Here is a 279,368-nt window from a genome sequence, read left to right as displayed (position 1 = left end):
GCGGCGGCGGTGGTGGTGGTGGCGGGGGTTGGATTCTGTGGGGCGGGGGTTCTGCTGCCGCATCTTTCATTTCTGGCCTTTGTCCGACGCCGACAGAAGTAGCCTTGCTCTGCATACCAACCAAGGGGTTAACCGTGTCCCCAAAGCAATTACAGCCAATTGTGGCGCTAGTTAGCAATTAGTGGATTAAATGTAATGAGTCTGCCGTTTCCATGGCAACTGAATTTTTCAATGATACTTGTCAAAATGAAGAGCACTTTAAAAAAAGGCAGTAGTTTTTAACAGATGGAGGCAGATAGGTCCTATCCATTTAGCGCGATCATCACTTTAGTTTGTTATTGAACGTAATTAGTTGTTTTCATGTAAACCTAAAATGAAAAAAAACAAAAAAAAAAACACATCATAATCAATGGTAATAGTAAAGAAGGCAGGGTATAAGATAAACCCTCATCTGTTGTTAAGAGCACCTGGTGTGGGCGGTTTGAAAACAACCACAAACTCATTTTCAAAGTCCCCAACTGTTTTTCTGTGTGCTTGAGCTTCAGTGTATGATATACCAAAATAGCTGCAAACAGTCAGATTTTGATATATATATGATAAGACTAACACTGGAGCGGGCTTCTATGATGAACAAGTTGTGTGCACTCAGCTTGTATGTGTTCACTCAGCTGTCAACCATAGTTATTAGACTGTTCAGTCATATGCATATTGCACATATACAGTACCATCTGTGCTTTTGTCCCTTCAGGGCCAGAGCTGACATATTACAGTGCGAAGACTCTTATTGAGTAGTATAATGGATTCCAAACTACGGCATTTCATATCCCGTGTAATTTGATCGCTATTTAGGCTGGATATCTGATGCCCATTCCTCTCCCTTTATGAAACCGTCTGTGCAAACGGGGCCAGAATCCAAAAATGATTTATGACAGATTCATGAAGAGAGGCCAAGGGGAGAGAAACAGATTAGGTAAAAATCTGGAGAGATAAAGATGAGATGTCTGTCTGCTGCTGAGGGCAGCTAGACAAGCCCTGTCTGTATCAAGCTCAGGGAAATGTGCTCAGGGCTCTGACAGACAGCATCGAACCATCTCAGAGCTGACACAGACATCATCTTTCTTTTCTTTTCCTAGGGCAAGGGGAGAACTGTGACATTGCCAATTATAGAGTCCTTAGATGTCCATCTTGTACTTTATTTAGCCATTTCTGTGAATGTATACAACCTCGTGAAGGGCTCCTGTAGAGTTTCCCTCTCAATAAACATGTCACCATGTTTCCAACCAGTAAGTGACACAGGAGAAAGGTATATCATGCCCAGTAGTGTGTGCAATTGTAGCATCTGATAGCAGCTGGAAAGGAGAGGTCTGATCCTGTCAACTGAGCACATAAGGAGTGGACAGCATGATTTATCCAGTGTGCTCCCCTGCTCTGCTCAGCAGCTAATGCTGTGGCAGCACCTGGAATCAACAGTCGCAACTCAGTGTTCAGATGGCATTAAGATATTCCTGTCAAAACAGCAAAAAGCCACTGCTTGGCATTCAATACACTTTATCATTCAAGGACTGTCTGCTCAAGTCATATCACCATTACGTCACCCAGAGTACAGGGTCGGGGCGGACTTTGACATCTGATCACTGTGAAAGTGTTGATGTTTTCTCACTGTGTACACCTGCATCGGTTTGACAAATCAAGAGTAAAACCGAGCTGATTCAGCCCATTTCTCCAGTTTTCATCTTCCATCTCCTTTTCATTTCTCCTCTCTTCACAGGTATGATGACTGTCAGCCATAACGTCGGTCAGCATGAGCCCGGTTGCAGTAGAGCAGAGTGCTGGAAGGCCTGTGCGATTACCCCTGCCCCCCTGCTGCGAGCACTGCAGCGGTGGAGGGACTGAGTGAGAGAGTGGTGAGCTTTTAATACCACGCACAATAGGGCACCTCAACCCCAGACAGGCACCATATTTACACTGAGCTAAGGCTCTCCCTGAGCCTTATGACAGAGCAGGCAGAATGATCACCCCTCGCCTTGCAGCCAGGGATCCATAATTCATGAGAAGAGGTGGATGGGGTGCAAACAGGGCATGCTTACAGAGAGGGGGGTTGCTGCCTGAGGAGTGTGGCCTGAGCCCTGTGTGTCTAAGTAATTAAATGGGATTAGGTATGCGCTGAACCCATTTTCAGAGAGATTGGCTGGCAATGCCATTATTATTGGAAAGGATCAGAGCGGCTTATAGGCATTGAGGAGAAAGGTAACTGAAGAGAGAGGGTTGAGGAGATTTATTAAAAGAAAAAAAAAACTCTCTCAAATGTGGGTGGCAGGTTGGAGACAATCATCTTTTACGTCCCCTTTTCCTCTTTAGGGGAGAGAGAGAGGCGAGAGAGCATCCGCCTTGAGGTGGTGCTTCCTGTGGAGGTGTGGAGAGGCACACTAACATGTCAAAGAAACCAGGGCTAACTACGTCCACAGACTCTGCACCTCTGCTCTGCCCAAAACATCCGTTTCTAATTTGTGTGACAATGCCAGGGTAGATGGCACCTGATTTGCAAGAGGGTGCCCGGAGCAGAACTCATTTGAATAAGCACACATCCGAGTTATCAGGGATCAGGAAGAAGAGCTCACAGACAGACAAGGCTCTACCTCTTTCCTCAGTAGCTCAACACACTCAGCTAACAATGTGTCTCTGCATGCACCTGGACTGTAATTCACAACAATACAGCTCACAAAGCGGTCTATACACGTACTGAAACCTAAACATCTTATTCCTAATCTGAATGGATTGTAAATCCCAGCTAGTGTGCCCTACTGAGGAAGATTTCCTCTCGCCAGAAGAGCCGAAGCAACTTCTTGTTTGTGCCTCCCTTTTCCCTCACAGAGAGAACCTTTTGGCGACAGCAACCCTGGGAGAGATGCAGAAAGCACGTCCCCTGGGGAGAAAAGCTGCCTCGGGCTTCAGAAAGCCTATTTACAACAAGCTGTGCTTGTTACTTTCATCAAAATAGAGCACTGAGCTTTTCTCTTGCCTTGTTTTTTTGTGCTTTTGGCAGGAGGTTGTTATTGTAAAGCACTGACTCCATTGTGCTCAGCAGTGCGGTGAAAGTCTAGCTGTCCACGGCCATGGAGAAGACAAAACAAGAGAGATGGCTAGATGGGAAGAAGGGAAGACACCCTTTTTCATCAGGACCGCGGCCTGTTTTATAGACTTTGAAGGAGTGTCTGTGGGAGGAGTAGAGAAACCTGCTATGTCACCGAATTTTCCCAACCTTTGATCCTCAGCTGTACTCCATCAAGATCAATTAGAGGATCGGTGGTCTCTGGCGGGCACGTTTGTCATAATCTATTGGGTATGGCGCATTCCACATATTGAAGGAGAGGACAGAAAATCAATAAACTGGATTGGGCTGCCAGGCCCAGAGGGAGGTCTCCTTACCCAGGCTTGCGTGGCTCAGACTCAACTCTCCTCCATCAAGCCTCTCGTTTTACTTCTGTTTGGGCCATCAAATTGAATTTCATCAAAGGTCTCAACAAAAAAAAAAAAGGAAGATATATAACATACAGGTTTTGTATTCTACGGACTCTCCATTTGCCCTTCAGGCAAATATGCAATCACGTATAGCCAATGTTCAGGAAGGGCTGCTGTTTGCTTTTGATTTTATAAAAAGCAAACACCGTCTGATTTATCACTCCAGTAGATTTTCCTCACCAGTGGAGGGTATACCCTCACTTTTGTCTGTTATCATCAAACGCCGATGCAAACTGCATCGCACGGGTAGAAAAAAAATTCTGAAATGTTTCAAAATCGTGCTACATCTTAAATGTGGTGAGACAGATGCGTTGATCTGACAGCTCTTTTAAACCCGCACATTCTTGTTTGCTCTTATCAGCTCAGAGCAGAGGGAACAGAAAGGAACTCTGGTAGGAATCAAGGTCAATGACTCCTTGACAACCGTTCCATCTGTGAGGTATTATCATTTCATTACCTGCCCACGTCAATAGCCACTGCTGTTTTCTTTTTGACTCCATTTCCATAGTAACTATTGATTCATTGTTTGTAAGCGGCCAATCATTCTTGGACAATTGCCTCTTAATGGTGCAATATCAGTAGAGGCTTTCAGCTGTTTGAAAACTCTCTCTCTCTCTCTATCGCTTTCTCTACCGCTTTCTCTTGCTATGTGGGTGTGTGTGTGTGTGTCTGTGTGTGTGTGTGTGTGTGTGTGTTAGGAGGCCAAGGCTAAAGGCGATACATGCTGTCTATTGTTCCTGAGAGGCAATAATCATTGAAACACTATGCCATTCTTCCACAAGGCAGAGATTTCCATATACATGACTGACTGCATTGCTGATCTGGTTATTGTTACTGTCACCGTGAACCTCCGTGCTCGCTCCCACTCTTACATTACTCCACCCTTTCTCTCCCTTACCTCAAGTATGTAGAACAAAAGAGAAAAGAAATGTCACCCAAAGGAGGTGGTCCACCTACAAAATCTATAAAGTCCTCCATCAAAATCAGCTCCCTTGCTTTATGAGGACATTAATCTGCTGCTGCAGTGCTCTGCTCTTCAAAGCACCTTGACAATGTGATTGTCCTTTTTTTTCTTCTTCTTCTTCTTTCTCGTGGCTGCTGTTTCTTGTGTGCTTTGTTAGACAAAATCTCAAAAGTTTATCAAACGGAGAGGAGGCTGTAAGAAAGAGACGGCGCCTCAGAGAGAAATAAAGGATGGAGATGAAGAGAGGACAGAGATAGATGAAGAGGAAGAGAGGAGGGAGGAAAGAGCACCACTTCTGAGTAACAGCCCTGCCAAAATAAATCCTCTACGGGAAAAACAAAACATCCTGTGAAATAAAACTCTAGCATCCCCATCCAAAAATGCTGCAACCTTCATCTATTACTCTCAAGTGTCAGATAAATGTCTGGAAGAGATGGAGAAGTTGTCCTTGCAGTTGTGCTTTCTTTGCTTAAACTCTGCATGTGCCCTCTTCCTCACCGGTATCCTATTCACACGGCGTACACACACACTCGCCTGCATACTGTAGCTGGGTCAGCCGAGCCAGGGCAGGCTGTATACCGATTTAATTGGCTGTCTGTGGGCGTGGTATGAGTGATATATGTCAAAGTAGTGAGCAAAAAGAGGAGCCCGAGTTAGAAATCTATCATTCCTGCCAGATACTATTGTCTTCAGATTGGTCATGATGAATGCAGCTCACAGACGCTCCCCATACGCTATTACAATCAGATTCATCTCTGGCTGTGCTCAGTGGTCCCACTAAAGTCTGCCACGGAGATTATTTACGACACAAGAGGAAAGCACAGCTCTGTTCTTTAACAGCCTGTCAGAGTGGGGAGCGTTACCAGGAACATGAGCAGAGCTGAGCCAGTGGCACTGCTCTGTTTAGTAAATAAATTAAGTGGGTAAATGAGGGCGGCAAGAGTGGGACCCCACTCCTGTTAATTACGGCCTTGGCTGCTGCCGTGGGACTCCTGAGCTAACAGGTAGGATGTGGGATACTGAAGTTTCCGAGTGGGATTGTCAAACTGGGCCCTTCTGTGTGCCGCAGGGAGTGCCGGATCTCAGACACAAATTATGCGCTGTCAATAGAGAGGAGGCAAATAAAATGCGCGCAGAATAATCTTCACTAAGACGGCTCCACTCCAGTCGTTTCATTTAACGGCCTGTCCTTTTTTTTAAGATTCACTTAGTAATCACAGATGAGAGATGTGCACATCAAACGAGACGAGCGACTTTGGTCTACACAGCTGCCTTATAAAAAGCAAACAAGCTATAAATAAAAGAGAATTTTATAGAGGGGTGTCTGTCGGGCATGTGCGGTTGAAATAGGGAGAAATAGAAGGGAAAGGAGAGGGGGATCTGCCAGACATCAGAGACCACAGTGCATGACATTACCTATTATGAATACAATGTGATGCTATTTAAATGTGATGGTAGGAACAGGTTGGCTCAGGGTGGGGCTGGTGTCACAGCTCGTAATGAGATCCTTTGATGTGTCGGATAAGGGGGAAGTGAATAAGAGAGAGGGCCCTCTGGGGAGGAGAGGCGAGAGGACACCCGACCACCACCGCCAGCACCAGCAAAGAAGTGGAAAAGGGAATAAATGGTATAAAAGTGTGGGTGGAGGCAGGAAGCAGCTCCATCCTACTCAGACAGGACAGAAAGTGTTCTTCTTATTGCTCACTAGGCCAAGTCCCCTCAGCGACTGCATACCTGTCAAGCTTTCTGATAATGATGGCAGAGTTACCACTCAAAAGTTCTGGTAATTATTTTAACCAGACAGCGGTCGACAAAGCAAGGTCCTCCATTCTAGCTGCTGACAGCGGCTTTTATGTTACTTAATTTAAGTAAGCAGAGAACGTCATAAACTTCTCTTGCATGCGCAGTTTTTGGCTTGGGCTGGCGATCCAAAAGATCCTAAATGTAAGATCTATTTCCAACTTATTTAAGCAAACAGTTTATAACATAATTTCTAGGAGACTGTATTGGCAGGAGTTATCCGAAACACTGTTGTATTATCTAATCTGCTGGAAACTAAAGCACGGATCATTTATAATCCACCCTCCTGAAACACCAAATATCTGATTCTTTAAGATTATTTAAGATAATGGATGCCGACTGCAGACTCTGTAACTGATTTGATGTGGCGGCCATCTATGCTCATCAAACCATGCTGACATTCAGACTCACAAGTACTTTTGTGACAGTCTTATACACCGTTCCAACGTTAATGCATTGATAAAATCTGTTCTCTGACATGTAAACCTGCAAAAGCCCTAAAAAAATACTAACACAAAAGCGGCCGCTTCCGCTACAGTATGTCTCTCCAGGACCACAATTTGCAATGATGACACACACATACACACGCACAGACATCGGTTGCCTGACCTTAAGAGTGTTATAGTCACTGCAGGTGTCTCGATGGAGTCTATCTGGCCCCGCTCTGCCATTAACAGAATTCTCCACCTGCTGTCTCAGCGCGGCCTCGGCTTGCTTTATTTTTGACAGAAATCAATCGGGCTATCACAAGCCATCATCCTCTATACTGCAGTATGTGTTTGTGTGCACCCACTGTGCTCATAAAACACACACACGCACACAAAATCCCGTATACAAACAAACAGAGACCCGCTTGATGTTTTTTGATGGCAAACAAAGTGCAAAGACAGAGGAATAATTTGACAGAAAGAAAGAATATGACAGTGTGTATTCAGAGGCCTTGTACTTCTGACACCTGCGAGTGAGGCAGTGTTATTGAAGCATACTTTGAAGGCAATAATCAAGGCCCGTTTCTGAAAACACAGAAGAATCTCTGCACATGATGTTCTTTCTGATTGAAAACAAATTGGTTTTTATTAGCAATGCCATCTCACACAGACTCGCATACCAAAAGTCAGAGGTGGCCTTTGATTTTTGGGAATGCACAAACACAAGCCGCTTTTATCTCAAAGAAGTTTGCTGCACCCTCCGATTCCTGTGATTCAGGTGATTTCAGGCTGGGAAATCTTCATCTGATCAAGGCTTCTTTTGTTTCTATCTCCACATCAGGCGAGGTGTGGGGTCATCATTAAGCTTGTTGCACAACAGGGTCTGTAATCTACTGGGCTGCTGCCGATGACGCTTAGATATCTTAATCAATTATCAGCGGCCTCAGAATAATCAGAGATGATCTCCACTCATTGTTCCATGCAAAGTCCAACGCGCCCCAAACAAAAGATAGAAATCTACCGAGCTGTTGCTTTTTAACACAACAAATCGCCTAAGTTCTCAGGAACATATGAGGGGAAGCACCATAAAAGGACGCGAAGAGAAAGTCAAACCCCTACTTGTGTGGTGTAGACAACAGTAGGTTATTTACAGTCAACGTCTGGGACAAGGACTTGTGTTTCACCTGGAGACCCATAAGCTCACAGAATCATCAAAGCAGCAACTGCCACTACCTGGCGTGTGTGGGCCCGTGTGTCACACCTCATTTCCCCCGAGTCTTCATGTCTGTTGGCAAGCAAATGACTCGGGGCAAACATTCACATTTACACACCAGAGGTTACGTGCCTTGCCTTTATTTCATATCGCGAGCGCTCCATATGGAAATCTGACTTCTATGTAGAAGTGGTAGTTAAAGCTCTGATTTATGAGTGCTTGTGATTTCGTTTCTATAAATATGCATAAAATCTAACATTTTGTCGCTAAGCAGTAAAATGGCATTATCAGACGGAGCCACCTAGCTATTCAAGGCAGAGCTAATAATTAGTTTAGTATTATATTAGTCAAATATTGATACTCAACTCAGTATCACTTGAATATGATGAATTAACACTGTGAATAGAGGAACATAGCAATCAACACCCTTAAAGCTGTTTTCCTATTAAGTGTTTCTTGTCTCAGTTCTGGAAGAGTTTCTTGACCTTTGGTAAGGATTATTGAGATGTAAACATCCTAGCAAGCTAGGTGTTTATTCAGAAATTTTGGACGGAGCCAGCATAAAGGCGTTTGCACATCAAGTGTGTATTTATCGTAGTCATGGTCCTCTCACCACTTGGAAGAAGAAAAGAAAAAGCAAGAACAGCTTCACCAGCACATGAAGGAGCTGCGGAACAGTTTCCAGGTCTGTTTCGGGATTTGAATGGGGCGGTTTAATTTGCTGCTAGCGATACTGGAAGTGCACATTTAAAAGAAGACCAACAGCTTCTGGGACATAGTTTTATCAGAAGCCATTTTGGCTATGACTATGTTGGCTGCAACAAATTTAATTCTCACATTTCCCAAAATGTCAATGTATTCCTTTTGGTTGACATTTCACGGCTACTTTACTGACTTGGCTCCGTTGAAAGTTAAAAACACAGGTCTATAAAGATGCCAAAAGAAAGTCTTTATAATTAGCTGGACTGAACAGCTGACTCTGGGCACATGTGTAGAACAATGGTGTATTTTCATTATATTTCTCTAACTGGATCCAGTAATCTTTTGCAGTCTCGTGATTTACTTGCTAACTTCAAGATTGGAAAGCAAGCTGAAGAAATTATTCCGCCAAGATGTTTCAGAACAGTCAGACATTATGCTATCTCAGTTTACATAGAGGCTTCTTTTAGGGGTACAGTACTTGGATGTGCATGCAAATTTTTCACATCTTTTCATCAGCGGGTTATAAACACCACAGAAACCCACAGCAGGAGTCACTGGGTCACGGCTGCTTACGAGGCTGCTTTGGTTTCACTTCCGGACCTTCATCCTGACAGCGAGAGAGAGTTTCTAAATCTTCCCTTCGAGAAAAAAAAACCCTCTCCTCTCCTCTCAGGCCCAGGTTTCCACCCGGCCTGCCCTGACATCCCCCGCATGCTGCAGCTGTGACCTCGGCGCTCTCTGCGCACCACATAGTGGGAGGAGGTTACACGAAGTGGAGAGCGTGGCATGCTGGGCTGGTCTCTGTAATGTTGGCTATTTTTATTTGTACACTTGTGATACTCCAAGCCCTTGAATTGTTCAGAAATGCCACAAATACAATTCTCTAATGTTATAGAAATGTGCATGGGACTTTTTTTAAACATCAAAGACATCATATATGTAGCATATATACTTCCGCTAACTCTTTGGCAACGCTGAGAGATAACCATTTCCTTTGTGTACTGTGGGTTTCTTGTGAAATTGTGGTTATCATTAATACAATTGTTTCCACTGACATGTATAGAGAGCTGTGTGACAGACAGCAACCTACCACAGCTGAAAAATACGTCAAATTGCTTAAAGTGTGTAATAATCCGATATGTGAATAGAAAAGTTTGTCAGTGCTACACACACAAACAAATAAACACAGTAGAAACCTGCCTGCTTGCCTTTCGTGTGAGTGTTGATGACCTCTGCTACCAGATTTACTGTGGTGAGGTGAAAGAAGGTCCTCCGATTCCCACTGATCACCAGAGGGCACAACATGCTGCTCTCCGTTGGGTGGGGTCATAAACCGTGACTTTTCAAGGCTTTTACATGAAAGAGCACAGAGGGAAAATCTGATAATTCATCAAAGGGATTGTTTTAAGGTTTTTTCATGGAGAACAAAGGGCTCTGTAAATCATTACTAATCAGACACCAGAAAGCAAATTAAATCAGCGGGGCAATCAATGATCTCCGATCGATCGGGGGTAAAGGACGGCTGATTTGGCCCCAGAGAGCGGTGGAATTCCAGAGGCCATACGGAGAGCTACGGATCTGTTTCCACTTTATAGCCACAGCTGTCAGAGCTCATTCCCGTCAAGGTGGACCACCATTTCTGAAGGTAGCTCAGCTGGGCTTAACTAAAACAAAACCTTAGAGGGCAGAGAAATATGGGACAGAAACCAGTCTGATGGAATCTGACTCGATAGACAGAAGATTAAGGCCAAATTCCCTTTAGTCTTTTCTCTGCCTCTCGGTTTCCCTCCCTCTTCAACTCTTCTCCAGGAAGTGGATGGATCTGTAATCTACAGTTGCGCAGCAGATGGCTTCAAGTTCACTGATGGCTCATTTCCACATCTTTAAGGTCACACACAACCACTTTACCAACAGCAAGTGCAAATGTTTATCACCACCAATGGACCCATAACGGTAGAAAACAGATCGATTTACCATTTTGGCCATGTGGAGGATAAGATTTAGCCTAGAAGTCGGCTCAGATTTGAGCATTTTAGTGGAGGAATTTTGATTCACATTGATTCAGATTGAAACATCAACTCATATAACAGGGGTTGGATGACTTGCAATGAAAATGTGTACAGACACTGTCATTGTATACTGATTTTAGCCCAAAGCAGTACTGCCTGAGCACAGCTGTATAAAACTTATGTGTCGTGTCTGTTTTTAAGAATAATTATACTAAAAGGGCAAAAACTAATTTGCAAACCAAGACTTAAAATCAAAAGCTGCATAACGACAAACGTCCGTGTCATTAATCACCGTCCCAGATCTGCTCCTGTTTTACCACCAGGACACGTTTATTCCCGCAAACACACCTCACTCCTCAGCGCCGCCCTTTCTTTGCATGTTTCATGAAAAATATAGTTGTGAATTCCACAAATGTTTCACCTTGTTAGAGGCTTACAATTATAGCGCAGACCCCTGAGGCAAACCTAATCTCAAAGTGAAGGGAAATCTTCTATCATATCAAGTGAAATTACTGTGAGCTTTTCTCGGGCCTATTCCGATAAGATACCGATCAGCCAAATAGATTGGCTTTTCCATTATCTGCCAGGAGATCTTGGAAGGCATTGGGTAGATAATTTGCTAATGTTTCCTGTGACCTCCCCAGATTTAAATTATGTCTTTGGGTACATGTCAACTCAATCCTTCTGTTTACCGAGGGGCAAGCACTCGAAGAGCCATTAATATTCAGTGCAACATAACTGTCTTTTCACATATTTCTCTGCAGTATTTACAGACTCCAAGGAGAGCAGTCTCCATGCTACTTGAAGGATATGGATTGAGCTGGCTAAGTGCTTTACAGACCTTGTGGGTGTTCAGAAAAAGAAATGACAGAGCCGGGGAATAAAAGGGGGAAAAAATAAGAAGAGTATGGAAGATGGGAACAGGGGAATAATAATATAATTTAAAAAGTGGAAAATCACCTTTAGCTGCCTCAGATGTTGCAGGAAAGACTAGGCTATTCAAGCCTAGCCCATATTTCAATGAACAGAAACCTATTCTCATTTTCCTACTTTTTGAAGTAAGGGTCAATTATTCTATGTCTAATTAACAAAATGTAATGAGCTGCTTTGATGTGGGAATTTTCTGAAATGAGCATGGTAAAATAATTTTAATAACAGTGTTACATTGTTGTTTCTTATTAAAGCAGTTGATTAATTCCATGCTCTTTTTTTTATCATAACTACACAGCAACACTATAAACAAGAAAAGAGGTTAGCTGCTTAAACGCTGCTTATAAACAATTCAGTTTCATTAAATTATGCGAACATGCACACATATAAAAGCCAGGGTCGATGTGTTTTGTTATGTTCAATCGCTGTACACCCCCCACCTCAAAATCAAAGCAAGCAGTCAGTAAAAATTATGAACATTTCCGTTCAGATCAGTACTGTGTGTTACAAGATCAGCCATTGATGTAAGTTGCAAATTGTGTTGCAGCAGTTCAGCACTTGCAGGAGTGGAAGTCCTAAGCCTGGTTGAGCATGTTTTCTGCCCCTGTACCGACAGATGCTATAGCGTACCTCGTAACAGAACGTTTGGCCTTCGCTGGTGAGACGGGCCGATAAAATCAACAACTTAGTCTGATTTTTAAAACAGAACTTCAGTTCATTTTTGCCTTTGGAAAACAGAGAGCAAATATCGTACAATGAACCCAAAAAGTGCTGTATTGTTTTAAATCTTATTAAAACTGGTCTGACAATGACATTTCAAATTCTGCTCACTTGTACCACACAGCATGTAAAAAGAACACTAAGCAGAGAGAAATGAGGGCAACTGCCATTTCATCCCGCAATCATATATTTTAAAACCTTGCTCAAATTTTCATTTAGCCCAGTGCCACCCCCTCCTTCTGGAGTTATTAAATCAGCTGGAAGCAGCGCGGCTCTGTCACACACAGTATTAGAACGCCACCCCCCTCCTATTACCAGGTGCAGCCCTGTGATTTAAAGCTTTGATTCTGTTCAAATGACAACAAAGGTGAGCCCAGAGCTGACGCTCCTAATTCATCATTCCCTGCTTGATAAGAGCGGGATTAATGCTTTTAATGCGACGGTCGCAGGCAATCATCCATTTTAAAGCTGGCTCCCTGGAGGATGCAGCTAAAAAGAGAAAACACCTGAAACACAGGGTTTGAAGAGGGCACATCACAGGCATATACTGAGCTCTACAAGGCCTCTTTATTGATGCTGATGGAGCCAGAACCCTGCCCTGTGGCCTTGGCCTGCATCCCAGGAGCAGATGGTTGCAAGACCCGAGGTAAAGTTTGACCTAAATGCTGAAATCCAAAATTCAAAATGCAAAAGAATTGGCCTCCTCAAAATATTCTCTCGACATATCCTCCTTCGTGCCAGGACCACCACAGGCTTTGAATAATAGAGATAATGTCCTTTGACCATTTTGGATCTGTGTACAAAGTACCATGATATTAAGGACATGTTTTCTTGCCTTAATAGCTCATTATGTATTCACTCCATGCTTAATTTAACATCTGCTGACTCCTTCACCCTTGCTCTATAGACCCTGACTTGGGCAAACGCATGGGACTGGGAATAAAGAATGATCCATTATCCACACGTGTCTGGGCCAGCTGAGCTCTATCACAGTCCTTCCTTTCTATAGCTGTGACCTCTTCCCCGAAACAAACCTCTAACGATCTTAAGACAACTGTGTATCGCGACAAAAAACCTGCAGCACCATTTTCGACTCACGTAACATGCGATAACTAACCTGCAAAGTCAGAAGTCTACCTCTACCAATACAAGCTAGTCATTCACTTACCAAAGTAGGTGGCTTTACATGCGTAGTAAAGCATGATACCATCTTCTGCAAATGTTTTGCAGAAACTAAGGATGAGAAATAGCTCAGATGTATTAAACCTGCAACCTTGAGCTTTAGTAATGATAGAAGCAGGGGAAGAATCTCAGACAAACAAACAACAAAGAATGCATAAAAGAAATGAAAAACAATGCCCTAAATTCGACATGCTTATCAGGGGTTGACCCTGCCATTATGAAACTACTTTCATCTTAAATCAAGTAATTTTTTTTCTGCATTTTTCATGATTTTGCTCTTTTTATACGTTGTATTCAGTATTACAAGTGATGCAAGGAGTGTACTATATTGTAGTTCATTTATTCCCAACTTGAAAAAGCAAAACAACAAAGACAAAAGTACAGATATGATCAGCATTTGATCCTGATGAATATGGAATATAAGGATTTATTCTCTGGGATAAGCCAAAACACAAAACACAGCACTACGGCTGAATACATTAGAATAAATGTAATGAACAGATTTTATATGGATTTCAAACTTACACTCGGAATATTGTGCTCCGCTGAAATTAAATTAAATGTTGCCGAGTTTATTTAAGTTCAGGAAATCTAACAGATAGCTTCACAACCCAAAGTATAGCTGTTTGTCTAGTTTGCCTATTTATTATCACCGGCGTCCGACCACTGTTTTAATTTAGATTTATTTACACTTGATTACTTGTGGCTGCAATGACAAATTATTAATTATTCATAGGAATTAGGAAAAAAGTGCTGAATTTAAATAATTCAGTGTTACTGTAGCATTTATGTTTAGCTAAACCCTAAGCACAGGATAATCAGTTTATATTTCATAAACAATAAGATAAAAAAAAAAAAACACAAAATGAATGTCTAATGCTGGACAACACATAATGGCACCCAGAGTGGTTCAATACCCTGAGAAAAAACATTATCATCGCAGTAATACAGGGTCACTTCAGCAGGCAGCTGTTTGATGGCTGTAATCTTTCTTTGGGTTTCAGTAAAAATGTCAAAAGTGGACCTACAGCTGATGTGACCCTGCGTAACCTGCAGACAGCAGACAGGAGAGCGCAGGTGTTGGCTGACACTGAAGCTCAGAGCCTGGACACTACGTGTAAGTCACTCATCCATTTTATTCCATGCTGTACCAAAGATACACTTTGCTGAGCACACTGACATGTTTCAAGATGCAAGCAGTGGCATTTAGAGTTTGCCAGATTATCTTAACGGAAGATAAGAAGAGTCAGGCGATGAGGATGATTCACAGACTTTACATAGTTTTGTTTGTTATTGGCCTGCGAGGAAATAGCGACATTAGATAACGGTCCGTTTTAACTGACATCCTCACAGCCCAGTGGAGACAGACAGTCTGTACCTTCGTGTACCATCTGATCAGAGTTGCCGATCCCTTCAGCAACTTTCTAACTGTAAATTCATACCACATGTACCTAACAAAACCGAAACATTTGAATGCAATACCGTGTTGGTGTGAGTGCTTATGAAGTATTAAGTCTAGAAACAACCTACATAGTGACTGTGCTCCTAATCAGGGCTTGAGGCCAAAATATGGTGCTGCGGGGCCAAGTTCTATGAGCTGTGATGTTTCATTATTATCCCCCTTTAGCTACATCGACAACACAGTAGGCTGCTTTAATTACTCTCCATCAGTAGGGGAGTCAAAGCCACTTCAGAGACACACTCTAATCCCCCTCCCTTCTTTTTCTCTGCAGGGCACTCATTGTCTCCTAAATATCATTTCCCTGAGCTCTGTGCACACTATTGGATTAAAATGTGGAAGTTTTGCTGAAGGGGTGAGGAGGTGGGAATGGGGGGGTTTGGCATTTGGGTATTTGAGCTTAGCCCGAGGACCCGGCTGTCTCTGGTAACAGCATTTTAGTTGCATCTGCTCTACAGCCCACAGAAGAGATGCTGACTCGCATCACGGCTCTACAGTTAGCCCCACAGACACAGATAATGGCCCTTTTGTGCGCAAACAATCATTATTATTAAGCTCTTCACATTTTAAAGTAAGTGTTCTTAGAGTAGACCTTCAGTTTTGAGCAACAGCATTCACTGGTCTCCACCAAATGTGGCTATTCAAGCCACGCTCATATACATACGTAATACACTGATGAAATGTTCTATAGTGTCTTTGTGTAGAAAGGCCTTAAAATGGTGTTTGCGAAACTCAGACTGCAGAATGAATGTTGGTGCAATAGACATCCATAGACAGAGACAGTTAGAAACACCAATCATAACCATTTTTAAGACTTCAAATTTTGACCGTCAGCTAAAGAAAAGATTTGAGCTTCAAGTTGGCAGACATTTACTCATTATTACTACATTTATTGTAAAACATAGATTTGTATTTGTTGCATTATATCAGCTGAACAAAGACCTTGACTTGAAAGAGCTGAATAACATTTTGACGAGAGACGTATAATAAATTCAGACGCGGCCACGCAGGGCTGAGGATTCACCGAGTTTGAAAACAATGTGAATCATATGCTATGACCTTTGCAGCCGCCACATCTCAGCGCTCATGAGTTTAGCCCGACATGTTCGGCAGATTTGAAAGGCTAATTTGATTGCACATCTCAAGTGATCTTATTTTTTTATTTATCTTTTTTATGAAAGACGTTATATCACATTTGGAAAAGCACAAGAGTAAATGAAAAGTGTAAAAAAGTAAAAGCACAATGATGAATTCCACTTAGCTGTGTTGCTTTCAGGGTCCTATGAGTGAGCAGGCTGCTGGTTTACTGGGACACTTGAGTGAAACAGAGTTATTGTTAATGCCATTAGTAACAGCTGTGTTTTTCCTGCTATGGAAAAAAAAAAAAGTTGACATTCAGAACCATTTATTACAAAAATCAATTTAGCTCAAAGTAATTGGTACATGAGTGTAAAGAGATAATTGTCTTGTTAGGAAAAATGTGACTGTTGTATGGTTGCTCCAGGGATACCGTTAACACACTGCTGCATTTACAGTGACTGATTGTGACTGGAGCTATCAGTGCTGCAACACATATGCACTCGTGCCATTGTAAGCCACTTTGGGGAGAAAGGAAAAAAAAAAAAGCGAATAAATATCTTCTGCATGAAACAACTTGCAGGGAGTGTCCCTCCACGGGAGATAGGGATGCGAGCGTTCGCTAAACCAGTTCAGAGGGGACAGCTCATATTGTCTTCTTTTATTGCCCATGATAAAGCAGCATTAGAATTCCCACTTCCTGCTCCTGTATGCATGCCAAGACTCTTTGTTAGCCTGAATGCAGAGCCTATTCATCTCAGGGCGCACAACAGAACACAGTTATAACACAGTCATGAGTTTTGACTGATGTCAGTGAGGCGCAGGGCTGCTTCTGTAAGCAGGAACCAGAGCTGGAAAACAGGCCCCCTCACCTTCTCCGCATTGGTCTGCTGACCTCTGCGTGGCCCCACTCAAACTCTTAACGCTCCTGGGTCTTTTACAGACTCAAAAGGCCAAACAATAACAGCCGGCGTGTTTAATACCAAACCCAGGTTAACCTCCTGGCCCCACTTGGCCCCTGCCTTCTGTGGCTAAAAAGAAGACTTCAGTTGATGTTTCTTGGAGCTGTTTTTCACCGCTAATGATCTGGAATAATATCGCTATTAGGAGTTGTGTGAAGCATCAGCAAATTCCGTTTTGCTCGGCGGTGTTGATTGTGACATACAAACAAAGAAATTACAGCTGCCCCAATTCCTCCTCATATAGCCTGCGCTGCTGTGCATTGTATTCCAGTGTGTTTTGTTGCATAAATATGATTGTACGGCAGTAAGGTAGCAGATGTTGCAAGCATCAAACAATACAGAATGGGTTAGGAGCTGTCATTACATGGGAACTAGGTCACCGTTCAAGCCCACTCGCTTGCATTGACTGCTTCGAGTGACTATTGATTTTCTGACTAAAGCAATGACTTCATTAATATCACCATTAGTCTGCCATCTGACACAAATGGGTAGCTTGGCTGCTGGGCCAGACAATAATTCAAGTGGATATGAATCAGAGACGGTATGAATTAAACATACAGGACATTTCACAGCGAATGTGCATTACACGTTGTAAAATTGGAAAAGGCTGTGGAGCTCCTTCACTCGACGGCGCTCAAACGAAATCACCTGAAAAAACAGCGCTGCCCCTGCCGCAGCGTGCACCAACATAAACAGACATTACCAGCAAATTCTCCTTTCATCGTTCAATTTAAACTTAATATGTGAAAGATGAGAGAAAAATCAACAGATCGCTTTTCAGCAGGTTTCCAAAACAAAAACAACAATGAAAGAAGGATTATTTTCCCTTTAATCCGGGGGCACCAGCTTAGCTAAAACAAAAGCAAGACCATGGGAACGCATAGAGGAATGAGAAGGCTCGCTCTACCCACCAAGCCCAGCTCTCCAGCAAACCACAAAAGAAGAACAATGAGTGTGTGTGTGTGTGCATGAGTGGCAGAGTGAAAGGGAAACGGGATTTGAGATCTATATTAAAACTGCAAATAGCTTTTAAAGATTAGTGATGGGCAGAAGGAGGTGACAGCAATGGGATGTGTGAAAAGTGGATTGCCCCTCCCCACTGTGACTATTTTGATAGCAGTACGGTTGACAAGCATCGACTTGATTGTGAGAAGGCAATGTGCGCTGAAAAGCCTTGACAAGTTTCTTTGAGGCATGTACAGATCTTTTGGTGACTGAAAGGAACACAAATCAGGATTATGTATTACATAGCCATATTCAAACAGCTGGCATTAGGAGCTCTGAAGTGTCTGGCAAGATACTGTTATTCAAGGATGTGCCTCCCTCTCTCTCTGTGTGTGCACTGTAATTACCCAGATCTGGGCTTTTAGAAAAACGTTTCTTATAAAGGCATGCAACCATGGCCTGAATACTCGCATTACTCACATCCTAAATGTTTCACTGACCATTTAGTGTGCAGAAAATCCTTTTGACCATTTTAAATGCACTGATCAAGGTGTTCAAATTGTCCTTGCAGCACATGCTGTTTTTCTGTTACGAAAGCGTACGTCCTGTATGCTGAAATTATTTAAACCAATCACCATGGTCATCTCAGGCTGTGTAGTTGCTCTGTTGTGTCAGAGACGTGTCTCACTCTGAAGCATTTGTCAGGATTAGACAGGAGTAATCCCTAACCAAACTCCAGAGGATGTAATTTGGAGATATGTGCTGGAACTGAAACTGTGTCGGCTTATTCCCACAAACCCCATCTCCCTCCCAATCTGAGCCATCTAACTCCTTTTTGCCAGCCCTCAGACACTTCCAATATTTTTGAAATGGCAGGAAATGTAAAATGCAGACACACACACACACACAAAAAAAGTTTAAAGTGGCAGAAGTGCCCTTCAAGTCACTTTCTCATTCCACACCTGAACACAACCCTCCTCCAGGCAGGTGAGGCGCGCGTGATGTCAGGTCCCATTGCTGGTATCCGTTTTAATACCCCTCAACACTTGGCTGTCACGTCACCACCCACCATTAAGTCATCGCTTGTGTCCGACACAGGGGCCGATCTGTGCGGTCTGGCCCACTCTCAGCCCTGTGCCTTTATCATGCCCCAACCTCTCTGTGACAGACAGGACTGATCTCCCCTGCAGCAACCCTCCACACCGCCAGTAAAAGGACAGCAGTGGAAAAAGCCCCCCAGGGCCCACTGAGGATAGACTCATGAATCAAACATGCGCCTGAAGCTTCCTTCTTATCACCGAGGTCAGTCCAAGCATTAATACGCCATGGCTCGAGGGAGCTACCTACTGTGACCTCCCCCAGTTTCCCTCAACAGAAGGGCACAGTCCTCAGGAGCTGGTCCAGTGAGAGAGGGCCTCCCTCCAACACAGTCACTTCACATTAAGTCCACACACTGAGAGAGGAGGCAACAGAGAAAGATAGAGATGAGAGAGAACAAAAAGAAGTGAAGAAATGAAGCATTAAGGATCAAACAGACAAAGAAGGAGAGAAAAAGAAAAGCAATATTCCTTGGTGCAAAGCTGGCCACGGAGTAACACGTGGGTAAAATCGACTGTGTATACAGACCCTTTCAAACACCACCAATCTTCATTGGCCAGACTGGGTGTGATATATGTGACTGTCTGCCAGCGTAAATTAGGCAGTCCAGCCCGCTGTGTGGTAAAGCATGACGGGGCCGGACAGTGCACTAACTCAGGCGGCCTGGTGCCATGCACACCAGCTTCTCTCTGCTTTGCCGTGCCATAAATCACCAGCTGGGGGAAATGAATCGCTGTCCGTCCGAGCTGGATGCACCAGCTGGCACCGCCATCACCTGACCAGCAGGAGCCCATGCCGACACTGGAGCGGCTGAAATCAAGAAAAATGAGGCATGGAGGCAGACGGAGCCATACCCCTGCGCTCTCTCATTAGTCTCCTCTGGGCTTCCTCCACACTGAGCTCGTCTGAAGTGAAAGGGCACACAAAATATATTTCAAAGTGTCACCTGAGGGGAGGGAAAAAAAGGGGAAGAAATGATCACCCCTGGTCTCCTCACAAATCTATGTAGAACTGAACTGGCAGACAGTATTAGTGTTCCTGAAACCCAGAGCTCTGAGAGACAGCAGGAGGGACTGCAGCTCGGGGGAAAAGTAGAGGAAGCATGTGGGGGACAGCTTTGTGTTCACTCTTATTTAATGGAGTTTTTTTTTTTTTTTTACTGAAAGTAATGACTCAACCCTATTGGGGATTCCACTCTGCATTCAGATGTAGTTAACGGAAAAACATGTTGATGAATAGATTTTCACTTTTCAATATTGCTGAGTTGCTGGTGGAGAGCCCACTTATATGCTGACCGCTGCGATTATGAGAAGCTGTGTGGGCGTCAGAACTGAGGCACTCATCAGGAAAATGGGTTGAAATTACATCAATACAGCCACATAGAGAGTTGGAGAGATCTAAAATAATATATACTTGATCCTCTACTATGGACATAGGGTTACTGTTTACCTCTAATGTCCTGAATTATGGATTCAAAACATTTGATTTTATTTTTTTATTTATTTATTTTGCATTATTCTTGACATTATGTTGGAAAAAGCAATAACGCTGCACTGGAAATCTGAGATGGATACAGTTCCACCACGAAAAAAGGTTCTGTGTAAATGAACAGATGCTGGTTAGACTGACATTAAATTTGAGGCTTGTGATACAGCACCGGGTTGCTGCGTGTGATTGGCAAGGGCAATTTCCTGTGAACCCCCACAGCAGTTTTAGGCTAAATTTCATTGGTCCTGCAGCAGTCCTGTGGAGCAGAAAGTCTATCACTGTCTCAGATATAGAGGATTAGCTCCTCTTTCCTGCTCAGATGAATTTGCCCGTCATGGTGTTGTGATGAATGGCAGGAAGGCTGAGGAAATGTACTGTGGGCTCACTGGAAGCGGCAAGGTGAAGTCTGGCCTGGCAGCCTGCCCCGGGCTCAGATCTCACCATGGTTGTGACCTCCCACAGATGTCCAGGTGTAGGCTCACACATCCGCAGCCAGCTCATCAGTCGGCTCGTCAGTCAGTAATAGACCACGGCATCAGTTTGACATCTGTTTTGACAAGGAATCTGATTCCATCAGCGTGTTTCAAGGTCCCCGGATGCAGCAGATAGTGTCCAACGCTTCTCCTTTATTCATAGGTAAAGGATATCTCTAAAGGTCAGCTTCTTTAAGCATTCGGCCTGCTGCTTAAAACCAATACATCTGATTTATGCTGAATGACATTCTACTGAAAATAAGCTCAGTTCAAGTCTTTATTAAAACTTTATTAAAAGTTGTTATGGGGCCCTGTTTGATTACAGAAATTAAATTATATGAATTACTGTTTTACTATGCACTGATGCCGAGGTTCATTTTTATAAAAACATTCCCATCATGCCTCTGTGGATACGTTTCAATGGCAACAAAAACAAATGCTCTCCATTTCCTGTCCTCTTCTCTGCAGCTGTTACTGTCACCACCTTCCACCCCCAGCCCTACCCTCACCACACCTCCTCCATTTCAGCTGTAATCATGTAGCCATGCAAATGCTGCGCACTGAGAGGTTCGTGTTGCCCTCTCCGGGACATCATTCCCAGCTGCCTGAGCCCTTGAGCTGACCACCCAGGGGAGGGAGAAGAGGAAGTCATTACTGCTATCACACTCCCTACGCTGCCAGACAGCCCCTCCAACTCATAAAGTCCTTGACGACTTCGCTAAAACATCCAATTTCAGTCGGACCCCATTTATAATGACAAACAGAAATCAATCACTCTAACCACTGCACACTCCTCCTGTATCAGCCTGCTTATTTGACTGCCCAAAATGGCACAGAAAAAAAGGAATCTTTTTCCCCCCAACGCCGGTATCCTATCCACATCTCCGGGATATTCATAATTCATCATCTTCGATTCCTGACATCTGCCACTGATTGTGCCAACGGGTTGGCTGGAATTAGGCACTCCTGGGAGCGGCGTTAATGTGCTGGTGGGCCAGCACATGCACCCCGGCTGGGGAGGGGTTGCGGGTTGGGTGGAGGATTGAGGCCGGAGCGGCAGGAGCCTTTCACACTCCTAATGTGTAATTAGGAGCCATTTTGGAGCGCTGCCTTCCTCCACTGAAATTAGCTGCCTTTTATTAATCAGGCAGACCAGTTCCATGGCACGATGGGTCTCCCTATAATCTAACACAAAATGTTGTTCTTAATTACAGAGGGGGGAGAGGCAGTGCAGAGAGGGACTGCAGCTCCTGTATGATCCCACTGGGTTCGGTTTCTGAACTGCAAAACGCAGGAAAATTAAACATCTACTGCATCGTAACCCGTCCACACGCTTTGCTAAAAAATAATAGCCAATATTTTATCAAGAATTCTTCCAGCCTGAGCGTAACACTCTGCATTTGGCATGCTTTGCATAAAGGAATGATGCTCTACATCATAACAACCATACAAAGAGCAAAACTCTCAGAGCTATAAGTCCCTGAAATCATTTGCATTTGCTGGATGTCGGCTCCACTTGAATGAGAGATCATACATATTATGTGATTACAAGCACTGGTCCTCCTTTGGAGAGTTAAGTGTTGTGACCCTGACCACGCTCATCAGTGCCGATGCCCTCATGACTACAGATGAGCACTAAATACTTCAGTGTTCATTTTCAGTTTTTTTCTTTTCTTCTTGTGACACATTTAATTCAAGAGATCACAAGTACATGAAAACCCAGGCAAGGAAAAGTCATCTGGCAACGCAGTTAGAACCAAACACCTTAAAAGGGAAATCTGCAAGTGTTAAATCATTCCCCGCTTAAAACGGAAATTAGTTGTAATTTGTTGAACTGTTAAAGCCATTTTATTTCATTCATTATCACATCTTTAAAAATGAACAGCAAGAGAGAAAAGTACTTAAAAAAAAAAAAACCTCCTCCACATTAATAAACAGCCTTTGTGAGTTACACGCCTCTATTTTTTTGGATCAAAAGTGTCTTGTTTGTTTCCTGTTCTTGCAAAATCCTTTCTTTGATAACGGTCCCAGACTTGTTTGTTAATCCAACAGTTGATTCTGTTTTTTTTTTCTTTCTTTTCAAATTGCCCCCTGCAGTATAATCCTACTGTAAGTGAACGCAATCATGCAAAATGACCACTTTGGTGTTTGTAGTGTTTCACAAAGCCCAATGCATATTTATGACTATTGTTGTAGTGCCAGCTATCCCTATCATCTTCTATGGAAATGCATAAAATAAAACATGACCAAATCCTTAAAATAGATGCTTGACTAAAGTTTCTTTTACTACCAAGGACCCTATCTGCTGATTAACAAACAATCACCGCACAGAGAGGGCACAACACTAATGCGCAGCTGATGATAAAGACCCCCTCTTGTCCTCTGATAGCAATGCAGCAGGACAATCACAACTCTGAGGTCATCTGTCGCTGCAAGGCCGAGACTGACTGAGCATTCGGCGTAGGGGCTGTATGAGAGGATAGCCTGCCACTCAATCCTTATTGATAGAATCCAGAACAAAAATAATCTGATGCAGGGTCAATGAGCGAAGGTCCTGCCTTTTCTCTGCTCAGTTTGTGTCCAGTGGAACAGCCGCTGTCACAAAGTATTCACACAGGCAGAGACAGCATTTCTGAGAAATGGAAAAATGTCAACACAATTTATGGATATGCGGGAACTGAAGGGCAAACTGCGACTGAATTATACAACACCATTAAACATTTGAAACCCACACAGGGAGCCAGAGCCATTTAGCCTTTTTCTCTTTTACAAATTAAGATATATAACTATGCTGTTTTTTTTTTCCTAGTGAATAACAGGCTTAGGTGAAATGGTTGAAATTTTACTGATTAGTTTTGAGTGTGCAAAATGTCACATGTTAAATATTCTGGTTAATTCAAAGCAGAGAATTTTCTATCACTGTCAATGATAAAAGATTTTTAAGGATTTCAATTTAAGTACGGACACCAACTTGTCTCCTGGAAAAAAACACAATGCTTTAAATTTTATAACCATAACATAACTTGTTACTAGAGTATTATTACTGATGTAGTGTTTTAGCACAACAACAGACCATAGAAGTTGATTTAAGGTTTCATATAAAAAATATTTAGATGCCGATAAAGTATAGATAAATGGATTTAATGTTGTGGTCCAAAGTAGCAGAAAATATTAAGAAAAAAATCTGCATCTGCTCAACGCCACAACTACAGCAAATATACTAACTAACGCAATGTGTGTGTGAATAAACAAAACTTCCAATAATTACTTTTGCTAGTTTGGATGAAAGAAACCTCTAACATGATAAGATCACAGGAAGATGGTCAGAAGTGTTACCCACAACAAACCGTAAAGTCAGAACGGATCTAAGCTCAAAACCAGAAAAGGATTTTGCTCGTCTTTTCAGAAAACTCGACAACAGATTTTTGACCACTTGATGCATGATGATGCAGAAAAGCTGTGAACACAATACTGGCATTTTCATCACCATTCAAGTTGTTATAATGAACTCGTTAGCATTGCATATATCCGCTAGATTTGCAGCGACGTATGCATTCATTTGGAGGCCCTGTTGTGTCCCCTGAGTATTGTAAGCCCAATATTTACATTCCTTTCAGCCGTTTAGAGTATTTTACTAAAAGCAGCTGCGTGCTGCGGTCAAAAAGGGGCACAGAGTGAAACACAAAAATGAGGTTACAGGCCGTAAAACCATAACAGGAAAGCTCAAAGACACTATAAAGGATTGCAGAGGGTATTTTTCTAAGGGTTCACCACAACAGTCTCATTTGATCATTTTCATTATAAAAACATTTATCAAGGCGACAGCTTATAACAAGTTCACCTAACATTAATCTAATTAAACCTGCCGTTTTAAAATCAAATGACACCAAGCTTCTGTCCTCGTCATCATGAACAATCAATGAATTTAGGGACAAGACTTTAGTTGTGTTTAGAGAAAGAAGCTGCAGAAACGGTTGTTATTATGGCAGAACTGTAGCAGTTGGTGTGTTATAATTAGCATTCAGAGTGAAAGCAGGATCATGTGACTATTGGCAGAGTTCTTAAGTTCTGGCCCAATGGACAGAGAGTAAACTCCACAGGGGACTCCCCAGGGAGCGAGACATGCTGGGTTTGAGAGGGGTTATTGGACTGTGCTGTCTCTCTGACTGTGAGCCACTAGGGACCCGAGCAGAGGTGCCTGATGGTGCACTGAAGCCTGAGTGTGACACCTGGGCTGTCTGTCACGGCCACAAACACTGACAATGTGACACTTGACAGGATAGGAGTTGAGGCTGCAACACCAGAAGTCAAGACCCGGCTGACAGTTAGGATGAGAGGCGTGCAGTTCAACTCAATAATTTCCCCGACACACTTAAATCCAGGCCTGCTCGTCTCCTTCCCCCTTTCTTCTTCTTCTCTTTTCCTTGGTGCGCATGGCCCTTTAAATAAATCAGGGTCCCGAGGAGGCTGAACCCATCAATTAGAGTCGTCTGATGAGACTGTGTGTGTGTATTAATCAACAGTGTGAGGCGTGTGACAGGCTGAGAAGAGACAGGATGAAGGGCTGCAGTGCCAGAGCGCTTTAAGAGGAGCTCTGACGAGCAGGCTCTTAAGATGAATTTCCGAGTCTGCATCACTAAACTAAACTGATATCCAATTATGTTCCCCGCATCGACAAGCTAACGGAGCAGCTGTGAGCAGCAAAAGCTCGCAGTGTCAGAATTGGCCAGGCGCAAGGCAGAGAAACCCGGGACCTTGAAGGAGATGTCACAAGGAGGCCGGAGTCAGCCGCTTGAGTGAGCGATGGTCCACACGCTTGCCTGAAAGCATGACATTGCCGAAGGGGGAAAAACACCATTTTATCATTCAGTGCGATTCGCACCCTCTCTCCCTGTCAAACATGCCATATGTCCCCGTCACAGGTCGTCTTGCTGGCTTATCGAGTGTGACAGGGCTATTCACACACTGCTCCCAATCAGACACCATCTCCTGCAGAAAAAAATCACCACTATAGCACAGTGACGGGCTGTCAGGCAGAGGGCACCAACCTCCACAGGGCCTTGGCTGAGAGTCTGCCCATCTGGGGGAAGGGGGCAAAGGCCAGGGGTTACAATGGGATGGGAGACACAGCGCAGGCATCCACACATGCATACACCTCATGCACATATTGTTGACACTTTACTTTCAATATTCAGTCAGCGACAACGCAGAGCTAAACTTTGAGTCTAAACGTATGAAATCATCGAACTGAAGCTTTATTTAAAAATGCCACTAAAGCTTTTATGTCGGCATAGAAACAAGAGAGGGACTGCTTATAAAACTAAAGCTAAAGTGTTCTGTGAACTACGTTTGACTTGACATTTCACTGGATGATGCAGTAGATCATTGTGACTGTGAAACACATTATTTGCCTGACAGGAAACAGACACAAGCGCGAACCTCAACTGGAACTGCGCGCTCAGACCCGGTCACCGGCCTATTTCCCTAACCACTAAACCACACAAGTCCCTTATTTATTATGCCGATCAGAACAACCAGAGGTCACTGAAATCCGTACGTACGGCACACAATCACAGAGCTTTGACGGAGAAGACTCGCGTCTCTCGATGCACTTCTGGAGTCTGCAAATGTTTACTTTGACGCCAAAGAATCTCAGTGGTACTTAGCCACTTGGCTCCAAACACAATAACACTGCAGATGCTGAATATATTCACTAAGTGAGCAATCAGTTGCAAAGTGGGCTGAAAATTACACTTATCCCCCCCATGATGATATGCATAGAGAAATAAATCAGAGAGCAAGAGAAGGAGCAGAGGGGCAAGGGGGAGAAGTGGTATCACCTGATCGGTCTTATCTTAAAAAGCAGCAGGATGTAGCAACTCAACTCTTCAGAAAAAGAGATAGAACCCTCCTGGCACATTTTTATAAGAAAGATTTCTGTGAAATGATTGCTAATCTATGCAAAAAAGCAATCAGTGGCTCATTCATAATGCATGAGCAACGAGATACCAATTTTGCAACGCTTTCGGATTATTAGATGTTATCGTGAATGCAGCAGATGAAATATGAACACTCCTACCTGTCCCGTTGTAATTACATGACTGCAGCGCGGTCCAGAGATCCACCGAGAGAGGGAGAGGAGCAGGAAGAAAGAAGCATACAGCGAGACAGACAGACCTTTAGCTAGAACATCCATTACTATCTGACTGCAGATAGCTCTAGATGGGAATATTTGTTTCTAACAGCTTTATGTATCCATTTGTGCCATGATTTATCAACCTAAAAGCTGTGGTTTTAAGTACATCTGGCTGACATTTTAATGGTCCATCAATCACGCAGTGTCATGTGATAACATTTTGAGATCATCCTCCTCCCGCTGCCTCTGAGGAAAAAAAAAAAAAGAAATCCAATAAATTGGCTGCAATCCCGAGGAAATGATGAGAACCTATTTCGAATTCAAAGCAAGTTCAAAGTATGAATGTTAGATAAGCTGGTTCTCAAATTAATGCAAATCAAATTTCATTTAGGATGTTTTTGTTCTATATAGACCCTCGTGTACTGAATATATTTCTGTTCCAGTATTTAAACTGCAGTTTAAACATTCCTGCTTGGATTATTGGATTCAGATTATTTTATAATTTACTGCAAAGATTTCTTAAAGTAGAAAGCATTTCTTGTATAAGAGCCATATATATCATAAACCAAAAGGCTTAAAATAGCTCCTCTTTGATATCGAAATTAGTAAAACGGTGCAAAACCGTCCCAAAATACTGAAATATCCTTTTTTTTCCTTTCACCCACAAAAGCAATACAGCCTTAACCATCAGATCAGAGTGTGTAACAACACTCTCTCACATTCAACTGGTCCCATGTGAGACAGAGACAGGCAGAATGCAGCACAGCCTCCCCTCTTACTTCTTCTGTTTAAACATAAAAAAAAAATAAAAAGAAATAGAAGACTCACTTCTTTTAACCGAGTGTTAACGTGTCTGGATAGCACCTGGAAGCCTTGTGAAAAGCGCTGACAGATTTCATACTTTTACATTCTAGGCAACTTCGACACAAGGGATTTGCTCTTAAAACGGAGCACAGCAAGGATGAAGGGTGGTATAAAAATCAATGAGGCTTTTCAAAGGCAACATGAAAAACCAGCGCCTTAGCCTGCAATTAAACAACAGCGCTCCTGGCACTGAGGGATGACAGAGTATGTTGCAGGTGCCCTCAACTTCACAGGATCAATTACAGGATCAATACTATGACATGATACAATGCCGTGATGGAAACTGGGACGTGGACCGTGGTTGCTCTGTGTCATGTGTTTCAGATGTTTATTATAATACAGCTCAAGCAGGTCTATACACTGTGGGCCCATTTATAAACATGAAAGAAGCCCTGTGCTAGACCAAACAGATGAGCCAGGTGGAAACCTCATTTGAAATATTTTGTCTAAGTTGAGGAAAGGTTCGGGGGTGGCCCCACGGAGAGTCACAAAATGAATCTGAGCTGTCATGAGATGATGAACAGGCCAAGAAAGCAATAAAATAAAATAAAATTAATCATTTTTGAGACCTCCCTCTAACATTTGCCTTTCTAGTCATGCAGATTGGTCTCATGTCAGTCTCGTTGATCAGTCAACCAAGAAACATTTCAACATCTTTTGGAAATTTTAAGCAGACATTCTTGGTAGTCAGATCACATCTGCAGGAGAGTTTTAGCACTATTTGCCATTTAATAATTTTAAAATGATATTCCCATCAGCTTCGGTTGAACATTGTGTTAAATGCTAGTTAGCAATTACTGGCACGCTGACATCCCAAACTGAGACGGCAAACACTGACCAGCCACAACATTATGACCACCTTCCTAACATTGTACAACCAAAACAGTTGTGACTTGTCAGAGAATGGACATGGGCCTTCTGAGGGTGTCCTGTGGTGTCTGGCAACAAAATGTTTTGAGTGGGGGCCTTTGGGTCCTATGGGTTGAGGGGAGGGGCCTCTGTGAATCAGGCTTGTTCCAGTGCATCCCACAGATACTTGATCACTTTAGGATCTAGTGAAACTGGTGGCCAGGTCAACACCTTGCGCTGTTCTTCATGTTTTTTGAGTTGATCCTAAACCATTTTCGTGTGCGTGTCTGTGTCAGGCTGTATCCTGCAGGGAATTGCTGCTGCCATCAAGGAGTGTCATTGCTACGGGGTGGTGGTGCCTGGTCTGGTCAAGGTGGGTGGTACATGTCTAAGTAACATCCACACGAATGCCAAAAGTTTCCCAGCAGAACATTGAATTGTCACAGGATGGTCAATGTTATTCACTTCAACTGTGAGTGGTTTTAATGTTGTGGCTGATCAGCGCACATCTGCCAAACTGTTCCAAAGCACAGCCTCACAAAGTCTGTAAACTGGTCTTGTTTGGGTTAATTTTACCTCTTCAGAACACTTAAGATCATTCTAGTGAGGAATAATAGTCTAAATATTCCTTTACAACCAGTGACAAGTAAATATTATTTAGTTTTGAGGGTTCACAGGTCAAATGTATTGGGAACTGCTGATATTAATTTCTAAAAAGTCGGTGTAAATTAGTTGGACGGTAGCTTCAGCCGTCCCAACCTCTGGAAGCATAAATCAGAAAGTCAGATGTGAGTGATATGTATTAAAAATTTGCTACAGGTGATCACAGACAAATGAATTCTGCAGCAGCAAAGCCCCTGAGAGTACAAAGTGTAGCTTTTCACTCTCAGCTCCATCTTACACATAATGCATATCTTGTATTTGTCACTACTACTGAGTTATGAGAAGCTGGGACTACAAGAATACAGCATTTCCACAAATCTTGGAAATGTAAAAACTCTTTCCTCCGTTCTTTGACAGCGCCCTCCTACCCTGCTGTCTTAATCGGACCCCTGCTACCAACACTGTCCGCCAACCCCCACTTACCAAAAGGGCAAACACCCCCAGGAGGATTATACAGCTCATCGTGACAGAGAGGAGCTCATGATGTTGATGTTGCTTCTGTCACCGTGTCTGTATAAATGCTGGGAGAGGACGGCCGCAGAAGTAGTCCCCGCTGTGGCTGATTCCACGTCCACCTTTCAACACGGATATCGCGACAGAAAATAGAACGAACACAAGCAATTTTCCATACGACGACAAACCGTAATCTGGAGGCCTGTGTATGTGAATGCAAATGCTCGCTGTAGGAAGTCGTAGACTAAATCCCCTTTAGCGAAAACCAGTGGACATCAGCAACATGATATCTTGTCAGTCAGGTCTAATTCTGTATTCAAACTTAATGGCTCCTGACAAGCATTTCACCAGTCGACAGGGGACCAGAGGGAATGTGCCACAGTGAGCATGACCACTCAGCAAATTCACATTTAGCATTTTATTCCTCCTGCTTGGACAAAATGAATAATTCATCCTTGATTCTCTCACATTGATCCATCCAGACAAAACTCCCTAAAACCCCGAAACGTCAAATGATTTGTACGTCTCCCGCCTCACTGCTAAGAGACGGCACACCACTTTCACTGTATCTCTCGAATTCTGACACACTCCCTCAAACCTTGACCCCCTTTCCCCACTCCCTCTGTTATCTGAAATAATCTCGGGCCCTCCTTAGATTCTATTCATCAGAGCAGAAAGAAGCGGGCGCTGACATTGATATAAAAAAATACCATCTGTGCCTCGCAGGGGTAAAAGGACCGAGCGAGAGAATGTGACGGAAAAGAAAAAGAGGGGCTTCAGATAAAACCGGCTCTGTTGTCTCCCTCTTGTCCCCCCTCATCAATGCCATTTCAATTGAAAAGCGCAGTGGTAATTAAATTCCAGCAGGGGTTAGGGGCAACTGTGCGGCATGCTGACGGGGGGCTGCCCTGACATAAAGATGACACAATTCAAGGGGACAGAGGGGGCGCCAGGCAGAAAAGGAGGGAGGGTGACAAATGTCGTTTATTCACGTACACTGCCAGATTTGTACCACTCAATCTTCGTGACATTTAAAAAATAGAAAATGAAATGGATATTCAAACTCAGCCGAATCCCACAATGACCTTTTCTCCAAATCAGGGATATTCTGAACAGATCCGTCTTCTGCATCTGCGGCATTTGTAGAATATTTTTGTAATGCTTAGGAGGATGGGCGATTAGGTGGAGAAGAATTTAGGGAAAGCTGGTGTGTTAGTGTGTGTGTGTGTGTCTGCACAAATGTGTGACTCAGAAGGACACTGCTTGCTGTTGATTCATATTATTGTGGCGCTAATCCAGTGCTCCAGAGAGGCCACACACTCCTGCTGCCCCTCTTTCCCATCCTGTGAGTAAAACAACACAGCCAGTTAATCTGTAACTGCATAAATAAATAGAGCACAATACTAAAGAATAATATGTTACCAAACTATTAGAAATTTAAGACAAGATATCATTTTAGATTCCTGCCTTCATGCTTTATGTGCAGTGACATGCATCAATCTTGATAATTATAATTCACAAGAGTGAAGGGTTGACATTACATGTGAATCGTTCTCTGAATACATTTGAGACATCATGAGTTTCCAACTCCCTTCAAAAACAATACCAGGGGTACTGACAATCTACTGGATTAAGAAAGGCTGGACCTGCTGCTGTAAACATTCAGAGGAAGACATAACTTATTTGAGCCAGTGCTTCTTTTCCACATTAATCAATTTTATCAGAGCCGGTTCATAAACAGCATTTGTGCAATTCTGATGCCACCTAGTGGCCAAAGATCTCAGCGCACAATCCAGTAGTTCGTTTAAACTCAGATGTTAAAAAGAGATGTTAAACCAAAAACACACACAATAGCTGATTGTTATTGTTAGTTTCAAGCATTTTTCAGTCTGGAAAATCTTTAATTAGTAACCAAGAAAGTTCTGTCCATCTCCACTCACTCCACAGTCTGAAATATCCCTTTGTCCAGTTTGCACACTTGATTAGTTCAGAATGATTAGGTCTTGAGGTGTTATCTCGTTCATCCACGGGTCTCAGTATCGATTTAAAATCTCCAGAATTTCCTCTTTAACAGAGAGGGTAGAGTGCTGCTGGACACCTGGTCCACCAATACTTGTTTCCCAGCAGTCAAAGCCGCACTCTCTCAAGTCCTGCGCTGTACTCTGGACAACCGAGGAGTCCGTTTCTATAAAAGTCATAATAAAGCCATGTCAGAAAAGGTAAAATAAAACCAAAAAGGTTTTGCAGTCCAACAGAACAGGTGTTGCTGAATGCGTATGTAATCTTGTGTATGAAAATAAATGGGATGCAGTGGTGCAGAGGAGCTACGCAAACCGCAACCCCCTTCACTCAGTTTGTGATTTGTGTGACCAAACATTGGGTTGTTCCCAGCTATTTGCTGCCACAGCCAGGAAATGCACAAGATGAAGGACACAGCCTCACAATAACACTGACTCCAACCACATGTCCAGTTGAAAACATAATGGTACAGATTTGAGCTTTTAAATGCAAAGATAAAATAACTCAGTGCTCGCTCCCTTAACACAAAGAGCTTTCCAATAAAGGCTCTGAGAGCTTTAAATCTACTTGAAAATAACTTCACACAGACAGAACAGCTCGCTAAGAAAACAAAGAAAGAACGTTTAGAAATCTATTTGGAAGATTTAAAACTTATTATAGGTCGGTATGCTATAGAGGCTGCAGGCATAAACAGAGACTGAACTTTGCCTGTTTGCTTCGCCAAAGTTTCCTCAAAACCAGTCACAGAGTTGTGCAGCCTTCTCATCATTTGCTGTCACTCAAATCGTTGGTTGACAGACTAAGAGTATGGGAGCGATTGAGGAAATCTGCTTACAGCAGGAGTCTAATGGTTTGGCTCATCAAACTGAGTTCATTAGACAACATAAATCATAGAGAGAGGGGTTTCGAGGTGCTGCAGGGACCCCTGGAATAGCCATAGCAGCCCCACCCAGCACACCCAAAGAAATGAGTGTTGTCTATTTTAAAATGTTAATGTGTGCCTACTCTAATTTATAATTTTTTTTTTTTTATTATTGTATAATTAGGAAGGGGTTGTATAATACTAGATTATTTTTTGTACTCCATGGACGTCCAAACATGGCGACTGAAATTACAGTTTCATTAGACTCACAAATTACAGTGTGAATCTAATGAGGTTAATGCAGGTAAGCACAGTTTTTCTTGTGGGTCAGCACTGTGGACGCTTGAAAACAGAAACCTGCCAATTTATCAGAGCGAACCAGAGCCCTTGGCAGCAACAAAATCACTGATGCCTCTGCGCACAGCCGCAACAACAGATGCATTGTTCTATTTTTATGAAGATACTTAATGGTTAATATGTATGAGTTGTTGTTTGTTTTTTTCCATCTGTTGCCTGTTATGAAGCGAATGAATGCATTTGTTGATTTAGGCACAAATGTCTGACTCCTTGGAGTTGCTGTATAACTAAGGAATGCTCCTTCATGCAACATTAGGCGTGCTCGTTGTGTACAAGCCCTGTCTGTGGCGTTGTGTGGGATTTTATTTATTCAGAATAAAAGAGCCTTTTTAAAGGCTTTTGTGAACCTTACACCTACTTGCATAAATTCACCAGTGCATGTATTTGTATCAAGTGTGCTGCAGCAGAAATTAAACTGTGGAGATCATTATTCTGATACCCCTAATAAGGATGCAGTGTAGTCTGAAAAAAATGAGGGGTTCATTTTTAACTATATGCAGCATCTAAACTGGAGAGGTCATAACAAACATAAAATTTGAAGTTTACCCTTTATATATATACATATATATGTGTGTGTGTGTTTATATTTTACAGCACCTGGTCTCAGGAGTGTGATGCCACAGCCTCCTCCTCCTGCACCTGTTAGCTTGCTGTGGAGCCCTCTGGCCAACGTGACCCGGCACAGTGTGTCCAAGGCAGGGTGCCCCACACCCATCACATTCAGGTGGTGCTGGTTGATGTCAATGAGCTCCTATAAATGATGTGACACAGCTGCAGTTAATACCTGTTGCTGCTGGCAGAGAACTGGTTGATGTGAATAAGAGACCTCTGGTTTTAAGAAATTATACATTAAAAAAAGAAACTTGATGTTGTATGTTCAGCACTGACTTATTCAATCTAGTAATATTTTGTACCTCTAGGGTATTGTAGTGATCTCCAGTGATGGGCTCACAGGTCATGTCTGAGAGGACTTTCTCACAAGTGCAGGAAATGGCATCAACTGAGTCAAGCACAGGGGTTATGATGGAGGGAAACTACAGGGGGGGGGGGGCAGAAAGGAAATGTGTGAAAAACAACAAATATCTTCATGTTTTGGAAATCCTATCAGTTTTATTAATCAAACAGTTAAACTGTCAACAAAAAAATGACTGGTTCGACTTTGGTCGCGCTCCAGCCCCATCACAAAACTGTCACAACACCATCCAGGCCCATCCGTGTCTGAGACAGAAATCTGCACACCTGCTGGTGTCACCAAGGCAACAGGACACAGGGGTGCTGGCTAAGAGTTTAATTTTAATATTTTATGAAGGCACTCAACGGTATGCTCTGGAGTATCTGCCATGCAAAAGCGCCGTCCATTATATTAATTACAGTGTCGGCAAGAAACACATGGGGGAGGAAGAAACCATTTAGTACCTTGTTAATTTTGTCCTTCACCCCGGCAACAAGTACCTTGGTGCTACGTGGTACTTTGGTGTTAGTGAGGAGGATTCTTAATAACGGCACCCTGGAAATAAAGCAGACAGATCACAGAGTTCAGACAGATACTGGTACACTGATGTTGATGCGTTATTTTACTCAATAACTATTTGTTTTCTGTGCACAAACACAACCCCACTGATTTTATTAATGGATTTAACTGAAATGAATTTTGAAAGTGTTAATCAGGACCTGCTTAGTGGTATTATCTTTCCAGCCAAGAATCTCAGCATGCCACCTGCATGAAGAAAAAACCAGAATCATTAAAGAGATAATCATCAGAAGATAATGAACTGTGGTGGTTCAGCCCTGCGATATTTCTATTAACGGGTGTTGTGTATAAACAGAAGGCGGTATAACGCCATATGTACTGTGCCGTATGCTGGATCATTTCAAGCCTCACCCCATGTTCCTACAGCGTTGTCTACTCCTGAAGGATTACCATGGATGATCGTCTCCCCCTGGAAAGCCCAACTGTTGATCAGCTCCAAGTCCTCCTGACACCATCTGCAATTAAATGAAGAACTCTGAAGCACAACAAACCCTCTGAGGCCGACTGTCCACCTCACTTAACGACCTCTCATAACACTGTTATCTATGTATGATATTAACCATGCTTCTTAGCTTACAGACCTGTGATATTAGAGAGTATTATTATCAAGCCTAAAGACCCTGTCCTTGCAAAATACTGTCTGACAGCACCACCTACACTTAAGAAAAGATCATTACCTGGCGGTGTGATCCCACTCTTTGAGAGGACATGGGATGGCTCCGCTTGCACAGAGCAGAGATGCAGCTACACACACTGAGAAGGCGGCACTCGACCCCAGTCCGGCTCCAGTCGGCAGCTCTGACCACACAGACACCGTCAGGCTGGGCAGCTCACTGAGGAAATAATCAGAAAGACTGAGCTTCTATTTGTATATGACTTAAATAGGGCATTATTACAGTTATATAACAGATGACTATAGATAATTGCAATAATTAATATGATAACTGAGACAGGATTAAAGTGTTTAATATACAGGCCATAAAATTTTGCAACTGCATCCCCAAAATGAGAAAGAGCATAAAACTTTGAGCATTACTATTTATTTAATAATATTCAGTATTTGTCTATTGTGGTGCAAGTATGAAAAAAATCAATAATCCATTATTTAGAATTATATTAACTGGTGTAATTACAGTACAGACATTGTGTAATCCACACCCTAACACACGCAACAGAAACTTACTTGACACTTCTGTCAGTGTTTGTCAGGGAAGCTGCTTTCGGGCAGAAAGGAGAATACTCTAAACTAATTGTCCGGCTCTTCTCTCGGGGGGAAAAACACATCCAGACTTGTTAAAGGGTGCAGAGGGGCTCAGTGCCAGACTCTCATTAGTGGCCATCCTGTCAGAACCCATCACCTCTCTGAGACACGCCAGCACCGTGTCAGTGCCGATTAAACTTCCCAACCTGAAGCTCTAATGCTCCCGAGCATCCTTCCTGTTCACAGCTGCTGGAGCTGCTAAGACTAACATCCGACCTTTCCGACTCCCTCTCCTTGCTATCTTCATTTAGAAGAGGGGGATTTTCTTTTTCTTTTTTTTACAGAATGTAGTAGATACAAGCTGAACTATAGAGAATATCACATAATATCATGAAGGTGTCTTAATGCAGACAGAGGCAGAAGTCATTGTGGAAAACAAAAAAAAGTAATGTAGCAAGCAAGTAACCCCACTACGATACAATTTAGTACACATATCATGCTACACAAGATAACTAGCACAGATTTGCCTGATTTAATGTGAACTATGTTGCAGAAGAACACAAATGACAAATGTGGGTCAAGCAGGCTGTGACTTTTCCACACGGTAGAGGAATTTTGTCATTCCACAGCCACACACTGTGCCTGCATCACCTACAGGTACTGAAAGTAATAGCTCCTGACATTTTAAGGTGCACCACATCCAGGTAACAAGTATTACAACTGCTGCTTTTTGCCTTTTATTTACTGTATGATTTAAGTGTGTGCCTTCTATTTAATGATTAGCTCATTATAAATGTGTTATTAGAAATTAAACATTATAATAAGTTTTAACCCCTTGACGCCTGAATTGATTTTTCAATTATATAAATAAATTAATTATTTGTGTTTTTGTTTACCACTCCGACCGGTCCTACGAGAAACTAGTGCTTGCAAAAGGTTCTTAGGTATTTTTTGAATGTGCACAAACCGACATTGGAGGATTACATGCGTTATTTCGGCTGCAGTCTGAGCGGAAACAGTGCGTCGCGAATTTGCGACACTCGGCGAAAAGGGGTTAATATTAATAAAGACACTATTCCACATAACCAGTACTCACAGGCATTACATTATGTTGTTTGATGGGATTTAATTATCAGACACTCTCAAATCTGGTGAGGTCCGCCCTTGCAGCTACAGAGCTGAAACAGCTGGCACAACAGTTTTGCAGTTGGGTGATTTTTTGATGGGCCTGGTTTCTGGATTGCTTTACATACATCTGTAATTTGACATTTGTGCTCTTCTGATTAAACAGTAGGACTTTCTCACCTTGGCCCGAACAGTGAGAGGTAGGTGTAAAGGAAGGCTAGTAGGGCCATTTTGGAAGAATCCAAGTTTCCATTGGTTGCACCAACAAATTCACGCAGTTTCCTCACAAGTTCAGCATCCAGACGTTGCACCTCGTCCCTCTTACCTATGAACATATCACAGCAACACACACTTTAGTCTGTAGGTGAATGAAATAGGTGATGAAGAAAAAGTTAGTAATTCATTCATACAACAAAAAATATCAAATACTGACATCAATATAACCTCCTGACGTGATTAAGACAATGCATGGTTTGTGGCTTCAACAGAACTCTAGAGACTCATATCTTAAATCACTCTGAGTAGTGTTGCAGTCCATCTCCCACCCATGTGGCGTCCCCATATGCAATCATCCACATTCATCAGCTGACCCCATTTTCCTAGCAGACATTTGACTGCAATTAATAACAGCAGTGCATCTGCTGCAGTTGATAACTGAACTGATAACAAGTCAAAATCTCTGCATGCTGTGAAAAGGGGTCCATACAGATACAGTTAAACCAGAGCCCAGTGGTCCCAGTGCTGAATCATTACTTACCACAGGAAGAAGGGACAAGCTGCTTAAGCTCAGACAGCTCCCAGCTGAGGAATGTGTCAATATTGGGCAGGTTGATGCAAACTTTGCCAGAAGTGGTGGCTTTCAGCCGCAAATATGCTCTCAGGTTCAAACTCACAGCGAGAGCCACCTGCAACAAAGCAATGCTCATCAGAACAGGCAAAAGATCCAAAAAAAGGATCACAATTAAAACTGAACTGCTGCAGGTTTATGTGTTTTCCTTATAATGCAATATGCACATCAACACATAGTGTAGAGCAAAAAACTATACTATAAACTGTACTAAACAAGGACTAAAAATCCAACAAGAGTAAATTACAGTTTTCAGTGGTATGAGAGTCTTGTTAGTCCAAAGGTCACTATCTCGTTTTTGTTGACATAACGGCTGATGCACCAGTGTCATTATAAAACTGAATACACTAACTGCCATCCTCACAGATTACCTTTCCGTGAACAACTGCATGCTCTCCATGGAGGATCGCCTTCCCAGGAGCAGACACGAACAAGTCCTTAACGTACATTTCTGTAAGTTTAAAAAGTATTAAATGTCTCCAGAGCTGAACACCTCGACAGCTTCTCGACTTGAACTTTTCACTGACAGTATTATTGTTAGCTAGCTTAGCTAATGTTAATCCGCTGAACCAGCAACAAACAGTAGACAGTCCGTGCCCCCGGCAGCTCTGTGCTTTTCACAAACGAACGATGAATCAGGAGTTTAAAAAAACATTTTTACAATCAAAGAATATGGAGATGCCTTCAGTACAAACTCTACTCAATGTGGCGTGTTAAAAATACAGCTGACACACAGGACGAGGGGCGAACAGTTTTGACTTCCTTTGTCCAATCAGCGCCGTAACTGCTTGAACACATTTTCTTCCAGCCAATCAGCGTCCCGCGTTCACTCATCGCCTGGTGAGTTGACCAATCATGCCATGAAAACGAACCGCCCCTTAAGTACGGACTCCGCAGAGGGACAAAATAAGGCTCCGAGCGTCGTTCACCTTTAGCTGCTACCTCCGTAGCTAAACATGACATCGTTTGTTATCAAACCTGCTCACCTCCGCTGCTTTGTGCGTTCATGCAGGTTAATAAGTGAGCATCGGACAAAGGCACCGTTGTGTTCAGTCAGAAGGTAGTTGTTCATCGATGTTGTCTGTGAAAGTACATGTGTAAAGTGTTGTGCTCTTCATGTAGCCATGTCATGTTGCACAACTGTTGTATCTGTTAGACTGGTAGCAGAATACTTTTAAAATAAACATCATTTTAGCACAGCACAGAGTGTTTTTACTGTTGTTTGAATACAAAACTTATTGATTCATTTCGTTTTTATCAAAATCTTTTTTGTCTCTTTCTTTTCCCCAACAGTTATGTCACTGGAAGAGATAACATGGTGCCCAAAATTTACACCAAAACTGGCGATAAAGGTTAGTTATTAAGACAAAAAGCAACATGTTAGAATAAATTGCATCTTTAAAAAAAGTTGATTTGATTCTTGCCGTGCAGGTTTCTCAAGCACATTTACAGGAGAAAGGAGGCCGAAGGAGGATCACATTTTTGAAGCCTTAGGAAACACAGATGAGCTGTCATCAGCCATAGGGTAAAATGTCTAGTATTAAAGTGAACTTGTTTTAAAATAATCTGACACACTTAAAGGTCAAATCTTGATTTACATTACAGATTGGCCAGAGAATTCTGCCTCGACAAAGGCCACACATTCACACATCAGCTGGACATGGTTTGATTTTCATGTTGCATTTATTAACTTACTTCAGTACACTTTACATTCACTCAAAAAAAGATGTTTTTTTGTTTGTTGTTGCAGATACAGTGCATTTTACAAGACGTGGGCTCCAATATTGCTACCCCCAGATCATCTGCAAGAGAAAGCCATATAAGTATGCACATGCTGGCTCAGCTTGTATAAGTAAATTGGTTGTTTTTCCCGTGCACTCAAAGATTATACTGTCCTTTCCCTCGTTTCAAGAGAGAACTAAATTCACTGCCAAACCAATTCAAGAAATGGAAACCTGGATTGATAACTTCACTGAAGAACTCCCTCCTCTGACCAACTTCATTTTACCAGTAAGCTCATTCGTTCTTCTGTGTGCCCCTTATTCTTAGGAGATTTCAGGTTTTCACCGTTACATTTTGTGTTTCACAGTCGGGCGGGAAGAGTAGCGCAGCTCTGCACTTCGCTCGGACAGTCTGCCGGCGAGCAGAACGCAGGTCAGTTCCAGCCCGTGTCCGAAAAACATTACTTCGTTTCTCTGGTACAGTTGGAGAACTCTTCGTTCTTGTTACAGTGTGGCTCCAATTGTGCGCTCGGGGGAGGCGGATCCAGATGTTGCCAAGTTCTTGAACAGGTCAGTCTTGCATTTTAAAATTAATATGAGAACAAGGTTCTTCCGCCACACACCTGAAAGTGTCCTAATGTTTTCACTCAGACTGAGCGACTACCTGTTCACCGTAGCCAGATATGCAGCAATGAAAGAAGGCAACGAGGAGAAAATCTACAAGAGACCTGAATGAGGATTACAGCACAAGCCTAATTCTTTTTTTCTTTTTTTTTTTGTGGGGGAGTGGTTGAATGAGATGTTTAAGTCATACTGTAAATGCATTAAAACACACAAATGAGGTCCAAATTGTTTTTTCCATGACCATAGGGTTATAATAAATCTTAAGGTGTACTTGTCCAAACCACTGGTATTCTGTGATTTCTGTCATTTCCAAGGATTACATTTGATCAAACATCTGATGCAAAATCAAGATGGTTTTCTAAAGAATCTGTAAATAATTGTGACTGTTATTCTTGTTGGCTTCACAATTGACACACATTGAGATTAATAGGATATTCTTTGTTAAACGTGTCTGTACCCCGGTGAACTTTACTCTTGTTTTAATTACGTAATAATACACTTGCATGTCGGGACTGTTCATGACCTAGGGGGTACTTTGTTTTATTCCAGCTCAGCTCTTTCATTTCCCCCCCCTCGCACACAGTCACAGGATTTGGCACCAGCCCTGGCTCTTCTGGGACAGGGTACTGGCCCATGTCATTAGAGACAGATTGCGGTCCTCATAAGGCGGATAGCGCAGATAGGTGACACACTCAAAGCGTGTGCCTCGTAGCAAGCATGATTTCCTGTGAGAGAAGGTATCAAAACTGTAGCGGCCGTGGAAGGAACCCATTCCACTGGCACCTGTGAAAAGGGAAGAGAGAGTCAATTGCAGGCAATAATGTTGCAACACTTTTTACTTTGAAGCCACAAACGTACCTACTCCACCAAAAGGCAGAGCCACCATCAGACTCTGCAGGACGCAGTCATTGGAGCAAAAGCTTCCACTAGAGGTCTCGCTCATTAACCTCGAAATAACCTGCATCGTCAGAGAGGCCAACACGAGATCAGAACACACACTGACTAGCCCAGGCATAGAAATTAATACAGTGTTTTAACTTGAAAATTTCCTACGTACCTTAGTGTTGCTGGAATATGCGTACACACAGAGGGGTTTCTCTTGCTTATTAATAAAGGCAATTGCTTCATCAACACTGTTTACAGTCAAAACAGGAAGGACTGGGCCAAAAACCTCATGTTGCATGATGGCGTCCGATTCTGCCACCTCTGTCAAAATTGTTGGGGCTTCAGATGGAACAAAAATAAATGACCGCAAGATTAGATATAATTCACATACCTATTGGTGTCATTTCAAGTAATTCACTATTGAATGTTCTTACCTATATATTTCTCTGCTTCCATCACCTGCCCACCCACGGACACTTTGCCACATCGCCACAGTATGTCTCTCATACGGCTGAAGATCTCCAGATTGACCATGCGGCCAAAGCTGCGGGACTCTCTGGGATCAGATCCATAGAATTGCATCAGACAGCACTTCAGGGCCTGCACCAGCCGTGCTTTGACATCCGTGTGGCATAAAATGTAATCAGGAGCCACTAAGCTCTGTCCGGCGTTGTGGAAACGTGCCCAGGCAATGCGCTGCACGGCGGTGGCAATGTCACAGTGTTGGTCCACGTAACACGGGTTCTTTCCGCCCATAATCAGGGTGACGGGGGTGGCACTGCGGGCTGCAGACTGGGCAATTCTAATTCCGTCTTCTCGGTTTCCTATGGGGCGATAGCCATGTTTAACACATTTCTGAATGATTCATTTAATAGTCAAATGATGTCAAAGGTGGTGTTCGGTTTACCTGTAAAGAAAACGTGATCAAATTTGAGTTCCACCAGTTCAGGCAAGTCATTCATGCCTGCAAGAATCACATGGAAGCATTCCTTGAGGAAAATAAGAATTTTTCTTATCAGATAATTCATTTTTTACTGGAGCGTCATCTTTTTCTTTTTATAATTTGCCATCTGAAACAGCAAGATCATAATTGATTCCATCTTTGAGGACTAAATGGTCCTACAATCTCAGATCTGAGTGTTTCAGTGAAGTTTAATCTAGCTGAACAATGGCTCATTTGAGTTTTTGTGAACAAATGCCTTCTTTGAAAGAGCACACAACAAAGGTACCTGCTTAAGTAGCTTTATACAGATGAGTCATTAAACTATTCTGCTGGAGACTACAGTCATGGGTGTTTTTGCTCTGACTGCAGCAAACAAAATCTCATTCCTACATTACACCAGATGATCCAGTGCACCTAGGGCAACAAGTTATATCAACAGCTGTTCAATTTTCGGCGTGAAAGTCACACTTCGAGAGATATCAAGACGCTGTAAATGGTTTAAGAAAAGAGAGAAGAGCTAATCAGCCCTCTATGCAGACGCACTCACATTATCCAAGTAGTAGGGAACAAGACGATGGAGAAGCTCCGCTGTGTGGACGGTGAACTCAGAGGGGCCGATGATTGCACAGTTTCCTGCACAGATGAACAAAACCTCACCAGTGGCTCTGAAATAATCTGTAAACCTGCGTTTCTGAAAACTAAACGTTTGCCTCACCTGCTGCAATGGCTCCAACCAGCGGCACCAGACACATTTGGACAGGACTACACCAGGTCCCCATGATAAACACCACCCCCAGGGGCTCACTGATCACCAGACACTCATCTAGCGTGGTGGACTGTACCAACCAGACAAGCTCAAAATTAGGTTACATGTGAAACAAAATACAGGCAGAGTTCAACAGGGCACAGTATTACACAGAGGAAAAGACATCAGCCCGCTTTTCTCACAAAAACCACAAGGCCACTTAACTTTTAATCTGCTTTGTCGAGCTCAGCACAATACATTTCTTTGTAGCAGCGAGCTGGAATGTTCTCTCCGAAAGGTTGTATAAGTCATCAATAATCCCAATAATGTTATTATGAAGATGTTTGTTTAGGAAAAGGGGCATTACAAACAACAGTCTCACCAGGTTCCTTTCCACGGGCTGCGGTTGCATCCACTTCTTTAGGTTGCTGATGGCATAAAGAGCCTCATTCTTGACCACAACCAGCTCAGACATAACGGTTTCAAACCGCGGCTGATCGAAAGGATAGAGTGCAGACAAATAAACCAAGGAGAAAAATAAACATTTGGACCGTCATGTTAATTCTCACAGTTAAAAACATGACAGTGCTGCGGCAAATGTAAACACAGCAGGAGACTGCATCAAGTGTCACCTTGTGGAGGTCCCGTCCGAGAGCATCCACAAAGTCGCACTCGTGTTCCTCCAGCATCCGCACCACAGCCTCCAGCTGAGCCAGCCTGACGTTCTCCTTGAGGGTGCGTCCAGCTTGAAAGGCAACCCTGGACCTCCTCAGAAGGTCCTCGCACTCCAGAGGGTATGTCTTCAAACAAGGCTCCCCCAGCCTGGTCCTAGAACAGTTGACTAGTTTTAACCCTGCACGGCTTTTAAACACATTTTCAGTCCATGTCTCATCACTTTACCTTCTGCACGTTAAGCGGCCATTCCTCTGACAAACAGAGCATGCCCTTACTTTCCCACTCATGCTTCTTCAAGTCAACAAATCTCCAGTGCTGGCCTTTCTGAATGGAGCAGTGTGCAGTTAAGCCTATGCACCCGCTCAGTTAAAACCCAACTGGCTGGAAGGATAGTGGGAAATCCTAGTGACTCCAGTCAGGTGATGCACATAAAACTAAGAAAGCTGGAGTCTAACGTGGAGCCAGAAGGCTCATGCAGAGGTAAAATAAGGACAGCAGAAGTAGCTTGCAGTACAAAACTTTTAATACTTTGACATAAAACCTAATTCCTTACGATGCAAGTTCAGTTTAATTCAATGCCAATAAAAATAATAAAGTGAACCAATTACCTCCGCAGCGCTTTGAACCATCGGGAAGGTGAAGGACTCGGTGGATTGCTCATAGTTGTTGTGGAGGGTTCGGGCTTTTTTGGAAATCCTCACACCGTCCACCTCTCATGAACTGCCACACAGCGCAGGCAGCCAGCACAATGGAGAATTTGACACAGACGTGCGCAATTACGCCATAATCCGCAATACACGGTGCTCAGAAAACACCAGCGTATGCGTGCTACGAGACAACGCTCGATCCCACCGCCTATTGTGAATGCCTCAGACGTGTTCGTGGCCAATTACCAGCCTGTCACAGAGCAACAGCATGTGTCGGTTTCACGCGTGGCTTCCTCCGTCATGATGCGTCTTTGCAGAATCAGCAGGTGTTTGTACTTAATTAATAATTTATGAGTTGAAGAAAAAAAACAAAAACAAAAAAAAACAGCCAATATGTGTAAACGATTTAAAGTAAATGATTTACTTGTGTACATGATTTAACATTACAGGGGAGAAAAAGTATCTTACACATAGACAAATCTCACATGGGAATCTTTTTTCCTCACTAACTCTTCTAAAATGTAGTGCAGCCAGTTTCAAAGACACTTTAAAAAGAGGTCAAAATCTTTACTTGGACGGATGGGAACATTTCCAGGATCAGCATATATATATATATTTTTTTTTGTTACTATCAATTTTTTTTTTGTACTAAAAGAGCAGATATTCAAAGTCTGCACCAGCAGTCCACTGGTGCCTTTAAAGTCTAGCCTACTCTTGACATCATTTAAAACGGATGAGAGACCTCATCAGACCAGACAGACAATCACATGAGGTAACTTTCATCTCTCTTGCACGCTGGCACACACTCATCTTAGTGTTTTGTGTAAATCCATTTGCAGTGTTACAGTTTTCTGATAGCTGAAGAGAAATCCTCCCATTTGTCAGAATAATCTAATCTCATTCCTAGACTGGAGGTAATTTCAATACAACCAATTTATTTATTTATATATATATGTGTGTGTGTGTGTGTATGTTTGTGTGTAATGGTTGCATTTTAAATTATAAATTGCTTTTTTATTTATTTATTTTTTTATACAAGTTAGCGGCCATGGTATAACTAGTTAGAAACATGGCAATATTGATCAGTATGTTCTATAGATTGATTACTTATTAACAAAAGTATCTCATCTCAACGCCTTTTTTTTTTTGCATAATACAGAATATGGTAAAGATTTGATACTTCCTTTGAGACTAGCAGTCCTCTTTCTGGTAAATGGTCCAAATGTCTTAACCATCTGATGTAAATGAACCCTGTGTAAAGTAATATTTAGGCCTATAAGGTAACATTCACCCTCATGTCCCTTTTCCGAACATCCACAAACGGCAAAAAAAAAAAAAAAAAAAAAAAGACGTGTGCAACATTTCCAAGGGAACGTCAAGTCAAGCAGTCACACTTCGTTGACGAACCAGTCCATGACATCATGTTGAAAGGTTTTAAAACCTCAAATTCTTATCCGCATGGCTTGAAAAGTCCACAGAGATCAGAGAGCGTGAGTATGACCCTCCTCGGTTGCTGTTGTTGTAGTACAGTGGTAGGGTTTCCAGGACCATAGCCCCCATTTCTATGGCTTGTTTCCGATATATGTGGTTATTGGTTACCGCTGAAGTACAGTCAGGCATGAGATAGAAAGGGATGGTGGCGATACATGAGGCACTGAGCGTTATTCAAAGGTATAGTGAGAACGTTTTTTTTTTCCTTGTATTAAGTAGAAAGACTAACATGATTAACTACACGCGTCATGTTTTTAAAATGGAGGTCAAGCACAAATGTGTGACATGGAGCTGCTGCGTCTGCTCTACAGAAACAAATGATGGCAAAACATTTCAAGTTATTTTTTCTCAAAAGTAACTGATGCTACAGCAGGACATCTTTCTTAAAATCAAACAGCATAATCAGATTTTTTTTTTGGTGTCTGTGTGTCAAGAACTTCTTCGCTGCTAAACGGGAACAGAGGCAGGCGGTTGGCCAGCGTCTCTCTCTGGTGTGACTGCACTGTCTTTTAGTGGGGAGAAATGGACAGAGGTCAACAGGGTTTTCCTCAAAATGGGACATAATGTAATCAGCTCTGGATCCCTGTTATCATCCACCTCTCAGTCATGGACGTTGCACACAAGACATTGATTTGTCTTCCACTTATAAAAGATGCATTATGTTCAGCAAAACATTTTAAGACTCGTCCAGTATCAGCTTAAAGATGCCCAGATAATGGAATCCAAGCTGGTAAGCGTATTATCAATGCATCACTTGCTTTCACTCAAGACAGTCGACCATGTGTCTAATGGCTTGCATTGCATGTGTATTGCTTTCCAGTTCGTTTAAATGGGAGTGTTAGAGCCAAGAAACGATTCTGTGAAGCCTGAGTAACACTGTTCTAGCCACTGTATATCCGTATCTCATAAAAGTTAAATACATGGTATTTTCAATTTATGGAGTGGTAGAGGGAGAGGTTAAAAATTGGATTGTGCTGCAGAAACAGCATCCCCTTTGATGGGAGAGAGTGAGCTAAAGTAGAGATCGCTCCCTTGGAGCTCATCCAGTTTTCATAGGAGACAAAAGGAAAGAGAGGAGACTAGATCCTTCATGAACCCCTCTTGTTCAGGTGATGCCCCTTTGATGTGACAGGCTCCGGTCCAGGAAAGCTGAGCCTCTTGCTTGGTGTAGGCTGATTAACACAACCCTCCTGTGCAGATTGTCCAGATGCAACTAAGTTAGGAGAGCTCAAAGCCTGTGTTCATACTGATAGCATAGCGGAGCTTGTCACGCAGGATGCTCTTTTTGCTGTAGTTAGGCAGCTTGAGTAGGTTGAAGCACGTAGATGAAGTAGGAAGTCGGCCACCGGGCTCCTTCTTCCGGATAGTGAAAAAGCCCCTGAGGACACTGCCAAGAGTGTCTCCAGTGTCCTGAACATACAACACATGAAATGTATCAGTTTATAAGTGCAAACATACAATATTCTGTTAATGCCAATGTTTTATTGTTGATTCTTACCTGATCATCTGAAACCTCCACACAGCGGATGGAGAAGGGTGGCTTGAGGTAGGCAAAACCTAGAAGAGGTGGCCTTGAGCAGCTGGTAACAAACTGTAAAAAACACATTTAAAAGATAATTAACGGTCAAACCGCCCCAGTGCTAGCAATAAATTACATTTGGCTGTTGCAAATAAATGACGACCTACCTTAAGGAACATAGCCCTCTCTTCAGCATTGAAGTCACTTGACAGGATGTCCCACAGCCAGATGATGACACGATGGCTGCTGTGAAAACCTCCATAATAGACAGTGTGTTTCCTGACAAAGAGAGGAAGACAAAAGCTTATTAAACTGTGAAGAAGGACAACATCGAGCGTCTATCTGGCTTAATGAAGTAATGGAAGCATGTTGTAATACTTCTCTAATCAGTATACTTGTTGTATTAATAGAACAATTATAAAATCTTCTCATAAACCAGTATGTGACTGTATCCATTGGATGACATCATCCATAATGGAGACAGGACAAAATAAGACAGAGGTAAACTGTTACAAACTTGAGGTCATCGAGATCAATCTCAGCGTTATCTCCTGAGACAAGACGCTGAACCTCGGGCGTGGAAAACATGTGCAGCCACTCCGGATTAATGATGCTGCGGAAGCCCCGGATGAAAGCAGCCGTTTGCTCCTTAATCTGCGTGTGCATCCGAAAGTGAGCCATAAGGTGGATGTAGCTGATTCTGCAGGCAAAGATGAGGTTGGAGATTGTTTTAAACATAAAATGGGTCAGTATACTTTTAAGTTTTTACGTTGAATCTGAATTTACGTACTTGTTTTCATTGGTGACTGGCATGGTTTTGCCCCCGGGTATCAATTCATGACAGACAAGCTGTAATGGATCAAAAAATTAACTTGTGGATTTTATGTATTTAACTACAATCATATCTAACATGCTTTCCATCCTTACCTGCCCCATAACATCCTCATCATAGGATAACGTCAGTCCTAGATCACCTACATCTCCATCGTAGCGCTGAAAATATTCCACAGTGAAATGTGAACTTGATAGTTGAAACTGAATTACAGCAATCGGAGAGGAAAAGTTGGCAAATAGGAGAAGAAATAATAAGTTTTCTCACCTTGATGGAAGTGAGGTTCTTGTAAAACTCAGAGTCCAGTGAGGGAAGCTCATCGATGGAGCTGTAGAAAGTGGTGTGGTGGTGACCCAAGACTTGACTGAGGAAGAAGGAGGCAAAAGGGACGTCCACAACAATGCCCTAAATACACAGAGGAGATGAAGACACGATCACTGAAGACCACCAAACCAAAAGTGTTCAGAGTGAGAACAACAAATCCGACATCATTAGATATGTGGTGTACCTCGTACACAGCTTTCCCGAGCATCTTCCCAACAAACTCAAACAGCTGCAGATGGTTCTCATGGATGTAAGACGTGGGTGAAGGATACAACCTTTCATTTCCGCTTGTAGTCTAGGAAAAAATAAAACGTCACATCACATCACATAAAAGAGGAACATAAACAGCAGAAGCATGGTGGTTTGAAAGTGGCATTTGCCTGAGTTACCTTGAAAAGATTGAGAGCAGGATTGAAAACTTTCTTAATGATCTCCTCTAGAAACTCTTTGAAGACACCATCCTGATCGATACCAGCCTCGTCCACTCCCAGGTCATTAACAAACTTCACACGAATCACACCTTTTATAGAATTCACCGGTAGACGACGGAGCTGGTCATATCCATCCTTAGGACAGAAAAGTGTTGTTATGGAACAACTCACATACGGTAGCACGATACTTTCATTTCATTTGTTGCTTTTTTCACTCCATACCTCTAACATCCGTGAGCGGCGGATTGTAATATGGGTGACATGCGGTGAAGCAGAGCTTGTTTCTACCAATCCTAAATTTTCCTTTTCCTTTGTGACAATGTTCCTGAACAGCAGCACCCTCTAAAACGAGAAGGGACGTAATTATAAAAAGGAAAGTGAAAATGACACCTCTCAATGAAAACAGTCCTGTTTACTCACGTTTTTATGTGGAATGACGTGCGGGATGTACTGCAGTAAAAGCTGGGCTCTTTTTTTGCCCTTCTCCAGCTCTTGGAACAACAGACTAGGCTTCAGATCCCTGAAGACAACAACAGGAACATGTGAAGGCGAGCTTTAATAACAAAGCAGTATATCCGGAAACAGAGCTGTTAAAGACAGTCACTGACTACATTTACATACACATTTTTTCTACACCTCCATTGATATAATACAATTATAATTATAATTCTAAATCAAAAATTCTAAAATGATCCAATGTGACACCAGTGAGAATTTAAAATCATGTAGATTCAATACTCCCACCATAGAAAAGAAATATAAGATCCTAGACGGACCCATGTTTTCAATAATTCTGCTAAAATTGATTTTCTGAGTTTTCTAACACTCCTCACTTTGCTCCCACCATGTTTCTGTTGCTCCCAGAAACTTGTGATGCACAGAAAGAATATAATCATTCCAACCAGACCAGATGAGGTCAAGTATCTTCATAGTGATTGGGCGGGAGATTTGTTCCTATTGAGCTAGTCTGTTTTGAATGAGGTGTTTGCGCTATTCGCATTATTGCTCTGATTTTAAGTGGAATATTAGTGTCCATGTAAATGCAGCAACTGTTTCAGAGTTTGTATTTACTTGCGTAGCCAGTGGTCATCAGGGGTGAACCTTCTCCTGCAGTCCCGCTCATAAAGCACCATCAGCCAGCCGTGCACACTGTGGAACAACTCCAGTTTCTCTCCCTTTGCGTTTTCTGTTAAACATGGTATACATAATAAATATATACCCTTTCAAAGAGGTGCCATCGTCAACTCTGTCGAGGTCTCACACTCACCCAAGATGCCATCCCATACCATCTTGTACACAAATGTGTTAAGAAAAGAGGAGATTGTGATGAGTTCTTCTATCTTGAATGATGTTTGTTCTTCATAGACTTCAATGTCATCCAGGATTCTGTGACAAATTAAATTTGTGTCAAAAAATGTTTCTGCAAAATTGGCCATTATACAGTATCTGGTAAAAATCTGTGTGACATTACGTGATGAGGTGGCGCGAGCAGTCACAGAAGAGCATGAGCATAGCCAGAAGCTGCTTGGATTCTTCAGTGTCGTTGTTCAGACACTCCATGAAGAGCTTGAGGCCTCCCTGAGGACCGAGCTCACAGATAAAGGCCCAGAGTTTGGGCAAAAGATCATCAAGATGTGTCAGACCTGCAGACAAACAGAATGTACACAAACATAAGTTATGACGTTTCCAGAGTATTTTATGTATGTGTAATATGAAACTATCTGATTCTGTTACTGACCAGTGAGTATCTGGAGACGTATTTGCGTCAGTGTAGAAAGAGCCGTCTGGTAGAGCACACAGATGCTGCACACCTTCTGAACTTCCACTGAGTCAACTCGCTTTCCTCCAACTGGTTTCAGGATGTTTCGCACAGAAGCTGACTTCTGAAATGCTCGCTTGAACAGATCTGTAAAAATACAGACGGGCGACAGAGAGGAGGTAAGGGAAATCTAAATCAACAGATTTGTAGGGATTTCAAAATATAATAATAATATGGTTGTGCTTATAACTTACTTTTAACTGGTAGATTGTTTTGTGATGTGCTGGGCTGTGGGGGTGGGGGAGTCGGCTCCTGACTCTCCAGCTTTTTAGAGAGGACGTCACTGAAGAGGGTTCGAATGACAGATACACCCCACAGGTGCTGAAGCTGCTTAGTGACCAGTGGCATCGACTCATTGAGACTGCAGAGAATGCCAGAAGGAAGAAGAAAGTAATGTACACAGTCTACACAATTTAAAATGTTAAAAGTGATTGCTTAATGTTGATAAGAACCAGACCAGGCAGCTGAGGTTAGTCTATCAAACCATCTCAGTGAGTTTGTTGTCACTTATGTTTAAAGAACGTCAGAGATTTCCTCTGGTTGCATAATTTGGTCAACCAGATTATGCAACCCCTTTCTAGGCAGCTTACAGATGCCTTCTTAAATTGATTCATGCAAATATAATCACTGACCCGTAGTCTACAGTTTGGGAGAACCAGCCAAGGACAGGATGCCAGTGGGTCAGGTTGGACTTCTTTTGCGAAACGTATCCCTGGCAGTAGGACAGCATGTCCGTCAGGTCCTTCACAAAATGGTTGGCTTCCTCCTCTAAGACTTTCTCAGTCAGGAAGCCCAACTGAATCAGGTTGCCTATAAAACAAGATGCAATAACAGGGGTGAAATTAACAGTCTACAGCCTCAATTATGTTTTCAAATCTGTACATGAGATATCACGGCTGAAAAGTCCGAGCCCTTATTTATCCAAAATACTATACCAAGTAAGCAGAGTGTGTGGCTTCCCTCAAGGCACACACAGATGTCCAAACACTGCTCTTCCCGACTGAGAAACAAAATGAACTTTCGCAGCAGGTCGTGTGTCTGGATGGACGCCATGCACTGTTAAGACAGAGCAGATATTAAAGCCTAGTCTCTTACAGATCAAATTACATACAGGCACTGAGTACCACTAGGCATAAACAACACACGACAGGGGGATGTTACCTCTGGAGTAAGCACACTGAGGTGGGATACTATGGCTGGAACTGACATGATGTGAAGGAGTAATGATCTCAGCAGGTTATCTGAGAAGTGAGCAGCAATGACTGGCCTGAAAAAATATAAGACTTAATTAAAAAGGCAGCCTACAATTAAAGCCACAAAAACAGCGTAATAAAAATAACTTCAATTAAACTGTCCCATCCTCTTAATTAAAACTGGAATATGCACTTACCTTAATGACAAAGTGAAGATGGCTGTCAGCGTGCCTTTGGAGAGAGACGGTTTAGAACGAGCCAAGCCATTGGTCAGCAAGATCTAAACAAGAAAATGAAATGAAATAAAATTAAATTTCTGTTCTGAGGAAAGAAGTAGATAGCACACTACTTCACTGAATCTTTGGATGAACTTGAACAAGTATGAGCTGTAATACTGAACCTGCAGCATTGAATAGAATCCTTTTTGATTGAGATGGCCCATGATATTTTCACAAATCCTCGTCAGAGCAGGTCTGAGAGCCTCGCCTAAAATGGTAAGTGGTAAACAGGCCGTTTGTCTTTGCAGAAAATATGCCCTGCACCAAAAAAACACTTTGGCTGAACTTGAGACTCACCCTTCCCTCGGACTATCCGCCAGGTTGACGTGTCAGTAAAGGTCACGAGCATGGTGAGGTACAGCGTTACCAACTTGTTGTCCTGAAGTATGTCAGGCTGGAAATCACAAAAAGGGCAGTTTTATGTGCAGCTCAAATGATAAAATAAAGATCAAAACACAACTCGAAGCATCACATCAAGACTTACCTTCAAATTTTTCAGTAGTTGACAACAGGTCCACAGAACATCTTTTATCTGTTTGAGCCAGGGAATGGTGAGGTCTTTGGAGAGAGCCAAGGAAACATACCACACCTGCAGACCAAATGTCAGGACAATAAGACAACAATCACATTTAAAAAAAAAAAAAAAAAACGTTCGGTATGTGGAGGGTATAAACATATACACACTCACTTTAGGTTCATTTTCAACCTCCATGCTGGCCAGGATGGCGCGACAGAGCTTCTCAAATCTCTGATAGACAAAATTACACTCGTTTGAGTTGCACATCCCAAGTAGAATGTGAAAATTACAACTCTTATGTTTACAACCGATTAATGGAATTAACATGATTATGAAAGTGAAATAACTTGTACTACACTTGGACTGCACACATACACTCACATGTAAACTAATGAAAACAAATGCATTCTAATATAACCGTCTTACACTAAATCTTGGCTTGATTGAATGAAAGAAGTATGGTATTCAGCGTTTGTTAAAATAACTGAGAGAGCTGTTGATTCATTCTGGAGGCTGCGGTTTGTAGCACTATTGAGTTGTAAAATGTTGTACCAACAACCCCCTTTTAGTCAGTGGACTAGGATAATTAACAGAAACACTTTTGTGTTTAATTCACAAAAAAATTATTTCCACCTTTCTTATGCTGTTTCAATTTAAACTGAGCATAATAACAGTCACAAGGACGGTGTTTATTAGAATGCATTAGCCTTCACTAGTGCATCTAATGTTTTATTAAGTGAGTGTATATACATAGCGGTCTACAGTACAGCAAGTATGACAGACAGACACTCACCAGCTTATCCTCCAGGCAATATATGAATAGTAATTTCCTAGCAATTTTGAAAATTGAAAGTGCATTTCTTTTGGACGTCCCAGTTTCAGAAGCTTGAAAAAAGTCATCAACCTCTTTCCTGGTGAAACACAGAATGAAAATACTGAGCAAACACTTACACGTAAAATGGTTTTAAATAATACAGGTAATATTTACTCATGATGTTCATGACAAACAAAGTGACTTTAAAGCTCTACAAATCACTGTTAATGAAATAGATGAGCACCTTATTTGTTTCTGGAGTCTGCAGCGACAGAGAAATCTCCTGACCAGGGCTTGGATGTTGGTTGCTGCTCTCTCCTTCTCCTTCTGTCCCTTCCTCTCCTCCCTGGCCTGCCTGGCTTTGTCCAGGAACTCGGACTTGGAGCTTTGAGGCACACTAAACATTGTGCACCCTGGAAATAAAGCATGCAAAAATCTCGGCTGCTGTACTATAAAGTCACACGCTAATAATCTGAACGCTGGTTTTGCTAACATTGTGGCTCTGTGAAGACTGTGACCGTGAACATGCATCACCCGAACAGCACAACAACACAGTGTTTTGGGTGAACACAACACTGAACTTACCTGCAACGTTGAAGATAAGAAGGTTTTGTCTAGCCTTGAGGCTCACCTGCCGCTATACCTCATCGGGCATTTTGATATCTTTGATTTCCAAGCAGTAGAAAAGCCAAATAAAACGAGAAGACTAACTTGCCATCCCGAAGCAAACAGCGATACAGTAAAGATGGAGCTGGAGTAGTTAGCACACAGGGCTAGTTCGCTACTTGACGGCTCGATACTGACTCGGGTAGATTTTTTCTTCCATCTATTTAACGACTTTTAGCATCGTCATGGGGCTAGGTTTGCTCCTATGTCAATGTCAATCTCGCAAACCCAGGGAACATACCGTTTGGAAATGTAAACAATGAGAGGAGATCCGTACATTGACTGCAGCCATTAATCCCCTGTGTCGCATTAAATTATTCCGGGTAGTGTTTGTCTTCATGTACACGCCGCGATACGAGAACAGGAAATCTACAGTCTAAAATCTACAAAATCTTCCATTTACGACAAAACTATCGTTGTTCGCGTTGTAACAACAGCGACTTTGTATTTCTGATGTTGAATAAAAGTATCGGCCAATGTGTTGGGTGGGTGCTGGGGGACTGTTATCACTGTTACCCCTTCAACAGCGGATATGTACAGGTTAATGTTATTAAAGCTATTTTCCTCAATATGTTAATTATAATTTCCACGATATAAAGTGAGCTGAAGTTAGATACCACAATATTACTTATGTACTATTCACAATTTCTTGAATGAGCTTTAAAAGTCAGCAATAAAATGTAACATGTCCCTTTAAAGAGACGTTCGGACGGTTGACGTCATTTTTCTAACTGCGCACCGCTGGACCGGAAGGAAGTGGGTGTTAGCTGACTGAAGTTAGCAAGAGACAATTACGAAGTCTGCTGTGGGTTCTATGGTAAATATATTATTGTCTTATCATTGAACAATAAAACGCGACGCTGCCGTTATGAAGAGAAAACTACTTTGCCGGCCAGTTCTATGACATATGATGTTTTGACTGATATGTATTAATATTGTTAACTTTAGTCAGAAGCTAGCTTATTAGCCGAGATAGCTAAAATCAAATTAGTGCTCACTAGATTAAGGGGTACGCCTCACCATGCTACAGATTAAGAGCTTCGAACATGCGTGTAAACATAGTTTAACGTTTATGTACTCATTACAAAACGCTGTTTTGCTGTAGTTACTCATAACTTAATGTCGGACATAAAAACTACAGAAGGCCGTTTTTTTTCTATTCAAATAATATAAAATGGATGAAAGACTCGAGAAAAACTCAAGTTTCCTGTTGGCATGCTACACACACTGTAGTTCTATGAAAAAGATCACACCTTTTATTATAGTTGTTTTAAGTGATTGTTTAATTGTCTCAAGAAAAGTTAGAATCAGAATCAGAATATAATACATAATATTATTTTATATTTAGAAGTTTGGTGCTTCATTTTTATACCAATCTTGGAGAAGCTATCTTTTTGTAATAGCAGATCCAAGATATTTTTCATGTATTTATTTATGTTTTACATATTATATCTTAATGTCATCAAATCATGTAACACACCAGCAATAAACTGATTATAAATAACTTATCTAGAAGAAGCCTGATATAGCCACAAGCATCCATCGTAAAGACCACTAAAAACTCAATAAACCGATCCTTGCTCGGGTTAACACAACCTTAACTATCTTAACCATCTAAAAAAATAAATAAATAAAATGTTGATGATGAACATTGATCCTATATAACCAGATGTTTTGAGCTCAGTGCGGTAGACCGGTGAGATCGAAATGTCACTTTATGTGTTTCATTGTATTTTTACAGGAAGAGATGTCAGGAGAGAGTGTGGTGAGCTCGGCAGTGCCGGCAGCTACTACCCGGACTACGTCCTTCAAAGGCTCTAGCCCCAGCTCCAAATATGTTAAGTTAAACGTGGGTGGAGCCCTGTACTACACTACGATGCAGACACTAACCAAACAGGACACCATGCTTAAAGCCATGTTCAGTGGCAGGATGGAGGTCCTCACAGATAGTGAAGGTGAGCGGTTTCTGAAATAATTTGAAATTACGAGCTTACCATGATGTGTTGCTCAACAGTGTTTCACCGTGTCATATCTGTAGGTTGGATCCTGATTGATCGCTGCGGGAAACATTTTGGAACAATCCTTAACTACCTTAGAGATGGCGCAGTCCCGCTCCCAGACAGCCGCCGGGAAACTGAGGAGCTGCTCGCTGAAGCCAAGTATTACCTTGTCCAAGGCCTAGCTGATGAATGCACAGCTGCTTTGCAGGTACAGTTATCATATAGATAGTTAAATATTCTTGAATATTCCATCTAAAATTTGAGCTTTAAATTAGGTTTCATAAAAATATTAGTAAAGTTACTATTTACAACCAAGTTTGTTAATTGTTTTCCATACTGAATATCTGATAGTTAAATGAGAAAAACAAACATGCACATAAAAAACAACAAGTGAACAATCTGATACTTGTTGTACTTTTACTTCTATGCACAAACCGATATAGATCACAGGGGGAAAAACAATATTTGTAGTTATTGTGACAGGTGATTACTAAGACAGTGTCAACGTGTCTGTGAACCATATTTCTTCAAGTGTCTGTGAAGGTTCTCAGTCATCCAGGTCATTTGCCTTTTTTGAACCTTTTTGGATAAATATTTCTTCAACCTGATTGAAATCATTCTGATTATAGATTCCAACTTAACTGTTAACATGAAAAGGTGTATGCGTTTCCATCCCTCAAAACGCTGTGCAGCCGTGCAACAAATCCAAAACATAAGCCACAACCTATGAGAGTGCCGTCAGGCCTGAACACTGATTGGACTTGGGGAAAAAGTATAACGACAGAGAAGAAGTGTGCATAAACAAAGACGTATGAAAGATGAGAAACTCGAGGTAAAATATTGTGTAAATACCACAAATCTCTGAGACAAATGACATTACATTAGTTTTGGGAAAATCTCTTTCATAACCAAGCAAAATAGTTTTCATATCAATGAATTGATATGGAATCGCATAGAATAGGACCTCGTGGATTGGAATCTAATTGATTCAGGAAACTGTCAGTGATATCCATCCTCTACATTTTTTACTGTACTGAGGGTGGATGCTTTCTAATGTATAAAATAAAATCTCTTCCAGAACAAAGAAACTTATGAACCCCTTTGTAAAGTGCCTCTGATGACGTCATCTAAGGAAGAGCAGAGGCTTATTGCTACCTCGAATAAGGTATGTTATGTTTTTAATATAATGTGCTGAAATTCTTTAAAAGATATTGGTCATTTTGACAACTTCTGTTGTTTTCACAGCCTACTGTCAAACTGCTGTATAACAGAAGCAACAACAAATATTCATATACCAGGTGAGCCTTCTTCACCCAATGACAGGATCTCGCTATTTTAAAGTCTAATGCAGTGAAATTATGCAAGTTGTCCTGATAAATGCAACTTCTTATCTCCTCCTCAGCAATTCTGACGACAACATGCTAAAAAATATTGAGCTATTTGACAAGCTGTCATTGCGGTTCAATGGTCGAGTACTCTTCATCAAAGATGTGATTGGGGATGAGATCTGTTGTTGGTCATTTTATGGCCAGGGACGTAAGATTGCCGAAGTGTGTTGCACTTCCATTGTTTACGCCACAGAAAAGAAGCAGACAAAGGTAAATGTGCATTTTGTACATGTTCACTCTCTCGATGTTGGCATGTAAGATACTATGAGTTTAGACCGACTGTGTGTTTTTAAACATCTCTCCATCTCTTGTGGTATTCTCCTAGGTTGAGTTCCCAGAGGCTCGAATCTATGAGGAGACCCTCAACATACTCCTGTATGAGTCCCATGATGGTCGGGGTCCTGACAATGCTCTTCTGGAGGCCACAGGGGGCGCTGCAGGGCGGTCTAATCATCTGGATGAAGACGAGGAGCGAGAACGGATTGAGAGAGTTCGAAGGATTCATGTCAAACGACCTGATGACCGCACACACCACCACCAGTGACTTCACTCCTGTGACCCGTCGACCTGTGTCTCTGACCCGGATAGTATTTGCACCACGCTTGTGCCTTACAACACCCAGCGCCCTCTTTCACTTCCCCTCTTAGTTTTACCAGCTTTCTCCTGGAGATTATCATGAGATGGGTGTTATTCAACAGTGTGTAGTGGTGACGTTTTGTGTGTGTTTGTATGTTTTTGTGTTCTCTTGTCTTCATTGTTGTGTGGTGAGGCTGTAGTGTGTTATCTGTTTGTTATCCATGATAACTTCCTTCACTGTTTTCTGCTACTGTGCAGGAGCTTGTAGACGTGGATGTTTGTATTCAGCACTGCAGGCGACCACACGTTCACCCAAGTGTGTAGGGAAAGAAAAGAACGGTGTATCGTCAGTATAAGTCTGTCATTGGAGGTCCTAACTGCATTACATCCAGGAATTAAACTGATGCAAGCAGCTAAAACTTATTGTACATAACTAAGCTTTTCTTTTCCATGGTTCCGACGGGTCCACTGTAATGTCCTCAGTGGATGAACCAGGTGTTGTACACAACGGGGCCACGTGGTGGCGCTGTTTTACTCTTTTTAGGCTATTTTGTAGCCTGCTGATATTAGTAGTTAAACCTTTTTTGAGAATTTAATAAGATTTTTATACAGTTAAACTATCACAGATGGATGTGGCATTTCACTGTAGTGGATCCGCCATATTTAGTTTTAACACTGATGCCGTTTTCCTTCATTCCACGAAACAAATCATTATTTTCAATGAAGGGGAACTTGAGCTGTGACCTGAGGTGTTAAATGTACTGGGCTGATTGGATGGTGGATGCCGAGGTTGAAGTGAATGACTGTAACCAGAGCTCTCCCTGGCAGGAAGGGAACCCTGTCTACAAGCTTTTAACAGGGAGACAAATTAGACCTGTCCTTCATCACTGCATTCATTGGAGAATGTACTGTTTGCACACTATAGGGTTTGAGTTGAAATATGTCTAACAATCACAAGTACTTGTAGGGCTGTTGTACAGAAGTGAACACAAATGTATGTTTTATATTTATACATACTTTATCACAAATAAATTTCTACAAACATTCATTTGTTGTGATTTTAATTTGCACATTCCCACAATCGGTGAGTTTACAAAATTATGATACATATGGCTTCATTGGTCATAAATAACAACTGCATATTCTCTGAAGCAGTTTGTATAATGTGGAGTGTTTGTGGATTTAAATATCAAATTGAACTGAAGTGCTCAAATCGGCTGAGACGAACCTTGGATTGAGCACAGAAAGATTAAAGACTAGCCTTCTGTTGTAGTCATAATATTCTGCAGTGGTTAATCACTGTGTAACAATTGTGTATCGATAAAAAAAAAAAATGTGTTTCCTTCCAACAGGGTTCAGTAAGTGCAGCTGCCTCTGGTCAGGTGTGTATCCTGTAGACGTGTTGGTCCTCTCCTGAGGGGTCTCCTGATGAAATATGCAGGGGCTTCTTGTGTGTCTCAGCCAGACCTATTACCGGGTTCTAGCACGGGTGGCAACCTGCAGTGGCAAAAAGTCTGATTCATGTCGTATTTCTTTGTATGCTGATGCATTTTAGACCAGAGCTTGAGATCAGATTATTCGTCATAACATAATTATTCATAATCAACTCACCACCATGAGGTGTCCATTCTTGGCCTTGTACACCATGGGCTCCTGCCCGGTGCTGAAATCCACTGCGCTCTCTTTCCCCGCCTGGATTTCAATCTTGATACTAATATTTAATGCAAACACACAAGTGTTTTAGATCGATGAGTGTATCAAACAGATCCTCTAAAATTAAAATATTAAACTCACCTGCCCTGAACGACTTTGATTGCGTTTTGTTTGTTAGCGATGACGCTGAGTTTGGTCAAAAACTCAAACACGTGGTCACACTGCATTACCAGATCCCCCTGAAACAACCAGAGTGCATTACAACCAGACAGAAGGGACTTATGTTAGAATCCAGCTGAGAATCTCATTACATTTGCACAAACAGAACCACAGAGTATTTCTATCTATGCTGTAAGCCGAAATTAAATTTTGTTGCGCCAGAAACTCATATATCTGCTGCATATTATATTGTATCTCCACATACCTTTTGCTTGGGGTCTTCACATGTTATGTGGAATACAATGATGCCATCAGTCAAATTGCTGACCGAAATCCCTGCACAGAGTTAAATAACAGCACACACAGTCCAATATGAAAACACAGCCAATGTCTATTAATATACATATATATATATTATCCTTACAGTCTGACCTTTCAGAGAAGTGTACAGCACTCTTTGTTTGATCTTGGTTTCTTCTATCAAATAGGCGGCCGTCTGGGTGAGGATGAGCTGTCTTGGCCTTGGTTTGAATCCGTTCCTGTCGTATTTAATCACTGGGACGCTGTACTGCAGAAACACAGAATGCAACACGGTGAGCTGCGTTTGATGTGAGTTTTACGTGTAGCCCGTAATGACACTTTACTACCTTAATGTGCTCGTTGCGGATCATCTGAAGAACCCTCATGTTTATGTCTTGTTCGCCTGGAAATATTGAGTCAAAATTATCGTTCAGTAATAATAAAATGACACCATGTGAATGTATCCGATGCCTACTGATTCTGGTGTCCACAAAAGGCTGAGCAACACTCTGCGGATAACTCTCCTTTTTGCCCTTGAAGATAGAGCTGGTGATGGCTTTCAGTTGGAGCTGAGGGGACAAAATTTGATGAAAATCGTAACGTACAGTATGATGGTTCAGTCTGGATCAGTTTGACGTGTCTTACCTGTGCTTTCTTCTGCGGTGTGACCCCCCTCACATATTTCCTCACCATAAGACGATAGTGAATCTTACGCAGTAACTCTGATGTCTGAAAAAGAACAAAATCATGCACAGAGTTAAAATAATACATGCACCCAGTCGTTTTTTTGCAGTTAAGTTAATAAATTATCGTACCTCTGCCACCACAGCTGGTGGAGTTAGCCAGGTGGTTTTATCCAGAACAGTCTTTGGCAGTTTGTTTTTGAGCCTGTTTAAGTAACTTTGTCTCACGAAGGCCAGGTACTCTGAGTTATCGGTGCTTTTTGCTTCTCCTCTGGTCATGTAACCTTTGATAAATCTGGTTGTAAAATATTAAATCAGTAAAGTGTAATCTTGAGAGGAATGGTGCAGTTTAAGACTAACATCTTCTTTCTTACTTCTTGATGACTTTTACAGCCCAGGCTCTCTTCTCTCGCTCCTTCCTGGCCTGCACCCCTCTCCAACAAGTTTCAATCTTAGTGGCTGAGGATGTAAAAAATACAGAACATATATTGTCATTTTTAATTATTCATGTAAAAAGCACTGCATTGTGGGTCCTGGTTTGTATCACGTGTGGTTGCATTTACCTGCTTCTTTCTGTTTTTTGAACTCTCCCTTTGCCTTATATCCTTTGTATTTGGCCTGGAGTCGAGTTGCTGCAAAATCAGTAATACAATCAGTAAATCACTGCACAGCTTAGTGACTGAAAGGTTTTGTTATTTGATTCCCACTCACCCAGTTCATGTTTACACTTCTCATATGCATCCTCTGTGGCATACAGTGTCCTGGGATGACGGATGAATATTTTGGTTCTGTGAAATGCAAATAAAGAACTATTATTTTTATTGTCATTGGCATAAAATGCATTTGCTAAGTTGATTCAGAGGGCTGTCCTCACCGTCCCATTTTGTACTCATCTGGCAGGTAGCCCAGATGTTGAACCAGCACTTCCACTCCATCGGCAGGGAGTCCTCTCCAGTGTGGCCATGTGGCTGGGCACAGAGGTTTGTATCTGTAGGAGGCCAAGCAACCCACACAGCATGTTTTAAATGATCCGGAAAAGAATTACTCAATTCAACAAGAGTCAAAAATAAAAGTTAAAAATCTTAAAAACCAACATATATCAATCAGTCATAACATTAAAACCACTGACAGGAGAAGTAAATAACTTTGATGATATTGAGACAATTCAGTGTTGGACCTGTCATTCATGTGGATGTTACTTAGACATGTAGCACCCACCTAGACCAGACCAGGCACCCCCACCCCATAGCAATGACACTCCTTGATGGCAGCAGCCATCCCCAGCAGGATGCAGCCTGACACAGGCGCGCACACAGAAACGGTTTAGGAACAACCAAAAAAAAAATGAAAAACAGCACCAGGCCTCCAAATTCACTAGATCCAGAACTGATCAAGTGTCTGTGGGATGCACTGGAACAAGCCAGAGGGAGGCCCATGCCCTCAACCCATAGTACCCAAAGGACCCCACTAACAACATTCTGTTGCCAGACACCACAGGACACCCTCAGACCTGCACAATATTAGGAAGGTGGCAGTCATAATGTTATGCTTGATCGGTGTATGTTAGCATAGAAAGACAAACTCCCTAATACCTCTTCAGGAAAACGTCATATTTGCGTCTGTAAGCAAAACCGGCTCGTCTGACTCTGAGGTGCTCCATCAGGCCCAGGTACTTCACCTGGTGCCTGATCAGTGCTTCATCAAACTGACCTGTGATTGTGTGACAGACACATGCATCATTTAGTCATATTCAGAAACTTCCATCTATTTTCCGTCCTGTTCTTCTATCAGTTGGTGCATGTACCTGGCTGCTTGGACTCGTTAGATTTTAGGCAGCGTATGTACCAGGCCTCTTTAGCCATGAGGATCTCTGTCAGCTTCAGCAGGCTGCTCTTAAACTGGGTCGCCACCTGCAGACACAACATGAGGGTAATAATCCCCAACAGGTCGTCTGTCAGATACACATGGCTTAATGATGACACAGTCACACACACACACAGACAAAACTCTGCAGGAGAAAACAAGGAAGAACTTACTGTTGCTGGTCTTCTCTTACTGTCTTGATCCACGGCGGAGAAGCACTCTCTGACTATGGCATTTTTAGACTGACACATCAGCTATGAGAAGGTGGGCATCTACGCATTAACATACAACAACTCTCCTCAAATGGATATAATTTGTCTCAAGTGATATTAAGACTTACATCTTTTAGGTTTCTATACAGCAGGTCATTATTTTTGTCCAGGAAACCTAGAGTGTTACAAAAAAAATAAAACCACTTAGTGTTGCAGATTTGTCAACTTCAAATAAAAAGTTCAAGGTATTTGAGTAACAGAGCCTGAGACTGTGGTTCCTTTTACCCACAACACAGTAGGTGACCTCCCCGGCATAATGCAAGAGACGGAAATCTCCCCTCTCCAGAGTCTTACGTGTCATTTTGTCAGCCAGTTTGTGCCTGCAGTCAAAGAGGTGGAGAGAGACGGAGGGATGAAGAGTGAGAGGCTTTATGGATGAACCCTAATCCTCCGTCTCTATCGGCTCACTGTCGACTCGCTCACAGGACTCTGGTTGGCAGAGCAGTGTTGAAAGCAGCTGGTGTTGTAAAGCTTTGAGCTGCACAGTATCATTTAGTCGGACGGCATATTTAATTGAATCAACAGCTTAATTACAAAATGTGGGAATACTAATGATCTTTAAAGGCACATGTGATTAATGCGCTCCACATCATTAGTACTGATTCTAAACATCTCACCTCCTCCCTACTTAAAATATTCTGTCCGTGTGAGTCAAGGTTTTCACTCACGTAACAAAATGGGGGTGATTCCCCATCTTTTCCTCCAGTCTCTCCAGGAAGGTGAGATCTGTGGCCTCTCCTGGCCTGAGGCATTCCTCATCCTGCATTAAAATCATAAGCATATGACAAATCATAAGCGTTGTTTATGGGATTTGTTTTCTTAATAAATGACTGTCCCTACACATACACACCAGTATCGATATGATTCCCCTGTGTTTCTCCTCAACCAAGTCACAGATGATCTTGTTGTTGAAGAACTGAACTGGCTCCCACTGGAGAAAACGTTACGTGAATCAAACAGTCACCTAATTCGTTATTTCCATCCAAGTTTATTTCAGGTTACCTCAATATCCTCTGCTTCGTATTCCTCCTGCTCAGCTTTGAGTGTCAGCTGGATGAAAAGCTGCTGCAGCTTCTCATTGCAGTAGTTTATACAGAACTGCTCAAAACTGAGGGAAAGAGTCAAGACAAATGGCCAATTTTAATATAGTAGCGCTTATTTTTCTTCCATTTGTCTGTAGTCTATAACAGGGCATCAGGCACCCTTAATAAAAGCAGTGTGAGAACATGACAGAAACAGAACCACCCACCTGTTTACATAGAAAACCTCAAATCCATATATATCCAAAAGCCCTATAACAGTCTTCGGTGAAGGATCCTAGCAAAATAAAACAGAAAAAAAAAAAATAGTAGACACACATGTTCACAGTCTGGAAGTTGTCATTTGTCCCACGCCCCTATCCTCACCTTGTTCTCCATGGACTCGTTGATCCGGTTGACGAGCCAGGTGAAAGTCTGTCCGTAGATGGCTTTGGCCAGGGCATCTCTGGCATAGATGGCGTGATCAACTGTGAATGGGCTGAGGACCTTTAAAAACAGAACAGCAACTTTAGATAGAAACACCTTATTGTTAATTCAGCTATAGGATGATTTGACATGCGTGAACCTGATCTTTTTTGGCTTCAATCTTTCTGAATGTGAGTCCCTCTTGGAGGCTGTGAGCATCCACACCTAATAACTGCAGAGAAAGATAACGTGAGAAAGTGTTTCCCTATACTTGCTGAATAGCTAAAAAAAATCAAGTAAGTATTTTCTTACATTGGAGACCCAGTCCAGTTCTCCGTTGTTGTTCATATGGGCGTGGCCTTTACTGTCAGAGTCAAACTGAACGTTCCCCAAGTGGAGAACGCTTGCAACGACCCCAAGCAAGTGCTGCAGAGATTTGATCAAATCATTTGAGTGTTATTGCAAATCTTGCAAGCATGAGTTATTGGTGTAAATCAGGGCATGCAACTGCAATGTCATGCAACTCACATTTGTGTTAATCTCATCAAAGTTGATGACTTGCAGTGCATTTTTGACCGTTTTCCAGTCATTTCTGTCATTAATGGAAGACACAATGGCACACTCCCCCTACAAGAAACAATACACACACAAAAAACAAATCATTACTGCTACTTCCTTTTAATTTTTTTACTTGAAACAGGTTTACCAAGTTCTACGTACTTGCGTTAGGTAGTTGTAATGCTGGCAGTCTCTCTCCAACCCCAGCTGGCGCAGCAAGTCGTCTGTTCCTCCCTGCACTAGCTGATAGAAGATGTGGAAGTTTCTCTCCCCGTGATTCTGATGCACAACCCTCGACTTCTCCAGCAGGTAGTTCAGGATGTGACCTCCGACTGCATCCCCCTATGGGCATCATGATCCTAAAGACAGCAGCTCTACAACTTGCAGAAAAAACATGATCCTATGGTCCAGTGACCAGATTTAAAACTCGTAGGATCTTCTTTTTAGATGCTATTGTTTCAGTCCTAAGGAGAAGATTTTTCTTTATTTCCAGTATATTTTTATTCTTACTTCCTCTATTCTGTATCTTTTCTTTTGCATTATTATTAGTATTAGTATTAGTAGTAGTAGTTAGTAATAATAGAAGTATTAAATGTAGACACCTCTTGTGTTCATGACTCATTTACACACTTCGGGCTTTTACTCTAAGCCCATCTGTGGACGCTAACTTGAACTTGCTGTAAGACAAGTGCTGATTTATTCAACAGAAATTGCCACCATATGCTCTTATTTCTGTGTTTTGAACCAGTTCTTTAATTTGTTATTTTTCAGACATCAGATAACGCAGACCCTTGCATTAAGCCTTAAATACAGTATCTTGTCATTTTTATTTGACGTATGCTTTGCATATTAAAAGAAGGCACCAAATTATACTGCAGCCAACCCAAAAGTTGGCAACTACACAAAAGTGAGTGCACCATCAGTGTATGTCTGCTCAACCTTCTGTTTCTTCCAGTATGTATCTTTGTTGACAATATCTAAAGATCTGCCCTTAAAGTACATCTGTGTACCTGCTGTCTGATCCTTACCTGGCTGTCAAACTGAATGTCCATGTACTTCCCAAACCGACTTGAGTTGTCATTTTTTAGCGTTTTGGCATTGCCAAAAGCCTGAGGAAAAAACACAGTAAAAATTATTATTGTTAGCATGAAATGCTTTTTGGTTAATACAATGTTATGTAGATAGCAGACCTCCAGGACAGGGTTGGACATGAGCATTTTGTCTCTGACAGTGTTCAGCAGAGTGGTGCTCGGACAGCTGACAGCATAGTACTGCAGGATCTTCTTGGAGGCCTCCGTTTTCCCTGCCCCACTCTCGCCAGAGATGAGGATGAAGTGATTGTTGAACTCTGTCAGCATGGTGTGGTAGGCATTATCTGCCAGGGCGTAGCTGTAGGGATGCAGAGCAGCCATAATGTTTCACTGGAAAACTGCGATGAGGTGGACTAAGAGTTACGTCAGTTTTGAGTCACAGGCGCATACATAATAAGTAGTTATAAACTCACATGTGTGGTGGAAGTTCAAAAAAGTTGACCCCCATGTAGGTTTCCATTTGTTTCGCGTTGTAGATGTCCAGCTCTTTATAGGGGTTGACGGACACTAATAATGTGCCAATGTAGGTCTAAAAGAACGAGTCAAAGGTGATTATGTCTATTGTTAAAAATACGCACAAGTCTGTCGGCAGCGTGGTTCGAAAATCTTTTCCCAGACTCACATAGATGAGATCCTTGCTGAAGCGTTTTTTCAGGTTGCTGAGAAAAGCAGCTTCCGTGGTTTCATCCAGAAGGACAAAGTCCTGGATTCCCACCCTATCCCTGGCAGTCAGGGCGCCCTCCATGTCTAGCTGACCCTGTGCAGCAAGTGGTATCAACAACATGGGAGCTAAATGCACAGCCTCATTTGTAAGCTAGTAACAATATAAATAAGAATAAGAAGTGCAAAATTTTTGCATGCATGACAATAATATTCAAAATTTCCACTCATGTATTTTGACAACTGCAGCCGGATGAATGAATGTTTGATTAAATGGCTCCATGGGGGAGGACGGCATTGAAAACAGCACCAGAAAAAGCACAAACATGGTGTCTCTTAGTTCTATTGAAATGAGAGGTCTAGAGGTGCTATGTGTCTTTGAAGCAAAGGTCTGTGATTGTGCAGATGAACAGACAGAAGATAATGATCGCTACACAGCACACAGGGACCTTGGCTGGCGGCCCATAGTTCACTTGGGCTGACACACCAACCAAACACAACACACTGTGCAAATGGACTCGGGGAGCCCAAAACAGCGGCACATTTAAGAAGCATAGTGGGAAAAATTCCACCAATCTGTTTTGCATTCGCAGCACCAACACTTAGACCAAAGGTTTTCACAGCTTTTGTTGGTTTTGTATTTTCTTCTCTCTCCTTTGGAAGTAGAAGTCCTTTGATTCTCAACTCTCTCTGTAAAAACATTAAAAAAGATAATCCATTGGATCTAATTGACACAAAGCCCTCCTCCCCCCCTCCTCCCCTGCCTCTATCCTCCGCCTATGGCCCTCATTGCTTCTGAGAAAGGCCAAGTGTTTTTGTCCTGTAAATACCACGGAGCAGAGACAAAAAAGACGTCTTTAAAATGCAGTCTACAATCCATTACACATATTCCCCCTGCATATCCATTCAGTAATTATTCATTAGAAAACATTTAACGTCACAGTGAATTTCACACTAGGCAGTCGAAACACAATAGAGGAGATTTGGCCTATTTTGGGGTGAGGAGTTGGGGAGGGGTTTAGCTGTACAGAGGAAGGGTGAAGGCGAGGGAGGGGGAGCAGTATTTGTCTGATCTGAGAACCTCTGAAACGGGGCCGTCTTGAGACAACGGGACAGACTAAATAGTGCAGTAACGGTCTATGCCCCGCTGCTTGCTGTGACACTCATTTAGTGTGCTTTAGTGTGCCCCGAGGGCAAACAATAGGGGCTTGTTCTTAGCAATCCTGTGCTGTAATTTGGACTTCATTACTTTGCTCATACAGGGCCCCATGGAAGGAGAGAGGAGGCTAGTCAGATGAGAGTGTTTTTTTTTTTTTTCCACCTGTCAGCCCCGCACCCCCAATGCTCTCACCCTTCTCCTCAACAATACCCCTCACCCCGTGTCCCCACCAATAACCCTCACCCGACCCCCTTCCCATAGCTCCCTCCTCCCACCCACCCACTTTAAGCCAATGAGACAGGTGAACAATATCATTGAAGAAACCCTTTTTTGGACGTCAGAATCAATCTGGCAATGTGATGGTAGTGGTGCTGGTGTGGGGTATCTGTGACACCCCCTTCGTTCATGGGAACAAACTTCTCTCGGGGCAGCACAAGCAGACAATGTGCTGGGACAGCGTGACTTAGGGATCTGCCATACAGTATTACAAGTAATAACATGAACAGATAAGCTCCTGTCAAGAGAGGGATGAATGAATTCAGCAGGGATAATAATGCTAATGTTTTAGGTTTTCTGACTAAATCTAAAGGCTGGCTGTGTCCATCCAGGTTTTCCTTTGGTGTCCCGCGGGTCTTTCTTTTTAAGAAAGCTGTCTGCAGCAAGCAGAAGTGTTTCTAATGACACTGTGCTAAAAAAAAAGCTGAACACTGAATGGGCGTTCTCAGTCCAGGAGGACAAGAGAGTCTAAGCTGAAGGACGCACCTTCCCATTGAAAGGGTTCTCCTCATGCATGGGTTATTTGTAGCTTTATATATCTAACAAGCCAAATGAACTAGATTGTAATTCTAGTAATAATTAAACAAAAGACGGCCCAATCCGGTGCACGGCGGAAAGACTGATTATGTAATGAATCCTCAAAGGCACTGTCAGATCAGGTGAATTGCCTTGCTACCTCAGAGCGCAACCAATTGTATTTTAATTAAGAGATGGTTGCTCATCTTGGTCTAGAGTGTCAGTGTTGCCTGAGACAGAGTGACCTCATCTTTGTGAGAAGTGCAGGTACTTTCAGACGAAGGAGGGAGGGGAACCAGCAATATTTAACTGTCCCGCACGTATCCCCCTGTGAAAAAAAGTAAGATGAAGTCCTTGCGTGGATTAAACAAATTAGATGAAACATGTTAATTACTGGAGTTGCTACTTGGAACAATTTGTTACCCTTCTCAAAAAAGCTTCCAACAGGTTCAAAATGCTGCTGTGAGAGAATTGACAGGAATTACTAGGAGAGATCATATTACTCCACCTTTAGCTTCTCTTCATTGCTCTTCGTTAAACTCAAGTCTGTAAAATCCAGACTAGAATTTGAACTCCTTCTCCTTGCATACAAGGCCCTCGAAGGCCAAGCTCCTATTATATAAGACCTCAAAGCACCATATTACCCAAATAGATTGCTTCGCTCTTACAGTGCAGGCTTACTGCTGGTTACTAGAGTTTCAAAAAGTAGAACAGGAGGTGGTGTTTTCAGTTTCCAGGGCGCGCTCCTGTGGAACCAGTTCACTGTTTGAGTTTTGGAAGCAGACGCCCTCTGTACTTTTTAGATTAGACTTAAAGCTTAAAGTTAGGGATCTGAGTCAACCTTTAGATGTGCTGCTATAGGCCTGAGCTGCTGTGGGACTTCCCATGATGCACCGAGCACCTGTTCTCTACTTTCTTCTCTCACTCTATCCATGGATTCATGAGCCGCTGCTATACAGTATCTCCATTTCCCATCTCTCCATGTTCCAAGCTGCTCATGATACCTCTTACACTGAAACATTTTACCAGCCTACTCACCTGTAATAGAATGACTATTGTCACAGACCTGTTTATTCCTATAGGAGGAGCTCCATAAGTCCACTGTGTACCCACCAAACGGTTCTACGATGAATAATTTGAAAGGTAACTTATTCATTGTCAATCTCTCATGTAACATGTATAACTTACCTTATACCTTGTATTCTTGTTTGTATCATGTTTATATGCTCCCTGTATGTTTTATTCAGATGTATGTATGAATTCATCTTTTTCCTCCTCTCCTCTCTTCTCTTCTCTGTCTTTTTCTGTGTCTCTAGCAAGCCAATTCTTCAACATGGGTCCTCCCATGTTCAGTATAGTTACCACCAAACCTTACTCAAGGTTTCTTCCTGTTAAAAGGGAGTTTATCCTTACCAACATCGCCTTAGTGCTTGCTCTGTGGTTTTCAGGCTCCATGATCTTGTCTTGAGACAGTCTGAATTCATATAATATATAATTTGACATAGTAGAAAATAAAACATAATTGAGCTAAGCTAACTGGACGAGCCTTGACTTTGGGTGTCTTTATGTAAATGAACCCAAGTCTGAACACCACTCACAGTTTTAGAGTTTAGAGTTTAATTTAAAGCTTCTTTTATCCACTTTGAAACAATCCGACAATACATATAGCATCTAAACTGCATCCTGATGTAAAGCAAAAGCACTAAAAGTCCAGTGACAAAGAGAACACGCGACAACACAAAAGAAAACTCAAACCTGCATTTTTGAAGCTTTCTGCTGTCAGATGAGGAATATCTGTGAGGAGCCAAGTTGAAACAAGGTCCCTCCCTCCAGAGAAGTTAGACAAAAACAGAGTGTCCTCCCCTGTGTGCTTGCATGGAGGCAATCAGTGAACCGCTGGATTCTTAAAAGTTAGTTGGCAAAAGTCAAAATTGTACAGTGCTTCTACAAAAAAACATATTTGCTCTCCTTCCTGTTATGTCTCCAAACAAATTCATGCAGCATGCTGTGGTAGTACACTGTTGGTGATGGTGCGTTGAGGCCAGTTCACACATATGCTTCTCCACATCATCTTTACCCCGGCTCAAGACGCTGTGGGCCGAGTGCTTAATCATTCATGCCGTGGGAGGTAGGGGGATCTTATTCAGTGCTTACCCGGGTATCTACTGCTCTACTGAGTGTAACATAACAACACAGAAACAAGATCCAAACCACACCAATCCAACCATCCGCCTTTCCCTCTCTCTTTCCTCTCTGTCTGTGCCTCTCCTTTTCTCTCTCTAAGCTCCGTTACATCACTACCAGCAGCAAAAAGACCCCAGTCCCATTCTTCCAGCTGGCACAGTCCAGGTCTGGTTACTGATCTTTGATCAGGTGGGTACATTACAGGCTAACTATCCGCTGCTTTCGTACTCAGTATAATGGCGCTGGTGCAGAGTGGCAACGTTGATTCCAGCTGCCATCTGAGCTGCCAATAGTAGGCTCATGCATGGATGCAGTTACCATATTTTTTTTTGCCTCAGTGACGACAATTATCAGAACTTTTAATTACAGCTTCCCTGGGGCTTCCCTGGGAGCATTCAAACAACAGAAGTATTTTAGGAGCATTTGATTATTGCATTAGAGAGCAATATATGGTCTTTGTAAAGTCAAATAAAGTCTTTAAAAATTACTAAACCATGAACAAAAAAAATGCCTGCCCATCTGTGCTTTAAATCAGCGTGCTAATATGAACACAAAGCCACCATGATGATGTTTAGCAGGTATTACAGTCACCATGTTCAACATACTTTGTCTTGTAGGAGATATTTAAACCTGGACAGAGGTCGGGGTCAAGCAGACCAACTACGCTACCCGAGAGCCGCAGTGCCACATGACTAAAAATACAGCATTACATCATTAAATACCTAGAGATTAAAGCATTTCTATTACTGTATGCAGTTAAAATACGTGAGTCACTGCTTTCAGGCTATCCATATCACTTGATGTTGAAATAGTTGAGGCTGGGCGTCAGTGGATAAACCACAGTTTGAGTTTGACTGTGGTACAGGAATTCTAACTTTTCTTTTTTTTTTTTTAAGTAGACATGCCAATTATCTGCAACTTGTGATTTGAGACTGGGTGGAAGTAATTATGTGTTTACTCTTGTAACCCGGCAACAGCTGTTAGAAAACACACTCCCTCCAAGGTAACGCAGGTGTCTGTTTTCTCTGCTCTGGTGACCTAAATGGGAGAAAAGCTCAGGTTTCGCCCCGATTTATGAATTGATTAATGTCTTGAAAGCTTTCAGTCAATTGGCCTTAATGGGCGACCAAGTTGAGTGTTCAACATATTGAATTATTCACTCTCCACTCGAGAAAAGTTGTCAAGGTTACCTCTGCCGTCGCCCCACCTCTCCCCCTGCACAGCGGCCCGGCGATGCTTGTCCAATCTTAACAAGCTTTGTGCTACCCACTGGGCTCTGATTCAGCACGAGACCCGGCAAATCCAATTACACAGGAGTCAGAGAGGTTGATTTTCCCATTATAGATTCCATGCTGAGAATGAGAGCTGATGATAACACTCACATCACACCACCGCTGCCCTCTCTCTCCCTCTCTCTCTCTTCTCATTTTGTTTGCATTTCACCGTTCCCCTCCCTTTATTTCTCTCTCTCTCTTCCTATCTAATTCCTCTCTTCCCAAAGACCCTCTTTCTTCCCCTAGTCCTTTTCTTTTGGATGTCTCCTTCTTTCATAGTCCATAATTCAAATTTTTAGGGCAGCGTAACGAAGACTGGGCCCTGTCATCGTTTAAGTCCTGAAGTGCTGGGTCAGTGAGGTTACTTTTTACTTTTCTGTCTCACTATAATATCATTATATCTCCTTTGTAACTGCAATGTCTTATTCTGTCCTTAGTTTTAATGTACTGTAAAATCACAAAACTTTTATCTTACCTGCACGTCAAGAATAAAATATTTGTTTTTGTTGGACAACCTCTAAAAGGGCACTGCAAAAACTTAATGCAAAGAAATTCAAGCATCCTGACTTAGTGCCTTCTGAGCGCCATCTTTAAGGGACACACCATGTGCCCGCCATGCCACATAAAAAAAATGAAAGCTCTTTTTGAAATGAGTCTCTTTTACACTCAATCAGCTATGAAAAAGAAGAGGACTTTTGCTCCATCTTTACCCTTTGGGGCCCTGAAAAGACCTGACCTCGCCTCAGACCAGAGGCTTTGGTGTCGACACAGGCCACTCAAAAGGTCAATACCGTTGACCTTTCTGAAACTTTCTGATCAGGGTTTGTCTCTGATCCGTGAGGGCAATCGGATTGGGAAGTCCAGCAGTCAACGTGGAGAAATGTTCAACCGTGCAGGAGAGAAGAAAATGGTGTGATGGGACGTGTTAGGGCGTTTTTGGTTGACCAACGCTGTCAGTGCAGCTCAGTTTTTCCATTGTTCAGCTGGACACAAACAGATAGTGGCTGATAGTGGAAACTCATGGATGTAAAGTCTGATAGTTTTGGATAAAATATTCAGATCCTTTGATTGTGTAAAACCAAAAGTTAGAATAAAAGTGATGGCGAAAATACTCCAGTAAAACATTTTGCATTAAAGAAATACTTACATGAAAACACTCTACCAAGAAAATGTTGCTACAAATAAACAGCACCAGTGACTGCATTATTCTTTATTATCACAACTCTAATTGTCATTTTATTTAATGATCATGTGTTTTTAGTTAAAAAAAAATCCTAATCTATAATGCTTTTAGTGACAGCAGCTCTGCATTAAAAATAATGGAGAGGACAGAAATATATTTTCTGTTGAACTGAACTGTAGTGGAAGCAAGTAAAAAGTAGCATGGCATGAAAAAATTCAATAATGGATAATAAAAAAAAACATAAGTAGCTAAAATACTGGAGTAATTTTACTTCAGTCTGACGATACAATAAGGAATCAGCAGCATGTTGAGCTGATTCTAATTAAATGATTAGTTCAACAAATTACACACACAGAAAAGTTAGCCATATCTACCCATGGAGATTGTTCTAGGTTTTATTATCCATTTTTCACAATAAAATCCCTTCCACCAGCACTTTTGCCACCGCTATTATGAAAAACCAATAAGACGTATAGACTGCTTTCAAACTGGAGTTATAGCAACACCGATGCAATCAATGTTGCTGCATGTAATTTTGCATTGAACACCTGCACAATTTGACGATTCGGGTGAACTGATCATTCTGTTTCAGGTTATTGACTGCAACTGTGAGCTGTATGTGATGTTTCATTTCACAATTACAGCTATTATATCTTTATTTGAATATATATTAACAACCCAATACTGCTGTTAGTTGAACTTCATCTCCCCCAGAACCTACTGCAAGTCTTTACGGATCTATCACTGATTGACCTTTGACAGGGCAACCCCAGGCCTCACAGTCTGGACACTCTGCTCCATCCAGGTTTAAGCTTTGGTGGGAAAACAGAAAAGTCTTTGGCAGGACACCGATGCAGCTCCTTGGCTAAGTATGGCTGACAGCCGCTTCCTCTGTGTGGCCAGAGGGTCACTCTGGGTGACATGTTGTTCTGGGGGGACACTGTGTCTCTGCCTGAGGAGGCGATTAGAGGGGTGAGCTGACCTCGTTCTCAGAGGGTCTGGTGTGTTTTGAGTAAACACTTGGTGCAAGACAAAAACACAGGCTACAAACACAGGCCAACCCTCAGGCGGTGATCCCATTGTTTCCCCATTACTCCTGAACAGGCATGAGCGAGGAGAGTCGTCACTCTGTTATCCTGAGCTGCAGGGAGTCCTCGGCGGCACTGAATCTAAATTCATCACACACAGTCAGCACAGGCCGTCGGAGTTGCCCACAGGTCACTGCCATCACCTTAATAGACCAAAACATGGACATAAATAAATATCTTACTATCAAAATGATTAGGCATGCACAAGAGCACAGGGACAGAACTTTAGCAACAGGGAAAAACAAGAGAAAACAAGTACAGTAGATCTTCAAGATTAACTTGTCAGCATCTGAAACTGCAGAAGAAATTACCACAGACTAAAGCTTAACGCTTATCTTTTATATTGCTCTCGTGTTAGGTAATAATATAATGAGAGTGTTACCAGGATATTTACATGAATTAAGTGTTTAAAACACAGTCAGAAACGTTGTTTAGTGTTCTGATGACTACATAGTATGCACCAGTTTTAAAAGAAAGTCACTAATTTGATCAGTGAGTAGCCATGGCAACACAAGATGATACAGAGAGCTCAGAAAGTCACTTAATGAATGATGTGGAATAAAGACTAACCCAACAAAACTGCTCTCACTCAAATGAACAGCAGCCGCAGGCACAACACAACACAAACGTGACCATAATAATTTCAATTTCAACAATGCTCCACCCAACAGAATGAAACACGGGTCAATTAAATCCCCTGGAAATCTCGACAAAGACCAGAGATTCTATTTCAGTATGTTCTACCCTGGTTCTAAAGATAAAGAGTTGCAGTTAACATAAATTTGGCTGTTAGTCACGGGTTTGAATCCCCTCTACGTCCATGGCTGAGGTCCCTTGAGCCCCACTGTCTGTTCAATTTGATAAATGCAGAGAACAAAATCACTGAATGTGTACCCATAAACATGGTCAATAAAGCTGAATTCTTTTTTCTTCAAGAGAAAGTAGTGTAATGTGTCCACGGTCAAGGGCTCACATTGCTGCCCTTGTCCCAAACTTAAATAGATATCAAAAACAAACAACAACAAAAAAAAACAGTTAATCCTCAGATTTGAGAATCTGGGATTAAAGGCTAGTTAAGAGTGTTTTTAATTGATGATAACAATACTTTGTCCACTGGTTAATCTAGTTCCAGCTGTAGGTGTTTCTGTTATTTTAATCAGCACCTGCTAGTGGGGCTGGGTCACTGTCCTGCTCATGGCCTCTGGGTGCAAGGATCAGGCTGTCACCTTAAATTATACCATCATCATCGTCATTAACTCTTACCCCACAGACATTTCACACACTCTGAGCGCACACCCCCCTCCCGCCCCGCGGTCTTCACCCAGCTTCCAGATCATAACTCCGCGGGCTTTAGGACCTAAAGGACCTGCTCTGTGAGGACGGTCTTGTTTTTGTCCGTTACGTTCATGCATGTAATCATTGATTGTGCCTATTGTGACAGGCCGATTTACCATCTGTAAGGTCCCATGGGACTGGTACTGCTGTCACTGCAGTCTCCCTGCAGACTTTAAGGAATTCCTCTTTAATTTCCGGCCACAGTTTAATCTCAAACTGGTTTTCACATGTAAGCCTGTTATTATAAGACCATACCTCCTTGCCGCACATACTTCTTTAGGTGCAGAAACGTTTCCACTCATATCGACTCTGGAGTCCTAAATGGGAAGATTTATGCCATTCTGCACATTATATAATGTAAATATCTAACATATAAGTTGAAAGATAACTTTTTGTGTATGTATTTGTATCTTTACACGTGAAGTGTAATGTTTTATTGAAGGGGACTACATGGACGTGTTATAGGACCCCTGGGGGGCCCTGAATGCAAGAATCAGACGGATTAAGGCTATTGGTTGAAGGCTATTTTCTCAGAAGACGTAAATAAAAATAGAAACTTATATTGTGAGCTACATTTTTTTGTCGATTTCCCCACCAACAGAAAGTTGGATTCACCCCTAGACTATCAGGAAAGTTAAGGAAATAAAAATCACTTGACACACAACTTTCTCAGTATGTGAAGATATTCAAAGTTACAGGGACTTTCTTTTTAGTTTTTTTCAAAAAGTTATTCGGCATAGTGCATAACTTAACGAAATGCATGCAGTTATCTTCAGTGAGGAAGCGGACTCGATCGCATTGTAACGCGTTATTAACCAAAGATACAGCCTCATGCTTCAGGTTATGTTTCTTTTTTTCTTTTTCTTCTCCTTTTTCTTAAGAGGACCTGCTATACAGACAAATGTGAGCTTTTGCCGCCTCCTGCTGCAGCCCACCCGGCCCCCTGCCCTCCCTACCCGCCTCCCCGGCTCTTTTTCCCACTGCTGTGAGGAGCAGGACGCGGCCACAGCGGCGGGAAGCAAATTATCTACAAGCACTTCCCTTGAAAAAAAAAAAAAAAAAAGTTCACACTCACATACACAGATGCCACCACAAGTAGCGAGTCACAACGTCTTAGACCCGAACAAGGAGTCACTGGGAATAACCTCGCAGGAGCGCAGGTGGAGCGAAATGGATATTTAATAATCCTTCTTTTTTTTATTTTTATTTTTTATTTTTTAAAGTTTTTTTGTGTTTGTTTGTTTTTTTTAGTTAAGTTTTTTTCAGTTGCATTTATTCCGCTTGGACCAACTACTTTTTAGTGTAAAGGGATTTAGCCCTGAGCTGATGTATTCTGTATTCTTTTAAGACGCGTAAGGAGCACCTGTGTGCAACTGGACCAACAAGCGCACAGGGCAAACAGCTTAGGCCTGTCTCTATATGTCCCCATCTATTTAATAGTCATGCAGTAAGAAGACTGAGATGTCTGGATGGTGTGTGGCCTAACTTTTATTTCAAGAGAAGGTGTTTTTTTGGCTGCTGTTGGCTGTGGGTGACGGATCGTAACGCGAGCGCAGAAAGTCATCCCAAAAAAAAAAAAAAAAAACTAACGAGAGAAAATATAAAATCTCAACCTCGGCCGTTACAGCACTTGCTGTGAGGAGTGTGGACGTTGTCGGGGATGGTGACAAGCACTGCATTAACAACTAACAGCTGTCAAACTCATGGGATCCTCCTGCCCCCCGGGCCACTGAGCGCTCTGAAGAGGTCTCCAGTGCGCATGTCAGAGCGCTGGACAGCTCCAGAGAGGGAAATTTAAAAACGGTTTTTGGAGAATCAAGTGCAACACAGTGAAATACAGTAGAGGAGCTCACGACCGACTCTCACATTCTTCAATATCAACTAAAACAGGTGATTTCTTTTCTCTTTTTTTCTCAGTTTCTCTCTTACTGCATCCGAGTCTTTGTCGAATTGATAGTTTTGTAAATCTGGTGTCATTTAAATCATTTTTCTTTAACATGAATTCTCTGTAGGCAGGCTAAATGAGACGCCTTTTAAATGTAGGCTGTTATGAAAACATTTGCTCTGCATGCTTAATGATCACTATATATTTTCTATTCTTTCAAAATGATAATTAATGATTTTGATGAAGAGATCAAAAATCAGTCTTTAGCCGCAACAAAGGTGCTTACTGCTGCTTGTTTATTCTTGTCTTACACTGAACCTTAAATTCAAGTTTCAAATCAGTTTTTTATATATTTTACATTCCACTTATTTAAAAAGCACTTGCTGTTCCACCATATTTATTTACTTAAAGAAGGCTCTGAAGTAATATGATTAATATTGCATTGACTCTTTTGTATAGTTTGTTTATTTTAGTTTAAAGACAAACCGAGGGCATAAGCTAAAGTTTCAGATTTTTTATTTTTTTCTACATAACTGCACAGGTACCACATATCCCAGGAAATGATAGAAGGTGGAATAACGTCCAGGATGTCAGGAATAATTGAGAATGCTGGGCATCATCCGTCTCCACAGGACTACAGGTTGGACTTATTTACAGCATCTTCAGCTAGATTAGGACAAAAAGGTTACATCATATTCTACAAACAATGTGCCGTTTTCTTGTCACACGTCGTCGTAAACACTCAACTCTGAGACGCCTCTGCAGATAAAACGCATATATTCTTTTAAGAATCCAACCCTTTAAGGTGTTTCCTAAATTCTTGTGGAACAAGCTGTCTAACCCGCTATGTTAAATCTAATGCTAGATGGACAGCTCTTTTTGTGCATGGGGGGTTGCATGAAGAAAAAAAGAGAGAAAGAAAAAAAAAATCCCAAAGAATAAATGATTTTCAGTCTGAATGGATCTGTCAGAAACCATCAGCTCTGTTTACACTCCCGCTGTCGGCGCACGGAGCGTCTGAGCCTCTTGGCTTGCCAGCTCAAGGGGAGATGGGGCGCTCTGGGTCACCAGCGTGCACAAGTGGCTCCCAATTAGAAAAGGAGGGAAGAAGGGAGGGAGGAGACATAATATTTAGTGTTGTTGAACTTCTGCAAAGGCCTGGATGATACATGGGGACACCAGCTCAACATGCCTTGCATCAGTGAGCAATTTGTATGCCGTGTTAGTGAGAGAGTAGGAGGTGGGGATGCCCCTAATGCATCATCCATTCTATCAGCAGGTTTCTGCATTTATAATATACAGCAGTGACCTTGAATATAGGTGCTGAGCTAAAGCGTAAAAGGCCAGCTACAAAAAAACACTTTACAAATATGTTTCCACAATGGGCCGACCTGCTTTAAATGTATTCATTTGTCAGAAGTGACAGAAAACTCACACAACCAACGATAGAGAAGCTAGAGAAAGACATGAGAGTCCATCTCTTTCAGCTTCTCAGTCAGGGACAGTAACTCTGGAGCTCCAGCAGAGATATTGTGAGGTGCATGCAAGGTGTTTGAGGATGTGTTCTGCTGATTCCTGGCTGCAGTGATGTCACTTATTCAGACGGCTGACACAGAGCCCTGACCTCAAACTACATTTGCACCCCCTCTGGCCTGAGGCTCCGTTGATTTAAGGGGGGACGAGGGGGCTGATGGGGGTTGGTGGGGGGGGGAGCAGTGCGGATAGAGGCTGGAAAGGGACAGGGAAGCAGATGGCATCCTATTTGTCCCTCTTATGTGAGGGCTGTCATTCCAACAGATTAATGCAAGGGCTGGGTGAAGAAAAGAAATGACAGAGACAATCAAGGAAGGGTCTGGGGAAGACAATAGAGCCACGTGCCACTGGGCAGATTTGTCGTTTGGGACACAATAGGTGATCATTTTTCAATAGACAAGGCCAACTGTTGCAGGCAACATGTGCTGCTGTCCCATGTTTCAAACGATCTCATGCGTTGTTTACTTATGATTCAGCCAATGGGTAAGTCGAGACCGTGGTCACCTGACACAGGGTTGATTTTTTTTATTAGGAGATTTGGTGTGTTTGTGTGTGTGTGTATGAGGGGGGTGTGTACTCCTGCACTGTCCACGGACACACAAAGTAACTGAAGAGCATGTGTTGTCATAGCGACCCCGATTACAAAACCTTCGCACAGTAAGTGTGTGTGCAGAGAAGGCTGGAGAGGATTCAAGAGGATTCCTCTCTTTTCTTTCTTCCTGTTCGAGGCTCGCCATCTAAAAGACGTAACAACTGAAAGTCGACTGGTGCTGGCAGACCACTGGTTAAACTCAAATCCTCCTTTTTTCTTTTTTTTTTTTAGCTCAAAACATATCGTATACTGGGCTGAAAATATTAATCAGAAAAATATTCTGGTATATAAAATGTATTTCTTGGTTTATGTTAAATTTTTCATTAGAACCTGCAACAACAAAAAAAAGAAGAAAAGTTAAATTGGGAGAAAAAGGGGAAACAAAGATCAGAAAAAACACACAGGATTATGTCAACAAATGATTTGCTCTGAATGAAGCTTATTTAACTCCCTCATTGTTGATTAAAACTGTCGCTGCTAAATAACACTTGTAGTTAATCTTCTTATGGTAATTCCTGGATGGCTAATACACGGCCTCGCTGAGCAGCTTTCATCTCGGTTTCCCCGCAGTCAGACTCATTACAGTGGTTTGGACTTTGAAGGACAAAATGTTCCATCGAGTGTTTAGATTTTAATTCCACTTGTGATCAATGTGTGTCTTTGGCTGACAGCCGTGTTAACCCCGCAAACCTCCACTCCCCCCCACCTCCCCCTCCTCTCTCGAAAGGCTTCTGACCACGGACCCCTCCCAGCTGAGGGAGGAGGACCTCCCTGGGGACCTGCAGTCTCTGTCATGGCTCACCTCTGTGGATGTGCCCCGGCTACAGCAGATGGCTGATAGCAGAGGCCACAGCAACGGGCCCTCCCAGGGCAGCTTGCTGGAGCAACAGACAGGTGAGGTGACAGGGAGGGGACGGTGGAATATTCAAAAACTGCAGCAACTCTCTGATTGGATAAACCAGGGCCGCTGGATTATTTTGGATATCTGCCATATGCAGATATGAACACAGATTTAGAAGGATTGCTCTACAATAAAGCCACAGAGACAGTAATTCTCAGGGATTAATCCATTTTGATATGGTGATATGGTTATCTTTCCAAACATAGTTAATGTGATTAGCTACTTAAAGGACCTTATATTGAACTGTTTAACTAAGAACTTTTGGGCAGAAATCTATAAAAGACATACGTAGCCTTACCATTCTGTTTTTAAAGCTCTTCCTGAGCTTCTTCTTCACATAATAAATCTTACAGAGCCTGCTACAAATATCTTCAAAACTTAAAATCCCACCACAAGAGAAGAAGAAAATATGAACAATATTAAAATAATGTTTGTATTTCTTCCTTCCGCTTCGCAGCTCAACTTAGCAACATGACGATGGCCGCGAGTCAGGGCTCAATGCTCCACCTCCAGAGCAACATGCAGCACAGCCCTCTGGGAATCAGTATCATCAACACCCACAGTGGGAGCGTGAGTATTCACAGTCCTGCAAGAAGATATATTTTACTTTTTTTTATGGGTTTAGTTTAAATGAAACATTCCTGCCTTTGTTTCACAGATGTCTCCGTTCTCGATGAACGGCCTGCCCTCTCCAGGATACCAGTGCCCTACCTCAGTCTACCAGGCCACACCCCAGCAGGTGTACTCCCTAACCCAAACTGGACAACAGGTAATATACTTTAAGCTAATGAAGAATCTGAGTTCACCAAGCGGTAACTATAGGATGAGGTTGTGAATATTCTCCCCTCTCTCTCAGTGTTCTGCTGGTGGGCTTTATAGCAATGTCTCTTTCAACAACCAAAGTCTATTCACACAACCTCGCCTGGCTCCACAAGACCAGGAGCTGCAGCCCAAGTCTTTCCCCAAGCCAATCTACTCCTACAGGTCAGCACGCAAATAATAAAATAAAAATATCCACCTCGTTATGAATCTGCTCATTATTGTCCACCCAGTCTGTACTGAATCACATTCAAATGATGTTTTTGTTCCTCAGCTGTCTGATTGCCATGGCTCTGAAGAACAGCAAAACTGGCAGCCTTCCAGTCAGTGAGATCTATAGCTTTATGAAGGAACACTTTCCTTATTTTAAGGTACGATAGTCTATTCATATTACAGAAAAAAAACTAAAAATTACATGTGGGTCAAGTATGTGACTGATTATACTCAACCTGTTTGAATGCAGACTGCACCTGACGGATGGAAGAATTCAGTCCGGCATAACCTCTCCTTAAACAAATGCTTCGAGAAGGTGGAGAACAAGACAAGCAGCTCGTCCCGTAAGGGCTGCCTGTGGGCGCTGAACCCTGCCAAAATTGACAAGATGGAGGAAGAGATGCAGAAGTGGAAACGCAAGGACCTCCCAGCCATTCGGCGCAGCATGGCTAACCCTGGTGAGAGATGTATTTTGTTGAATGTGAAAGGTCGAAAGCTCAACCAGGCAACAAGTGTGTGTCATATTTTTGCTTAGTCTGACAGTCTGTCTTGCTTCCTGCAGATGAGTTGGATAAACTGATCACAGACCGCCCAGAGAACTGCAGACGAAAGGCTTTAGAGGCCGGCATGACCCGGCTTCCCAGCTGTCCAACCGGCCTCCCGCTGCAGGTCCCAGCCCAGATGCAGCCGCAGCCAATAGTCACGCTGTCCCTGCCGTGTTTACCCATGCACCAGCACCACCAGCTTCAGGCTCAGCTCCAGGCTCAGGCCCGACTGGGGCCTATGTCCCCTGCCCCGGCCCAGACACCTCCCCTCCACGCGGTCCCTGACCTTTGCCACAGTCCGCTCACCCAGCAGCCCAGCAAGCCCCCTGACGATTTCTACACTGTGCATGGAGACACGCACACAGAGGTGGATGCACTGGACCCTAGCATCATGGACTTTGCCCTTCAAGGTAAAATACATTGTATACGTGTCAGGTTTGCAAGTTTACAAGATAATTGTTGCCAAAGTACCCCAACATCTCCATCTTTCTGCTCAGGTAATCTATGGGAAGAAATGAAGGACGACAGCTTTAACCTGGATGCTCTGGGCACCTTTAGTAACTCACCCCTCCGACTATCAGACTGTGACTTGGGAAGTGTCAACCTCCCTCCCGTCTCCAACGGAGCGAACCTGTCGCTGTCAGATGTGCAGGTGACGGGGCTTTACACCTCCTACACCTCCCAGGATCCATTGTCTTCCCAGTACATGGGCGCCGCAGCCAACAGCAAGCCCATTGCCTTGCTTTAAAGCAGCAACACTGTTTCTCCAACATGATCCATTCGTTCATCTGTGGATATCTGTGGATGCCAACCGAAGAAGTCTGATGTCTGGTTTCTTTTGTGCTACTAAAAGTAAAAGGGACCCTGAGGAAAATCAGTTCACAAGAAAACTGCTCATTAAGAGCTATAACTGCTGACAAATAAAGAGGTGGATGTAAGAGAAAGTGTGTAAGACTTCGAGAATCAAGCTTTGCCAAGCAAAGACTGAAAGCCTGTATGAGTACAAAGACTCTGTTTGGAGAATGACATGTAAGTTAGCATCCAACAGTTTTTCTACCGCGTTTTAAAGACTTTCCATTATGTAGCTCCCCATCTCTCGTCTGTTGTATTGTGCTAGACATTATTGCTGTGATGTTTTATTTATATTTATAAAAGGCAGCTGGAGAAAGTGATGACTCTATCAATCTTTTGCTGTATATATTTGAATGTGTAAAATTCCTATTGCCACAGAAAAGCTTTCACTTGATAATATTTGCCCTTTTCATTCTAAAACGTGTGCCAACTCTTCGGGTAATCCACATTTTTACATATGCTACGCGCTGTGATTAACATGTCTGAAGGTCACGTGTACATTATGTTCATTAACTCGATCATATTAAAAAGCAAATGGGTAAATAAAAGAAGCATCTTTATAGTTAAATATATCAGTGACATTTATTGACAAACAGCCCTTGGTAAAATACAAGACACATGAAAGAGTTAATATACATTCAAATGAATGGCGTTTGCGGTGTTTTAGTCAGAGGTAAGGAGAATCAAGACGGTGCTTGACGGACCACTTTGGCAATTAATGTCCACCCTACACGAAACCTGAGTTTTAAGAATGGCTGCTTTGAGTCAGAGAGATACAGACTAAACTGAAAGAAACCCTCTGAAGTATCACATACAGTGTCACACTACATCCAAACCACTGAGTTCAAACACAAAACACAAGACTGAAAGTGGCAATGAAAACTGTGTCTAAGTCAAGTCAATGCAGTACAATAAGACAGAACTGACTGATTTCAACCTTTTCTGGCTCACAAACGTACTTATTTTTGATGGAAGAATCTTAGCTTATTTTTTACATTCAAATGTGATCACGCATTCTCACTCTCCAACTAAATAACAAAACTAGCACATTAATATCAAGTCTCCTATTTTATGAAGCCTGAATAACTCCAGCAGTAAGGCAAATTTAACACTGACACCTTTTGTGTACAAATACAGCAAAGTGAAATGTGCGTGACAGTGACCAGAGAAACAGGTTTCCTGGACTGAGCGACTGAAATGACTGCTTAACAATGCACAAGGCCGAACTGTCGATCATGACGTACATGGAGAGGCCACTCTGTATAGAGCACTGTTATTGTGCGTGTATTTTTATTTTTTTTTACAAAGAATCATCCGAACTATAAACCTGAAGTTCAAGACAGTGTTTCTTTAGCCTTACAATTTCCTCCTTTAAATCACTTTAATGCCTGCAACACACTTTAACAGTACAATCAAATAAAGTAGAGTGTTTTTGTTCTCTTTAATAGTGCAACCACGGTAAAGTGCCATTGCTTAACTGGAGCTGGTGTTGTCCATTGTGGCAAGCAGGTGCAACAGCTTGGCCCTCTGGGACGGAGTGATGTTCTGGCTCATGTGGATGATGCAGTCCATGGCCACGTCAGGGTTAGCCTGCACCAGGCTAGACACAAGGGGAGAAAAAAATCATAACAAGCTTATCTTTAAAACATGCCGACATAAAGTATTTTAAGATACTGTCATGCAGAGGTGGTCTGAATTAACATTTGCTGCAGCGTGTTCAGACTTCAACTCTAGTTTTTGCTTCGGAAAAAACAAGGGGATGTGGAGAAAGTCACTTTGCTACTATAAGGGTGCTATCAGTATTAAAGCACACTTTCAAACCTTACAGTCCTTACAGGTAAGTAAAGATTCAGCAGATGTCTTGGTAAAACCCCCAAGAAGGTATTTCAAACTGAGATCAGGCTCCTGTTTAAATATTTTTTTTCAGATGTTAAATATGATTAAAAAAAGTTTTAAAAAGCCTCTTTTCCCCAGAGCTAATATTCTTTACTATGAATACACAAGGTTTTATGACACTAACTTAATTCAAGGCTCAGTCCAAAGTGCCCACGTGACCAACATCTCTGAGTTATTTCACCAGAATATGTGAATAAATGCACGCTATATATACAATAAGTACACTTACACTTTCCTGTTTTATAGCCTGTCTATATGTCCTCTGGTCACCACACACTTGAAACCTTAAAATTTGCCTTCACTGATTTTTTTAGATGTAACACAGTATGCTATTAAAGGTCCACAAAATGTGTGTCCGTATACCTGCGAATGTGTTTCAAAGCGTTTTCTCTTTTCAAGTATTTGATGTTCTCTCGGATAGCCGACCGGGTACCATCCTCCGTGGATAAATGCTTCTCAAGCCACTCGACTACTGCTTGGTTATTATCCCAAAGATAAGCCTGGGAAAGCAGACAGACATGTCTTGAAATGAGCACTTGGCTTGCTACTTGACATGTATCCACAACATGTCAGCTGGATATTTTGCATTAGACAGTAATGCTGCCTGTCATCACATACCTTGACTGTTCCCTCTGTTTCAACAAACCAACGTCGCAGCATGGACTGCATGTGTCCATCGCTAAGATCCTTGTTGGCCTGCAGAATCTCACATTTCACCACCTGCTCCAACAGGAGGCGACGCAGACGCCAGTAGAAGAAGGTCCGTACGTTCTTCCAGTCCAAAATATCCTGTTGATAATCAAAGAGCACAGGGAAGTAAGTTAGAAAAGGTTGAATCAAATCTAAATATGACTATTTTCAGCATCTAATGTAATGTACACAGTGCCAGTCGTAATACCACATTGCTCATAAATGTGCACTCACAGTGATAGCACCCTTCTCCTGCATCCTGCCTGGAGTGTCATGCAGGTCTACAAACTGCACTGCCACCTGGTGGTAGATTGGCAACAGGAATTCCTCTCTGGCTTTGAGCTTTGACTCCAGCTCTTTGCACTGTTTGTCGGACAGCTCTGGAGAAGCTAATGAAAACAGAGGAACTCAGAGTTTATACAGACTAATCTTGCAATGATAAAGAAAATTAATATAATCTTGTAGTACAGTGATATTAGAGAAAAGGAGCTCTTACCGAGCTGCTCAACCAGACTGGCATAAACTGAATCTAGTCGTCTCATTGTTTTCAGCAGGTCTTTCCTCCTGTATTTAATCTCCACTGTACCCTCAGCCTCCAGCACACCACCTCTGTATTAAAAAAAAAAAGCAAGCCGGGAGACATACATGACAAACTTATAATCACAGTCATCTGTTGGTTGGGTGCGGATAAATAGTGCTTCATGTACCTGCTTTCCCTGTCAGCATAGAGTTCCATACACAGTGGGTTGATGGTGGGGTCTATCACCACCCAGGACCCCCCTCTCAGCTCAGCCTGTGGTGGGATGTACACTAACACTGGCTGGCGGAAACCATGCAGGGCATCCACGATATAGGCCCCAAACTTCAGTATTTGGTCATACATATCTGGGACGGAAATGGGCAAAAATTATGTTATTTTATAAATTCAAAAGTCCAAGGCAGTTGAGATTTTAAGCATTAAGATAGTTACACATGTGTGTTCAGAAAATAATGGATCTTGTATTTAAGTGACAAGTCTTGAAGAGCTGTGTTTAAGGCAGGTCTCTTTTTAAATGCAAAACCGAAAGAATAGGCGATTATGGAGGTGAAGAGGACAATAATGAGGCAAACAAGTGAGCAAAAATCTATCACAAGTCTTGTGGATGAGGTGAAAAACCAACCAAAGACATTTTCAGGGTCAAGAGGGGTAATGTATCTTTGACTGGCAAAGTAAATCATCTGTTCATAATCTAACTGAGCTGAATTCCACTTGCTGAAGACCAGACTAAAAGCAGAGAGACAGGACAACAAGAACAAGCTGAAAGTGGCTGCAGTGAAAGTCTGGGAGAACATCACCAGGGACTTCATATACACCGAATCAATTATTTTTAAACCTCTTAGCTTTGGACACTGAGGCTTTCTCACCCACATAATTATTGCTACATTCATGTAAACCAACTCCAATTAAAACTAAAACTTGAAACTTTATATTCAATATATATTTCAGATTGCCATTCAACCTGAAAGACAAAAGTATGTAAAGTATCTGTCCCTCATACATACCCTTCATTCCCCCAGAGAAGCCCCTCCAGTTGGCAAACACCATGAGGGGTAACCGCTCCCGGTTAAAGTCACAAATGGCCTGAGCCGTTTTAAAAGCTGAATCTGGAAACCACACCTGGCCAGCCTGCTGCATAACCTGACGAAATAACAAGAGCAGAGGTGAGACGTTGTTCTAATTACTATCACAGGTTATCATGTGGTTATGTTTCTTATGAACGTGTGGATGGATTGACTCACTTTAGATTCTGAATCCAGGTTGGCTGGATCTGCTGGGACAGTGAACTCGACGGTGCGCGTTTCAACAGCAATGACACCGAGGGGGATTCCTCCTAACCTGAATTTATTCAACGACGCTACTATTAATTTATCTGTGTTTAAGGTGTAATAAGCATTTAACATACAATGAAATATTTTGTGAGTGTGCGCGGCCGATTTACCGTGCTCTTCCCACTACCACAGTCTGAGCCCAGGACTCCATGATCTCCATGAAAGAGCCATGATCGAAGAATCCACTCTGCCAGGCACCTTTCACCGCTAATAACACCAATGAAAGAGTTATTAAATTACTTCGTTTAATTCTGAAACATAGGCATTTCAGAGTTTGGATCATGTCACTTACAGGGGTGAGGTCTCCCAGCTAGCATCCAGCGCGGGTCATACGGCGTTTTAGTGGGAGTAAATTCTATCTCTCTGTCTACTGGGTCTTTAGCAGCTATAACAGGCACAGGGGAGTGTTTGTTCTGTGAGGAAAGAAAAAGAACTTCAGTAAAAGATCTGAAGTTTATTCTGGTTTGATTCAGTTGCTGTATGTTTAGATGAAGACTGCACCTTTGGCATGTAGGAGAGCCACTGCAGGATAGTGAAGACACCGTCAAAGTCATCTGGCACAGTGGTGTGTGTGACTCCGTTATTGTGCATGATCTGGATACCTCCAAGCTGGTTGTTGGAGGTGTAGACCTCCCTGCCCAGAACCTGGAAAGAAACAGGAACTTAAATGAGAATGTGTCTTTTTTATTTATTCTAATTACAAAACCTTACTTATTACTTTTTTTACATTCAGAAAACACAAATAATGAAACAGACAAACCTTGTTAAGAGCTCCTGCTCCAGTCAGGATAATGTGTGAGTTATCCACCTGGATGACGCGCTGTCCCAAACGGACAAGATAGGCTCCGATTCCAATAGCGCGACATGTCACCTGCAAGAGCATTAAGAGGCTTATGCATAAGAATCACAGACTTTGCTACGCTTCTGCCAGGGAACGTCAGCTCTAATTCTCACCATACTGATTGTAATGATCTCTTCGTAGGCCTGAGAAGATTCTCCGGCAATGGTGCCAGAACCTCGCAGGTTCTCAACGCCGAGACCTTCATCCTTCCCAATGATGTCAGTGATAATGTACCTGCAATGAGCACGAGCGGGGAGAGTTTATTTCAGTTCAGTTATATTTTATTATATCTCCACACTTGATCACACAGTAAGCATGGTAGAAAAGCAAAAGTTAAGAGTGTCACATATTTCTTTTAGCTGATTTTGCTTTTTACACACAATGTACCTGGACTCTCCACCTTCCTCTACATGATGACAGTGGACAGAATTGGTAGAGCTGATTTTGGTGTAGTCTTGTGGTGTCAAGTAAAGATATTTGAACCCCTTCAGGAAGAAAATGAAATAACACATTATAAATGTTTCACAAAATGAAATCATGAAGGGAAACTTGTCTCAGAGGTCACCTTGTAGGGATCAGCAGGGTCGATCCAGGCCACCTGGAACATGTGTTTGACCTCTTCGGCAAGCCCGATTCGAGCTCCGCTGTTGGCTGAGATGTAAATGCGGGGGATGCCCTCGGCACGAGCCAACTCAGATGCCCTGAGGAACAGCTCATCCTCCTGAGGACCAAACGAGCCAATCATGTGAGTGATGTCATTACAGATGACAATTATGTCTCTGCCCTCCGGGTACTCTGGAGTCTTCATCCTCATCCTGAAAGCGACCATTCCCACCTGGTGAAGATAATAGTGACAGTGGGTATCAGTATCATCACACTGAGAAAGCTAAGCGAGCGTAGTAGGTAATAGAAATGTAATAGAAACCATCCTACGTCATTGTCTCCAGGCAGGCGGTTCATTTGCACCAGTCGACTTTGTGAGTCCAGAACCAGCTCAGTGCACATCAGCACATCTTTAGGGCATTTATCCCCTGGACCCCACTGCTTGAATAATGCCTACGAGAAGATTTTCAATGAGGTCAGAAAACTTGAACATCAAATACTGAAATATGTGATTCACTGAGATAGCAGTACTTGTCTGAACATCTCAGGGAAGTCATAGACGTATGTGGTGCCCAGCGTTTGAGCCTGGAAGCGTTTGGATTGCAGCAGGTCTTTGGTCACATAGGGAGTGTTGATCAGCATGCCGTGCAAGGGACCCTGTTTGTCTCCGTATGACTGAAACATGATCTAAAAAGGCAAAGACGGTGGAAAGTTTATATGACCGTGTAGCCATAAAAACAATCACAGGGCAACTGATCACAAACTTAGATTCGTATTTCTTTTCCCACAGTGTTTTGTCCTCACCTGCCCAGAGTTTAAGTCGGTGACTTCTTTATACAGGCTGATGTCCAAATAATAGCCCGATTCATTAGTGAGAAAAAGCCGGATAGGAATGGCGTTCCCAGATGGCGTCAGACGAATGTTGATCTTCAGCTCAGCCTGTAGGACACGCAGCTTCCAAAGACGACTGCCGTAACGCATCACCATGGAGCGGACAGACTCCTCTATCTGATGGTCCAAGGACATTTAAAAGAAATATGAATTTGGAATATATGAAGTTTGAGGTTTGAGAAAATAGGACATCTGAGAACATCATCTAATGTTAATTTGTAGTATTGCTGTGCACTGACTTTAGAGGGGTCCATGATGACAGTGGGGACAAAGTTGAGGAAAATGTGATTGCAGTCTGTGCGGACACTGGTGTTACTGAAGGCCACCTCCAGCTCATCCATGGCTTCCAACAGAAGACGCTCTCCTTCATTTTGAAGGTACTCAAAGGAAGCTTCCTAGTTATGTATAAAGATGGATGTAAGTGAGCTCAGAGAGCATCATACTACATTCTCATAAATGTTAGAAATGATTTCTTTTATTTAAACAAATGAGTTTTGGTTTGGGGTCCTCTTCTTACCTTTGTAATCAGATCTGAGTGGCGGATGATTGCTCGGATGAAGAAGCGGTAGTCCGTGACTTCAGCGCCCTCCTGAACACGAGCAGCGCCCAGGTAGAGGTGCATCTTGTGGTTGGCGCAGGGCACGGCCGTCAAGTCAAAGTTCCTCATTCGGTTGAGTTCGAGCTGGAAGGCCAAAGCTGGCTCCAGGTGCCTGTAAATACGATCCTCCTGGAACTGAAGACAAGCACAGACTGAGGCTCAGCATCTCCTCAGACAGCAGCATGTCGGCTCTTTAATTCTGAATTCAGGTTTGATGAAAACTTACTCCGTCTCTAGCTCTGAATGTGAAGAACTTGGGAAATTCTCTCTGTTTTCAGTGAAATAGCAAAAGAAAAATAATCAGATGGTTAATATGAAACAGCGCAAACATTTTAAAGAATAAATTATCCTATGATGATAATACATAAACACGATTACCTTCTGTGCAATCAAAAATGTGATTCTCCTGATTCCATACTCAAACAGGATCGCTTTCTGTAAAAAAACAAAAACAAACAACCACACACCACTTGCATTTAAAAAGATGTCATTTTAAAATTCATATTTTTATTCATGACATTCTTAAGACTTTAATCTGGTGGCTGACCTTTGACTGGGTGAAGGCAGTGAAGGCCGTAACCAAGGCATCGTCGTCTTCTGTATCAGCTGTTTTTATGGACACATTAATGATGTGGATTGGGTTATCCCTGGTATTCTGTAGGGGACAGAAGAGAAATTGGTAGCTGCAGAGAAACACACGAACACAAACCTTTTACTGAGAACACATTTAGACACCTTGAAGTTCTCGTCCTCATAGAGACTGGCGCAGGACTCCAGAAATGGAGAGCTCTCCAAGAGTGGTTCTGCAAAACTGGACAGAACTTCATCAAAATCCCTGCAAGAGAAAAACAAGAAAGAAACTTTTAACTTACTGATCTACATATATTTGTCATAAATATATATGTGAAAGAGTTAGAGGTCGAGTTTAAAGTGACCTTTTGAAGTCGTCAAAATCCTGGAAAGCCACCATGGCCCCCATGCGCTGGCAGGGCGGAGACAAGGCTCCTTCGAGGAAGAGCTCACTGCTCTGCCGTCTCATTTTAACATGGCCTGATCCACTTACTGGCACAGGAACCCTAAACAGAGCCAGAACCACCAAGTTATTACAAAGGCAGGTGTGATTTAGCAAAACTAAAAATAAAAAAACTCAACAGCACAGACAGTACAAGTATTCATACAGAGCGCAAATAAAGCAAGTCTGAATGACAACAAAGTTCGACCATCATTACATCCAATTACGTAGAGTTCACTACAGAAGTGGCATAAAGTCAAGTCAGTGTCAAGCCTCGACTTTAAAGTCCCGAAGTCAAGTCCAGACTGAGATCCAGGTGATACTGTTCACATCTAAATCCTTCTGATTACCCACATGTTTTAATGTCTGAATGAGATTCTGTGATTTGATCCTGCAGCCTGATTGCAGGCTGCTGGGTTGAGCCACTGTTATCATTGCCTGATTATCATCGGCACACCTTTGTATAACAAGTCTGGCCCGTCTTCCACTGTGTTCCTTCTATCTATAGCTAAAACACGTCATAAATTGAGAAAAAATGTTTACAAATTTGTACGCAGCCATGCTATTTGTGCTTGTCTCAAGTCTAAAGTTGTCAGATTCAAGTCAAGTCCCCACCAGGTTGATAGGTATAGTTCATATATTAAACTGAAATAGATACTTTTATTTTGTCTTATCCGGCGTAACCGTTAATATATCCAATTGAATTTTTCAAATCAAGAATCAACGTTTGATGCTGGAGAATACAGGCTCTCCAGTCCGTAGCAATCAACTCAATCTAAAGCTTGGGTTTTTAAGAGGAAGAAACTAAACTACGTACCTCTCAAAAAGCTCAGTAAAGTCGAAAGAAGCAGAAAAAAAAAAAAGATATAGAGCAGCTCAGCTTGAAAAGTGAATTAAGAAGGACTTGTTAGACGAGTCCTTAAGCAATCGTACAGTATCTGAGGAGAAGGAGCGAGCAAGATGTTGCATCCAGCATGCATTGCTGTGAGACATACACACAATCAGGTGGCTTGGCTGGCTGGGAGGAGCTTTACTCTACCTGTTCAGAGTAGGGCTGCTCCCTCTGAAATAAGATGATTGACAGGTGAATATTAGCAGGGGGTGATCAAACGGTATGTCCACCTCTAGGCATTACGATTAGACCAAAGCACTTCACAAGACGCTCTGCACATTCCCATTAATTTCAAGTGGGAGAAAACATTCTGCATTCAAAGTTAGCTGTAAGCAGTTACAGTAGCAGTTTATAGGTCGCCTTCCAGTCGTACAGCTTAACTACGCTATCAGTTCATCTTCATATTGATCTACCAGTGTCATATAGAAGATTTTTTTTCCTCTTGATCAGAGGAATCCCACTGCAAGAGAGACAACTTTACAGCCTCTGATGCCATGTTGATAGTATACCTATTCAAATTCGGACGTAGAGGTCGACTCGACGGTAACTCAAGAATTAGACAATATTCTGTTATTGTTATTGTGTGATGGGTGGCAACCTGTTACCTGTTTGGATGCGATGACGGCAGCATAAACTGGAAGTCCACAGCGCAAGTTCCATTCTGCAGCTGGTGATGCTGGATGCTATTGAGCTCGTAGGCGATGTACGCCCTGCGAACATACACCTGAAAGTCGAGACAGAACAAGTAATATTAACTATTTCAATAAATTTAAAAAATGCGTAAAAAAGTAATCCCTTTGTTTGAGTTCGCTAGCCATACCTCCAAGGCGGCCATGCACACGACTTGATTGACGTGATAGAAAAAGTTGGGCAACACGTCGAATATGGAGGTTTCAGAGAGAATGAGTTTCTGTGACAAATACACACACATATTATTTTTTTCATATTTAATTTGCTGCAGAGCGCTGGTCACAGCTTTAAACAAGGCTAACCTTCAAGTTCTCGGGGCAGAACTGGTGGCCATACATGTCAATGGCTGACAGGAAGATGGACTCCACCTGGTTGTGTCTCAGTTCATAAGATGGTAAATGGGAGGCAATCAAGACCTGTGAGACATTTAGAAGTAACAGATCAACCTATATTCCTGAAATTTGACAGTATATACATTTACAAATATCACTTAAATACTGTATATATTCCAAACTGAGACGCTTGCATGTTTACCTGTCTGGCTCTCAGCGCCACTTTTGAGTTCTCCATCTTGCTGAGCTGTGTGAATTCATTCAAAATGGCCATGAGCTCGTCTGCGAGGGTAGGATCCCGTCCACACAGCTGATCCTGCACAGAGTCAAAGCCACATGCTGCATGACTGTGAATAATTAGAATGTTTTTATTGGTGCAGAGGAGGATGAAGGAACTTACTATGAGCATTGTGACCAGGATGTTCTTCTTGGAGACCTGAGCATGAGAGAAGATGTAGTCGAGCACTGAACTCATGTCAGGTTTGTGCTTCTCTCTCAGGTTGATAACACACTTATCGTAGTGAGCTATTTGGGAGGGAAAAAAAAAAAAGAGTATTTCAATTAAATCTTAACTGCAGTTATTGTATAGAAAATGTCAGTATGTAGTAATAATGTCAGTATCAGTAAATTAAAGGCACATTAACGTTACCTTGTTGAAACTGCATCTCTACTTGCAGGTAGCGCTTCAGCAGATCGAGAACCACAGACTTCATATAACCACGAATTCCACTACGGTATCTGAGCAGAACAAATTCAAACGTGTGCCAACCAATGCAATGATTCAGTTATACATGTTACGAATGCTGCACAATTCGCATCAGACAAAAATAAAGAAGCTAACCTCTGCACCAGCTGAACAATACTCTGAGTATTCATGAAGAAAACCTCTCGGTCAGACTTCCTCTGCAAGGTCGCTGCGTGGCTGTCTAAAATGTTTGCGATCTGGAACCAGATATGCAAAGCATAATCATATTATCCTAACATCGGTGGTTATTTGTGTTTGAAGAACTTGACACGGGCACAACTCGTCACAAAGCGCTTACCTTTTGACTGGGGAACTGGCAGAGGACAGAGGTGATGTTGCTCGCATACTGAGCCATGACTTTTCGGATATCTTTCTCAACGCTAGACGGAATACGACCCGCCACGCTGGTCATGATCTCCTGGAGCTCCAACAGAGGCAGTGAAGGGTCCCTTAGAGTCTTCATCAGAGTAGCCACCCACTGTTTCAGCTGCCGATATGAACATACAAACCCAAACGTGCTCATGTAGTCAATGAAACTTGTGATTCGGGAATCTTTAGTATTAAGTGGGCCGATATGTACCTTGCTGCTATAATAGGGCTCCTCAAGGCAGTACCCATCCATCACTTTAACCAGGTTTTCTAGCACACTGTGGAACACCTGGTGAAGCTTTTCCCCAACCATGGGTAGTGGTTGCTGGGGGGGCAGCGTGGCTGTGTTGAGTTCCACCTATGAAAAAAGGCAAAATAGAAACAAAAAGTTTTCAGAAGCACTAACGACATAGAAACCTAGAATACAACCACGGACCAAAACGGCTAATCTGACTCTTTTTAGCCAAGTTTTGAACACGAAATACACATTTAAGAGTCCTGTTTATATGCCGAGTAGCAACAGTGATGTAGAACGGCCGAACCTTAAGTATACTGCTGGGGTCGTCCAGGTCTATGTGTGCCATCACACAGCCAGACTCCAGAACTGCCCCCGGCCTCTTGACAAAGTGGATGCAGCCAGACTGATGCACAGTCAGCGTCATCACCATCTTCATAACCTGAATCCACAGCACAAACAAACTAAAATAAAATACCAGCAGACACTACATGGGTCGGGAAAATTTTTTTTTTTTTTTTTTTTTATAACATATTTTAGCAGAATTGCTCAAAGTCACCTCAATCTCTGCATAGGTATCTCCTGCAAGAATATGACTCCCGTCCTCAACTACGTACTGCAGCAGTTTACCAGCAGAGGGCGACCTTAGCACCGTGGGATCCTTCTCCTTCTCAAATACGCAAGTCTTGTTGCCGACAGTGATGCGGTAGCTGATGGGTTACAACGATACTGGAAATAAGTAAACTGATAAACAGAAGTATGGAAAAATAAGCAACTCATCTAGATAATACACAGTCGCAGCCTTGCCTGTCTACTTCCTCCTTCATGTAGGTGGTGTGGCTGCTGCCATCGTAGCACAGCAGGAGGCCGCCATCATTCAACCTGTGGACGTCTATTTCAATGTTGGACCCATTCATCATGACGACATAAGTTGTTGGGGATTGGCGAGCCACCTGCAGGCAGCAACAGTGATTGTTTACTGATTAAAAAAAACACACAAGAGGTTGAGTCAAACAAGGAGATGAATGGGAATAAATCAAAAACCTTCAGACAGTATTTGACTCCTTCATATATGAGGTCCACATTGACACAGTTGAGCAGACTGGCAGCAGGCAGCACCTGGCCTCTGCAGATGCAACAAATAAAACTCAGTTATATGAAAAAGCAGTAATCATTCGTTTGAGACGTCAATAAGCGTGTCTACTGACCTCTCCAGTGAATGCAGGTAATCAGACATGCTCTTTCTGAAACTTGCATCAGCAACATGCAAAGCCCCACAGACAATACCCAGCATGGTTTCTGGTCTCTCCGCCTGCAGAAGGAACAAGTGTCTTAATGAAACGAAGAAATTACACATCAAACACATAACCAGCGACCGAGCACACAGCTGTGTAATGAGTCATGGAACAAGATCTTCAGTCTCTTACTTGCACTTTCTCCGCAATGAGATGATCCAGCCAGCCGGTGTCAATGTCATTGTTTCTAAAGCTTTCCGTTTCAAGTAGTTTAATGAGATATTCGACCGTCGTCCTGAAATCTCCTCTGATGGAAAGCTCCTTCATAGCCACCACCATGTTCCTGAGAAGCAAAGTAAATACGACACCTGATAAACATGTGTCCTATAACAGACTATTTCTTGTGTTTTGTTCCATAAATTATCATATGATCTAGTCCCTATCTCCCATCAGATTGTGTACAACCCTGAGAAATACAATTGCAATGATTCTAAATGATATATCATCAAATGAGACTTACGAAATGGCTTCTTCGCGGTTCTCGCCCCATGAAAAACAGTGTCCAAACTGCGAATCTGCAAATTCATGGAGGCCACCGGTCGCCCCCACACTGAAATAACCCCAGACGTTCTTACTGCTGCGAAAGTTCAGCTCCTGCACGGTGCCAGAACTGGGTTTGAAGCCCTGCGAGTGAGCACAAGCAAAACAAGTCAGTGGTGATAATTTAAAAGTACGTAACAGCGTTGTTCCCTCAGTGTTAAACAAACTGCGCTTTACCTCATCTGGGTTCTCGCTGGTGATCCGAGCAGCTATAACGTGGCCTCTTGGACTTGGTAGGCAGTCTGGAATCTCAAAGTTAATGACGTTGTCGCCCCACGGAGTTTCTCCATAGAGCAAGCGTATGTCCTTAATCCTATAAAGGGGGATGCCCATTGCAATCTATCAAAGATGAAACACTGAGTTAAAATGGGAGGCTTGGACCTGTACCTACAGTATCACAGTGAGGGTGAATTTTGTTCCGGGGTATACCTATGTTTCTGAGTCAACTAAATCAGATTTACCTGAAGTTGGGCAGCTGGCAGGTTTACATCTGCAATCATCTCTGTACAGGGATGTTCCACCTGTAGTCTAGGATTCAGCTCCAGGAAATGGAAACTTCCATCTTCAGAGAAGAGATATTCCACAGTACCAGCACTCACATAACCCACCATCTTGGCCAATCGCACAGCGTACTGAGCCAGAAAAAAAGATCAGATGAAATAGGTGAGAAATTAAGCAGAGCAGAAGATAACCTAGCTAAAGAAATCGCATGCCATGACCTAAACTGACCCGCTCCATTTGCTCAAAGGTTGAAGAAGCAGCTATGGTGGCCGGAGCCTCCTCTATGATCTTCTGGTGCCTTCTCTGGATGGAGCAGTCCCGTCCAAACAGAGAAATCGCATTTCCGTACTCGTCAGTCAGTATCTGGACCTCCAGGTGCCTTGCATGCTGAGCCAGTTGCATGACGAATATGGGTGAGCCGGGTACCTCTGTCTGAACCTGCGCTCAAAACACATGCAAACTGTAAGAGCTGCATCACAGTGCAGACAGAGTGGGTGGAATTACAATGTGAAATTAGAAACCACAAACCTGTCTAAAGAAACTTGGAAAATCCTCAGAACTTTCAACTTTTCGGATACCCTTTCCACCTCCACCCTCAGAGGCCTTGATGACAACGGGATAACCAATTCTCTCCGCCCCCTGCAAAGAAAAAACACATGAAATGTAACGTAGCAGAGAATACTTGCTTGATGGGGGTCATTACTTTTTAAAACAACAAAAAAATATGATCCCCGCCCACATATACTTACAGCCAGCCCATCGTCTACATCATGAACACAGCCCTTTGTGTAGATCTCTGGAGGAACGCTGATTACTTTGCCCAGTCTTTGGTCCTCTTCAGCCCAGTCGACTCTCAGACCTGGTGCACAATGACACACCAGATAAGAACTTATTTTGTGTGGAGCTGGATTCTGTGATATCACATAACAATCCAGGCTTCAAGTCACGTGCATATGGCTGATTCACAGTGGATGAACCTGTTTCAGGTGCTTTTTATGCACAAAGTTCCCTCACGAAGATGGCAAGAATCTTCTACCAAGCTGCTACCAACATACACACTGACTGCTTATGGAACGATGTGTTTAGCCCATGATAAACAGATGGTTGATAAAACCACCTGTAATTGTTTTAGTGCCTGCTCTTGTCCAATCTCCAAGAACAAGGAGGTACAAATTTAACACTGTCTATACCATCTACAGACAGCGCAGTATACTGTATCCCACTGCACATTATCAATGGTAAAAGTGTACAAGTGATGCATCACCTGATCCACTCCATGGTAGTGTGGGAATGTCAGCACTCTGGGCCACAATGGAAGAAGCCACCTTATCCCCTAAAGCCCACATGGCCTTGCTGGATGGCCCTGATAGAAACAGAAGTTAACAGTTAGATGTATCTAACCAAATGAAAGTGATGCAAATCGAATGCAAAATTCTGTTTTCATTTACCCAAGAATGATATTCCTGCTTTGTTCAGGAGCTCAGGCAGTTTGGGATTTTCAGATGCGTGACCCCAGCCGGCCCACACAGCCTGTACATAGTAATAAACAGAGACATTATCACAGCTGTTTATTAATGAGCAGGAAAAAAAAAAAAAAAGGTAAAGGGTGAAAAGTTCAACTCAGAGCCACGGCGTTGAGAAATGCACCTGCACTGGGATTCTTTTCGCAATGTCCACTATCAGCTCCACGTTTGCGTAGTTGTTGTTGTTGGTGCCACCCGGTACTGGCACGTAATGGTCAGCCATTTTAATGTATTCTACGAGGGAGGAGAGAAGACATAACAGGCAACATCATCATCTGCTGATTCACAGTTTCTTGTGTTTTTCTGTCACTCTAAAGCTGACAGGTGGTGATGGGTGCTGGGTAGAAAGAAGTGACCACGAGTACCTGCATTAGCTTTCAAGTCTTCGGGGGTTACCATGACAACAAAGCGGATTGTCCTCTCATTGCGAAACATTTCATAGGACCAGCGACGGATTGAACGCATACATTTGACCGCAGCGATGCCATTATTAGCTATCAGCACCTGGGAGAGAAAACAGTTGAGCAGCAGCGTCGTTGATGAATGAAAAGCATATTGTAACACACAAGAAGGATTTTGATTCTTACCTTTTCTATGACATGGTTGCCGCCAAATCGAGTGACGAGCTCGGCTGGAGAGGCCACGGTGAAGTCCCGCTGTAGATCCATCTTTCTGTGTTCACGTCCCTTCTTCACCAAGTGAGGACCGGACATGCTAGGCCTAGAGAGACAGCTCATAGTTACGTGTCGGTGAATATTTGCAGTCATCCAGGTCATGGTTTGTCCTAAAACAACTGGACTTTTTCTTGAGTTTTGGATGAGAAGTAAAACATGTTCAAGAAAACTCCAACAAGTCCAGCTGCCTTAGTTCTAGCTCATAGTTACTCGTCTTGCCCAACAGCACAATCAAAACCACAATCACCTGTTCTCTATACGACCTGCAAAACACATGAAATGATCTAGGAAACTTCACACTGCACATAATACCCCATATTATCAGATAGAAAACAGAAACAACCACAGTGCTCCTCAACAACCACAGACATCAACAGCCACATAACAGTGTCAATATGGGCCTGAGAACAAAACGACATGAGGGCAGCCAGCGGATTACAGCACCAAGAGTCAAAAAGACAAGTCAAAGTTCAGTGTCTCTCTGCAGAGACAGACTGAGGACCAGCCTAATCGTTTTTGACCTTATCTTTAAAATTAGATCATTACGAGTGCTCTGCACGGAAACCAATTCCCAGAAAGTACGATGCCGAGACTGGAGACTTTCTAGAAATGAGGCTGTGACAACCACCACGACTAAAATGCTTTATTTTTTTGTCAAGAAATGTTTGATCATAGGCGACTTAACTACCATCTTTAATTTGAGACAGACTAGAAATGACCTTCAGTCTTCATATTTTCTGAGATCTAAAGTGTAAAAAAACTAATAATTACACTCCTTAAGGTCTATAATGTTATTTTACATAACACTGGAAGAATAATTAATAGATGTCAGTGAAATCTAGAAGTTGGGATACTCTATCGATCAATGGTGTAGGGTTTATGAGCAGGGAAAGGTGCAAGATGCCTTTAACGTGTCAAAGTAGATACAATCAGCTGTCTAATAAACAGACGATTTAAAGTGTTTGGTATCAAATAAGAAGCTGCACTTCATTATCAATTGGTAATGATTTCGTTTTACTAGGGATCCTCGGACAATCAAAAGAGCAGCATTAAATGCTGTTTTGATTTTGGTTTCCTGTTATTTTAAACCCTACGACATGTATACCAGCAGCATTACAACCCACTGAACACTAATTAAGACTAAACACCTACACATTTTTTTTTTTTACATGTTTTGCAACAGAGAACTTGCCTGGATACGGGATACCACCAGTCGAACATTTCACGTACATACCATTGTTAACTGCTGGCTCGTGTCTTGTTCTTTCCAAAGTCTCGTTGCGATAGCACCACCAGCTACTTGTACTTTCACAGAAATCCTGTCCCCACGTTGAGATTATCACTGAGAAACACCTGCTTTGCATCTGTGGGCTATACTGTACTGGTGCAGCGCTATTCTGTCTGGGCTGATGTGAACTTTAAACCTAACTCATGTTGTGCTGTTCACTAAGGAAATGCAATCTGTGTCTGATAACATTTGCCAGTTTCGATGCCATGCACTTTCCTTTTTAGGAGACATGCATGATGTCAAAACGTTAAAACCTGTAAGCTCACTGCCCTGCTGTTTCATGGTGATAGCAAGCTACAAGCATATTCTGGTCTGTTTTACGCTTCCCCCTCTGCAAAAAGTACTCATTGTTGGGGACTTTTTTTTCTTTTTTTTTTTATTTCCTCTAACGCACATGTGCCAACCCAGGCTCTGTACAGTTACATAACTACAGAATGGCCATAAGAGCGAGCGTTCCCGTTCATAAACACGTCTGCAGAGCGTTCATTAAGCACACAGTAGCAGTCCGTTATTTTTCATTCCTTCTGCAGCTCTAACATAAAGAATGAGATAACTGTCCACATACCGGACGCTGCTGCTAAAGTTTCAGATTACAAAGAACGGCGCCAGACCTCTTTATGAGACTTACCTCTGGAGATACGGGAACAAGTTGAGACTTTTGCTCTCTTCCCCTCCATTATGCAGCATTTTTTATTGTGCAAGGTTACGTAGTAGCAAAGATGGGTTTCAAGACCAAAACAAAAAGTTCTCTACAAAGTGCTTCCTGTGCCGTGCTTCCTTCTCTCCTCCCACATGTGCAGCAAAATATTTAGAGACTCCCTGTGACAGTTCACTGGCTGCTCTTTACGAATATAAACACGGCAAAGCTGTTCCACACATTAAAGAAAACAGCCTGTAGGGAAAGTTTAGGAGACGAATAGGCTGAAACTCTCATACAAACAAACCCAAATAGATTTATTTTCCCTTTAAGCATTTTACAAAAGTAAAAAATATATGTTTTTTTTGCAGAAAAAAATGAAGAATCTTACCTTCCTCCCTTTCATGATGATTCCCACAAGTTCCACAAGCACACATAGCTTCTGAATAAGTCAATCGGAGACAAAATGTCAAGCCGAACACGTAGCCGCGTGCACCAAACAACTCTTCTGACCCTTCATCATATCATTTACTATCCAGCTTGGTATAAAAATAACCCTCACCTCGGCAGACTTTAAGGAAAAAATACTAGAAGACTGCAAAAACGACAAATTCGTGGAGGATTTGCTTTGTGCCGTGACCTCAAGTCACAACACCAGCAGTATTCAAAGTCACTGGCCGAGGCTCTTGTTCCAATAATAGAGCCGAGATGTTTGGTATGCGACAATAACGCAGGTCAACTCGATGAAGTCAGGTGATAACGTGCAGCGTGTGGAGCACCGGGCGAGAAGGAGCACGTTGCCAAACGGACAACATGTTTGAGCCACAGATTTCTGAGCAGGTAAATTTGCTCAGACAAGGGTTTAAATCTAAGTGCAGTTACATAAAGGAGCATTGAGAATGTACCTGATACCAGACAGTTGACAATAATAGAAAAAATATAGAGAAAATAAACAGAAACTAAGTCTTACCTGATGCGTGAAGAGCTGAGCTGTGGCACTGCGGAGGAAGCCTGCTGAGGGGAAGGTTTAGAGTTGTTTAAAGGTGGCTGAGATGCTCCACTTGGAGGTTTCGTGAGAAGAGGCTCCTCATCTGAAGAGTTGTCCTCCGATGCTCCGAGTATGAACTTGAGGCGTTCCCTCGCTTCAGGCCCGGAGCTGAGCATTGGTGCGATTGCTTTAGAACGTTTCTGGGTGGTCTGCGGCAGCGACGACGGCTTCTCTGAATTTACCTCAGAGGAGGCCTGCGGAGGCTCAGAGGCAAGTGTTTTGACTTGAAGACCCGCGGACTCCCTGTCACGCAGAGGACCGTCATCCTCACTGTGCGCCGAGGCAGCCGCAGCTGATGACGGGGAATGTAGGTCCTCCTTGCCTGTTGAAGGACCACGCTCAGATGGAGAGTCCTCTCCTTTCATTGCTGTCGTATTGGTGTTAATCCTCCACAGCAGCAACAATATCCACAGGATTAATCCCGAAACTGCAAACAGGAGCATTCACAGACATCCTCGTCCTGAGACTGCAACAAGAACAAGGCGAACATTAAAATTCATACAAGAGAGAAGACGAAAAGAAACAATAGAATATTTTAGGGACAGTTGGATATACAAATTTTGAATTTATATTTATATACAGTACTTTAACCGTACATTAATTTCACTTTGCACTTCAACACTACAATATTCTGATGGAAAATATATTGACGTGGTCTGATGCATATTGTCTACTGTACGTAGCTACTATTTATGTGTAGGACATTTTTGCAAACTGACTTATTTTACATGTGTACTTGTCTTGTTAACTGAGGCAGATATAACATGACCCACTTTCCCCACAGGGATCAATGAAGTATTTCTGATTGTGATAAGTCATTGACTGATTGTTTCTGTCTAGTATTTGAGAAGAAAAACATAAAAAGTCTCAGTTTCGGTTCTTGTGTAAATTAATACACCAGACATAAGAAGAAAACATGGGCTGAATAAATTGAATTAAACTTGACACTGTCATCTGACGTTTCTGAACGAACAATAATCAAAAACAAAATGTTGTAACTGAGAAAATAATCATCAGATCTCATGTTTTTTTTTTTCCGGAAAACATCTGAGAAAACGTACTGCTACGTAGCATCTAAGTCTGTGTACTATTCTAGTCTGACGACCTTTCTGTTGAGGCGGTCAGAGGTCAGGAGCCCTGTCAGGACAGGGGCATTCTGGGTAATTTGAGATAAAAACAGCATATACATTTATATATTTGGATCCATGCAAGCGGCCATTAAAATTTGCACAGCCACGCGCACGCTCTTGTTGACCATGAGACATATAACCGGCAAAGATATTCCAGCAGGCTGCGTTTCCCGGCCAGCGTCTTGTAAACAGTCTGTCCACAACAGCTGACAAGAGAGCCCGGCGTGGCTGCTTCATTTGGGGTAAAGGTCAACACTGAGAGTTAGGATGAAGGAGGTCACAACATCCACAAAGAGAGAAGCCATACATACTGGCACGTGTTGGAGTAAAGGAATTAAAATCATGTGTGAAGAAGAAATGCAAGCGAAACGAACGTGGATTCCTTGTGCTAGTCTTACCATATTAGGAAGTGAAAACAGGGATTTATAAACATGTGAACGAGACAAGGAGACTTTTGTCCTCTTTGACTTTGGGGATTGACAGAAACAAAGGAAAGGCTGAGCCATCATTTTCCATAAGAGGCCTTGTTATCGGAAAGAACTAATTTATAAAGTAGCTTAATTTTATGTGTCATATCTTAAAAATAGAAGAGATTAAAAATAACTCTGAAGAAAAGGTGGTGACTTCACAGGTTAACTAGAATAGTTACAGTGTGATGACTTCAGCTCCATACTGACCTCAACTCACAGTAAAACGCACACAAAATACTCCTATTTCTGAACCAAGTACACAAATACACAAACCTGTCCTTCAAAACATCAAGTTAGACACAAAAATGAAGACGTTAACTTCTAATAATTCAGATTTAACTGGACATTTCGCTGCCTCGTAGAGAGCAGCTGATCTGTGTAAGCTGATTTGTGAATGGTTAAAAGTGTATTAACTTGTAAACACGTGTTATTGGCACTCACCGCCGCAGAAAACGAGCCGCTGAGCTCCGTCTCTTTCGTTGCTGTTGTTGCTGCTGCACTCCGTAAGCTACTTAGCTACCATGACTGTATTTACTCATTACTCTGGGTTATTTTGAATCAAATAACATTCGTCACTGTTTCGGCCAGAATCCGCTCAAAGCCGGTGATGCGTTTATGGTCTTCAACATGCCAAAAGCTGCAAATGTCAAAGACAAACACCACCGGTATAGACTTCCTTCTGCAACCACTCAGCTGTACCTCCCCCTCCTCCGCCTCCTCCGTGGTGGTGGGATAGTAAACATGTGTGGGGTGGGGGATAACGGGGGGTTTCAAGCCCCTCCCAGGAAGAAGGGGGTCTTACGAAGAAGATCGTTTATCAACAAGATGTTTGCAATCGAGGTGATAAAACAGAAACCAGGCGCTCTGATAAAACGTACAAGTGATGCGCACAAATGAAATGGGACAAATGTGTACTTTCACAAGATAGTCCAAGATAACTCAAGGTAGATATTTTACTCCAAAATGTATTATTATTTCATATCCTGTGTTATTGCCACATGCACATTAAGGAAACATGTTTCTCTGTACAATGACATTTCTATCCGATTCTATTTCATTATTTATCTTTTATAGCTTCTCTTTTTGCTCTTGTTATTTTTTTTTATTCTGCATTTTCTGTAAGCTGTTGTAAACTGCAATTTCCCCATTGCGGGACTAATAAAGGTTTTTATTATTCTTATTCTTATTCCTTTGCTGCCTACAAACAATATAAGGTATAAAATGGACAAATAATAATAAAAGCACATAAAAGCAGCATGAATACAACAGAAATATGGGCTAAACTGCATTAGAGGCTAATTTTATACTATTAATATGTGTGTAAACTGCAATGAACTAATAAAAGTAAAAATAAACATGTTCAATGTTGCTGTTGCCTGATATGAAACCAATGTGACTTCCCTGTCGCGTGTCTTACAAAAATGTGGAAGCTGGCATTTACAGCGACTTCCCTGTGTCCTTAACGCCGCATTCAATTTTAATGGAGGCCAACACCGGAAGAGACCGCGAGGCGGTGGAGACCTGTTGGTGTGAGCAGATCATCTTCTCATAAACGATCTTTGTTCGCCCTGGGCTCAGCTCTACTCTCGCGGTATCTGCAGGAACGCGCCAAATTAAGAAAACACAGCCCGTGTCAGTGACAGCGGCAGAGAAAAGTAGAGGACATAACCTGCGAAATATTTTTCAAATGCAGCTTTACTTGTGCGTTTCTTAGAAGCTAGGAGGTGTTTTATTTATTCACCGTACTGTGGCCGGAACACGGAAGATAGAAGATGGTTCTGCAAAATAGTGGACGGTTCAGAGCGGACCGAGGACAAAGTGGAGGAGACCAGGAAAACCAGTGAGTCTGCGTTTAGTGACTGTAAACAGATAAAAATGTACTGTGAGTGACGGATATTAGACGGGTCAGTGGCTGTCAGAGGGAAACGCGGGACTTAACGTGGCTGTTACTGTGTCTGTGTCTGAACCAGGGATGATGGCTCCTCGATGTCGGCTCTCAAGCGGCTGGAGCGAAGCCAGTTCACGGACGAGATGGACGCTCGCTTCGGGTTCGACAGGATGAAGGAGCCGGGCGAGAAAACAGGCTGGTTGATCAACATGCACCCTGTAAGTCAGAGTGATGTGCGTCCTGCTGCTGAGCTTCTCCAGGAGAAGAAGTCGCACTTAACACTTTCATTTTTTCCTCCTGTGCCTTTTCCAGGTAGAGATCCTGGATGAAGACAAGCGGATGATCAGTGCTGTGGACTATTATTTCATACAGGAGGATGGAAGCAGGTTCAAGGTGTGTTGGAGAAAACACAGTGGTGTCAGACAGCTTTTTAAATATCAAACATGTCTAACTTATTCTGGCTAATATTTATTGTGTCTGCAGGTGGCTCTTCCATTCAAGCCTTATTTTTACATTGCTACAAAAAAGGTAAGCCAACGACCCTGGCTTATTTGTTTTGCCATTTAAACACGTAAAACAAAATTAAAGACTTAAAGACGTTGCTTTTCTTTCCAGAACTGCGAGAGGGAAGTCATCTCATATTTGTCTAGGAAGTTTCAAGGGAAGGTGGCAAAGCTTGAAATTATCCCAAAAGAGGATCTGGACCTGGTGAGAGTTTAGTTTTAGTCTCAATACGTAAAGATGTAGCACGTCTCAAACCTCCAAATGAAACGGGGCAAAGCACTCACATGTGTCTTACATGTATTAGCACAGAGCCATAACATTATGACCACTGACAGGTCAAGTGATTGACAGTGATTATCTCATCATCATGGTACCTGTTAGTCGGTGATGTATAATTGGCAGCAAGTAAATATTTTGTCCTGTGATGAGTGGAAGTATTGGACAAATTGTGATGGCTACACGCCTGTGTTTGAGCATCTCCAACACCGCAGCTCTTGATTCACATGGGGAACGAAGGCTGTCCAAAGTGGTCCAAAAGATGAGCTACTGTAGCTGAAACCGCTGGAAAAGTTAATCCTGGTTCTGATAGAAACGTCTCTGAACACACAGTTTACATCCAAAGTTTGCTTGTATTGGGCTGCTTAACGACAGACAAGTCAGGGCGTCCTTGCTGACCCCTGTCCACTGCTAAAAGAGCCTGCAATGGGCATGTGATCATCAGAACTTGGACACCAAGCAGTGGGAGGTGATGGTCTGGGCAGGTGTATGACGTATTCTTTTATATCGCACGGATGATTAATTTAGCTGTGGGACATATGACACACCACAAGCTTGGTGTAACCTGTATCAAAGTAGCATCTATATAAATAAATGTCAGGACCCAGGTTTCCAAAAAGAACATTATATTGTTGTGAGATCATAAATGTTATTAGTTTCACAGGTTTGTGGTTTTAATGTTTTGGCTGATCAGTGTAGTTTTGTTTTAGTGTGCTTTGAAATCATTGAAATGATTCATATTGTTAAAAACACAGAAACAAAAATCCATTGCTGTATTCTTTTACCTCCACCAACCAACATTTGTCCTCTGCAGCCGAACCATCTGGTTGGCCTGAAGAGAAGCTACGTCAAACTGTCTTTCAACACCGTGGACGACCTGATCAAGGTCAAACGGGAGATTTCCCCAGCTGTGCGCAAGAACAGAGAGCGGGAGCAGTCCAATGACACCTACACCTCCATGTTATCAGGGTATCACCAAGTCGTCAATCACAATAACTTCCTGTAATGTGACGTTTCCAGTTTTGTAACGATCGCCTGTGGTCGTTCTTTCAGCGCCTTATCGGGTGGCAACGTGACCTCGGCAGAAGAAGACGGGATGTCAAAGAGCATTTCAGATCAGCTGGACAACATCGTGGACATGAGAGAGTATGATGTGCCGTATCACGTACGAGTGTCCATCGACCTTAAGATCCACGTGGTAAAAACTCACCTCCTGTTATCCAAGAGTTTAATAAATCATCTGAGACCCCTGTGTGTCTAATTGTTCCTGCCTTTACTTCTCAGGCTCATTGGTACAATGTTCGATACCGAGGCAGCGCTTACCTGCCAGAGATCGTACGAAGAGACGATCTCGTAGAGCGGCCAGTACGAAGATTTTATTATTTTGTTGTTCATATAGAATCTTACTGAAGGATGTCAGAGCTTGTATTTAAAACATGGTTTCATCTGTTCTTTCAGGACCCTGTTGTTTTGGCTTTTGACATCGAGACCACCAAACTTCCACTTAAATTCCCAGACGCAGAGACGGATCAAATCATGATGATCTCCTACATGATCGATGGACAAGCAAGTCTCGTTTAATTCACAAGTTGTTACGTTTCAGTTCGTAATAAATGTCACGCCGCTCGTACTGACTTTGTTTTTTTTTTCTCAGGGCTTTCTGATCACGAACAGAGAGATCGTCTCTGAGAACATTGAGGATTTTGAGTTCACTCCCAAACCTGAATATGAAGGGCCCTTCACTGTCTTTAATGAGGATGACGAGGTAACTACATGACAGTAGATGTAGAGTAAATAAAAAATAAAACTCTTCGATGGTTGTGTGAATGTATAATAACATGTTGTAACCTTGTGTGCAGGCTGCACTTATTCAAAGATGGTTTGATCACGTTCAAGAAACGAAGCCAAACATCTTTGTAACCTACAACGGAGACTTCTTTGATTGGTAGGCTGTTATTTAATTACTCATACACAGAGAATTAAAACTTATTGTCTCATTCCACTGTGTTGAACACATTGTCTTGATTTCCTCAAGGCCTTTTATTGAGACTCGGGCTGCCCTCCACGGACTGAGCATGCACAGGGAGATTGGTTTCCAGAAGGATAATCAGGGGGAGTACAAGGCCAGTCAAGCCATCCACATGGACTGCTTAAGGTTTGTACAACTTGACATAAAATGATATCAGAGTGCTTAAATTTCCGACTCCATCCTTCCAACCTGCTTCTCCTGTGTGTCAGGTGGGTAAAGCGAGACAGCTACCTGCCGGTGGGAAGTCACAATCTGAAGGCAGCAGCGAAGGCTAAATTGAGCTACGACCCAGTGGAGCTGGACCCAGAAGAGATGTGCCGCATGGCGACTGAAGAGCCACAGGTACAGTAATAGACTTCTGTTTTTACAGCCCAGAAAATAAAGATTCAGATTGTTTTGAAATTTTTTTCTTTCTTCCTGTCAGACGTTAGCAACCTACTCCGTGTCCGATGCTGTTGCCACATATTACCTGTACATGAAATATGTCCACCCCTTCATCTTCGCTCTGTGCACCATCATCCCCATGGAGCCTGATGAGGTTTGTATGTGGTGTGTGTAATGAAAAAAAACTCAAATCTGAAAAACAAACATGTATTTGACAATCATCTATTTCTGTCCACCTGCCTGTTAACCAGGTGTTGCGTAAAGGTTCTGGGACGCTGTGTGAAGCCTTGCTGATGGTGCAGGCCTTCCACGCCAACATCGTCTTCCCCAACAAGCAGGAGCAGGTCTTCAACAAACTGACAAACGACGGTCACGTCATGGACTCTGAGACCTACGTGGGCGGCCACGTGGAGGCGCTGGAGTCTGGAGTGTTTCGCAGTGACATCCCCTGTCGTTTTAAAATGGTACCGTGGAGCTCCCTTCTTCTCAACGCTCATTTTTCATCACGCTTGTGTGTTTTAAATGCGGCCATTTGGTGTGTTGACAGAACCCAGCTGCATTTGACTTCCTGTTGCAAAGAGTTGAGCGAACAATGCGTCACGCTGTTGAGGAAGAGGAGGGCGTCCCTTTGGAGCAAGTCACCAACTTTAATGAGGTATGTTGACCTTTTTAGTTTGTTTCTTTTTCTTTTGTTTCGTCATTCTGCATCGAAGCTTGGATGACTCTGGTATTTATTTTTTTTCAGGTGTGTGATGATATCAAAAATAAGCTGATCTCACTGAAGGAGGTTCCAAACAGGATTGAATGCCCCCTCATCTACCATCTGGACGTCGGGGCCATGTACCCCAATATCATTCTCACTAACCGCCTGCAGGTAAAATTGAAAACAGACACAAAAAATTGGGGTTACATGTAGAAAAAGATTCACCATTTTCATTTTCTACTTCCTTAGCCATCAGCTATGGTTGATGAGGCCACCTGTGCTGCCTGTGACTTTAACAAGCCTGGTGCCACCTGCCAGAGGAGGATGGCCTGGCAGTGGAGAGGGGAAATCAGTAAGTTAATGTCGTGTAACTTTGTTCTGGACGTGACTCAGGTTTGTTCTTCTAAACAAAACTAAAACTTTTACCTCTTTCTTCCGTTTCTGCAGTGCCTGCCAGCCGCAGTGAGTTCCACCGCATCCAGCAGCAACTTGAGTCTGAGAAGTTCCCGCCGTTTTTCCCCAACGGTCCACCTCGAGCTTTCCACACTCTGAACAGGGAGGAGCAGGCCAAGCACGAGAAGAAACGTCTGGCAGGTACTTTCAATTTTTTTTCAAGCAACCTAAATGACCAGTTGGCAAAGCATAGCTGAAGCCGTCTTTTTTTCCTCTCTATCAGACTATTGTAAGAAGGCCTACAAGAAGACACACGTCACCAGGCTGGAGGAGCGGGTTACCACCATCTGTCAGAGAGAAAACTCCTTCTACGTCGACACCGTCAGAGCTTTCAGAGATCGGCGTTACGAATTTAAAGGACTTCACAAGGTATGTAAAGATGTAGATGATCTGTCTATCTTTAGTCGGCTGCTTCAAGCAAATGGGTTGCTCCATATGAGCTGGGTTCTGCTCAAGGTTTCTTCCGTTATAAGGGAGTTTTTTCTTGCCACTGTCACCTTAGTGCTTGTAAAGCATCTTGAGACAATTTGTATTGTTATTGACACTATATTAATAAAACTGAACGTTCAAATTCTCTGTAAATCATTTCTTACTCGTGCTGCCTCTGCTTAAGGTGTGGAAGAAGAAACTGTCGTCAGCTCAGGACAGTGGAGACGCTGCTGAGGTGAAGCGCTGCAAAAACATGGAGATCCTGTACGAGTCTCTTCAGCTGGCTCACAAGTGCATTCTTAACTCGTTCTACGGCTATGTCATGAGAAAAGGGTAGGAGCCAGCTGCAGTTTCAATCAGTGTTGCTTGAGCTGCTCTGAAATCTGTCAGCGCTGCTGACCTGACGCCGTCCGTGCTGTCTCTGTTTCGCCATCAGGGCCCGCTGGTACTCCATGGAGATGGCCGGTATTGTGTGCTTCACCGGAGCCAACATCATCACTCAGGCCAGAGAGCTCATCGAACAAATAGGGTGAGTGTGTTAGTGAGAATGTGACACCTAATTACAGGAAGTGCCTTCTTGGATAGAGCAAGGTCGGATCAAATGAGACTGAAAATGATCCACTGCCTTGTTTAAGAACGTTTCATCAGCAGATGTAGGCTTGAATCCAGATCAGACATCAAGGTTTATATCTTTTCCTGTAACCTGTGCAGTTTGTTGCAGGTCAATATACTTTTTCTATTTCTTACACATTCCTCTTGTACCACTCTTCTCCTCCTCAGGAGACCTCTGGAGTTGGACACTGATGGTATCTGGTGTGTCCTCCCCAACACATTCCCTGAGAACTTTGTAGTAAAGACCAGTAATGAGAAGAAGCCCAAGGTGACCATCTCCTACCCGGGGGCCATGCTGAACATCCTGGTGAAGGAGGGATTCACCAACGATCAGTACCACGAGCTGGTCGACCCCGCGTCCCTCACTTACAACGTCCGGGCAGAGAACAGCATCTTCTTTGAGGTGGATGGACCGTACCTGGCAATGATCCTGCCGGCCTCTAAAGAGGAAGGCAAGAAGCTGAAGAAGAGGTATGGCTGTATTTTTTATTTTTTTTTTATTTGCTGTGATTGAATAATTAAACCCTGGTCCATTAAGTGATTTATTGTCTCCTTTAGGGGGACGTCAGTATTAATATTCATCAGGATTTAAGACCTCTGTTGTCTTTAGGTACGCTGTGTTTAATGAGGATGGCTCTCTGGCTGAGCTGAAGGGTTTCGAAGTGAAAAGAAGAGGAGAGCTCCAGCTCATTAAGATCTTTCAGTCATCTGTGTTCGAGGCTTTCCTCAAAGGTACCACTCTGGAGGAGGTCTACGCATCAGTGGCTAAGGTGGCCGACTACTGGCTGGATGTGCTGTACAGCAAGGTAAATATCTATGATTGCATGCTGGAGAACAGTACTTTATTGTCATTTCATATTTATAAAAGTCCATTATTAGGAAAAAAAAACCTCATTGAAACTATAATCTTCACAATAACCTGATTAATTTCACTGGTTTTCCAGGCGGCCAACATGCCAGACGCAGAGCTGTTTGAACTGATTTCAGAGAATCGTTCAATGTCCAGGAGGCTCGAGGACTACGGAGAGCAGAAGTCCACCTCTATCAGCACAGCTAAGAGACTGGCTGAGTTCCTGGGAGATCAGATGGTGAAAGATGCTGGTCTGAGCTGTCGCTACGTCATCTCCCGGAAACCAGAGGGCTCCCCTGTCACAGAAAGGTGGGGTTATATTTGAAAATGAAAAAGCATACTGGTGGACGGTGTAAAGGCTCTTAGAAACTAAACGCCACTTTGACACAGTCATACCTGAAGATGTGAAGCATATTATTATAATGTCCTCAGCTCAGAGCTGGCTGAGGATGATCGTTTCATTTCATCCCCATCTCGTTTCACTGTGGATAAAAATCCAAAGCAAATAAAAAACAGCTTGGCCACGATGACAAACATGATGGAGCGTCTGTGGTAAGCAGCGCCAAATAAAATGTTCTTAGACGTTTTGTTTCTCAATGTAAATGTCTCTGGAGAACAGGCACTTTGTCCTATTACCAGAAGTAAAAGCCTTGGGTTTGACGCTGACTAATTTGTGGTTCTCCCCATCAGGGCCATACCTCTGGCTATCTTCCAGGCAGAGCCCAGTGTGAAGAAACATTTCCTTCGTAAGTGGCTGAAGATGCCCAGCTTGCATGACTTGGACATTCGCTCTGTGAGTATTTAAGAACGACGTTGGAAACAAACAACAGAGGGATGGGCCTTTTATTCCTTCTCTGATTTTAGTGACATGATCTTCAATAATAATAATGTCTTTTTGTTTGTTTTGGGCCTTTCCAGATTCTTGATTGGAGCTATTACATAGAGAGGTTGGGTAGTGCCATCCAGAAAATCATCACCATCCCTGCCGCTCTGCAACAGGTTGGAAAAAAAATAAATAAAACAACTCAAATGCGACAGTTCTTTCAGAGTATTTATCTAGACATTAATTTAAATTGCTTCTGTAATAAGGTGAAGAATCCAGTTCCCAGAGTGAGGCATCCTGACTGGCTCCATAAGAAACTCCTGGAGAAAAATGACATCTACAAGCAAAAGAAAATTAGTGAACTGTTCACCAGTGAGGGAAAGAGACAGGTAGGTTCACCTCACAGCAAAATATCCCATCAATCTACCTCCATACCTTCATATTTTTCTAAATGTTCTTGTCTTTCTCAGGTGGCCCATCAGCCTCTTGAAGCAGGTCAAGCTGCTGACATAGAGGACTTCGGGATGCGAGCCAAACCTCTGCAGCCGGCCATTCTCATCAGCACCAAGCGGAAGCGGGCTTCACAGGGAGACGACAGCCAGGTTGAGTCCCAGGACGTCGAGCTCACGCAGTCCTGGAGAGAGATCCTGGGACCACCCCCGCCTATGGGAAAGACACGGGTAGGAAACCAGCAGTCTTGATGTACCTATTCCTGGTACATTCACAGTGCATTTGAACTGACACTGAAGATGCGTCTATTAGTGCTAATTTTAAGGAGTGTGTGTATGCAGGAGGAGCGTCTAGTGTGGCTGCGTTACCATAAGAAGAAGTGGGAGCTGCAGCTGAGGCAGAGGAAGGAGAGAAAGAAGAGGAGGAGGCTGCTGGATGGTGAAGCTCAGCCTGTTGGAGGAGGACTGATCAGGGACGGCCCAACCACAGGCCTGGGAAGCTTCCTTCGCAGGACAGCACGCAGCATCCTGGACATGCCATGGCAAATCGTGCAGGTGTGGAAAAGGCACCTGATTAATCATCCTGAAATAATTTAAATAAATAACACAATCTAGAGAAAATAATATGTGATGTTCTGTTTGGTGTCTCCCAGATTGCAGAAACGAGTCACCCTGGTCTATATAAGCTGTGGGCCGTGATTGGAAACGACCTCCACTGCATGAAACTCAACATCCCACGTGTCTTCTATGTCAATCAGAAAGTCCCAAAACAGGAGGAGGGAGCCACGTACAAGAAGGCATGTAACAAAAAAAAAAGACAACTCTGCAGTCTCTGTAAATGCTGAGAGTATGTTAACCAAAGTGACGTTTCTGTGGCTTCAGGTTAACCGCATGCTTCCTCGCTCCAACATGGTGTACTACCTTTACGAGTACTGTGTACCGGAGGACATGTACCAGGAACACATCAATGAGATCAACGCCGACCTCTCTGCACCAGACATCGAAGGCGTCTATGAGACACAGGTTTCTATATATTCATCTCCATTGCTTTTATTATTTCAACTATAATGCCTTCTTTGTGTACAGAAAGAACAATGGTTGACCGTGTTTTCCCTCCTTTTAGGTCCCCTTGCTGTTTCGTGCACTGGTTCAGCTCGGGTGTGTGTGCATGGTGAATAAACATGTTGTGAGGGATCTGGCGGGCAGGGAGGCGGACACTTTCGATCTGGAGCATCTGGAGATGAGGTCTCTGGCCCAGTTCAGCTACCTGGAACCTGGTAAGACACTGTTTGCTGAACTGATGTAAAAAGTATCCTGCAGAGATGATATTTTGTGGGTTTAAATTTGTCATTTGATTTCCCTTCTTACCTGAAATTGGCCTGTATTGGCTTTGAATTATGATTTACATGACTCTGTAATGTTTGTGTTCCTCTCAGGGAGTGTTCGACACATGTACTTGTATCATCACAGCCAGGGCCACAAAGCTCTGTTCGGCCTGTTCATCCCCTCTCAGCGCAAAGCTAGCATCTTTGTCCTGGACACAGTAAGAATAATACAAGTCTTCATTTGTTTCCCACCATTTTGTTGGTGTTTTAACGCACATCGTACCATATCTGGTCTGATCTCTAAGAAGAAGAAGAAGAAGAAGGAATGTGTTTTACTTTTCATTTTGAGCCCAGTGCATTGTCCTCCAGCTCTAGAGAATCATTCTTGAGCTCCGTCATCATTCTGTGCTTGCAGGTTCGAAGCAATCAGATGCCCAATCTGAGTAACCTCTACACAGCTGAGCGCACCGCCCTCCTGGAGAAGACAACAGAGGATCTCCTGCCTCCAGAAAAACACAACTTTGAGGTCCGGGCTGAAAACGACATGAAAGCTATCTCCCGTGCACTGCAACGCATTCTGCTAAACTACAAGGTAAAACACATTCATATTTGTTCCTTGAATTATCTTTGCAATGAATACATTATAGATCATGATCATGAGGGTGTGACTACATTGGTGATTGTCTGCTGTTTACAGGATGAGCGTCGCGGACCCACCCTCATCGCTGTGCAGTCAAACTGGGAGCTGCGGCGACTGGCAGCAGGGATGCCGGTGCTGGAGGAGTTCCCCGTCGTTCCAGTACACGTGGTTGATGAGATCAGCTATAATGTGCTCGACTGGCAACGCCATGGCGCGAGGCGCATGATCCGCCACTACCTCAACCTGGACAGCTGCTTGTCACAGGCTTTTGACATGGCCAGGTACAAACTACACATCCTTCTGTAGAGTTTATATTCCCAGAACACTTACTGTAAGGCTGTGAGGATGGATTTATTTACTACCTTACCAGCCTCTGACAAAGTTTATATTCAGTCAGTAATTATTTTTTCCAGAAATATTTTTAACAACTTTATTAATGTCTCTCACTTTCAGATATTACCACTTGCCTGTGGGAAACTTGCCTCAGGATGTGTCCATCTTTGGGTCAGATTTGTTCCTGGCGAGACATCTACGTAAACACAACCACCTGTTGTGGCTTTCACCCACAGCCAGGCCCGACCTCGGAGGAAAAGAGGCAGATGACAGTCGTCTGGTCATGGAAAGCGATGACAGGGCCTCTGTGGAGATCAACTCTCAGGGATGTTATTCCACAGGTACACAAACGGCAGGAAGCACCGGGAAAGAAAAATGGTAAAAGCGTCTTACTCTGCATTTATGGATTTATCGTGCTTCTTCCACAGTTTGTGTGGAGCTGGACCTGCAGAGCCTGGCTGTGAACACCATCCTCCAGTCGCAGCACGTCAATGACATGGAGGGCGGAGCCAGTCTGGGCATCAGTTTTGATGTGATCCAGCAGGCCTCACTGGAGGACATGATGACAGGAAACCAGGGCGCCAGCGCTCACGCTAGCTACGATGAGACTGCTCTGTGCTCCAACACCTTCAGGTGAGTAAACTTCTGCTGACAGTTTCAACCTACTTGTGCTATAACAATAGAGGTGTGGCAGGTCGGCCTTTTAAGTTATGCTTCTTCTATTTAAGGAAGCCCATCGTGTTTTATGTGTTTTGCTCACTGTTTTCCTTGTGTTGTATGAGCAGGATCTTAAAGAGCATGGTGGTTGGATGGGTCAGAGAGATCACGCAGTACCACAACGTGTACGCAGACAACCAGGTGATGCACTTCTACCGCTGGCTGCGTTCTCCCAGCTCTCTGCTCTACGACCCTGCACTTCACCGCACCCTGAACAACATGATGAAGAAAGTGTTTCTGCAGTGAGTGCCAAATCCTTTGTACTACATAAATCATCATTTATTTAGTCATATCTGGAAAATATCTGTTTTGAAATGATGTTAAAATCTCCGACTTGTTTATGAGAACTGCAGTGTCCTCATCACCAGTTTACCAGCAGACGCCCATGGTATTTTACTTACTTCACTACACTCTCATGATAGCTCTGTTCCCATCATTTAATAAAGCTCTCAAGCTTTTTTGTAAATCAGCTTTCTGTGTCTGCACCAAAGTGCCCAAACAAAATTAATTGTAACCGAATACGATAATCAGACAATTGTGCATCTTCTGTGTACCACGTTGATATCAAAGAACAGGAAGAGGCGACTGACTGGCTTGTGTGACTCAAGACATCAGCTGTGGTAAAATGTTATCAGTGGTTGGTCTTGAATTGGTTTATGAACATGAGAAATTGAACACGATAACTGTGTCCACTGTGATTATCAACCTGACCTTTCTTTTTTTCTTGCTTTGAAACAATAACACATCCCAGGATAACACTGTCAAACTTCCATAAAATATATATTTTTGCATCATCTCCATGTTAGACCTTTATCAGGCAAATGCCAAACTAACAGAAGCCATGAAATAGAAGAGGAGGTGGGACAGTTTTTCACATGCAGTGAAATGCGTAACAGCTGTCAGTATCCTTTTCTTCAACTAATCATTCTCTCGTTCTGCTGTCAGGTTGGTCTCAGAGTTCAAACGTCTGGGTTCTACCGTGGTGTATGGAAACTTCAACAGGATCATCCTGTGCACTAAAAAGCGGAGGATCGACGATGCCATTGGCTACGTTGAATACATCACCAACAGGTCAGATATTTATACTCCACATACCATGTATGTTGCTATTAGGGGTTGAACAACTTCGGATTGTTTAAAGTCGACTAATATTTGGTGAAAGTCACATCGACATCGAACACAGTAGAAAGTAATGCTTTGCAACAATGAAATCTATAGAAGTATTTCCATGCTTGATGAACCACAAGTTTGCTGAGATGACCCACTGGGCTCCTCACCTGTCTTCTCCGATGCATCCGTGCTGTTATTTTCACGTGATTGCCGAATAGTCGACCTCCTGCTTAAAGCGTCGTCGCACAGCAGTAAAGTGCGTATGTCCATACATTTAATAAGGTCAACATTATGTATTTTTAAACTATACATTACGGCAGTGTTCTTGACTGTGAAATAAGAGCCTGAACACTGAAATCAGAAGAAAATTCATGTTCCGTTAAAGCAGATGCCAGAGGTGATTGTGGTTTCAGTCACGGGAAGAGACTTCTATAAACGAAACCTAAAAGAGGTGAACTCCCAATTACACCAATGGAAGGAACAACTTGCGCCAACATATCAGTAGAAAATAAATATTATAAAAAGGAAAATATCTTTCGGGATTTGGATTATGTTAGTGCTATGATGATGGCTCCAAGGCTGCATGTCTGAACGTGCCTGAGTCTACGTGGCAGCAATGCTTTTTAAGGGTTAGTACAATATCCTTAATGATCATTTCTGATTTTTGTCATATATTTAAGAAGCTTTTTTAGTATTTTTTTTAATGATTTCAGTCACAATATATCCCAGAAAACCTGACACATTTAACTGTTTGTCTTGTAGCATACATTCAAGAGAAATCTTCCACTCTCTGTCGATCTCCTTCTCGCGATGCTGGGAGTTCCTGATGTGGATGGACCCGGCTAACTTTGGAGGTGTGAAGGGCAAACTGCCCTCTAGCATCTTGTACGGAGAGGTATTGCAAAAAGAAATCCCTTTGGAGTTTATTTTCATAAAACATAAATGAATGAATGCAGCGCTTATAGTCTCTCTGTGATGGTCGTTGTTAGGAGGAAGCCAAAAAGAAACAAAAAACACAAGGAGAGGGAGATGAGGAAGGCAGCGAGGATGAAGATGAAGACGATGTTGAGGAAGATGATCGAGATGGAGAGACGGATGAAGTGGAGGAGTTGATAGAAAGCAACTGGAATATCATGCAATATCTTCCTCAAACCGCATCCTGTCAGAAATACTTCCTCATGATTGTGTCAGGTAAAAAAAACAAAAAAACAAGAACATCTTTTCACAACACAGTTTTTTCTTCGCGTTTCTCATTGTCAGATCTTTAATACACTTTTTCTACGCCAGCCTACATTGCAGCAGTTTACCACAGCATGAAGGAGGAACTGAGACGTAACGCTCCTGGGGCAACACCAGTCAAGAGACGTGGCGGCAGCCAGGCTACCCAGCAGGCAGTCGGGGACTTGAGTGCACTTCCTGGTAAGATGTTGTTCAGGAAGCTGCTTCAGTTCCTCAGGACTTAAGTTGTGTTTCCAAGAAACTGCACATTTCATTCATTAAAAGTACTTCAGAATTTCTATCATACAATTACTCTCTTCCACAGGAATGATCTCCTTCTCCCAGGAGTACGTGTCCAGCGAGCTCACACAGAACTTTTTCACCATCACTCAGAAAATCCAGAAAAAGGTGACGGGTACCAGGAGTGTGAGCCAGACCTCTGAGATGTTCCCTCTCCTGCCTGGTTCCCACCTGCCACTCAACAACCCAGCACTGGAGTTTATCAAATATGTCTGCCAGGTATGCCACTAAGTACAACAATACTGATACCACATGAGAAATTAATTAGTTTTACAAAATAACAGAGGCACAAAGCTCTTTTTTTTTGTCTCTTTCATTTTGGATTTTCCTCAAGCTTCACCAGTTATTCTTCTCTGTCTTTAGGTCCTTTCACTCGATGCCAACATTGTGAATCAGGTGAACAAGCTGAAGAGAGACCTCTTGCGTCTCGTGGATGTTGGAGAGTTCTCAGAGGAAGCCCAGTTCTGTGACCCCTGTAACTCCTACATCCTGCCAGAAGTTATCTGCCACCACTGCAACTTCTGTCGTGACCTTGACCTTTGCAAGGACCCGTCAGTGGCACAGGTCAGAGCTCATGATGATGATGATGATCATAAGCTTATCAAATTGTCCATTCAGGAATCTAAGTGAGATAAACTGTGTTGTCTGCTCCTCAGGATGGGTCCGTCTTGCCTCAGTGGTTCTGCTCCAACTGCCAGGCGCAGTATGAGACGGACTCTATTGAGATGTCTCTGGTAGAAGCTCTGCAAAAGAAGCTGATGAGCTACACCCTGCAGGACCTGGTAGGCAAAACAATGCTTCACAGTTGTAACCCCTTTACAAAATTAGAGCCTCGTAAATAAAAATATAATGCATGAAGACAACTACAATTTGCACCAAGTTAGACTGTCAGCCTGTACAAACCTATTAAAACATGTTCATAAATAAGAATGTAGAGCTGCAACAGTGCATCAGTGTAATCGACAACATAAATATGTAAGTAAGTATGAAATCTCAGACATGATGGAAATTATTCTTTATCCAAAAATCAATCAAAAGAGTAACTTTGTCAAACAGACCGCTACTAAATTGGACTCTTGTAAAAATGAAAGGCCCTACCACAGCAAAGCATGCACAAGCAATCCGCCTTTCAGGCACTTGAAAAGTGAAAAGTTTTGTTTGATTGTTGGTTGGTGGTCAGTGCCTGGGAGTCGAGGTTGAGTTCTTATCCGCAGTTTTTTAGACAAGAACTCAACAAAGGCTCCATGGAGCAGATGCTAATGGCATTTGCAGCCTATAAACAGTTTTTTTCCTGCACTTAAAAACCTGTGAAACTAAACCATGCAGATATCCATTAACATTCAGACAGATGTCTGAAGAAAGAGTTGAAAGATTAATGGTCAAAGTTTTTTTTATATTATTTAGTGTTGAATCAACCGAAGGATTAATTGACTCAAAAAGGAACTGTCTAATGGTATTATGTCTATTATACCAACACTAATACAGGAGGAGTTATGAATGTTTAATGGTGTTACTTGACATTATATTGTCGTTGCCAATGCTCTAAATTTACTTGTATTACAATCCTGAATCTAAAATGATTTCCACTCACCCTCAAGGTTCGGCCAATAAAGGTTTAAAAAATAAAAAATATATTATATTATATTCATAAATATATTTTTGTGTTTTTAGATGTGCACCAAATGTAAAGGCGTGAAGGAAGCAAATATGCCCCTCTACTGCAGATGTGCTGGAGACTTTGACCTCACTTTCTCAGCCAAGGTATGTCATTGAATTCAGTGATGAGATGGTGATTAGCGATCATGTGATTCCCCCCCCATTTGACACAACTGTTTGTTTTCTTTTTTCTTTCCATTTAAAGAGCTTCTCTGAGCAGATCACCGTGTTTCGGAACATAGCGTCCCACTACAACATGCGCTACCTGGAGGAGACCATTGACTGGTTGCTTGCTATGAGCCCTTCCATCAGCCAGAACTCTCACTAAATGCGACCTCGGCTGCATCTGTGGAAACTCAAAACTAGGAAACTGTCAATGCTGAAACTTTCACATTGATGCACTTCATCAGGCTTTGGACTTTTCTATGAGATTTTTTTCTTTTTCTGTGCTGTGTGTAATCAGGTGTGGACTGTAGATATGTTTTACTTTTGATTATGTCATGTTACTCCCATGTATGTGTATGAATTTCAGAATTTCACCTGTAATAAATATTTTTTCCAAACGTTTGAACTGTGAGTCCCTTTCTTATTTCTTCTCAGTAATCCCCCAGACCCTCCAGAGGACAGAGTGGTTATAGAAAATGAATGAATGAATTTCTCAGTGCTATAGTCGGCGGGCAGCGTTAACATGAAGGAAAAAGCAGATGGTAAACATCCTGAATTCCATCATCTGTGGGGACTTACACTAATCAACAGTCACATTGTTTCCTCCTCACTGAGCTGCTACTGTGTCTCATGTGGCTTCTGCACAGCAGTGACTTGAACTCTTAAGCATGTCTTTGACTGTGAAGATGACTGACAACATCTTGTTTTTATGTTTTAGGAATTATTGAACAAATTGCACCTTTAAGACTTCAACTGCATTTTTAATGCAGCCTGAAAATTCTTTGTGTAATAATATGAAAAGATTAAATATTTCTGGCTGCTTAACAAGATTTTTCCTTTAATACAATATGCTAAAAAAAAATTAAACGAGTCGGTAAGTATGTGGTTAGTAATTACTGTGAATAAGTTTGGATCATAATGATCTTGACCCATGTGCTTCCATTACTTTAACCTCATTGCCCTGTAGATGACTCACTTTGCTGATGGGTGTGTCCCAGACAGCTAATCACATTTCAGGTTGAACTGAGGCACAATTGAATTGTCTCCTTAGAGGTTCTCGCCAACACCTGCTGTACATTTACAGTAGGAAGATGAAAGAGGCAGTGAAGGCACCGTCACATCAGTACATGATAAATATCAGCTGCCATGAAATGCATTAACGTGACCAATACACTTTTAATTTCATTCTTTGAATTTTCATCATTTCACACGTCATAAAAACGCATTTTCCAAACTGACACGAGGCTGTCCATTGTACGTCTCTTTATTGTGGCAGATATCGATCCATGAGACTTGAGTGTCTTTTTTCACCACTGACATTTGTATTGCTCTCAGGCCTCCAGATGGATTCACACTTCCCCATTATCTTGTTAGGGGAAGCATTCTATGGGAAATGTCTGCGTTATTGGATTACTGCTCATCGTTCTCCTGGTGCGCAGTTTCCCTCTGTATCTTCTCATGCTATCGATCGCGTCAGGTCAAAAGATGAAAGTGTAATGAATCAGAATATTCTTCAAACACAGCGGGCTGTTTTATCTTTATAACAGCAAACGTCGGAGATGTTTAATGATATTTTATATTCAAGAAATCTATCGTACGAATGCTAATGTCTAAAACACAAGGTAATAAAGCATATTTATTGTTGGACTGACTGCAATACATGGATACACAGTAGGTTGTATGGTTTATAAGTCTGCTCTTCATGACAGTGTATATTTTTATTAAAAAAAAGATAAAATAAATACATTCTCTAATGCTGTTGTATAGGGTATATTTAGAGATCAAATTAGAGAAGGAGTTTATTCCACTGGTGAACAGTTGAGGTCCATCAAAGTTTGAGGAGATATTGTATATGAACTGAATTTGTGAGACAACCATCTCTCAGAAGACGCCCATAAGGATGATGTTCTTCAAGAATTTATCCCACTTTGCAACAGCCTAGTGTTCGGTCCATCAGTGAGCTGCTGCAGATGCTTGAGAAGCGGTTGCTGTTGCTGGAGGAGAGTCGTCGCACTTGGCCAGAGAGGACTGAGGCAACCGTGACGGCATCACAGCGGCACACCGTCTGACAGGTCCGAATGGTTTGAGCCATAGCTGTTGATGAAGCTGAGCTCAGTAGAAATGGAAACTACGGGAGCCTTGATCACCTGCAGTAGATAAATATACTTCAGTTAGATATGTAAACTGCAGCGTGGTGTCTGTACAATGTTTCTGGATAAGTTAGAAGCAGGGTAGGAATTTCTGGCTCAACTTTTCGACATGATGGTGCATAGACAAGGGAAAGATGTCTTTAACTATATGTATGTATACTGAAAATAGATCTTTACAAATGTTAGAAATTAGAATTTAATACTATACATATAATTTTCAATGATCAGAAGCTCAAAATGGCCCTGAACACAGAAGCGAGAGGAGCTTATAGTGTGTTCCTAGGGACCCATATTCCCCAGTTCAATATACTATTAACATACATTAGCTCTCCTGTATTGTTACTGCCTATGACGTCTTTTACAGAGCCAGGGAACTTGTTTTTACAAATTTCCATTAGGTGCTATGCTGGGGAACATAAGAATGACTGATGAACCCAGATGGGTTGACTCAACAATGCTTTTTACTCACCTCGTCAAACTTTCTATCACTGTAAACTTCATTCTTGTCAATAAATGTCAGCATGATCCAGTCACAGATAATGGAGCACTAGAGGAGGACGACATGAAGGAGAAGAAAACAGTTAGCTGTCACTTCAGAGTCGCTTCAGATAAAAAATAAATGAAATGATTACTCACAATCCCAACTGAAGTCAGAGCAGTCACTGTGCTGATGATGGTTGGAATAGGACTAAATTTACCAGCCTGCATTAAAAGAACATGCAGCAGTGTGATGATTGTCACCACAATAAGCAGGAAATACAAAATAGAGATGACGGAGAATCCACTTACATGTCCATGAACTATGATGTCTAGACGGATGCCAATGGCCTTGATTAGCGTGCGCGACTCGACCCCATCCTTGTTGTAATATTTAGCAAACCTGGACACAGAAATCACATCTTAAAACAGATAAACTTACCACAAGAGAAAATCAAATCAAACATACAGTGTAAAAAAACAGTGTCAGGTGTTAGATCTAACCTGTAGTAGTAGCCAGAGTTGGCCAGATCCTTTCGGAGGTCAAGGCGACGGAATGAATATGTAGGTTTACAGTATGAAGGATCGAAGTCCAGGTTACAGTCCCAGTTGATGAAAACCCCTATCACTCCTCCCTGAGCACAAACAACACGATAATATCTGAAGCAGTAATACTCTACCATTTTTACACATCTGCATGTCATACTCAAAACAACACAGATTGTTTTAATTACAGCTACAGGTCAAAGAGAGTGCATCATTTGATATATAGCTCTTAAATAAGCATTTTTAATAAACTATCTCTGTACCTTACATAATGAACAAACTGATATGAATTAATCCTCGAGATGAATGATAGCAACATGATTATGAGCTAAATTAATTCAGAAATTCATAAAGGTGTTCAGGGGCACAACATGCCTAGGAATTTACTGACTTGTCACATTTATTGAAATTGATTAAGGATGGAGTGACACACAGGAATTTATCATACACAATAAACTTTGAGACATTTAGTTAACATTTGGGACATTTGAATAATTGCAACAGAACACCAGATTAAGAATTAAAATTGCACAGCGTTTAAAGGCTAAAGATAACAGATTAAACAAGTAAAAGCTTCTAGAAAAAGACTCCAAACCCATGTTCAGTCAAAGTAGCATCTCTAAACACAAGATAAAGAAGATAAAAAACAACTACCAAAGCCAACGATGTACATTGTATGGTGTCCCACAGGGGCCTATACTAGGACCATTTATTATTTATTTTATTTCTATATTAATAATCTGCTTGCTGTATGTCCTAGTGTAGTGATCCAGGTACATGCTGATTTCACTGACATCTGTGGTTGCACAAAACCGAAAGCTGCTTCCTCCACTTATTGAGGACCAGAGCAATCATGTCTCAAGATAAATATAGAAAAAAACACGGTCCTCTCAAAACGTCTTGCATTATTCTTGAGTCAATCAATATGATGATATTAGTGTAAACACTACGAGTTGCGATCCAAATCTTTTATGGAAATACCAAAAAGTTGGTTTTAATTGAAGTAACCTTTCATGCCATTTCAAGAAACCTTTCCTATTATTTCCATTAACCTGCCTGGTAGAATATCTACATGTTAATTATGTTGTGTACTATTAACTTCACTTGATATGTTTCTTATTCTGGTTTTAGATGGCCAGGTTGATAAAACTTTGCCTTTTGTATCATCTCTCATTTTCAGGTCTTATTTCTATTAATCAATTAGTACTATCCCTGTCAAATAAATGAAGAAAATGGCCGCACATTTTTAAATGAGAATTAATCATTATGAGCCAAAGAATTGGCACATTACACAGTGCAGGCCTCAGATACTCACAGTCCTGCAGAGCTCGTTGAAATTTTCCCTTGCTTGAGCTGCGATGTAGCCCAGGCGGAAGTTTGGACAGTAGGGCTCTTTCTCTTTATCATAGTTACACTTATTGAGGTATCTCTTAATTTCGCGCTTGGTTGAAGCATCCTTTATATTTCCCCTGCCAAAGAAAATACCATAATGTTCTTATGACTATTTGCAACTCAAACAGCCAGAGGCACTGATTTGTCTTTGTGCGTGGAGGTCGTCTACCTTAGCACTTCAAATTTCGGGAAGCGGATAGAGTTCCTGATGAACACTGTGAAGTTGATGGCCTCCACTAATGGCGGCTCTCTGTGGAAGACAACCAATAATAAAACAGTTTATTAAAGTGAGGTTTCAGGAACTGATGTCAGTTTAATGATGTTTTCCCGTTTTGTCCAACAGAATGTTGGAGTGAGATCTGTGACTATGCAAGTAATAGCATGTCATTTGCAACATATTTGTGGTCATTATTTTCATTTATGTCCTGGTATGTTGAAACCAATGATACTCCTGCCTACACACCTCTATTAAACCCAAACACACCAGAGGAGCTGGGGAACATTAGATACTGGGAACATACATACACTCCCAGGTTTATCTCAAAGTATACCTCCTCTATAAGATTAACTAATTGTTTATGATATTCTATATTTTATTAACACATTTCTAATGCTGATGACAATGTTTTGCGTATTTTGTTGTATGTGTAACATATTTGTGGGCCTTTAACACATTTTAGTCTTACCGTACTACAGCATGCTCTTCAATGGGACACCAGCTTTGTATTTCACAGGTTTTAAAAGTGTAGTTGTAGTATTGAACACATCTCCCGGTCCGTCTGCCTGTACGAAAGGGTTTTAAACAGCTGAAAAACTGCTGCAATTACAAGCTATTAAGGAAGATTGTGTGAGATGTAAAAAAAAAAAAAAAAAAACATACCATGGCCATCAAAGTCAACCTCCCCCTCGACACAGTCAGAGTCTTTTGTGCAGTTGGCATTCGCAACTTCAAAATACTAAATAAGACATATGTTCAGTCATGGGAAGATAAAGATGTCTGAGTAACTGATACACTTATCAAATAGTATTATCTTGCATATTCATGCTGAGGGGACTTTAGTTGACCTCTCACCTCAGCGCAGGTGCCTTGCTTCTGATCATAAGTGAATTCTCTTCTCAGTAATGTACTGATCACGTCACCACCCTAAAAACAATATGTCAGCAACACTCATAAAGAAACAATGGTCCTGACAGAGTGTGGAAGATGAATGTTATCTTGCTGCGACACTTGTTCTGAATTCACCTCTGACGGTCGCGCATACTCCACAGTGTCCAGGATATCATCTCCATGAGCTGCTGATCCTTTCATGAGCGTGTAAACAGAGCTCTCTGGACGGGTCTCACTCTCTTGATATGCTTTCTGACTTATAAAGACGTACCTTCAAGATGATAGAATAGACAGGGGTGATATCTCATTTTCTGCCACGATGTCAAATGTTATTGGAGGTATCATGTTACACAGGATCTGTTCAGCCCTCTTTGCTGAAGGCAAAAAAAAGATGACGCACTATCCAAGGGATTGAAACAAAAGCAATGTGAAAAACCTAAACTATAATAACTGTTGATCAATTAACAGGTCTGATAATAGAGGGGAGCTCAATCAGACTCATCAGTTATGTTATCTGTTTGTCTGTGGTTAATTGCAAATGGATGCATTTCCTGTACACAGGACTACAATTTCTGGGTTTGCAAATTTACAGCTGCAGTGCATTTTTTTCTTTTTGTCAGACTCTTTTTTTTTTACATAGAATAACATATTGGCAGCATCCTATTACTTGATGTTATTACTGTAATTCCCAGAGAAAACATTGAAACTATAACATTATGTGTTGATCGGATATAAAAAAAAGTAAAGAGGCCTTTGAAAATAAACAAGCCGTTAAACTTGTCGTATTATACACTTTTACACAGTGGGCATGCAAATACATAAACATGAAGCTTACCAGATGAAATAGGTGATCACAAGAAACTGAACGCCCCTGTAAATGACTCCAAGAGTTCTATTTTTAACCACCATCACCTTCGGCGTCTCATAGTCCCAGAAAGAGTGAAAATAATCTCTTATAAAGTCACAAATACCTGTGAAGACTTTATAAAATGATTCAGCCATATCTTCGAATGTCCTTGTGCAGCCTGTTTCTATTTTCTATAAGTCCACCAATCTGTCTAGCTTTATAATTCTCTCATTATTTCTCTTTCTCAGTCTCTGTTCCTGCCCGGTATCAGCCTGCATTTCTCTCAAGCATCCCAAGATCCACAGTGAGAGAGAAAACAAGGGGGTGTGGTCCAGATGAGGCTGAATCCTGCACCCTGTCTGATGTATTATAATCAATTTATTGTAATAGTTCACAATTAATTGTCACTATTGGATCAGACTAAGACATCGGAATTGCTCAGTCCTGGGCAGAGACTTATTTCACAAGCATTTTGAAACAGCTACCTTTTAATAGTTTAATAGTTAAACTTAATTTTTGGAATAGAACAGTGTACAGGAGTAGTAGTAATAGTAGTAGTAGTAGCAGTAGTAGTAGTCGTGTCATTCTAATTAGGGGGTCTTTTTTTATGCATGCTGGTTTACTGTCATTGTTTAACAGGGACACTTAATTTTATTAAGTTATCATTTATATAGCCTACTTCTTTCTGTACTGTGACAAGTTAAAGTGTCTTCTGACACAATGTATATTTGGTAGCCTCCTCTTAACTTTTTATAACGCCACCTATGGGTGCAGACAGACAAAGTAAATGTAGCTTAACAACACATTATAACAACACACAATAATCTTTATTTATCCGCGTGTCTTTTCCGTACAGGCGCAGAATCGGCCAGCCCTTGGGTCCTGGCTCCAGCTCGCACCGCCTCCTCCGCGCATGTCAAACAACACGTGCGTCGGCTGTGGGTGATGCTGTTCTGGGGTTGTATGCTCCTGCTAGCTATTTAATTTATAGACAGTTATCCTTTTCCTAAGTTTCTGTGGAGTTTCACAGCGCGTTCGTAAATGGGAGGCACTCAGAAGAAAAAGGTAGGAGTTGTCGTGTCGCTAAAATAAAACACGTTTATACCAACATCAATCTGGCTATATAGTTAGCTAACGAAGCTAACTAAAGTTTGTTTGTCTTCCCGGCAGGATTTACTGGGTACAGATGTGAAGTTGGTTTCTTGATAACTTGACGGTTTGTGTGAATTTAATATGATGGTCCTGTCTTTGTTTTACAGTTTGAGAGTGGCTCGGCCACCAACTACATCACCAGAAACAGAGCTCGCAAGAAGTTGCAACTGAGCCTCCCAGACTTCAGGTAGCGTTACAGGACTGGTTGGGATATAAATTCAATCTTGTGTCTGGTCTATGTTATTATTGAATCACGATGTGTGTCATAAGGTTATACACACATCTACTATAACTTTTGACCATAACCACGTCTACACACATGGTTATGGTCTAAAGTTATGTCTCAAACATCAAGATTGGTGACTGTGGATTACTTGAATCAAACTAAGGGGTATTTCTTATCCACTGCCTGACCAAATAAAAGGTCACCCACTGTAATGTTTCGTTGGATCGCCTTTAGCTTTGATTACAGCACGCATTCGCTGTGGCATTGTTTTGAGAAGCTTCTGCAATGTCGTAAGATTTATTTCCATCCAGTGCTGCATTAATTTTTCACCAGGATCTTGTATTGATGATGGGACAGTCTGACCATTGTGTATAGCTTCCTTCAGCACATCAAAAAAAGATTCTCAATGGGGTTAAGGTGGTGGACAATCCATGTGTGAAAATGACTTCATTCTTTGGGCACATAATGTTGCTGAACCTAGACCTGAGCAACTGCAGCACTTCATCTGCCTCTCTTCCTACCCTGATGTGCCCATTGCTCTGGAACAGGGCAAATCTGGACTCATCAGACCACATGGCCTTCTTCCATTGCTCCAGAGTCCAATCTTTATCCTCTCTAACAAATTGATGCTTTTTTCTGGTTAACACTGATTAGTGGTTTTCTAGGCTACACAGCTGTTCAGTCCCAATCCCTTGAGTTCCCTTCGCATTGTACGCATGGAAATGCTCTTACTTTCACTATTAATCAAAGCCCTGAATTCTGCTGTTGTTTTTGCTCGATTTGATTTCACCAAACGTTTAAGTGATCGCAGATCATGGTCAATCAGGATTTTTTTTTCCGACCACATTTCTTCCTCAAAGACGATGGTTCCCCACTATCCTTCCAGTTTTCAAATAATGCGTTGGACAATTCTAAACCCAATTTTAGTAGTTTCTACAATCACCTTAGATGTTTTTTCTGCTTGATGCATGCCAATGATTTGACCCTTCTCAAACAGACTAACATCTTTTCCACGACCACAGGATGTGTCTTTTCACATGGTTGTTTAAGAAATGAGAAGCTACTCATTGCATCAGTTGGGGTTAAATCATGTGGGTGAATCAGCATGTCACTAAACACTGTTTCAGTAATTAAACAATACTTTTATCAAGGTGGAGTGTAAAGATTGAAACTGTGAGTTTAGTAGCTTAAAAATAAAAGTACTCCATCATTATAAATATGCTGTAAGTTCAATTTATCAGTTTCCGCATTTTATCGTCACCACTCCTCCCTCTGATCCTAAGCGCAGAAAATGTTGAGTTTTTTTTTTCCCTCCATATCTTGATGTCCAGATGGCAAGACGCTTTAGAAAACAACCAGGTTACAAACAAATAATTTCTGCCTATCTTTGATTTTCAGGCGACTGTGCATCCTTAAAGGCATCTATCCTCATGAGCCAAAGCACAAGAAGAAGGTGAACAAGGGCTCCACAGCCCCAAGGACCTTCTACCTGCTCAAAGACATCCGCTTTCTGCTCCATGAACCAATCGTCGCCAAGTTCAGAGACTACAAGGTATTTTAAATGGTAGCAACAGTGTTTGGACATTCTTCATTGTAACAGCTGACATGATTAAGAAAGTTTATTTAAATAGTTTATTCTCATTTATTAATAAACTGCTATCCCCTTTAGAAAATGTCTTTTAGATAAAGCATTTCTATCAGTTACTGATATTACTTTACTGAAATTGTCTTCTCTAATGCTATAACAGATGAACAAAAGCTTATTGTTCTTTATTTTAACAGGTATTTGTACGTAGACTTAAAAAGGCTTATGGTAAAACAGAATGGTCTGCAGTTGAAAGGCTGAGAGAGAACAAGCCGACCTATAAATTGGACCACATCATCAAAGAAAGGTAAGAGCTATTCTCCACACTCAACAAATGTCAACTCCAGTGTCAGTTTTAGCTGAAAGAACGCCTGGAGACATGCTCTTTATAGAAACAATGGCATGCCACCAGTTTTCCACATCTTCTAAAGCAGTTTTTGTCTTTTTAAGGCAGGAGATTGAAAAATAAAATTTGTATCATATTGTATTGCCTCACCGGTTCTGTTTTTGTGCCAGGTACCCCACCTTCATTGACGCCCTCCGTGATATCGACGACTCCCTCTGCATGTGCTTCCTCTTCTCCACATTCGCACGAACAGGAAAATGCCACGTGCAGACAATCCAGCTGTGCAGACGTCTCACTGTTGAGTGGATGAACTATGTCATTGCATCTCGTTCTCTCCGAAAGGTACAAGTTGACAACGAATAGCAAGCAAAAATAGGCAGTGGTCTTGGGGTGATCATATAACTTTGTGAGATTTGATTAACTGTGTTTTATAATGCACTAAACATTTGTCTATTCCTGATAGGTTTTCATCTCCATCAAGGGAATATATTATCAAGCTGAGGTGATGGGGCAGCTCATTACATGGCTGGTGCCATATCAGTTCTCCCATGATGTAAGTGCAGGTTGATGAAATGCGTCCATAGTGATTATGCTACTAATAAGATCTCACTTTATTACTATGGGATTACTCTGAAGGTTCACACAGCAAGTCAACAAACAAAGCTGCAACAACTAAAATTAGTTGTTAGTTTGCTCATATTATGTTTATATGTAGTTCTTATACGTTAACATAAATGTTTTCACTCATGATTGTTAAGTTTACCACTGAAACTTTGTTAAACTTATGTTTGTTGCACTTTCAGCACCCAACAGATGTTGACTACAGAGTAATGGCAACTTTCACAGAGCTGTACACAACTCTCCTGGGCTTTGTCAACTTCAGACTGTACCATTCCCTCAACTTGCTCTACCCACCAAAGGTATCATTGGAAAAAAAAAAATCACAAAGGCCTGTCCCCACGGTTACAATAGTCATTGATTTACGCCTGCTCGATCATCTGATTCCACACTTATACTATATTTCATCTCTTTGTAGCTGGAGATTAAAGCGCAGTTGGAACAAGAGGGAGAGAATGATGATGATGATGACTACGCCATGAATACGGAAAGCTACTTAGAGGTGAGTCTTCTTTGTTTACACAATAACCTGTGTAATTGCATTATCACACGGATAATTTTCGTTTGTTCAGCCAATGTTTTGTAAGATTTAAGATAAGATAGCTGTCTCATAAACAGTGAGGCTGGACAGAATATTGTTCATGGTACTCGTATCATTTTATAACAAGAAATCAGGATCGACACACCCTTTGGAATTTTATATTCACTCACCTCAGTCGCTCTTCTATTATATTTTGTATTATATATATATATAGACAGATATTTTGATAGTGGATCCAAACAACAGCATTAGAAGGTGTGAAGGAGTAAGTAATCAGCTGTCACAGGTGACACCACTGTGACAGTGGTTAAAAATGAGGATAATGGCACACATTCCTAGTAATCTCTCCAAAGATACATTAATAGCATTGCACTACATACATGAGACGTGCAAAATATAATAACATGGGTAATAAATGAAAAAAAGAGAACTAGAATTACTTTAAAACTATAGATAATAGGTGACACAGGCACCCCTTGTCTGGAGAAATGTAAGGGGGAATGGATACATGTGCAACTGTCACATTTATAGACCTTACCCTTCTCTGGTTGTTCAGATTAATGATATATCTACATATATCGATCACCTTGTTCTAATTCCGTGATTTGTGGCTGTGCAGAAACTGTCAGCTCTGAGTGCCAGCCTGGCACGGGTGGTTTCTTCTGCCGAAGAGGATGAGGCTCAACTCGACCAGTTTCCGGTTGAAGGGGTAAGAAAACCAGCTCACAAATTATGGTTCACTTCGTGTTTTAATGCAGAGAATTAAACATTGTCTTTGTGCGAATTAACATTCAAACATATAAAAGAACAACAGTTAAACTAATTGATCTCTGGAGGCAAATGTGAGGTGTTACACATTTTTTTGTCAGAGGAGTCAAACCTTTTCAAGATGTGAGACTGGGGATTTACAGCTTTATGTTTGGTTGCTATGAACAAGAGGTTTCTCACCCTGGGAAGCTTGTTTTGCCCAACTGGTTTGAAGTTATAACTATTGACATGGGTCAGTCCCTCAACAGGGACTTTCCACGAATCTGGAAAGCTTTCTTGGAACTATGAAACTGAACCTCCTCCAATTCAACAAACCTAATCCTGTCAGGTTTACGACAATGAGTCTCTGCTCCGCATCCACCGTCCCAGGAAAGATTAGAGCGTGTAGTGCTCACTTCTTGGAGTTTCATTTTCTCCTAAACGGCTGAAATGTGTTCATCATTGTTTCAGACTTGCCTTACCCTAGACTGAACCTTTCATATCTACACAAGGATCAGGTCAAAAAATGTTGAAGAAAGGCAACTGGACTTGTAGTGTTTTAAGTTATGAGTTATCCTACACACTTTAAAAAAAGTGTTGGTTGCAATCTGCGTCCACTAGATGTTGCTAAATTCTCCAGACCAGAATTTTTTTGTGTTGTATGCCTTACACACTAGTATCAAAGTGGATATTAGTTTGGTAGTTATTTGCATCCATCGCAATAAAGTAAACACATGACCATGTCCTTATTATTCTTCTTTCCTGAAGAGTTATTTTTAGAGTTAAAGTGCAGACTGTGACGTTGTCGCTCTACGAAGGCTAATGAGACATGCAGTTAGATAAATATTCACTGTGGAGGTGACCTCAGTCCCCAGACACTCCAAAGCTTGTTGCACCACCTTTGTTATTTTGAGATGTTTTTCTTCTGGGAGTCTGGTTTTTTTTTTTCTCTGTATTAAATCCTGTGTCAGGCGCTCTAAGACACCTACAGGTGAGTAATAATTCACAGAGGTCACCCTCCCGTTATTGTTGCCACCTTTTACACACTTTTAACTGTTTAACCACCACTCACTTGCGGGGAGGAGGACAAAAAAAAGAAAGGGACTGAATGACATTTTTTAACTAGTAGCAATAACAATATGTATCTGGTGCAATAGTAACGTGCAATAACAATATGCATCTGGTATCTTTCTATTTATGCAACAACCATGTATGTACAGTACAGTCACAATATTTATTTATTATTATTCTTTTCTGGGTGTTTGGTATTTGGGTTTATAATTCGTGTACATGTCTGACAGTGCTGTATGCGATGGAGATGTCAATTTCCCTGCGGGAACCTCCCAAAGAGATCAATAATGTTATCTATCTATCTATCTATCTATCTTTTGTTGAGTGATGTTTTGAAAGAGAGAGTTTAACTTCATTCCATTTTAAAGGCCATGTCCTTTTGTGGCACCGCACCCATGAGATGCTAACTAATAAAATAATAACGATAATGATGGTTTTCTTGTGTTTTTATTTTATTTCAGGAGGACATGGAGACGTTGGAGGCTAGAGAAAAGGAACTGAAACTGCAGGAAGCCCAAAAAAAGATTTTTGAGGGGCTCAAGTTCTTCATCAACAGAGAAGCGCCCAGAGAGTCGCTGGCTTTTGTCATCAGGTTAGCATGAGAAGCTGCATGACTGTGATGATTCTCAGTTGTCCAGGTCATGGTATATCTTAAGAACAAAGCTGGAGGAGCTGCAGTGAAAGCCCCAAGACATTTAGAAACATACATCTTCCACATAGATGTCAAACTCATGTGTATTTCTGATGCTTTCCAGGTGTTTTGGTGGTGAAGTGTCCTGGGACAAGTCTGTTTGCATTGGTAGCACATATGACATAACAGATGAGACGATCACACATCATATTGTTGACAGACCCAGCATCGACAAACAGTACATCAACAGGTAAAGGAATGATGCTGTTTTTAACATTTTTGTGCATTTTAATCATTAAGAATTCACTTTTCTTATACATCTAACTTGATGTACAGTATATTTAATAACGGGATGTCTGCTGGTTGTGATATGTGGACATTCCCATATCCCATACAATGCCTCCTTTCAGAAGAGTCTTTCCTTTGTCTTGCGTGAAAGCAGCAGTGTTATTTATCTTGTTTGAATGATCTTGCCATGTTCTGTATCAGTACGGGGGAAAAAAATCTCACCAAAGAGCAAGATTATATTCTCACTATTTCATTTAAGAAACAAAGAATGTACAGTTGTGTAGCAAGTGTCTAAAAAGCCCATTTTCATATCCTGGCTGTTTCAGGTACTACATCCAGCCTCAGTGGGTGTATGATTGTGTCAATGCCAAAATACTCTTGCCTGTGGAGGACTATTTCCTTGGAGTGACTCTGCCCCCTCACCTGTCTCCATTTGTGGAGGAGAAGGAAGGTGACTACGTGCCCCCTGAGAAACTGAAGATTATGGCCTTACAGCGAGGAGAAAAATCTGGTACGGAGCATTTCACTGATATTTCTGTGTTCACGCAGCTCCTTTAAAATCTCAGACTTTTTTCATGTTTTATTGTTTTAACACTGTGAAGTAACATAAATACAACACAAGTACTTTACTATAGGCACACGGGATTTAGTTATCATAAAAGCATTTTATTTTCTTTCTGCCATAGCTCAGGAAGATGAAGAAGATGAAGAGGAGGACGAGGATGAGGAGGATGAAGAAGAAGAGGAGGAGGAAGAGGAAGATGATGAGGAAGAAGAGAAGAACCTAAAAAAGATGGAAGAACAAAGATCCCAGGGAAAGGTAAGAGTTATTTGTCGTTTGTGTCATCCCGCACACCTTTTGTGAACTTTTGTAATCGCTTATTGACTCGTCTCTTCATCCCGTCAGTCGCTGCAAGTCAAAGTCACACCTGGAAAAGTGAAGGTAGAAAATCCAGAACGCCTGGAACAGGAGGAGAAGGCCGAGGAGAAACGTCTGGCCATCATGATGATGAAGAAGAAGGAGAAGTACCTCTACGACAAAATCATGTTCGGAAAGAAAAGAAAAGTCCGAGAGGTGCGTTTGATTTTGTTCTTGGTCGAGCTGGAATTCTCCTGTAGATAAGAGTATTTGTTCAGCTATGTGAAAAGGTTACATTCTTACATTTTTAACATTGAATCCTTTATAATCAATACCTGGTGTCTTATCAGGGATCAAGATAGCTGAACAGTATTGTGCAGCTGCTTTGTGCACAGCATGCAAGGCCAGGGACAACCCCCTGAGTTCATTAACTTCAAAAATACCTGTGTGAATGGTGTTGAGCATCTGTTCATTGACTACACTTGTTTTCTTCTTGCAGGCTAACAAACTTGCTGCTAAGAGGAAAGCCCATGACGATGCTGAAAAAGAAAAGAAGAAAAAGGCCAGAAAGTAACTCATTTGCTCATGTCTTCTTCAGAGTGACTTTATGTATTATGAGGTTGAGTGTGTCACAGGTTGACATGGAGTCATGTTAACATGTAAGTGCGTTAGAGAGCTCATTGTGTGAGTTTCATGCACTGTGATTTGGGCGCATTTACCTCTACATAATTTTGAACTGATATGCAGGATGTTGCATATGCGGATTGTGTAATTATTGATGTAAAAGTGAGTGTTTGCCTTCATTATGTCTGTATGAACCGTGCTCTGCTATTCTACATTACACAAGTCATCTTCCACTTTATTTTAAAATCTGTACTTAAAACTGTTTTCAAGTAAAACCATTAGATATTAAGCCTGGTTCTTGTCATCTTGTGTTATTTTCAACCTTATTTCTATTTTACTGTAGACGCTGCTCAACATCCACTGTTTGTATTTCAAATTAAAGTAGCATAGTGCAGTGCAGTGGATGTTATGGACGAGCACACTCTTTACAGTATCGTGGTTGACTCATGCAGACGGAGCAGGAAAGAATCTAGTGTAAACAGCTCAAGGCTGCCGCTGCATTAGCCTAGCAATAGGATGCAGCCTTTTGGGCCCAGACAGGAAGACAAACAGGTATCTCTGATGAAATTGCTCACCGATCCGAACGGAAACTCAATCGTTCTGCTGCCATGAATTTCAGCATGCGCTTGCCAACACCAAGGCAGTCAATGTTTGTTCGCCTTACAACATAAGGAAGTTTTACTTCTCACTTGGACAGAGGCCTCCTTCAACACCATAAAGATAATCGGAAACGTCAAGGTACCAGCATGTACCAAGAGGGCAGCTAAGTGAGTAAAATTATTTTCAAGGTTTAATGCTCTATTTGGCCAAGAACGTAATAGCTACAGGGTAGAGTGGTGATACGTGACCAAGAACATGACGTTTTCTCAAAACGTTTGCTTAGTGTTTTTAAAATTATGGTTTGTCTTTCTGTATTCTTGTCAAACAGTGGGGTCACGTTATTTCTGATTACTTTTAGGAGCCCTTCTTGATAAGCTGGGCAGGTTGCCTGTGCAAGCAGGCCAACTCCGGAAACTCCAACCTCTGTCAACAGAGCATGCAAAAACATACATTGCTTCAGGTAACTACAGTTGCCATCAGCACTGATTGGACATTGAGCTTTAATGTGATAAATGTTCCCTGTAATCTGGGCGTTGATGACAAAGGAGCATACACTCCTCTGCCCTCTGAGATGTTGCTGTGATCTTGTGAGCCAAAGGCCAGGGCTCGGCCCTCCCTCTACACCCAGATCTGCATTCCACGCATGCCCACCCAGTTCGGGTCTCGGCCTGGCACTCTGGGTGTCTGTAGGCAAAGGCACTCACTGCTGAACAAAGGCAACAGTGTCGTGCCCGAGCCTGACGAGTGTGGGATGAGCAGTACGGATCCAGTGCGCCTTCCAGGAATCAGGCGATCGGTGTTGAGTGAGATGGCGCTCACGTGTACTGTATTGGGTGAGGCATTGAGACGGCATATTGCAACGCCCTGGCACACAGAGTCAAATAGACTCTTTGCCCGTGGTGGAATGGTTCTTTCATTGTCTACAGAAATGTCTGTGCTGTCTTGATCAAGACATGTGAGTATGGTAGTTTAAGTTTAAAATGCCGTGTACTTTAGACTGCAACTTTTATGTTCCACATGTAAAATATTGATAGCTTGTAAGGCCGCTTTATACGGTCATCCTGGGACATCCATACACACATCTTTGTCAATAAGCATTTCAAACAATACATACACAAAGCAGTCTTGATCAACTGGTACAATTAAAGCCTTTGTGCGTTGGCTTTCTGCATTTGTTTTTTTTATGGTGTTTCTCTCCTCCTATCAGCTAGCAGCTCAGACTTCAGTGTCCAGACTCAATAGCCCTCTGTATGTAGACACAGAATGGGGACTATACAACTTCTCTCCTCCCGCCCTCTCTCCCTCCCCTCCTCTTTTACACTCACTGACAAGTGCATGTCCCCTGACATAAAGCCTGACGTCACAGGTGGCTAGATGCGCCTCCCTGCAGTGCTCGATTCGGCAAGATCAGTTTTGGATCTGAAAATTGAAGGAGAAGCAGCAGGCAGTCCGAAGGCATCAGGTGTGCACGCTGATAGGCAGCAGAGAAAGAGGAGAGGAGGGACGGCAACCAGATGAATGAGCTCCATAGCACTAGACATGTGATAAGGGGAGTGTCGAGCTTTGCTATATGCAAGCCAAGATCAGACATAAGAACAGCCGTGGGAGGGAGATGAAGTTGTATTAGTTATCTGGCACTGGATGGACAAAATGCTGCTGGGAAAGCAACACTTCCACTAGTTTTTATTTGGATTTATGCTGTGGGTAAGGAATCTTCCTCTAGTCTGTTGAACTGAATTTTCTCAGAAATTATCCTATTTTCTGCTTTGTACTCTTAATAATGGGTTTTATTGTTATATGTACAAGATTGTTAAACGTGTGTCGTTATACTTACCAACACCGTGCAGACAAGAAAATGTGTTGAACATAATCCTAAATCTTGCTTTGTTTGCACTTAATGTTTATTCTCAAAACAATGTTAGTCTTGATCTAAGCTGCTCACTGTACCAGACCTAACGCTTTTGTGTGGAGCCTTGCAAAGCTCGGGGTAAACATTTTCAGGACAAATGTTAGCTGTAGCATTGCCATTATGTAGCCCTAATGTTAAGTAAATGAGTTAACAGTCAGGATAATGGTGGAAATTATATTATTATGTAAACACCCTAGCAGGACACACATGGCGGTTACAAGGCTCATTTCCATCCCACACTCTTTCCTGGGGAAAACAAATACAAACAATATTATCACCTAACATCAAAATGCACGCTTTTTAATCTGATAGGATCCCAGGATTTTATTCCTGCAGACATTTCCAGGAAAGACAATGTCACTGTGCGTTACACTTGCTGATCTACCTTTGTCAGGAAAAGTACCCCATCAGAGTTGCTTCTGATAATGGAGAGAAAGCTCCACAATACCCCTTTCATAAAGCCCTGACAAAGAGGAGAAATGGCTCTTTTAGCTGTGTTTGCAGTTTTGTGCAATGCTTTGATGACAAGCCTGAACCTAAAATGTTAACTGTACTTTTCATTCATAACCAAGGCAGAGTCATTTAAGAAGTTTAAGACTCCAGACCAAATTCCAAATCCAGAAAATACACCAGATAATAACACCATAATTCAGAATGGAGTCAACTGGTATCGAGCCGTCATAGCTACAATTCAGCAGAGACTCATTCAAACTATGATTTACAAACATGACCACGGACAAAACATGGTTAACCTGTGTGGGACATTTCCCTTTCTTCTTGTGTTTGACACTAAAGATAAAAGAAGAAATAAAAGACAAGGCAGGAAACATGCACAATGAATGCTTGGTCTTATTAAAATTCTTCATCTGAAATTTCTATATCTTTACTTACTATCAGTTTCACGGCTGTTGAAAATGCAATAATACTGAACAAGATTCCCTCTTCTAATAGTAAAAAAGTTGAAAACTGACTTAGTTTAAAAAGATCTTTGTCTACTGATTTTAGAGGCATTAAGTCGCATTAATCAATATATATTTTAAGAGGACTTGACTTGATTTGTTGTTATCAAGCACTTATAACCAGTAAAAATAGTTTATCTCATCAGAGGATAGTGTTTTGTTTTACTTTTACAGCAGCAGTGTGATAACAGTGATTCAGAAACTTGGCTTCCAAACACTGTTGGCACAATGTTCATTTGCACCTTGGAAGCACTGCTGGATAGCTTTGATTACCGATAACAATGATAAATCTAAAAGATAAGTTAAAACACGATGCATTATCAAAGGTCATATGAACATCTGTTAGACATTCAAAGAGGGGGAAATGTATTATTTCACGCATGCAAGAAACAAAAACAAAAAAAACAAGTCTGCAAGTGGCTCGTCTTACCCGCAATTTCAATTTCAGATTTTTTTTTCTTATTTGTCTTTGCCCGTGATTCATTTATAAGAATAAGAATAATAAGAATAAGAAAACCTTTATTTGTCCCACAATGGGGAAACCACAGACTAAACTACTGAAGTGTATACACTTTTGTTGCCTAAATAAAATGAATGGACAGTGCAAAGGTGCCATTTTATTGCAGAATACTTTGACCCTTGACATTTGTTTTGCTCATTATGTACTTTTACTAAAGTAGAAGAAGTGGACTTTTACATTACAGTGGTTAACTAACTACCAGTCCTCCAACCTATATGACTGAAAGGCAACAAAAGCTGTTAATATAGACATAGTGAAAAATACAGTATTTACAGGGCGCTGTGTGGAGTTTGCATGTTCTCCCTGTGTCTGCGTGGATTCTCTCAGGGTACTCCAAATGAATGAATGAATAAAATACACAAAAGTGGTAAAAAAAAAAAAAATACTTCTTATTCTCTTATCTCCTCACGCCCTGGTCTGTGTTGAGGTTACATTGGGTCACATAACGCTGTAAATTCCAGGTGGTGAGGGTAACTTCATTACTTACCTACTGTAGCTGAGTCAGCAAGTGGCTTGTCTTACCTGCAGTCTGCGGGGGGAACGCAATATCCCTTTCCACAGTAGTGCATTATTTATTTTGTGGGGCAGCCGAGAACCACAGAGTTGTTCATTTCAATTGTCAGGTGAGCTATTCTGTTGCTCACCATACAACGTTATCCACACCGTGTGTTTAAAATGTTTATGAAGCAGACTGCTAAATGATATGAGATGATATGAGGTTATCTGGGACATTCTGTCACGTGCAGTCAGGAGCTATCTCTCTGTGGGTTTATTTTTCACGTGCTTTAAATTATAGTCCACCTGATGACAGTAATTACAAAGGACTGCTTTTAGAGATTCCTTAATAGTATTTAAAGGATTTGGGACAAATTCCGTCTAACCCTAATCTTATGTTTGTATTTATTTATTTTTTTTTTCACAATTTCTTTAATTGTAAAACAATTCTACATGCATTAATAGCGTCATTCTGTGAATAGGAGATACCACTATCACCCTCGAAATCAACCAACACCACTTCAGCCATTGCGGTGCATTAATTCATATTTTACTGGTGTTCATGTTTTTGTGTCCACTGCTAAATAAACTATAGAGCAGAGACTGTAATCTATGGAGTCATTTTACAGTGGCAACATAGTGCAGGCATTAGCTTTCAGGTAACTTGAGAATAACAAGGAAAAAAGGTGTGCTGAGCTAGCACGAAGGAAATGCATACCACATTGGTGGTGGCTTTGGAAATGATGATGATGAAGATGTTTCTTCTCTGTTTTTAAGGTAATATTAGATTCAGCTGGACCATGACGAGCATTCAAAGGAGGCAGTGGAGGTCCATGTGCAAAGGCCTGGTCCTGGGTACACTCCTGACCAGCAGCATGATCCTTCTGTACTGCCTCTCCAGCCCACAGATCCACTTCAGTCTGCCCGAGTAAGACGTGACTCTGGTTCAAATTTGTTCGGCAATGACCATCATGTAAAATATGCAATATGTAAAGTTTCTTCAGATCCATCAGAACATTTATCATCATCTTGTTTTCCTGTTTGCAGTGTACCAGTACCGTACTCGTGCGCTCACCATCCATCCCAGCCCCACCCCAAACCAACCACCAACAGTTCACAAAAAAACACCAGCCAGATGTGTGCTCCTAAAATGGATGTTATGTTCATGAAAACCCACAAAACAGCCAGCAGCACCTTCCTCAATATTCTTTTCCGCTTTGGAGAGAAACACCAGCTGAAATTTGCCTTCCCTGACAGCAGAAATGACTTCTTCTATCCAGCTTATTTCCACCGTTCTCAAGTTAAAGACTACAGACCTGGAATGTGCTTCAATATTATCTGTAATCACTTGCGTTTCAATGCACCTGAAGTTGTCAAGTTACTACCTACGGACACAACCTATATCACTATTCTGCGGGACCCTGCAGAGCTTTTTGAGTCATCCTTCCACTATTTTGGCCGGCTGGTGCCTTTTACCTGGAAGATACCAGGTGATGACAAGCTGTCTGAGTTCCTACTTGACCCCCATAGCTACTTTGACCCAGAAGGATTCAACTCGTTCTACCTCAAGAATCTGCTCTTCTTTGACTTTGGACAGGACAACACTCTGGAGCTGGATGACCCACAGGTAGAAGAAGGAATCAAGTCCATCACTGATCGTTTTCAGCTGGTCATGTTGGTGGAATACTTTGAAGAATCACTCATCCTGCTCAAGGATGCCCTCTGCTGGGACATGGATGACTTGCTCTACTTCAAGCTCAATGCTCGGAAGGGATCCACTGTGTCTAAACTTACCCCTGAGCTGCGGGCCAAGGCCCTTGAGTGGAACGCTATTGACTGGAAGCTATACCAGCATTGCAACCAAACTTTTTGGAAGAAAGTGGATGCATATGGACGGCAGCGTATGGCTGAAGACGTGGCAGAGCTCAGGAGGAGGAATGAACAGATGGCATCTATCTGCATTGAGGGGGGTCAAGCTGTGGAGGCTGGCAGCATCCAAGAGACAGACATGCAGCCCTGGCAGCCATTCGGAGAAAAGTCTATCATGGGCTATAACTTGAAGAAGAATGTGGACAAAGCTCATCAGAAGTTGTGCCGTAAGATGTTGATGCCAGAGATTCAATATCTAACTGAGCTTGGGGTGAACCTCTGGATCACCAAGCTGTGGGGGCATGTCCGTGATATCATTCACTTGTGATTAGGTGTGTGGGCAAGAGTTGCCAATTCAACTCTGAGGGACTGTATTAAGTGTTCCTGTTGCATTTTCTGTCTCATTTGTTGAATGATATCCAGATTCACTTGTTTGCATTATATGTTTATGGTGCACTGTAATGTATCTGAAGAGTGCTTGAGACAAAAAAAACTTGCCGACCTCACAATCTACAAATACTGAACCAATTTACTTAGTATTGTTTGTGGGTCAATTATCAAGCATTGCAATTTCCTTACTCTCAGAAATAAGCTTGTTGTAATGGAGTAGTTGAGTGAACAATGACGTCCGGGACTAATTTTCTAAGCCCTGTGATTGAATACAGAGCCATCGTTGTCATCACTGCCAAAGTTTGACAGCTTTTTGAAGACATGGAAAGAAAAAGGTGCATCACATTAAACTAATATCAAACTTTCTGGTGTCTGTTCCACAAAATTGAAACGTTGAAGTTGTATGAGACTGATTTCACACTAATACAGATGTGAAAATACTGAATGTAAGTATTAGATCCAACTTTACAGTCTATGGAGGACAAAATCGGCTCACAAAAAAAAAAAAAAAAAAGAGGAATGTGGAAATACGGACCTTTGCAATGTCAGACATTTCCACGTGTCGTAACAGTTAAACACAGGTTCAGTTAAAAACATTAGCAGTCACTTCTGTTTCACAGAAAATGTCTGACAAATAATGTGCAAAGAAATCAGTAACTAAAATAGCAAGTGCGGTACTATGCAATCAAAAAAAAAAATACTTTCCTTGTGACGTTACTTTGCTTGTGCTGTGCTTTTATTTTTTCATAACATATAATTTGCGCTCCTTTTTCTGCTGATGTCATAATGTTTAGCCTTAACAACAACAGCTCTCACTTGCTCTTTTGCCAAGTTTGTTGATGGGTTGATTTTGTTGTTGCACTTGCGTAGTGAGTAAAAAGTGATCATAATCTGCAGAAACAAAAGAAATTTAATTGAGAAATGTAATGATTTTTTTTTTAGTCGTTAACACACTGCACAGTTCATTTAATACATTCAGTATTTTGTTTATGGTGTTTTGTATTTTTTATTGGATTCTGTTATATATTGTATTATATATTTCATTAATTCGCTGATTTTGTCCTCCATACAATTCTCCACTGCCACAAGCAAAATATGATAATCTTTATACTCTCAATGTAAAGGGAAATGTAATACTGTACGTAGTCTGTGACTGACTGTTTCATCTTTGTTACCACATGTGTAATAAGTAACAGGATTGTTGTTGAACTTATTGTGTATGAATGTGTTGAACCTCCCAACGTCTTTGTAAAAGATAAAGATTATTACTTGTTGAAATGTAGTGCTAAGTTAAACCACCAACCACACTGAGAATGAATAATGTGAGAAGATTGTCTTGTTAAATATTAGTTTGGGTTTCAGTTAATATACCAAAGTGACAGGAGTTCCTCACTGACCCATTAAAGTATTTCTTTTGTTGATCAGTGTTAGAAAATCCTGTGATCTACCGTTGTAAAAATAAAACATAAAAAAAAAATCAACAAGGGTGAGTTGTTATATTTTTTTCCACATAATCTCAACATATTCTCAATATTTAAATACAAGGAAATATATCCTTGTATTAATTGCTCCACCTGGCCAAAACAAGGTCGCAACGAGTCGGTACGAGCCTCCTATTGGATAATTACTGCATGGGCGATTATCTTTTAGCTGGCAACAAGTTATGTAATCCCAACTGATGCAACAAATAGCTTCTCATTTCTTAAACAACCATGTCCAAAGACACATCCCATGGTCATGGAAAAGATGTTAGTCTGTTTGAGAAGGGTCAAATCGATGCCATGCATCAAGCAGAGAAAACATCTAAGGAGATTGCAGAAACTACTAAAATTGGGTTAAGAACTGTCCAACGCTTTATTAAAAACTGTAAGGATAGTGGGGAATCATCGTCTTTGAGGAAAAAATGTGGTCAGGATGTTCATGGGGCAAAGTGTAGTGAGCTTTGTCCCCATGGTCTGATCCTGAGGGCTCACCGCAGGGGGAGGAGTAGGAAATGTGAGATGTGGGATCATTGGAGGCAGTGGGGAGGTGCGGGGGAATGGGTTAGAAGGAAACCAAGGTCATAATGTTTGTGTGCTCAGAGAAGAAATCATAAAGTTTGCTCTCATAAGTACGTGCAGAGAGCAATAAACAACAACCTTAACCCATACTACAGATGGTGACACAATGCACATGCAATACAAACAAAGTGCAAGCTTTATCTTTGTACCAATAAAAGAACATTATTGGACCATCCTTCTGATATGTCCGACACCCTTATGACCCTTTAGATTTGTCTTATGTGAGGTTTATTGCATACATAATTAGTGTTCACTTAACTACATCTTACAGTCAGCACACGTGCAATATACAGTATATAATTTTAAAAGGTACAAAAAATAAATTGTAAAAGGGAATTTTCCTTTCCTTTAAACATTTCAATACAGTATAAAAATAATGTGTACTAATGCTATAAAATCAGGACAGATAATTATGGGGCAATCCAGTATAAGTTATTCGTTCATTCATCTTCTGTACCCGCTTATTCCTGTTAAGGGTCGCGGCGCCAGTATAAGTTATACTACAGTAAATATTTTGTTCTTGTGGTCCTTTTAGAAGTATTTTGGTTTAAATTCATTTTGGAAAAAATAAATAAATAAATTTGGGGTGTGATATCATAGTTTTTATTTATGTATTTATGGATAATGAATTTACCTGGAGATAGAAGTTGGGAATAAGGGGATACTTTACTTTTTTACTTCGCGTATGTCAAACTATTATTTTGTAAGCCATTACATGAAAAAATAAGAAAGTAAAAGTGCATTATATTCTTGGGCGCTGCCTTTTTTATTTTACATTACAGGAAATGAAGTGCTCGCCAAATCTCGCGGGGGCGTGGCTGGGGCATCTGTGCTCTTTAATGACAGCAGTCTTGTTTTGCTAGTGTAGTTTATGTGGCTAATGCCTTGCTACGCTCACTTGGTAGACGCGCTAGCAAATGTGTTTAACCTTTTTTAAACACGTATGTTAAAGTAATGTTAGTAACTATCCGTTAACTTTTCGTTCGCCGTAACTGTTGCTTGTTTCGAAGCGTAGCTTTAGCTCTACCGTAGCTAGCTAGCCAGGGCTAGCTGCGCGGCTAATGTTAGTTTTTAGCATTGCTAGTAGCTAACTGTTAGCCGGAAGAGTCCAGTCTCTAGCTTAACCCAGCGGTTATTAAACTAATGTTGCATTAAATTAGCGGTGGCAGTGTTATTATCTCTCTATTAACTGGATGACTGGCGTTAACGATGTTGCTAACTGAGGACGTCCCCACAGATGAGTGGCCCTGAGACCTGATTCATCCGGATGAGTTGGCAAAATGTCCTGCAAATCAACTAAAGTGGCCCCGAGTGTTGACTTCGACCACAGCTGCTCCGACAGCGTGGAGTATCTGACGCTCAACTTTGGCCCGTTTGAGACCGTCCATCGCTGGAGAAGACTCCCTCCGTGTGATGAGTTTGTTGGTGCCAGGTAACATGTTGACAGATGAGGAGAAGCATCTCCACTTCACCTGAATGTTCACTGACTTGTATTCACCGTGAACTTCGTGTGGCTCCTCACAGGCGCAGCAAGCACACAGTTGTGGCTTACAGGGATGCTATTTACGTGTTTGGGGGAGACAATGGGTGAGTACTGCTAGACACAGTGAGGAGCAATGTCTTTTCACACTGCATACAGGATGTTACAGATCTGTGTCATCCAACAGGAAGAACATGTTGAATGACTTACTCCGCTTTGATGTGAAGGACTGCTCATGGTGCCGGTAAGACAAGTGTCTCTATACAGACATATGTGATATACAGATAGATTGTAAAATGTGATTTAACAGCTGTTTATCACATTTTTTGCAGAGCTTTCACCACTGGAACGCCACCTGCTCCCCGATATCACCACTCCGCTGTGGTCTACGGCAGCAGCATGTTTGTTTTTGGTAACTTTCTTAAAGCTTATTTTGTTCAAATATATTTATATATTATTCATTCGGTTGTTTTTAGACTGTGTTTAGTCTTGCTACAACTAGTGGCTCTGGTTCATTTCAGGGGGCTACACTGGAGACATCTACTCAAATTCAAACCTGAAAAACAAAAATGACCTTTTTGAGTACAAGTTTGCCACAGGACAGTGGACTGAATGGAAAGTGGAGGGGAGGTATATTACTGTATTTATTTTTCTTGTCTCTGTTGCATTTCTTGGATAGATTTTACATCAGTTCCTTCAAATACACACATTTGAAGTTTTCAACAGCATTGATTAAGTTGTGTTTACTTAGAATTTTAGGAAATATTTTAAAAAGACGCAGTTTTTATTTGGTTTAAGTTTTTTAATAACTGGGACAATCACGTGCACTACTTTTCTTACGTTTGATTGTTTGAGTTTATAAAATCTGTACAAATATTTATCCGCCCTGCCGTATGTCTCTGTCTTAGTTTGCCAGTGGCCAGATCTGCTCATGGGGCAACAGTCTACAATGATAAGCTGTGGATATTTGCTGGCTATGATGGAAATGCCAGGTATGTTTAACAATGTTTTCATGTTTCACGCATATTGGTTTTTACACATGATCTTGACATGATATTCTTCCTGTTTATAGGCTGAATGACATGTGGACCATCAGCCTGCAAGATCGAGAACATGCCTGCTGGGAAGAGGCTAGTTTAACTCGTGTCCTTATTTTAAAGCAAAGACCATTAAAAGTTAATTACACTGAAACATTTTACATCTGCTGATGTCTTCATTTCTGCTTTTGTGTTCATCAGATCGATCAGAGTGGTGAGATTCCCCCTTCATGCTGCAACTTCCCTGTGGCCGTATGCAGGGATAAGATGTTTGTGTTTTCTGGTCAGAGTGGAGCCAAGATTACCAACAACCTCTTTCAGTTTGAGTTCAAGGGCCACATGTGAGCAAACAATTTCCTTACATACCACAGTTACACGTCTTGTAGTTACTAGTTACAGTCACATGGAACTCATTAGTCCATCTTTTCAGGTGGACACGTATCCCAACTGAACATTTACTGCGGGGCTCCCCGCCGCCTCCCCAGAGACGTTACGGCCACACTATGGTTGCCTTCGACCGCCACCTGTATGTATTCGGGGGAGCTGCTGACAACACTTTGCCCAATGAGCTGCACTGCTATGATGTTGACTCTCAGACCTGGGAGGTGATTCAACCCAGTCTGGACAGTGAGGTATTGACCAAATAAATTTACAAAGAACTGTGTCAATAGATGTGGTGGTGGAGGAATGATATCGAAAATATGTTTTGTTAGGAAGGTGAATTATTGAACAAGGACATAGTGGCTCTTTACTTTTCCACTCCTGCTGGACTTTTCCTTGTTTTATATAATTGGAAACTCTTCATTCAGCATTTTAGTGAAAATTCTGCCTTTTACTTTATTTTTATTAAACTTCTGATTCAGCCCGATTCATACAATCACCAAATTTTCTGGATATTTATATCTTGTTCACAGTAGTATGGTGCTCTTTAATAACCATCTTGGAAATGCATTTCAACACATTTGTTAGTGAATCCTACAGATTTTAAGCTGTAATTACACTCTGTCTTTGCCCCCTCAGATGCCCAGTGGGAGACTCTTCCATGCTGCTGCTGTGATTCAAGATGCCATGTACATCTTTGGAGGGACAGTAGACAACAACGTCCGCAGTGGAGAGATGTACAGATTCCAGGTTAGTGCCAAACAAAGTGATTGCATAAGGATACAAACACGATCGTGTGGTCAGAAACCTTTCCTGTCTAAAGATCAAACACTTTTGTTGAAATGTTACTCTTGCAGTTCTCATGCTACCCAAAGTGCACTCTCCATGAGGACTATGGTAAACTCTGGGAGAACCGCCAATTCTGTGATGTGGAGTTTATTCTTGGTGAGGTGAGTTTTCATGGCTGTATGCGAAACTGATGCGAAGCTGCTGATTAAAATTACAAGGTGACGTTCACATGATTCACCTGTTTTTTTTTCCATTGGTCTGACGCCTTGTTTTGTTGTTTACAGAGGGAGGAGAGAGTCTGGGGGCATATTGCCATAGTGACTGCAAGATGTCAGTGGTTGCGGAAGAAAATCCTGCAGGCTCGGGATAGGCAGCGACAGGTCCGAGCAATACCGCATGTGCACCTCTGAGACAACACAAGACTATTAGTGTTGTCACATGATATTTATATGTTGAATTTGTAAATGGCAAACAATCGGACACAGGACAACACAGAACTGCCATGAAGGAAAAATCGTTCCAGTCTTAAATTACAAAACTAACATTGTATTGGTAAAACCACTAGTGTCACCATTCAAATATCAAAACGGCTTCAGATTTACATAAGACTCAGCAAGTGTACTACAAGTGTTTTTAATGCAATAGGTGTCATGCAGAATCAACAGTGTGCGCTGTAAACTGTACATATTTATACAATTGTAACAGAAGATGTTTGTATTTAGGGCTGGGATGGTTAGTGATTAAAGTGTTGTGTAATTTGCTGTCTTGCAGAAGACAAAACAGGAGAGTGGTGAGGAGAGTGATGAGGGAGCAGCTGGAGGCCCGAGGGATATCCCAGCAGGCAATAGGCCATCGGGCACACAGCCGCTGTTGGAGGTATCCATCAGGGAAGCAGAGGCCCAACCTTTTGAAGTCTTAATGCAGTTCCTCTACACGGACAAGATCCAGTACCCTCGCAGAGGTAACTCTCATGGTTCTCATGTTAGGATGGTACCTGCAGTTATTCTGATTGGAGAAAAATCTGTTATTTGTTCTTGTCTCTGTCCGTCTTCACAGGTCATGTCCAGGATGTTCTTCTGATCATGGATGTGTACAAACTAGCACTGAGTTTTAAGCTTTCCCGGCTGGAGCAGCTGTGTGTGCAGTACATCGAGGCTTCTGTCGACCTGCAGAACGTTCTCAGCGTTTGTGAAAATGCCAACAAGCTGCAACTGGACCAGCTCAAGGTAGAAGGTTTCTACTGACCTCCAGTGGTTGAAATTCAGATTCTTCAGTCAACCCTGACATTAATGTCCATTTAACTAGAGCAACAAATCTGAATGCTAAAATCGCTTAGCTTGGTATTGAGTTACTCTTTAAGAACAGAGACGCAGAGTAAAGGGAAATCATCTTTTATTTTGACACTAATGGCTCAAAATGATTTCTTTCTTCAGGAACACTGTCTCAATTTTGTGGTGAAGGAATCGCACTTTAACCAGGTGATCATGACAAAAGAGTTTGAGCATCTTTCCACACCACTCATAGTGGAGATAGTGCGGCGAAAGCAGCACCCTCCTCCCAGGTTGTACTCGGACCAGCCGGTGGATATTGGGACCTCCCTGGTGCAGGACATGAAGGCTTACCTGGAGGGAGGTGGCCTGGAGTTCTGCGACATTGTTTTGCTGTTAGACGGTCACCCACGGCCTGCACATCAAGCCATACTGGCAGCCCGATCCAGGTAGAGATGGCACAGATTTCATGCTTTGAATTTCTGTTTCTTCTTTTCCTTCTGTGGACTGTGCTTAGAAGCTGCCTCTCGTAGATGTGTTTACATCTAATCTTTGTAATCATGTTCCTCTCAAGCTTAGTGATGTGACCGGTGCTTGTTATTCCTCAGTTACTTTGAGGCCATGTTCCGCTCCTTCATGCCTGAGGACGGTCAGGTGAATATTTCCATCGGTGAGATGGTCCCAAGTAAGCAGGCCTTTGAGTCCATGCTGCGTTACATCTACTATGGTGATGTCAACATGCCTCCAGAGGATTCCCTGTATCCTTTTCAAAGTGCTTGATACCAATTCACCACCTTAAAAGTAGGCAGAGCCTGCTAGAATAACACAACAGAAAGTCTCTTATGAGCATTTTTGCTAATTGAATTATAAGAAATGGAGTGGGCCACTTAATATCGCTGAGGCAGCATCTGAAATAAGCCAGAAACTACAAGTTTTGTAAATGCAGGGGAGCATTGGTGGACTAAAGGTAAGCTGCTAACAAGGTTAACATAACTAAAACGGCCTTGATAGATTTTCTTCTGTTGAGATCCTGAAAAATATGCAGACTATGTTATCCTATAGAGATATCAAATTGCTTTAGTACAGTAAGAAACACTGAATGATGGAACTGCTGGCTCACAAAGAAAGAACTTGTGGTTTTAGCAGCTTAAGATGTTTAGATATAAATCTAAATGTCTTATACTGAGATATAAATGTGGAAATGGTTTTATTTAAGATACAGTTAGAGGTGCTTGAGTGCTTTGCAGATATTAGTAGTCAAATGGTTTGTTAAGACACAGAATCCTACTTTTTATGTAACTACCAAAGAGTTTAATTCGAGCCTTTTCATTTCCTTGACCCATTATAAACAGCTATCTGTTTGCTGCACCATATTACTATGGGTTTTCCAATAACAGGCTGCAGGCGTACTGCAAGCAGAATCTGGAGATGAACGTCACTGTGGAGAATGTCTTGCAGGTATTTGTGTTTTCACCCAGGGGGGAGCAGTGACCTAAATGGACAATCCTGCCTTCTTACTAGCAGAATGTTTTCCATTAATCATTTCTTCACTCTCCTCAGATCTTGGAGGCTGCAGATAAGACCCAGGCTCTGGACATGAAGAAGCACTGCCTACACATTATTGTCCACCAGTTCATCAAGGTGGGTGGGCTTGTATCTGGAGCCTTCGGGGTTTGCTGCCCACTCAGTGCAGCTGAGCTAACCCTCTAGTCCTGTCTTCTTTGCGGGAGACTGACACCTTTGGCCTCCTAGTGGATCACCCTCCATCTTCTACGTAGAGAGAAGACTGTTTACAGCCTGGCCGGCTGTACAAGCAGCTCATCATGTAACTATGAGGGTCATAGTGGCACTCTGATTATTGTTTGTTATCCAAAGAAGCTATGAAGAACTCAATTTTCACTTCGCTGGAGTGTTAGCTCTGCTGTCAATATTTCCGTTAAGCTTCTTTCTGTTATCTTAATTTGTCGCGCATGAGCAACCAAGTGCTTCTTATTCCCTATTTTTATCCTAACTGACTCATTGTCCTGTCTTAATTTACGGCTCATTTTTTCATTTTATTTTCTGCTCCCCTCCCAAAGGTATCCAAGCTCCCCAACCTGCGGTCTCTCAGCCAGCTGCTGTTGTTGGACATCATTGAGTCTCTAGCCACACACATATCAGACAAACAGTGTGCTGAGATGGGCTCCGATATTTAGGAAGACTCTTTCCTCCTCTCACAGAAGCCATGAATCTCTGCTGCACCTACTTCTAGTCATTCCCTCTTCTCAAACATGCAGTATTTGTTTTTGTTGGACCTTGCATGTCTCCAGCCCCGTACAGTAGATGCCTTTGATCCATGCCGCATCATGTTGTTTTTCTCTCTGCGTCTCAGTGAGGAGTGGAAATCAATGAAGGAAACAGATTCAACAGTAGCTTATTAGAATTGTTAAATGACGCATAAATCCCTTTTTTTTTTAATTCTGTTGGTCATTTATTTATTTTGTACAGAAATCTACTTTTGCAATTTATCTTCTCAGTATTTCCTTTTGAATTTTTGTAAGATTTCATACTCGTGACGCTAGAAATGTTGTCAGACCTCTCCTCAGATCTGCTCTCAGTAATCTCTCAAAATCACGTAATCAGAGTATACCATTACACGGATCATTTATCTAAATCTGTATTCACCACTTGTATTATTCTCAGCTGTGACACAAGCTTGAGTTAAATGTTGAGAATCCGAATCATCGTATAAAAATAATTAGAATGTATGTCTGTCTTAAAGCCATCTGTGTCGTCATTGTTATACTAATCACCTCTTACCATTACTTACAGACAGTCTTTATCCATGCAATGTAGACATGTGTTTGTGACATCAGTATGCTGTTATTACATATTTAACCATGTGAGTTTCATGTATTTAAAGCCTTAATAAACCTTCTCTTACAAAATAAGATTCTGTGGTCCACACTTTGAACTGTAGTGCCTCTTGTGAAATACGGAACCAGTGGAGGCTGAACCCGCTCGAAACCCATACAAACATTTTCTTAGGGATCCCAGCATGCCTCTTTTTAGCTGTTATTATGGTTTCTGCACAACCGTCTTGGCAGTTCATCGGTGCTCAGTAAAACAAAATCTGAGTGAATGTTCTGTTGAAATCCCATCTTGATGTTTTGATCTGTCATCAGATAATACACTGGATGTCAGTTTGTGTTGTCACACATCTAACTGACCCTCTGACTGCTGACTTTGTTGTCTAGTCATGAATTAACCTTATAACTGCCTATAAATGTTGCAATCACCCAAGCAAAGAGCAGATACCCGGTGTTTATTGTATCTGTCTACTTTAAATCCCCCGTAGAGTGACTAGCCCCTTCAATGGGCTTTTTCTTAAAATATCTTTTTAATTCTATTGTTAAATATCTGATCTAGCAATTTCTATTGCAGTGGATTATTCACTCATCTGTGGAGATCCTTTCATTATGAATACAAGTAGAAAAATTATTATATAGACCGCAACCGTTAGCTAAAGCCGTTGTAACTTATACACCATGAGAAAGAGCTGAAGGTTAATCCTTGACCTTTCATCAAATTAGCTCTGTCCTTCAGGGGGTTTCAGTTTCCACAGATCTATGAATGATAAGGTCAGACAATGAATTCTTTTAGCTTCTGCAAGGTTTTGCAAAGATTTTAATTCATGCAAGTGAATTAAACTAAATTTAGTTGGTTAATTCTTCTGAAAGTATTCTTCAAATACCTGCATTTATTTACAGTATTTACAACAGTCAGGTCAACTATGAACATATAAATAAGACTTGAATAAGATGGTAAATGTCATTCTTTTATGGGAAAAGTTTGACCTAAATGCTAAGACACTGGATGGGAGTTTGGCTTTTCTGTGAACCGGGAGTTGTACTTTAAGATCTGTAAAGACCCACAGAGGAATTCACAGTCTTTTGGACTGTTGTAACCACAACTGCAGTGAACACAAAGTGCTATTCATGGTCCAGATACTTGAGACACTTGGCAAGTGAATTCTTTAGAGTGTAAATGTCTTAATTAAAATAACGCCAAAGAATCACCAGCGACATCCGTTAAAAAATAAAAAAATAAATCTGATTTTTTTTTTTTTTTTTTACATGGACTGAATTTCACAGCCACAAAGAAACACACTATTTCTGTGTTCCACCTGTGCCCATCTCTCTCATGTTTCATTCATTTAAGTCCACTTGTGCATGCACACAGCCCAGAGTCCCAGTGGAAATATCTGGTTTCATCTAAAAACAGAGTTCATTGTTCACCATGATGGTACTGAACACTGAAACAAAACAGTATGTCTGTTGTTATGCCACAGTTTTGGATTATCTCCCACTTTATTAAGGACACTGAAGAAGTGGGCTGTCCAGGTTTGTCCGGCAGGTGGGACGGGCTACAGAGCCGCCCTGCATCTCTTATTCTGTGTCATAGACCCGAACAGCAGAATCACAGCGCAGATTTTGTATGCGCGGAGGTCAAAGATGGTTTTTCTAACAACTAAAATGATGCAAAGGACTGCACTCTTTGTGACATTTGGGGGCTTGGTCACTTCTCTGGTCACCACCTTCCTTCCCTTTTGGAAGACGATGAACTCCGATCTAAATGAAGTGGAGAACTGGTTCTCTGGGCTGTGGCACACCTGCCTGTACACAGAGGAGGTAGGAATCCAGTGTAAGGCCTACGATTCCATCTTGGGACTCCCGATGGACCTGCAGATCTCCAGGGTGCTCATGTCAGTGTCTATAGGCACTGGAGGTTTAGCTGTGTTGGCTGCCTTTCCAGGTCTGCAGGGCGTTGAGATGTGCGTGGAGCAGCCTGGCATAAAGAGAGGGCTGATCATCTTCAGCGGGGTGCTGTCCTGGGTGTCGGGACTCACCACTCTGGCTCCTGTCTCTATTGTGGCCTACACGACCGTGGTGGACTTCTGGAATGAGGGTTTTCCTGATGTGATGCCACGGTGGGAGTATGGGGAGGCAATGTTCTCTGGCTGGTTTGGGGGTTTGGCTCTGGTCATCGGGGGGACCCTGTTCTTTATAGCCGTGTGCATGGGGGACTACGACCAGCGGCCACCAAGTGTGCCAAACAGCCCAAAGGTGAAGCACAGGACACAGCACTACCTGAAGACAGAGGTTTTATAGCTTTGCTATCGGCATGAGTGATACATCTGAGCATTCATGTAATTCAAGTATTTCAATGTCTCTGACGTGAAAGTCACAGGGATACTAGTGTTTTATTTGCTAATTTCTTACTGGATTTGTAACTGAAAGTCGCTTCTGTAATTTGTGTTTGTCCAAAAGCATGCAAAGTGATTCAACTGTAATGAGACTGGAATAGATTTATTGATGAAATGTGAGATAATAGGCAATAGTTTTTATTCCTTAGAGTCTAGGGCCCAGTTAAATAGAGTAGGAGAATGGTTTATTTGTCAGTAAACATACAATATACTGTAAAGAGAATTAATAGAACCATTAATTTTTTTTTTCAATTGTGATTTACAGCAGGATTTGTGATGTTATTTAGACAAGTAACACTTAATTACATTAATGTGATGCATGAACGAGCAAACGAGAAAGTAACGAGCAAAAAAACATTAGACTTTATAATATGACAAATGAAACGTTGACAATGTAGAGCAATACATAATGAATAAACACTGTCTTTGGTCATGCACAAGTGACTGTATGTTTCCTGAGAAACCTGGTCTGACGAAGAATGAAAATGTCTAACGTCAGTGGTGTGCAGGGTCTGAGAGCCCACTGCCAGGGCAGGAGAGTTGCATTCCAGTGCTGCAGCTCCTCTGTGCTGAATTTCGTTTTGGGGAGGGACTTGGCACCATCAGCTCCTCTTAGTCCTTAATGCACTCTGCTGTAGACTGTGATGCACATTATTGTGGCTGTCCCAAAAAAAAAAGGAAAAGATGCAGAATAAAATACTCAGATCACTCTGGCTGTGTCAGAGTTGCCGTTTTATTCACTAACTGTTTAAATCTAATTATCATATTGTCATATTGAACGTACCCCTATAACCTCAGGCATAATCTTTTGGCAAGCATTTTGTTTTATACTTCAGCCCATGAATGATTCATTCACTTCCCTCTCCTCTCTTAATCTGGGTTTTTGGATGCGGCAGCTCTTCCTGGCCCCTGGAGAGGAGAGTCCCCCCGTAACTCAATGAAACTGAGTGATGTATCGGTGATGAAAGGCGGCCCTGCCTGAACACGGGGAGAGCATGATCAATCATCTTGTCGAGCACGTGCGCAGAGGGCAACACAAACATAACTGACACTTGAGTTTGTGCACATGTTGCTGCCAGCACTGCCCTGTGGAAAAAACACAGCTCCGTACGGCCAGTGTCTCTTTTTAACCTGCTAATTCTTTGCTTGTTTTAACATCATTTTCTTTCTTGATTTTGGTGCTGCACCCTAATGATCACCCTGTGCCACTGCTGTCATTTCCTTAGAAATGAATTTGTGATTATCAAGTGAGTGACCTTGTCCCAGCAGCCATTTAAAATGAGACGCACGGTTCCTCCCACAGTGGAAATATCTTGGGAGCCCCTTCCTATAAGACTTAGTATACCTTTTTAATCCTGCTCCACCCTACCCCCTGACTGAAACTGGGATTTACTGCAACAACTGCACTTTCACTGGTTCCCTCTCTGCTGCACACCCTCAGCATTTACATTCAGTAAGGGCTGTTTCAGTGTTTAAAGCATGCAGCAGCCCCAGGGGTAGTTCTTTCATGTGTCCTGGTGGTCGGCGTGGATAAAATAAATGTCACACTGATAGGTTTTTTTCAATAGCTGCATGCAGCATGCCCAGAAAGCATGCAGTGCAGTAAGTGGGCAGTCAGTGCAGTGGGGAGGGCAGCAAGTCTTTCATCAGGTTTAACTGGCAAGTCAGGTCTTTGACATCTGAAAAGCAAGCCTCTAGCTGAGAGAGTGAGTGTGTTTTAGGAAAGAGAGAGGAGGGGTGGGAGGACGGTGAGATTTCATGCTGTGTTAGCATCCCCTCAGCAACTCCATCAATACTGCATACAGCTGAGAAACTGGCAAAGATCCTCCGTGCTGCATTTTCAAGGCTCGGCCAGAGAAAGCGAGCAACTCCCACGACCGCTCGGCTCAGCCCGCTGCTGCTGCTGCTGCTGGGGGGCTCTGCAAAGGGGCAGAGCACACACACACACACACACACATACATACATACACTTACACACCGAGTGGAGTTTCTGCTGCATCAAGAGGCAGAAGAGGAGAGCAGGAGGAGGGTACAGAGGGACACGCAGACTGGGAATACTCCGGCGACGAGAGCCAATCCCGGAGAGGGACAGGACCGTGAGGAGACTCGTGCTAATATGCTACCGCGCTCCGCAGGGGAAGCTGAGCACCGGGGAGTTTGACAGGATCTCAGTGCACCTGCTCCACGCACACTGGTGAGCTGATTTGTTCCTTTTACACCCAGGGAAGTGTAGTTTTTTGTGTGATGTGTTCGTGTGATGCTGTGTGCGTGTGTGACCAGACGTCTTTTCTTCATGTGGGGTTTTCCTGCGTTGGCGCACTGTGGAGTACTTGTAGAGAAGTTGTTTCCTCTGTGGCACAGGGGCTCTTCCCTGGAGAGGACAGTGGTGCAGATTATTAACTGAAATCACACTATTAGATTACATTATCAGAAAATGAGATAAGCCTTTAATTTATCCCACTTCACACATGTTGAATCATACTTTCATACTCAATGTACACCAGTGACTCCTAAAAAAAACTCAGATTATATTATATTCTACCCATTTTGACAGCAGTTGTGTGTGCATTTGTTTGTGTGCCTGTGCATGCTGAGAAACTGGTTAACAGCCGAACTGTTATGTGGAAGCACAGCTCCCCTGTAGGGGTGTACACCCGTCTGAAAACCTCAATTCTAGTTTTCCATGACATCACGGAGAGGTTATTGCTCAAAGCGGCAGCAGAATGACCTGATATACCTCAGCAGTGCCACTGTTAACAAGCTTTGGCTCTACAGACACATATAACATTAAAAGGTTTGGTTTAAATACAATATGCCAAAAAAACACAGAACTTCTTGATGAACTCTGTGGTGTAAATCAGTAAACGCCGCTGAATGACGCTTTAGACTTTGTTTTCTAGAGCCACGTGGCTTCCACAGTGTGTCTTATTCTAAACATTTAAAGTTTGTTTTTTAAAGCTTATCTCCCACCTCTGTAATCTGGTAAAACATGGTTCACATTTCAGACTTTCCTATATTCATGTTTTAGTTTTAGTCACAGTTTGGTTGAAACAACAGCCTCCATACTGTCGCAGGGATCTGCTGGCACTTCCTCAGATTTGAAATTGTCCAAACTGGATGAGAAATAATGTGAATGAACTTGCTCCCAGCGTATGACTTTGTCACACACACACACTAGAGCTTCTTAATGGGGATTGTGGTGACAGTAATCCTCACGTTTTTCTTTTATAGTTAAGACACATAGGCGGTGGAGTAAACAGAAGGAGTCGGACGAGAGTTTCCTGGCATTTCAGGGAACATCCTGGTGTGGTTTGGCACATGCATAACTTCAGACATGCCTTGGGGCTTCCTCCCCTGTCTCTCCCGTCTCCCTTCTCTGTGATCAATCAAAAGTAGAGCTGAAGAAATGCCGAAAAAAGTTAAAGATTAAAACTATGATTTTGCCCACCTGTTTATTACACTGGGGTCCTCATTAAGCTGACAGTAAACTAAATAAGTGAGCACTAACAGCTTGTTGAGACGGCATCTGCAGTTCATTTGCTCAACAGCTGGTTTACGCAATCACCAGACGATTCTCTGGCTTATCTTGTATTTCACAAACCAGGAGAACACTGAGACTGAGAGGGAAAGAGGTGCGGTCAAACATTAAGTGTTGTGACTTCTTGTCCCTTTATCAGCTGAGGATCAGAGAGTCCTAATCGTTAACTACAAGCTAACCTGTCAGGATACCTGCCAAGCAAGTGTTTGAATAAATCAGACCACCCGTTTGGACTGTTAGGAGGTGAACGACCTTTAATTTAGGTGCTGCTACATGTTCAGGGCTGAAAAGTAACATGTAATTAACAGGAAGTCGTTAAAATGTCCACTCTTGCTACATTTGGATCATGCAGCATGTTCCTCTGCTGCTTATGTTCACAAATGAGCATCATCATCAAGATCCTTTCAAATGCTTTCATGTTGCGTTAATTTAAGTGAAGCAGTTCCATCATAGAAGATATTTCATGGCAGGTCCAGTGAGTGATGGATGACCGTCAGAGCGCAGCATCAACTGTTCTTCTTTTTTCACTCACGTCGAGTTTATAGATCAACCTCCTCTCCACCAACCAGGAGCTGCATTTTGCTAATTCTCCCCTCTGACATTCCAGTAACAGGTATTACATTTGTAGGGAAGTGAGTGAAACTGACAGCTTGTTTGCAGGCAGGATTATTAGCACTGCTTGGGGACAGGCCCAACAGCGAGAGAGCGGGATCTGCGTCATATGTTGTGAGGACCAAATCTGCTTAACCTACTTTGGTTTTTGCACAAAATATCTCGGGTTTGCTGGAACCTCCAGTTATGGCGGCTCTCTGCGATCCAAGTTGTCGTTCATCAAATTTTCAGCGGTGACAAATTATTAAAGGGGCAACATGGGAGGGACACGTTTCCACACACAGCGGCTCTGTTCGGGAAGTCATGTCACATGTTGCTTTCTGTGTTTAGTGAAATCCACGACATTAACAACCCGTCTAGCATGGCTGGAAACTGAGAGAAGGGAAATGTAAGTGCTCGGCTTAGAGATTTGCATGGAAAGTACAAGAATACAGATCAAAAAGTGGCTTTTCTACTTGTGGGAGATACTCTGTTTAGAAAGTCTGATATGGTGTTGCAGCCAAAAATCATCACATTACTTCCAGGAACACCTTGTTCAGTGGAATATGTTTCAAAAAATCAGTGATTAAAGAAGTATTGAGATCTCTTTTACAGTAATGTAAAAGTATACTCCATTACAAGGAAAAGACCAAGACCGTATGTTTTGTGGGGGGAAAAAAATTTGGAATGAAAATCTGTTTTTGAAATTAGACCATCTGAGGAATCGCTCATGCTCGTATATTGTGATCTGAGATAAAGTCAAGGGTCACAGGTCAAAAGGTCATATCACAGATTGTATTTTTGAGACAGCCATTTCGCATGTTTATACCTAAAATCTTACTCTGTTAAATAAAGCCACAGCTGTTAGATAAGTGTAGTAAAGTACAAGATTTTCTTCACTGAATGGAAATGAAGAATAAATGGACATTAACTCAGTGTATTCAATTAAAGTCCTCAAGCACTATACTTCTGTATACATTAGTGAGTAAATGTACATAGTCGCTTTCATCAAGTACGTACAAAAACATGATTTAGAGACAACAACTCAATCTCCGTTGCAGAGCCGTGACCAGTCAGAGGAGATCTTTCCATTTCTCATTTGTTCTCAGGAACCTTTTTCTAAGCAGCCCTCCATTCAACACCAAACACTTTTTTCTCTGAACTTCGAGGACATTAAGATGTGCTCAGAATATCAAGCAGTCCCTTTTGGTTGTACCTCAAAAGGATAATTTGGTGATGGATTGCACCATATTAAGTCACACACCTGCCATTCTGCTCAGATTCATAGCGGCCAGCGCCCTGAGTAACGGCACTACAGTACATGTGTTGGTGAAATACCAGAGCTGGCAAAAATGTGAGGGCAGTGTGGCAACAAAACAAGGGGGATTTTGAAACTCAAGGGGCCCCTGCTTCCCTTTAAAGCACAGTGTGACGGGAAAGTTAATAGGTGTCGGAGGGCTGTTAATATTTAACAGTTTCCCATGCAATATGCATGAACAAAGGTAACAATGTGTGTGGAAATGTTCCTAATTAACACAACTGATTCCTTTTTACAAGCACTAACATGTTACGTGCACATAGAGTGAAGTGGTTTGCTTAGCTCTCCTCATTACTTGAATCGTGTGTCCTTTAGACCTTTCAGAACAACATCAGACTTTTTTTTTTTACACACAAATGTGACTATGACTTATCACAAGACACATGATCATAAAATGTATGAAGACAAAAGGACGACACGTGATTCTTTGTCACTTTCACAGAAAAAAATTGTGGATGAAAAGCATCAATTAGCATTTTCATATGGCTGCAAATAACATTGTCTCTTCTTGTATCTTGCAAACACTGTTAAGAGACTCTAGTCAGCGTTGCACTATGGGTGTTACATCACCGTGGCGTGCGTCGTTGACGGTGTCGCTCCCTCTGTCCACTCAGATTATGTGGACGAGCTGACGTGTGCGATGGGCAGCTTGGACCTGCAGGTTCTCATACCTCCGTCTCTGCGTTATCGTTACCTCCCGACCCGGCGGCCCAGCCCGAGGATCTGACCGCACCTCCCCTTCCCTCTTCCCCCCTCCCTCCCTCTCCCGGGGTGTCCCTCAATCCTGGGCCCACCATGGGAGGATGCTTCTCCAAACCCAAACCAGGTAAGCATTATGTTGCCTCAACTCAAAGGGTAGTAGTTTAGTTTAGGTAAAGAAAAACAAATGCTTCAAGTATAAAGAACAGGAGAAAACAAGATGAACATCTAATTGTCTGAATTATGTTTAATAATTGTTGGAATCTGGTTAAAAATATACTGCATTTGTATTTCTAGTAGTATGGTTGTAAAAACTTTATTAACCCATCTTAAAGTTCAGAAATTATTATTAAAATAAATAAAATAACATATCAACACTTAATTATTCTACTAAAATGTCAGTATAAATGTTTGTACATTGGAGTGTGGTATCTTCTCTTACAGATGTTTCGGTACATGGGTGTTTTAAATAAACCCCGCGTGTAAGGATGAGGAGCAGGAAAATATAATACAATGATAATACAATCACTATATTTAGAGACGGTTCTGTTTGTTTGAATAATGCTCAGAGCTTCTCCCTTCAAATCCTGCTCCTGTGTTTTGTGTGGGAGGAACTTAAATGCTCTCTGTGAAGTGGTGAAGTGGATTACACACTGAGACACAAATATGAGAATTTTTGTGTCTCAGTGTGTATGTGTATCCACTGTTTGCATGGCTTGGGCATATTCACTTGCATTCTTGCATGTGCTTATAACAAACTGTAGTTATCGTTCACTTGTACTGAGACATAAAAGCTTGGATCATGGGGAGATGAAGGGAGAAAGAAGAAACATGAGATGTTTGCAAACGATAGAGGCAGCTGACTGTCAGGACCCTGAGGGCTAATTAGTCAGCGTTGATCGCAGCTTGACCTCCGGCTACTATCGGTCCGTGACAAATTAATCAGAACCTCTTTTGAAAACGTGTTACGCACTCGAACTAGTGTGAAACCAAGTAGCATCATCTGGAGGTTGATATTCTGACATGTACGTCTTGTGGCAGTTTAGTTTAGTGCAAACTTTTAAACCGCATGCTTTGTGTCTAACAACAAAGGCAACATGACGTATCTGAGCTACTTGCATGAGGGGTGAGAAAACTCCCGCTTCCTTTTTGTTTTTGACAAGCGCTGTATGGACATACTCTAATTACTGGAGGAGCTGCTTTTAACAAAACAGATTGAGTCTAAAGTAAAGCAATTAAACCCACTGTGTTTATGGTTGACGACACTGTGAGGAGACATTTCTCATATTATCCTGAATATAAATTATGGTATCCTTTCTGTTTACATGCAGACAGAAAATAAATCTATAGTTAAACAGAGGTGTTTTTTTTAATAATTATTATTCTAATTTGCTAGAATCCAAAAGAGTGCAGTGCAACATCCCCTACAGGCAGGGATTACAGGCTCATCATAAATTTATTTTCTTTTATTCTAGGATTTGTAATTAAGTCATGGAAGAGCAACTGATACATTCACTGTATTTAGCAACACTATATTTTAAGTTAATCACGGCTCATGACTCAGCCTTCCAGCTAAAATAAATCCTCAAACATACACCACTAAGCATCCCAGTTCCTGAATCAAATCAGTCAGTGCTAAAGCATTAGATTGGAGGAAAATACAAAAGTTGTGTGTTCTTTAAACTGAATTATGAAGTGTACACGAAGACAGCTCCCACTCGAAACATACAGTAAATACTGTGTATAGATTTAAGTGTAAGCGGGAAGATCTACGAGGGAGGTAGAGCTTGTAAAGAACATGGCACGCTGCCTTCTTCATTTGCATAAACAAGTGAAGAAAGAGGCTTCAGTAACGTTAAATATACTGTGAAATTAAACATTATAATCCGAATCTCCTGTGCTTCATTTCAAGTATTTAAGTCATATTTGTTGAAGCTAAAGTTAAAAGCATGTCAGGGAATATTTTGATGCGTGTTCTAAAGCCGACTCCTACTGAGTCTCGATCAAACAAAGCGTCAGCGTGACCGTGTCCCAGTTAGCCTCAGATATTACAGCAGCATCTGGAGAATCTCTTCGGCAGTGGAAAGCTTTCCCTTTCTTTTCTCCTGCAATTGCACTCACTATTATGATTTTCCATTGATTTTAATTAAGACTTGCTCAGCGGGAGAAAATTCCAGCCAGATTACTGTGTAAGAACCGGATGATCAGCACATTTTTCCAGCCGAACAGATAAAGCCTGCTGCAGTGAAAAGGGAGTTACACAACGGCCGAATGAATGTTCAGAAATATATAAAAGCCGACGGCGGCGCATCACAACACCGATCACTCACTCTGTTATAGATTTCTTTACTGACATTTTAAGAAAGCAGCTGATGGAAATGTGCACAAAACACGCCTTTTTAAGCTGTAGTCCTACAATTATTACCTTATTTGAGGGGCAGAATCACACTTACTAGTATAGATTCACGTTCATTTAATGGCAAATATATATATAGATTTTTAGACCATGTCACTGGTAAAACTGATATGAATGGCGACTGCTTGGCGCTGCATTGCATGGAAACATTTGAGCGCTTTGTGTGACTGATTTCTTGCTTAAAGAAAAGACAAGAAAAGACTCACTTCTCCTTTCACCTGCTTCCTACTTTCATTTGTTTCACTTGTGGAGATGTCAGGCTCAATTTGTCCCAGACTTGTGGACGTCTCTCCAAGCTGAAAGGCAAATCACTCTCCCAAAACACTGGAGGGGGGTTGAAATAAAACAAGAGAGGACAGGAATATAGGAATAATGGTGCAATCCAGTGGTGTTAAAAGTCTGACAATAGATTAAAGCTTTACAGCTGCTAATATAGACATGTCTTTTGTCTTGCAGTTGAAGTCAAGGTGGAGCTCTCTCTCCTGGAAAAAGAAAAAGAGGTGGACGGGCTGTCACCTAATGGCAAAGCGAGTCCTTTTGCCGACTGCAGACCTAACGGGGCCCTGGGACACGGCTCTGATGACGACTCCACCCCGCTCCCACTCTACCACAAACCACGCGACTACGTGGAGGCCTCCGTGTGTCACGTTAAAGATCTGGAAAACGGACAGTAAGATTTCTTTCTCGTTCTCCCTCACATGCACACGTGGACGCAGAGGTTAACAAGCTGGTGTGAGCTGGTGATATACAAACGCTCATGTCTAAGATGGTCAAATGAGCAGCATATTGGAGGGCAATAACTCTCAAGTTTACAGAGGATGCTCATAACTTATAGGGACAGCTCACATAAGAGCACGGCATAAATAATTAGAGGCACATCAGGCATATTGATGCCTCTAAATTGTGGTTTCAGATTTAGTTGAGTTTACGTTGTAATTTTAAAATATGTCTGAGGAAAATGTTGATATTCCCAACAGCACAAGTAAAAAGACGTTGCTGTAAACAAAATACGTGTGCATTCGTTTAGATATGGTGCCAGGAATCCATAAGTTTTCTCTTCTTGTGAACATCATATACCCGACCCCATATGAAGGCAACATTATTAGTTATCTTACTGTAGATTCTGATACAGATGTGCTTTGGATTAGAATAAATAAGACCAGATTTGTTTAACTCAATCTGTTTGACTGTGTTTTTGTGTGAATTGTCCCCGTAATGTATATTGTTGTTGTTGTTTTATTTGCCATGTTCATTGTTTCACTGAGTGGTAATTGAGGTGACACTCGTGGAGTCTTTGTTTATTGTTGTTTATTTGCTCATTAATTCCAGTTTTATCTTCTAAGAGAAGGATTCTGTTTTTCCTCCATCTTTGAAGGCAAAAATGTAATTTTCTGTCTTTAATTGTCACTACTCTTTAATAACCTAAGTGACAACATCTGTCATACATCCAGAATACGGGCTTACTGTCATAATTGTCATTTAAGTGTTTGGGGGATTAACTGTCCCTTAAATTTTTGCTGTGATACAGATTGCTTCCCCTGCTAGACTGCAGAAATGTGTTTACTTGAAGCAGTCATGGACACGCACACTCACCTTTTTTGGTTTTTGTGTGCTTGACAGGATGAGAGAGGTCGACTTAGGAAGCGGCAGGGCTTTGTTGATCAAAGAACACGGGGAGTTCTCAGCAATGGCGCACAAGTGTCCACACTACGGAGCACCTCTGGTCAAAGGTGAGCAATAATTTTCCATATATGATTTTTTAACATTAATCAAATGTTTTTGGTCTCATTCGACATACTTGTCTTTCCAGGTGTGCTGTCAAAAGGACACGTGCGCTGTCCCTGGCACGGTGCGTGTTTTAACATTGCAACAGGAGACATTGAGGACTTCCCCGGTCTGGACAGCCTACCTACCTTCCAGGTGACCTTCCCCGCTGGTGCTGTCTCTTAACACAATCCCTGCTTTATCATGTCTGTAAGCACCGTGAAACAGTGTACACATCGCTCATGTCTGTTTGCTCCAGGTCAGAGTTGAAAAGGACAAGGTGATCATTCGTGCAAACAAGCAGGTAACAAGACAAAGAGACTGGAGAATTTATGCAGCAAAGTAAATGGACCACCTGAGTGATCTGAGGTCTTTCTTTAAACATTTCCAGGCCCTTCAGTCACAGAAAAGGTCAAAGCCCATGGCCCGATGTTCAGCAGTCATTAACTCCAGCACAGGCTTCAGCCACGTTCTCATCATTGGCTCAGGTCAGTGTCTTAATGTCCTTCGTCATTTATTGTCATCACAGTCCTATTCGTTTAACGTCTCATAGCTGTCCCTTCATTTCATGGTCATCATTAGATTATCTCATTTCCAACATCGTGCATATCTTTTTTTAGTAAACTGGGAATTTGTCGACAGGTCCAGCGGGTCTGGTGTGTGCGGAGACGCTGAGGCAGGAGGGCTTCACCGACCGCATTGTCATGTGCACCATGGACAGACACCCTCCGTATGACAGGCCTAAACTGAGTAAGGTTTGTACACAGACCCCGACCACATACGCTGAGACAGAACTCACTTTGGCAAGCAAGTTATGTAACAGACTGCAGAGGTGCAGCTTTGCTCAGCGGTGCTAAAATCAGGAGCTCTTTGGGGAACAGCTACACAGTTCACAACAGGCAAATGGGAGGAAAATAGCTTGTGCACAGTAGTACACACAGACATGACTGAATCAGAAAAGATACGGTAACAGCTTTGGCAAATAAATGCATTGCCATACTTACAGATTTCAGGATTAACTGTAATTTCTGTTGGAGTATGTAGACTTTTTACTATCTTGCTGTCCCTTAGTCCTTAGACAGCACAGCAGAGCAGCTGAGGTTGCGCTCCGTGGACTTCCTGCAGGATCATGACATTGAACTGCTCACAGAGAAGGAGGTGAGAGGTGAAGCTTGATTAATGATGTGCTGGGTAACATTATAACCTTTTGATTTATTTCGTTAACAAGAGCTTTTTTAAAATTTTTATTTTTAAATTTACACAAAATCCAACTTGTGTGCCTGTGTGTGTGTGTGTGTGTGTGTGTGTGTGTGTACATGTTTGCTTCAGGTTGTGGCAATAGATGTGAAAACACGATCGGTGACGTTTGAGGATGGCTTGAGGATGGAGTACAGGAAGCTCTTTATTGCTACGGGAAGCAAGTATGGAAAAATAAAACATTTATTTCACAGCAAATTCTGGACTTTATTATGAATGAATGAATGAACTGATGTCTGTTCCTTTTTTCCTGCACGAAAGACCAAAACCGATGATCTACAAGGGCAAAGACGTCAGTAACGTGTTTCACCTCATGACGCCTGAGGATGCTAACAGCGTAGCGAGGCTAGCCAACAACAAGAACGCTGTGATCGTGGGAACATCATTTGTGGGTGAGAAACAAGACACGTGCTTCTCATTTGTGCTGATTCCAAAACCGCCTTTTGAGTAATTTCACTTCAAGATGCTCCAGGAGCCGATTTAGATTTAACAAACTTATTTGTGCACCCTATCTGAGAGCAGCTCTCAAATGATGTGGACAATTGGTTGAATCTGCTCCGTTGCCTAAAAAGGCTTTCATTGGTTTTGGTGATGTATAATGTAGATTTTTAATTTACTTCACCAATCAAATATATAGCATTTATAATAATAATACAGTCCGGTGGAAAATAAAAGCCTGAAATAGAAGTTACACAAAACCCAAACTGTAACTTCTGAGAAATAATTTTGTAGTGACTCAAAAACAAACAAAAAAATCACATTTATTTTGGGTGTTTCTTCTAATTTGCACCCGCTCTACCATTCTGCATTAACATTTGCGGATATTAACTTGCACGCTGTGTGTGTGTTTCCTTGGCAGGTATGGAGGTGGCTGCGGCTCTAACTGACAAGGCCCACTCGGTCTCTGTCATCGGGATCGAGTCCGTCCCCTTCAAAAAAGCTCTCGGGGAGAAATTAGGGAAAGCCATAATGAAGGTAGAGACACACACTCCGGGGAAATCAGGCTTTTCAGAACGTGAAGCTCTATCATCAGCACTCTCGCCGACATGTAACTATTAGTTAAAATGCAAACCGTGTTTTCCTGGTCAATACTGCAGCACCGAGGGGAGCGTAAATCTTTTCATTAGCCGAGGTCGATCATGCGTGCACGTGGAAATTCAGCCGTGAACTGTCCTTGTTGCGGTTTTCGCGAGCTTCCTGTGACTGCGGTATGTCTTGTGTTTGCAGCTGTTCGAGGCCAACAGGGTGAAGTTCTACATGCTGAACGAGGTGTCAGAGATGATTGGCCATCATGGACAGGTATTCAGAAAGTGAGAGAAACAACATGATAAGATGCTCGGATGCACCCTCCTTGTTTAATACTGGGTGAAAGTCAGATGAGCCAAAAGTAAAGGTCGTAGTGTCAATTTAAAAGAAACATGCCGTCTTTCTTATTTGTTGAGACAGTTTACTTCATAGTGAGCAGTAAATTTAACGTTCAGACCAGCCAATGTGTATCTAAACTGCACTGTGTTTACTGTACACTTCTCATTAAAAGAAACTATAGGGAAATATGTTTACATGGCCTTTAAGAATCATCTCCATACACCATTTGTTTTTTTCTTGCAGCTGAAAGAAGTTGTTCTGAAGAGTGGAAAAGTTTTGCGGGCAGATGTGTGTGTCATTGGAGCAGGTGATGTCAGACATATGTTTTTCTTCTTTAAAATCCATCCTTATTGTGATACAGTTAATTGAAATCAGTTGAAATCACTTTTAAAGACTAAAGTTGTGGTATTTCTCGGCAGCTCCAGAGTTTAACCTGTTTTCTTGTACGTGTCTCTTCTCCTTCAGGAAGTGTTCCTGCAACAGGTTTCCTGAAACAGAGCGGCATCCACTTGGACTCTAAGGGCTTCATCACTGTGAACAAGGTATTTTGCAAAGCCTGACGCCGTGAATTGAAGCGTCTCTGTCCTAATTTGTTAATTTTCAGTTATTATCTTCTCCTAGATGATGCAGACGAATGTTGACGGGGTCTTTGCTGGAGGAGACGTGGTCATGTTTCCTTTTCCGCCGCGCAACAACAAGAAGGTGAACATCCCTCACTGGCAGATGGCTCACGTACACGGTATGTGTGTGGCTCACGGTTTGATCCTGAGCACGTTTCTACTGCATATCCGAGGCTGTTGTTGTAAATTAAGGCGTGCTGAAAGACGTGTTTTCATCCTCTCCAACAGGAAGGGTGGCAGCTCTCGGCATGATGGGAAGAGCCACTGAGATCAAAACTGTGCCTTACTTCTGGTCCGCCATGTTTGGAAAGACCATCCGTTATGCAGGTTGGCAGGCTTGTGTTTGCTTTAGCCTAAGGGCAGGATCTGGAGTTGAAAGAGCTCAATTGTGCCGTGAAGTCTTGTTACTGCACTGCCATCTAGCTGCAAATCAAAAAAATGAAAAATAAAAACTACCTAAGACTAGGAATTCAGCCTGAATTGAATTGTTTTCTTTCTATTTGTGGAGGTTATGGTGATGGATTTGATGATGTCATTATACAAGGAGATCTGGATGAACTGAGATTTGTAGCGTTTTATACCAGGTAACATTTATTTACAGATTTTAAGCACTTTTCACGAATGTCAATGTAATATCATGATGGTTTATTCTCTCCGTTTCCTCCTCTTTGTCCATCTATAGGAGTGAGGAGGTGGTGGCTGTTGCCAGCATGAACTATGATCCCATTGTATCCCGAGTGGCAGAGGTCTTAGGATCAGGAAAGACGATTAAGAAACGAGATGTGGAGTAAGTCTCCGTCCAAGACTTAAATCTGGTCATGGCTACAATAGCCGTTATGTTCTTTAGGTCTCTCAGGTTTTACAGTGAAGGAAAAACAAGACGGACGTTATCAGTCTGACAGAAAACGGCCTGCAGTTGTTGCAGCTTGTGACTTTTATCACATGAAAAGTATTATGTCAAGTCAAATAAGTTGGCTTATTGTGAAAACCCTAAAGAACAAACACACCGGCTGTTATTTTACACACTTGATTAATGTGTGTTTAAAGTTCACATTATCAGTAAAATAAAATAAAATCTAACACATTTAGAAGAAGACAAATAGTAGTCGTACGTTAGTATTAATGTATTTTGACCTATCCAGCATCCAACAGTAGATGGATGATTAAGTCTGTAACATCCAGGCAGTTATCATCATAATTAATGGGATTTGATTTCCTCAAAACCTGTTCTAAGGTGATTCAACAGCTTAAGTTCTTTATTTAGTGAATAAATAACGTTCTGCAATATAATACAGCTATAGTTCAAAGGTCGGGTACATATAAAACAGATCGGCTCTGATAAGCATTTTTGGAGCCGAGGACAGATCACAGGAAGCGATACTAGCCGATACTGATCACTGATCACGAAGTCTGTCTGTGGCCGTTTAAAAAAATCCTTTACGTGATTCATTTATATGAAAAAATGGCAAAAAAGTCACTATAATGTGTTTTTGCATCAGTTACACGGGGATACTGGACCTGGATAGTTGATAGGAAATAGGACAGCGTACACGTTTGTAACACATAAAAGCAGAACAAATATAGCCTTGCTTTCCTTTGGACTAAAATAAACAAATCGTTTTCCTTAAAGTTGGAATAATTTTGTTTTCAGACACATTCACTTCACTGTTTTTGTTCCTCTTTATATAAATCACATTGTCACAAGCATTTCAAGAGAAGAGGTAAAAGATATTTTATTGCAACTTTATGAGTGCAGTGTATTTGTTTTAATAAATAAATAGAAAGAAATTTGTGCACAGAACACCAAGTTTGAAATATAAATATTATACCGAAGCCACAAAAATAAATTGTCCGATTGATGGGAGCACGTTCAATATAAAATTAATAGACAAAACGTCAATGTTTCTTATTGTTGCTGACAAATTAACTTACAGTCTGCTTACACCTGCAGTTTAATGTTATAATAATGTTTTTTGATTTATTTTATATTAAATATATTTCTGCAGACACGTCTTATTTTCTCATGTGCACAAGAAATTAATTAAACATTTAATTGGTAACAAATACGTAATTCTCTTATGAGCTCTTACATATCAGTTCCTTCACCATGACTATATTATTAAAAACTACTAAACCTGTAAATTAATGTTCTTGTTGTTGTAAGAAGCCTTTCTGTCCATGTTTCCTTTGTATTTTTACTCCAACGTGACCATAGTGTTCCTCATGTCTCCCGTGTCTTGTGTTTCTTGTAATGCACACACACAAAATATTGAAGGATGTTAGCACGACTTGGCAAGTATGGAAAACTATGAGCTCTTCTTCTTTTCTGTTTAACTTAATAATGACCTCTTGTAGGGAAGCTGTAACTTAACCACTGATTAGTGATTACATGCGTCTATACGTGTCTAATTGCCGGTCTTTACGTTGCAGGACTGGAGACATTTCTTGGCTGATTGACAAAGGCTCTCAATGACTTCACATCTGAAGGTCCCAAAGTCCACCGGACACCTCAATATGGACACTTATGGTGCTGAGACACTGAGCAGCTATCCCAGTCTTTTCACGCTCACGCGACGAGGACATGACCGTGTCTGTTTGAGACACACCGACGCTTGCTTTTCTTCCTGAGAGACACTTCAACGTGACAAACGGAGCCATGCATGGTCTGGAAACACTGACTCACTGTGTTGGCAGGTTCTTTTATTGACAGTGTTGTCATATTTCACAACAAAGCAATATTGGATTCAGCCTCTGTGCTGCTGCAAGATGTATCTACCTGTACACTTTTGTTTATAAGAAGCCAAGGATGGGCATTGGCATTTTTTTTGTACAAATAACATTGTATATAGTTATAATCCTGAATGCACTGTAACAAAATAAGAACAATACAGCTGAATAACAGACTTGGCTGTATGCGCGCATACAGACCTCAGATCTGCATGGCATAACTTACAGTAATAGGAGGTGAAAAATGAAGCCCCAGACCTGAGACATTCCCAAGCTTAACCCTGCAAGTAAACGAACTGCGTCATCGTGTCAGTGCAACCCTGAATGCAGCTTTAACTGACTCACTAACACACACATGCAGCTTTAATTTGTGATTAATTACTATTGTTAGATTGGCCTCTTTGTATTGGATGCTAGTAGAGTACACAAATGAAATTCCTATCATACCTTGATCACTCACTAGTGCTTGCACAATAGATTCATGTATTTTCTAACAAATAGATATAAGTCCTCTAGACGAATGCAAAAGTAACTTTAGGTTATTTTTGATAGCTCTCGCCTCCATAGGGACGTTATTTGTTACTAACTCAGGGATCTGAGGTTTGTGGCCTGGGCTTACTGGTCCTTTTACAAAGCAGAAAATAAATTTGTTGCTTTAATTATTATTATATATTTTTTCCCAGTTACTGTTATATGACTGGTTCTCTCATTTTCATTCAGAAACACTTGCAAAGTGCTTCTGGGTATAAAGCAGATGTTTGATTACATCCCGGTTTCCTGAAGATCCGTGAATACTTGAGGCCTGACACATGCGATTTAAAAAGCATTGTTCTTCCTACAGAGAAGCCTGGAACGGCATTTTTATAACTAAACATTGAAATAAAAGTCTTCCAACAACAACCACTTGCTGCGTTATTTAATATTTAATATTTTACATGTCACTCCACCTGTTACTTGTGCGTACAGTCTTGACTTCATGGACCAGAACACAGTTAGTATGGCAACAGTAAGTCAGTAGAAAATGTTTAATAACTTCCAAAGAAGTGACAGAGCATAGTTTGACTGATTTCATTCTTTGAATCAGGATGACTGAACAGCATTTCTAGATAGATCAGTCTAGTCTAGTTTATACACAACAATGATTTTTGGAACAATCGCACAGAACTGATGAGCTTCACAAAATGTATAAATGTAATCTCATGTGACACATATTCCCTGGGAGGCATCTAACACAAATAAACTAAAAGTGTTCACAATAATATTGCAAACAGCCCACAAAAGGTCTTTTTATATTATTCTGGATAAAAAGTGAGGACGCACTGACCCAACTTTCTTCCTCTGATTAAAATTCTGAAACGTCAACCCAGGGCTTCAGCCGATACTACTGATCGCCATATTTTTCACTAAAAACTAATGATGCCGAATAGCATAGTGACACCAAGTACACAAAGTACTTAATGTGATCAGTCATGACAATGAAATGGACAGTATCAGGTACTGATGTGTATTGGATCAGAGCATCCTTAATAATAGAGTAACAACAGTTGGAACTAAAAAAAACACATCTACATCTTAGACAGGAGTGAAGAAAAAGTCAAAAGTCAGATCTATACATAGACGACTTGCAGGATTCAGTGCTCATTGACAGAACTAAGAGATGCACATCAGTGCAATGGCACCAGTTTTACTATACGGTTGCATTAAATTATTCAAACCACCAGTCTTTTCTATGGGTTAAGTGCTGTGGGTCACATGACAACGATTCACCTATAAAATACCTGATGTACAAATCACACAAAAAAAAGTCTAGTAGAGTCTTTGGAGGCAAGAGAAAGCTTGGAGCCCTAAGGTTTACTGGCTGTGTGAAAATTTAAGACAACTTTAATGCCCAGGTGTCTTCTCAGCATTGGTTATTGTGGTTATTGCAAAGAGACGGCATTAAAACGCATTCTGGTAAAAATGCCCGTCAGGACGGTGCTACGAAAGGACAGACTTTAGAAAACATCATAAAAACATACTTGCTGATAAAAGCAGCTGCAAGTTACTCCAGAAGAAAATGGGAAAAATAGTAATTTGTAAACACCTTTTACTTACTAACATATTTGATGCATGCACGACAAAAATTGAAAAATATCTAGTCACATTATGAAATCTGCTTTCCTTTAAAAAACTACAATCACAGTTTGTCTTGTACTCAATACTAAAGGCACTTTTAAAATGAGCTGCTGAGATGATAATAAACGTTGGCAGGTTACATTCTGATAATTTTGAGGATTATTATCTGTGTTCGGGGTCCTGCTTTCTCCACCACAAACGCCATATGACACACAACGCTTTTCACAAAAAAACCCACGTGTGTTTAAACGATCTTCGGCTTACCCGGGGTCAGAGGTCATATTCTGCTGCACACTGCTGGAGGTACCACTCGTAGAGTTTGCCCTGAAGAGCAAGATTAATGCGTGAAAACTCACAGTATGGATGGTTCACGTTGGACAGTTTTTACCTTCTTTAACTAGGTAACTAATCGGAAAGACATAAATAACTTAAAATGTATTAACAACCTCTTTGTGGTTGAGTGCAGTTAACATTGTTGTTGTGAGTCTTAAACTTAAAGACAAAGAATTGAAAGACACTACAAAGCTCCATGAAGCCTACTACTTACCTCTGATTCACATAATAAATCAATGATAATGTAAAATAGCAGACGTAACGGTGTGAATATGAATCTAACCTTCTTAGTTTTGACGATATCTTGGATATAATCATTGTATTCTGCCATTTTCCTCTTCTCCTTCTTCGTCAGAGTCTTATTCCCTTGGCTGGCAACACAAAACAACAACACGCAGAGTGACCATTAACTTCTTGTTTGTGTATACAGAGTGTATGAGAGTCTAATTAATCATAACCACCACATACATGAACACGCCTTCATTGACAAAAAAAACAGTTCCACTTAATTTAAACATTTATCTGAGGATTGAAGTTATTGATGTTTTGGTTTTACACAAGGAACACATCTGGAGCAGTCTGTAGACTTGTTACATACTCCGCGAGAAGCGAGAAATTTGTTCTCGCTCCTAAGAAAAAAGTTCGTTTTGGCCGGGTAATTTATACTTCACGAGAAATGCAAGTGCTGAACTCCGGGGAAGTCCTCATAGGGCCGTCCCACTGCAGCATACATCACACGCGCTAAGCATCGCGTGAGATGCAGGAGACAGACGACGAGAGGCACTTTTTTTTTTATTATTATTATTATTTTCGGATGTCGGCCGGTCATTTTGACAACCATTCATTCAGCATGCACCCACACACATTATGCCGATCTCTACCCAGGAGAGATTAGCGATCATGCCATGAATATTAGCATCTGGGAGCTAACAGAGTGGCCGCTAGCATTTCCGCATTAACCACACCCACTCCAATTTCTGACCAATCACAGAATAGTAACACACAAGAAAAAAGTTCTGCCCTGCTGATGTGTCGAGAACAAGCTGCAAGAACTCCCAAACAGCCCGAGGACTGACAACAAACTTCTCGCTTCTTGCCTTTATATTTGTACTGCATAACAGCAACACTTACCCTGCAAAATATTTGGCCAGGAAAAGCAGGAGGTAGCAAAAAGCTACAAAAATGATCACACACACAACTTGCCCATCTTCTGGTATCCAGTCCCATAAATACATCACTACTCCCTGTGGGATATATGTTGAACAGATGGTCAGAAAACTAGTTAAAAAAAAAAAAAATAGTAGCAAAATCATCCACTACATATGATTATTATAAATATTATAGTTTGATCAGTTACTTCTTGCTTTGCTCTCAGGACTTACCGTGAAGATAGTGACGGTCCGAGTCGCACTTTCACCCAGCAGCTCATCCAGCTGCTCTTTGGATATGGTGTTCACGATGAAACTGAGGATGAAGAGGAAAGGCAGGAAAACTCCCAGAGCACCACAGAGGAACGAGTGAAGACGGACGCTTTTGTTGTAAGCCGCATTAGCCCTATGTGCACAAAGAAGAAATGTGTTTTAACAACTGCGCTTATCTCCTTCACACACACAAAACGCGGTTTATTAAAATGCCACCATTATTTAATATAATACTCATTTGCATTGCAGTGAACAATAACACAGCTTTAGTGATGACATGTTACAAACCTGTCCTGTTCCAGTTTGCTGCTGATGGTGGAACAAATGAGGTCACAGTCTCTCTCCAGCTGATCCAAGGTCTTCTGAACGGCCTGGTTGATGGTCTTCTCGATGGTCTGGCAAACCCCTTCTATCTGGTTCACACACCTGCTCGGCTAAACAAGACAAAAAGCACACAAGTGTTTTAGAAAAAAATAAAATAAAAAGCATCTCATGCATCTCAAGCAAGGGGAAGTCTGGAAGCTTCCAGGACAGATCCTGAGGGTATTTTGATTGGCATCCTTGTGCACTTAGCAGGAAGTGCAGCTGCACTTGCTCAGCAAAAAGCACATTGGAGGTCTTGAGGGACGCACAAATCTACAATGAGGAGTAGGTCGTAGATCACAAGATGGTGCAGCAATAACTCAGGACTGAGGCCGCCGTGGTCAAAGCCGAGCAGATCAAGGTCCACAGTTTACGACCCCCCCCCCCCCCACATGATTGGATAACTCTCTAAGACGTCATATGGCAAACTGAATCATTCTGTTCAAGCTTTGCAGGAGGAAAAAAAAAATGGAGCAAAGAATTTACGTTTGAAGATCAAACAATGGATGTTGAAATCCATAATCCAATGCGACAAAAAACTCTCCAACTCCACTAACAGGTGGAAAGACGCTGCATTATTTATGGCATCAGATTGTTATTGTTAAAGATTTATATTTTTAAATCAACTACAGGCTGTAAAATACCCAACATAGGAGCACACAGTTCATTTTACCTTCTCTGGATTGGGGATGTATATTGTCGGCATCTCAAAACCACATTTATTGAGACCTGGACGGCGACACAGCTCCTGGACGATCTGCATCATAACTCTCTGACGAAAGGAAAAACAAAACAGCTTAACTTGACTTTCTTTAAATAAGAAATTGAAGAATTAAATAATATATGAACCTACCTGTCTGTCTGTTTCCCTCCCAGCCTCGTCTGCTTTGCTGAGGTAGAACAACAGCTTGTCTCCACATTTTTCACTGAGCTTCTCCACAATGTCCAGGGTGCGTTTGCAAAGCGCTTGGCCCATTGGGTCAAAGAACACAAATATCAGGTCTGCTTGTTCTCCTGCACACGTAAAAATAAATCCCGTTAGAGAGCAGCTGCAGAATCAATACGTCACCGGAGAGACAACCTGAAGCTATGAAACGTACCCAACCAGGTGATGGCGCTGTTGACATCAAAAGGGTAGATCATGTCCCCGTCCACCAAACCCGGAGTGTCCACAAATGTCACCAGGCTGAATTTCTTCTGCTTGGAGGTGGAGATCTCAGCAGAGAGGTAGTCCAACGCACCTGGAAAATACAGATGCCGTGTGTGCACAGGTGCTTCCTTCAGGGTAAATCCACAGTATTAAACGAGAAGTGGCGTCCCTGCACGAAGCTGCTGCCTCTAATTACTATATTACTATTTGCTACCAGGAGCCGCAGTGCAGTCAATACTTGGGAACCTGAGGGAGATCGGTGACGTTAAGATCAAGAACTTCAAAGTCAAGGAAGCTTTTTTTTTTTTCCTTTTTTCCCCAGGTCTCAGTTTTCTCACTGTCCCCTCAGCTGAGAGGCCTGTTGTCATGGTTACACACAACAGCTCTTCAACTGGCAGCTTTAGTGTGGGGCGTGGGACATAAAGCTAGCCAGTGAAGAACGACTGTGAGGCAACGCGCTGCGAGGTTACGATATTCCACCAAAACCGCCCCAAGTGAGCCTCACTCCCACCATCCCCCCCGGCTTAAACAGAACAGGATCACTGTTGAGACATACCCACTATTATTGGCAAAGTGAACCCACCGCCACATTATCACTCTACACACACACGCACACAGGCCTGGGATGACAGGGAGGCTGTTTCATGCGAAGCGGCAGGTGTTAACAGCCAGCACAAATCACATCCTTGTGCTGTAGCGAGCAGGACCGCTGCTGCTGTGGCACATTAGCATTCCCTTATGTTTGTCTTACATAGGCGCAGCCCCCAATATCAATACATCTGCGTCCCATCGAACATCTCGAAATGTACCCCAAGTACGGCAATGTTGACACATCCCTACTGTGCACAGGATAAATCATGGCATTTGCATATTCGTGTGCGCGCAGATAATCATGTAGCTTCGTGTTAGATATCCATCAGCCCACTGGTCAAATAAAAAGTGCATGCCACTTAGAATCGGTGAATTAAACGGCCTCAGTTCAGATGCATTCATCCACATGATAAAAAAAAAGGTCATCTGAAAGGTGAATTACACTGAGTTATACTTGCTGACGGGTGCTGAGTTACACAACTGACTGAGAGAGAGCCTGTGCATGAGGAAAAGGGCAAAGGCTTCAATAATGCCACATCGACTAGAATTAACTTGTTGGATTAAACGGACTGAACGAGACACAGTGCAGATATATGCAAAGCAACAGCTAGAGAAAGCCAAACATCTTTGTTAACAATAATGGATCACTTGACCTATGACAGAAACAGCCAATTCCCCTGCAGCATGTCAGCTCAACAACAGGTTGATGAGATAAAGACAAAAAGGTACACTTAAACATCCTTTAGAAGTATCTCCGAGCGTATCCAAGGAAGATTAAACTGTGTAATCAGCAGCTGCTCCCACGCAAGGATGTATGGTGCTTTTCTGATGAGTCATCCTCAGTCGGTGACAAGTAAACAAAGGCCTGATTTAATGTATTTCCAGAAAGGCGCTGATGAAGTTCAGATAAAAAGCGTGCTTGTAATCCAGCAGCAGATCGTTGCCGGTGCTGCGAGGCTCAGGCCTGCGGAGTGGAGCTGTTGCTGCTGGAGTCTGGGCTGTGCCGTCTCTAATGGCTGTGACATTTCTGAGCAGCTCCTCCTGACTACACTGCACTGCTGTCGATGGGGCGTGTGACTCATACGCCATACCGTGAGCGCTCTGGTCCGCACCCAGTGAACCCTCACTCTCTACAACATACACGCACACACATTACCTCCTCCACCGCGCGCGCGCACACACACACACACTCAGGCAGGCAGCAGACACACCCACACTTTCTACACGACCACCTCGCTCACAGTGGCCGTCCGCCGTCTACAGCTCACAGCTGACGCACAGATGTTGAAGCAACAATCTTAAAACAGCGTGCCGCTAATTAGTCTCTCTTTTCAGCGTCAGAGTCGTCTGAACTCAAGGCGCATAAAGTGTGTGATAAGAGGAGAGCGGGAGTCTCGGGAGATTTATATCGTGAAACATCCAGTTTATGACTCACTGGTGAGTTCGTCATGGCGAAGCACCTAAACTCAACTCAAATCGCAAAACACAGGTCTGCCTGCAGAAACTTGTAAATGACTCAGGGTTACGCCTCTGGGTTAAGGCACAGTATGAAAACGTCAGGATTTCTATTGATGGATGCATGGATGACGGATGGATGGATTTAGCAGAGCATTATCTTAAAACTCAAAACTATCAATCCCGTTTTCATGATCACATTCATCTCCTGTTCACTATTCATCTAGGGCTGCCAGACCGATGCATCATCTCCTTGCTGCATTAGGGTTTTGCACGGCAGGCTTGGTTTCATCCAAGAAAGAAAAAAATATCCTAGTTTAAATGTTAAATATCATGGAGATGCAAAGATTTAATTGAGTGTCCTCACAAGAAACACATAAAACATTTCCTAAACTGTTCCGTGGTGTTAGAAATGTTTCTGTTATCAGATACATTACACCAGGAAGTGCATAATGATTAGTTTAGGAACATGAAAACTGACTGGAATAAAATACAGTAGAGAGTAGAGAGGCCTGACTCCTCTATTAGTAACATAATCCCTAATTTTCAGCACAATTGCGGCAAGTATCGCAAAAGCTGTGACTTTCCGTTGCAAAGTCTTACCTTTGAACTCAAGGAGTGGTCGAAAGTGAGGGTAGAGGTGTAGCGTTGCATTCCCCTGCGGGAGAGTCACAAAGACAATGTGAGAAAGAACATGATGAGACAAATACTAATCTGCATTTTCTTCCTGCAGCATTTCCCACCCTTCTACAACAGAGTCCTCTCTCATCTCAGTACTTTGCTCAGTCTTACAGCTGCACCCCAATGCGCTCGCTCTACGTCTTCCTGTACATTGGAGATAATCCTTGCACGCCGCAGTCCTGCTCTGCAAATGCATTATTCATCTTCATCACTTTCACCACAGGCGCATATGAACAGAGAGGTAAAGGATGAGGCAAGGCAGAGAGACAGGCGTGTCTCGAGCCTTGTTTATGTCCTGCAGAAAATGCCTCTTTGTGCGTGTGTCCATTCTACAAATCAACTCATCGGCGCGGCGTAGCGAAAAACAAAACCACACTGACTGAGAAAATACTTTCCATGAAGGCCAGCAACGAACATTTTGCTTCATCAATATTTATGACTGGCTGCAGCTTCAGTTCCCAGCGCTAAAGTTAAAAATTCAAAAATCTCTTGAGCACAAAACTGAGAAGGGAGGTCTGAATAAAAGATATTCATCTGATCTCAGACACAACGAACACCGAGTCCTTCTGTAGCATTGCGGGAAATGTCTTCACGCTCCTCTTACCGTCAGGGATTCTCTTTTGCGACCACTTGTGATGAACGTAAACCCCTGGGTTTCAATAGCCACACCGGTTTTCTGTATGTGCTCTTCAGCGTACCTGGAATGAGAGAAAATGCGTCATTAAAAGCCTCAACGCTGCATTTATAGGGGCACAAATTTTAAAGCAACTTTAGAGAAACGTCTTTCTATAACTTATTCCGTCTGAACGAGCGTCCAAAATGCAAAGAAATTCTGCTCACGATCATGTAACACAAGAGGAGAAACAAATACTCATGGTTCCTCAAACAAGGAAGCGTTTCTGTCTCATTCACAAAAATATTAAATTGCTGTAAACTCAGCACAAACATCAGCACAAATTCCAATTTACTATCTGGTGTAAAAGACCAGTTAATATATTAGATGACTCAATAGACCGGTTGGACGTGTGACTGTGATCAGACAAACAGCCCAGTACACTCGAGACAGATGTCAATGTTATAGTCATAATAAATGTAAAAAAGTTTTTAATATAGAGAATACATTTCTGTTCGCTCTTACAAACTCTCAATGTCAAACTCCTACAGACTCAGGGTAGGTCTGCCGCCCTGCTGTAAAACAGGTGAGGTCAGTTAGCTTAGAACAATTTGTTATTTGACTAAGGTGTGTAGTCATTTGTGTTAGCCAATAAATAGACATTTTTGTGCCTTTTTTCCAAACAGGCATGTGCATCCAACTCCTAAAAAAGCTCTCTATACCATGTATAATATTTGGCAGATTAAAGAGAGAGATTATTTGTCTATATTTCCTACCCCTTAACTTGAGTGGACATTATTGTCACAATTATTATTTTCTCATCTTTCTATTCTAATTGGCCGGATATAAACAGACAAACAAGACTTTTTCTTGTTTTCTCACACCAGCAGCTGAACCGCACACAAACCGCGGAGCACTCCTAAAAGTCAAGTGTGAAGATGGCATTGTTGCCACTCTCTCTTTTTCACATTGAGCAGAGCATGTGATGGTCAGGCAGCCTTGGCACAGCGCTGGTAAGTCCCATTAACAATAATGTATTACCAGTTAATGAAGGAGCTCTTTCCTGCAGAGTGGTTACCCATTATCATCACAATGATCTTCTTTCTGGGAGGCAGGAGCCGGACTCCCAGGCTGCTGGCGATTTTCACCAGGCCTGAAATCACACGAGCACAAGTACGCACACGGGAATCAGGGCATGCAACGACTAAATGGTGTCCTCATAAAGCAATACCATTGATTTGGTTCAGGATTAAATATTATACAAACGTGGAAACAAAACGTGTGTGATTTTTGAAATGTAAGTAAAATCAAGTTAGTAGTAAACCTGCACATGAGCATAGTTGACATATATATATATATATATATATATATATATATGTGTGTGTGTGTGTGGTTAAGACACAAGTAAGAGGAATTTAAATTTGAACCGGCCTCAAAATGTATTCACAGAAAGCTGATTTTGCATTAAATAATCAAGTCTTGTTTCTAAAATCTAGGCTCTGTCAGGAAAATCAAAGAACAGTTATCACCCTTCCTCATTATCAACATGGAGTGGCCTTTGAGCTGCACGCTGATGTACTAAAGGTGCATAGACATTACATTGTTTGTCTTGTGCGTATTCTAGATGTGAATAAGTGAAAAAGACAGCCTTGCTCTCACTGGATCGACTATAACATACGCCGATCCGCCACAACATTAGAACTATCCATCCGTGACGTGAATAACACTGGTGATATTCTTTTGTGAAATCCTGGCATCTGTGTGGATGTCACTTTGACCAATTACCACAACCCGAACACTGCTGCAGACGAGGCACGCCCGCCATGGCATCGACATCAGACCTGGGCCATCTTCTTCCATTGCTTCATGGTCCAGGTCTGAGCTGCAGTATTATAGACGCTCTGACCCAGTCATCAAGCCTTGAGAATATGATTGCTCAAATATTTACACTTGTCCATTATCCCTACTCTTAATAAATCAACTTTGAGGACAAAATGTCCTAGTTCTTGCTGCCTAACGGGCTACAGGTCAAGTGCCATGATAATGGGATAATCAGATTTATTCCCTTGACCAGTCAGTCATAACGTCATGGCTGATTGGTATATAATGCTCCCGGTGTTGTTATTATTATCACACTGAAGTAACTAAGAGTAGAGACTGAATTAAACAGTTACTGCTAAAGACAAGACACTTCTCCAGACATGTGCATGGTCCTACATCTGCTACTGTACCACTGGACTGAGCTGTTTATTGTGAAGCATACAGCACGAGGCTTTGCTTAAGGACACTAATCTCGTGTTTTTCGTATTACACTTCATGTGACATTGTGCATAGAGACATAGAGATCGGGGCGCTGCCCTGCGGGGCTGCAGAGGAGCCTCTCCGGTGTCATGTGTTTGACACTGACAGGCAGCAGCTGCAGACTGCCGCCTGCTCCACACACTAAATCTGCAGCACTGACTCAACTTTTCTCACTCCAAACTTAATGCAGCCTTGTACCGCTCCCTTACATAACATCACAGCTGCTAGTTTCTGGATTTGTGGTGCAAACTTTGCAACAAATGGGGTCTACAGATTATTTACCGTTTTCGCTGTCGACATACAGGCTGTGGCATTCCTTCAGTATCCTCTCACTGGGTGTGGTGATCGCAGACTCCAGAGGGTTTGCCACAGACCGGGGCTTTCTGCCCGACATTGTGAACACAGTCACCTGCCGTCTTTCTGCCGTTTCCCAACCCGCCAGGGGAAGGATTTCAGGGTTACACATGGGTTGTGGTTTGCGGAAGAAGCTCCCCCTAGCGGCCGCCACCGGCATTTAGTCTGTTGCTCAAAGGTCCAAAGGGGTTCTTAACCTTTTTGACCTCGGAGCCCAACTTTTCCAGTACATAGTGGCCCGGGGCCCATTCAAATATTAACACTGTACTGGTTTAACTGATCTCACTCTCGATTTGTATTCATTAACTAAATCAAATCCACTCACAGTTTAGCAAGCTCCAGTGTTGGGGAGTAACGGAATACATGTACCGGAGTTATGTATTCAGAATACAAATTATGAGTAACTGTATTCCGTTACAGTTACAATTTAAATAGTTGGTATTTAGAATACAGTTACATTGTTGAAATCAATGGATTACATGACGATACTTCTGTTTCACGAGTTTATTCACTTTCTAAATAAATTAAGTCAACTCCATGCATTTCCCAGAAGCCCCAATATGAAAACGAAAAAATTAGCTGCGTGATCAGTCACAATGGAGTCGGAAGAGGAGCTAGCAGAGGTAGAGCTGGAACCGGCACAACAGGGCAAGAATGCGTTTTCATCGTGGAGATTCAAAGATCATTTCACCTTCAAGAAAGAGAAGGGACGCAATATAACTGTGCAGTGCAATCTCTGCTTGCCTCATCCTGAAGTTGCAACACCTATGTTAGATATATTAGGTAATAACAAATTCTGTACAAAAACAGAATATTTTATGTTTGTCTATTTTCCCACATTAAACAGCTGAGTAAATAAAGAAACTGAAAAGGGAAAATTGGTAAATTCTTCACTTTTTTAACAAAGCAAAACATCTTTTGCATAAACATACCCTTATAGTCTTGTTTCTCTACAGCAAATTATAATATATAATTTGCACTTTAAGGGAGACTTGGGCCTAACACATTCAGCCAGTTGGAACAGAAGAACACACCAGAATAGGCCTGTTTAGTAAGCAGGATTTGATGGTCGCATTCCTACACTTATAAAATGCAATTCAATGTGGAAGTAATCCAAGTATTCAGAATACGTTACTCAGATTGAGTAATGTAACGGAATACGTTACAAATTACATTTTTGGGCATGTATTCTGTATTCTGTAACGGAATACATTTTGAAAGTATCCTTCCCAACACTGGCAAGCTCACACCTTGTCAAATAAATGCCACAATGATAAAATATGATCATCACAGAAACATTTATTTATCATGTGTATGTAAACCTGCACATACAACAAGACGCCAAGCGGTTCATGGAGCAAATCAAGATGCTACAAGAATATATTTAAAGGCCCAAGTCAAGCTTATTAACACAAAAATAACTAATAATTAGGGGGGGGGGGGGGGAAACCTGATGATAAAAATTTGATAATTATATTTGATAAATAAAATTATGTGGTGAAAATATATACATTCAAAATAATAATTTCCTTTGGAAACTGGAACTCCCAAGCCCTGCGATAGACTGGCAACCTGTCCCCGCAACCGTTCACAGGACAAGCTGTTACAGAAGACGAATGAATGAATGAATGAACTAGAACTCCCAATATAAACTATGATTCCTCCTACTTTTTATCTGTTGCATACATTTAATACACCGTACTATACAATACCTTAATACTAGTGAGGCCTTATGTTGTAGATCATACATTCTGCAACAGTGGTGCGACCAGAAAGTTACAGCGTAATCATGTCTGTGATTTTAAACAAAAATTAAGACAACTGAACTTAGTTTTATTGGAAGCCTTTCACCCTTCATCCAGGTTATCAATAAAATGCTTATACACCGATCAGGCATAGTAGTTTCCCATATGTGAGATTAATAAACATGTATTATGTCTTATGCCTTATAACATTATGACAGGAGAAGTAAATAACATTGACCATTTTGTGACAATTCATTGTTCTGCTGGGAAACTTTTGGACCTGGCATTCGTGTGGATGTTACGTAGACATGTACCACCCACTTAGACCAGACCAGACACCCCCACCCCATAGCAATGACACTCCTTGATGGGAGCAGCCATGCCCAGCAGGATGCAGCCTGACACAGACACACACACAACAACGGTTTAGGAACAACTAAAAAAACAGGAAAAACAGAACAAGCTGTTGTCCTCCAAATTCACTAGATACCAAGCTGATCAAGTATCGGTGGGATGCAGTGGAATAAACCTGATCCACAGAGGCACCTCACCCACCACAGGACACTCTCAGAAGGCCCATGTCCATTCTCTTATGATTCAGAGCTGTTTTAGAGAGACCTATTAAATATTAGGAAGGAGGTCATAATGTTATGCCCAATCAGTGTATCTGTGAAGACAGGTAGACAGGTTCTGCAGTCTTCACAACACAGTTAGGTCTTATTAAAAGTGTTTAAATAAATTTTTACCACGTTCACAAGCTGTTAGTGAAAATGCAGAACAAAATATTCTTATACGCTTCTATTCTCAGTCTCACTTTTGCAGATCATATAATATCTGGGCTGAAAATAAAAAGTCTGTTTATTTTGGACTAAATTATTATTATTTATTTTTTTTAAATTTTGAACAGGATGTCCTTGGAGAGTAGATCTGGATTTGGGTCACCAGTCCTTCCACCACCTAGGGGCAAGCCTCAGCACCAAGCAGGAATGTGCTACAAGGGGCTGATCGCCCCCTCCTCCCCGGAACTCAGGTCATATGCTGCACCTTAAAATGGGCTGTCATTACGGAGGCACTCCGACTGCAGCGGAACATTCATTATAAATGTTTCATTCAAACATAATTTCCCGGCAGCTTCCGAAATGAACATCAATGAGGGATCTGCGGAATCAAAGAAAGAGGTAAGATCAAAATCGTCCCCTCAGCTTTTGTAGTTAACTGCTGAATAAAGCATGAAGTTGAATTGTCCGTGCGTTTTGGTGGATTAAAAGGTGAACTAGTCTGCAGTAGACAACATGCGAACATAATGGTTTGTATCTGGAACCAATGAGATCAGCATGGCTAGTTGTGACTAGACATTTTGCATCTGTCTCCTGTGCAGCAATAAACTGAAACAATTATTCAAACACTGCTCGAGTCAACAATTAGATTGCACACTGAGGTTTGCAATAATGATCACAAAAAAAAAACTACAATAGAAATGTGTGATTTCAGACTTATCATAACTTTATTTGCTCTGACTGTCGTTGGCTGTCAACCCATCAAATATAATCATTTCATTACTCAGAGTGCGATAAGATTATGTTTGTGTACTTTGCATCGCAGTCAGAACGCATGTCAAAGTATTACTTTGAGAACCACCTTGAATAAGAACCACCTTGTTAGACACTTCTTTAAAGAAGTGTCTAACAAGGTGGTTCTTATTATAAGTTGGACCCAGTGTCTATAATTGCCAAGAAATCATTTTAAATAATACAGAAAAAAATAAAATAAAATAAATCCGTTAAAAGTTTTTGGTTGCCAGATTGTGGGAAAAAAATCGTAATCGTAGCCACTGATTTCTCCCCGTCTTCAGTTATAAATATCAATATGCTTAAAAAAAAAGGTTTTCGTGAAAAACACCCAGACCTGTTCCTGCTAACAACTGATTCATAAGTCTATAGTAAATGAGTTGCACTTATTAAAACGTTTAATTGCAAATTATAAACCCAGAACAAATAGCCTACCTCTTGGAGATTATTTACCCTTTCATTCACCCTGCATATATTTTTTAAAGACTTTAATAGGGTGGGGTGGTGCACAATAATCCGTTTGCCCGTTTTAATGGAGCAGGCTGACTGAATCAGCTCATTAAACTTCACTGACTGCTTTCCTAGTGTTTGGAACACAGGGGGCGTCCATAGCGTTTTTACTGCCCTTCACTGTGTGCAAGGCACATTCAGTCATTATATAAATTTATTTGATGCTTTGTGCATGCATGCACATGACACTTTCATGACACTTCAAGGACGGAACAACAGGGGGAAAAAATAGGTGACCTTACAGATGAAGACATGCTCTTTATATATTATAAATTCTGTGAACAAAAGTGAATTCTGTGACCTCTCAGCAGTCAGCTTCCTCATCAGTCCGCCTCATTCATGACAAATTTGGGCGGCTCAAAAGCTAAATTATCTTGATTTAATTTAGTTACGCACAATATGATGATGTGAAATAGACTATAGTCTGATTTGCGCCGCAACCTCTCCGGGTTTGGACTTGGGTACTTCTTTTCTTTCATTTCAAATAAATTTCAAGTTTTTGGATGAATGGCATTATGCCGTGAAATCACGATAAACAGGGTAAGTAACGCTGCGGATTCTCCACAGCCTAAGGTCACCTTATGACAACAGATCAATTGTATCATCCCCAGGATAAACTCGTCCTCCTTAACTTAAGTTTCCTGTTTGTGCGCAAGCAGTTGGAGGAGAGCTGCTCTGCGCACACAAGACTAGTAAACTCTGAGCAAAAGACCAGCGAGCAAACAACAAAATGACAGGAGAATACGTGAATGAGTATCAGCCTCTGCTCGTTAAAGGGATCAGAAAGCGGTCAAAGGTACGTGGATTGTAATGAATTGGGAGCTCTGATGGAGAAAGAAAGGCGTGGATGTGTCGTGGACGCAGCTTTCCATACGTGATAAATGAAAATGTTTTGAACGGTGCGTGTGTGTATCTGTCTTTCTGCTTTCAGTTCCCAAACATATCCATTCTGCTGGCCGCGTTTGCCGCTTGTATCGGGGGGACCTTTCAATATGGATATAATATATCTGTCATCAATGCACCCACATTGGTAATGACTCTGCTGCAACTCACTGGATTTATTTCTGCACAGAATGTATCATAATAATTTTGACAATTCTAGTTTATATGATAGCCTTCAGCCCAAAGATGTCAGAATGGACAGACTTTGTATTGCATTTGTATTATTGTCTTATAGAAACAGTGGAGATCCCCATTTCAACATAGGAAGAATAAAGTGGTCCACATCTGTCTAGTGCTCCTGATTGATAGCCACCTATTCTGAGCATTTAGCATATATGTCAGCACTGGTCCGAACACCTTTATACTCAGGTTACAAACCATTTTTACAATCACTAATGTACAATACCACTGCAAAGAATCAGAATAAATTGTTTAAAGTCATTTATATTACCCTGCATATACAAATGGATGTTTCTGGCTTCTTCTTTTATCTCCAGTATGTGCACGAGTTCATCAACCAGACCTGGAGGGAGCGTTACCAAACAGACATATCAGAAGACCTTCTCACCCTTCTCTGGTCCACTATTGTGTCCATATTCACCTTAGGAGGACTTATAGGAGCGACGATCGGTGGGACATTGTCTGTGAAGTTGGGAAGGTATTGAGGAAAAAAAAAGATGTACTGGCATAATTCTTTCACGTTTTATCTTTTTTTAGTTTGACGTCAAGGATTTGCGACTTTACTTTGTGTTGTTTTCCAGGAAAGGGACACTGCTGATCAATAATATATTTGCATTAACGGCTGCTCTGCTGATGGGCCTGAGTTACCCCACAGGATTATTTGAGTTACTCATCGTTGGACGTTTCTTTACTGGAATAAATGCAGGTAATTACTTCAGGGACATTTAAAGGATTAATTCTTGAAAACCTGTAGAGACAAATAGATGTATTAGATTCAAATCTTTATAAATGTGTTCTATTTGTATATCTATTTATTGTTTTTTCTTCTTGCAGGCATTGCCATCTGTGTTCAACCCCTTTATCTTGGGGAATTAGCTCCGACAGCGTTACGCGGTGCCATGGGAATGGGAACCTCAATTTTCATAACTGGTGGGATCTTAACTGGACAAGTAATTGGCCTCAAGTAAATGCTTACTATTACAATCATCCACATCCCATAGTCTATGCCTTATCAGATTTTTCACACAAGTCTATATGTCTTGATCTGACATGTTTGTGTGATTATACAGAGAGTTCCTGGGCAGAGAAGAGTACTGGCCCATACTTCTCTCCACCACTTGTATCCCAGCATTCCTGCAGCTCCTGATCCTGCCCTGGTTCCCAGAGAGTCCGCGTTACCTGCTCATAGACAAAAGAGACGATGAAGGGTGTAAGAAAGGTAAAATGACATAGCAAATGCTACACTACTACTTCCATTTTAGAATAAGCTGCAAAGATTTATTTAGTGCACACAATAGCGTAGTAAAAAAGTCTGAAAAGGTCGTCGACTCTCCTTCTGGGAAATTACCGGAGGCAGAGAAGTGTCTCTTAATGGCTGCTTGTATTAGCATGTGATCACATTCTGATAAGGGCACAGTAGCATGAAAAGAAACTTGTCTGACGCAGAAAACCTTCTGACAGGATTGTAAAAAAAAAACACAGAAGCCTAATCTGATGAGAAACACGGTGTCTACAGAAGACTTCGATCACAGTGTCATGTGTTTTTCTGTCTGCAGCTCTGAAGCAGCTCCACGGGACAGCTTACTGTGATGATGAACTGAAAGAAATTGAGAAGGAGAGGATAAATTTAGCAGGGCTCAAGACCAGGAAGCCCTGGGAGCTCTTGACTGATCGCAGTGTGCGCTGGCAACTCCTCACAATCCTGCTGCTCAACGCCGCCCAACAGCTGAATGGCATCAATGCTGTATGCACATAATGTTCCTCATAATGACCCCTTTGCAAACAAATGAAAACAGTCTATTTAACAAGTAACAAGGTCTGTAATTGTGTTTTTTAATTTGCCGTTCTTGTCTCTGTTTTCTGTAGATTTACTTCTACACAGATTACGTCTTCAAACAATCCGGTATTCCCACTGATAAAATAGCATATGCGACTGTGGGGACTGGTGCATGTGAATGCATCACTGCTTTAACATGTGTAAGTATGAGTGCCTCATGAAATATCCAAGTGTACTGCTATAATAAGCCATTCATTTCAGATTTTACCTAGCAAATTTAGAAATAATCTGCAAGAGACTTACAGCTACTGTAAAGGACGTCTCTATAATAAAACCATCAAGAAGACTAACCATCGAAAGGAAAAACACAGCAAAAGAGTCCAAAAATGTGAAATTGCATGTTACAAACTTGACAACATCCCGTGAAAGGTCAGAGGTCTTCAGAGGACTGGTTTCTTGTCTTGTGGCATGCTGTGTCTCTCACAGGGTATGCTCATCGAATCTCTGGGGCGGAAAATACTCATCATGGGAGGATACATTCTGATGAGTATCTGCTGCATTTTATTCACGCTGACGCTCACTTTCCAGGTAATTAATCTCGAGACCAGACTTTGACAAAAACTGACATTTCAACCACTGTTTTGTGCATTCATGCTCCTCCTAGCTTGTGCTAACATTTCTTCTGTGCGTTTTCCTTTCTCTCAGGATGTCAGCCCAGTCTTTCCGTACTTGAGCATGGCGTGTGTTTTTGCTTTTATCCTGAGTTTTGGCCTCGGACCAGGTAACTGCCTCTTAGTTACTTTTTTGCTCCATTGAGCAAATGTTGTGCCTCAACACTTTATAACAGCGATTTCTTTTGTTGTTTCTTTTTCTGTGAAGGTGGCGTGACCAACATTTTAACAACTGAGCTGTTCACACAAAACTCCCGCCCTGCAGCATACATACTTGCAGGGTCGGTGAACTGGTCAAGTTTCTTCCTTGTCGGCCTAGTCTTCCCCTTTATTGTGGTAGGTGTTAAGAATAAGAATAAATATATGTTCCTTTTGAAAGGATCACTACCTGGCACATTTAAAAACAAAGAGGCAAGTTTGGATGTTGGAAACAGTCAGACTCACTCCGGGTTTATTTTCACAGATTGGACTGCAGCAGTACTGTTTCCTGGTCTTCTTGGGCATCTGCTGCTCGATGGCAACATACATTTACTTTGTCGTTCCCGAGACCAAGAACAAAACATTTCTTGAAATCCAGAATGAGTTCAAGTCCTCCAACAAGAGAAAGGACAGCAGTTCTGCTGGAGCAGGGACAACACTTTTGTCATCCTCTATATGAAAAATGGACCTCACGATTCAAGCTTCTTTATCTCTCACAGTATTCATGTCACAAAGATGGGCGAGGAGGATCTGTAGTCACACACACAATTAAATCAGTGACGCAGCATAGTAATCACTTATACTGTAAAAAACCATGGTGCCGTCAGAGATGCACATGGTAGCTATAACTGCGTATCTTTTGTTAACCTGTACATTAAAAATGAAACTGATGTGATAAAATCCAGTTTGTACAACTTTTAATAAAAAGGGTGCTCAACTGATATTTTTCAATAAAGATAATGTAAAACCAACCAGTGCGAACAAGCTCAGAGTGAACTTTTCTGGCCATTTGGGCTGCTTGATGGTTTAGTATTGGTAAGCCTTCAGTGTGGCATGTGATCCGGAGAACAAAGGCCTCACTGATACGTTTGTCATGCGTGTACTTACAGGGGTGGAAATAGTATTAGCAAGAGCAATTCAAGTGATACTTGCCCAAAATATTGAAAAATATGAAAAGAAGTTAAAAAGATAAGTAATTTTGAAAGTACTTTAACAGTTATTTGGTGTAAGTCAACACCTAACTGTGGCCAGCTCTTTAATTTTCTTCAATAAGGTCAATATATAATCAATAAATTACCATAAGATTATTATTATTACTATAAAATGTACTCTGAAGTACAAGCAAGCAATGAGTTTTGGCTATTCAATTACAGTAATCCCTCTGAATACCCGGTCTTGAGTGTTTGGCTCAAATCCCCAACTCATATAATAGGCTTAACTCCAAAACCAAGCACGGCGGCCATGAGGAAAGAGTGATCAGATCAGATTTATGTCTTTCACTGAAATATCTTTATTTACCACCAAACAGCTGGCGTAACAGTTCATTGTAAGGCAACGGATTAGGTACAATGAGCATCCAAAAAAAGGAGATACTCTCTGATTGAAACAGCGTATCAGGACAAGAAGCTCAGCAGTGCAACTAACTCCTGATTTGAATGACGTGCTTCACTTGGCAGGAAAATGTAGGCAGCCAATTATTACCAGTCTGCTTCTGATTTGAAGCAAAAAAAGCTGTTGCCTCAGCAGGAATCAAAGAGCGTACATGACCAACTTAAACTGTCAGGGCTACTAAGTAGAAACAAGCTGTGGTCCTTTGTTGAACCTTCCTTCCTCCTGCTCACTGTGCACTGTGTACGACGCACCCTGCTGCCTCAAGAATCCATTTAGTGTACATGACAGTTTTTGTGATATATACACACACTAGATGAAAAAGAAAACCCAAAACACTAATCCTGACACAGGGCCTTTGTATAAAACAGGGCTTTGAAACTAGGAAATAATACAGTTTATCATTTTGGATTATATCAAATTTGGAAAGATGTTTTAAAAAAAAGAAGACCATAAAAACAGTCAATCACCTACCTGTCACTTATGTATGTATAAGTAGATACAATGCTGCTGCACATAAAACTGGATATACAGTATGTCGACTCTTTGAAGTCTTTAGGATTATAAATATTGTTTTAATGTCGACTCTTGGGGAACTGGATTATCTCAAAGTTTCTATCTCAAAATTATTTTATAACGACATCATTATTAATTTTAAAAAAAGATTTTACAGAATAACCTCCATCTCTCCACTGTATACTGGATCTATCAGTGACAAACATGACAAATGACACGTCCCAGATGTTTGCTTGTGACGTCAGGGAGAACCAGGCTGCTGCTCGCCTCAGGATGCATGTTGTGTGGATCACATGCCGAGCAAAGGAACACAAGTTCTTTGCCACGGAGATCCCACTCCAGCGTTTTGGCAACCAACTATATGCTGTGGCATGTCTCTTTACAGACTATAAATTGACCTCTTGTATGGAGTTAGGTTTCTGTTCACATTTACACATCTGTAAAGTAACAAATACTAATAAATATCTGAAAGACTGGAATCAGCTAATTACTATTAAAAATTGGCAATTGTGACGGAAAATTTAACATAAGTCATGGATTATATCATAATAGTGTGTTCATTGTGCTTATTGTGCTTGTGTAACGGAAATCTAGTGGAGTACCAAACTCTGTGAGGTATCTGCAGCTATCTGAGTTTGAACCAGCCTATCTGTTGCCCTGACATGGTGTTGCTACTTATCAGCTCACTGCTCATCAAGGTCGTCTACTAACACTATAAATGATGATGAGACTCCTTTTTGTCTTTGCACAATTGTGTACTCCCTGCTGGACTCTGTGTACTTGCTGTGTAACACACTGCTGGATCATATCATGAGAGGGTCCACAATGCAATGTCAAAACAGAAACTTCCTGGGCAATATAACTATGGTTGTGACTGTGACTATGTGCCTACTCCTACTTGATTATTTTCGCTCTCTGTCCTTCCCTTCCTCTCTGTCCTCCTCTCTTACCCTTAGCTGTCATCCATAACGTAGACACAACGACCAAACTGAATTGATCCACAACAACTTATAACAATGTTCTAGTAATTTAATTGTGACTTTCTCTCACCTGAATCTGTCTGTTTTTTTTTTTTTTTTTTTCCAAAGTAGAAAACTTTTACAAACTAAAGTAATGAACGACATCAGCTATGTAGCTACATTGATGCAGCCTGAAGACTAAAAGCTCAGAAAGATTACATTAGTTGATCATTTCTAGCGAACCAACCTTTATCAGCTAACGTCTTTCACGCTATTTAAACAGATAAGACAACATTAATCCCATGATATCCTTTTGCACATTTGTTAATGTTTCTGGTAATGTGCATGAAAGAGAAATTTGCAGCAGGGGGGGAGGAGAGAGAGATGCCTTCCCACTGGAAAATGAACATGTAACACTTCATTGCACCAAATACAGTATACAGAGAAATAATATTTGGTTACTCGTAGCAATATTTCACTATGTGGACTCTTAAGCATGACAGAAAGATTTTAAAAGAGCTTAATATGGATAAAAGGTTGTCGTATTGTTGTTGTTCTCGGTTTAATCGCTTGTTCCACATTCGTCCAGTTGGTGGCGGTAAAGCATCTCTAAGCTGGTTTCACGACCGCTATTAAAACAAACGAAGAAGAAGAAGAATAAGCCCCTCCCTCCAACATGGCGACCTAGAGGACCGTACACGCTCGTTTGTTGACATTTATTTAAAACCTACTTTACGCCGTGTTTGTGGATTTACAGCTACTACAACCATGTCGAGACTCATCGTTAAAAACCTCCCTAACGGGGTAAGTAGACCGCTCAGATATCCGCAGACAGTAACGACAGCATGTCGCTTGAGCCCATCTGAAAATAACTGTGTCTTGGTTGCAGATGAAGGAGGAGAGGTTCAAGTCGATGTTTGCCGACTTTGGCACCCTGACCGACTGCTCTCTGAAGTTTACTAAAGACGGCAAGTTCCGCAAGTTCGGCTTCGTGGGGTTTAAAGCCGAGGAGGACGCTACCAGAGCCTTGAAACATTTCCACAAGAGCTTCGTGGACACGTCCAGAGTGACGGTATGACTTCAGTCGACTGAACACGAGTCTTGTTGACGTTTTCGTTTTTCCCACATGTGAACCAGTGGCTGTCGTTTCCTGCAGGTGGAGATGTGTAAAGCATTTGGAGACCCCACTAAAGCCAAAGCCTGGAGTAAACACACACAGAGCTCAGGCCAGGACAAACCGTCTGCTCCTCCTCCTGACACTGAGAGCAAAAAGGTAGGCAGACCTGTAGACATAGAAAATGACATGAATGTTTCAGCCTTCCCTCTAGAGAATAAAAGTTAAAGCAATAAAAATAAGCTCTACTTTATCCCTTCAATACAGTGTGTTGTAGTACATTGATACTGATAATGTAGCAACATTTCTATGTTTCAGCATTCAGTTATCTAATGTGTTTTGTACCATGTTTAGTAAAATTTGTTTTGCTTTGTATCTCAGAAAAAGAACGAGAAAAAGGAAACCAGCAGTGCTCTGGGAAATGTAAGTACATATGTAACTTTTTTTTAGCTGCAATATTAATGGTAATAATATAAGTCTTTGAGCTGCAGAGTAGAGGCCACATTTTAATGTTGTGTACACAAAGAGTTACCAGGAAATTCTGCTAATTACTTCATCTTTGCACGTTCGCATTCTCGTCCCGTTTCAGCTGGAAGAGGAACCAGGATTCAAGGAGTTTCTGTCAGTGCATCAGAACCGAAGCCAAGTACCGACCTGGGCGAACGACGCCGATCCCGACGATGGGCCGAAGAAAACTCAGAGCAAGAAGAAACCTGCTTCAGATGATTACCTCAACTTTGATTCAGACCAGTCAGAGGATGAGGATGAAGCAGGAGAATATGATGATGAGGAAGAAGATGAAGGTTGGTTGCTGATTTGTGGTGCAGGCAAATGAAAGGTGTATCGTAATTTTGACCTTTCATCCTCTTAAATCTACCTAGGCTATAAGCTGTACAAAAAAATCATATGCACATCCTGACAAAAAATAGAAATACAACAAAAAATAGAAATGAAATAAAAACTTGGAAATATACAAAATGAATGTAAAATGAAAGTAATGTTGTTGGTTTCAGGTTCCACTAAGGAAGCACTGAAGTCTGGCTTATCTGATATGGACTACCTGCGCTCAAAGATGGCAAAAACAGAGGATATAATGGAGGACAGTGATGAGAAGAACGATGGTGACGATGAAGAACAGGATGACAGTCCTGTGCAGCCCACAGACAGTGCCTATGAAAGTGGTGACAGAGAAAAGACCGTAACCTCAGCTTCCTCTGAGGAGGATAAGAAGCAGAGCAAAGGAAAGAAAAGTGGCAAGCAAGAGGTGATTGTTGAGACGCTGCTGTTCAGTGTCGCACATAATCTGTTCATTACTTCTTCTGGTTTAAACCCACATCTGTTTGTTGCAGATGGAGCCGACAACAGAGTTCACAGTGAAACTGAGAGGAGCCCCGTTCAACGTTAAAGAGGTGAGTGAACCTCCTGATTTCGGAGATCTGGTGTATATGTTCTGCCCTGAAAAGTGTATTTCAATGTATCTTCGTATCCGACATCAACAGCAACAAATTCGAGAGTTCATGACTCCGCTGAAGCCTGCGGCTATCAGGATTGGGAAGAATGAAAGTGGAAATAGAACAGGTACGTTATACTGAAGGCCTTTTAATGTTATTCTCAACATCGCGTTTGTACAACATTCACCGTACATATGTACTATTCTGGAGATTCTCCCTGAGAACTGAATACGTTTAATCTCTCTTTGCATTCACACCATTAGTAGTAACACTGGTGAAGATGGAGTACTTTCTCCCACAGTTACAGAAACTATGAAACAGGTCCTCTTGTCTGAAAGTGCTTTAGGTGTTTCGATAAACTGTATACAGGACCAAGTATCAGCTCGTGTGTGTGTTACTGTATGTTTGTGTTTCAGGCTATGTGTATGCGGACCTGCACTCTGAAGAGGAGGTGAAAAAGGCCTTGACGAAGAATAAAGATTACATAGGTGAGAGATATTATGACTCCATCTTCCTCCACCAGTGCATGTAAAAGTTGCCTTGGTTAAAAATGACACACCTTGTATACCTTTCATCTGCGTTTTCAGGGGGGCGTTACATTGAGGTCTTCCGTGTGGATGCCTTTGCGGCTAAGGGAAATAGGGACAGGAAGGACAAAGAAATTGACAGAAACTTCACCAGGAAGCTCAAGGAGGATGAGGAGGAGGAAGATGTTTCGGAGACGGGGCGACTCTTCATTAGAAATCTTCCTTACACCTGCACAGAGGAAGAGCTTAAAGAGCTGTTTGCTAAACATGGTGAATTTTAAAAAGCCAATACAATACATACACTCATTCATTTCAAGTTTTCACTTGCACAAGTTAGAGCGTTAAAATTGTACCATCTTCACAGGTCCTTTAACTGATGTGCTATTCCCTATTGACAATCTGACCAAGAAACCTAAAGGGTTTGCTTTTGTAACGTATATGATACCGGAGAACGCCGTGACAGCTCTTGCTCAACTAGATGGTCATATATTTCAGGTATTTATCGCTCACAGTTTGAGATATCTCTAAACCTCTTTATAACATTTACTCAGTGGATGTGTAATCACTTGGTGCCATCTGTTAAAACAGCCAGGAAACATTATGCTCTTATCTGTCTTGGGTTTTAGGGGAGAATGCTTCACCTACTTCCATCCACAGTGAAGAAAGAAAAGACAGAATCCTCCGACGCTGGTGGTCCCGGCTCCTCATCTTACAAACGACAAAGAGATGCTAAAAGTAAAACTACAAGTTCCAGGTATATGCCCGCTTCTTCTTTGTGTGTGTTGTTTTCTATCTTTTTAGTTTTTTAACATCAATTTCCTGCCTTTTTTTTTTCTAGTTCACACAACTGGAACACATTGTTTCTGGGTACAAGTGCAGTGGCAGATGCCATTGCTGAAAAATACAACACCACCAAAAGCCAAGTCCTGGACCATGTCAGTGACTTTGCTTCTTCTATCTTACATCAGATGCTGTTACAACAGCATGTTAAATATTAAGGATAACACAACCTGATCCTTTGTTTTCCTGTGCAGGAGTCAAAGGGAAGTGTTGCAGTGAGGATGGCTCTTGGAGAGACGCAGATCGTCCAGGAAACTCGACAGTTCCTACTGGACAACGGTGTCAGTCTGGATTCTTTTAGTCAGGTAAGTTCAATATAAACTTTGCTTTACTTCCTGCTAAACTCTCTGAACACAGCACTTAATCCTGATATGTTGGTTATTCCCTCCTTGTGTCGCTTCTTGTACAGGCAGCCGCAGCCAGAAGCACAACTGTGATCCTGGTTAAAAACCTTCCAGCCGGAGTGACGGCGTCAGAGCTCGAGGAGCTCTTCTCACCTCATGGCTCTTTGGGCAGAGTGTTGCTGCCACCGTCAGGGCTCAGCGCGATCGTCGAGTTCCTGGAGCCAACTGAAGCAAAACGAGCCTTCACGCGACTGGCTTATAGCAAGGTGGGCGTAGCTTTTCATCTGCAGCAGTCAATTTTAAGAAAACATAGCAGATTTACTTTTCAACATAGAGCTCTAAACACGTGGACAATATTTCTTCAACGATCAAACATTCCTACTTAGGTGTTTACAGTGACGCTGAACAAAATGTCCCACAGTTATTCAGGCTGCAGTCACAACTCTGGCCAGCATGACCCTCAGTCAGTCAGAAGGCAAGATGTTTTTGTTTAGTTTACATTTAATTTAATGTAAATACATGCTCATCTGTGAGCACTGGATGATGCAAAGTGGAGTTTTGGGTCTGTCAGAAATATATTAGAAGAAAACAAAACTTTCGACAACACTAAATTTATTCAATCCAAGAAGATGATTAAGACACACCGAGATAGACACACACTTTCAGTCACACTGCCCAGATTGATTTCCAATTCATTCATCTTTTTACACCATGGAGGGCAAACATGCTAAAAGAATTTATTAATTCGGACCGTAGAGAAGGCAACAATTGACCACTTACTGCTTTACTACTACCATAGGCCACTAACTTGTTAATCGCTGCCATATGTATTGACTATTTTATTTTCTCTCACATCAGTTCCACCATGTCCCATTGTATCTCGAGTGGGCACCTGTCGGGGTGTTTGTGTCAGCCAAACCAAAGCCAGGTAGACTCCTTCAAATGCTCATAAAACTGACAGTCTTGATATTTTCGAGATGAAAATAACCAGAATATATATATTTTATCCTTATTTAACAAAGAGGAGGCAGTGGAAGTGGAGAAGAAGGAGAAAGAGGAGGAGGAGGAGGAAGAAGACGAAGAGGAGGAGGAGGAGGAATCTGTTCCTGGTTCAACACTGTTCATTAAGAATCTTAATTTCAGCACGACAGAGGAGAAACTACAAGAGGTAGATCAGTTCATAAACTCAACCCTCTGTTATATACGGTGACATTTTTATTGATAGATAGACTTGATATGTAACTTTGTTTTCTTCATTTATTGCAGACATTCTCCAAATGTGGCAAAGTCAAATCCTGTACCATCTCCAAGAAGAAAGATAAAGCAGGTATCTAAAATCATAACTGGAGTCACTCATTTGAAAAAGGACCAAGCTGTGATTCATAAGTTTAGATACTTTGTAGACAAAGAGAACCATTATCATGATTCAACCACAGTTCATTCTAAAAAAGCGTTTTGTAAAGTTGTAGAAACACGAAACTAGAATTATTCAATTGATTATATTAATTTTGTCAGTGATGTAGGCTTGAACTGCTCTCACTGTTCAAATTACTTTTTACTGAAGGTTACAAAAGAAGAGAGCATGATTTTCCACTCCACAGTGCTGTTACATGGTATCTAGTTTGATGACAGACTGTTAGTTTTGTGTCTCATGTTGGTTGTTTTGAATTCCAGGTAAAATGCTGTCTATGGGTTATGGATTTGTTCAGTATCAGACAGCAGAGGCAGCACAGAAGGCCATGAGGCAGCTACAGGTATCAGCCCCGCTTCCTCACTATAACCCTCGCAGCCTTTTTCTGCAACCTGATTTTTGGCTAATATGTGATCTATCTCTTGCAACCCTCCACTAGCACTGTACTCTGGATGATCACCAGTTAGAGCTGAAGATTTCTGAGAAAGCCACAAGGTAAGAAACAAATGGGTTTGTGACTTTGTCTTGTATAGATGGAGGTCCAATAATTAGATTTACAAAAAATGTCTTGGAACGGGTAGTGAAATTAAGTGTGCCTGGGAATATAAAGCTTTTCATTATTTTGATAGAGTCATGTGTGCTGTCACTGCTTAATCAGTTATTTGCCCGTGTGCAGAACTACTGAGTCGTCCCGCAAGAAGAAGCAAGCTGAGAAGAAGCAGACGGGATCCAAGATCCTTGTGCGCAATGTTCCCTTCCAAGCTACTGTCCGGGAAATTCGAGAACTCTTCTGGTAGCTGTCACACGCACACACAGCTGTTTTTGTATTCACACTGTGTAGATCGAAATTATTTAACACTGTGATTTCTACATATTTTTTCAGTACATTTGGAGAGCTGAAGTTTGTCCGTCTCCCAAAGAAAGCAGCTGGTTCAGGAAATCATAGGGGCTTTGGTTTTGTAGATTTCCTCACCAAGCAGGATGCTAAGGTTTGGGCATGATATTTGTTTTTAGGCATTAAAACAAATACAAGGGTTTAATACTTAAGCATAGTAGACTGTACAATCTATAACTTGTATACTTATTAGATATAACTTTTTATATTGCATTCCTCTGTTTTCCCCCCATAGAGAGCTTTTGCTGCGCTGTGCCACAGCACCCATCTGTACGGGAGACGTCTTGTGCTAGAGTGGGCCGATGCCGAGGAAACGGTAGAAACACTCAGACGGAAAACAGCTGAACATTTTCACGGTAAAAATACACTTTTAAACAAAGTACAGAATCACATCCATTAATGGAAAGCAGATAGTTTTATTAATTAATCTAATTTCTTTCCATGTCAGTGGCTAACAAAAAGCAGCGAAAAGCAGAGGTTATGGAAGGAATTCTGGAGACGATGGAAACCGATGGCGTCGTGGAGGACTGAGGTCGCTGAACGTTGCTCAACCTGTTGGAATAAGAAGAAAATAAGGACTAAATGGTGTCTGCAAGAGGAGCAAATTATGATAAATTTATTAAATGATTAAAGTTTTCTTCAGAATTTCCCATGTTTTGTATAGAACAATAACTCAAAGAGACATGATGTTGCTGGTGTCAGTTTTTATATAAAATTTTAAGATTTCAAAGCTACACTAGTGTCTCTTGTTCGTGTGTGATGGATCTGAAATACAGCAATTGTCTGCTTATGAACTATAGCACATACCATAATGGGAAATTAACCGTCTAAACTACAGGAAGTAAGGACGTCTTTTATTTTGAAAGTACGGCTTCTGGTGAGGTCACGTGACTCAACAGTCTCGGTATCATATGACTTGTTCATGTAAACATGGCGTTCAGGCAGAGCAGGACGTTTACCTTCACAGGGTTTGGGTCGGTTTTAAGTGTTTTAGCAACTTTACTGGTATTTAGTTTTTTGTGTGCGTCTGTCCGAGCTGAAATACAAACCGCTGTTATTGACAAACAAACCGGAAAGCTGACTATCATTGAAGGCTACCGAGAAGATTTTGTGGCTTGGGCGAACTTCACTGATGACATTAAAACATCAGGGTGAGTTGACGTTAATGTGTCCTTTAACCGGAGGTGCTTCTTAGCTTATATCACTGTCCGATATGGATAAAAACGTCCCCCTAATATTTGTCTTGAGTAGCTCTGAGGCTCGAAGAAGGAGGATTGCAAATGTCGCAGGAGAAGATGTCGAGGCTGCAGCTTCATCATCATTTAATTCATTTATTTTTATAATCCGTCATAATAGGATTAATGCCAGACAAGTACGTCATACAGCCACAGTGACGGAACAATAATCTCAATTTAAGAAATGCGTTGCATTTATAGTGATGTAACAAAGATGAAGTCAGTCAATTGATTATCTGATGGCTTATTGGCTTCATTTTGTGTTGGTTAATTCAATCTTGAAATGATCTCTGGTTCGTTTAATTTCACATAATCTGTATAGTTTTACCTACACAAAGGACAAAAAAAAACAAATATGAAGCATGAGAAACATGTGACCGATGTTAAAATACCCAGACATTTACTTATGAGCCTCTGTGCAAATGAAGCATACAAGTATTAAAATTCAACATAAATGCGTGAGTCTGATAAATAAAATATATTTGGAGGATAGAAGAAAATGAGCAATGTCAACAGAAAACATGTTGAAAGAAAAAGGAAAGAGGCCACAGAAAAGAAGAACATCACAGAATGTAAAAACAAAACAGAAAACAACATGTGACCTTTCTTGAAAGGGAAGTGAAAAGATTTAACTTTTATTATGTTGATGATTGTTTTATTTTACCTCGTTCATTCTCGTGTGCCCTCTCTTCAGCTGGTCTTTCTTGGAGGTCACTACCAGCAGTCAGTACAATGACACCATCCAAGCTTATGCTGCTGGTGCAGTGGAGGCTGCAGTCACATCCCCGGTCAGTTTAAACCTCATTCAGTCACAGGTCAAGATGTTTGCTTCACATTATTATTGTTCTATCTAAAGACGTGTTGTATTGATGTTTTAGCTCATCTATAAGCACTGGATGAACACTCTAATGAATTACTGCGGGCCCTTCACGTCACTCTCTGGTTACTGCGATCGCCTGAAGGCTTTCATTACGATCAATCTGCAGTGGGTTCAGGAGCAAATAGAGAAGCAGCCAGGCTCACCCTACTGGTACCAGGTACCTGATGAGCATTTGGAGGATAAAGTAAATTTTCGGTGTGAAACAAATCAGATCTTTCAGTATTTGTTTCTGCTCACCAGGTGCGCCTTGCACTGCTACAACTGAAAGGTCTGGAAGACGGCTACAATGATGAGCTGTCGTTTCCAGAGGGGCCCATCACCCTCAACCCATTTGGTTTCCTGTAAGTACTTCATCTGTTAATGAAACATGTTTGTCCACTGCTCCAGTGATTATAACCATCTGCCCGCTGGCTCACGTGCTTCACTGACTCTCTGTCCAAACAGACTTTTTCAGCTGGGCGGGGATCTCGAGGACTTGGAATCGGCTCTGAATAAATCCAGCCAAACCCGACCCCTTGGATCTGGTTCCTGCTCTGCTCTCATTAAGCTGCTGCCAAACAATAAAGAGCTGCTTGTGTCACATGATACCTGGAACACCTACCAGTCAATGCTGCGCATCATGAAGAAATACATCTTTGCCTTTAAAACCTCTCCTTTAGGTATTTCACTGGTGCATGTGTGCATCCTGTTCATCATTGCTCTCTAATCCCTGAGTATATACATATAGGTTAACATTTTTGGAAATGCCTCCTTCCATTTTCTTGATGAAGACTAGATGACAAGATTAATACCACTCCCATATCTGTATAGTGCATATGAAGTGACAGTCAGCAGCCAGTTAGCTTAGCTAACCATGAAGACTGGAAACATTGTGAACTACTTAGCCTGGTTCTGTCTGAATGTGGATCCTCAACTTGCTTATGGCTTTACCATATGATTTACAGACACATAAAGGCAACAAAATATATTTCCCCCAAATATCAAACTAAAATCATTTGTTTCAATAACACAAACACAATTTTGCAGAACTGCACTGTCAGCATTGTTGATGTTTATATCTTAACACAGGTTAGTCTGACATTAAGACTTTTTTAAGTGCTCTTATTATTTTCTCAGCCAATGATCTTCTTCCTGGAGGAACTCAGGCATTCTCATCTTACCCTGGATCCATCTTCTCTGGAGATGACTTTTATATCCTGAGTAGTGGCTTGGTGAGAATTCTTCACAAACGACAGAGCGTTAAAAATAAACTGCTGAAGATTAATGTATTATTTCATTGTGTTCTTGTCTGTGTTACACTGCGTCTATGTAGGTTACGTTGGAAACCACCATTGGCAACAGCAACCCTGCTCTCTGGAAGTTTGTTCAGCCCACAGGAACCGTCATGGAATGGCTGAGGAACATTGTTGCTAATCGACTGGCTGCTACTGCCATGGAGTGGGCAGACATATTCAAACAGTTCAACAGCGGAACGTGAGTTTTACACATCGGTTTAAACTGCCTGATCATTAGCTTTATTATCTCTTTGTCCCAATGTAATCCTCCGAGCAGGGTCTAGGCTCAGCTGCTATTTGTCTTGTGTTCAAAATTTCCACTGATGACGAGATTAGGTCAGTTTCTGTGTTACCGTATGCTGTCATGTGGACTGATTGGGTGAAAGACAACGGAAGAAAGACATTTATTATCTGGGGTCACATGAGAGGTTGGTTGCGACATAGAGCTGTAGTGGGGTTTTCTAGCTCATCAGGAGTCTTTGCTGTAAAATGCAGAATCTGTGACTTGAACATCTGTTACGTTATTGGGGTTAAAGGTTATGTGTGTGTGCTTTGTAGGTATAACAACCAGTGGATGATTGTGGACTATAATCACTTCACTCCAGGGAAGACTGATATTAAAGAGAAGCTCTTTGTTGTGTTGGAGCAGATTCCGTAAGTCTGTGCACCGAAACTTTAACAAAATTGATTCAGTATTTCTACAGATCATTAGTAACCCTATTGGAGATGAATCACTTAAAACAGCTGTTTCTTGTCTTGCAATGCTGCAGGGGACACATTATTTACAGTGATAAAACTGAGGAACTGCTGAAGAAAGGGTACTGGTCTAGTTACAACATACCGTGAGTGTCCCATCTGGAATTTATACCTTCGATTACATGAGCTCTACTGTGCTTTATATAAAAACTTCTTTTGTTCACATATGTTCATACATAGGTACTATGTGGAAATATTCAATGCCAGTGGCTGCAATGAGTTGGTTGAGAAGTTCGGCCCGTGGTTCTCTCTGGACCAGAATCCTCGGGCTCAGATATTTAGGAGAAACCAGACAGATGTCACAGATGTGGACTCCATGATCCGTCTCATGAGGTAAGGCCTGTCTGTTGCTCAGGTTTGGTAGTGCTAGATTGTTTTTTCAAAACATAACTTTTAACAGATTGTTTATGAGATGTACTGGTTTGCCTCAGGTATAATAACTTTAAGGAAGACCCACTATCCAAGTGTGAAGGCTGCAATCCACCTGAGAACGGGGAGAATGCAATCTCAGCCCGTTCAGACCTGAACCAAGCTAATGGAACGTATCCCTTTGGTGCCTTGAGACAGAGACAACATGGAGGAACCGACATGAAGGTTTTTATATTTTAAATTAGATTTCTTAGTACCATGGCCATCTAACCACTTGCCGCATGTACACTGATTTTGCATCCTCAATCTTTTCTGTATGTAGAACTCAAATGAACGTGAAAGTGAAATAGATTTTTCCTGAATTTAATGCATTGTGTGTGTTCCTGTGCAGATGACCTCCTACAAGATGTTTCACGAGTATGGCATGATGGCAGTGAGTGGGCCAACCTGGGACCAGGTTCCACCCTTCCAGTGGAGCACTTCCCCCTACAAAGACCTTGTGCACATGGGTCATCCTGACATTTGGGCTTTCAAGCCTGTGAAAGTCACCTGGACACCTTAATTGTAATCACACTGAACGTATAAGTGACATAAATGTAAATAGTGCCAGCTGAGCTGTCTTACGTTTTGATAAAGGGAAATACAGTGGGCATTGATTGTCAGAAGATTGATAATAATAGTGTTGAAGTATTACAGTGTACACATTGTAAAGCATTGAATACTAAGAAAGTTGTGAATGTGAAGCAATATGATCAAGAACTACAAATTCTTCTACATCAGATTTATATTTGATTGTTTTGTTTTAATTCCTTTTTTTAAACTCTTTTCTTAAAATTTTCCTCAATTTTAATTCTGATGCCTGAAATATTTGGGACGTGTCTGCACTTTCCTCTAGAGAAATCACCAAGTATGAACATTGATGTTGATGCAATTTGTGTCACACATGGCATATGTTTTGATTTTTTTTGTTGAATCATTTTTGCATAATTTATGTGTAATTCAGACTTGTATTTAATGATTTGTTTTTAAAGATTTAGGTTTCTCAATAAACATTGCCCTGATCTTTGCCCCTTTTTCGTAATTATGATGTATTATTGTCCAATTCTAACAATTGTAGTACACACCTACTCATGTGTTTTCAGCTTTTGTGGCTGAAAGGTATACCTTTCTTAGTGTTCTGTGAGCAATTATAGCAATTAAGCACAGGTTGTCCACCATCAGATGTGACATAGAGCAAGTCAGTACTCAATAAATTCAGTGTCTTGGAACTTTTAGCCCTGTCTTTCCAAACTCCCCCATGAATTGCACCTTGAAGATGAAACATAATAATACATGAAAATTTAATATTTCCTCCAAGCTAAATGTGCAACGCTAAATATAAAAATATTGCATGCTCTATAAGGATACTGCATTGCCTCCTCACCGATGTTGCAGTGTAACAGCAATGAAAACCTTGAACTACTACACAAAATAGAGAATTGTTTCACAAAACAGCATTTTATAAGATGGGTTTGTGCAAGTTAAGTATATGTATTCATATGAATCTCGCAGCCCTTTAGATAAATAAGCTTTTTTATATAACTAATGCAAATGTTTAAGAAATGACGGTGGAGTCACGTGGCTAAACGTAAATAATAACACTACATGCTTTCTATCCGGCTCCATATTTATCAAATCCCTCTTAATGAACAATCACGTGTTCCAAGTCATGGTTGTCGTCAAGCTGTTGCTGGTGTCGTAAACTCGTAACTCCGTCGTGTTGTTGTCTCGGCGGTGGTGTAATAACTAACGTAGCTTTTAACTTCTTAAATGTCAAACTCTGGCTTTATTTCCGTCAGCAGATCGTCTCAATGTGTTTTACGGAAACTGGAGACGTGATCAGAGAAAACTGTTTCGAGGTATGAAGTCAACTTTCAGCTTGTTAGTTCGTCCGTTACGCGGACAGTTTGCTGTTGTCGTGGAGAAGTCGCCTCCTGTTGCGCTAAAGTCTGAATGAATTTCTTCCGTCTGGCTGTGTATACAAATGTTTTTGTCATAATAAAGGGCGTTTGGGGAGATATTGTTTTCCATCATTATAAATAATTATGTATGTGTATCGTTAGCGCGTCGTTTTTGGCAAGTTGCAGTCACACAGCATATGGTTGACCTAAAGAAATCTCTGGTAAAGTCCATTGGAGATTATTCAGCCCGCGTTTAACAATGTTTCCTTCTTAAATATATGTTATATGTTTATAATTTGTTATTAGTTAATCAGTGATCCCTCTGCAGTTTCTTAAAATGACATCTATACATCCTTTCTTACAAAAATATTGATGCATATGCACATATTTGTCATTTGAAACTCTAAACATAAGCCATTCTGCACAACAAACATTACAGATAGGTACACACTTTGTGAACTAATCATTAACACCTTGCTTTTGGTTGATCAGCTGTTTTATATAGCCTGTAGGTCCACTTACAGGTCCCAACAGCAGATCTGGTAGGACTACCAAATGTACTGTGAGTACAATTCTAGTACCAATTCTAGTAAGTAAAGTGACTCTCTTCTGTTTACAGCCCTCTGGTTCTCAGCTGTATGTGGAAGTCTGATGATGGGTTTCTTGCAGCCTGTGACTAACCTCAGAGATTATACATCCCAGAATCCTCCAGGGGTGACCTTTTTCCTTTGTCTGTTGACTCTGGCTATCTCATTCATCTGCCTCAGCTCTTACAGCTATACCCACACTCTGCCTAACCCTGACACTGCGAAGGTAAGAAAGCACTTAACTAAATTTATTTTGGAGAATTTCTTAGTAACACTTTAATGTTTTGAATGGCTTTAATACACTCATGCAAAACGTTCAGCAATGCTTTTTTTGAAGACTTCCTAGTAAATGATGAATTCTGGTGTGCATAAACATAATGCTGTGCACGCTGTGACTGAATGTGTTCAAGCATTTCTCTGTGTCCTGATAGTATTTATGTATAATGAGATGCTTTATTCTTCTTCAGGACTGGAACCTCATACTGTCCTCCTTATCACAGCTCCAGCTCTGTGTTAAAGAAAATGCAACTTCATCTGAGCTGGTTCCCTCTGTTCCCTCACCTCTGATGGAGCAGGGAACTGACAGAAAGACCTCAGTTAGCTTAACATCGAGGCCTTCGTCTGTAACACATTTGCATCTCCAAGTTCCTCTGGCTGTGACCACCAGCTCACCAAGTGGTTCTCTAAAAGACTTTAGTCTGCACACTGCCCTGAGTGCCAGTCAGCTACGTCTTGAAGGTTGGTTTTGCAGTGGATAGGTGAATTTTAGTAAATGTGTGTATTACCTTGAATTCTCACTGTAATTATTTTACTCCTTAGGCAAAGAAAATGTCAGTTTGACACTAGACTATCTGTCAGGAAACAGCACCCACACCTGCCTCACCATAAGTGCCCCCACACACCTCCTGCCAATGCGGCTGTAAGTTAATTTACTCTGTATAGTTTCTAAGCTTTTAATTTAAATCAGTAACTACTATGTAACCTAAAAGGAATTTCACCAAACTTATTTTTTAATTATTATTTCTGTATGCTATACTTTCATGAAGGCTTCCTCCAAAGTGTCATGCATCAGGGAAAAATATTTCATCCATCCATGTGGAAGCGACCGACCAGCTGCCAACAGCATCACAAACCTGCTACAGTCTGCGCTGGAAGAATGATCCCTCTCTTACAGTCATGTTAACACCGGTACAGTAAACACACATGACCAACACCACTTACTCAGGCATGATACAGATACTCTTGTTTTCATCCTTTAATTCACCCTGTGCTTTTATATTTTAGAAGGAGCAGAACGTGGCTGAGCGGCATTTATTGGAAGCCAGTGTGTGTCTGCTCGGAGTTTGTTTCATTCTCTGTTTAGCTGCTAGCATGACACAATCACTCACACGCCGCTACCATTGGAATGGCCTGGACGTACAAAATGTAACGGTCATTTTAAATTTTACTATACTACCACTCTGCTTTTAGCACACTGAGACATGTGCAGTCTGTTTAATCTAACCTTGTTGCTTTACTTTGTTTTCAGGAGCCCTTGATTGATAGCTGAACATGTTTCTCCCTCTGCATCCTGAAAAAAATCCCTTGGTTGAAACATGCAATATGTATTGTAAAGTATGTACTACTTAAAACTGAAAAGGCATCCCACCAGTTTTACAATAGAAAGCAGTTTACATGTCCTAGAGATGATAACTCACTCACTGACACTAAGTGATGTGTTTTATTTCTCTGAAAGAGTCTGACAAATGAACCCTGGGAGTGTCATCGTAGTTATCTCAGTTTTGTTATGCACCAGTGTCAATATATTTAAGTCTTTGTTTGCATTAATTTTGTCCATTTCACTCTTTCTCACAAGTTCCCAGCTTCATGAATGTGCAATACATAATATCCACGTGAGAAATGGCAGTGATAGAGAGGGAGTATTGTTTGTATCAGGACCATGGAGTAATGGAAACAGCTCTTCTGGTAAAACTGTTTGATATTGTTCTTTAATATATTCCAGGAGTTGCTCCATCTATTTGAGGTTGCACAATTTCAAAATTTCTCCCAAGAAGTGGTTGGAAGTGCACGTTTGATTCCAGTGTTTTTCTAGTCAAACATTTACTATAACTTGAATGTTTTGCCAGCGAATGTGGTATATATAATGTACTGTATTACTATCTGCAGATGTATTCTCTCTCACACTTTTATGGGACCAAAGGTCTTTGGGTATATTGGGCCAACTTGATAGTCTATTAACACACAGAAGCTTAGCAGCTTTAAGAGGCACTGAAGAAGCCCTAAAATATCTGAAAAGAAATGTTGTGTCTGTTAAAACTGCTGTGATACATTGCCATTTGTAATGCCTGTTTAAAAATAAAGAATTAACAGTACACAAAGCACAGTCACATGTTGCAGGATGTTTGATTCACCTAGGAAATAAAGCATTGCTTTCATTCTGTTTTCAAACATTGTTTTCCTTTGCTTTAACAATTCTAATGTTGAGGAACTTTACTTGAGTTTTAAACTGGTAAAGTTCAGCATCTCTGACTCATTTATGGATTTCAGTGTTTTCCCTGGCTTAATGGCAGGCTTTGTCGTACTTAATCACATTGTATTTGACTTTCTTACAGTGACGTGTAATTTGTAATTTCTGCATTTACAAGTCAAAATAGTTAGGGCTGCAAATTGATCAACAAAGATGATTGTAAATTTAGTGAAAGGCCTTTATTGCCCTTTGTGAGGCAAATACCTAATAAACATTTCCCTGAGAGTCTGGGCCTTTAATTATACCTTTTGAATGTTTCTTTTGTTTTATGGTCTGGTTGGTAGTAATTTAATAAGAGACGTCACCGTGGACTTTCACCTCGTCTCCTACGGCCTTCGCACGTAGCAAGTAAAAACCCTCCAATCAGCGTTCAGAACGTTCACACGGTGCCTTCCTATTGGCCGAGTAGGGAGAAAATGGGCGGGATCTGTGCATAGCAGAGGGAAACCAACCACCGACGTTGAGGTGGTTGGATTTTTCGCGGCCTGGAGACTAATTTCATGTCAAGGAAAAGAAAACGTAACGTCACAAATTAACAAATACCTCTTGGACGGATTATTGTAGCAGCGCAAAGAGACTACATAACCACCGGCATGTGATAACAGTCTTCAGAGTCGGTAAAATGAGTTGATACAGCTAACGTCAGCCTTGTTTCCACACAGTGTAACGCTAGCTAGCTGCTTCATAAACATTTTGCAGAAGTCGCTAATATCCGCTTGCTGTTAACGTTAGTCGAACGCTTAACGTTAACAACAGTTGCTGCATAACTTTTGAAACGCCTTATGCTCTTGTCTAAACCGGACTTGGCCTTACTCTAAAGAAACGCAGCTAGGCCAGAGCCGGACTACAAAAATACCAAAACTATGCCTTCATGGCTGCCTGTTAGGACGCTCTTTCATTACAGTTTTTGTTCCCAGCAGGCCTCCCACGTGGTTGTTGTTGGTATCCTGGCCCGAGGGCACACTTGTGGGTGTCTCCTGAGACTTGATGAAAAAGCGTCCACATGAGTTAATGTCACATCGTGCCAAGAGTGACAGTTAATAGAGTGAGGAAGTATTTAGGTGCATGCACAATATTTGTGAACTCATTGTTTCCCTCTTAGGATGAAAGCTCTGGACTAGAGCTCGTTTTGTCAGGAAGAAGACAAACAGGAGACCAGGAAGGAAGTTGGCTACAATTATTTGGTGACCATGGCCTACTCCATCTACAGCAACCTGAGCAGGGCTCAGCTTACCTTTGAGTACCTGCACACAAATTCGTAAGTAAATGCTTTCTCGTAATTAATATGTGCTTCTGAACTTACCACTACCACACTGAATTACCACCTTGTTAGTTGAAATGAGAGAAGTACCTAATGTGACAGAACAACAATTAGGCTTTGATTCAGTACTTACCGGTTCATCTGCAAATGTGTTCTTGCAAGGTGCACAAATGACTTAAAATGCTACAACAGATCAATGCACAATATTAATGTTTTTCCAAAAAATCACCAGCCTTGAACCAGTCAATACACTCACTTACCAAAACATTAGGTGCACTGGTGAATATGAATGTATTCTAATGCACGTCAAAGTGTTCAGTTTACACTGCAGCAGTGCAAGAAACCTGATAATTCCCCTGTGATCCTCTTGGAGAATGTAGTTTGTGCTGTTATTTAGCCTAGCTTGTCCACTGAAATGGGGTTGTCAAAATAACAGAGAAACATTTGTTCCTACAACACAATGCTCCAGCCTCCAAAGTGAAAACACAGTTGAAGCTGATATTTGGTGCGGGACTGTTATATTAGAATGCATTCATTTTCACTAGTGTACTTTATTAACTGGTGAAGAAACACTACTTACCACCCCATATATATGTATTTTTGCACGGTGCTACAACAGGTTGATTCCCAACGTTACCTTTATTCCAGATAGACTAGATCAGTATCTCTCACACCGACCCTGAACCAGCCAGAAAAGTTGCCTGAATAGCCCATAATTTGTTTTTATGGTAAATATGTACTTAAAACATTAAGCTGACGGCATGCAGTGTCTTGGTTTTAAAGATAATTCCTACATCGCCTGTTTACTGCAGAAATGAGGATGCAAGTTGACCATCCTTTCATTGCTACAAAACAAATAAACCTCAGCCTTTTCTCTGAACGCCGCGGGGCATGTTAGAACATGTAGGAGGGCATGAGTTAACACACCTAGAATCACAGATGATAATGGACCGAGGCTCATTTCCAAATCCACTGTGTAGGGATTACGCTCAGGTCCAGGAAGGATTTAACCACACATTTAGTACTGAAACTATTGGTGTGTGCTTTAGTTATTTATACTAAACACAAGCTGTGATGGTGTCTTGTGGCGGGCATTTCTCATGAAATGATTAACCTATACGATGTAGTGTGACTTGTACTCAAGTGATGTAGGCAGCACCTGTCTTTGTCTTGTCATGTCAGGAAGTGGTTATACAAAAAGTGCACTAGACACCATGTGAAGGGTGAATACAGATTTTAGCACAGTTTGTCTTTGAGGAAAATGAGAGAATTAGTGTTTTTTTATTCTGTGTGGCAAACCTTATTACTGATTAAAATGACGTGTTTCCCTCTACACTTAAAATACAGGTTGTATAAGTGAATAACAACCACGCTGAATATTAATGTTGACTTCAGAGCCTGTCACCAAGTATCTCTATATTCTGTTAGATTCATTTAGTGCAAACATCGTAAGTTATCTCCCTATGATTGAAGCTTTCAACCCAGAGTAGATGTCGTCAGGTCGTGTCTAACTTTCCTAAGAAGCTTCCTTTAATTGTTATTGTATTAATGGATTTAGCGATCTGTTTTCAGGACAACCCACGAGTTCTTATTTGGAGCCTTGGCAGAGCTTGTGGACAACTCAAGGTACTTATAATGACTTGCAACAAAGCCTATAACTATTACCATTGGCCTAGCATCGTTCTCGTAGAAAGTCTCACGGTTGGGTTATTTATTTTACAGAGATGCCAGCGCGACACGAATAGACATCTACACAGGTACGCTTAATAGTAGTTAACACGTACATATACATGCGCGGTTATTCATTGCTCATAGTGTCTTATCTCTTACCTTCCTGTTTTTTGTTGGTTTTTTTTCTTGACAGAAAAAAGACCAGAGCTGCGGGGCGGCTACATGCTCTGTTTTCTGGATGATGGTATTGGGATGGACCCCAGTAAGTGTCACTTAATTACCAGGGGAACAACTTAACGCTAGTGTTTAGTTCATATATTGTGTAGATCCATTGTGAGGTTTTCTGGTGATATCTGTATTTTGAATGTGATGCACCTTTCTCTTACTAGATGAAGCAACCCATGTGATTCAGTTTGGAAAGTCAAACAAACGGTCCCCTGAGTCCACTCAGATTGGACAGTATGGAAATGGACTGAAATCGTAAGTCCTTTGTCCAGTTCTTTTCTGTTTATGATTATACAGTTGGTATACTAGTGTTTACCGTTTACCATTGGAAATGTGCTTGTTTCCTCAGGGGCTCTATGCGTATTGGGAAAGACTTCATCTTGTTCACAAAAAAGAACGACACACTGACTTGCCTTTTCCTATCGAGGACTTTCCATGAAGAAGAAGGACTTGATGAGGTCAGAGACAGCTGTTAGAAAGGACTCCTGAGCTCTGATGCTATTTTTTTAGTAGGCATATCTACAAGTAATGGATTCAGTCATTCCTAAATGGATACATGCAGTTAACTGTCTACAGAACAAGACAATTTAATTGAATTCAGGAAATTAGTACTTAAGGTTTTTGATCCTCTCTCCGCAGGTGATTGTGCCTCTCCCCTCCTGGGATTTAAAGACTAAGGAGCCTCTGACGTCTGATCCAGAAAAGTATGCCATAGAGACAGAGCTGATCTTCAAATACTCTCCTTTTAAAAACGAACAGCAGCTGATGGAGCAGTTCAACAAAATAGAAAGCAGCAGTGGTAAGCGTAGGGGGCGTAGTGTGTGTGTAAAAAAGGGTTATCTTTGTAATGCTCAAGTTGTATGCACTTGAGTCTAGAGAATGTGGTGGTCGATGCTAAATATATTTTTTGTGTTGTATTCTAATAAAAGGCACACTTGTGATCGTCTATAATCTGAAGCTGATGGACAGCAGAGAACCTGAGCTGGATGTAGAGACGGATCACCAAGATATACTGATGGCTGGGACGCCTTCTGAGGGAGTGTGAGTATAGTTGTTGCTTTGAAGGGGTTTGAAAGGGACTGCTTTAAGGTATCTAACACAGGAGCCACTGACCCATCATGAAAGTAATTATATTCTGTACATTTTTTCATTTGACATTGAGTGCATTGGGAAAAAATGTTGTGAATGCTGATGGATTTATGTTTGGCTTTCACAGGAAGCCAGAGAAGAGGTCCTTCAGGGCCTATGCTGCTGTTTTGTACATCGACCCACGCATGAGGATTTTTATCCAGGGCCATAAAGTCAGGACAAAGAGACTTTCCTGCTGTCTTTATAAACCAAGGTAATATAATATTAAATTTATATAGTATCTGCAACTTCTTTATTCCACTAGCTTGATTTTCATTGGCATTGTTTTGTTTTTTTGTTAAAGGGTTTATAAATACTCCTCGACTCGTTTCAAAACTCGGGCTGAGCAAGAAGTTAAAAAAGCAGATCACCTTGCAAAGATTGGTGAGTCGGTGGTATGTTCATTGTGTTAATGCAGGATTTGTTTTTTTCCCCCCAAACGTGACAAATTTCTTTCTTGCTGTTTCAGCGGAAGAGAAGGCCAGAGAGGCGGACAGTAAGCGCGTGGCTTTGGAGGCCAGATTAGGAGAGGACCTGTCAAAAGATTCACGGGTAAACGGATATGTTGGTTTATCATCAAATGGAAATGTGTCTATTGAAGCAAGGTTTTAGACCCATCCATAGACAAGGAAGATACGAAAAGAAATACAGCATGTGAATACATAGTCTCAGATTTAATTAGATAGAAGTGGCAGATATAAAAGCATTAAACTGTGATGTGAAAAAGCTGAGAGTGTCTTAAAATCTGTTCTTGTGCAAACACGAAGCCAGTGTAAAGGTGTAAGACTGGAGGACACCTTGGATTATTTATCACTTGCTGTAACTAATTATGACTTGCATACATTTTGGTTTGTAATCTCACTTACTGATGTCGCCCTCTGCCTCATGTTCCTCTAGGCAATTTTGAGAAAGGTTCAGGATTCAGCCATGATGCTACGAAGGGATGCTGACATGAAAAAAAGGATTCTCGAAGCCAAACAGAAGTATGTTAATCAAAACTGTAAAGCCTCCTATTTATAGATGTACAAACTATAATTATTTTGTTTCTCATCAAATTGGCTGATAATTTAGGAAATAAAATAGTTGATGTTTAATCTTTATACATATTTGTTAAATGTAATATGCTCTGTCATTTGCACATAAAGAAAAAACTAAAACTCTTCCAATTCTTTCTTCTTCTTTAGAGCATTAAAGGAACCTAAGGAGTTAAACTTTATATTTGGAGTCAACATTAAACAGAGGGACCTTGATGGGATGTTTGTGTACAACTGCTCTCGTCTCATCAAGATGTATGAGAAGACAGGGCCTCAGCTGGAGGGAGGCATGTAAGTAAAACAAACAAAGACACTGAAAAGTGACAGGGGAAGATTAAATTGAAATGTTTTACAATTCTGTTTTTGTGTGTTTTAGGGCGTGTGGCGGTGTGGTTGGGGTAGTGGATGTCCCATATTTAGTTCTGGAGCCTACCCACAACAAACAAGACTTTGCAGATGCTAAAGAGTACCGGCATTTATTAAAATCCATGGGGGAACATTTAGCTCAGTACTGGAAGGACACCAACATTGGTAAGTGTTCCTTCATTGGGTAATAAAACATCCTGTTGGCATCTGAAGGTAAAATGGTCTGAACATGTCCATGTAGCCGTGTTTGAAGAGGGGGTATAAAAAAAAAAAAACAAACTCTGCTCTCCCATTCCACTTCAGTGTGAACACACACACTTTTTACTCACTTTGGAAGAAGGTGTGTCAAAAGGACACAGCCCCCTTTCTTTGCTGCCACACCTCTTCACTCCTGTGACATTTGTGTATGTTTTATGATTGACTGATTATCTCCTTGGAAGAGTTAGAAAATTTAACAACCATTTGAAACATTGAGGAGTTTGAGGAGATCTGTCCCCAACCGCTGACTGTCCTATTTAATCCAGGTGGTATCTGCAAGTCAGGCACCAAGAGAAGGAGATACAGGGATAGAGTAATGTGTGAGGTAGAGCTGGACTGTAAGTACATGTAGCTCCAGTAAGGGACAATTAGGAAAGTTCTATTTTCCACTTGGTAAATGGCCACTTTAATGCTTGTACTACAGTATATTTGTTTTTAAGTTTAACAAATAACTTCTGAATATATGTGTTTCTTATGCAGCACAGAAAGGCATAGTGAAGTTCTGGGATGAGTTTGGATATCTGTCTGCCAGCTGGTCTGCACCTCCATCTACAGAGCTGAGATACAAGCGACGTCGCGCCATGGAGATACCACTTACTATTCAGTGTGGTAAGTTACAGATTCACAGACTTACTGTATCTGAAGTGACTCGTTGCAACAAACCTTTTGATTGTGTATTTTATTTTTAGATAAATGTTTAAAGTGGAGAACGCTGCCTTTCCAGATGGATGCCGTGGACAAACGCTACCCAGACAGTTGGGTGTGTCTCATGAACCCCGACAGCAGTCAAGACAGGTACAGCCACAGTGAGGTTTAACTGGATATGGGATAGGACAATCAGTTCATAATATTTGTTAATTCAGTCACTGTCTTTACCATGCCACGACTTTACTTTGTTGTGTTTGTGTTTTAGATGTGATGCTCTTGAACAGAAACAGAATTTGCCTTGTGGTGTTTTGAAGAAAGACAAGCAAACAGCTGAAGACAAACAGAAAGAGCTTGCAGAGAAAATCAAACAGCAGCAGGAGAAACTAGAAGCTCTGCAGGTATCTCATTCAGCACATTCTGTCTTGTTATTATTATTATTATTATTATTATTATTATTATTATTATTATTCCATTTTTCACTGCTGCCACCTAGTGACTGGAGGCTTGTTTATCGTTCAAGCATGAATGACGACATTAATGTCCCCCCCACTATTTGAGAAATACTGGTTATGTGTATATGAAGAGGACGTAAATATCTGATTTCCTCCTTTCAGAAAACCAGCACCATTAAATCTTCAGCAGATGTAAAAAAGCTTCCACTCCAGGTCAGCATGAAACCAACCGACAGCTCCTCTCAGGTACAGCCTCCTCATACTGTAGTTCTCAAGTTGTTATTTTAAAATGCATTTCCTTCTTTTAAAAGAAGGATTCTAACTAAACAGAGAACATTAATATAGGATTGACACTGAAAATACGTTTTATATTATCCTTACCTTTCTGATACCATTTGTTGGCGCTTCAAGGGCAACTGCCTGTGCTTGTTATCCAGTTACTCGTTCATTCATAAAGACATTGCTGTTGGTGTGAATCAGGTTTTTCTTTCCTTATCGCACTGAAATGTTTGTGTCTCCTTTTAACGTGTTGCTGATTCAGGCAACAAGGTCTTCTGAAAGGTCCATAACACGCCCACGCTCCCCACCACTCCCAGTTCACCTCAAAAATGCCCAGAGTGCCCCTTCAGCACGTACAGCATCTCAGCGCCCCAGCCGAACACCTGCCCCTCCTCCACCTAAAGTTGAACCATCCAGGTCCAGAGCTGTGGCAAAACCTCCTCCACCTTCTTCAAAGACTGTACCCAAAGCTACTGCCAAAACACCACCATCCAGCCGAAGCTCACGGGTAAGTTGCAGGTTTCATGGAATGGAAAAGTTTGTTGGTGAAAGTGTTTAATAAGGCCTCATGTATGATTTAAACCCCAAAACAACATGAACAAGAAGATTTCTTTAAACAGGCATCTACCAAAGCATCATCTGTTAAACCAGCAGCTGCTGGGCAGCGCAAGAGAATAGTAGAACAGGAGGACAGTGAGGAAGAGGATGAAGAAGAGGAGGAGGAGGAAGAGGAGGAGGAGGAGGAGGAGGACAGTGAGGAGGAGAGTGAAGAACCTCAAACAAAGAAATCCAAAATGGCTGTAGCTGCTGGTTATCGTGGTAAAGTGGCAGAGAAGGCCCCACCTCCAAAACGTGGAAAAATGGATGAGGTAAAGATAAACAGTAGTTCCTGTTAAGTGCAGATTCAGTGATATTCATCTTTTCAGAGCGTTAGTTTGGTGCCTTGATCTCTGGACATATTATTTTCTAGTTGCATACACCTAATTTAAGCAGGAGACTCTGTACTGGAATGCAGTACAGAGTCTCTCTTAGCTGGCAACAATATTTTGGTGGACAACACGGTGGTGCCAGTGAAATCAATGTCATACAGCGGGGGAAAAAAACTAAATAAAGAAATGTAGGCATTACTGGATGACTAAGTAGGTTACTAAATTTACAAACAGATCCCTTCTGTTAACCTGCAAGGTTATTCTCATCCTCAGCCTGAGAAGAAAGGGGTTTTTGCTCCTACGCGGCAGACACCAGCTACACCAACCTCTGCCTCTAAATCCATTACTGTGCAACAGCATGGGGCTAAAGAAAAGGTAGCCTTACTGGATCCCGCTCTTTACTACCCTTCAGTAAAGCTGGGCTGCATCTGCCCTCACGACTCCTCTAACAGTCAAGTCATCGTATCTTTTAGCTCATTTGGGTGTGTTGTCAGATTAACACTCTTTTCTAACAACTTCCTGGAATAATAAAGTAATTTTCTTAACAGTTCTCTTCACCTGAGCATGCGATCTTACCAAATGCCTGAGATCACTTTGGGACTTCCAGCTCTTTCACTAAAACCTTTCCAACCAATTTCATCTAATCTCACTCTTCTCTCAGTGAAACACCTATCTCACTGCAGTGGAGGTTAAAAACAAGTTTTTATTTTTGCAGGCGCCTGAGAAAGCTACGCAGCAGGAACCAGAGATTGACACTAAAAATGCCCAAAAAGGTGAGATGATGCTCTGAAAAACATTCATCACTGGAACCGTTTAAAAAAAGGATTTTCTGACCATGAATACATTTTTGTTTTTTTTTAATAAACAGATAAAGGTCTACTAGTTGAAGTACGTGTCAATAAGGAGTGGTACACTGGCAAGGTTGTTGCTGTTGAGGCAAACAAACAAAGCATTCGCTGGAAAGTTAAATTTGACTACGTACCTCGAACCACCCTTAAGGACCGATGGTAAGGTACAGTGTCTGTGTGGTTTGATTCTCCACTTTTTGGCATGCCAGATAATTAATATCCCATACGTGTGTATATGTTTCTCTGTTAAGGGTTTTTAAGGGTAGTGATGAAGTCCGGTTGATGCGGCCACCGTCTCCAATCTCACAGACACCTGACACCCAGCAGGAGACAGAGAAGGGGCCGGCACCCATGGAGCCAGACACCACTCAGCCTGGAACCAGTCGAGAGGTGACCGACAGCCTGGTCACCATGTTGAGGTGAGCTGGTTACAATTCTGTTTCCTGTCATATGAATTCCAGCATCCAGTGCTCATACAATACAGCAGTTTCTGAATCACTCTTTATTGAAGTTTATGCTCTCATGTTTTCAGGACAATGCTGCGTTACTTCTTCCCTCCTGCTTTTCGGATCCCCAAGGACGATGTCAACAGCATGACAGCCGAGGAGTTGGTTGCATTTCCTTTGGTGAGATGAATTTAATAGAAGCATTAGAATCATAAATAAGTAAACATAATGGTATTTTACAGAATGGATATCTGTGTATCCAATTTTATAAGAGTACAGTACACTATGGCTGGGTTTAAAAAAAACCTTGGACTGATTTTGCATGACTATTCTCACAAGATCAGGAAATGAGATTGGTCTATATGTGTGGGAGATCGAAAACATGACATAAGCTACAGCTCTGACAGCAACGTCAGGCCTGAAGGCTGAACTGTGGCAACATTTTGGATTTAAAAAGTAAGACGACAGAATAGCTGGACAAAAGCAAAGCCTTGTGCAAGATCTATAGTGGAAAGACCTCAAATCTCTGAAACCAGTGAAAACTGTTTTTGTATAAAATCTGAATAACTTAAGCCAAATTCTTTCGAAACTGAAAATATCTAAATGAATTATTGAATTGAATTTGGATCTTGTTAATCAGAATCAAATCGATTCAGGACTCAGTAGCAAGCTTGTATCTCAGCTCCAAGATATATACACTGAAATAATACCTCATCATGTGCACCTCCATAAGGTGCATCATGTTTTACACCTTAAAATGTCTGTACTTGCACGTTAAGCTGCTCACTTGTGCCTTAAATTGCCCCCCAGGGACAAATAAAGTCTTCTGAATCTGAATCTGAATCTGAATTAACTTGGACTTGCTGCTGTTTTCTTGTTCAGAGTGTTGATCTTTTGTGTGAATTTGTTTCCCCTCTCTTTATAGAAAGAGTATTTCCAACAGTATGAGTCAGGTCTCCAGTCGTTGTGTAATTCATACCAGAGCAGAGCTGATGCTCGGGCCAAAGCTGTGGAGGAGAAGAGCAACAGCAATGAAGTCAAACTAAGGGAAGCAGACGAAAAACTACAGAAACTACGAACAAACATTGTAGCACTCCTACAGAAAGTACAAGAGGTAGGTTTGCTTCATTCAGTACTCAACATTATTAATGGTCAAAGAAACAGAACCGATAGAATAAATATACTGGATCATGGAGGTCACAAAGTAATGTTTGTTTCACTCTTTTAGGACATTGACATAAACACAGATGATGAACTTGATGCCTACATAGAAGACCTGCTCACCAAGGGTGACTAAAGAAGAAAATTATGAAACGGAAGAGGACATGGATATTAACGGACTGACAGTTTTCGATCCAGCCATTACTTGCTGTCCCCAAGGACCCATGCTTATGTGCAGTTGGCTGTGAATACTGGGGACATTTTCATTATTGATCCCTCCAAATCTTAAATCTTTTTTTTTTTTTTTTTTTTTAACATTGTTGGTTAGCCTCCTGGCCTGTGGTTTTCTTTTTAGTCCTTTTTATATATTCACGGTTATATATGTTAATCTATGTTTAAGACATCCTGTCTTTATCAAGCTTTGGAATAATTTGTGTAGGTTTAATACAACGTATGCTCCTTTTTATATAGTCAACTAATGCTGTGACATTTGTTGCTCCTTTTGGTCCTGGTGGGGGATTCCACACACTAAGTGACTGAAGACTTTGGTTGAAATGGTCTGTTCTCTGTTTTGGAGCCATTACCTAAACGGCGAGTTTTATTTTGTACACTAAAATCACATCAGTGTTGCCCGTCATCTTCCTACATCCTGGTTTGCAGACTAAGTTTGTCTCTTACGGTCAGGTGATGTGCCACACCCAAAAACAAGAACCAGTTACTGGCTCTTATCAGAATGGATATTCCTTTAAATCCCCTGCATGTAAGCTATATTCATTTTTGGGAGAGAAAAAAAGCTTTGTTAAATTCAAAACTGTGTTCATAATCATTCAGTACGCGTGTCCTTATTTCTGAACAGTTTTAACATGTCATGAAAATGTTTTATTAAACGGTGCATGCTTTCAGTCGTTTGACTTTTGCTTTTCAGCATTTTTGATGAAACTTTACTTGATGACAGTAGGTTCAGCAAAACGTTATTTAAATGTCTGTAAATAGTAAATAACAAAATATTGGTTGTGGGAAATGTACATTTTGTATTGAGTCTTAAGTAAAAGTTAAAAACTAAGGCATTATATATTAGTGTCATTAGTTTGCCCAGGGTCTGTGGTCACTTGAGAGTTTTGTCAGCCCAGTAATATTAAGGGGAATGGAATTTCGTTTGTGGTGCTTAGAGAATCAAACATTTTAATCGTTTAAATGAGCAATGCATCTTACACTCACTTGCCAGCTCGTTAGGTACACTAGTGAAAACAAATTGCGTCTGCACTAAATCTCCCTTCATGAAGGTTAATGTTCAGTTTATGTTGAAATGGTGTAAGAAAGATAGTAGGTCGTTTGGAGGATGTGGTTTGTGGACAAAACAGTCTTCATTTCAGTGCTCCAGCCACAGTAGTTAAAAGTCATATCTTAAAAAGTTGTTCAAATAAAAATTACGTCTTCAGTGGAAAAGTACATATGAAAATCTGCTAGACATTTGACCTGGCTTTTATATAGATTAGGAAACTGCTGTGGAAAGCTTTAAAAAATTATACAAGACAACACAAAGATGAAGGATCATAATAACAGTGGCTTTGACCATTTCTTTATTTTTTTTATATTTTTAATAAATCACATTGGCAGACTAATTTGTCATATCTTCACGGTTCTTGAGACTGATCCAAAGCAGGAAAACCAGTAGGCTGAAGGAACCTTTTTGTTCCTTTAAAATGCTGAGACTATAACTTCCAGGTGCTCTTGGGTGGAAACAGCCACAGTGGGATGGCGGCTTGGGACAGGTAAATCATGGATTCTTGATGGCCAGACATCTAATGTTTGAGAACGGGACATCATACGTCCAAATCACTAATAACTTCGGGTTAACCCTAAGCACTGCCAGCCATTAAGATGTGTGGTCAGTCGTAGTCTACTATCCATTTACACATGACAGTATTGAATGGACTGCTCCTCAACTGAGACAATCTCATCCACAATATCAACAACACCAGGGAAATGATTACACTCCAGAAAACAGGTGAAAGACTTGGAGGACATTTTTAGAAACTTGTAATTTACTTTGATGGAATTGTCAATTATATTTTTATTTTGTCGAAATCTGGTGATTTATTGAGAGTTTTGTCATTCCTCTTGACATACATGAAGGGGACCTAATATCAGAAACACATACAACACCATCACTAGCCGTGAGGTCGGTGCTTGAACATGTAGTAAATACAAAAACAGGAAGCAAGATGCAGAACGGTTGTATGTAATAGCATTAGACTGCACAGATGTGGCCAAAAAATGTGTGTATTCATTGTGCAACACAAAGATAATGAATAGCCTTGATACAAGAAAGTTCAATGTGCACGTGAACGCAGCGTTTACCAAAGAACGACTTTTATTTTGAAGGCGAAGGCTTGCAGCTGTGCATTTAAACACTGCAACGCTAACTGGTAAGCTTGCTAACACGCAATGTAAACCTTTTAATTCACTGTTTAAGGAGAATTAAAAGTCACAGCATTAGGTGACTCAATGTGAAGGTGGATACAGATGGATACGTCTTCGTTAAACTGCGTCGTAGCTTTGTTGTGTTTACTGTCGGGGTGCACAGTTACAATACGAGGAATTACAAATGCTTGGCGAACAGTTAGGGTGGCAGCTTTCTCCCAATATTAACCATTAGACTATGATTTAGTCAATATAAACACGTTAATTAAAATTTACAGATAATAGATGAACAAAAAGGAAAACGGAATCAAATGAACTTTGACCCACTTGTGTGGTCTCCGTCCAGTGTTTGTGTGAGCTTGTGTAGCCTACTTGTGTAAGCTGCTACTGCAATATTAAGATATTACAGTAGCTAGATTTAAATGAATCAGAAAAAAATATACTGTTATAGAAAATATAATTGTGACACCTGTGAGGAAATGATTGACTCAAATGCCAAATATACACTGCCAAGCCAAATAGGTACGAGCCTCCTAGTGGATAATTACTGCATGGGCGATTATCTTTCAGCTGGCAACAAGTTATTTAACCCCAACTGATGCAATGAGTAGCTTCTCATTTCTAAAGCAAACATGTCAAGACACATCCTGTGGTCTTGGGAAAGTTAGTCTGTTTGAGAAGCGTCAAATCATTGGCATGCATCAAGCAGAGAAAACATCTAAGGAGATTGCAGAATCTACTAAAATTGGGTTAAGAACTGTCAAACGCATTATTAAAACTGGAAGGATAGTGGAGAACCATTGCATCAGGGTAAGAAGAGAGGCAGAGGAAGTGATGCACCCATCAAGCCTAGTGTCTACTGTACAAGCCTGTGGGCAGTGCTATGATCTGGGGTTGCTGCAGTTGATCAGGTCTAGGTTCAGCAACATTATGTGTCCAAAGAATGAGGTCAGCTGACTACCTGAATATACTGAATGACCAGGTTATTTCATCAATGGATTTTTTCTTCCCTGATGATACGGGCATATTCCAAGATGACAATGCCAGGATTCATGGGGCTCAAACTGTCGAAGAGTGGTTCAAGGAGCATGAGACATCATTTTCACACGTGGATTGTCCACCACAGAGTCCAGACCTTAACCCCATTGAGAATCTTTGGGATGTGCTGGAGAAGGCTTTGTGCAGTGGTCAGACTCTCCCATCACCGATACAAGATCTTGGTGAAAAATTAACGCAACACTGGATGGAAATAAATCTTGTGGTACTGCAGAAGCTCATCGAAACAATGCCACAGAGAATGCGTGCTGTCGACAAAGTTAAAGGTGGTCCAACGAAATATTAGAGTGTGTGACTTTTGTTTTTGGCCAGGCAGTGTAATTGTGATACCTGTGAGGAAATAATTGACTCAAATGTCAAATATACACTGCCAAGCCAAATAGGTACAAGCCTCCTAGTGGATTATTACTTCATGGGCGATTATCTTTCAGCTGGCAACAAGTTATTTAACCCCAACTGATGCAATGAGTAGCTTCTCATTTCTTGAACAACCATGTCTAAAGACACATCCTGTGGTCTTGGGAAAGTTAGTCTGTTTGAGAAGGGTCAAATCATTGGCCTGCATCAAGCAGAGAAAACATCTAAGGAGATTGTAGAAACTACAAAAATTGGGTTAAGAACTGTCCAACGGATTATTAAAAACTGGAAGGATAGTGGGGAGAGGAAACTTATCAAAACAATGCCACAGCGAAACAAAAGTCAATCAAGTATCAGCAGTGGGAAAACCCAGACATGACTGGTTGTGCCGGCATAGTTCTGTTGATAAAGTGAACACAGACCAACTAGATCTAGGCGGTCCTTTAACTGACTGCCATCAGCTGAATGCTCCATCTAACAGCACTGTGTTGACTCTTCCGACTGCAGGTCTCCGGCCATGTCGGCGTGCTCAGCCCTCCTGAACCGGCGTGTAGCCAGATCCTGCCGCAGGCTGTGGTGTGGTGTTCCTCGGCCACTCGTCCACATCAGATCAGCCAGCGTAGCTGAGCCAGGACCAAAAAGATCTGATGAGGAACATTTCTGGGAGGCAGAGGGCAACCTGCCCTTCACCAGAGCTAGGATAGGTTCTTTCTTTCAGGAAAGGCCAGTGTTGAAGAACAAATTTCTGGAGGATGCTTTGCTCAGAGGGTACCTGAGCAGACACCTGCCCCAGGAGGTGAGCAATGAGTACAGCTGCAGTTGAAAACATACTAAACAGACATGACCGAACATAATGGGAATGCCTGAGAAATGGTGACAAGTTAGTAGTTTTGGAGGCGAAGAGGGGTCACACTAACTATATATCAATATACATATACTATATATGACTGGATATACATCTGTAAAAGCAGATTTTTGCATATGTAAAGCATGGTAAAAAATACCTTTGTTTCACATGTGATTCATAGTTTTCCCTTAGTTTTGCAGTCACAACGTCAAGTAGCTAATTTTGGAGAATTAAAGCAAAATCTGTCAGTTTTCTATCCCAGCATAAAGGCTTGTGTGTTGTTCATAATCTCATGTATTGTTCCTAGGCGGTTTTCTCAGACTTGTGTGCATTTGGAGAGCGTGTGGCTAAAGAAGTGGACGGGTGGGGTCGAGAGTGTGAGGTCACCCCTCCACAGCTGGTGCGCTTTGATCCCTGGGGTCGCAGAGTGGACCACATCGTGACCTCCCCGGCCTGGAAACGCATGAAAGACCTGTCAGCACAGGAGGGACTGGTCGCCATTGGATATGAGAGATCATTTGGGGAGTGGAGGTTTGGAGCTTTTTTTCAGTTTCAACTCATGTCATGCTTTAGTTCAACAGACAGTTTCTAAAAGGGTGCGTTTTATGTGTGCTTGTTGTCCAGTCGTGTGTACCAGATGAGCAAGTTGTACATTTTCTCTCCCTCGTCTGGTCTGTATACCTGTCCTCTGGCCATGACTGATGGAGCTGCCAAAGTCATCCAGGTGTGTTCAAACAAGTCAAACTAGCATAGTATGTTATGAAACAAAACAAACATTGTCCGTCATCTTGTCACTGTGCCGTCATCCACAGTAAATTAAGAACATGGAATGTGGGAAGAAGAAGGGGATGGGTGACTACTAGATTACTGAGCAGCTGTATGTAGACTAAGATTTTAGAATAATGGCATTGTTGCAGTGTATGTAAACACATTTGTCATTTTAACTTGATTCATCCCAGTAACCTTTATCTGTCTTGTGAGCATAGTGAGTGATTGTCTGGCTGTGTATGTGAAGTCCATAGGTGTCTCGCGGCCAGTGGAAGAAGCCTTCAGTCGTTTGACCACTCGTCAGCCTGAACGTTTCTGGACGTCTGGACAGTGGATGACAGAGAGACAGGGAGGATCTGATGTCGGTCAGTATTTGACCTGCTTGAAGCTCTATCAACCTCATACTACATATTAAAGGCTGCAGTACAGCAGAGAGTACTTGCACAAGTTATCCATGGAGGAAATTTTAAAGTACTGATGTTTGATCGATTCTGTAATTCTGTACTACAGTAACTATTGTTAGGCTTCACGAGTTGCCTGTCATTGTCCCCAGCCAGCGGCACTGAGACGGTGGCTGTTCCCCAAACAGACGGCTCATACAAACTGCATGGCTTCAAGTGGTTCACGTCTGCCACAGATGCAGACATGACTCTCACACTGGCCAGAGTGCAGGACAGGATGGGAGCAACCACACCGGTACGGCTGACGTCGTCCACCGGCACTCCTCTTCCATTTGTCCCTACGCACTCAGATGGATTTCATTGCTCTGTGTGTGCTTTTCTCTGCCCCGCAGGGAAGCAAGGGTTTGTCCCTCTTTTATGCAGAGGTGAGCCGAGATGAGGACGGCAGACTGAGAGGGATAGAGGTTCAGAGACTGAAGGACAAGCTGGGAACACGACAAATGCCGACTGCCGAGTTACTCCTGGATGGCCTGCCAGCACACAGGGTCAGTTACACAGTAATAAGTTATAGATTATCCCAAACCATCATAGTGGAAATATTTTTCCTGGGCTACTTTTATGTTCACCTCCCCTGATCTGAAAACATTTTGTACTGCTAAAGAGTAGAATAACAGTACACTCCATCACTGCTAATTTTATGCAAGGTACATTGCATACTACTTGTCAAAGTATTACTCATGCAGCAGTTGAAATATTTAAACTTTCTACATGTAAAAAAGAAAGAAATTGTACAATACTTGTGAAATCGGATGTCAGACTGTGACTTCAAAATGTTATGATGCAACACTTTTTCGTTTGATTGTTTCCCTGTGTTTCACCACTGTACATAGTCTGTGGGCAATTCCTTTGAGAACTTCATTATTAGAGAACATTATCAATTAGCACACAGCTCTCACTTACATTGAAAAAGCCCAGGACACCAGTTTCCTCCAGTGGCTTCAGTGTGATCGTGTGAAGAGCTGGGAATTGTCCAGGGTTGGGGTTAGGGTTTAAACATTGCTTGCCTTTGCTTCTGTTTACACAACATCAATGCTGCTTGTTATAAAACACATTTTTTATCTGTCTGTTGAAATTACAGGAGCTGATTAGAAAAATGAAATGAAATCAATATTTCAAAATGTGTTTTCTAAAATGACAGTTCTCAGAGGAAGGTAGAGGTGTGGCATCCATAGCAAACATGCTAACTATAACCAGGATCCACAACAGCATCTCTGCAGCAGCTGCAATGAGAAGGTATGATACGGCTCATGCCACGTCACGGCGTCCTGCACTGATTTCTGAAAACTATAAATAAGCTGATTATTAATGTTTGTGTGTCTTCAAAGGGTGCTCCAGTTAGCCCGTGACTATGCCACTCGCCGTACCGCTTTCGGAAAGCTTCTTAAAGACCACCCACTGCACATGCAGACTCTGTCCAGAATGGAGGTAAGCTTGAAGGATACTACACGTACTACACAAACATTAGACAGAGTTTCCCATCATGCCTCACTGACTCCTGCTCTCATTTCATGTGCAGGTGGAGACTCGCGGAGCTTTTCTCCTGGTGATGGACGTGTGTCGTCTGTTGGGCCGAGAGGAGAGCGGCATTGCGACCCAGCTTGATGCACACCTTCTACGTCTGCTCACGCCTGTGGTCAAACTCTACACTGGGAAGCAGGTGCACAGCTTTTACTTTTAATGTGGTCACATGCCCATAACCTGCCTGTTTGGATTGTTTGAAATGTTGATGAAATTTTGTTGGCCTCAGGCGGTTGCTGTGGTATCGGAGGGTCTGGAAAGCTTTGGTGGACAGGGCTACATTGAGGATACTGGGCTGCCCGGGCTACTTCGTGATGCACAGGTGAGGTCAACACCAAATATGAAAGTCTTTTACACTTTCTGTAGTATTAAAACTATTATCTCCTCTCTCAGGTGTTGAGTATATGGGAAGGAACAACAAACGTCCTGTCTCTGGATGTGTTGCGCTGTGTGGCTCGCAGCTCAGGAATGGTTCTTCAAGCTTACTTTACCCATGCCAAGGTATGATGTCGAGAACAGATCCTGTCAAGCAAGTTCTGTGACTATAACCTATGACAGAGCTGAATTAGAATGTGATGTGCACTTGTTTTCTTCTGCTTGCAGTCTCTTCTTTCAAGTGCCTCAAGCGTTTCTTCACTGGCGCCGGCTGTGAAAGCAGTCGACAGCGCTCTGTCTGAATTGGAGGAGTTTGTCCAGGCAGCAGCTACCAGAGCTCCGGGCTACCTGGAGCTAGCAGCCAGAGACCTGGCATACAGCCTGGCTCGCATCTACACAGGTGGGCACCACAGTTACACAGAAAAACAGTTATGATGAGTGGTTTAATGATTTTTAAATATTGCACTGTCAGTCCATCTTAGAGATCAGTTGGTATATAAGATCAATCATCTTATAAATCCTATATTTTTCTATATATCATAACTTTCACAGAACTCACAATCACTCTCTGTTTGTGAACAGGTGCCCTTCTTATTGATCATGCATGCTGGAAAGGAGCTTCTCCATGTGACTCCTACGCAGCTCTCAGGTAAAAAAAAAAAAAAAAAAAGTACAAAAAGAAATGCAATTTAAACTTTGCATTCATTCTTTATATATGTCTTTCTTTTCCTTTATCAGGTGGTGTGAACAAGACTTGTGTCCTGTGGCGACTAAGCAGAGGAGAGGCTACTATGACGCCAGCACTCCACCACTTGACGCTGCGCTGGTCTATGACCAGCCGACACAAGGCTGAACCATCGCTGAATACGTTGATGGCTTGATCTGCTAGTGCAAAGCTCAATACGCCACAAATTCGGCTTCTGTGGATGACTGAAATCATGTTATTGAAAATAAAAATGTAGCACAGCAATGCAACTGAAAATGAGGTTTCTAACACAATGTAGTTCTGTCCATTTGCTATTTTTACTATGTATATAAAGTTTCTATGTTTTGTCTGCAATAAATATAAACTATAGATTGATCTTTTTTTGTTTTTTTGCAGTGTACAAATAATTTTGGAGCTCTGAATTCTTTAAAAGCGGAAAATAATCACATCCGTTTGATTGTTCCCACACTTATTCTACTTTAAAGGCAACTGCTCACAGTTTATCTGGAGCACTGGTCAGAAGTAACAAGAGACCTGACTGATGATACAGGAGGGATAGAGTTTGCACACATGTTGCTTTCTAGTACTGTTGGACATGTCTAGTGCGCTAATGGTCCACCACTAAATCTTCATGACTGTTAAAATGATAATTTTTGGAGGATGTAGTTTTTGATGCTGCTAAACTAGATTGACTTAAAAAACAAAATGTTTCTGTTATTTAGTCTATATATTAGTGTATATGTAGTATCAAAAAATGGCCACAAAAATGGCACAAGATTGTATTTTCCTACTTATTTTTTGCATTGCGCTCTAATCCTGATTATATAACACATTAAATTAGTAACATTTAAATGCAGGATTATGTCTTTTATTTATTTCATTGTCAGGGGGCATTTCAACTTCAATGCTACTACTGCTTTCAGGTATTTCAAGGTCCGATTTGTTGATTCGTCATTAGCAGTGCTGAGTTTCCGAGGAGTCCCTGAACGCATACAGCTGGAAAAACAGGAGGTGGAGTTTCAGGAGAAGGTGTACACAGTGTACGCGGATATGAATCAGAGCACACATACTGTGTACACGGTTAGAGACAGATTATGATAAAAGCTTTCTCTGGGACAACAACAACGACGCGTATTTGTTGAGATTCGTTTTGCTCTTTGCTTTAAACGTTCGGCTCCGGATTAAAGGACTAAACTGACCACAGTCCCGTTTACGCACCACCACCACCACCACCAGTAGAAACATGGACTCGGCTCCAGGATAATCGGAATCATGTTTCTTAATTTTGTCCTGTCGCTTCTGCTGGTGCTGTGTCACCAGCAGGTCACCTCTGGTGTCGGATTAACCGGAGGGTCCTCAAACACCACACTGATGGACGTGATGTCTGAAAACGATGAGGTGGGTGAGACTGTGAACGAGGTGGGTTGTCAGGTGTTTGTGTCCCTGGGTGTTAATGTTTGGCCGGAAAGTTGTCAGCAGATTTTTCCAGCTGTCACAAGCCTGAGTGAAGTTGGATGTGTTCAGCCCGATCAGGACAAATGCATCTGGATTTACAATATTGTTAGGATATTGGAGAGCAGTGTATTGACTGAAAAATATAGTTAAAAGTGACTCATCTGCCTAAAAGTTATTCATATTAGTGCAATTTGTAGATAATAAATCCAGTATCCATAATAAAATATAAATAAATACAATTACAATTTACCAGAACTCAGCAAGACTTGTCCTGCTGCCTCAAACAGTCCCAGGTTCATTGTTTGTGGTAATTTCCTGAACTACAATGTGTTTGCACTCAAACTTTTCCTTATGCTGCAGAGCTGAGGGTATATTTATGCATATTCCGCATTTAAAAAGTTTATAACAGCCTTTTTTTCAGGAGTATGTTTATTGCTGAGATTATACACTGAACAAAAATATAAATGCAACACTTTTGTTTTTGCTCCCATTTTTCATGAGATGAACTCAGAGATCTAAAACATTTTCTATATACACACACAAAATGACCATTTCTCCCAAATATTATTCACAAATCTGTGATAGTGAGCACTTCTCCTTTGCCGAGATAATCCATCTCACCTCACAGGTGTGGCATATCAAGATGCTGAGTAGACACCATGATTATTGCAGAGGTGTGCCACTCTGAAACATGCAGTTTTGTTTTATTGGGGGGGGGGGGGGGGGTCTGGAAACCAATCAGTATCTGGTGTGACCACCATTTGCCTCACGCAGTGCAACACATCTCCTTCGCATAGAGTTGATCAGGTTGTTGATTGTGGCCTGTGGAATGTTGGTCCACTCCTCTTCAATGGCTGTGCGAAGTTGCTGGATATTGGCAGGAACTGGAGCACGCTGCTGCATACGCCGATCCAGAGCATCCCAAACATGCTCAATGGGTCCAAACATGCTCAATGGGTGACATGTCCGGTGAGTATGCTAGCCATGCAAGAACTGGGATGTTTTCAGCTTCCAGGAATTGTGTACAGATCCTTGCAACATGGGGCCGTGCATTATCATGCTGCAACATGAGGTGTTGGTCGTGGATGAATGGCACAATGATGGGGCTCAGAATCTCGTCACGGTATCTCTGTGCATTCGTAATGCCATCAATAAAATGCACCTGTATTTGTCGGCCATAACATACGCCTGCCCATACCATAACCCCACCGCCACCACGGGCCACTCGATCCACAACATTGACATCAGAAAACCGCTCACCCACACAACGCCACACACGCTGTCTGCCATCTGCCCTGAACAGTGAAAACCAGGATTCATCCGTGAAGAGAACACCTCTCCAATGTGCCAGACGCCATCGAATGTGACCATTTGCCCACTCAAGTTGGTTACGACGATAAACTGGAGTCAGGTCCAGACACCGATGAGGACGACGAACATGCAGATGAGCTTCCCTGAGACGGTTTCTGACAGTTTGTGCAGAAATTCTTTGGTTATGCAAACCGATTGTTGCAGCAGCTGTCCGAGTGGCTGGTCTCAGACGATCTTGGAGGTGAACATGCTGGGTCCTGGGCTGGTGTGGTTACAAGTGGTCTGCGGTTGTGAGGCCGGTTGGATGTACTGCCAAATTCTCTGAGACGGCTTATGGTAGAGAAATGAACATTCAATTCACAGGCAACAGCTCTGGTGGACATTATTGCTGTCAGCATGCCAATTGCACGCTCCCTCAAAACTTGCAACATCTGTGGCATTGTGCTGTGTGATAAAACTGAACATTTTTAGAGTGGCCTTTTATTGTGGCCAGCCTAAGGCACACCTGTGCAATAATCATGGTGTCTACTCGGCATCCTGATATGCCACACCTGTGAGGTGGGATGGATTATTTCGGTAAAAGAGAAGTGCTCACTATCACAGATTTAGACAGATTTGTGAACAATATTTGAGAGAAATGGTTATTTTGTGTATATAGAAAATGTTTTAGGTCTTTGAGTTCATCTCATGAAAAATGGGAGCAAAAACAAAAGTGTTGCGTTTATATTTTTGTTCAGTGTAGTTGGTGTATTGGGCTGCATGGATTAGGCAAATGCTGCAAATGAATGAGCAGGATGGCATTAAATCAGTATTGAGGTTGTGTAAAACATTGTGGTGACGTTTGTTTCTCGGTTTATCTACTTGATATCATGCACGCTGCATATCATTAATACTGTGTTAAAAATGCAGCATTGTGGTTTCACGCTTCTGAGAACTGGTTGATGTTCCTGTTGGCTTCTGTTAAAAATATTTGAGAGCTGTCACATGTAGTTCGTGGCATGCGTTGAACTCTAATGTCTGTATCAACATGTTGAGCCATTTACAGGTTTAACATGAGTAAATAGAGAGCTGGTGTTTGTGTGTCCAGTGTGACCACGTGATGAACCTCAGTACTGCCGACCGCTGCGCGTTTGTGAAGAACACACCAGACTGCAGCATGGAGGATGGCTTCATCAACTACCTGGACTTGGCCTTTTGTTTGCTGCCTCCCAACCTCACTCCTCTCACCATCACGCTCTGTGTAAGTGTTTGTGTGTCGGGACAGTGGTCATGAAGTGGCACGAAACTCTGCATCTTAGCAGACTACCAGATGACCTTAGGAGGAAGTTGACTTTACTGTGGGAGAACTGGGGAATACTGATATGACACACTCACTGTTTGCTAAATACTGGATGTTTTTTTTTTTTTATGTGTAAGCGTTTTTTGATTCCTCCTCTTTGCAGTATTGTTTAACTGTCTCATCTAAAATACCACTAATCATATTGTTGTACTGCAAAAACAGTCTGACTTTTAATTCTGCAAAGAAAAGTGTCTCTCAGATGAATGCCCTCTACTGCAGATTAGGAGCAATAAGACAAGTGTAGTAAACTGAATGCATTCAACCTAATCCTAGTTCACAGAGCATTTATCTGAGCAGCACTGAATGTGTGTCATTACAACAGTCTGCGTGACTTTACTTTCTTCTGCTTCTCCACAGATTATATGGCTTGTCTTTTTGTTTGTCATCCTTGGACTTACTGCGTCTAAGTTGTAAGTGTCTCTCCCCTTAATGTGCCCATACCTATGGAAAGTGAAATAACGCACGTGCAGGGTATGAACAGATTCACGTCCTCAGTGCTTAATAGTCACATGAGGGAGAGTCACGTGACTGCAGAGTTGGTTAGTTCACTTTGAGTTGTGGGATTTCCTCAAAGGAAGCTCAGTTTGTTCCGTATTTCTACTTTCACCCTGACCTTTTTTTAGTTGCGCTACTGTAACTGAATCATAAAGATGCAGAAGTATAGATTAACAAAGATGTGTTTATTTCGACTCATACAATCATTTGTATTTGTTTTGTCCCCAGTTTCTGTCCCAACCTGTCGGCCATCTCCTCCAGTCTACACCTCACCCACAACGTGGCCGTATCCTTTCACACCATCTTCTACTCTTTTGCTTCCGAGTTTGCAACTTCTTTTTTTGACTGGTTAGACTTTCTTGCTAGTTTCCTTAACTGCAGTCCGTGCTGAGGGCGTGACGTTTCTGGCTCTTGGTAATGGAGCTCCTGACATCTTCAGCGCCATGGCTGCGTTCTCCCACCCACACACTGCGGGGATGGCTGTCGGAGCTTTATTTGGTAGGCTTGGACTCTCTCCTTCTCACGACAAAATAGATAAAGGGAATTAGCCTTAACACGTGAACATCTGTTTGTCCCCTCAGGAGCCGGTATATTTGTTACTACAGTAGTTGCGGGCAGCGTGGCGTTGGTCAAACCTTTTGCTGTAGCCTCCCGGCCATTCCTACGTGACGTCATCTTCTACATGGTTGCAGTGTTTTGGACTTTTCTTATGCTCTACAGAGGAACTACAACTCTGGGAGAAACACTAGGTACACACACACACACACGCGCCTTTGCGGTAAAACTGAGTCTTAACCCTCAAACAGACAGCCTTGTAAAGAAGTGAAGACCGGCCAGAATGTCCTCAATTTGCCAAATGTCCTCACTTTGATGGTGTGAAATTCATGGAACTGGTCCTCGGAAAGATAGCTGTGCAAGAACACACTCACACACACGCACGTACTGACATTCATGTTTGGTGAGGACCTTGCATTGACATGATCATGCATTCCCTTGCCCCTCACCCGAACCATAACGTAACCTTTACCCTAAAGCCAAGTCTTAACAGGTTTTAACCCCCAAAAGGTTGTGGGGCTGAGTCTAAAGGGCTCGATAACAACAAAATATCCCCACAACATTAGTGATTTATAAAAAATTGACGCGCACAACCAAATAATAACACAGATGCACAGTGGGGCGTCATTTGAGTGTATTATTTGCACTCTTGAACAGATTTCTCTAACGGCCTCATGAGAGCCATTTTGTTCAAATCTGTCAACACTTTATTACTTCTGCCTCTGACTTGTTTATAACCCAGTCAGCTGTCAATTTCAAAATTTGTCTACAGACTTCTCTTAGTCTGTGAGTCAAGGAAGTTATGTTAGTGTCTGGCAAAGATCCAGGAACTTGCTCATCCTGCTAAAAGAGCTATTTAACTTCAATAAAAATAAAAGAATAAAAACTTAAAATAAAAGCAATACAACTATAAAGGATTTTGTAGCGTGGCAAACTAAATACTCTCTTGTAGACAGGGGCAGTCTACTGCTGAAAGCATTTTCTGCCCAAAAAACAATGTTGTTCAAAGACTCACCCAGCCATAGTGTCACTGCTGTGTGAAAGTATGAAACTGTTTTGAAATCTGAGCATGTTTTTTTTTTTTTTTTTTTTTTTTTTTCTCCAGCAAGAACTTCATTTTTACATCATGTATAGAGACTAGTGGTGGGACTTTAACTTGTTAATTACGATTGCGTGTTAAAAAAAAATAACGCATTTAATTGCAGTTTGCATTCCAAACAACGCAGAACTTTTGTCAGTGCCATTTAAACTCAATACTTTTCAGGGATATTTTTCTTTGTTTTTCTACTGTTTTGAATTGAAATGCTATTAAATGCATTTTTCCAGACATTAAAAGAGCTTGAGTTTACAATATTGTCTGTGTCTATTATTTGATTCAGTCGTCCACTAAAATCCATTTAAGTTAAAAAAAAAAATTGCTTTTTGGGGCAAATATTGTTATGCTATTAAAATGTGATTAATCGAGATTAATTAATTACAGAGCCTCTAATTAGATTAAGAGTCCCACCCCCAATAGAGACAGACATCATGATGTCTGTAAAGATTTTTTACATTGAATTATCAGTATTTTAATGGTTTATAGCCATGCCAACTTTTCTTAAAACGTGCACAAAAACAAGTTTGAAAGAAATCATTTTATGTGTCAAAATTTTTGTGTTATTCATATTTTTAAACATTTTTATGCTGTGTATAAATTCTAAAGTTGTATTTTAAATGAAAATGTTAAATGAAAAGTCAGACTCATAGTTGTCGGTTTAAGGAAGTTGATATGGTGCTAAACCAAGACAAAGTAAACGCGTGAAAGACAGAAGAAATTGACCAGTCAGTGTGGACTCCAGAGGATGAATAAATGTTTTACATATACTTTAGACCGGATGTCACTTTAAGTCTCAAGAGCAGTTTTACTCCAAAGTCTTCATTTCAACTTTTCTAGGGTACCTGGGCCTCTATGTGGTGTACGTACTGACTGTTATCATCAGTGCAATCATCTACAACCGGCAAAAATATTCATCAAACACAACCATCCAGAATGTGACACATATTCCAGGTTAGATACACAAACTCATATAAAGACAAAAATAAATAAAAATTAAATAATTTACACGGTGACGATTGTTTTCTTTGCAGAGAATTTACTGTCGTCTGACTCTTCAGATGACGACTTTACAGCTGGGGCCATCCAGCAGGAATATGGTAGGAATGCAGCACCCTTATAGGAAACAGTATAAAAGTTAATATACAACAGGACTTTTCTGCATGATCAGGACCATAACATGCACGTGTGTGTTTATGTTGCAGAGTCAGAGTACAGGCCACTTCTGCCTTACTCCGAGTCCACGAGCCACATCCTGCTGAGCTCTTTGAATCCTGTGGACAGCAGGAAGTGGAGGAGGAAACCAATAAGATGGAGAGTGCTTAAAGTAATCAAGGTGCGTGTGAACTTTGTTGATGGTTCAAAGTCGAAGCTCAAGGAAATCACTTAAAACTTTTGTCCTCCGCCCACAGACACCTCTAGAGGTGCTGCTGCTGCTCTGCATCCCCATAGTTGACCCCGACAAAGAGGACAAGAACTGGAGACGCCCACTGAACTGCATCCATCTAATCACTGCTCCGTTGGTGTGTGTGCTCGTCTTCCAGTCTGGAGTGTGTAAGTGTGCCACCTTTCATGGTAAAGGCAGCGTGACGCACTGTGGCCATATTCAGACGAAACGTGTGGTTAAATTACTGCTGTTCTTTTTTTTTTTTTCTTAACTAACGTCTAGATGGAGATTACATGATTCAAGGGCAGTTTCCTCTCTGGCTTCTGATTCTTCTGCTGGGACTTTTTCTGTCTGCTATTGTCTTCTGCACAACAACCAATGATTGTCCTCCCAAATATCATCCAGTAAGTGCTGATGACGTCCAAAATGTACAGGACATTCAGATCTTTGTGAGCATTACATCATTGTACCAAAGGCTGTAATTATTTCATTTTCTCTAAACGATTCATGCTATCAGCTCCACTGAGGCACAGGGATGCTTCGAGTTTAACACATGCTACAGGTACAATGTTTAGGTATATATGTTAGGTACACTAAACACAAAACTGAAGTTGATGAATACATCATTAGTTTTAAGAATAAGAAAACCTTTATTAGTCCCGCAATGGGGAAATTGCAATAGTGGGGGGAGGAAAAGGGGAAGAAAAACAAGAGGAGAGGGGAGGAGAAAAAAGGTACTTGGTTGGAAAATCTTGGAAAAACAATTGCCAAACTAAAAAATTTGACCATGTGATGATGGTGCCATCAGAAAAGTCAGACAACCACCAAAATCAGCACCGTGAATGTCTATTTAAAAAAAATAAAATAAATCACAGTGATATATATCCAGTTGTTGAAATGTTTTAATTTTCAGGTAGGGCTCGTATGCATTCATTCATTCATAATTAGAATCACCTCTCTGAAACAATTTAATTTGAAGGGTATTATTCGTGTTGCGATGATGAATTATGTTTTGTTGCATTTAAATCTGTGACTCTAACTTTGTCTCGTTTTCCTCTCCTCAGCTCTTTGCTCTTTTGGGCTTTGTGGTGAGCGCTGTGCTGATAAGCGCGGCGGCCTCTGAAGTGGTCAGTCTCCTGCACATGCTCGGGGTGGTGCTGAGTCTCAGCAACACTGTGCTGGGCCTGACTCTTTTGGCCTGGGGCAACAGCATAGGAGGTGAAACTTGAGAATCTAATTCCATGCTTTTACAAAACCTAATCAAATATATAGCTGCACATATATATGTAATATGATCTGTATGCATCTCTCTTTTTCAGACTGTTTCTCTGACATCACCATTGCCCGGCAGGGTTACCCACGGATGGCTATATCTGCCTGCTTTGGAGGCATCATTTTTAGTATCCTTACTGAATCTGTATGAGCATAAAAATACAATTCATGGACACGCATAAGAGTTTTGTAATGATTGCATCCTTGACTACTTCTTTCAGATATGTTATTTGGGGTAGGTTTGGGCTGCGTGGTGCAGATGGTTAACACAAAATCTAACGTGCAGGTAAGCTTCTCCTCAAAGGAATACAGAAGTCTCAGTTGAAAACATAATGGACACTATAAAGATATCACGTCTTTGTCTCTTTTTCCTCCTCAGTTTGAGTCAGAGGGTCTGTTGACGTGGATTCTTGCAGGAGCTCTGGGTTTGTCTTTGGTCCTCTCCTTTGTCACCGTTCCACTCTGCCGCTTCCACTTGGGTCGGATCTACGGGATCTTTCTCCTCATCTTCTACGCCATCTTCCTCCTCATCGCACTTCTCACAGAGTTTGGCAAGATTCACCTATAGACCTGTGGCCAGTCTCAAAGAGGACATGTTGCCCCGCAATGACGAATGTCACACTGGAAAAAGACAAAGACACCCTCTTCTACGCATGATATTAATGCACTATTTATACAAGAATCAACAGTATGCTCTGTTGCACTTGCCTGCTAACCACATCATGTGGTTAGCCAGTAAAACCAAACCAAACTAAAGAAAAGCCAAGACTGCTCAGGGAGAGCTGCAACTAAACACACTGTGCCTTTATTCAGCTTCTTATTTGTACGGGATCTGCGACGGCACTTAAGAGTAATAACAGACATTACAGATGGTTGAAATCTGTCATTTAAAACACTGTGAATCAAGATACTGTAAATTGAAATGTTAATGACCTTGTACAAAGCTACTTTGGGGAAATTAAATAATTTTGGTTTGGTATTTTTTTTAAAGCTTGCATGCTAGTCTTTCTTCACTTGTCCAATAGGTTGTAGCAGCAACAACTCATCAGTGCACTTGACAGTTTAAACAGTTTATTAAAATCCCTTAATATAGAATTAAAATACATTACAGAATGAGAAGTAATATAAAATAATCTGCTGAGACATTAGTTAGGAGAAACTGTACACATTAATTTGTTGGGTTGGGCTATAAGGAGTGTAATTGTTTATACTTTTGGTCTTAGTTGAAGTAGTGTCTGTGTTAATACTGATCAGATGAGCCATTTAACTAAGGCATCAGGTTTAAGTACTACATGATTTACAAAGGGCACTAAAGGCCTACAGCAGTATACGTACACAACATACTGTTCAGGCTCCCGGGTGACATTTGCTGCAGTCTTTCAAAAGGCCAAAAAAGGCAGCACTCCCATCTTAGCACCAGACTGGTGCTGCTGTCTTCATGTCTGGAGCAACGACTCCAGGAAGGAGTCACCATTAAACTCATCTCACTCTCACATCAGTCCAAAAGGCCCCGAACTAGTTTTCCCGCTGTGGCAAACGGTAAGTGTGGGGAAGCTGGAGATTTGGAGTGATGGGGTTTCTGTGAATTCACGAAGGCTGAGATGACGATGTGCATGTATCGCTCGCAAGCTGTGCATTAGTTAATGCTGTACGGTCCAGTCTGTGAGTTGAGCTGAGGCTCTGGTAAGGGAGACGGGTCAGAGACGGGACTGTTCAGATCTCGCTCCGGGCTTTGGTCTGACTGAGGCAGGATTTCCCTTGAATATTCTGCATACCACTCCTGGAGAAACCAGACATGGATAAGGTGAAGAAATCACAGCAGTCCAGCTGCTGTCATGATATTCAGGATTACTTCGTCAGTGTCTCACCTGTATCTCCTCCTCGTACATTTTCATACTGAGGTCACTCTTTGTCCTAGACCTGCGACCTAGGTAGACCAGAGACGAGTGCTGTGCACAACAGAAAAGGAGAGAAAGCTAGTTAGTGTGATTTAGAAGAGAGAAGATAAAGAGTTTAGGTAGCACTTGTGTTCTTACCCCACTCCTGTCCATAGCTTGTAAGACGCCCTGTAGAGAGCTGAGGTAAGACAGTCCAGGACACGTCTGTTTGTAAAGCTCAAGAGTGGTCAGAGCTTCATCACGACCCACCTCTACTTCAAATACTATTCCATTCTCATCTAGAACCAACACACACATTAAATTAGTCCTGAATACTAGATGAGAGCAGTGGCAACTATACTGATCAGGCATAACATTATCAGCACCTTCCTAATATTGTGTAGGTCTCCCTTGTGCCTCCCTTGTGTTACGGGGGCCTTTGGGTCCTATAAGTTGAGGGGAGGGTCAGGCTTGTTCCAGTATTTGGGATCTAGGGCATTTGGAGGCCAGGTCAACACCTTGTGCTGTTTTTTTAGTTGTTCTAGGTCTAGGTGGGTGGTACGTGTCTATGCAACATCCACATGAATGCCAGGTCCAAACGTTTCCCAGCAGAACATTGAATTGTCACAAGATGATCAGTGTTATTTACTTCAGTCAGTGGTCATAATGTTACGCCTGATCGATGTAAATACTAATCAAACATGAAATTTTATCTTTTATCCCACAATTATCTGTGCATATTGGAAATAAAGTTTTTGTTGAATACCTGCAAATGTTGCCCGAATGCAACAAGCACACATTAATTCACAGACACACACTGGGACCCACCCTCTGGGTTATCCACCGGCTCCCGATTCTTGCGGCTGTAGTTCATGCGGAACACAAACGCATCAAGAATGAACGCCACAATGATCGTCATCACCACCTGGGGAGGGCACAGGCGAAACGTCACACACATGCAACAAACACAATGAATCTTCTGAATCGTGAACAGACCATGAACACTTAAGCATACAAGGCCTCACCATAGTAACTATGTAGAAAGTCATGAAGTACAGGCGGCTCCAGTGAGTTGTCATAGACGTGACTCCTTCCTATGAGAGAACAAACAGCGACACCCACTGGTCAGTGATGAGACTGCAGGGTGGTGACAGACGAGCAACCACAGATAAAATGGCTTACCATGGTGATGTACCAGTTGTTGACTACAGTCAGTTCAAACAGGGTCACTGGAAATAAAATGCCCACATATGTTATAAATCTGGCAGATTAACACAGTTAGAGAACAAAATAAAGAAATTAATGGATGCAAGGAATTACCGAAGCTGCTGAGGATGTTGTTGAAGTTATTGAGATAGTAGTAGCCTTCCTCCAACACGGTTTTGTTGCCGACTGTGTTGTTGATCAGTCTGTAGGAGTCCGCCACTGTGCTGGAGCTTCAAAAGTAAATCAATGGAATGAAAAGTAGTTTAATAGTAGTAGAATTATGTTTCAAGGTGTAGGAGACTGCAGAAGACTAGTATAATATTTCTATAGCTAAATGAGCCAATATATATGATCGTGATAAATACATTTCTATTGATGAGGACTCACTTGCAGCAGTTGGGATAAATCACATCTGCAAAGAACTCCATTCCCACAATGGCAAACGAATAGTAGAAGATAATTAATGTCAACCCCAGACTTGCCATCCTGGGAAAGAGCTCAAACATGGTGTCCAACACATTGCGATATCTCTGCTTTATCTTAAACAGCCTGTAAAAAAAAATGACAGGTAGACAAGTTTGAACATAAAACACAATGCATAATATAAACAGAGTCTTGTGTAGATGTATGGTCTGTTGTTAACAGTAGAAAGGAAAGCGCACCGGAGCAGCTGAAATGGTCTGAGAACTACAATGAAGTAAAACGGCTCCATATCAAAGGCGAGAGCGATCAGGCCCAGGAAGGCAAACACCGTCACAGAGAAGTCAAACCTGGACAGATGAGCACAGCAAGGATTACCACTAAAAATATAAAAACAAATAACATCTGTATGTCACAGTAAAACACTGATCTATGAATTTGTGGTCAATAAAGTTCTCACTGTAAATCTGTCTGAGTCTAAAGTTTTGGATTAAGCAATAATTTAAATTTTACTTTAAAACATGATAATAATACTCACAGATTCCACCCAGAGCTGAAATAAGCCATTGGCCCCAAACCTGATATTTTCAATAACACCTCAACACCATAAACTAAAAACAGAAGGGCAGAGTTAGCATTAGTGTAAATGGGTGTAAACAACTTTAATTAATCTTTGACACCCTCTAGAAACAGTGCACAGTTTACTTACTGGTCAGGAAAACGATGTAGCTCCAGGGAACAAATCTGGACCAGGAAAATCCACCTGCAAGAGGAGGAAGAGGAAGACAGAAGTCGTACAGTTCGGTCCATATAAGAATGTTTTGACAGTGAGATCATTATTGTTATTTTAGCTGTATACCAAAACTGAAATTACAGTATAATAAATAGTCCTATCTCTAATTTGAAGGTATTCACTTACAAATCTGAGTAAGGGTGTAGGAATTACAACAATGCACATGACCAAAGAAAGGGTTTCCCCTCATGTCTTCAGTTATTTTGTGCCTGTTTTGTCTTAAGTGAAATTCTGCTCAAATAGATTAAGATCAGGTGAATGATTTGGCCATTGCAGAATATTCCACTTCTGAACCTTCGAACCCTCCTGGGTTGCTTTCGGAGTATGTTTTGGGTTACTGATCATTTGCGGTGTGAAGCGCCAGCCGATCATCGTTTGATTCATTTGTCTCAATCTGCAGACAGTATATCGCCAAAGGCTTCAGGAATCACGTGGCTGCGTCCCTCTTCTGTCACATCATCAATAAACAGTGCCTGGAAGCCATGCATACCCATGCAACACACTGCCTCCCCTGTTTTACAGATGATGTTGTTTGCTTTGGATCATGAGTCTTCCCCAAGCGTTTTTCTTCCAGCATTTCTGGTATAGGTTGATCTTAGTTTTAAAAAAATACTGTAGCAGAACTGAACTGGTATTTTAAGATGCATTTTCAGGAAAAAGTAAATTTATGACCTTTCCATTCTTGAGATTTATTTATAGTTAACCTGCGTAACTGTTGTAGGAATAATAAAAGTACATAAAACCACTTTTGAGTCCAGTCCACTTTATTCCTTGAAAAAGGTGACTGCATGTAAAAATAATGTTTGGACCTTAAGCACATATCCATTAGATAAGTGTAAATGTTTTGATAGACAGCTAAAATAACCAGGACCTAATTGTATGAGCTTGAGTTCTCTTAAGATTCTCTTAAATCTTACTATTGAGCGTGTACGTCTCCACCAGGATCCACACACCATTGATGGCCACCACCACATCTGCAGTAACAAGAAGACATTAAAGGGTCTTTGATGTCATTCTTTTCTAACTCTATCCAAGGGCAGCTGGGAGAATGTAAATGATTACACTTACACATAACATACTGGAAGGCCTTTGACTTCACAAGTATGTTGATGCCTATTAAAGAAAGGAAGAAAGCAGTGGCAATCAGGAACTGAGACACAAATGTCAAGTGCGTAATAAAAGATGACAAATAGAGAACTTGCCTTTGAAAATGAGGAAGGCCGTGTGTGGAAGGTCATCAAACCAATGTTCTCCACTGCGTCGCGCCTTAACACACATTTACAGCAAATGTATGTTACAGTCAGCCAGAGGGACTTAGAATGGTGGAGTGAATTATCAATGCACAGTACCAGTGTAAGGCTAATTACCTTCCATTTAAGACCAGTGACCTCGTAGAACTTGTAAAAGTCCTCCAGGCTGCAAGACAGCAGACCGCCATTAAATGACAAAACATGAAAAACTCACAACGCATGTGACAGAGCGTTTCAGACAGTTACCTCAGCATAGGAGCCCCTGATGTGTTAAGAGCTTTATATGTGAGGAAGCGGTCTCTTGCAGACATCCGTGGTCTGTAAAAACGCATCAGACCATCGAACTGTTTCAGCGACACACCCATCGGTCTCTGGGCACAAAACAATAGCAGCACTGTCACATTTAAGAATAGCAGCGGTTATAAATACCTCAGCGTGGCTCCTAGAAATGTATAAAATAAGCACCAGACTTACCTGCCGACTAACTAACAGCTGAAAGGCATGGTCAATAGCAGAGCGTTTGTGAAGCAAAAGAGATTTAAACTTCATCTTCTCGACATCATTAAATGTATCGAACACCACTGCCAGGAGCTGGAGGGGGACAGAGAAGATTACAGATGCTACCTGGAAGTCTCAAGGATAATACTGCTTAAATTAAAATGAAGTTAAATTAACATTTGCTCGTGTCGTGACCATGAATCATTCTAGACATTTAGGAAGTGGTGAAAACAGAGCGATTTGTACCAGGTTCATGATGAAGTAGAGCTCTATGGAGAGGTAAACAATGAAGAAAACACAGGACCAGCGGTTCTTGGAATACGCTGGCATCATCACATCGGGGAAACTAAAAAAAAAAAAAAAAAAAGAGATAAAGAGAAGTGTGAGGTAAAGCAGTCACGCGACAGAAGAGAGAAACTGTGGCAGTAGCTTAAACAGATGTGGTGGGGCAAAAGCGTTTATGACGAGCTTTCAAAGGAGGAACCACCGCTTGCATGCCATGCGTCTAAAGATCGCAAAAAAAGTGCTACATGTGCTGCTGTGCTTACTTTGCTGTGGTCAGCAGGACAAAGAGGCTGACGAGGCTGTTCTCCAGAGTGTTGAAGTACTGTAGTGAAAGGATAGGGTTTAAGTCAGGAAATCTGACCAGACACCAACGCACAAACAGATGGCCCGACGCGAAGAACCACCCAAGACAGAAAACATACACAACTCAAGCAAACTATTGTCATGCAGACTGAAGACTCAACATACCGGGTCAACGGTGTTTGGAGAGAAGAGGCAGAACCCTGGAGGAAACAAAAGCCAAATCAAACACACATCATGGCAAAAACAAGATTTTCAGTAGAAGAGTGCAAGAAAGAAGCAGCAACATTTATATGCGTTAAATTAATACACATTCTTACCCAAGATAGCAAATATAACCATGAAGAAAAGCAGCAGCAGGAGGATGTCAATGAAAGGTGGAAGGGACTGGAAGATCTGTCTTAAGTTTCTGATTAGATGAAAGAAACAAAGTCAGCGACGACTGCGTTTTACACAACACATCATTTTATGCGGCAAAATTAATACTTTGCCTCCTTAAGATTTCAACTCTGAATAATTAACCTATCAAGTAAAAGTGTGCGCTAATAGGAATTAGAAGTCGGAGTTACATCGCGTTATGTACATTCTTGTTGTGTGTTGAATGGTCAGCCACAAAACAGGACAGTGGCTTAATGAGCGCTAAGGCCTCTTTATCTGATTGCAATTAATACATTTTATTTGAGAAATAGACCAAAAGCTGTACATGTGGCTATGCACCTCGATCATTTAATAATAAGAGTGTCAAAAGGTAAGTTTAGCCTCTGTGTACAGTTCATTGCTTATCAAACATGGTCACTCCTGGTGATTTATTAGGTTTAATTGAAGAGGACTAGCCTGGATAGTATGTCATGTTTCAGTAAAACAAGATTTTGATACGTGGATAAGGTGAAAGCAAATTTATTCTAACAGAATGAATATTTGATCCCTCAAAAAATCAAAAGGCTATAGCCAGTCATACGTAAAAAGAAATTAAATACAGAACTATGAACAATCAATAATGTTGTAGTGGCTACAACCTGTCAGAACACCGCACATATGTGCCCATATATACTGTGTATTTTAAAGTAAATATACATCATATTGACTTTGGGAGTCTGTGTGTGTTTATTTAGGTCATGATGTACCTGCGCACAGCTCCACAGTATCTACAGTCCACCAGGAATATGGGTCTGAGCGCTCTGGTCACACGCACGTGAGACGTTTGTCTGATCAGAACCACTATAGCCTCCACAAACTGCAGCAGCAAGACACATGTCTGTACGAAAAGAGACGTGAAAAATGTAAAACATGAACAACATCACAAAAGCTGAATCCTAAACTTTGACATGAGGTATGCAGACCATGTGTTAGCAAGAATTCAAAGTAGCAGGCCAAAGTTTCTGGACCTGATCTCTCTGTAGAGCAAAACCACACAAAACAGAACTTCTCCATGGTTACTGTAAACTTAAGCGATCAGAAAGTGCCCAATTGGATCAGTTACCTTCACCATGGTCCTCTTGTGGCGTATGAAGGTGTGGAAGCCTAACCAGCGGAGTTTCATGCATAGCTCGAACGCAACCATAACCAGAGCCAGCAGCTCCAACGTGGCATGGACCTGCAGAGGTGTCAGACACAGAGGAGCTTCTAAAGGACACTGGCTGCATGCGGCTGCATTTGCGTGAGTGTCTTTGTGCGTGTCTGTTCACTCACGTAGACATCCAGCCGCAGTGAGGGTACGGCGGGAGCTTCGCACAGCGACAGCATCATGAGCAGCAGGCCTGTCACCAACTCCATCATGTAGAACAGGTGGTTGTGGGCAAACAGGTAGGCTGCCAGGGCCTTTGGGTTTCGAGGGTGAGTGAAGAACTTATCGTTGTTCTCTCCTTCCTGTATGTCAAATTCAAAAGGTAGAATTAAAAGCCACATATCTGTGCAGTCACACAAGATAAACATGTATAGTTACAAACTAATTACAGGAATGGCGGGAAGTTCCACATGCCCTTCCCTTGATATGGAAACTCTATTCTATATTTGTGCCTCCAAAGTTTACCTTGTACTTTGTTATGTATTAACAGACACTTGTGACTTCCTGGAGCAGTTCAGGATGTGAATACAGCCCATGAGACAAGTCACACAGTGTACAGGCTATAATAAAACCATGTGGACATGTGTGCACAGTAACTATAGTAACAATCATCACAATCCACCGCTTGTGAATACCTGCAGGTAGATGGCTGCCTCTTGGTAGTTCATCTCCCAGCTTTGTCGCAACGACACATTTTGGGTTCTGTAGTTTTGTGGCCCAGGTGTCGAGACCACAGCATTGTTCACTATGTCATAATTGCCTCCTCCATCTGGAAGAAAATGCCAAGTGTCAGTGAGTTGATACGGCCCTCATTTATGGAGAAATGTATAAGAAGCTGGAACTCAAGTTAGGTTCATATATACACACACACACACAAACAGTACACGTGTGCGTACCAATGCAGCCTAGGTCTAACTGTGAGGCATAAGAGGAGAGCACTTCTGGACACTCGTTACGGTAGTGATCTTCGTGCAAATCAGCTGTCTGTCCACATATGCACTCCATTGATCAGTCTATGTGCCGCAGCTCTGTGAATGTATTAAGGTCCTTGAAATCGTGCAAGTGTGTGTCATTCGCAGTACGCTGGTCTTGTTCCAACATCCACCCACATCTGGAGATACAGATGGCCGTACATTCCACTCAGGACTGATGCACACACCGGAAAACAGAGTCACGAGTGGAGTCCGGGTGATATCAATCGGAGTTCAAAAGGACTCAACCTATCAACAATGCTGAGGAAGATCTTTGACAACTTGTTGCTTTTTTCCCCCTTTTTTTTAGTACAGTCACCTGGATAAGCGATATTGACACACAGTAAAATGTAATTGCGCACTAAAATTATTTTTAGCAGCAGAGTTTGAACTTTGAGGCCATTGTCTGCTAGGTCTCCTTCCTGCCACAGACAGGATACTGATACAAAACAGACAAACCACAAGAGGGATTAATCTTGCATTAAAAGACAGATCGCAACTAATTTCAAAAGATGAGGAAGACATCTATAAATATAAATATCTGTCTTCTAAATGACAAAATGTTTTAAATGAGCTCAAAAGTACAGCTAAAATCCAGACAAACTCAGTATTCTCCCGTGAAGTGCATTCACAGATCCAAGCATGATCTCTAAAGCAGTCTCTTCATGCAGCTGCATATTTTACTCCAATGTGAATCTATCCGGGTGCTCTTCCCACACACTGTACATCACATGTTTCTGCTCCTCCAGGCACCGCTATTTGGATTTAAACGTAGTGTAGGCCATTCAACTCTCAGAAATGCAGTCTCAGATGTTTCCTGTCGACCATGACAGCAGCAGATTGAGCTTAAGTGTAAAGATCAAACTTCAGCTCAGCCACAGCCTGCCTGTTATCCTGACAGGAGTACACCCCGTGTCTGCTGTGAGCCATTCCAACCCGTCATTTGTTTGAGAACAATAACCTGTTTGGAGCTCCCAGTCAATAACACTGCGAGGTCAGGCTCACAGAAACACAAACAGACTCGGCAGTCATGACAGTTTCTCCCAGAAAAAAAAATACAATCTAGTTTTGTGGTCGTCTGAAGGATCCTGACCACCAGCAGTTAACTCCACACTTCTATCCAAGCATGTGACTTGTTTCTCCGGTGACACAACACAGCCTTCCTCCTCAGTGTCAAAGTTAAAACTCCCTCTTTTTCCACCAGAAGGCTCCAACAGCAATCAGCAAGGACAGCACGAAACGTCCCACTTGTACCACTCCCAGATATCCAGAGAAAAGAAAAAAAAAGACTCTTCCTGTCCACCCCAGCGCCAGAGAAAATGATTCAGTAAGCTCACAGGAACACTTACACGCAGGCTGCAGACATTCACACAACACACACATGCTGCCCATGAGCACCAGGGAGGGGCTGAGGGCCACACGGTCTGCTGAGCCAGCAGTTCCTCAGATGGGTCATTTTGTAGCTTATATGTTAGGAAAACAAAAGCAGCAGGGTTACTATGTTGAGTGGATGCATGGATGCCCATACATACTGCACACACACACACGTGATCCCAGAGCCTGGTGGACAGTCTGTGTTCACCATTAGAGCAGCTCGGCCCGGACATGCAGCATGCGTGCAACATTAAACAGCTTCTGACGGCACCAGTGCAACCGTGGTAAGTAGACGAACACTGTACACTATGCATCACTTATGCAAAAACAGTGTTCTGAAGAAGAAAACAATGGAGTCAAATGTGATCGCCACACAGGTCAGGATAGCCTGTCAAAAAATAACTTTAGGCTCAAGGAAAGTTAAAACATCTTTCCTTCTGTAGAAAATGTAGCATAAAGGAAAAACAACAATATTTTTTAAACTTAATTTGGTACACATCACCTTTCCGGAAGTAAAATTGTAGTTAGGTGACTGTAGTTGGTGTTGTGTTTAACCTAGTAGTTTTGTCCAACCTGTTTTTAAAAATGAGACGCATCGATCACTACAGCACAGCCTCCAAACTGAACATTAGATTAGACTGCTTCGGTTTTGTAAAGTATATTTTGTAAGGTGTTTATTTATTTGTATAGAATCAACAGCAGACCAGTTTCCACCGTCAATGGCCTAAATGTAGTTTCGGTAACTCTCCTACATAGGAGGATGGGTATGTGATAGCTGGGACTTACTCTCGTCTCCTCTCTCTGTCTCCTCGCTGAGCAGACCGCTGTTTGCTTCGTCCCAGGTTAAGATGAGAGGCACATCGTCGTCAGTCTCCATACCAGCAGACACTACACAGGCTGCAACCTGCTCTTTAATTCCAGCCTTTATTTGGCGTTGACCTAAGCTGCTAAATTAGCTAAACAACCGGAGGGATTGTCGAGCAAACCACGAGACGACTGCTCATCTTGGGCACTCAAGGCTAACGCCAGGGTTATTTAGTTGTTAGCTAACAATTATTTAGTTGTTAGCTTTCTGCGTTGTGCCGAGGCAATAGCTGGTTTCGAGTTAAAAAAGCCTCCAGTAAAAATATTCGGTTTAGGAATTAGCGCCTTTCAAGTTTTGAGTAGCGGACAAGGACACGGTTTGTTGGTCTTTGTCCCGTCACAGATGACATCTGTCACCGCTTCACTGTCACTCAGGCTAAGCTGACAGCGTCCGTTTGTGTACATCGTCGCATCATCACTGCACACCAGGCTTCGGCTAGACAACGAATGTTGCGCGTGTGAACCGATAACCGAGCACAGAAAATTTACACCTAGCCCAGTCTTGACAAAAACAACATCACCTGACACCAAAGATGCAACAGAAGCTCTACGAATAGGTGTAGCTCATAGACAGTGTAGTGTAGCTACAGCAAAACACTTTCACGACACCGACGCAGTTCACGGCAGGCTGGTACGAATGCCAGTTGGCATATTTTCAAAATAAAAGTAGACGGGTCTAAGATAGTATGTCAGTTTAAAGCTAGATACTACGTTATTTAATTTATTCGTTTATTTAATAATTAATTTTCTTGTACAATAAAAACATCTGATCCATGTAATAACGTATTTTCCACAACGGCTGCAAAGACGAATTGATTCCTTGTCAACCACCGCGTTGGTATCTTAGCAACCGAAAACGAAAACTTGTGGCGAGTCAACAGGTATGTAGCTTAGCTAGCACATTATAGAGTATTATTTACATCTAAATTAGCACAAGGTGAGACAATCATTTTCATCTTGTACACAAAACCAATGTATAGATATATAATTAAGACTTTTATCAAGCCATTAATATTTCGTGTAAAATATTTACTATTCATGTATTAAACGTAAAAAAAAACCAAATTACACTGGCTTTTACTAGATGTCTAGAAAACAAAGTACCGTAAGTACATTCAATTGGATAATATTTTATGTATAAGACTTTTACAACGCTCTTTGTTTTCTTCCATTTTTCCCTAACAGGGACTAAATGTCTGCAAAGATGTCAAATATTCCATCAGATGCTCTGTCCTCACAGAAGAAGCAGCTCTCTCCTGAGACTCAACGTATCTCAAGCATAATCGAAAACTGCATCAGTAAAGTTGAGCTTGCAGCCACTTTTCCTGCTGTCCTCCAGTTTAACGGTCTGGAGTCTGGTGTTGTGGACACGGAGCTGAGTAGGGTGCTTCATGAGCATCAAGTATTACATGAAAGACTGGAGGAACTGCAAGGTCTTGAACAGGAGTTAGATGGGGAGCAAGAGGGAGGAGAAGCTGGAGCTGCAAGGAAGAGAGCCCGGGCTCGGCTTGAGAAGGACATTCAGAACACTGTCAGAGATGTGTTCAGGTTTTTCCGTGCCCGTCCGGATGCAGTTGTTTGCTTGGGGACAGAGCTAGGTATGGAGGCAAGGGAGACTGAGTGCACACTAATAAACGGGCTTAAGATGTTTCACAGCTGTATGGTAGCAAGGTTGGTGACTAGTGTGGATGAGGAGCTACAGCTGGTACTCAAGAATAAGGTGTGTCCATCACATGCCCAAAATATGAACATTATTTTACAAGAAGAAGAAGAAGTAACTGCATTCCTGAACCAAATAGATGCAAAGGTAAGGCTTCAAGCAGATGCTGAAAAGGGACATATTACTTATCAGAGTCTAGTTTGTTTCATGCTGCAACAGAGATGCTCTTCTATATCGTCTCACGTTTTACCTCTCCTGTTTCTCTTCTCATAATGCAGATTTCTCAGAAAAACAATGAGATCACAACTTTGCAGAATGCTCTGCAAAGGAGGAGACACACACAAGAACATAAGTCACTTCTCACAGACCAACTGCAGAAATCAGATAGCCTTAAATATAATACGAAGCAGGCCAGTTTACAACAAGAAATTGATCAACTGAACAGTCAGATCAAAAGTCTGATGCTTGAAAATAGAAAGGCAGAAAAAGTACTCCAAGAGGTAGGTTTTAACATTGTTTAAACTTCTAGTTTTCATTAAAACTTGTTGACTGTTGTTCCTTCTTGTAGGAAAATGGAAAGGTCAAGTGGAAAATCGAATACTTGATCCAAGGTTTTGACGATGAAATTGAAGAAACACAGGTACAGATTCACACAAACATTATTGTTTATAATCAAAACACCGGGAACCATTTACAATCTTTCTCCACAGGTGATGGAGTTTGGTCAGTCCTAATCTTCACATTAGAGAAGCTGAAATCAGAAAATATTAATCTCGCTTGAATAAATATTCAGCTATTTGCCTTTTTGATTTATTGATTGACTCATCAATTTACTAAATAATCGCGGGTACCATCTCTAAAACTTAAAATAGTTTCATGTAATCCCACCATTGATCTCTGGTGTTTTTCCATTGTTAAATCCGAGATGCATATAACAATTGGAAACAATTTTTCCAACGATTTATATAAGCATATACATTTTTTATGTGTCACTTTCTTATCTAGCTTCCTCTGTCTATGTTTTTCTTCATATCAACATCATCTCCCATCTTTTTGTCTGTTCAACCCTGTAACTGCTGCTATCACCTCTCTCAGGCCACCCTGGAGGTGAATGAAACGGGCTACGAACAGGAGAAGGAGGAGGTGACGAAGCTGGAGAATCCCTACTCTGTCCTCGAGACGGAGTGCAACCAGATTCAGGAGAAGCGGCGGCTGGCAGAGGAAAAGAGTAAGAGAGAGATGAGGGAACTGGAACTGAAGACTAAAGCTGCTGTTTTTGCCCAAGCCTGGTGGAGAGGCTACAGTACTCGCAAGGCTTTAAAGAACAAGGGCAAAACCAAAAAGGGCAAGAAAGGCAAAGGCAAGAAGTCCAAATAAACCACAGACAGGTTTCTACCTGTGAAGCATTAACTTTGTTTGTCATTTTATGTTTTATGAAACACAAAGTCTATTGTGCAAATAGTTTTATATACCAGATTCAGTGTTGCCATCCATGTCTTCTTTTTCAATAAAAGCTTTCTTTACTATTTTTATGACCTAATCAATAATTTGCAGTGGTTCGTTACATTATGGGAGCAAAATGCGATATTTGGATACACCAGAAAACATCCAGCTAGTAATTATTGCTAAAACAGCAATGGATAATGTAATATTTTTATTAATAAATAAAACCAACAGACATTCAGGTGCAGTTTAGACTTCTCAGGGCAGCATTGGCATATAACTGATTGACATCTCTGTGCATGCGTGTGAGCTTTGTTGGCCTTGATGCACCTCTTCTGGATGAACTATTCATGTTTTTTTGTAACTGATGATTGTCCAGCATAGCTTTACTTATTTTTATTATTATTGTTATTTTTTTTTAATGGAGACAGGTCTAATTATAGGCAAATAAGCTAAAACTCAAGTTAAAAATCATTGGGTAAGTGAGCTGCTGTTTTCTTTAATGGCCACAGAGAGGCAGTGCAGCCTCCTGTGCTCTGAATCTTCTACATCTATTTGGCAGTCACATGGACAGCAGTGGCCCAGCAGGGACGGAGCCACAGACAGACAGTACAAGTTGTCTGAACATAGAGTTTTTAAAACAAGGTACAATTCATGGTTAACCATTAAGAGATACATTTTGGAATTCATAATCAAGCTCTGGTATTTACAACTAGACATTGAATGTTAAATGAATGTCATACTGACCCATCACTTAACTCATTAAACTACGTTGTTTAGTTATTAGGTTTCTTCCCAGCTAGACGGTAGGTAGGTGCTTATTTCTGGGGCAAAAATGGCTGCCAATGTTACATCCATACATCTTCATTATTGACGATCAATATGCGGAAACCGACGACAGCAGATTAAATGTTTAATTTGTCGTCAATTGCACATGGTCTTAATTTCAAGTTGGTAGTTCAGTTTATTTACAGATTCAAAGCTAGTTCAGTGAAATAAATTTTTAATCAGCATGAAAACTTATTTATTTTTTACATTGTTAACCTTTTTTACATTCCTTTTGTGCTTGTCTTGTTTCTGTCCATCCTGGTTCCTTAAGGAAGCTTGAAATTGTTTATTTATGTCCTCGTGATCCTTGATAAACATCTGGACCTGAGGAGGAAACAGTGGGAAACGGTTTGTTACAACAGTCATCTTCTGGCTGTGTGTCACCATCGCGGCTCTGTGGGGTTACGTACCTGGTCCAGCTGCTTCTCTGTGTCATTTATATCCACACCTTCTCCTCCTCCTATCTTACCACCTGTCTCCTCAAAAAGGTTGAGGGTGGCCACCTTAATCTGTCCCAGTTCTAGCGTTTTCTCCGCAGCTGTTTCCTGAATGTGGTTCCACTTCCTTTCCTGTGTGGAGACGTGACAACTGAACTTCATTTTGAAGAAAGCAGTTTGATCTTTAACATTTGATCTATTCTTAACTCTGATGCAGGAGTTTGAGCCAACAATGGTTCTCGTACCCATATAAGAGTTTCAGCCTGAGCCTTCTCTAGCTGGACGTTTAGCTGGGACAGTTCATTATTCTTCTGCAGCAACATCAGATTGTGTTGATCCTCCAGTGTATGGAGTATTTTTCTCTGCTGATCGAGCTGCTCCTGCGCCTCAACGTCCCTCTTAAAGAGCTTGTCTCTAAAGTGGAGAACATTCTCCAAATGATCCTTGAGTGCGTCCACATCTTTGAACTGTAACATACAAGTACACGCACACAAATTAAGGGTTTAGCACTAATACATCACAAGGAATAACATATGATTAGTGAGCATGGCTACTGTAGAGACCATCATCAATAGACAGGATGAGCCTAGGGCATCCTATTATTACAGCTGAGGGTTAAAATTAACTTTGCTCATTGACAGGTTAAAAATAAATAAATAAATAAATCAGTACCTTTGTGAGTTTGGACACCCGCTCCATGATCTCCTTGTACCCTGAGTATTTCTGCAGCTGATGCTGAAACTCCTTTTTCCTCTCCTCCAGTTCAGCTCGCTCATTCTGCAGCCTCTCTATCTCTGCCTCCCTTTGAAGCACCTCCTTCCTTTCCTTCTCTGCTTTCTCAACAGCTCGATTAGCTTCCTCTTCCTAGAGAGAGACAGAGAGCAATTAGTTAGATTGTTTCCCGGTTCCAGTCATAAAATTGAAACCCAGTACTCATAGTCTAATACGGAAGTTGTGTGTGAAAGGGTCCCCGGTTGTACCTTGCGTAAGATTTCAGCGCTGTAGTGTAACTCCCTCGTTTTCTCAATGTCCTTGTGCAACTCCTTTTCGCGTTGTTCTAACTTCTCTATTGCCTACAAAATAAACAAATAAATAAAAAACATGCAAAGAAGAAAAAAATGTTTAGCAATGTTTATGATGTATGGAGCTGTACAGATGAGACAGTGTTTAAATGTGACTAGCTGAATTTACTCAAGCACTGTACAATTCTGAGGTACTTAACATGAGAGTTTTATTTTCATGCCACCTTATTGTATACTCAAATACAGTTATCAGACAAATTTAGTTACTAAACCTATGAAGTGCTTATAAAATCCTCTGTGGTAAATTACACTACACTGCACTGAACTGTTTAGTCGATACACTGAGTAGTCAACAGGAAATCAATAAACTATAAATAACCCATATTTCACGATTCTCTCTTCTCAGATGTCATTTGTTGCTTTTTAACTATTAGAAACTTTTTACTTATTATTAATAACACTGAGGTTTGAACTACTGGTTTCACTTTTGGGTTGTAGGTAATGGTGATCTCACCAATGCGAGATGTTTTGCAAACAATCAGTCACTTCAGAAAAGCATCAATCTAAAATTAACAAAATGTTATATTCAAAAAAGTTAAAAATGGCCCCCATCTCAACCAACTACAAGAGCAAAAATACTGCTTATACAAGTAATGTCAATCCATACAGGTTCAGTGAGCACTTTATTAGAAATCTCTGTAAAACTTCACTTTGCTCCTAGGCAGCCTCAGTTCTTTGTGACTTGCTTTGCACAGTATGTTGGAACCACTTCTTTGAGTTTCTGCTCTGTGCTGACGTGATCCCATCACATGGTTTCTGCAGATTCGGCAGCTGAACATTCATGACAAGACGCGTTGTGCTGCAACTAGCTAACCAACAGAAGAAGTTGTAGCTATAAAGGACCTTGCAACAATGCTCTGACTGACGGAGAGGGAAAATGATCTCGTTTGATACTCCCACTTCTTTTCTCAAACCAACCCACCTGCCCATCTGCACAGTTCCCTGCATTGCTGTGGCTTTTAAATGATTGGAGAATTGCATGAATTAGCAGGTGCACTGGAGTTTCATTTTGTTCATTCTGTCATGCCTGCATACTTTTTCTAATTTTCAGTACAGAACTTGTAATTAATTATTATTATTATTTTTTTTTTTTGTGGTATTAGTACTTTTACTTGAGTAAAGAATCTGAGTATTTCTTCCACCTCTTGCATTAATAGAGCGTTGGCTCTATCGCGAGAAGTACCGTTTGCTAACTGCGAGACCTCACGAGACTTTACATCAGTAAAACTTAAACTTACCCTTTTACGCTCAGCGCAGTGGGCTCTGATCTTTTCCGCCTCTCGCTCCCTTCTCTGCAGCTCCAAGAGGGCACTGTCATATTTCGCCCGTATCAACCTGCCAGTCAACAACAAGCACAGCGTAACGTTATCAACACTGACTGAGTTTGGCTAAACCTCACGCACCCAAACGCCGGGGACCGTCTCCGCATTATTATAAACTCACTCCGATTTCAACTCCTCAGCCGTGGGGTTCAAACTCATGACTCTGCGTTGTGTCTTTCAGACAGAGGTAACCATTCATCAGTTTCCAGTTCAGCTCTTCCTCCTGCCTTTCTTAGTTTACAGTCAGTTTGCAGATACTCTAACAGCGTTTGAATCCGGCGTTTCTATGGCAACGCATGCTTTTAAAGGCTCAATCCGGGTATTTCAGCTCATAGAACAACAACACCAGCATCTTTCAAAATAAGATTGTTGGAATCTGTAAATTTCTATTAGAAAACACTAGACACTGGCAAAAGTCAAACTCTTGAATTATATTGTTTTTAGCTGAAAACAAAAGTCAATCAATCACTAAATAGCTAGTTCAAAAGCACAAATTTCCCAGGTTTACTTTGAATGCCTCTACTCATGTTTTAACAGTGTCCTATTTGTAGACCCATGTGTGTATGTGTGGCTTCAAATAAGGGAAGAAAAACCTTGCTTACCTCTCCGCTGCGAACAAAACACTGAAGCATTTTGCATGCTTTTTGAAACCGTGGTCAGCCTTGCAAAGTATGGGCCTCTGTAATGTGACCACTGAAAGTTTCAGACATCTGACTGGCAGGTGTTACCACAGCCACAGATGTGTGATTTCTGTCACTTAAAACACAGAAATAACACGTAATATCACACCTTTCACCAGCAAGTCTTTGAAGGCGCTGGGCCCTGCACGCAAGCATGTGGTCATACGCCACGTACCTCGGCGTGCAGTAGACTGACAGACACGGGCACACACGATGACACTGTGTTGTAAGCATGTCAGAAAAATAGCTGGGGCTACTTCTGACCAAAATATGTAAGGCTAATGAACGGATTTATTATCTGGTATGTTGTTTACATAAGCTTGAAAATATGGGTGTAGAAAGGCATGATATAACAGCCTTAATTTAACTAGGGATGCTGCGTCATGCACGGCATCCCTGAATGCATCGTAGATCACAACTGGGACCAAATCTGAATCCACATTTACAAACTCCTACAGCGTGAGGGCCTTTGTCAAAACGTTTAAGGTGCACTTCTGTTTCTAGCAACCTTTGAATCAGAGTCTGCTGACTGTGATTCAAATAAGATGAGATCATTTATCCCACAGTGGGGACACACAGGGAGTCCTGATGTAGCAGAATTAGTTAAATGAGTGTACAGAGTTGCAGGATTGTAATGTGTTTAACAACAGTAAACATCATTCATCCGGATCAAGGGCTCTCAATGGTTCCAGCAGTGAGGTTGCTTCAGTGGTCACGTAAAACTTTGAGTGTCCTCTTTCCATCGCCAGTTGCCTCTCTGCCAGCACATTCATGTCTAATAGTAGTTCCTGCCTAAAATATGATCAAATACTTGTTATCACCTCCCAGTAAGAGCCATTTAGGAGTGAGCAATTTGACATTACATGTTCATATTGGTTGCACAGCGACATGGGGTGTCAGAGCAAGGTGGCCGTAAACACACTTAATGGAAATGCTGTGTGCTGTTATTTTTGCATAATAATTGCCAGGTGTGGCAAAGGCAGTGATGCTGACAGAAACAGCGGCAAAACCAGAAATGTGCATCTGATGTAAATGCGTGTCTTGTAGAGACACACAGAGACACACACAGACAGACACCATCAGCTGAGAAGGCAAGAGGGAGCGAGAAAGTAAAGGCATGCCCAAAAGGCAGTGAAGGGGAAAAACAACAACACACATAGCTGCAGGCAGAGATGCTCCTCTATTCATTTTTAATGAGTGGATGGCTTGCTGCATACAAAAAAGTACTTTATTAATACTAATGCAAAGATGCTATTATAATAAAAGCATGTTGTGTCAGGCGATGTGAGAAAGAGGTATCACACCCATGTAAACACCAAGCAGGCCTTTTAACAGCTGAGGAGGACGAGGAGAAGGAGGTAAAGGGGTCAGAATCTATCATTCACGAAGCCCATGAGGACTACTTAAAAATACTGTTGGCGTTGCCTATTTTTGTTAACGTCAAGATCCTCCATTTCCCCTGTAAATGTTCTCTTAAATCTCTGCAACCTAAGAATTACCCCGTAAGGCGCCATAAGATCAAAGTCAAAATAATATTGTCTGTCTTTATCATTTATACAAGTTTTCGGTGATTTAGTGTTTTAATTTTTGTGATAGTCTGAGACCAAAGGATTGTGACTAATCTTTATGGACAAAATTAGGAACGTCGTGTCTCAAAGTGACGCTGAAAAATCAATTCAAGATTATTAGGATGTCTGGTTAGCTTCTTTTTACTGTCTTCCTGTAAAATCCAGTGAAGAAATTCAAAATCCCCCTTATCGCATACTAATGGCCAGGGTCCCTCTTAGCTTTAAGATATTTTAGTATCATATTAAACAACTTAACGCTTCCCTCTCAAAGTGCAGGGTTACTTCACAGAGTTTCCAAAAGTAGAATGAGAGGCAGAGAGTGGCCACACAGCCTGGTGTAGGATACGTGGATAGATAGATAGATAGATAGATAGATAGATAGATAGATAGATAGATAGATAGATAGATAGATAGATAGATAGATGTTGTTTCTTCACGTTTTAATGTCATTTTCAGACATGTTGATCAAATTCTGTGATCATTTTGAAGTTGTACTAATTTTGAACTCAATGGTATGAGGTTTAATGAGAATGAGTTTGCATGAATCTGTTGTGTCTTTGTGTGTGTAACCAGTCAAAGCCTCTTATTTCTCTCCCACACACATACACACACAGTTAAGTGGTCAGGTAACAAACATTTCTACATCCATAATTAAAGGTCAACAGTGTGGTGCAAACAGATATTGAGAGGAAGTCTGTGTTTATGCTAATGCCTTGTCAGACAGAGAGGCCACCGACTCTCTGACACCATCAATTAATAATGAGACAAGATCGCAGGAATGCACTGGGTATGAACCAAACAATGCTGCTTCTGGCAAACAATGGGCCCTGACAGCGGGCTGAGTGAGTGCTCTGAAATCGGGCTTCGTGTGCACGCGATGTTTTTAAGGGAGTTTAGTGGATCCGAGTGGATTTGTTTGTTTATTGATGTTTGTGTTTGTCTCACAGCAGTGGCCTTGTCGGGCCTGTTTGCAAACATGTTTGTACACGAGTGGCAACACGCCTCGAGGATTGTGTGGGCAACCGAAATGCATGGAGAGAGTGAAGCCTTAAAGGAGATGCTGAAGCAAATGGCACTCGTACAAAAGATAAGCTATGATACTCATTATGAATGTGACTCTGTAAATATGATTTACAGATTTAAAACGCAGCTTTTCTTTAAGAAATGTAGAGGTCAGAATTTCGTAAGGCAGGTGTCCACAACTGTTCATGTACCACAAACTGGTTTAATATTGACATTCATCCTGAGGATCCTGAATGTATTAGTCAATAGTGTGAAATAAAGTCCAAAGGTTCAGTACACATAAATCAGGCCAAGACAAGCAAACACATGCAGAGGTGCAGGCAAAAACTGACACACTGGGAGACTATCACTAAGAAACAAAGGCTGGAATACTTGACAAAAGCTGCAACGATAATTTGGCTCAGAGAGAAGGGAAGACAAGAATTGGTGCGAACATGTAAAAAATATTGCATCATTACATCTAATGTTGCACCAATGCAACGCTGGGAATAAGACCTGTGCCATATTGTTAGCTGTGGCTTCTCCTAGCGTTTCAGCAGTGGCGGCAGGCAGAATTGATTCTTCGCTTATAGTGAAAGTCTTCTTAGCCTTAGCAGTACAGCTAGACACTAAGTAAGATGCTCTCAGAGCAGACGCATTTAACAAGGTGGTGGCTCTTAGTAACTGCTTCTGTCTGACCTGGTTGTCAGCTTACTTCTTTTTTTTCCCAGTCTAAGCCTCTGGTGAGTCTGATTCATCGTCATCAGGTCTAGTTTTATTTCCCCCACCTCTTTAGAAGAAACTCCATCTCAGCATCTGTTTTTTACTCATGAGCGGGTAACGACGCCGATGACGTCAAGTGTGTGTCTGCTGTGGGCATGACAAGGGTGAGGGAAGGTGCACTACAGACTGTGTCAGGATCAGAATTCAGGTTTTTTTTTTCTTTTTTTAATTATTTGCAAAATCATATTGTTTCTTCCACCTCTGTGTTCTAAGAGGATGTATTGTCACCATAAAAATATATCTAATATAACTGTATAGCACATTTAGGGTCCATCAAAAAATCACAAAATAAACACATAAATAAAAGTGCTACAATATGAAATAACTTTTTTTTGTGGGACTGGTCGAAAGTTGTGACCCAATAATGAGACAACCTGTGTGACAAACTGTGAGGCTTCAGTCAGCCTGAACAGTGAGCAAAGAAGCAGAGTGAAGTCCTGCTGGGACTGATATCATTATGCTGTGCGTCCTGTCTGGAGAAGGGGACCGAGGAGAGGTCAGAGTGTATGGGATGTAATCTCTTGGCTGAATAGGTCCGTGTGCATCGGGATCTGTGTGTGTGTGCGTCTTTCTGCTATATTGTTTGTGTGTATTTTTCCCCAAGACAGCGTACGTGTGCATCTGCATGTGTGTGTGCGTGTGTGTGTTCGTCGAGGATTAGCGTGCCTCTCCAGTCCTCTGGCTGTAATCAGACGGGACACTGGCTCCATGACGGCCGGCAGCCCCCACCACCACCCACTGCGGGAGCGCCTCCATCCCTTTCACCCTGTCATGTGTGTGTTTGCCTGATGGTCTTGGGACCGTGGCGGTATGTTAGGAGTTAAAACAATTATTCTTGCTCACATCACGTCATTTATAAAAAATTTTGCTTCCATCAGCAAGAGCGACTGAAAATCCTCTCATTTGGATCCAAACTCGAGAGCTGGAACCACATGGCGCGTCGCTTTTTTCTTTTTCTTTCCCAGTGGGATCATCCGAGATGTTGAGCTGGTCTAAAAGTGAGAGTCCGGCGGTGAGGTTGAGAGCTGCCGCTGCTCCATCAGGGTGAGGGTTTAGGGTTCTTTAGATAAACAGCCATCATTGATCAGGTTAGTCTGAGCCCTCTGACCTTGGTCTGGCCTGTCTGCAGTTAGTTTGACCCTTAACCTCTCCCTTTGTCTTTCAGACTCAACAAGCAGGACAACCTACACTCACTCACCCACACACACATACACACACACATACTCTTACTTGGCCTCTTATCCTTGACAGCCCTTACGCTCATATTAAGATCTACTTCAGTGATTTCAGGGCTGTTTCAGCCATAAACTCTCATTTAGGGGGAAATTAGCTTGGCTCTGAGTCTTGTTACTATACTGCCCTTAACAACATTAGGTCATTCTTGTGGCTTTTAAATACCAACAAGGATGGATAGTACCATTCAAATAAACCTCCACCATCCTACTTTGTTACACCACACGTAATGGCCGTGCATTCATTGTTTTACATTATTGTATTGCCATTGTGTTGTTCTCTTAGTGCCGTGCAGTGCTCACTAATACAAATTAAAGAAGCTGAAAAATGGTTTTATGTCTCAACTGACCCTTCTTATCTGATGTCCTCCCCATATCTGAATACAACTTGTTCAAATAAAGCTCTAAAAGACTAACCACTCATCTAAATGAGCTTTGGTAAGATTATGGAGGTTTTGGTAAGCCACTTAGAAAAGAAAAAAACATCTTCTAGGCTCAGATACATTATTCTTTACTTCAAAACATTTAAAACCTGAAACACGCATAGAAAAGTCTTTCTTGATTACTAGGCTTTCCAGCATAACAGTTGTTTGTTAGTGCTGGTCAGGAAGGACTAAGCTTTTGCCCTTTACTGCCACAGAGACAGAGCACCATCAGACCCATAGAGACGAACCATAATCAGCTTTACCAATTACGCTCCATCTCAGACCACTTATTCCTCACGAAATGGCATCACTAATGTTAGACATCGCACAAATGTCCCTCGGAGCTCTGCGTGAGACTCCAGTACACATTTCTATATTCAAACAAATAGTTCTGACAGTAATGAAAAAGGCTTTAAATAAGTCTTTGATGTCTTTTTAAAAAAGCTCCTTTGCAAGAGAAATTGCTCTGCACAGCTGGGCAGTAGCTCTAACATACAATGGAGCAGAAACATAAGCTGTCCTCAGCGACCCTCCCGGTTGAGTCGCTACACAAAAATGTAGCTGTGCAGGCCAAATCAGTGACATTTAAAAATGTCCGTCAAAAAGATGTGTGTGCGTGCGTAAGTGTGTGTTAGAGGGGGGCGTCGGGTGGATAATGATAAGCACCACTTAGGCTCTTTGATCGCAAAGGTTCATCAATCTACTGTCTGACCAGTGTGTCTGAGAAAGTCCTCCGCTGATGGATTAAGATCCTTTACATGCACCACATAAACATGTACACACAGACCCACAAACCACAATCACTGCGTTAATATTACTTTACCACTTTCCCCAAAGCTTCACTGTCTCAACCCAACCCCAGCCATATAGATGTCAACACAGAAAGTCCTGTCACTGTAAAACAAGCATGACTGTAATGCACATTTTTGCATTGGAGGCCCCTGAGATCTCATTCCTTCCCCCTCCCTCCGCTACCCCTCCTTGTCTTAGCCAGAGCTTGTCTGGAGACAAAGGGTTAAGGAGGAACAGACCCTCTGAAGAGCTGCCTGCTTAACCTCTGCCCTCATGGTGTATGAGAGAGAGAGGGAAAGGAAGGAAGAGAAAAAAGACGGAGAGAAAGGGAGGTCTGACAACTTCTAACAGACATATAATTGTGTGGTTTAAAGATCGAACAATCTTTGTGTATAAATCTTTGCGTTCATGCTAAAGGCGTCTGTCACAATGTGTAAGAGGTTAACTTTTCTGCGAGACCCAGAAACGTGAGATGTCAGCAGTGAGGAAGGATGGTAAATGGCGGTTTGGAGGGGAGTCTGAAAGAAGTGGGGGACCACCAACACACCCCCACCTTTCTTTGTCCTCCATCCCCGCAGACCCCTCCCCTCTTTGGGCAGCAGGTTGTCAGTGAGGCGGACCAGCTGGCTTCAGACTGGAGATGCCAAACAACCTGTCAGAGATAAAGAGAGGTGGACAAGGTATGCACAGCACCCAGACCACTCTGGCTGCTTCACCGCGGAGTAGAAGAGTTGGAGACAGCGGGGTCCATTATACTTGATAAGACAGCACAGTAAACACTGTTACACTTTAAACAATTCTCTCTGCTGAACGAAGCAATGCTTGTTATCAGGTCCTTCATATTCATACATGCATTGAAACTGATAAAGTGCACTGCACTTAAAAGAGTTTCCACTCCAGAGGTGCTGAGCGCACTTTAAATAACTCACCGGGAATGTTAATAGGTCGTGTCTGCTGCGCTTGTTGTCTAATCACAAAGGAGAACGCTGCAACCGGTCGACTTTCTCTCTAAAATTTATTCAATTTCTGCTTATAAATCTGCATTTATTTTTTATAGAACAGAAAGGTTTGTTTGCTTATCACAACTATTTGTCACCACTTGGAGATGGGAGGTGAAACTGGAAACAAACCCTCAAAGAGAAACAAGTGTCTCAGAAGAATGCCGTCTTGTTTCACATGTCAACAACAAACTAGTCTTTACAAATCTAGAGTAATAAATACTATTAGCAGGAACAGGGCTAAAAAACAACTTATAAAACAATCCTTACATCTCATCGTCTCACACACTCACACACTCAAACACTCACAAATACACAAAAAAGGAATTATGACTTATCTGCATACTGATGGTTTGTGATGTTAGAGCACCTTATCACAAGTTACTGCATGTTAAACACCCGGACAGACATACAAAATCTGCTTCATAACACAAAAAAATAAAATAAAATAAACCATAATCTCAACTTGCGTCTATTCTGCACAAAAATACCCACAAATGTTTCTTTAGAATTAGCTACAAGGAGGAGAGCATCCCAAATCCCGCTGGAAGTGAACGTCACCAACTCTAATCAAATCAATTAGACCAGTAAGAGCTGACGCATCAAAAATGATTTACAGCACCGTGTTTCTTTGAACTTGCTGAGTAACCCTCACATGTCAAGGATCAACACTCATGAATAATTCACCAACAAACAAAAATGGGACAACACACACACACACACACAAACATACAAAACAGGTTGCACTCCAGCTCTGACTGGTCAGCTAGGGATAAAACAAAGCCGCATGCTCATTGGTCAGCTCTCGATGAACAGAGAAAGCCGATTGGTCAGACGGGGGTGACTGAGAGGACAGCAGTGACAGCTGTGTGATGCTGAGTTGTGCATTTACCCAGAATGCAGTGGGAACAGTGTTTACAGGTCCTTCCGCCTGTAGCGTGATCTAAACAAACTGTTTATCTCTATGGTGCAGCGCCTGCGGCTACCACTGACTGCCTCATTGAAAATTAACTCATAGCATCCTTGAGCTGAACTGACATAGGTTTTACATACACACAGGCACACACACACGCACACACTCAGACAACTCATGCCTTTTCTCCTTCACTGAGACCGAGCAGGGAGCCATGCTTTGCTCCTCTAAAGAGAAAACATGTCTCCCTCAGGCTCTGCTGTGAGAGCTGAGATTATTTTGCTCAATAAATGTCACTGCCTTTCTGACAGTGGGTCACAATTTACATCCTTTACAATGCAAAAAGTGGGAGTCACTGAGAGGAAAACCGCCTAGCGCTGTCCGTGGTCTGGGCTTCACAGGGCTCACAGTGCAAACATTTGGAGGACACCATACAACTCTGATGTTCAGCTTAGTGCTTGGAAGGAGACACACTTTTTTTTGAGGAGCATCGTAGATGTGAGGACCTTAACCGTCCACCGCTCCTTCCAGCAGAGGAGAGAAACATGACTAACAGATGAGACCTCTTCACACAGCACAAGATCACACTTTTCACAAATATTTTACAAAAGTAATATCGAGTCTATATACGGTGCAGCATCTCTCAGAGAAGCAAGAGGAGGGGCCGTTAAATTTGACATGAGGAATCTCTGTCCCACGATTAGTCTTTCAGGTATTTAGTGTCTCTGGTTCAGTTAGGAGGCTGCGCTCCATTCCGGGACTCCACATCTGATGTGTGTGTGCGTCTCTAGTGTGTGGTAGAGAGGAGGGGACAAATTGGCCGTGTAGCGAGGATACTCTCTGAGAGGAGAGCTGAGCTGCCTGCTGTGAATGTTTTGGGAGCTCTGAGATGGAGGTCCCGAGCTCTGGCTCTGGTAGGGATCGTGGGCGATGTGCTCTCCCAGTGGCGGAGAAACCTGATGGGCTATAGCGCTGAGTCGAGACCCCTGGGGGCTGGAGCTGTAGGGAGGATGAGGGGTGTAAGGTGGGTAGGGCTCCATAGGGGTCATGGCAGCAGGGAGCGGGCAGGTGTATGACCAGGATGGACAGCTGAGTTCATCCATTCTGGGCTCTGAGCCGGCAAACATGCACGCCTGACGCTGTCCCATGTCTGAGCCGTAGGGGGAGTCGGTGAGACCTAGGGCAGGGTTGTTGGATAGACCTGGAGGAGGAGGAGGGTAGGAGGAGGGGTTATAGAAAGATTCCCCCTCACTTGGTGAGCTACCAGCGAAGGCTTTCTTGTATGGATGCTGGTGGTTTCCCGAAGAGCAGTTTTCCTCCCCTACAGAGAGACGGACAGAAAATATTGCGCTGATTTTTCATTTGACGTTAACGACAACCGAGAGCTGGGAAGGTTTCTGCCCAGAATTTACAACTTCCCATTTACAAGAGCTCGAGTAGCTCAGATGAGAACAAAGTGAACGCATGAAGAGAAATGAAATTAGTTTGACAGATTTTACAGCAATTAACTTAAGTGCAAACATGATACAAGGGGGTCCAAGTGCAGTTTACTTGTAATGTTCAGTATCAGTTCTGCAGTCACATGATACCCAGCACCATTAACTATCAGCAGCACTTAGTGTCAGTGCAGCTAAGTGCACAAGTCGCTGCACGGACATTATAACTGATTTTCAACTTACAGCTGCTGATTTTTATCTCTGAATAAAAAAATCTGAATAAAATTCTTCTGGGCAAAAATTTCTAAAACACAGCTTCCTCCTACCTTTTCGTTTACTGCAGTGGTAGACCTGCGGCGGTTGGCCAGGCTGCAGGTGCGGATGAGGCAAGGTGTAGTGCGAGGGCGGAGCGCTCAGCAGCTCCTGAGGACTGCTGTTATTCAAGCCGTTCTCACAGTTGAAGGGGGAAGCAACGGCCTCAAGGGAGCCCCGCAGACCTCGACTCTCCCCGCTGAAGGGACTCCCAGCGGAGCAGGCTCTCTGACGGACAGTGCTGCGAGGGACCACTGGGTAATCCTTACTGAAACAGAAAGACGGAGGCGGGTTTAGATTTACAGCAGAAGCAACAGTTGCTCTGGCCTCTGGTTTCCTCAATCTGCGCAGGTTATTTTAATAATTCTGGTTGTTTGTGGTCTTGTTTCCTTTTTCTCCTTTTCCCTCACGTCTATTTAGATACTCTCCATCCTTTCAGCTCTGATCTCTTTCTGTACACACTGCCCTCTTGGTGAACCCTGTGGTATGTAGGAGACAGCGGGCCACATCTCCCTGAGTCCCGCTGAGATAGTGACACACTCTCTCACACTCATGCGCACACACACAGTCGGCGGAGATAATTCACCGCTCTAAAAATAAACATCCATCCATGTGTCACTTCAGATAGACTCTCCTCTCCGCTCCTCTTCTCCAACCACAGCAGCACAAAAACATGGGGTGTTTCATCTAATGCCGTCCTCTCTGGCTCCTTTTCCCTCGTTCTCTTTCCTCTCCCTCTCCTCTCACTATCAGCCTTTCCCATTGGCTTGTTTAAATCTCCGAACTGCCTGCCACAACACCACTTGAATGGAGATTAGTTCAGCACACAAACAGACACCATGTAGGGCCGTCAGCTGATCAGCTGTGACAGCGTAATAGACCAGCAGCAATGTGATATCATGTACTCATCAGCACAGCGCAGGAACTGATGCTGTATTTTGCTGCGTGTTCTGGATGAGATTTGAGGCTGAGATCAACCTTCAGGTGACAATGGCTCACATCCCTTCATACCACTTTGCTCCACTCACGCACACACTCATGTCTTCAACCATATGCATCCCATCATAACAACCTTCCTGAGGGAGGGTTGGAGAGAGGATAGAAATTGCTTCTATGAATACACACCATTACGCAGATACAGAAAACACACACACACACATACACACACTTTAACAAAGCTGTACTCACCCTTGTAGCTTGGCCATACGGTGCAGCTCATTGTCGTCGCTGCCTCTGAAGCCCTTAGCAAAAGGATTATTCTCTATCTTCAGCTGTGTGATCTAAAGACAAAACACAGAGACCCTTAAACTCACAAGCCCAAACACTTCCACGCAGACACACGGAGAACTGAAGGCACATTCACATTTAACGCTACTCTCCATTGACTGAATCGATGGTTTACTATTAGGCAGAGGCCCTGCAGATGTTTAAGAGCAGCCCCGGCCGAAGATCTGCGCGGCCAACATTCCTCAGCCGCTGACGTTTCTGACGGAGCGGACAGTGTTCTCGCCAGCTGACACAGAATAAACTGTTTACCCAAACAGTCGCCAGGTTTAAGGATTTCGGGCCAAAGCTTTTAGAGGTCCAGAGCCTTGAGCTTTGATGTTAAGTCTTCAAACTTTTCTCAGTGATGTCATGGAGCTAAACCTTTGCATTTTGAAGGATTTGGTTTGGCTAAGGACCAGGTCCGTCTCACAGCGGGCAAGTGGACTGGAGATCTGACACGAGCTCAGGCCCAAACAAACTTTGAAGTGCTGAAAATACTGATAGCCTCGACCAGACTGAGGCCCAAGAGCTCGGATTTCTATACAAGAATATTAGTTCTTCAGATTCATTAGAAAATATTTAGTTATACTGAATACTAAAAACATATTACACGTTCTGACAATGACTACTACTGCTGATACAAATAATAACCGTTACTACCATTAGTATTAATGTATTATTTAGTATTAAAGTGTAGATTATAACATGTGTTTTTACTACATTATTACTTTACCTTTATTAATTTCTTAAAAAATGTTATATACACGCAGACATGCTGATAAAATGAAAAGCAAAAAATTACAATTAATGTTTAATTATTGTAATTAGTAATACTAAATTATTTTACATGCTCATTGAGTAAATTGTAGTTAATTACAATATTCTTCTGTTCAGTTTAAATAAAGTAGCACAAACTTGGTTCTAAACTAAAAGCTGTATCTTTAATTGTACATAAAAATAATTATTTTTACAAATTTGTTTGGTTGGTTGTGGATTTGTTTCCCGAGCTTTACACAATAGAAGAATAGAAAAAAGCAAATAACACGCTGATGATACAAAATTTGGGCTTCTGTTTAATTAAGTGAATGACACTGCTAACACGATATGTAACATAAATATTATAAGCGCCACGATTTGTACCTTTTAAATTGGTAAACTTGCGTATTGTATTGTATTTATTATATCTTTTTTTTTTTTAAGTATTTATGAAAATTAAATGTGAATAAATCTCATATAAACCGAGAATGGAGAGTGGTTCAAAGCTTCACCAATCTGTCTTTCTACTAGATGTCGAGGAAGCAGGATCAGCCGAGATCAAGGGAAAGAAACAGGTCATTACTAGCCGACACGTCTCACACACACACACACACACACACACCCATGCACACACACTATTCCCTCTCTCTCTCTCTCTCTCTCTCTCTCTCTCTCTCTCTCTGTCTCTCTCTGTGTGTGTGTGTGTGTTTGTGTGTTTGTATTATCATTTTTATTTTGTATCCAGAAAGTCAATTAGCATCTTCTTTGTTTATGTGTCCCTAAACTGTATTTGTAAACATGTAAATATAAGATCTCTCTCTCTCTTTGTGTGTTTCAGAGACAGAAGTTTGACCGTGGCCATTGAGCAAGGGCATAACTTCAAACATGTGTCCATACGGTCACACAATTACAAAAAACCTAATTTGGAAACACAAGCAAAACTTTGAGATACATTTACACATTTTCTATCTATATGTAAGAATTATTTTGATTTACAGTAACTTCACATTGTTTATATCCAGTGCAACATAGGATGTCTAAGCATCTTTCACCAGTGACCTTATATAAATGTCCAAACCTCCATCTTTTTACTGTGTATGTTTCCCCTATAAAAATGTGTGTGGGTGTGGCAGTCCCTAGCTTTTAACACGTGTCTCCCTGCAAAGCATACCTTGTGGTTCTGATAGGACGTCACGGCGATGAAGGCCGTCTCAGAGAAGACGTGGGTGCAGAAGGCCGTGTTTTTTGAGCCGAAACCGTTGTTCTCGTCCGCCTTGACTATATGGAGACGAGGCTGGTATTTGTGCATGGAGTTCAGTATTATCTGCACAGGGGAGAGATTGAGAAGGTGACGCTGACGGACCTGTCATGTTTGCAGAAACCCACAACCAGATGCTGGGACTTTGACTACAGACTCCAGGTGGAGAGTACGCCCCATCTAAAGTCAGGATACTTTGATTTCCAGACTTCTTGGCTGACAAAAGACAGAGATTCATGGTTTACACATTAGGAGGATCAAACTGACGAGAGAAAATACAATACATTTTTGTTTATGTGACCACCCTCCAAGACTGTCGCCCAAATCCAACCCAATACTGTGAGTGTTGCATGGAGGAACTGTTTTGGGTTATTTACCTGCTTTGGTTAGAAAAGTTAGGATCATATTTTTGATGTTGCTCTAAAATGCTATCAAAAGTATAGCCACCAATTAAAAATAGATTATATTACTGTATGTTTTTTATCAATATAATGTGACATCTGTGATCATTTTTCATACAGTGTTTAGATGACTGTCTGCACAGCATCTGATATACTGCAGTTTATAAAAAAGCTGCTGTTTAATGCTCACTGGTTATTAACTCCATGGCCACTAAATAGCATTTGTTATGTATTCTAGATGCTGCAACTTTTAGTTTAAACATGTCAGTAACGCAAAACAATAACAGCTCCGTGATTTCAGTGCACAGTCAAAACAATTCCCCCACTCCACAAGTGGTTTTTAATTGGATCCCTCTCCGTATGCGTGCGCACGTTTGTTTATCCAGGGGGCTCAGTTTAATCGCAGTGACATGTCCGTCGGTGTTACGCATTACCTAATGGGCTTCAGAGTCACTGAAATCCTTACATCTAATTTAGCAGGAGAAAAAAAATATATATTACCGCTTGTTGTCCCGAGTGCGCAAACACAGACGCAAAGACGTGCGCAAAAACAAAAGCCCGGGATTTCACCTGCTCTACGCTTCCCTCTTTGAACAGTGTGCATGAGTGGACTGTTACTCCGTGGAGTCGGAGCTGCGTCCGCTCTGCTCTCCTGGTGATTTGTGCTGTGTTGTGATGTCGGCTGAGTTATATTCAGAAGAGTGAGCTACAAGTGCTGCCAGCTCAGTGCAGGAGTGAATGGGCTCCTCCGGTTATGCTGCCGCTTAACTGCACCTGTACTGTACTTTGTATAATCATTTTTCTTATTTTAAAAACATCACTCAGCATGGATTATTTAAAATGCAACGCTGGGCATGGCCCACAGACCACTGCCAATGGGTAATGGAAGATTTGTGTCCTTGTCATGAATGTATTGTAGTCTATTCTAGAGGACGCAGCTAAAAATACAAGGCAAAATATGTAAGCTATTTATTTATTTTTTTAAATGTGGCTTCACATAAACATTTCATTTTACTGAAACACACTGCATATGGAGAATGCTATTTCTTCTTAAGAAGACAGACTCACGTGACCAAAAGGGTCCAGGTGGTTGTTAGTGAGTTTGAGCTTCTGGAAGGACACGAGTTGACGGCTCCAGTGCGCACCGGTGGCTGGAGAGTCCGGATGGACGTAGAGCCTCCCGGGCATCGCGGGCTCTGCCTTTCCCGTTACCGACCTGTACGACCAAGCAAACGCAGCACAACGAAAAATCAGACGCTGTCACTCAGAAGGTCACGGTGGTTTGTCTGACCGAGGCGCCGCTCCCGAGGGCACCCAGTGGTGCAGCAGGCCTGCGCTGCCGCAGGCTGCACAAGGCCTGGTTGGTGCTTTAATTAGACAGAATAAATGCCCCAAGTTTAAACGGGAGTTTACGCAGAAACACGGCCACACGTGGACCTTCGCTTGGAGAACCAGAATGAAGTGGGTGTCCTCCAAAGCTGCTAAACTGCTGCCACCCCTGTTATTTTTTGTTATCGAGCGAAAACCCTGAAACCATCCAGCTAGGCTATTAAAATGAGCACAAAACTAAAACATTAGCAAATACCACATACGTCCAATAAAGGTGCAATATTAAAAAAAAAGAAAAAAAAAGTGGGCTGAGGGCCTACCTATTTAAGTCGCTCTGAGTTTCATCCATGTCATGGTGATTTTATATTTACGTTTTAACCGAATATAAGAAATTAGACTTGTAAAAAGTAATGGTATGGGGCAGGCGGTAATCTTAATATTTAATATAGTTCAGAAAGCCTTTAAGAACTATTGATCACATGTGTATAAGTCTGTGCTTTGAGTCTTCAGTGTACGGGCTCTACAAACATAACGCAAAAAATAAAACCGAAGAATATCGAATAATTTAGAAATACATTTCCAGCCTCTTACAGTAGAGAGGGTCAGTCTCTCACATTCTCATTAACACACACACACACACAAAAAAAAACTTATCTCCTCTGAGCGCTCCTCTGAGCTGGTGAGTCATGCTAAGTTCATCCACAACGCTCCGTTTCATTGTAACAAGGGAGCGAGGCAGCGCATTGATGGCTCTCACTGTAGAGTCAGTGGCCTGTAGTCCGTTTGGATTTTCCCCTCAGAGCAACACGGGGCTGAATGGAAGACTTTAATCCGGTCTGTGCCGTCTGTCCGCCCCGTGAACCCGTCATGTACTGATGTAACCGGCGGGCACACACGGGGGGAAACGCGGGGAACTAGGCCATCTCAGCCTCTGCAAGAAGGACCCCGACCTTTACGCACCGCAGAGGCGGGGGTGGAGTGGAGGTATAAAAACCAACAACACCACGGTTTAACGACAGTTTAGTAAAATAATATTAACGTTAGAAAAAAAAAACTTATTTAAAGAGAGACGAGACTGAATTTTATTCTACGGATGATACTTATTTATGTATTTATTTATTTACTTATTGGCTCGTTGTAATGGACATGAGTGGTTTTATTTACAGAGCGACAAACGTATAATGATTAAAAGATGATCCTATAGTTATAAATAATATACGACAGGGCTTTATCATGGGAAAGCTGGCCTCCTCACACCTCTGCGCCATCAACACCACTTAGAAATTAAAGCTGAATAAAAAGTTTGGATGTCGTTGATTCCAGCTATAGACAAAGCAATACGAACCATTTGTTGTCTGCGAATTTGTAGCGATGGTCATCCCCTGGCACAATGTCCATCAGGAGTATGTACTTGGTTTTTGGATTGAGTCCTGTGACCTTCACTTTGTAACTGGGGAACATCCTCCTGCAAGGGAACACGTGCGGGAAAATATCAATACCCCAGTGACTTTTCCAGCAAAATAAAAAATTTAGATAATGCAAACACATGATGTTAGATAGGCCTAACGAGGTGCACGATTTCCCGGAAATATTGTGATGATTAATAGTTCCCGTTCATTCGTCTGTCTTTTATAGTGGAAACACAACATACAGAGCCACAAACAACGCGATCAGTCAATATACAAACAGTCAAAATCGGTTTAGTAGTCAAAAGATATTTTTTCTTCCCCCTACCTTCCAGCCTTGGTGATGATCATTTCAGTTCCCACTTCGTCAAACTTCGTCCAAAGTTCCCTGTCATGAAGGAAAACTTTGATTCCCTCCATCCCCTGCAGCAAAAAAAAGAAAAAAAAAGAAAAAGAAAAAGAAAAAAGAAACAGTGCGAAATTAAGTCTTCTGCAAGTAAAATCAAAGCAGAACTCAGATTTAAGATATAGATATTTCAGATATATTATAGTCTATATATATTAATTAGGTGGCTATGGCCTCTGTGATTTTAACATTTGAAAATAATTTAGTTGTAAAATTGTAAACATCAGCCCAGTCCACGGCAAATTAAACTACCACCAAACTGTGAGGTGATGCATCCATTATAGGTCTTTTGTTTGGTTTTATGTTTTACAATACATGCAGCTATTAGTTCAAATCAATAATCAGTATTTACATTCTGCTCGTCCACAGTACAGGCCGGTACCTGCTGACTGGACGCAGACTGCGGAGAAGCTGGTGAGTTCAAGCTGAAGTTGAGATTTTCCTGTTTGGCCTCTTTTGGGGAATCCATGCAGTCCGAGTCCGGGCGCTCTGCAAGGCCGAACTGGTCCCCTCCGTTTGCCATACCCCACTGACACACACACACACACACAGACACACACACACGTACACACAAAGTTTAGTATTTCGTGCAGCATATTTATGTCACATTTCATATTAAACATTATATAACCCATATATAAACACGTCCTCTAGGCAAATTAGTCTGAAGAAAACTCGGCTTGATATATTAAAAATAACTACGGGGGGAAAAAACTCAAGTCCTAACTAAAGCTATGAAGCCTTATTAAGCTTCGATTTGTTTGTCAAAGGATGCACACAATTCATTTTGTTCTGAAACAACACACACAACTGTCTCCTTGCAGAACAATCACTTCGATTACAATGGCTCACATTGAATTATACAGTAACTGATCCAATAACCTAATTACAGGCTTCCAATTAAAAGGAGATTATACGTGCATGAACTTGAACTTTGGCCTTGTTTTCGAAGAAACCTTCTATTAATTTACCGTGCCATGTTTATGTGAAACTAACCACCAAACTACCAGACTGTATTATAGCTGCAGCAGTCATATTAATTGCACTGGGCACATTTTGTAATTCGAGCTAAATGCATGATAATTGGAGCTTTAAATTCCACTGTGTGTTAAAAGCTGAGTGAAATCACAGGCTGTAGCTTTTAAACTGCATATTGCTGACATTAAATAGGGTAACACTGAGTCTCTGGCGTGTGAGTGTGTGTGTATTTTGGATGGTTTCTCTGAGGGCCTTTACCTCAAACGCACTGCCCTGCTCCCCCGGCAGAAAACACGCTCATCCTGTTCCTGCGCGCTCTGCAGGCTGCTTGCGTATTTCTGTGCCTCGCTCGGCCTATATTTCCACTGAATTGATTTTTAAAAGTATGACTGTCCAAATGTTGCCGCGTCGGTTCTCAAAAATCCACCACGTCCCCCTCGCAGCTTTGACATATCGTGGGGTTGTTTCTCGCTCCACTGTCCGCCTCCCTGCGCGCAGACGGTGGCTCGTGCGCCCCCGCTTGCCTCCCTTCCACGGCTGCCTACCGCGGAGGCTGAGATCTGCCCAAAGTGGCTGTAAGTGTCTGTAATGTCTTCCTCATTTGTCTCGCTCACTCCTCATTGTCCTGCAGCAGCAGCCTTGGTCTGAACCCCGCTCATCAGATCCTTCATTACAAATGGAGTCAAGTCCGCCTCACACGCTCTGCCCTCCCCCTTGTGCCGTCCCTGCTCTCCCATAGGTCTGCACTGTGCATCGGTATCTGCAGCCCAAATCATAACTGTGACATTGGCCAATCACGCGCACAGGCGCACACATAAACACTGACCTGGTCGGTCGCACGCACGCGCAATACATAGAGAATCTATACATACATATTTTTTAAACTATTCATTTCCCATCAGTGTCGATTCGTTTATATCAACGCCTCCCGATTTCCTAATGTCACACATCCAAAATGAATGAGTGCTGATTTCAGATCATTTCAGATATTTGTATTATTCATCTAACAATCCTGGTTTATTTGAAGGGTTTGTCGGCTCTCTGTTTAAACAGAGAGTTGGGGTGTTTTACTCTTGTATTACTTAAACCTTTTGACCACTGATGTGGATGGAAGACAATTATAAGGCAAATTCTGAGGTAGGCCAATTTATCTCCAATTCCACATGGAGGACAAAATGGCTAACGACCACTGGTAGCTTTTATAATTAACAGGCTGTTAAGTCATGCCCGTGTCCTGCTACTGTTGAATTAAAAGACATAAAGACATACTTTTCAGGCTATCAACACATCCGAATCAGACGTGGATTTGATTTGTGCTTTTCAAAGATAAGCCCAGACAGGTCTAATCTCACACGAGGGACGTACAGATATGTATGTTTTTGGTGGAATAGATTATAAATTCAGGCACAGGGAGCAACAGCATCGGGTTGATGCAAGCGCGCATCAGTTTGACTGGATTACTGCAGATCCTGATAACCGGAGGCATCTAGAGTTGAAAGTTGAAGAGGTCACTGGGAGGCCAACATGCCGGATCCCTGCGTTACACATCTCTGCCCATGTCACTCCAGTCACCGCCACCACGCACAGCCTCCCAGTTCAGTCGTTTTGTTTTAATCGGTGTATTAATGGCCATGCTCTGATTAATAATTTACATGAAATGCCTGTGATTTTGATTTAGATCCCTCTCACAAACACACAGCGTGTGCCGAGACATTTGGCAGGTGTACGTGGTCTGAAATAGCCTTCTAGGAAGGCCTACAGCTTATATTGATCATTCTACTGGAGACAAAACAAACACAATTGGTCACCATTTAAAAACTAGATCTAAATATCTAAATCAAGTGTACACCACGCAGGGAATATTCGTGCGTAAAATGCATCCAAATACAAGCGAGAATTTTCTGGGTTTCCGTGCACCAAATGTGTTTTGTTCCAAAAAATCATCCATAACTGATGAATGAATGATGAATGAATTTTCATGACTTACCGTATTTAAATACAAAAAAAAAATCCCGATGACAGTCGTCTGGTTACCACAGCTCGGTGCAAAGCCTCTCCTGCAAAGCGCGACACGCGGCTGCTGCAGAGAGAGCGCGATGCCACTGGTAAAAAAAAAAAAACAGTAGCCTATCTAAACCCTCTCTCTCTCTCTGTGTGTATGTGTGTATGTGTGTGTGTCCGAGCTGCACTGATGTCCTACCAATAACCCTATCAATTTATACCCTACACAAAGACACACACTGCGTTTGTGCCCATTTTTAATCTGATGTGGTCAAATAAGATACATGCAGTGTGCTTGAAATTTGATCAGTTGGTAAAATAAATAAATAATAATAGAATAGAATATAATTGCGAATAGCCTATACACTCACTTGCTATTTCACTGGATGCACAAGTGAAAACAAATGCATTCTAATGAAATAGTCCTGCACTAAATCTGAGTTTCGTGAAGATTATTATTCATCCTTAGTTTAAAATAACCGAGAAAGCTGTTGATCCAACTGTGTTTGCATCACGGTTTGTAGAGCTGTTGAAATGTATTTGTATTTTGGCAGCCCCATTGTAGGCAGTGGGCTAAATAACAGAAACACTTCTGTGTTTAATTCAATCCACTTTAACAGCACCACAAACTACATCCTCCAAAAATGATCATCCAGCTGAATTACCACCTTTCTTACTCTGAGCATAAACTGAACTGTTTTTTTGTTTGTTTGTTTTTTACAAGTGTACCTAATGAAGTGGCAAGTGACTGTATACGTTAAAATAGTTTAATACAGAGTAAAATATCCAACAAACAACGCATGTTTGAGAGACAGGTTATCCAGAACAATAGATTTTAGCAATTTCGAAAAGCTTTTAACAGAGGTTACAGTCATTTATTCTGTTAAAGTCAAACTTAGATTAAGTTAAAATACAAACCTAAATATTTTTTAAATAAAGAAAGGCTCATTTGTATTCCTAAAAATTGTAGTTTTATGAGGGGGTTGCATGGAATTAGTCTTAGAAAGGAGGACGAGTCACCTTTGTCAGATTTAATTTTAGTTTACTCTGAATCCCTACACGCTCAAAGGTGACCCATATTAATAATTAACTTACATTTTTAATCCTTCCAAAACAGCCAACAGCTGCTCACTAACCAGTCTGATGCCACAGCTATTACACTCGTTGGAGACGAAATAATAATAATCATTATTATTTTTATTTCCAAGAATTTTCTGTTTGTAAAAACAAACAAAAAAAAATTGTTTTTTAAAAAATTACTAAAAGAGTAATTGCTCTGGAGTCACTACACTACGAAATCATTTTGTGTGATCGTGAAAGACAATACACACTATTTCCGTGAAGTTCAGTAAACCTTCCTTATCTCGCGGGATTTAAAGAGACAATTTGAAAATTGCAAAGTTGAACTTCTTCTTCATGAACGTTACAAATAAATAAATAAATAAATTTGGTCATCAAAAATCATCAGACCGACTGTGGGATTAAAAATTGACGCCAATTAAATTGAATTACATTTTGTGGAGAAATTCTTATTGAAAATAACGAAAGTCGTAAATAACTTTTTTTTTAGATGTAAACAACTTTTTTTTTAAAAAGTTAAACTTTTCTGACACGAGTATTCACCTACCTAATAATAAACACCGTTGATGAATCAACAAGTTATTTTCCATACAACTTTTAAACCATTGTTGAATGAGAAAACATGTCTGATGAAATTGTACAAAAATCACGATTGCAAAATATTTGTATATTTCTAATAATGAGCAGCAGGGTAATAAATGCTATTTTTAAAAAATAGTGTTCATTAAGGATGGTGTTTGTCTAAATACATTTAAATAGCACTATTGTTTATCATTAAAATTTTTGAGTAACTAATCTAATTTTCAAACTGGGTATTTCTTTTTGTGATATAACTCGCCATTTGGTCCTTATCCCACAGCTGTTTGGTCCATGCAGAAGAAAAGTGGGAGGCAATGGCCTCAATAGTACCTGAAATGAGGTGGTGGTGGCTGCTGGAAGGCTCATTATTGTCCCATCCTGGCTTCAGCTGACTGGATCCTCTGTTCTCCGTCTGGAGGAAGTGGTGAAGGGGTCCCAGACCTCCTGCACTCAGCAGGTCTGTCTCACACACCTCCAGTTCGGCCAGAGCCAGTGTGTGTGCATGTGTGTGTGTGGCATTAAAGGGCAAGGTCAACCCATTTCTCTGCAAACAATCACATCACACAGGGCAAAATACATTCCAATCCCCCCCTCTGCCTCCAGTTTGTAAGGTGGTCTTATGTGGGAACAGCAGAGGGTGGGGGTTTGGCAGTGGTCCAAACAAGGCCTCTGAGTCCAGATGAAGGAAAACCTGTTCCACATTAATATGACTTCGTATTACACATGTTACAAAGACTTTGCGTTCTGCACAGGCCTTTCTTAAATGTTATGTTTCTCTATCCGTATTATACGTGCCTTCATATCAGATCTCTTGCTGTTTGATGTGATATCACAAATCAGAAAACTCGAAACACTCAGCAAATCTTCACCCCTGTCTGTTTAAACTTATTATTTCATATGAAATGAAAGGAACACGCATACAAGTTGCATTACAGTAACATAATATTATAACATAATATTATTCCAGCTATCATGACAAGTGTTTTTGCATCATCAACTTACTGACGTGTGAACAAGCTCTCAAGGGACACTGAAAGCATCTTGACTCAATCGCCACTCAGTTTCTGAGAATGTAATTGTATTGAATGCTACTTATAATGAATGAGAGAAAACTGCAATAATTACACAAAACATACACAACTCGTGAACATTTCCACACAAATACATAACTCTAACAACTTCAAATCATTTCTTGAACAGAGGGGACATGAATGTAGGCTATGTCTTGTTTTAAAGGCTATTATTTTATAGTTTTTTATTCTAATGTAATTAAGTTAATCAGTGTTTGTTGTTTCTACATTTATTTGCTGATGAGTAGAAGTTTGGCACTTCCACTTTATTGCCTTTTATTTTGAAGGTACCCAAGCTCAAATGTTGTATTATTATTATTATTTTTTTAAATACTTTTGCACCATACTTTATTTATCATTGTTGTCAATGCTTTAGCACTGCCCTTGATAATGATGAGAATTATTATAAAGACTGCTTTATGAGTTCATTGCACCTTGAACTGCATGCCTGTTCCTCCACAGTGTGTTGGATGGAGAGTTGTGTCTTGCAGCGCCCTCTGGTGGTGTGCTTCTGCAAACAGGGAAATGACAGTTCGGGGGAAGAAAGACATGAGGGCGACCAAGTCCAAAGGAAACAAACTAAATTCACAATGTTTGTCTTTACCATACAGACATCCATTATGTCAATGCACAAGCAGCAACATCTCCATCCTTACTCAGGGCAATGAACATACTTTGGAACATTTAAAATCACCAGAGTGTAACAGCACCAGGAGGACGGACAGAGAGGAAGACGGAGAGCGGCCCGATGCAGAGTCATCCATGTGGGAACATTAACATTTAAAGAATCAGTGTGTCCGTCTGCCCTCAGAGCTGCCTGTCACTCACAGGCGTCAGACTGAAGTGCTATGTGACCTTTACGTAATGTTTGCGCAGACAGGAGTTAGAGATTCAACCTCCAAGGCTTCTCGTGCGATGCCGCATTCACAGACATTTACCTTTTTGTTTCTCAGACTAACACCAAGAGGTCAGGAGCTCACCAGAAGACTTGATTAAACTGGTGTTAGGTTTTAGATCAATGTAGCAGGGCTCACAGTTTAGCATTCAAAATGACATATTTGGAGATTATTTTAGATACTGTACATGTTGTTCTCCACAGGCTCCCTTTCCTTTTATTAACCTCACCGAACTTTCTTCATCCGTCTTTGTCTCTGCTTTGATTTCCCCCCCCAATACCTGGAGGAGTTCTGTCTTTAACAGACTGAAAACTCATTTCAACACAGCTGACATTTCACAAGCACTCAGGGCCTTTTTACCTACTGACACAATTTAAAC

General features: G+C 41.7%; 27 protein-coding genes across 38 annotated transcripts; 17 read left to right on the top strand and 10 right to left on the bottom strand.

Moving 5' to 3' along the window:
* Positions 1-31,801: 31,801 nt before the first annotated feature.
* On the bottom strand, positions 31,802-38,629 carry mvk (mevalonate kinase). The gene is made up of 10 exons (XM_084550823.1): positions 38,248-38,629; positions 37,787-37,934; positions 37,210-37,354; positions 35,381-35,536; positions 35,055-35,158; positions 34,844-34,889; positions 34,589-34,679; positions 34,087-34,206; positions 33,770-33,923; positions 31,802-32,119 (listed from the first exon to the last, which is right to left on the bottom strand). Exons 1-10 carry the CDS (start codon positions 38,323-38,325, stop codon positions 31,968-31,970), a joined length of 1,194 nt encoding a protein of 397 aa, XP_084406949.1. The 5' UTR covers positions 38,326-38,629; the 3' UTR covers positions 31,802-31,967.
* A 155-nt stretch (positions 38,630-38,784) lies between these two features.
* Positions 38,785-40,384, top strand: mmab (metabolism of cobalamin associated B; the record flags this gene model as incomplete). Of its 2 annotated transcripts, XM_084551643.1 has the most annotated exons (9): positions 38,785-38,936; positions 39,170-39,228; positions 39,308-39,401; positions 39,482-39,539; positions 39,627-39,699; positions 39,789-39,886; positions 39,966-40,030; positions 40,108-40,167; positions 40,249-40,384. In XM_084551643.1, the coding sequence occupies exons 1-9, from the start codon at positions 38,833-38,835 to the stop codon at positions 40,331-40,333; spliced, it is 696 nt and encodes a 231-aa protein (XP_084407769.1). In that variant the 5' UTR covers positions 38,785-38,832. The 2 variants fall into 2 exon arrangements, with proteins under 2 accessions (XP_084407769.1, XP_084407768.1); XM_084551642.1 differs by having other exon boundaries at positions 40,108-40,333.
* Positions 40,385-40,804: 420 nt separating this feature from the next.
* On the bottom strand, positions 40,805-44,213 carry aldh3b4 (aldehyde dehydrogenase 3 family, member B4; the record flags this gene model as incomplete). Its single annotated transcript, XM_084551641.1, has 10 exons — positions 44,078-44,213; positions 43,427-43,622; positions 43,177-43,287; positions 42,765-42,885; positions 42,597-42,682; positions 42,014-42,095; positions 41,541-41,930; positions 41,279-41,445; positions 41,080-41,179; positions 40,805-41,004 (listed from the first exon to the last, which is right to left on the bottom strand). Exons 1-10 carry the CDS (start codon positions 44,128-44,130, stop codon positions 40,805-40,807), a joined length of 1,506 nt encoding a protein of 501 aa, XP_084407767.1. The 5' UTR covers positions 44,131-44,213.
* Positions 44,214-46,825: 2,612 nt separating this feature from the next.
* On the bottom strand, positions 46,826-54,377 carry ube3b (ubiquitin protein ligase E3B; the record flags this gene model as incomplete). 2 transcript variants are annotated; one of them, XM_084551640.1, is made up of 27 exons in its annotated part: positions 53,920-54,377; positions 53,579-53,747; positions 53,314-53,431; positions 52,692-52,751; positions 52,488-52,592; positions 52,301-52,397; positions 52,126-52,211; positions 51,923-52,005; positions 51,694-51,799; positions 51,468-51,588; positions 51,165-51,342; positions 50,727-50,893; positions 50,452-50,619; positions 50,185-50,356; positions 49,981-50,099; positions 49,785-49,899; positions 49,134-49,233; positions 48,936-49,055; positions 48,672-48,848; positions 48,467-48,577; positions 48,226-48,363; positions 48,054-48,119; positions 47,917-47,975; positions 47,644-47,826; positions 47,294-47,405; positions 47,106-47,198; positions 46,826-47,017 (listed from the first exon to the last, which is right to left on the bottom strand). In XM_084551640.1, the coding sequence occupies exons 2-27, from the start codon at positions 53,737-53,739 to the stop codon at positions 46,826-46,828; spliced, it is 3,207 nt and encodes a 1,068-aa protein (XP_084407766.1). In that variant the 5' UTR covers positions 53,740-53,747; positions 53,920-54,377. The 2 variants fall into 2 exon arrangements, with proteins under 2 accessions (XP_084407766.1, XP_084407765.1); XM_084551639.1 differs by having other exon boundaries at positions 53,579-54,377.
* A 252-nt stretch (positions 54,378-54,629) lies between these two features.
* Positions 54,630-59,031, top strand: kctd10 (potassium channel tetramerization domain containing 10). The gene is made up of 7 exons (XM_084551319.1): positions 54,630-54,817; positions 55,742-55,955; positions 56,039-56,208; positions 57,079-57,165; positions 57,246-57,298; positions 57,403-57,598; positions 57,714-59,031. The coding sequence occupies exons 1-7, from the start codon at positions 54,815-54,817 to the stop codon at positions 57,930-57,932; spliced, it is 942 nt and encodes a 313-aa protein (XP_084407445.1). The 5' UTR covers positions 54,630-54,814; the 3' UTR covers positions 57,933-59,031.
* Positions 59,032-59,434: 403 nt separating this feature from the next.
* Positions 59,435-66,761, bottom strand: myo1ha (myosin IHa; the record flags this gene model as incomplete). Its single annotated transcript, XM_084552333.1, has 31 exons — positions 66,611-66,761; positions 66,402-66,517; positions 66,088-66,286; positions 65,926-66,006; positions 65,060-65,239; positions 64,868-64,966; positions 64,652-64,765; positions 64,500-64,571; positions 64,301-64,420; positions 64,144-64,211; positions 63,897-64,002; positions 63,745-63,825; positions 63,563-63,654; positions 63,120-63,214; positions 62,963-63,009; positions 62,796-62,876; positions 62,564-62,669; positions 62,352-62,469; positions 61,634-61,747; positions 61,471-61,547; positions 61,323-61,391; positions 61,134-61,218; positions 60,892-61,054; positions 60,722-60,805; positions 60,552-60,645; positions 60,424-60,479; positions 60,209-60,344; positions 60,042-60,112; positions 59,759-59,856; positions 59,576-59,675; positions 59,435-59,461 (listed from the first exon to the last, which is right to left on the bottom strand). Exons 1-31 carry the CDS (start codon positions 66,731-66,733, stop codon positions 59,435-59,437), a joined length of 3,072 nt encoding a protein of 1,023 aa, XP_084408459.1. The 5' UTR covers positions 66,734-66,761.
* An 11,347-nt stretch (positions 66,762-78,108) lies between these two features.
* foxn4 (forkhead box N4) lies at positions 78,109-83,155 on the top strand (the record flags this gene model as incomplete). Its single annotated transcript, XM_084552402.1, has 9 exons — positions 78,109-78,188; positions 80,401-80,567; positions 81,032-81,144; positions 81,233-81,343; positions 81,431-81,558; positions 81,668-81,764; positions 81,857-82,064; positions 82,169-82,561; positions 82,649-83,155. The coding sequence occupies 9 exons, from the start codon at positions 78,109-78,111 to the stop codon at positions 82,897-82,899; spliced, it is 1,548 nt and encodes a 515-aa protein (XP_084408528.1). The 3' UTR covers positions 82,900-83,155.
* Positions 83,156-83,571: 416 nt separating this feature from the next.
* acacb (acetyl-CoA carboxylase beta) lies at positions 83,572-104,459 on the bottom strand. The gene is made up of 54 exons (XM_084551114.1): positions 104,214-104,459; positions 102,095-102,638; positions 99,113-99,245; positions 98,891-99,029; positions 98,650-98,759; positions 98,451-98,532; positions 98,267-98,365; positions 97,752-97,861; positions 97,531-97,641; positions 97,231-97,440; positions 96,963-97,133; positions 96,679-96,840; positions 96,422-96,585; positions 96,094-96,244; positions 95,875-95,978; positions 95,711-95,792; positions 95,474-95,619; positions 95,226-95,376; positions 94,974-95,108; positions 94,643-94,789; positions 94,361-94,549; positions 94,159-94,259; positions 93,967-94,055; positions 93,718-93,842; positions 93,520-93,633; positions 93,288-93,401; positions 93,116-93,205; positions 92,901-93,019; positions 92,443-92,466; positions 91,327-91,467; positions 91,127-91,226; positions 90,939-91,046; positions 90,770-90,826; positions 90,618-90,659; positions 90,311-90,526; positions 90,033-90,188; positions 89,707-89,910; positions 89,434-89,589; positions 89,233-89,355; positions 88,865-89,134; positions 88,687-88,784; positions 88,413-88,533; positions 88,219-88,329; positions 87,960-88,103; positions 87,751-87,871; positions 87,569-87,665; positions 87,369-87,465; positions 87,132-87,267; positions 86,297-86,474; positions 86,086-86,198; positions 85,824-85,978; positions 85,518-85,688; positions 85,263-85,399; positions 83,572-84,603 (listed from the first exon to the last, which is right to left on the bottom strand). Exons 2-54 carry the CDS (start codon positions 102,613-102,615, stop codon positions 84,477-84,479), a joined length of 7,272 nt encoding a protein of 2,423 aa, XP_084407240.1. The 5' UTR covers positions 102,616-102,638; positions 104,214-104,459; the 3' UTR covers positions 83,572-84,476.
* Positions 104,460-105,163: 704 nt separating this feature from the next.
* Positions 105,164-121,026, top strand: pole (polymerase (DNA directed), epsilon). 3 transcript variants are annotated; one of them, XM_084552239.1, is made up of 47 exons: positions 105,164-105,612; positions 105,743-105,878; positions 105,973-106,053; positions 106,144-106,188; positions 106,276-106,368; positions 107,255-107,409; positions 107,494-107,638; positions 107,725-107,805; positions 107,899-108,006; positions 108,095-108,205; positions 108,300-108,385; positions 108,476-108,595; positions 108,679-108,811; positions 108,894-109,007; positions 109,105-109,317; positions 109,401-109,508; positions 109,599-109,727; positions 109,806-109,908; positions 110,004-110,150; positions 110,233-110,378; positions 110,623-110,771; positions 110,875-110,967; positions 111,219-111,521; positions 111,661-111,856; positions 111,995-112,209; positions 112,591-112,693; positions 112,819-112,899; positions 112,990-113,112; positions 113,194-113,403; positions 113,515-113,727; positions 113,826-113,969; positions 114,055-114,195; positions 114,296-114,449; positions 114,609-114,715; positions 114,913-115,418; positions 115,591-115,811; positions 115,899-116,103; positions 116,256-116,429; positions 117,133-117,258; positions 118,060-118,192; positions 118,287-118,488; positions 118,585-118,716; positions 118,841-119,034; positions 119,179-119,379; positions 119,472-119,597; positions 120,487-120,576; positions 120,677-121,026. In XM_084552239.1, the coding sequence occupies exons 1-47, from the start codon at positions 105,545-105,547 to the stop codon at positions 120,797-120,799; spliced, it is 6,987 nt and encodes a 2,328-aa protein (XP_084408365.1). In that variant the 5' UTR covers positions 105,164-105,544; the 3' UTR covers positions 120,800-121,026. The 3 variants fall into 3 exon arrangements, with proteins under 3 accessions (XP_084408365.1, XP_084408366.1, XP_084408364.1); XM_084552240.1 differs by having other exon boundaries at positions 112,819-113,112; positions 114,913-115,089; positions 115,195-115,418; XM_084552238.1 differs by having other exon boundaries at positions 112,819-113,112.
* Positions 121,027-122,590: 1,564 nt separating this feature from the next.
* On the bottom strand, positions 122,591-127,726 carry p2rx2 (purinergic receptor P2X, ligand-gated ion channel, 2). Its single transcript, XM_084550643.1, has 12 exons — positions 127,145-127,726; positions 126,445-126,580; positions 126,274-126,345; positions 126,082-126,157; positions 125,888-125,984; positions 125,371-125,451; positions 125,125-125,278; positions 123,768-123,898; positions 123,576-123,666; positions 123,423-123,488; positions 123,256-123,333; positions 122,591-122,783 (listed from the first exon to the last, which is right to left on the bottom strand). The coding sequence occupies exons 1-12, from the start codon at positions 127,309-127,311 to the stop codon at positions 122,685-122,687; spliced, it is 1,248 nt and encodes a 415-aa protein (XP_084406769.1). The 5' UTR covers positions 127,312-127,726; the 3' UTR covers positions 122,591-122,684.
* A 363-nt stretch (positions 127,727-128,089) lies between these two features.
* pes (pescadillo) lies at positions 128,090-136,138 on the top strand. The gene is made up of 15 exons (XM_084551318.1): positions 128,090-128,221; positions 128,416-128,495; positions 129,933-130,086; positions 130,317-130,426; positions 130,636-130,807; positions 130,929-131,018; positions 131,269-131,385; positions 131,502-131,585; positions 132,244-132,333; positions 133,904-134,034; positions 134,198-134,323; positions 134,688-134,872; positions 135,048-135,181; positions 135,269-135,436; positions 135,720-136,138. Exons 1-15 carry the CDS (start codon positions 128,198-128,200, stop codon positions 135,792-135,794), a joined length of 1,740 nt encoding a protein of 579 aa, XP_084407444.1. The 5' UTR covers positions 128,090-128,197; the 3' UTR covers positions 135,795-136,138.
* Positions 136,139-140,445: 4,307 nt separating this feature from the next.
* Positions 140,446-144,042, top strand: gal3st1a (galactose-3-O-sulfotransferase 1a). The gene is made up of 2 exons (XM_084551254.1): positions 140,446-141,255; positions 141,375-144,042. Exons 1-2 carry the CDS (start codon positions 141,128-141,130, stop codon positions 142,522-142,524), a joined length of 1,278 nt encoding a protein of 425 aa, XP_084407380.1. The 5' UTR covers positions 140,446-141,127; the 3' UTR covers positions 142,525-144,042.
* Positions 144,043-145,483: 1,441 nt separating this feature from the next.
* Positions 145,484-152,545, top strand: lztr1 (leucine zipper like post translational regulator 1). The gene is made up of 19 exons (XM_084551952.1): positions 145,484-146,078; positions 146,171-146,233; positions 146,314-146,370; positions 146,459-146,538; positions 146,648-146,756; positions 147,035-147,118; positions 147,199-147,256; positions 147,365-147,504; positions 147,594-147,795; positions 148,184-148,294; positions 148,402-148,494; positions 148,618-148,713; positions 149,105-149,294; positions 149,390-149,559; positions 149,767-150,050; positions 150,210-150,359; positions 150,954-151,059; positions 151,162-151,242; positions 151,680-152,545. Exons 1-19 carry the CDS (start codon positions 145,927-145,929, stop codon positions 151,794-151,796), a joined length of 2,343 nt encoding a protein of 780 aa, XP_084408078.1. The 5' UTR covers positions 145,484-145,926; the 3' UTR covers positions 151,797-152,545.
* A 1,358-nt stretch (positions 152,546-153,903) lies between these two features.
* cldn26 (claudin 26) lies at positions 153,904-154,751 on the top strand (the record flags this gene model as incomplete). Its single annotated transcript, XM_084550784.1, has 1 exon — positions 153,904-154,751. The coding sequence occupies exon 1, from the start codon at positions 154,095-154,097 to the stop codon at positions 154,749-154,751; it is 657 nt and encodes a 218-aa protein (XP_084406910.1). The 5' UTR covers positions 153,904-154,094.
* A 6,337-nt stretch (positions 154,752-161,088) lies between these two features.
* On the top strand, positions 161,089-170,979 carry aifm3 (AIF family member 3; the record flags this gene model as incomplete). The annotated part of the gene is made up of 19 exons (XM_084552237.1): positions 161,089-161,119; positions 163,865-164,078; positions 165,029-165,138; positions 165,219-165,328; positions 165,432-165,476; positions 165,564-165,660; positions 165,815-165,927; positions 166,244-166,330; positions 166,502-166,593; positions 166,691-166,821; positions 167,289-167,404; positions 167,657-167,728; positions 168,038-168,101; positions 168,260-168,336; positions 168,416-168,533; positions 168,643-168,741; positions 168,923-168,998; positions 169,097-169,201; positions 170,845-170,979. 19 exons carry the CDS (start codon positions 161,089-161,091, stop codon positions 170,885-170,887), a joined length of 1,800 nt encoding a protein of 599 aa, XP_084408363.1. The 3' UTR covers positions 170,888-170,979.
* A 1,089-nt stretch (positions 170,980-172,068) lies between these two features.
* LOC311493532 (uncharacterized protein) lies at positions 172,069-182,723 on the bottom strand. 3 transcript variants are annotated; one of them, XM_084552236.1, is made up of 12 exons: positions 182,447-182,723; positions 180,905-181,016; positions 179,855-179,948; positions 179,173-179,227; positions 176,474-176,614; positions 176,227-176,387; positions 176,047-176,145; positions 175,299-175,444; positions 174,972-175,143; positions 174,721-174,833; positions 173,873-173,960; positions 172,069-173,580 (listed from the first exon to the last, which is right to left on the bottom strand). In XM_084552236.1, exons 1-12 carry the CDS (start codon positions 182,676-182,678, stop codon positions 173,527-173,529), a joined length of 1,467 nt encoding a protein of 488 aa, XP_084408362.1. In that variant the 5' UTR covers positions 182,679-182,723; the 3' UTR covers positions 172,069-173,526. The 3 variants fall into 3 exon arrangements, 2 of the variants coding, with proteins under 2 accessions (XP_084408362.1, XP_084408361.1); XR_014699242.1 differs by having other exon boundaries at positions 173,520-173,580; positions 174,721-174,867; XM_084552235.1 differs by lacking the exons at positions 172,069-173,580; positions 173,873-173,960 and having other exon boundaries at positions 173,987-174,867.
* Positions 182,724-186,604: 3,881 nt separating this feature from the next.
* slc2a11b (solute carrier family 2 member 11b) lies at positions 186,605-191,097 on the top strand. 3 transcript variants are annotated; one of them, XM_084552311.1, is made up of 12 exons: positions 186,605-187,137; positions 187,273-187,371; positions 187,781-187,941; positions 188,045-188,169; positions 188,298-188,427; positions 188,534-188,682; positions 189,020-189,207; positions 189,330-189,440; positions 189,727-189,828; positions 189,946-190,021; positions 190,120-190,247; positions 190,375-191,097. In XM_084552311.1, the coding sequence occupies exons 1-12, from the start codon at positions 187,072-187,074 to the stop codon at positions 190,567-190,569; spliced, it is 1,530 nt and encodes a 509-aa protein (XP_084408437.1). In that variant the 5' UTR covers positions 186,605-187,071; the 3' UTR covers positions 190,570-191,097. The 3 variants fall into 3 exon arrangements, with proteins under 3 accessions (XP_084408437.1, XP_084408436.1, XP_084408435.1); XM_084552310.1 differs by having other exon boundaries at positions 187,105-187,371; XM_084552309.1 differs by having other exon boundaries at positions 187,105-187,371; positions 190,120-190,596.
* A 2,549-nt stretch (positions 191,098-193,646) lies between these two features.
* On the top strand, positions 193,647-200,372 carry rbm19 (RNA binding motif protein 19). The gene is made up of 24 exons (XM_084550984.1): positions 193,647-193,777; positions 193,863-194,045; positions 194,130-194,246; positions 194,469-194,510; positions 194,677-194,890; positions 195,101-195,351; positions 195,437-195,496; positions 195,587-195,665; positions 195,955-196,026; positions 196,126-196,335; positions 196,430-196,560; positions 196,692-196,819; positions 196,904-197,000; positions 197,100-197,210; positions 197,315-197,515; positions 198,108-198,177; positions 198,272-198,417; positions 198,516-198,576; positions 198,924-199,003; positions 199,100-199,155; positions 199,337-199,453; positions 199,544-199,649; positions 199,791-199,911; positions 200,004-200,372. Exons 1-24 carry the CDS (start codon positions 193,742-193,744, stop codon positions 200,084-200,086), a joined length of 2,772 nt encoding a protein of 923 aa, XP_084407110.1. The 5' UTR covers positions 193,647-193,741; the 3' UTR covers positions 200,087-200,372.
* A 113-nt stretch (positions 200,373-200,485) lies between these two features.
* On the top strand, positions 200,486-205,130 carry plbd2 (phospholipase B domain containing 2; the record flags this gene model as incomplete). The annotated part of the gene is made up of 12 exons (XM_084551883.1): positions 200,486-200,706; positions 201,485-201,578; positions 201,669-201,827; positions 201,911-202,011; positions 202,115-202,329; positions 202,787-202,881; positions 202,983-203,143; positions 203,503-203,598; positions 203,715-203,786; positions 203,881-204,033; positions 204,132-204,294; positions 204,461-205,130. The coding sequence occupies 12 exons, from the start codon at positions 200,486-200,488 to the stop codon at positions 204,629-204,631; spliced, it is 1,701 nt and encodes a 566-aa protein (XP_084408009.1). The 3' UTR covers positions 204,632-205,130.
* Positions 205,131-205,337: 207 nt separating this feature from the next.
* LOC311493300 (transmembrane protein 248) lies at positions 205,338-209,373 on the top strand. Its single transcript, XM_084551884.1, has 7 exons — positions 205,338-205,967; positions 206,629-206,822; positions 207,064-207,334; positions 207,416-207,515; positions 207,643-207,784; positions 207,881-208,021; positions 208,125-209,373. Exons 2-7 carry the CDS (start codon positions 206,661-206,663, stop codon positions 208,143-208,145), a joined length of 837 nt encoding a protein of 278 aa, XP_084408010.1. The 5' UTR covers positions 205,338-205,967; positions 206,629-206,660; the 3' UTR covers positions 208,146-209,373.
* A 212-nt stretch (positions 209,374-209,585) lies between these two features.
* morc2 (MORC family CW-type zinc finger 2) lies at positions 209,586-220,854 on the top strand. 3 transcript variants are annotated; one of them, XM_084551880.1, is made up of 28 exons: positions 209,586-209,740; positions 210,226-210,381; positions 211,957-212,010; positions 212,107-212,141; positions 212,249-212,317; positions 212,445-212,535; positions 212,630-212,738; positions 212,920-213,079; positions 213,210-213,321; positions 213,497-213,622; positions 213,713-213,792; positions 213,878-213,960; positions 214,306-214,391; positions 214,593-214,733; positions 214,819-214,973; positions 215,547-215,675; positions 215,756-215,861; positions 215,980-216,112; positions 216,329-216,412; positions 216,708-216,953; positions 217,066-217,314; positions 217,648-217,749; positions 218,090-218,147; positions 218,243-218,381; positions 218,474-218,641; positions 218,755-218,848; positions 219,594-219,782; positions 219,897-220,854. In XM_084551880.1, exons 2-28 carry the CDS (start codon positions 210,314-210,316, stop codon positions 219,963-219,965), a joined length of 3,135 nt encoding a protein of 1,044 aa, XP_084408006.1. In that variant the 5' UTR covers positions 209,586-209,740; positions 210,226-210,313; the 3' UTR covers positions 219,966-220,854. The 3 variants fall into 3 exon arrangements, with proteins under 3 accessions (XP_084408006.1, XP_084408008.1, XP_084408007.1); XM_084551881.1 differs by having other exon boundaries at positions 209,590-209,740; positions 210,044-210,381; XM_084551882.1 differs by lacking the exon at positions 217,648-217,749.
* A 1,092-nt stretch (positions 220,855-221,946) lies between these two features.
* On the top strand, positions 221,947-229,024 carry LOC311493661 (acyl-CoA dehydrogenase family member 11). Its single transcript, XM_084552401.1, has 15 exons — positions 221,947-222,258; positions 224,174-224,462; positions 224,821-225,044; positions 225,138-225,237; positions 225,529-225,646; positions 225,835-225,977; positions 226,075-226,227; positions 226,881-226,975; positions 227,068-227,167; positions 227,259-227,399; positions 227,490-227,582; positions 227,654-227,761; positions 227,864-228,035; positions 228,218-228,284; positions 228,374-229,024. The coding sequence occupies exons 2-15, from the start codon at positions 224,184-224,186 to the stop codon at positions 228,486-228,488; spliced, it is 1,908 nt and encodes a 635-aa protein (XP_084408527.1). The 5' UTR covers positions 221,947-222,258; positions 224,174-224,183; the 3' UTR covers positions 228,489-229,024.
* Positions 229,025-229,086: 62 nt separating this feature from the next.
* slc8b1 (solute carrier family 8 member B1) lies at positions 229,087-238,227 on the top strand. Its single transcript, XM_084552453.1, has 15 exons — positions 229,087-229,739; positions 232,195-232,347; positions 232,804-232,856; positions 233,170-233,227; positions 233,334-233,439; positions 233,523-233,690; positions 235,430-235,543; positions 235,624-235,689; positions 235,795-235,925; positions 236,002-236,143; positions 236,259-236,380; positions 237,041-237,194; positions 237,296-237,376; positions 237,470-237,534; positions 237,628-238,227. Exons 1-15 carry the CDS (start codon positions 229,614-229,616, stop codon positions 237,814-237,816), a joined length of 1,728 nt encoding a protein of 575 aa, XP_084408579.1. The 5' UTR covers positions 229,087-229,613; the 3' UTR covers positions 237,817-238,227.
* Positions 238,228-238,377: 150 nt separating this feature from the next.
* Positions 238,378-249,352, bottom strand: tpcn1 (two pore segment channel 1). 2 transcript variants are annotated; one of them, XM_084552451.1, is made up of 26 exons: positions 248,573-249,352; positions 246,077-246,210; positions 245,567-245,743; positions 245,358-245,471; positions 245,002-245,132; positions 244,198-244,286; positions 244,046-244,080; positions 243,841-243,899; positions 243,539-243,638; positions 243,269-243,385; positions 243,041-243,165; positions 242,912-242,960; positions 242,747-242,810; positions 242,613-242,657; positions 242,462-242,518; positions 241,461-241,514; positions 241,290-241,362; positions 240,994-241,101; positions 240,719-240,880; positions 240,446-240,561; positions 240,308-240,354; positions 240,151-240,219; positions 239,954-240,050; positions 239,285-239,424; positions 239,117-239,197; positions 238,378-239,028 (listed from the first exon to the last, which is right to left on the bottom strand). In XM_084552451.1, the coding sequence occupies exons 1-26, from the start codon at positions 248,661-248,663 to the stop codon at positions 238,885-238,887; spliced, it is 2,478 nt and encodes an 825-aa protein (XP_084408577.1). In that variant the 5' UTR covers positions 248,664-249,352; the 3' UTR covers positions 238,378-238,884. The 2 variants fall into 2 exon arrangements, with proteins under 2 accessions (XP_084408577.1, XP_084408578.1); XM_084552452.1 differs by lacking the exons at positions 238,378-239,028; positions 239,117-239,197 and having other exon boundaries at positions 239,328-239,424; positions 239,892-240,050.
* Positions 249,353-249,772: 420 nt separating this feature from the next.
* On the top strand, positions 249,773-252,030 carry drc10 (dynein regulatory complex subunit 10). The gene is made up of 4 exons (XM_084550822.1): positions 249,773-250,457; positions 250,589-250,810; positions 250,879-250,950; positions 251,406-252,030. Exons 1-4 carry the CDS (start codon positions 249,843-249,845, stop codon positions 251,685-251,687), a joined length of 1,191 nt encoding a protein of 396 aa, XP_084406948.1. The 5' UTR covers positions 249,773-249,842; the 3' UTR covers positions 251,688-252,030.
* A 532-nt stretch (positions 252,031-252,562) lies between these two features.
* Positions 252,563-255,650, bottom strand: cfap73 (cilia and flagella associated protein 73). The gene is made up of 7 exons (XM_084550756.1): positions 255,544-255,650; positions 255,339-255,435; positions 253,999-254,091; positions 253,691-253,882; positions 253,264-253,485; positions 252,992-253,150; positions 252,563-252,905 (listed from the first exon to the last, which is right to left on the bottom strand). The coding sequence occupies exons 1-7, from the start codon at positions 255,579-255,581 to the stop codon at positions 252,774-252,776; spliced, it is 933 nt and encodes a 310-aa protein (XP_084406882.1). The 5' UTR covers positions 255,582-255,650; the 3' UTR covers positions 252,563-252,773.
* Positions 255,651-264,448: 8,798 nt separating this feature from the next.
* Positions 264,449-277,389, bottom strand: tbx5b (T-box transcription factor 5b; the record flags this gene model as incomplete). The annotated part of the gene is made up of 9 exons (XM_084550789.1): positions 264,449-265,136; positions 265,578-265,831; positions 266,752-266,843; positions 268,757-268,909; positions 270,313-270,460; positions 271,919-272,038; positions 272,308-272,402; positions 272,738-272,914; positions 277,354-277,389. 9 exons carry the CDS (start codon positions 277,387-277,389, stop codon positions 264,550-264,552), a joined length of 1,662 nt encoding a protein of 553 aa, XP_084406915.1. The 3' UTR covers positions 264,449-264,549.
* Between the last annotated feature and the right edge of the window lie 1,979 nt (positions 277,390-279,368).

The sequence above is a fragment of the Chelon labrosus genome, assembly GCF_963514085.1.
Source record: "Chelon labrosus genome assembly, chromosome: 9".
In the NCBI taxonomy this organism is placed as follows: Eukaryota; Metazoa; Chordata; class Actinopteri; order Mugiliformes; family Mugilidae; genus Chelon; species Chelon labrosus.
Note: the sequence above shows the minus strand (reverse complement) of the source record. Positions and strands in the feature narration are given on the sequence as shown.

Bases quoted from the DNA above. Each gene is read 5' to 3' on its own strand.
- mvk (XM_084550823.1), bottom strand. From the start codon at position 38,325: ATGTACGTTAAGGACTTGTTCGTGTCTGCTCCTGGGAAGGCGATCCTC. The intron at 34,680-34,843 runs GTCCTGATTAAC...CTTTATTTCCAG, and splicing joins AAGATAATACCACTAAGCAG to GGTGCCGTTATTAAGAATCC. The intron at 34,207-34,588 runs GTACTAAATGGT...CCCCCCCTGTAG, and splicing joins TGAAGGACAAAATTAACAAG to TTTCCCTCCATCATAACCCC.
- kctd10 (XM_084551319.1), top strand. The intron at 57,166-57,245 runs GTATGTTATGTT...TTGTTTTCACAG, and splicing joins TTATTGCTACCTCGAATAAG to CCTACTGTCAAACTGCTGTA. The intron at 57,599-57,713 runs GTAAATGTGCAT...GTATTCTCCTAG, and splicing joins CAGAAAAGAAGCAGACAAAG to GTTGAGTTCCCAGAGGCTCG.
- acacb (XM_084551114.1), bottom strand. From the start codon at position 102,615: ATGCTCCTGTTTGCAGTTTCGGGATTAATCCTGTGGATATTGTTGCTG. The intron at 90,527-90,617 runs GTAAGTTTTCAT...GCTTGTCTTCAG, and splicing joins CATTCAGAGCTAGAGACGGA to TTCCAGGAGGATCGTATTTA. The intron at 88,534-88,686 runs GTACATTGTGTG...TGCTCATTGCAG, and splicing joins GAGGAAGGTGGAGAGTCCAG to GTACATTATCACTGACATCA.
- pole (XM_084552238.1), top strand. From the start codon at position 105,545: ATGGTTCTGCAAAATAGTGGACGGTTCAGAGCGGACCGAGGACAAAGT. The intron at 107,806-107,898 runs GTACGAAGATTT...CTGTTCTTTCAG, and splicing joins ACGATCTCGTAGAGCGGCCA to GACCCTGTTGTTTTGGCTTT. The intron at 112,694-112,818 runs GTGAGTATTTAA...GGGCCTTTCCAG, and splicing joins ATGACTTGGACATTCGCTCT to ATTCTTGATTGGAGCTATTA.
- p2rx2 (XM_084550643.1), bottom strand. From the start codon at position 127,311: ATGGCTGAATCATTTTATAAAGTCTTCACAGGTATTTGTGACTTTATA. The intron at 126,158-126,273 runs GTGAGAGGTCAA...TGTCTTATTTAG, and splicing joins AGCAAGGCACCTGCGCTGAG to TATTTTGAAGTTGCGAATGC. The intron at 122,784-123,255 runs GTGAGTAAAAAG...TATCTACTGCAG, and splicing joins GTGATAGAAAGTTTGACGAG to GTGATCAAGGCTCCCGTAGT.
- pes (XM_084551318.1), top strand. From the start codon at position 128,198: ATGGGAGGCACTCAGAAGAAAAAG. The intron at 130,427-130,635 runs GTAAGAGCTATT...TTTTTGTGCCAG, and splicing joins GACCACATCATCAAAGAAAG to GTACCCCACCTTCATTGACG. The intron at 134,324-134,687 runs GTAAAGGAATGA...TGGCTGTTTCAG, and splicing joins GACAAACAGTACATCAACAG to GTACTACATCCAGCCTCAGT.
- gal3st1a (XM_084551254.1), top strand. From the start codon at position 141,128: ATGACGAGCATTCAAAGGAGGCAGTGGAGGTCCATGTGCAAAGGCCTG. The intron at 141,256-141,374 runs GTAAGACGTGAC...TCCTGTTTGCAG, and splicing joins ATCCACTTCAGTCTGCCCGA to TGTACCAGTACCGTACTCGT.
- lztr1 (XM_084551952.1), top strand. From the start codon at position 145,927: ATGTCCTGCAAATCAACTAAAGTGGCCCCGAGTGTTGACTTCGACCAC. The intron at 148,295-148,401 runs GTTAGTGCCAAA...TTACTCTTGCAG, and splicing joins GAGAGATGTACAGATTCCAG to TTCTCATGCTACCCAAAGTG. The intron at 149,295-149,389 runs GTAACTCTCATG...CCGTCTTCACAG, and splicing joins GATCCAGTACCCTCGCAGAG to GTCATGTCCAGGATGTTCTT.
- LOC311493532 (XM_084552235.1), bottom strand. From the start codon at position 182,678: ATGCCGGTGGCGGCCGCTAGGGGGAGCTTCTTCCGCAAACCACAACCC. The intron at 176,615-179,172 runs GTAAGACTTTGC...TGTATTTTCCAG, and splicing joins ACCACTCCTTGAGTTCAAAG to GTGCGTTGGACTACCTCTCT. The intron at 176,388-176,473 runs GTACGTTTCATA...TTACGTGTGCAG, and splicing joins CAGCGCCATCACCTGGTTGG to GAGAACAAGCAGACCTGATA.
- slc2a11b (XM_084552309.1), top strand. From the start codon at position 187,189: ATGTGTCGTGGACGCAGCTTTCCATACGTGATAAATGAAAATGTTTTG. The intron at 187,372-187,780 runs GTAATGACTCTG...TTTTATCTCCAG, and splicing joins TCATCAATGCACCCACATTG to TATGTGCACGAGTTCATCAA. The intron at 189,441-189,726 runs GTAAGTATGAGT...TGTCTCTCACAG, and splicing joins GCATCACTGCTTTAACATGT to GGTATGCTCATCGAATCTCT.
- rbm19 (XM_084550984.1), top strand. From the start codon at position 193,742: ATGTCGAGACTCATCGTTAAAAACCTCCCTAACGGG. The intron at 195,666-195,954 runs GTACGTTATACT...TTTGTGTTTCAG, and splicing joins TGAAAGTGGAAATAGAACAG to GCTATGTGTATGCGGACCTG. The intron at 196,561-196,691 runs GTATTTATCGCT...CTTGGGTTTTAG, and splicing joins TAGATGGTCATATATTTCAG to GGGAGAATGCTTCACCTACT.
- LOC311493300 (XM_084551884.1), top strand. From the start codon at position 206,661: ATGATGGGTTTCTTGCAGCCTGTGACTAACCTCAGAGATTATACATCC. The intron at 206,823-207,063 runs GTAAGAAAGCAC...ATTCTTCTTCAG, and splicing joins CTAACCCTGACACTGCGAAG to GACTGGAACCTCATACTGTC. The intron at 207,335-207,415 runs GTTGGTTTTGCA...TTTACTCCTTAG, and splicing joins CAGTCAGCTACGTCTTGAAG to GCAAAGAAAATGTCAGTTTG.
- morc2 (XM_084551880.1), top strand. From the start codon at position 210,314: ATGGCCTACTCCATCTACAGCAACCTGAGCAGGGCTCAGCTTACCTTT. The intron at 212,318-212,444 runs GTAAGTGTCACT...TTCTCTTACTAG, and splicing joins TGGTATTGGGATGGACCCCA to ATGAAGCAACCCATGTGATT. The intron at 218,642-218,754 runs GTGAGCTGGTTA...TCATGTTTTCAG, and splicing joins AGCCTGGTCACCATGTTGAG to GACAATGCTGCGTTACTTCT.
- LOC311493661 (XM_084552401.1), top strand. From the start codon at position 224,184: ATGTCGGCGTGCTCAGCCCTCCTGAACCGGCGTGTAGCCAGATCCTGC. The intron at 225,978-226,074 runs GTACGGCTGACG...TCTGCCCCGCAG, and splicing joins GGATGGGAGCAACCACACCG to GGAAGCAAGGGTTTGTCCCT. The intron at 227,583-227,653 runs GTGAGGTCAACA...CTCCTCTCTCAG, and splicing joins GGCTACTTCGTGATGCACAG to GTGTTGAGTATATGGGAAGG.
- slc8b1 (XM_084552453.1), top strand. From the start codon at position 229,614: ATGTTTCTTAATTTTGTCCTGTCGCTTCTGCTGGTGCTGTGTCACCAG. The intron at 233,440-233,522 runs GTAGGCTTGGAC...TTGTCCCCTCAG, and splicing joins GGCTGTCGGAGCTTTATTTG to GAGCCGGTATATTTGTTACT. The intron at 237,535-237,627 runs GTAAGCTTCTCC...TTTCCTCCTCAG, and splicing joins ACACAAAATCTAACGTGCAG to TTTGAGTCAGAGGGTCTGTT.
- tpcn1 (XM_084552451.1), bottom strand. From the start codon at position 248,663: ATGGAGACTGACGACGATGTGCCTCTCATCTTAACCTGGGACGAAGCA. The intron at 241,515-242,461 runs GTAAGATTTAAG...CTCCTCTTGCAG, and splicing joins GGAGACGTACACGCTCAATA to GTGGATTTTCCTGGTCCAGA. The intron at 241,363-241,460 runs GTAAGTAAACTG...TTCTGTTTTTAG, and splicing joins CTACATCGTTTTCCTGACCA to TTTATGGTGTTGAGGTGTTA.
- drc10 (XM_084550822.1), top strand. From the start codon at position 249,843: ATGTCTGCAAAGATGTCAAATATTCCATCAGATGCTCTGTCCTCACAG. The intron at 250,458-250,588 runs GTAAGGCTTCAA...CTCATAATGCAG, and splicing joins TGAACCAAATAGATGCAAAG to ATTTCTCAGAAAAACAATGA. The intron at 250,951-251,405 runs GTACAGATTCAC...CACCTCTCTCAG, and splicing joins ATGAAATTGAAGAAACACAG to GCCACCCTGGAGGTGAATGA.
- cfap73 (XM_084550756.1), bottom strand. From the start codon at position 255,581: ATGAGTTTGAACCCCACGGCTGAGGAGTTGAAATCGGA. The intron at 253,486-253,690 runs GTACTGATTTAT...TGTATGTTACAG, and splicing joins GGGTGTCCAAACTCACAAAG to TTCAAAGATGTGGACGCACT. The intron at 253,151-253,263 runs GTACGAGAACCA...GTCTCCACACAG, and splicing joins AGGCTGAAACTCTTATATGG to GAAAGGAAGTGGAACCACAT.